This window comes from Homalodisca vitripennis, chromosome 2 (assembly GCF_021130785.1).
Source record: "Homalodisca vitripennis isolate AUS2020 chromosome 2, UT_GWSS_2.1, whole genome shotgun sequence".
In the NCBI taxonomy this organism is placed as follows: Eukaryota; Metazoa; Arthropoda; class Insecta; order Hemiptera; family Cicadellidae; genus Homalodisca; species Homalodisca vitripennis.
Window position 1 is genome coordinate 151,986,964 of NC_060208.1, and position 209,216 is coordinate 152,196,179.

The following is a 209,216-nucleotide window of genomic DNA, read 5'->3' on the forward strand; positions in this document are numbered from 1 at the left end:
AATGTAAAAATTATAGATTTATTCGGTATGACTTTTGCCACATAATTGTAATATTATCAACGGCAATAAAAGACTTGACTTTGACTTTTAGTCACATTAGTCCATTGTCTACAACAATATATCTACCCGCTTGGCTGTGCGATTTGATCATGTGAGCTACCCATATTCATGGGTATCTCCTAAGGTTTAAGATCGAATAACTTATGTGCAGCAGCTGTTCTAAAGAAACCCTTCTCGACGTTAGTCATAAAGTTCCTCTACGACAAAGATCTACGCCTTTCATTGGGTTTCATGAGTGATGTTCGGCCAACTTAAGCAACTATTTTGAAAGGCTTAAATGTTTGGCTAAAAATGAGATTTACTCTCGGCACATACTAAAAACCAGGTGAGACAGTTGGTAAATACTTAGTCACTTAAGGAATTAAGAAACCGAGCAACGTTAGACAAGTTAGCACTGAACAGAATAAAATTATTATATTCGTGACGCATTCATTAGAGGATTAACTTCTTCTAATCCAGACAGATTTTCCGAATTCTAAATACTCTCTTCAGGTGACACATTTCAGTAAGCTAGAGGTCTAGAATCGGCGCAAACTCAATGTGAATCTTTTAGCAATTAGACTCTACAGTGAATTGTTTAAAAAATTGTGAATTGTGAGAAAACAGATCATGATGCAAACTTAAAAAAATTGGTTGAAGTGTCAAATTTGACTTTGAATATGCACAAAATGCTCCATTGCTCAAGATAGATCCATCTCTTGGACTGTCATTTCAAAAATCAAATCCAGCTGGATCCAGCTCAACTCTTATGTTTTTGTAAAGGCAAGTTCGATCACTATTCAAGCGTTATTATAAACTTCTCTGAGTAGCCAATATTTTACAACTAAACACTGAAAATCTGTTCTTTTAGAAGCTCTCTATACGATTAGATTTCTTCTGTGTACATCTACGAATACCACTCTACACGAGTTGATGTTCAAGCATCCTAGGAAACCTCACTATTGTCACTCGGTTCCAAAATAGCTTTCCCTGCCTGGTGCCTGGTTCTCATTCGAAATCACACAATTTTGACATTGTGTCAGCAACTTCATTTTCTGTTCCTAGACGGTAGATGATGTCACGTTTAAAGCAAGACCGTCCACATTGAAGTTTTTCATTCTCTATTTTCAACGAACCTTGATCAGTTATGAACTTAAAGGGTCAACCAATAAGAGATTGTTACAATTTCACATTGTCACTAAGAATCTAAGGACAAGAAGAGACATATTAGACACAGAAGTGTACAGAAGTAGTATTTTTATATTAGAGGCAGAAGTAAACTATAAACATTCAGATTTAGAACTGAACAGTAATTAAATGAAAACAGCAAATCAATGAACAGCTAGTAATAAATGTAGGCTAATAGAACGAACAAATGAGTTATAATTTGCTACATATTATATCATTCTACCCCCAGCTTCATGTTGTGACGTAGTCCTGCAGGTAGCTTGGTGGTATCCGATATGCGCGGTCGGACACTACCCGATGGAGGCAAAGAATTTTTATCTTTGAGGAATAGGTGGTCCTATTTGAATAATCAGTAGGCAATGGTCAATTTATTTCTGCGTCATGGTTCGATGATTCATGAACATCAGTTGTTTCATCAACAAAGTTTCTACAATCGCTGACTAGATCATGTGACTAGAATTTTTATGTAACTCGTTTCTGGTGCTGGAGCTAAATCTCTATTGAATCTGACGTGTGCACAGGCAGTATTAACTTGAATAAGTTCAGCTTCTTCCAATAAGGGGTCAAATTTTGCTAGATCTGGTAGTTTGGAAATAAAACTCTCACCTAGTGGTAAATATGCAAAAATTGAAATACAAAATTCACATATAAAAAGTTAATTATATTTACAAAACTCATTAGACCTATATTAGTACTATTGTTGATATTGCTTAGTTAAAAAAAAAGAAACAAAAAGTAGGTCAAGAATGAGTATCACTGGTGAAAATAAAATAAATTTTACTAACACTATGTTGCTCGGATGAAATATAGGAATACTTTTAAAGTAAAATAATCAGATCTCTGTGATGACCATGTTTGATATTTCAGTGCTAAAAACCACCACGCTAAGTGGTGAAGATAAGCCTACGCATCGATCCATGTGAGAGGAGGGGGAGGTTAAGAACGTGTAATATGACACATCACCTATAGAAATTTAGTAATGTTTGCTGAAAGCCAAGATTGTAATCGAGTTGATTAATAAATGATAGTCAACAAAGCTATAGGTAAACCGCTTACAAAAAGACATTAGGCGATTTTAGTTCACGCATGGTGACGTAAATACCCCTCCGCCGCTCTTTCCCAGTATCCCCACCACTGCTCGGCACTCGCCCGCTTGCTCCATCTCCTGACCTAGCCAAGCCACTGCCACTTAGCGGCTAACCTCACACCAAAACATAAGCTCCCCGGATACGTCTATGGTTACATTAGTCTGTTCAATTAATATTTTGCGCTTGTATACGCCTACAAACAAAAATTCAATATACTTATAGAGTAGGTGAGTAGCTGCAGTGTAAACAAATTGACGCGAGCGAGACACAACCCACACAGCTGATAAACAGACGAGGACATGCTTGTCCCACTCCCCACCACTGGAGGGGCCCCTCCTGCGCGTGGCTGCTCAGATATTTGCTTCTGCGCAGGTTTTTTTTGCGAGCGGTTTATCTGTAGAAGGTAATGAATATTAAGACTGATTGCTTTATTCTTATTTTTTTCAGTGTGATTTATATAGCTCAGTCGTGAGAAAAGGTACTAAAATTAAAAGTTATAAGTTTAATTCTCAGTGGTGTAACTACGGGAGAATAAGGGGAATAGAAATCCCCCCCACCCAAAGAGATCTAAAATTGAAAAAAATGTTATACAGCAAACCAACTTGTTTGAAGTGCAGCAGTAAAATGTTTTACATATAGTTTAACATTTTTTCAAATTTAGATTTTGTTCCATACCCCGAGGTGGTGTGCTCTTCAGTCAGAGCCATCTCTCCTCCAAAACCGTCCTAATGACACAGTAGCGTAACGTCTTACAAACATCAACAATAATGTTCATGAGGTACTGAGTGTATAATAGAAATTAGCGTTATTTTCAATGACATAAATGGACATAATATGGACATAAGTGTAGCATTTTGAATAAAATTTTAGATTGGAAAAATGATTGTGGTCATGAGAAGAATGTCCCACTCCTCACAGACGAGACGCCCTGCACTACACCTTATGTGGTGAGAGTTCCCTATAAGGATAGAAACCGACACTTTCTCCTTTGGTACATAAACAACTATGCTAGGTTTTGATAACGTGCTATATAATATAACAAATGTCGTACATAACTGTTTGTTTCTTTTGAACTTGTTTTGCGCTTTGATTCTATTGTCTATTTTTATTGTGCTGTGTACAGTATGAACTACGCATTTGCTAAACTCACTCGTATGTCTTCAAATATGGGGTGTGTAGTGTTAATCTGATGTCAATAATAATTAGGAAAATGTGTTGTATAATAAATCGTTACATGTCATCAAATAGTTTAACTTTCACCCACAAGTTGTCTTTGTCACGAAATATAGTTGATGATACACATTGTAGTATTGTTCCCGAGTTGGGTAAATACCACTTATAGCGTTAGAATGAGAGGTTTCTAGATTTATGCGAGCAACACACGTCTTTAGGCGTATTTGAAGCTTTGTGTGCAGAGTTACTTTTTGGATTCAATAATATTCTAGACATGGGCACTGCAATAAACATACACTAGCGTAACAACAGAAAAGTTAAAACACAGAATTAGGCTCACTGTAATGTTGAATACTATTGTACCGATTGTCATTTGTACGAGTATCACTGCTCAGCAGAATAGTATTTCAGGTGACAGGTATTGGAAGGCGTTAAGTATTGGGATCTGACCATCGGATCCATTTTGTTGCAAGAGACAGGTTTATAAACATGCAAACCAGTGATGATGTTGAGTGCAGGTTAAAATAGTAATATTCTTAAATTCTCGTTATTTATCTTAAACCCCATTGCAAGTGAATTAATCCCTTGGCTTGATATAGAAGAACACGAACCCACCAAATTGCTATTAACACAATTTTAGAATTAAATACAGACTGCAATCCTTTCTTTTTATCACAATATCTTTTACCCGGTCTACAATACCTCACTGATACCGAGCCTCATATTGTCACATATGGGTCTCTTTGAAATCCGTGAGTCACGGAGACAACATTTCAAAAGATAGATAATCGAGTACCACAATACAAGAGCCACATTCGCATAACACGACATTTAGATTGGTAATTGTTACTATACAGGGGAAACCATTTTAAAGATCAATAGAACAAACCATGCTGTTAACCTCGAAATTAGCGAGGTTACTGAAGCTAACTAGGGAACCATTTGGGCTGACTTCAAAGTATTTTCGGTATATCGAAGAAAGGCTGCCACGCACAACTGAAAAGTCAACTTTCCCATACTTAAAATTAAAACTCCTCCATGGAAAATTGGTGTGTTGTTTTTAGTAAAAATATAAATGACAGCCAGTCTTGGTGTAATTGATAAATGTTTACTCGTTTTACAAAAATGAAGTTACTAATTCTTCTCTATTGATTTTTAGCGATTAAGTCTTAGACGAATTTCCGTGACAATGAGTGCAACTAGCGTATAGGTACTGATAATGTCATGAAAAATGAATCTGACCCACTAAAAATTAGTTTTATGATGCAGAAGTACTATTTTTATAAATTATACAACAGAAACGTATATAGAGGAACTATGACCGCTTGTAAGTGTATTTTGTAAACTAATTATCAACAGTGTAATTAAATACATCCAGTAGCTTGATTGCTTTGAATGGTAATAAACTTATATCACGTATAATATAGTAGTAAATAGTAGAAATACCTAAAGGTATACACAAATGTACAACTACCTGTTTTATAATTTACAATACTGACAAAACTCTAAGAAACGGCCAGGATCGATAGTCTATTATTGAATCAATCGGTAGAAGTACATTCCGTGACAAACTAGTGCGAAACTTTTAATAGGGTCATTACCACATTAGGATGTAGATTGTTAGGCAGCTTGCTGAACTCAATCGGCACGAAACAACCTCAATCACAAAACTTTCTAAGACAATAAAAGTTGGACTTTTGTTTAAGCAATTAACTCATTATATTCCGATAAAATACGGCTAGAGCACTGGTTCAGTAGTTTTAGATATTTTAGAATATTATTTAACTTCCTCCAGACAGTAATTGATAATTGTTTGAAAGATGTGACGTGGTGTCACTACAAGACCTGTGACACAATCATATCAACAACACAACACAAGACCAGCGCCGATAGTTGTAATACAATTGTGTTTTTGGCTCACACTTGTCTAACAGTTGTTACACAGATGTCACAAGCTATCAAAGTTTGTTGTTGTAAAACTGACAACGAATATTTACAATCCGTTGTACATAATGGTTTTTAAACCCCATCTTTAAAAAAGAATTGTATATAATATCAGCTTGAAGTAGTTTGATTGATTTAAAATTACTTTCAAACTACACCAAAATTCCTTTACGAAAGACACAAAAACTAAAAATATCAGTAGGTATTTTAAACGAAATCCTAAAGGGAAAAAACCAATATTAAAACTAATTATTTTATAATTACATAATATGGGAAATTGTACCATTTAATACGGTACTCTAAAAAACAAATTAAAACGTGTGAAACAACTCAATATTGTATTATACTAAATTAATAAAGTGGGAGTAGCGCCGAAGAAGGCGGAGTTATGGAAGGTAGATGACGTATGGGCAGTGAAATAGTGACAACAAGCCAATTGCAACACATTTGTACCTAATTGAGTTCAAAAATATCAGTATACGGAAACTGCTATCTAAGGAAAACAATGACAAAACCAAACATGCTATGTAACTCACCAAATAAAAAAATACTTGACAAATTAGCTTACTTTTATCCAAGGATAATGTAGGATATCTTGAAAATAATCAATAAAGAAAATAACTTGAAGAAGAAGGCCGCATTACATCATGCAAGAATTGGCAGCTCGTACTAAAGAAATCACATTGAATGTTGACTGGTTAAGTTTCAGCATTGATTGTATTAGTTACTCTAGAAATAAAAAAAAACCTGAAAAAACATTCAATCAATTCAACTGGTTAAATCATCCAATGCTACAAATTCAGGCATGGAAAATCTGGGCAACCTTATGGATGTCCAGGAACGGCACATTACTAACAGCAAATGTCAAGATATTGGGGCGCAAGGGTAGATCGACAGGTCTAGTCTACTGCGGAGGGTAGCTGTTAGAGTTAGTGGGGCTCTAGCGTAGATATAAGGGTGTGCCGCCACCCTCCCCCACCCAGATTTGGCTGGAGAGGCTGATACAGAGCTGGCTTCTCCTTCTTCCCAGGAGACATGACTGAGATTAAAGCACAGAATCTTTCCTCGTGGATCTTGACTGGAAGCAGCCCCTACCTCCGACCTTAACCATCCAGAATATCCTAATACTCCGGAAGCAGAGCAAATATCCTTTTAGGACTACATGCAATTTCTCAGCTTCTTGTCCCAAGAGAACAAAAAACTAATATAATCAAACGTTTCAGCCAATTACAAGATAGATTCCCACTCGTCTTTACTAGTGGAGGCTCGTTGTTGGCTCTACTAGCTCAAGACAAGTCGCCTTATAATGGGTACGTAATGGAACGCGGTCATCTTCAACAGATATCATAACCATCCACAAGCATGTGAAACAGCAACAGTTGAGCATTGTGGGGCATTGAAAACTTCCCTAACCAGGCCTTCACATTTTCCTTTTACCTATTTGTAAACTGACTGATACAAATTCGATGACGATTGCCGGTAAACTATCCACAAAAATATAACATACAAGACTAAATACTATATGTGATCATTCAAAAGAATTATTTCGACCAAGCAAAGCAACGCAGTTAGAAAATTATAGCGGATTTTTTTTATTTCACCTGTTAATTTCTTTTACATTTTTTATTTTGCTTTATTAGATAAAATAAGAAAAGATGTGCCTAAATTTATTGAATATAATCTAGTTATTGGATTAATAAAACCGATTACTTAGGGACACCTGTTGACGAAATCTATCAATAATAATATATTCTTTACTATGCTCTAATAAGAATTTTTCAGTTTTTAAAAATTATGTATTATCTCAATGCTAATACAACACATTTCATTTTAGTTTTTTCTTTTGGTTTTGAAGAAATTAATGTACCCATGCCATACAGTTTACTTTCTTTGATTCCTAGCTATAAAAATATGTGCTGTCCTGTTTGCGAGTTTTGTGATAAGTTTTCTACCAATAGGTGGAAAAAGAATAATTTTGTAGTCCTTTGTAAAACTGTTTTTTATGAAATGAGAAGAACTCTAAAAGAAAGCATATTATTTTTTAGTACCCAAGCTATTTGAATAATGTTTTAAATCAAAACTTTTGCTATATTTAGCTGATAGTGACTAAGAAGTCTTTTTGATTACGAATAATTCTGAGAAGATAAACTGTTCAATGTTATAAATTGTTTCTCTTTGAAATACTTCGGCGTATGTGCTACCCTTGAGTATGGATCCTTCTAATGATAAAGGATCCATAATCATGAGTACCACCCAGCGGTTAACGTTAGAAACACACGCTATTAGTGATCGGAGAGTAGCGAAAGAGCAAGTAGACAGAGCCGAGCAGTTCCGAATACCATCGAGAAACCAATCGGGACTGATGGGTGAAGCAAGCGATGATTGCGACTTTGGTGGCGAGTACGTAAACCACGTTAAACCGAGTACATTGGCTGTTCACAGCTCTCTCGTAGGGATGATATATCTTCTAAGAATGATTCATAATCAAGGACAGAGCCGAGCAGTTCCGACTTCCATTGACAAACCAATCGGGAGTAATCGGTGAAGCAAGCGATGATTGCGACTTTGGTGGCGAGTACGTAAACCACGTAAAACCGAGTACATTGGCTGTTCACAGCTCCCTCGTAAGGATGATATATCTTCTAAGAATGATTCATAATAATCAAGGACAGAGCCGAGCAGTTTCGACTTCCATTGACAAACCAATCGGGACTGATCGGTGAAGCAAGCGATGGTTGCAACTCTGTTAACGGGTACGCGAACCACATAAAGCCGGGTACACTGGCTGTTCGTAGCTGCCCCGTAGGGATGATAATATATCTTCTCAGATTGATTCATAATCAAGGTTAGAAGCTTGGTCAAATTTAAGTGCTGTGTCAATCCAACGAAACAGAGTGCAACGCTTTGTAACCAATAATGTGTGAAAACAATGCTTTACCTTGCTTTTGAATTTCCATTCAAAAGAGGGAATTCATAAGTTCTGAACTGCATCCCTATCAATAAAATATAGCATACAATTTTTTTATCACGCTGCAGTAAAACAAAGATAAACTGTGATGTATACGACAGTAAAAGATATAGAAATTAGTGTTCTATCTAAATATTTTTCAGACTATGTTCCTAGTCACAAGAATAAATTGTATAATCAATTTGTTTAAAAATTTATATATTGGTATTTGTACCTTTCCCAACGCCTCGACTGGTAGGTTTTAGTAACTTTCAGCCATTTATTTAAGCTATCTCTGAACTCATAGCTTCATAAAAGTGGAGAATTTGATTCATTTTGTATATTTTCAACTCATACGTTTAACAACTTGCATCAGAAACAGAATAATTTTTATTGCCAAAACACACTTCTGCACTTCACTACACGTCGACACAGAACTCCAGGTGAACCGCAGACTAGGGACATCCTGGTTATGCAGTAGCTGACTAGAACAAGGAGTCGAAGATAGAACCCTTTTACAGGCGTCCTCGTCGAAGATAAGAAGGCATTGTTAAAGTCATAAGGTGATTTGCTATTCCAGAACTCCTTCCAATTGACAAATTAATAATCTCCCATGCTGCTTTACAGCTATTAGGCGCTGCAGGAATGTACTTAGGATTAGCACTATGTTTAGTATCCATTACAGCTTTTTATAATTTTCCGAGCTTTAACGTAGTGAATTCTTGCTAGGTTAATAAAGAAATTATACCTTGAAGCCCATAAATAGAAGTTGTAGTTGCGTGAAAGCTCTCCTTTCAATTTTAAAACTTCAGGTGGCAGACTCATTGCCTTAAGTGATTTAGGCCTGAGATTTAAAGTTATAAAGCGAAAACACATCCATCCCCTCAGTAAAATGTTTTAAAAAGTTGTTTAAGTTTGTGGGGTGCAAGACCTCTGTTTGCTCTATAGGCTGATGTAATATGTTATTTCAGCCGGCATAAAACAAGTAGTCTATACTAAAGATTTATTGTAGTTTAAGTTAGTAAAAGATCAGATAATTATGTTGTCTGATTTTAAAGAGGCTGAGCTATGTTTCTCATTGTTAATGTTACAATAAGTGCGTTGTGGTCTGACAACAGAGGCTGAAGTACATCAACAACTGAGTTTTTGGTAGGCTAAATATAATATTATCTAATACTGAATTATCTCCGGTAGGTTGAAAATTAGCAATCAAGTGATCTAAGGAGATCTAGAAACAGAGCTGATGTCGAATCCATGACTCTTACATCTATGTTGAAGTCACCGCATGTTAATATTGAGAGGTTCATTTTTGACAGCTGAAGCCAAAGTCTCAAAATTGTTGAGAAAAAGTCCAAATTACCATTTAGAACTCTATAAAAAGAAAAGAATTATTTTGCAACAGGGGAGTTCAACTACAGCTCCTACCACTTCCATATTTCTTTCAATGCAATAAGCAGATAAGTCAATAACTATGAACATTAGAGCTTCTTTCATAAATAACACTACATCTCCATGAAGCTGATGTGTTCGACTTGTAAGATAAGGTTGTTGAATGTGAATGAATTGTGAAGTCTTACTCTTCCTCCAAGCAGAGAACAGAGTAAATTTTGATACCAAGTTAATCTCTACAGAGTCACTTTAAACAGACCACTAACTTTTTGCTTAGTAGAGGTGTTATTAATCCTTTTTACCCAGGCGGACACACTAAATGTACAAGCGGACAATATATTTTACACTGAGTTACTCGCTGAACATACGGATGGACAGTTTTATGCCCACCAACTTTATATTATCAATCAATTATATTGAGCACGAAATATATTTTTAATCTTGTTTATAGTATATTGTAGGTTGATTGTGCTTTAATAGTTCAAATAAATCATATTAACATTTTTAACAGAATTGGACTTTTTTGACTTGAAGTACTAACATGTATTTGACAAACCTTAATATTTTGTTTAAATAAAATACAAACTAAAATATGTCACATGAGTTTTATATATATATATATATATATATATATATATATATATATATATATATATATATATATATATATAATTTTTCAATAAACATTGATTCACAAAAAGTACTTGCTCCGCCGGGGTATCTGTCACATATGCGTTTAACACGTTGAGCGCTGCATGCCAAATCGTAAAACAGTGGTACGGGCCTAACATTTTTTTTTTACATAAAATTTCTTATATTAACATACATGGACCTCAGAAGTGTTGATAGAAGTCAGCTGAGAAGATTCTATTGTGTGATAATGACGTCACATTCGGCGTCGGGTAAACCCGTCACCAGGCCCACAGATGAGACACACATATATTTTAATAGTTCTAAGTTAAACAAAATGAAGTACTCAGATTTTCTTATTGAAGTTAATTTCTTTAACACTTTTAAAAGTTATTTTTCTGGTTCTGGGAAACAAAATTAGTCAATTACAAAAACGTCGGGTATACCCGTCATCAAGCCAGTGAACTTAGTTTATAAGCCAAACACAAAAAATAAGACAAAGAAACAAACATTTTTAAGTTTAGCACTGTAGGATATTTATTGTTAATGTTTATTTACACCACACATGTGTTGTTTAGAGCTATTTACATCCCCACCTACCCCCATAAAAAGGTCCAAATTTTATTATTTGTGGTACTTGTCAAAGCACCGCACTACACACAATGCTGGCTCTTCAGGACACTACGAACATAAATACATGCTTTTCTTCTCTTTTCTCTTCTCTGCTGCACCTTCTTCCTCTGGATTTTTCCACCAGGAGTTTGAGAAATTTTCGAAATGACATGTTTAGTCAGTCGCTGTCTTTTTGCTGGGACATTAGGTATGTCGTCTTTTGATGGAAGAAGTTCCTCAATGATACTCCACCTAAAGTCGTATAAGGGAATTTTCACTTCAGGATTTGCAAAAAACCTTTTTATACCAGCGCAGGGACTTGTGATCACACGGGTAGTAAGATAAAAGTTGGTCATTGCGATCAACACCCTTCATTTTGGCATTGTAGTGTATTATCGGAATGGGTTTTTTGTTTCATTTGTCCACGCCTGTTACTTGCCTCACCCATGTAGTTTTTCAAACTTTGTTGATATATAATTGACAACTCTTTTATCTTTCCACTTGCCTACCATAACCCCCTCCGCATAACGTTTCTGCTTTTTCTCCCATTCTTGAGTGTAATAGCTTTCAAGTCTGGTGGTGCTTTTTTTCTGTCTTTTCTGAGAGTTCCAGTGCAATAAGTATCTTTTTGCAGAAGTTCCCAAGCAAGTGTAGGACTGTTATAATGATTATCCATATATAATGAATATTATTGAAATGCAAACACCTCAAAATCAAAAGAAATCTGTCTCGACTCATTGAGTTCCTGAAGACCTTGAAATCAAAAAGATAATAATTCTTCCAGTAATCTTTAATTCTGTTCAGTCAGACAGTACCCATGTGCAACAATATTCCAATAAAAGTTTTAAATTCATTTACCGTCAGGTCTTTCCAATCATTTATGCGAGACTGAGGTTCCAAGTTGGGGCCAAAAAATAGTTTCCCTGGCATAGAAGTTGGTAAATTCTATTATATTTTCAATTAGTATAATGTCAGACAAAACCCAAAGCCAATCAACTGGCCTATTTTGTGTTGGTTTTTGGTCAAAGAAGTTTGTTTTCCCCTGTAAAAGGGATATTACGATGACCAGATGTAGTAGGACTCCATGTTGGATCAAACGTACCTTCTTCACCTGAGTCGGTGTCCGTATTCTTTCCGCGCTGTCTTCGCTGCTTGAAAGTTCATTTTCACTGTCTTCTGAATTGTTACCAGAAGTTTACGCCATATTCATGAACAAAGTACTCAAAATAATAAACAAACATCACTAAACACAGCACAATACAATGTAAACAAATAAAGTATAGGTAATACACTGATATCAGAATGGAAGCCTAGACTGGCACGCACAAAGAACAAAGGAGTAATATCTGAGGGCCTGACAGTGAAAAACAACCTCCTCATTCAAAAGCCGAGCTCAGACGGAGCCAGTAACTGTGGAGGGGACAAGCGTCGGGTAAACCCGCCGCCAGGCTGCGGCGGTAGACACGCGTGACGGGTATACCCGACGCGCCGCACCGAATGTGTTAAATAACTAAATTAACATATGATCGGAAGACCAAATACCTGTCAAACGACTTTTGTTTACATTAATCAAATGTGTATAAATGGCAATAGCCTATTATATATAATAGTGTTAGTGACAACTACGAGATAAATTGCAAAATAGATTTTGTGAGGCATATTAAATGAAATTTTTGAAACCCACTTCAATGTCCCAGCAATAGGAACTCATTTGATGCCACTGGTAATTGGTTTTAAATTTGTTCTTATTTTTATAAAAACTTCATAACGTTTCTTTTGTTTCGCTATAAAAAATAGTAATTTCTTAACCTAATGTTGATAGTTATAGCTAATTAAATGTAGATCTGAAACATCAGGATTCCCACTATGTTCTTATTGCTTGCAGTCTTTGAGGCTTAAAGTTAATTTTATCATATTTTTGTGAATCGCAACAAAACATACATGATAACGAATTAATACAATGACTATAAATTACCTGGAATTAATAACTATTAAGATACTGTATTTTGTTAGAGAATTTAACTATGCAAACGTTGGTACACTTCTAGAAACATTGTAATTTGACTAGGGGTTTTATACAACTTTCAAAAATTAGTGCAACAGTTTTAAGAGGCAATACTTATTTCCAAGTTAAAAAAGCTAAATGTATAACACAGGTATTTGTCACAAACAGAGAGTTTACCCATAACAATATCTTGTGTAATTATTAAATAATTATTAAATTAAATTGTGTAGTGATAAAGGCATCAGGGGCACACCAACGCATCAGGAGGGGGGGGGGCATGACGAATGGGACCTGCCCCCATACCCCCAAGAGAATTCTATTTGAAAATAATCTATCGCCTAATAGTTTATTCTACTAAAAATAACATTTATTTTAGCACTTTAATATCAACCATAATTAAATACATAAATTCAAACTTTATAACCATATTAATTTACAAAATACATGACACTGCACATGTAATAATTACATTTTTATCAAAGCGCTAACTCACCATCATGCAGCAACAACGAAAGAGAGGTTATTCTTACTATTTCTTGTGGCTTCTACCTTATCTGGTACTTTCATTAACCAAGTACAAAATGGACTCATACTGATTTAGAATCATGCGTTACAGATTACGAGTATTTTGTACCAGGAACGGCGGCAACTGTCATGTACAGTATCTGTATTATAAATGTACATGTAAACTGTAACGGGTGCTTTCGTTTTGCAATATTTTGTACTCTCGGAACAGACGAGTACCCGGTACAAAGTATCTTTTGCAGTAGTTCCGACGTGATCCGTTATCACAGTAATGAGTGAGTTGCTGAGCTCTGAACAATTCTTTATTATGTTAGTTTCTTGTCATTCGTCACTACGAGGCAACATTGTCCAGGGCAGCCTGACCATTTAAGCACTAAAATGAGCAGTTCCCGGTTAGGATAAATGAATATAACCTGCTAAATTTAGTCTGTGTTAAAAATAAACATTTTAAATAGTTACAAACGCTCAAGATAATGACTAAGAGCTCCATACTTTGACAAATGCCAAATTTTGTAAACCATCCGGTCAAGAATAAAAGTTAAGGTGGTAATTTAATAACAACTTTATTTTCATAATACTCTAAAATTACAAACTCAATTACAGTCAACTTGGATCTATCATGTATAAAAATTTATCTTAATCGGATCCCAAGTTTCCACATGAGTTTTCAAAGCTGCAGCTTGGTTGAAAAGCACCAAAACCGGTATTTTTTTCATTATCAATATAAAACTAGAAGTTATTGTTTGAAAATTAAAACTGTTTTAAGAAAAAATGTTGTTCTAAGAAGAAAAATGTGTTTTTAAAGCAGGCTTAATAGGATACTTTTGAAATGTAGTTCAAATTTGCTGAAGTCAAGAAACCATGTAAGTCCATTTTGTATTAATCACCAAGCTTTCAACTGTAAACATCTGGATGTTTCAGAAGTTGTTGTTAAGATAGTAAATCATATTAGGTCTCACACTCTGAAGCACCACCAGTAGATGTTCTCTATCATTGTGATGTATGTTGGCTAAGCAGAGAAAATATGCTGCATATAAATTTTGAACTATATCATGTTTTGATTTACCAGGCCAACCAAGCCTGTAGAAGAGCTTTAAGTTGATTAATGGAGAAGTGATCAAGCGACACTTAGGAAGCTTACATTTGCAGATCTTACCCATAGACTACATAAGACCAACAGATGTAGCATAGGTAAATGCCACGTGAAGCTAAGAAAATCGTGTGCCTACAAGATAGCAGCGGCCAGAGATGAGTCATTCTAGTGGTGAGTGTCGAAAAAGTCTTCCTTGCTTTCTGCAAGTACACATCCCTCACTCGTACATCACGTGCGGTCTAAGTGCATACTCCACACACCACTTGCTAATTGATCACACTTTGTCATGTACTTCAAATTTTATACTAAAACAACTTTAAACCAAGAAAAATTTCTTGTGGAACTCCTGTGCCTTATGCAGTTGCATTGTGAAACTAAGAGAAGAATCTCCAACTCGCTTTGGTGATCCTTTCTAATGAACGCTACTACTATAAAATGATTTATATTATAAAAATTTTGTAACAATGTAGCACATAATTGTATAAGCTATCCAATGTAAATAGGAAGAATGATATAATCGCTTGTACAATCATCTTCTTGAAATATTTTGGACTCGTTGTGAAGAGCCATTTTAAGTCCAATGTCAAACCAAAACATTTTATTAAGTTGCTTCAGTCTTTATATAACCAATGTGAACTGGAAGACTGACGTTAGTTATGACACTGGCCACATAGGCCTAAGTGTCAACTTTCAGATACCAAATATAGTACATATCTTGGTTAAATTATTAATAAATATGTAACTCAGACGAATATTACAAATAAAGTATCAAGTTAATTTCTTTGTTTTTTGATACTTACACTTATATTTGAATTTGCATTTAGAGCATATTTCACATTGAAATATTGATTTGTAAAAAGGCTAGCACCAATAACAATTGGATTGTTTTACGGTCAGTGTAGGATTAAGCCATATTTTATCAAACACTTAAGATGTTATAAAAAGGAGGAAACTTCAATTACTGTACACACTTGTATAAAAACCAAATAAAATGTATTGTACTAACTTTTAAAATACAATTGAAATCAACATAAAGTAATTGCACAGGTTCAGTGACTGTCCATGAACTGTATCTCTGACAGCAAGTAGATAGTGTCTGGGAGTGGCCTGGGCTGCGGTGAGAGAACTGTCACTGTCTGCCGCTCCACATCCACATTGGTCCTGGAAAATAACACAAGGCTTTACATACAATAACAGTTCCTAGAGTTCAAGTACTCCTACTAGGTTATATCTACTGTAAATTAAATTAAAATAAAATTGATGACCAAACTTTGCCAAGGAATCGAAATGTATATTCCATTCATTTATATTTTAGTTATTACTTTAAATTTCTCTCATTTGAATTTTTGAATCTGAAATCTGGGACTAATATTGAGTTGTAATACTGTTCTGTCTTTGAACAATACTATTCCACTTTCTCTTGTAATAAAAATATATCAGATTCAACTCGTATTTACATAAAATGGTTTGGACCATTAGTCTCCAAGGTTTAGTTGACAGAACTAGAGAGATTTTTAGATGTAAAATATTTAAAAATATGGGGGTAGCTTGGTCAACTGACCATGTAAGCCATATGTATTAGTACACGACATCCACACGATCAAAATCGGTTGGACTATTTTCTCCATAATATTGCCTGATCTAATACTGGCTGTTATGTATTAAATATAAAGAACGTACCTGAGCTCTAGTTACTTTAGAGAAAACATTTCTATACCTAGGTCCTATCAATGTCAACATATAACATTTCTTAATAAATAGGGTGCTTTAATTTCTAAACAACACTTTTGATTTTTTACTTATACATTCAAAATTGTTTATTTTTTTGATAAAACATAAAAGCTAACAACATTACTGTTTGTAAATTTTCAAACCTTTTTAATATCTATAAAATGTTTTCAAAATCGCTTCATTTTAACCCTTTGTACGCTGAAAGCAATTTGTATAAAATTGCTCTAATGCTCAATAAAAAAAAATAATAATTTTTAATTTTTTTAAAGTTATATATTTTTTTAGGTTCATTGGTCTTGCAACTGCTGAAAACACATGATAGTTTTTGTATTGCTTTTATTTTATTTACATATGAGTACATCATATACATGTAAATATACACGCAATATATAAAGTCCAATAAACATTTCTGAAAGTAGCAAAAGTTAGCACAACAGTAATTCATATTATTTATACAACATTAGTAGATAATGAAGGGAACAAATCCATGACAAATATAAAATATATAAAAAAACACAAAATGGTACAAAAATAAAAAAGGCACACTAATATTGGACTTGTGTGTGGTAAATCTCAAAACACTCATCTGGGTGGAGGGCAGGCTTGGCCTCACATGTTTTACATAGATGTATAGTTTATCACATTATCAATATGGATAACCTCGTATAATAGACAGCTAAAGCAATATAGCAGGTTATAAACAATAAACAACAGTACATAGCGGCCGCTGGCAGCTGACTGTCACGCGCGAGTATTTCCGCTTAGAGCGTACAGCTTGCTCACTGGCGATGGCGCGGACTGACAAAGCAAACAAAAGCTTCCGTTGTGATTGGTCCCAGCTGTTTTGATGAGTCACGCTTCACATTGCGTAATATTAGATCACCAAATATTCACTCTCAAGCATTCTGGCGGCAATTTGTAGAACTAACGTAAATATATTGCGTTGTCAGGGGATTCCGCGATCTATTCCGCTTAGAACGTTTCGAGTTAGATTTACTCGGCGGAATATTCCGCTTACAGCGTACGAAGGGTTAAAATGTTCAATGTTTGATGTCTCAAAATTGGCAAAGTTACATGAAAAACTATACAAATACATATTTTTATCAAAATCTAATGCCACTGGTTTGAAAATAATGGTTAAACAATAAACAAACTAGGTTTTGAAAATTTAACTTCATGTTTTTATAACAATAGTGCCAAATCATTGCTTGTCGTGAGGTCGTGCTGACCTGCATAACAACTATATAAGCTCTCTCAACTCGTCATCATAATGTACTGGATAAATGGTATAATACTAAATATTTTCAAAGCATTTTGTGTGCATTTTCTTTGAATTTTTATTCCATGTGGGTACTGTTTGAAAAAGCTGAAATTGTAACTAAAATTGAATTCTTTGCTAGATGGAGTAAACTTATAGGTCTCTCATTTTCACTATTTGTCATCTTCCATCTACATTTTAAAAATAAGTTGTCATACCATTAGGTTATTGTTAGAAATCTATTATTTACCCATAAGAACCTCCATTTAATAGAAGAAGTAAACATTTTTTTATACTTCATTCTCCTATCTCTCATTCATTTTATTACCAAATGAAAATGTAGAGATTTGCTTTACATAAGCCAAGCACGAGTATTTAGGTGTACTCATAATGTTTACCCCTACCATAAAAATAGGGATTTGTAGGAATAAGCAGAAGGGGTAGGCAAATTTTTTAAAGTAATTCCTTTGTGGCTCTTTTTTGTCTTAACAACAAATTGAGTTTTTAAATCAAATTGTAAATGAAGCTATAAGTAAATATTCTTGTTACTACGTATTATACTGTGGCAAAAGTCACCCTTTGAGTCAAAGAAGTGATTTTACTTAATGTTACAATAGCCTGCCCCTCTCTTAGCATGATATACATGGCTAACACAAAGATAAAAATCTGACCAGATTGCAGAAAAATAAATGAAGATTAGTAAAAACAAAATCAAATAGCATTTTCTGGCAAAAACTCAAGAGGAAATAACAGCTGTTGACTTTAGTTAAGTTAAACGGCTCAATGAAGAAATGTATCAGTGCTGTCAACTGAGAAAACCCTTAAAAAATTGTTGTCGCTTGATTCCATTAATTAGCACAAGGGGTTCAACTGAAACCCCAAACAATATTTGTACATTTTAAAATACTTTCTACTTACACACAGATGAAGCCAGCAACATTTGTACTTATAACATCATCGTCTACACTGTTGGCAAATGTAATGGCTATGATGTGGTGCAAAAGATTGGGACCTGAAACATTGTAATAACATGAGCAAATAATGTGGGCAATCAGAGAGTAAACAATCCTGTTCCTAAATTATGTTGTAGTTTAACAATAATTGTTAAACTGATTGTAAACAAACACAAAAAAATATACTTGGTACTGCAAATAAGATCATACAATTAATTATTACTTAAGAAACAACTGATAATTATCTTTAACATGTAAAATATTGCAGATTTGTGATAATTCATTCTGAAATTGTAAATTAAATCAAAGAGTCTTAACATGGGTTGATATTGGTATTTTAATTACATTACTAACATTATTGTAATTATTAATAATTGTCAAGACTATTACCATGTTAATTTTAACAGTATTGATAATTTGGATAGATCTCACTCATACCTTAATCTACGATAGAACAATAAAAAAGGTAATAAACAATATTTATATTAATATAAATCTTGGTATGTATAAGGTTGATTTACAGAATGACAAGATCAAGATTTATAAACAAATTTGTAAATAGGTAATACAGTTTTTTTTTGTAACTGTCAACATACCTGGAGCAACAGCCACAAGTTTGGTCATGTTGTCCTCAGCTCTCATGCCTAGAGGCATACAAGAGTCTGGGAGTGCGGGTGCTCCCACCTTGTATATCTTGAGATCCGCCCACTTGACGTCAAAGGAGTGAGGGTGCAGTGGTGTCTTCCCACCATAGAAGTACTCGCGCGTACGCATGTCACGAGCGTCTGACCGGTAGTTTTGTAACCTCTCCACCACCTGAGTTGTAGATCAGTAGTTAGTACGCACAACCAATAAAACCAATATCTGATATGATAGATAAACATCTAACATACAATTTTTACAAAATTAGCTTCCTAATGATACAGAAACGCAAGGCAAAACAACTAAATATTTGAGTTACTGGACACTTCCTGAATCAGCAAGTAAAGATAATTGTCTAATCCAAAAGAAATTTCTATCAAATCTCTAACTTCATAAAGTATTAACTATTGTGAGATTGTGTGCAAAGACAAAAGTAACATACCTTCAAATTATGTTATAGAGAACATACACAAATACAATAAGTATGATATAAATAAGTTTTATGTGTTTATTGTAAAGCAGATTATTATTGTCCTTGCTTGGCAGACATGTGACAATTAAAAAAATAGATATAGCGAATTTACTCATTTTAGTGATAGTAATGTGCATAGTTACAGGGTGATGTATTAACATAGACACAGAATATACAAACTTCAAATAAAATATAATTTTTTTAAATCACAGTGTTCCTCACTTTAGTTATCTAAATACTATTTATATGAAAATTTTATATAAGAAATATTAAGGAATATGTAAACCATTTAATGCATAAATTCCAAAATAAACTGAAAACTGTGTTTGCTACTGCTACCAACTTCCAAATTGGAAGTTAATTTCAGTAGGTTCAATAATTGTAAGATGAGAAAGAGATAACACTGTTGATGCATATTAGATAGATAATGGTGGAAGATCACTTGTCTTTTGGAGCACTGTGGTAGTAGCTACTAACCCTAACACAATAGAACAACTTGAACACACTTTATCAACCCAATCTTGAAACAATGAATAACTTCTATTAGTAAACAATATCTTAAATAGGTTGCCCATTCAAAACCATTTTTCAAATTTCAGGCTTTCCAGGCAATAATGTTACATCTTCAGGTTGTCTTTAAACAAACATCAGTTATAGAACTTAAAATGTAAATGCATGCAAATTGTTTATTATAAGCTATGCCAGTAATTTAAATGTTTTCAAGTAATACTTGTTTCTGAAAAAAAAGTTGAGTAAATTTGACGTCTGACACTTCTTCTTATAAGGCCTATTGCCTAGCACCTGGGCATCAAAGGGCACATATGGAAGCAATTCTACAAACCACTGAAAACAAACCGACCAGGTCTTCCTGAGGGAACTTAGGATCCTCTTTCAAAAATGCTAAAGATGGCAAAACGGTCCTTAGCACTGTATAGTTAATAATTAACCATTCCATGCCATATGAATACGTCTAAGTAGTTATACTTTGGCCGTTCCTGGGACAACGCACCCGAAACCGGTTCTGGGACAAACCGTGTGAGACCGAATCTGGGACAGAATTTTTAGAGAGCGACTAAGAATGTGAGTATGGGTGGTCAGAACCACGCCGCGCGAATCACCACGCATGTCATCGCTGTCCCGCCACCGCGCAGACACCACGCGTTTTTATTTACCACAATTGTGAGTATGTATGTGTTTGTGATTTACTGATCAGATCTAAATAGACGATGTTGTTTACATGGTTGTTCTGGAGCAGTTGTTTGCTTTGGTCTACAAGTGTGATTGTGATCTGTTGAATCCTTCGTAAACCGCTCCGAATAGGTATGTAGTGTTTTTCTTGAGGTGATTGAGATATTTTGTAGCCGTGTGGTACATTAGGGGAAAAGGAGTAGAGGATTGCTGTCTCCAGATGTTTGTGAGAGTGAACATCATGATTGACAAGACTGTTGCTGACTATATTGCAGTGTACCTCGATGACATCAACGGCTCTGAGATTCGGTGGATTCGATGCAATTACATTTTTATTTGAGTTGAAGTAAGTCGATTCTTTTTGTAAGTTTGTTGCATCAGATTTTTCAAAACCTAAGAGATCACTAACGGTTTTATCCAAGTAGAATTTAATTGGAGAATTAATTGATATTTTGTCACCATCTTTAAAGATCTTGAAATCGTCAGAATTTATACTAAGATTCAACGATTGTATGTAATCTCTGAAACTCTTTTTAAGTTTTTCAATGGTCCAGTAACCACATTGAAGTATCAGTGGTTTCGGAATGAAATGTATTTCCAAGTCCCAAAAATAGACTTTTGCATGTTGCAACAAGTTGTATATGTTGTTCTCAGAGTAAAATCCAACAAGAGCCATATAATACTCTGCTTTTGGATCCAAGTGGATGGGGTGTTCTAGATGGAGAGTCAGTACAGACTCAGTTCCAGTTAGTTTGAGTAATGGCATGGTTGCAGTTTTTTATATACTTATAATTTTATACAAGTTTTAGATGAAGTTACTACCATCATGGAAGTCTTCAAAACCTCATTCCATATATTTTTTATTTCGTTGTTGAATTTTTTCTGCATGATGTATATCTTGCCTTCGAATTCACTCAATTGAACTTTGACAACCACATCATATGGCTCCACTGCTTTGCTCACTTGAATAATTCTCTGGTGGTTTTTCAGTAGGAAGCTGCCCCATATCTTTTTCACTATTTACGGTACTAGTAGGGACAATCTCGATCGCATTTATTATTTTTTCCGATTTTACCAAATGCGATTCCAATAATTTCTTGACTTCGGATAAATCTTGTGAGACTTTTGATACATCACTTGCAAGCTCAATTATCTCGTCAGGAGAAGGGTCTGAATTGGGTTGAGTAGGTATTGATCCAATTTCAATTTCTTTTCCAAATCTGTTGAAAATAAAACCACAGTTTCCATGCATTTTTATTGTTTCTTATATTACGAAGAATATGTTCCCAGCCCTCACCAGCTGAATCTCGTCGTAGAACCTCCAGGCACAGATTTCCACAGATAGGAGGATCATCAAACCCCTGAAATCAGTCTGAGTTATAAACCAACCCTTTTGACCCCAAATACCTGACTACTTCTATTGGAGGATTGACATCGCCATATGAATCAAAATAGAATTTCTTTTCACCACGTTTCACATAACACGTCCAGTGAGTGCCACCAGATGAAAGGTCACCAAGATTTACAATACCACGTTCAATATTTGTAGGTTTGTCTGGAAGTAACTGTCGCATGAAAACACCTCTAAACTCAATATACCTGCTAATTTTTCTATTTCACCAAGAGACAGCGGGAAGATCTCTTTTTTTTATTCACAGACAACAATGCATCAAGCTTCCGACCAATACGTTGTTTCAACCCTCTACCCGTAGGGTCTTTTTCAATAATGGTGTCCAACTCCTCATCGACTAAACTCTTTAACCAAGGTATAAATTTTTCTCTCAGTAAAGGAGCCAAATTTCTTCTTATTAATGGAGAGATGAAGCGTTTACCTCCAGGAACTGACGCATCCACCATTTCCATAATTTCCTTCAAAAACCCTCCTTGTTTATTAGATACGAGTTGGTTGTAACTTAGAAGCAATTGTAAACCTTTTTTGTTCTTAACAGCTCTAGAAACGGCTTTGTGTTGCTCTCCAGAAAGAAGTATACGATCACTTCCGTGAGACAGCTGTTCATTAGATAATCTGATTACTGTAGGTTTCCGTCTTTTGTACGCTGTACGAAGCTTACGTTTTTGAGCTTCGGATAGCCGAACTGTATAATTATACTGACTTTCCATTCTATACGCTTTCGTATATACAAAACACTGACATGAAAACAATAATTGCCGCCTACTAATGAAAAAAATAAATCATTTTTATTTTACTTTTTAATGTTTTTTTTGTTTGTTTTATTTGTTTTTACAGGAATTTGATTATGTTTCGAGTAATTTCATATGATAAATGTGCCTCAGATACAACGACAACATATGCTGTGGTGTCGCGGCTCCCCTGTGGAGATGCAATAGCTTTTACAAAATCTAATTCAATCTGAATGTCACTTCGAGATCTGTCTGTTGTTGGTTGATGTAGATGTGTGTCAATTACAACCAAAGGTGAGTTATCAATAAATTCTTTCAGGTTTACTAACACGTTATTGTCTCCGAAGTTTATTCTTCGGAACCCTAGGTACTGATCGTACATGATCCTGTATATACCATTAGTAATATCAAAATTCTGCAATTCCTGAGGGTAACTTTCTCCATTAATTTTCACAGACACATTTTTGATGTTGCAGCTGTCAAATCTACTAGGATCTTTTGCCTGGGTGTTTGTTCTGTTTGTTTGAAGTGCGATTATAACAAATCTAGGATTGTACACATTTCTGTAAACACTTGTAATATCGAAGCTGAACGATGAACCGAACACCCCTCTTTTGTCGATGCATTGCCATTGAAAGATGTTGTAGACTAAAGCATCCTTGTCACTCAAATGTTTCAAACCATCAATTAACTGGATTTTGGAAGTGCTGGTATAATCGACTATGGGGACTCGTAACACAAACGACTTTATCACAATTTTTCCATCGCCAGGATCCGTTGCTGTGGACCCTGCCCCTTTCCAGTGAAACAACGCATCATTATCTTCATTCTTAGTAAATGTGATTTCAAAACCTCCCTTGTACATCGGGTAACGTAGGTGGTCAAAGAACCCTAATCCTAAATGCCCAAGTGTACCGAGTGCCTCAAACTTCCCACCTCCTGTAAACGATGATGAGAAACCACTACTTGAGAGTGTTTGTTTTTCAGTGTTACTGTAACTAACAATCCCCTTTATAGTGCTGGTGATGCCGGGGAGTTCTACTGTGTCGATCAATGTATTGTGTTTCCTCAGCTCTATTCTTGAAAACAAGAAGGCCGCGAAGTTGTCTACCAGTTTGACGGTAGAGTTAGTTTGATAATCAGATCCATCAGATTTTTGCACATACTTTACTTGAATGTGGTACATTATGCGTGAATCATAAAATGCGTCTCCATGATCCAGTTTGAATGTTGTATTTTTGTTGGGTGCATTGAAGTTGAGCTCTGAAACTGGCATTGCAGTTCTATACTCACTTCTTGCTATACCGCTCGAAAATTCAATATACAGTTTCTCCATCACTGGTTTTACCACTGATCACTGTTCTAATATATCCTCTCTTATATATAGGGTAAAAATATTTGCTTTCATTGCTTTATATATCCGATGGGTAGATACATCCTGAAGTTCCTAACCCCATACCGAGTTGACGTTTCAACCACATTCCTCCTGTTGTTGCTAGGCCGACCATACGTTCATTCAAGTCAGCATCATCTGAGGTAACCCTCTCCCAAGCTTTCTTTTGTAATATTTTGTCCGCCTCCCACCTGTCTTCTGTGTTTTTATGATCCCTATACCATATATCATGCTTCTTACAAACTTCATCGAGGGGGTTAATTCCCTTATCTCCCCTAGCAAGTCTCTTGTCAAGCTGGGTGCTGGGCCCACAGTAGTTGTACGTATCAAGATTCCAGTTCTTGGGCGCATGTAACTCGAATGGTAATTTGTTAATGATGTCGTTCAAAAGCCCTTTACCTTCTATAACATGTTCAGGCAAAACAGACAAACATCTGACTAGGTACTTCAACCCTTTAGGTGTAGCAATTAGGTCTTCCATTTTATCGTGAAGGAAATCAACCACAGACAGTTTTTCATTATGAAAGTTGTTGTTCCCAGCTTCTTCCTGCGCTTGAATGTAGTGTAACCTGTCAATTAGGTCTTTGAAGTTCTTTATGTACTTATATTCGACCGGAATTTCCTTGTAAACCTTTAACCCTGAACCAATTGTTGCCACTTTTCCATTTACCAACTCATCCCAAATAGGTTTTATCATATGTTTCCACTTTAGTCCTTGACTTGATTTGGGACGACTACTTTTGGGATTGTTTCTTTGGAAAAGCGAGTTTGTCCTCACCAATATGTCCTTGTAAGAGTTCCAGTCTTCATCGGTGTACAGATCCTTCTCTACTATATTGTTTTTCGTCAACAACGTCCAAAGACCCTCAGTCCCTTTGTATTTCTTTTGAGAGCTGACTAATATAATGTCATCATAATCAAATGTAATCGGTTCGGAACCGATCATCGGCTGCTCTAGATTTTCATCGTACCAAATACCAAACTGTTTGTCGTTGGATTTTGGAAGGTATCGGGCTCCTAGAGAACCAAGTGTTACTACTTTAGAATCCATCAACTGTTTCATCGATTGCTCTTGAGGTTGTACTTCTGGCTCATCATCGTAATCTACATCCTCAAACGTTCGACGATCTGATACTTGAGGTTGAAATCTTACCAACTGTTTCATACGGTTTTGACTACGTATCTTTTGTGTTTCCAATTCTCTATGTTGTTGTTCCCTAATGGCTCTGGTGATTGGTTCGTACTTTTTCTCATTTTCACGAACATCTTCTAACTCTTTGAAATGGGTCTGAGCAAACTCACTTTGTAATTTCCGGTTTAACTCATCCAACTTTCTAGCTTTAGAAACAGTGAGCGGTCGATCATGTGTTATTGATATGTTACGATTGGCAGACGTCTCATTAGCATTTGATGATATAGTATTTTTGTTTGAGAAGTTTTTTAATTCATCCTGTTCAGCACGTTTGAACTTTGATGCCAAGACACTCTGAATTTTTTCAAGTCGCCTTGCTTCTTTTGCATCTAGTTTATTCGCCATGTTGTATACTTATAGTAATAGATACAGAGTTATTCTTCAAATCTTTCAAGTCACGTTTACACTGGAACGTCAAATTACGTTTATGAACGTCAAATTACGTTCATACTTGAACGTCAAATTACGTTTATGAACGTCAAATTACGTTTATGAACGTCAAATTACGTTTATGAACGTCAAATTACGTTTATACTTAAACGTTAAATAACGTTTATACTGGTACGTTGTACAGCGAAGTATTATTCAACACTTAGTTTCCTTTTTAAATTGCACATGTATTTCCTTTTTTGTGGTTTAGCTGTAGTATTAATAGATATGAATCCATGAGGTGTTTTCCAGCACTCAAAACAGAGAGCCTCAAATTGATTGAAAGTCATGTCAGAACCTACAAAGTCCTGGAACACTCTCTTTGTATAGTACTTGTTCATTGTAAACAGACACAACAGATTAACATTGTTTCGTATGACCTGCATGTCAACCCGACCATAGCTCTGACTCAGGTAGACACAAGAAATCACTTTATGACGTCCTCTAATGAAATAGTCTTTGATTTTAGTTTGCTCTTCTAGGAGGCAGTCATCGAATACCACAAGTGAGTTTGGTTTGCAGTCATCGATAGAAATGCGATCTTGACAGGACGAATAGAAAAACGCTATGTGTCTTCTAAGGTTTTTTTCAAATTTACTGTATTGTTCACGCAGATCTACATATGCAGGTTGTTCTATTGAACGACTAAACACGTATAGATTCTTGAACGGAACTCCATCTTTGTTGTAAATGAAATTCAATAACAAGTTCGTTTTACCACTCCCAAACGGTCCTACAATAAGACACCGTAACGGTCTAGGTAAAAGTTGGTCTTCGAATTTCTCTCTGCAATACACTTGAATTTCCATAGTATGTTCTCTTACATACATTTACAATTTAACAGTTTTCGCATATTCTATGATGACCCCATGCTAGGGTTCGGATATTGTCTTCGAGTACGAAACGCTTGTCGTCCTTTGATGAAAGTACCACTTTATGGTGTTCTACGCTGTAGAGATTGTGTGCTTGACTCCGAATTGTATTCATCGTTTTGTAGTGCTCGGTGTTACTAAACAAACAGTTTTTATAGTTGCTAAAGGTAATTTAATTTTCAACTACAGCTTTTTTCACGCCCTTAGACCTCTTTATGAAATGGTTGTCTTCTATATTGCTCGCATACATCTTGGATCGTAGTCCTACAAACTCTCGCATGATTCGACCATTAAGTTCATCTTTCATTTTACCCAGAACTTTTTTGTTTACGTGGGGAAGCCCATATTGGTTGGGGTTGGGGTAGTCACTTGTATCAAATAATCCAATTAAATGTTTCAGATCTTCATAGAAGTTTTTCGTTTTGATGTCATATATCAGGGAATCGGTATCGGTGTACACCATTTTTATATTAAATCCATACTTCTCTTTCATTACATTGTAGTGGAAATCATACATCAGTGTCTTTGATATGTCTAGAATACTCATACCTACGTAAATAGGTTTATTTAACAAAAGTTTTTTCTTACTAAAATGTACAGCAACTAGGTTTTCTGTAAAGATGGTTCGACTCTTAAAGTTCGGTTTGCTAACCCATCTTTCCACTAATTTGGACTAGTACCCAAACGAATGTCCATACGATTTCTCATATTTTCCATAGTTTTTCCAAAAACTGAGTTGTTCATAAGTTTGAAAAAGTCTTTCTCAAAATCATTTTTCGCCTTTGTACGCTCCATGGTATTCAGATTAATGTACGGTTGCAACCAATTGCTTTGACTGAAACTAAGAACTCTATGAACATGTTTTAGTTTCATACCCAGACTCAAATAATGCTTTAAATTTTTGTAGTGTACGACATACTTTTCTTTGCCGTAGAGAGTTGTCAGAAGCTTTGCCATTTTCGATCCTGGTGGGACTCTACGTTCTGGAGCGAGAGGTAGATCAGAGTGTACGTCGTGTAGTTCTTCAGGATATTCTAAATCAACTTCTAATATGTAGCCTGTGGGTGAATCGTCACTAACTTTCATTACATCGATGTCTGTACTGCTCCACTGAAAGTTTGCATATGGTAGTTTTACAGACATTGCCCACCCATACAGGTTGTTTGCATCCAAGTACATGAGGTAGTTGTTTGGTTTCGATTTGTCGTAGTCTTTCATGTAGGGATTGTTTGCCTTCGCATATCGATGAGAACACTGTGAAATACCACCACGAATACCCTTTTCAACCATGAGTACCATATCGATGTCAGTCAATAGGGACAGTTCGACTTTTGTAATTTTTAGCATTGCGTTCCAAGCCAACCCAGGTGCTGTGAAATACCATGCAGGATCTAATTTGTATGTATTGAGACATACATCCCTGAAGTTCTCCATAACATCTGCAAGCAGCAAGACATCGGTTTCGTTATATAGCATTGTATATTCTTTCATGTTCTGAATGTTAAAGGCGGTCCATACATCGCACGCATGTTTGTAATCTTCATTTGTTATGTGTTGTTTATTCAGTCTATTGTAAAATTCTTTTTGACTAGGTAGTGATGTTTCACTATATTTTTCTATACTGTCCATGTAGTCGTAAGGGTACACTCCTTTTCGTAGCAATAAATTGAGGTCCTTACCATTGTAATATGTTGAGATGTGTTTGAATTGAGATCTAGTCAGATTCTTTGCCAACCTATCGAGACTTTGTGACATGAACTTGAATGAATCGATGAATCGTAGTTCAATTCCACCTTCCACACTGACCGTAAAGGAAATGTACCGCTCCTCGTTGTTGGGTATCAATGATATGCGATTTTCGAACTTACCAAACTCTTTAATGAATAGGTGAGTGTCGTAACCTGCTAAATTATGAATGAAAACAGGAATGAACCTAGGTTTTTTGAAATTGATGTTACACTTGTTGTGAGCTGCTCCTCTAAACAAACCCGTCAAATGGTTATGGTCTCTAACACGATCATCACCAAGAAAATTTCCACAGATATGACACGTAGTAGTAGATTCAAACATTTCCTGTTGCTCTTTTGTCATCAACTGCATGGGGACTATTGCTTCACTCTTGTAAAGTTCATTAATCCTTATCGACTCCTCAATCAATGATTTTACAAATACATGTGCAGCATCGTCTCCAAAGTATTTAATCGGTGGTTTAGAAAAGCCGTCCTCTGACACCCCATACATACAGAAGGAAATGGCATTATGTTTCTGATATTTGATAGTGAACGACTGATGATTACCATTACAATCCACTTTACACGGTTGACATGTTGAAATAGGTGGTAGACAGCATTCAAAGTCTGCGTAATACACAAAGGGCACTCTCATTGAGCAATTGAAATCTTTAAATCTAATTACAGTTCCTGGCTCTGGTAGTTCCAATTTCACAGCATCGTGTGTGTTACAGTCTTCTCTATGCTTGATGAGTAAATCCTCTCTCGTAAAGTGTTGCAAACACCTATTGCATATCCACATCTTATGTCCATTTCGTGAGATCTGTGAACTAACCAAACGGGACATATGTTTGATCCAGCAGTAGTGAGTGTTTGTTTTTTCTCTGATAAACAGTAGATTAACATGTTTTTCCATCTCGTTATCAGTTATTCTCAGCGGGAATATATCGAACTTGTCATCATAAGCATAGACATTAACAGAAATTCCACTACGTCTTTCAAACTTTGCTATATCATCAAGTTTCATAGGGCATTCGCAAGTTGCTAGTGCATGAAGCAGCTCTCGTTTGAAAGGTTCGTAATTGCTGATTCTTTCTGGATGAACCTTAACTGGATGTAAAGCTGCCAGAATAGACCACATAAAACATTTCTGATCTTCGTTTTTTACATTAATAACAGCCTTTTTGGATTGAATCTGTTTTGGTAGAACCACATAGCTGGATCCGTGAAAAGGAACGTATCGGTTGACTCTGATCTCCAAGTCTTTCACCCTTTTTAGTGACCATTGAGAACCATTTGCCTCAAACTCCTCCATCTCAACCAACATCTTAAGTTTTGCTGAGTTATAATAGTCAGACAGAGACGTTGTCGAGTAAAGAATTTTATTTTTTGTTTTAAAGTTCATGACTTGAGTCAACTCCACATCGTTTATTATTTTCTTGAATTTAGCATGATAAACCATGTTTACCTTAAGATTTTTTTCTTTTACAGCTTCCTGAAGTTTTTCTACAACGAGTGGTTTGCATATCTCAAGAAACATTTTTGGATCTTTGATCCCACGTTTGTTCATAATCACATACGTTTTCAATCTTCCCGTGAATGCCGACTGGACTTCTGATATTTCATCAAGTATTGTCTGTGACTCCTCTGGAGTACGTACCGGAACCAGATGAGGTGTTGAAGGTGATTCTGTTTCAGACAGATGCTGTCTCTCTTCCATGGTAGGGCTAATCGAATTCTCACTATTATTTGTACTAGTCGGTGTCTCACTAATAATCTTTTTCACACCTGTAGGAATCTTTTGTGGTCTAGTCGGTTTTCGGATCATCGCTTCAAGAGCTATATCGTTTGTATTGACCTTCGGTACTTGTTTTGACTTCCCTTGGTCGCTTTGGGTATTTCTTTACCAGCATGTTGATGTCTGGAGTGGGTGCCGGCCGTCTTGGTGTCAGTCTCGTAATGGGTAATATTTCACTCCTGTATCGAGGACCTTCATGAAGTGCTGACAAGCGGATATGGCGTTTCGATTGTTTGTGACGGTTCCAGTTGGATGACTCTGTTGGTGTTTCACAAATCCAACACATTTTACTTTTAGGAGCTGGTTTGATTTCCATCTTTTTCAGACGTTCGTTATATGTCATACCTTGCTGGTTTCTGGCACATTTCTGAGATTTTTGGTGCCGAGCCATGTTGGAAACCGTTATTTCCTTACTGCATTTTGGACATGGTTTCTTCTGGGGTTTTATTTGAGCACGTACATCGGTCGGACTAAGCACGTTGTATGTTGGACTCTCTGGGATATGTAGTGGTGAATGGTATACAGGACTATATGGTATATGCAGTGAATAGTCTGACTTATCCGGAACTTCAAATGGTGGTGGACCAAGTATTCATTTAATTTTCGATGAATCGGGTTGTATCCTTTTTACTGGTGGTTTCAAACTTTGGAGCGTCAGCTGTAGATGGACCAATTATAGTTCTAATTTTGGAATAGAAATCTGGAGTGTCTAACATAGACAAATCAAAATCAGCAATCGCGTCTTGTTCTTCAGGTCTGAGATTTGAATAGGACTCTGGCAACATAGACATATCAAAATCAGCAATCGCGTCTTGTTCCTCAGGTCTGAGATTTGAATAGGACTCTGGCAACATAGACATATCAAAATCAGCAATCACGTTCTGGAATTGATTGTCACTCACAGCATCAGTGTAGTTTTCCAACATAGACATATCAAAATCCGGAGTTGTCTGTCTAACGTGGACATGCATTTCTTTGTTTTTTTTATGGCGGGACATGGAGGAGTTCCTGACTTCAGCACCACACCTTGAACATACTTGTTTCATCGAAGGAGGTTTTTCATTGAATCCGTTGGAAGAAGCATAGGCTGGTGGATTTGACGCTGACATACACTTCTTTGTTTTTTGGTGGCGGGATAGGTTAGATGCAGTAACCTCTGCTCCACAATTCGGACATTTCTTCACTGATGATCTTCGAAGACCATCCATAGCATTGAGAAATGCTGTTTGCTTGCTAGCAGGAGAAAACGCCATTATTACAGAGCTGGCTACTCTCTTACTGTATGGGCGATTGACGATGGAAAAGATGAGGTATGGATACACTTCTTTGTTTTTTGGTGGCGGGATAGGTTAGATGCAGTAACCTCTTCTCCACAATTCGGACATTTCTTGACTGATGATCTTCGAAGACCATCCGTAGCATTGAGAAATGCTGTTTGCTTGCTAGCAGGAGAAAACACCATTATTATAGAGCTGGCTACTCTCTTATTGTATGGGCGATTGACGATGGAAAAGGATGAGGTATGGATGGATGAGAATAGGAAGAGGAGTAGGAAGAGGGTGGGTGTGTGGGATGAGTGGTAGGAAGGACGAGAGCATTATTAATACATTTGACTCTAAAAGGAGGAGGAGTAGGAAGAGGGTGAGTGAGTGGGATGAGAGCCTTACTAATACATTTGACTCTGAACTAGAACATAGTTTTTTGTAACTCTTTTTCACAAAACGATCCTATTATTTCCTCATCAGACTGGTCTGCGATTTTGTAGGTAACAGGGCAAGTTTTGTTGACAGCCACAATCCGAAAAATTTCTCTTGTCCAATTTCTGCGGTATTTATTTCCAAATACATCTTTCTTTATAGTAATTCTTACGTGGTCTCCAACCGAAAGTCTGGGTCTGAATACTAGACATCGTCCAGTGTTTGCGTACATGTTTCTTAAAGTTTGTTCATTGCTTGAATTCACTTCTGATGGGCTCATCTTTATAGTGCTATGAAATTTACTGTTATATTGACGTAGAAGCTTCTGTAAATGTGACACCCATCTAAAAGAGTTTTGAATTTCAAAGTGCACTTTCATTTTTTCATTGAGAGTTCTATGAAACGCTCTATAATGGCACTTTTTTCCTCATTTTCAGTATGGTATAACTTTATTTGATTTTTGTGTAAAAACTCTCTAAATTCCTTATTAACAAATTCTCGTCCTTTATCCGTGTGAAGAAGGTTCGGGGGTTTGTGACCAACCAATTTCGCTCTTCTTAATATTTTACCAAACGATTTAGTAACCTCTTGTGAGCTTTTAGTTTTTAATGGTTCTGACTACGCATATTTTGAAAACGTATCAATTACATTAAGTATGTATCTGAATCCATCATTTTCCTTTGAAAACCTAATCATTACAACAAGGTCTGCAGCCCACAAATCATCAATACCCAAAGTTACAATTTTTCTCTTAGGGAATCGCTTAACCACAGGTTTATGAACCTCTAATGCTCGAAGCAGGATTTCTTTCCGACTTTTCTGCTTCATTAATTCCTGATACTATCCAAAATACACTTACAGTATACCAAACTAGTAATTTATAAGGTGCGGTGACTCTGGACAGTGACGAGGCGCGTAACGATTGTTTGTATACTTATAGAAACAACACGCGGTGTCTCACACAGCGCGGTGGTGGTGACTGTTCAGCAGTCGCGCGGCGCGGTGCTGACGAGGCGCGTGCCGATTGCTTGTATACTTACAGTAACAACGCGTGGTGTCTGCGCGGTGGCGGGACATCGATGACATGCGTGGTGATTCGCGCGGCGTGGTTCTGACCACCCATACTCACACTCTTAGTCGCTCTCTAATAATTCTGTCCCAGATTCGGTCTCACACGGTTTGTCCCAGAACCGGTTTCGGGTGCGTTGTCCCAGGAACGGCCAAAGTATACTACTTACGTTTATTGACCAAAGTGAGTTTCCGAGACCTTGTGTGATTCGAGATTTGTGTTTTCGTCATTGAGATTACAAGGCAGGTTCAGCTGTGACGTTATGTATATAATTAATTAGAACCAGAAATGCTCCTACAATTGCCAAACATTATAATATAATAATTAAGGTAAGCACTGATACTATTTATCATGAACTTAATAATATCTACCTGATGTATGCCTACTTACGTTTTAAAATGTTTGTATTACTCCCATCATATTACATCATAATTGCTTTTTATAAGGACTTTCAGTTCTAAAAGTTGCGTGCGAAGCCACGGGTAACAGTTAGTAATGTAATATCTTAGACACTTAAACGGGCTATATTTTATGTTATTGGTAGGAAACTTTATATTTAAATATCATAAGTTGTCAAATCACACTTCAATAACATTAATACAAATTATTTTGTAGATCTGGAAAATACATAAAATGTGGGAATAACAAAATGACCTATATATCATATTTTTTAGGATAGACCGATTTACGTTGAACCAGTAATTTTCCCGTACGTTTGGGCCACTAAACCCTGCAAGGATTTTATGAAAACGAATAAGAAGAGAGTCGATACAGTACAAGGTTGATGTTATTGGTAAAAAGGTCTAATGCCACAGACAGGATTTGAACCTAAGCTATTTCTAACCTAGGTTCAAATTCGACGGTCTAGACCACTCCACCTTCAGCTATCAATGTATATTCTCATGCTCGTTCAAAATTTAAATATTCATAAGTATTTCCAACACTAGTCGGCTACATACAATTGTAGTCGAATACTCCATAATGAGGAGAAATAAAAAGATCCCTTCCTTGAAAGTTTTTACCCCCAAACTTTAGGCCGTGAATATACAAAACTTTATAGAAAAACAACAAATGTATCACAGTAACTGGGAACCTAAAATCGAGTCGAAGCTCTCTCCAGCCATTTACTCAAAATGCTTAGCACACAAGTAGACCATGAACGAAAAATATTTTCTCTCCATAGCCTCTACTTTTATTATCTTTGAACGCCTGTCTTGTACTACGCTGACATACTATACGGCTTCAAGACAAGAATCTGTAAAGTTTTTCACAAGAACACAGGTTGTTATCTTTGCTGCTAATTTGTTATCTACATATAATATGTATATTTTTGTTATTTTATTTTTATAACAGTTACTCTATAGTCTCGAGTACGAGAACAATAAACAAGAAAGTGGATTAAACGTTGTCAATAAATGTATATACCATATACTACTCGTTAATGCTGAGTTACTCTATAGTCTCAAGTACGAGAACAATAAACAAGAGAGTGTATTAAACGCTGTCAATAAATGTATATACCATATACTACTTGTTAATGCTGAGTTACTCTATAGTCTCGAGTACGAGAACAATAAACAAGAGAGTGTATTAAACGTTGTCAATAAATGTATATACCATATACTACTCGTTAATGCTGAGTTACTCTATAGTCTCGAGTACGATAACAATAAACAAGAAAGTAAATTAAACGTTGTCAATAAATGTATATACCATATACTACACGTTAATGCTGAGTTACTCTATAGTCTCGAGTACGAGAACAATAAACAAGAGAGTGTATTAAACGTTGTCAATAAATGTATATACCATATACTACTCGTTAATGCTGAGTTACTCTATAGTCTCGAGTACGAGAACAATAAACAAGAGAGTGGATTAAACGTTGTCAATAAATGTATATACCATATACTACACGTTAATGCTGAGTTACTCTATAGTCTCGAGTACGAGAACAATAAACAAGAGAGTGTATTAAACGTTGCCAATAAATGTATATACCATATACTACTCGTTAATGCTGAGTTACTCTATAGTCTCGAGTACGAGAACAATAAACAAGAGAGTGTATTAAACGTTGTCAATAAATGTATATACCATATACTACACGTTAATGCTGAGTTACTCTATAGTCTCGAGTACGAGAACAATAAACAAGAGAGTGTATTAAACGTTGTCAATAAATGTATATACCATATACTACACGTTAATGCTGAGTTACTCTATAGTCTCGAGTACGAGAACAATAAACAAGAGAGTGTATTAAACGTTGTCAATAAATGTATATACCATATACTACACGTTAATGCTGAGTTACTCTATAGTCTCGAGTACGAGAACAATAAACAAGAGAGTGTATTAAACGTTGTCAATAAATGTATATACCATATACTACTCGTTAATGCTGAGTTACTCTATAGTCTCGAGTACGAGAACAATAAACAAGAAAGTGAATTAAACGTTGTCAATAAATGTATATACCATATACTACACGTTAATGCTGAGTTACTCTATAGTCTCGAGTACGAGAACAATAAACAAGAGAGTGTATTAAACGTTGCCAATAAATGTATATACCATATACTACTCGTTAATGCTGAGTTACTCTATAGTCTCGAGTACGATAACAATAAACAAGAAAGTGAATTAAACGTTGTCAATAAATGTATATACCATATACTACACGTTAATGCTGAGTTACTCTATAGTCTCGAGTACGATAACAATAAACAAGAAAGTGAATTAAACGTTGTCAATAAATGTATATACCATATACTACACGTTAATGCTGAGTTACTCTATAGTCTCGAGTACGAGAACAATAAACAAGAGAGTGGATTAAACGTTGTCAATAAATGTATATACCATATACTACACGTTAATGCTGAGTTACTCTATAGTCTCGAGTACGAGAACAATAAACAAGAGAGTGTATTAAACGTTGCCAATAAATGTATATACCATATACTACTCGTTAATGCTGAGTTACTCTATAGTCTCGAGTACGAGAACAATAAACAAGAGAGTGTATTAAACGTTGTCAATAAATGTATATACCATATACTACACGTTAATGCTGAGTTACTCTATAGTCTCGAGTACGAGAACAATAAACAAGAGAGTGTATTAAACGTTGTCAATAAATGTATATACCATATACTACACGTTAATGCTGAGTTACTCTATAGTCTCGAGTACGAGAACAATAAACAAGAGAGTGTATTAAACGTTGTCAATAAATGTATATACCATATACTACACGTTAATGCTGAGTTAATCTATAGTCTCGAGTACGAGAACAATAAACAAGAGACTGTATTAAACGTTGTCAATAAATGTATATACCATATACTACACGTTAATGCTGAGTTAATCTATAGTCTCGAGTACGAGAACAATAAACAAGAGAGTGTATTAAACGTTGTCAATAAATGTATATACCATATACTACACGTTAATGCTGAGTTACTCTATAGTCTCGAGTACGAGAACAATAAACAAGAGAGTGTATTAAACGTTGTCAATAAATGTATATACCATATACTACACGTTAATGCTGAGTTAATCTATAGTCTCGAGTACGAGAACAATAAACAAGAAAGTGAATTAAACGTTGTCAATAAATGTATATACCATATACTACACGTTAATGCTGAGTTACTCTATAGTCTCGAGTACGAGAACAATAAACAAGAGAGTGTATTAAACGTTGCCAATAAATGTATATACCATATACTACTCGTTAACGCTGAGTTACTCTATAGTCTCGAGTACGAGAACAATAAACAAAAAGTAAATCAAACGTTGTCAGCAAATTTACAGAGCGTGGAATTTGTAGATATTTGCGTCTTATTTGATTTTCTAAATCAAAATAATGTTGCGTTTGTTAGCTTATTTAGTAATACATATCTTAGCGTCTTAATTCTTTGACCTAACTTTTGACGTTTTTTTAGGAGAAACTTAAACCTAAAATCTGTTTACTGAACCTAAAAAAGTGATACTATTGCTTGCATTGTGTTCTTTCATTTGGAAATCAGAAGGTTGGTAGATGTAATGTGAAAATATGTAGATATACACATAAATATAGGCCGTATTTTACGTTTAAAAAAAAACTTTAATAGAGCAATTTCACCTATGGATTTTGTGTTTGAATATTAAATAAGATTTATGAAGGAATTTCTTTACGAATTAGTGAAAAAAAAGATACTCTGATAGTTTAGATTTTATTTTAGACTGTAAGACAGCGTAAAAGCTAAACCTAAATTATTACAATATTTCACATCAATATCGATTAATTTCTTTTAAAAATAATGGTAGATTTATTAACTATTATGTTACCTTCATCTAAACTGTATTTATTTAAAAAATACATCTCAAACTCATTCCAATGAATAAAACCATTAATTTAATAGTAAGTATTTAAAATTGATTTATTTCACATGGGTTACTTTGGTCTTGGAATTGATTAAAGAAAACGATAATAACAATATTTTAAGTAGTAATTAAAATTAATTTACTTGATATAGATTGTATTAATTCAAGCATAACTACAGTTTGTTAAGACAGTACAGTGATATATTTTGTTTAAATTAATTAGTATATGATTTCTGTAAAGAAATACTACATTGATAGGTTTCTTAGTTATACAAGATTTATTTTTCTTGATCATTGTGTAAAATGAGTAATCATTTACACAAAGTAACGGAGCATACGATAACTGATATACTGTCAGATTCTGGGCATAAATTGGAGAAGGATGATTGTATATTTAATGAAAATAAAAGATCACCTGGGATTCAGTTTGAAAGAATCCTGGGTCAAATTTATGATTCTGGATCGAGGATAAGTTTATGAACGACAATGTTCCTGATCCAGATTAGGGTTAGGCCTAGTGATCTAGACGTGAATGATGCTGAGTATGATGATGATAGGCCTTCCATTAGTACTACCATGAATACTTTCTTTCTTTTATGTTAAATTCGTATCAAAATCTCATTTAGAGCACATTAGGTGGTTGATAAAAAACGTTTATGCAACGTTAGGTGGTTGGAAATACAACGTTTGTACACAGTTACAATAACATAGTTACAATAAGGCTTAGAGTTCAATAATATATACAAAATGCCGGTTTAAACTAATAATATGTGATACTCCTGTATTAAAACTACCGTTTAGATTTTAGGGTTAGAGCAGTATCAATATATAGAGCCAAGGTACAATTACTTATGGTTATTTATGTGGTCTGCACTTTTAAATATAAATCACTGTATCAGTCATAATCTTTACTTATACGAGAAGGAATTACTGTAACCAGTGCTGTCCGTGACTTCCTAATAGTAAGACATATTTACGTATATGAATAGGTGGAATTACTGTAGCTGGTAGAGTGCTCTACTCTTGAGCCAGTGCCGTTGGTTTTAGGTCCGTGACTTCATAATAGTAAGACATATTTACGTATATGAATAGATGGTATTACTGTAGCTGGTAGAGTTCTCTACTCCTGAGCCAGTGCCGTTGGTTTCAGGTCCGTCACTCCCTGATAGACGGACATCTTTAAGCTGCACAGCAATGATAAGGTAGGACAGAGACGTCATGGCCACCTTGGTGAGAAAGGGACGATCCAGATTGAAGATGCCTCCGACAGAGAAGGAGACCTTGTTGTTGAGTGTCAAGCGGGAGAAAACGCCGACTTCTTCCCAGAGCCGGGTGGGAGTTTCAGGCTGCAGGAGATGGTGCGCGATCATCACTGTGCGGTTCGCCTCCTTGGCGCAAGCGTGGCACAGCAGACATTGGGTGACCAGAGACACCACATCCAAGAACATGAACACAAACCCAGAATAGTCGTGATGCCTGTAATCATTACCTTCGGAGATCGACATCAGGTAAGCGTACATTGCTAGGACTGTAACAGCGAGTCTGGTGGTGATACTTAGCAGGTTGTAGAGGCAGAAGTGGGCGTTCACGTCCCAGACCACGACGTGGAGGTGAGTGTGAAGGCGGAACACGGAGTTTATCTGAGTGCTGATGGTCTGCAGGGGTGTGGTGGTCACGTCTGTGCTAATGTTTTCCAGACGTATATTCAATGCAGAGAATTTACTGGTCAGCAGATCGGTGAAGACCAGATAGTGAAGTAGTGGGCTGGTAAACGCTAAATGCATAATCGTCCAGGGTATGATTCTTATAGGAACTCCGTATTCCAATTGAAAGGTGACCGCGCCCACTACCAGGACAGCGGTAAATGCTAAAAAGAGGATTCTTTGCGTGCGAGTGCCCTCGGGCTTCAGCTCGTCACTGACGCTCGACATGTCGGCCAGTATTGATCTATAGCTCTCTCTGCAGATGTAACTATTAATTATGAAACTCAAAGAGCTCAACAAGTACGTGGTTGACGCTAAGCGTGTTAGGTTTTTTGTCGTGGAATCTGGCGAGATAACCACGTTCAGAACTTGGTCTACGATTGCAGGGCTGATCATTGCAAGAGCTAAACCGGCAAAGTACTTATCCGAAGAATTGCAAGCCGGAAAATGTCCAACTGCTCTCAACATGAAGCGTATTGGCTTGTAAAACATTTTAAACGTGTAGATCCTACCTTCTTGTGCCAAACAATGGCTCTCTCCTTGGTTACGTTCAAGTGTATAGATTACTACATCTATATTAATATCACTTTAAGTGATATTGATATTGACAAATACTTTCAGGAAAGTGAATTAACACATATCATTACTATATGCGATCATATAGACAACGATAATGTAATATATCTTAGACACTTCTACAGGCTATATTTCATGTTATTGGTAGGACACTTTTTGTTTAAATACCATAAATTGTCAAATCACATTTCAATAACGTTTATACAATTTATTTTGTAGGTCTGAAAAATCCATAACATTTTGGAATAACTTAAAATGACCTATATATCGTATTTTTTTAGGATAGATCGATTTACGAGTACATTGAACCATTAATTTTCCCGTCCGTTTGGGCCACTAGACGCTGCAAGGATCTTATGAAAACGAATAAGAAGAGATTCAATACATTACAAGGTCTATGTTACTGGTAAAAAGGTCTAAAGCCACAGACAGGATTTGAACCTAAGCTATTTCTAACGCAGGTTCAAATTCAGACGTTATAGACACTCCAACTTCAGCTATCAGTATATATTCTCATGCTCGTTTAAAATTTCAATATTTATAAGAATTTCCAACGCTAATCGGCTACATATAATTGTGGCCAAATACTCCATAATGAGGACAAATAAACAGACCCCTTTCTTGAAAGTTTTCACCTTCAACTGTAGGCCATGAATATACCAAATTCTATAAAAAAATACAAATGTATCACAGTAACTACGAACCTAAAATCGAGGCGAAGCTCTCTTCAGCTATTTACTCAAAATGCTTAGCACACTAGTTGACCATGAACGAAAAATATTTTCTCTCCATAGCCGCGATTTTTATTATCTTTGAATGCCTGTCTTCTACTACGGTGACATACTATACGGCTTCAGGACAAGAATCAATAAAGTTTCTTACAAGAACACAGGTTACCATTGCTCTCTACTTATAATATTTATATTCTTTGCTATTTTATGCCATAGTTTATTATGTTATTATTTTTATGGTTATTGCTTTACTGTTATAGTTGCTATTTTTAATCATTGATACATATATTCTTGTTATATTATGCTACAGTTTATTATGTTATTTCTATTGTTATAGTTTATTTATTGTTACTGTTTCAATGTTTGCATTGATACTGTATTAAAACATCTATATATATTCTTGTTATATATTATGCCTTGCCATATTTTATTATGTTATTACTGCTATAGTCTATTTTGCACATTAGTTAGCTACTTTGTTCATATTTTTTTTTTTCATTTTATTTAACTTATTGCATAACTTTCTCTTTCATGCCATTAGTTTTTGTACATAATGTATTGTAGGCCTATTGAGTGTTAGGATGATTTTATCTTGCTTGAATTCCTAATATTCTTTCATTTTTTTACTGCACCTTTAGTATTATTTTTCAGCCATCCACGTGTTTTGTTTGTAAAAATTCTTGTTTGGGTTAAGTTGTTTATAAGTTAATTATATGAATCTTGAATATAAACTGGAGAAGTACGACCGTTGGAAATAAAATAATATAAATAAATAAAATAAACACTAATAATACATTTTTAAAAAATTTATGGTTAATATCACAAGATCAAAATTGTTTGGGTTAAGTTGTTTATAAGTTAACTATATGAATCTTGAATATAAACTGGAGAAGTATGTCCGTTGGAAATAAAATAATATAAATAAATAAAATAAAAACTAATAATACATTTGTTGAAAATTTACGGTTAATATCACTAGATCAAAATTACATCTAACTTTCCTAAACACTGAGTATGTGTTCACTGTATATAAACTCTGAATATGTCTGGGCACTAAATACTCCATTAGCCTATTTGGAATATTTCAATTCCATGGGGCCTATGAAACCTCATACAACTATAATAAATATCACCAATTCAGAGCCGTGTGATGGACGCCGATGCTATAAAGAAGAACTGATGGCTAATTGAAATTAAATGTTACGTCATTCCTACGATTTTAAAGAGGTCTGGGTATCATTATCTCAAATAAGGTTATATAACTACTGTAATAAACACCAAGAAAAGGAGAGGTAAACAATCTAAATTTAATTTCTAAAAATTAGGATTAGAGCTCATTAATAACATATGAAAATAAAATATCTGGAAACCTCACCGAAAAAGGTAATCTATAGAATCCGTTTGAATTCCTTTGGGAAAGAATGTTAGCTGGAGTTAATCTGATTTCACCCCTTAACTGCAGAATAACCTAATGATATAAATTGAGAAACGTCCGTGGCAGACAACCAACACATCGCAACACCGCTGTTGTGAAAGAGATGAATAATTCATCAACAATTCAAACTGAATAAATCCTTATACATTTGAGGACCTTGGCTCACACTTGGGGTCGACAGGACCATCTCGACATTTCAAAGAGGAAGAAAATATTCCAACTTTTGTCCATTCAACACTTTTTATATCATTTGTAAACTAATTATTTTTTCTTTGTAAATATTGAGTATTTTGAAGGTTTTATTAAATTAAACAATGTTAAAACTGGCCAGATTTTAAAATAATATTGTAATAATTTGTTTATGAATTTTAAAAATGAATTAGAGGTAACAAATTACTGTACAGCTAATAACCAAACTTATCGTGATTTGTGTACAGCCCATCAGGGTTTATCACATATACAATTAACACCGTTATATTTATTGAGTAAGTTGGATAATACTGACACACACACACACACACACACACACACACGCACGCACACTACTACCGATATCTGCGGTCGAGTGAACATGAGTATTATGCATTACGACTCGTATATCGCATATTTATTTGTCTAATTACTTGGCGTCCACGCAACTATGTCTTGCCAAACTATTCAGAGAATTCCACTAATTCTTGAAAGTTCAAGGCTTATGTGGTCGCTCTTAAGTGGCCATTCTTGTGGCTTGAACACTTGAGTGTTACTTGTACTTTACAGTGCAGGAAACAGGATTTGTACGATATTTTGTTACTAAAATATTGGTAACACTGCGTTTTGAGATATGCACTCTGATCTTTTGCTCTGGTGAATAAAATCCATCTCTGAAACATGAACGTAATAAAAACAAAAGGGTAATTAAAATTATTTAAACTGAACTAAAGATGTCACACTAGGTCTGTACTGACAGACTAACCTTATATAACTGGAGTTGCATTGGTTCAACATCAGACCTGTATTTATCTCTTCATACGAACGTGGACTTCACATTGCAGGAGTTACGTCTGTCACAATGCCCGATTGTAGACGCTGCACTAAGCAGAAAGTGAAATGTAGCTAAACTAATCAATCTCGTTAAAACAATCCTTTCCAATAATTGCTACGATCTTTTTTATTATTTAATCCTTGTATTTTGTACAACTTGTTTGATGTCATACGGCAATTTTACATTTTGGTACTTGTGTAGCCCCTTATAATAATAATAAAGAAACTAATAAACTGATATATGCTACTCAGTGTTTGTAACTATAAAATGAAACTTTTTTAATGCACGATTTAAAAAAAATGTTCTGTATATTTAATATTATATATTTAAAGTCGATTCTAAGTCTAATTCCTTATTACAACATTGCTCAACGTTAAGAGAGGTTTCTATCACAAGTTGTAACGTATAACGTACTTTTCCAAGAAAAAACATAAACTGGCATACTTTTGGATCCTCTACATGTAACCAGGATGCTCTGGAATCTTATTTTCTACAGATTATAGGTCTTGCTCGGTTTTATGCCTATTCTCTTCCATCAACAATGTCACAACAAATAAAATCCCTTCACTCAGTTGAAGTGAGCCTGAAATTACAACAACCGGAAACAGTTTTAAGTGAAGCTGTTAAAACTTGAGTGTTAAGCTATTTAATCGTTTTAATCAATCAGGCTTTTCTATAAACTGTGGCAATTCAGTTCTACAGCGTAAATGCAAAAAATTACATTGAAGATGAGGTCAAAGAGATGTCCACTCCAGATACTAATGAAGAAAAGTCTAATGTAAACATGGTTTTGTGAAAAGTTTTGACTGGATACGTTGCCTATAATACAAAACAAATAAAATAAAAATGTTAACCATGAAGAACAACTCGTTTATCGGGATTGCACTTTCTGAGGTGCCTTAAAAAATCCAGAATTGTATAAACTCGTTTTCAAATGTACAGTTTGAATAATTTCCCAGAAAAGGTCTCAATAAATGATGAATACAAGTGACGAAACAAGTTGTAAATAAGTTCAAACCTTAATTTATTGCAATAGAATAATCTCTTATAGTTTTCTACAAGCCCACATTTTCATCCATAGAAATGTAATACTTAAACCAGAATTTCCACAGAAGGCTAGTTTCAGACTGAAGGATGTCAACAGAAAACAACTTTTCTAGTGAACATATGAATTTCAATCGCTGTAAAAATAAAAGGGTTCCTAAATTATTATTGGAAATAGATATTTTTTAATAACTCATGTAATTATTTCATGTGATGTGTTTATATATAATTTATTTACTAAGAAATATTTATTGCAACATTAATAATAGTTTTAATATTATATTAACTGAAATATTATTATAGAATCACTTTAAAGATTACGACACTAAAATGACGAATGCAAAAACTAAGGTGTTTGACCACAAATCGTCTATAAATAAATAAATAAATAATAAAATTTCTTATTATCAATGTATATTCTGTTAGACTCTCTAGGTTTCCTTTTTTGTTCGACGACATACAAAGTGTCTCATTTCAACTGAAATTTCACTGAACGGTTGATGTATTAATTTCATATATGTTGCCTCGATCAAGTTCCTTTTAGAGAAATGAGTTTTTGATTCATGTTAACACCACCCCAACTCATATAATGATATTCGCACCAACTTTAATGAGACAATGTTACAGTTACGTTATTTACTAATAAAATTCAATGCTAAAAAAAATGGTATCATTGCCGTAAGCGTAGGAATACATATTTACACTTCTAAACGATTTAAGACTATATGAGTTAAAACGGCGATTACAAATTCTCTGTAAAATTACACAATATGTTTTTTAAAGTGTCAAGTATTCCAACATTGTGTACACAATAATAGGAAACTAAAAGTAATAGTTACCCTTAAATATAGCTTAAGTTTTAATTCAGTATTTGTTTTGCAAATCATGAGCTCTACGTTCTAATCACTATTACAGTGTTGTAGTAAAGTTACCTTAATGGAATTTTTGTGTGCATGTAATTGTTATTTAAAACTATTTCAGCTGGATAATTAAGTATAATCAGTTCACAGTTTCAAGCTACTATTACAAAACAATAGTTCAAACTGCAGTGTAGAGTATTGTTTTCTGTAAAACACGGGAAAGTACGGCGCACAATCCACGATGCCGGTCAACGATTAATCTCGACCCGCGCGGTCTGTACAACATTCGATGGTGCTTAAAAAAGCGCTCTTTGAAGGCTGCTGCGCTGTGGTCGCGAAATTCGGATACAACAAAGCTTTCACAATGTAAGCTTTCCATTAAGGCTAAGGAATGTTCAATGATGACATGAAGTTTCATGGAATGTTTACATTTGTAACTTTTGAGACATATTTACGCATTTTACGTTTATGTGTTTCATCACTTAGTTTCATAACAGTTTAAATATAAAATATTCAGTGAACTAGGGAGGGTGCAACAATGCAAGAGTGCGCTAGTTCAAATCTTGTGACCTATTTTTAAATTTGACTTTACTCATTTTTTTATATTTTTATAATACATTTGATCATATTTCTTATGCTGAAATCTCATACAACTATACTTACGTTATCTAAAAATCCAAAATATTTTCGGGGGTTTTTTAAATATGAACTAAACTTTGTAGTCATAGAAATCACGGAAAATATACAATAAAACACTGACTTCTAATATTATTAGTTCTATAAATATATGTCTGTTGTAATATTCTAAATAAAAATGTAGTCCCTCAGCAGTGGATATGGTTCACTACATATGTTATCACCCCATGTTACTCGCCGTCACAATCTACCCTGTCACTCCAATGCTTGGTTAGGATTATTTGTTCTATTAGGCGTTAGCTTTGTATTGTGTAGAGCCATAATTATTGTGAAAGTGTAACTATATGATCAGATTGGGGGTATTAATACATCATGTCCCTTCATCGTTACAAGATTAACTACATTAGACGTTTGGTTTGGAAGTTGTTAAATAATATTATTAATCACATTGTTTTATGTGGCTTTCAGTCTGCTTCTTGCTTTCTGTCTTTATTTCTTTATAGTTTGAGGTGAATAGAGATATAAGCGACTAAACAGTTATCAGTATATAGAGAGTAATATATGTCATGAATTTAACTCTTGACGATAGTCCAGCACTCTGGCTTTAAAACTCACTGTTGACTTATCTTAGTGCAACACTGTTGTATGTGGCTTTCAGTCTTCTTCTTGCTTTCTGTCGTTATATTATTTACTTTTTAATTTAAATACTCTTTTATTCTCTGAAATAAGCTTGCTGAACTCAAACAGACAAGAATTTTTACTATAATATTTGCATTCAGTTAAGAGACGCTTGTACAAATCATTTCTTAGATAGCTTTTAGTGAAACCGATAAATTTCTGCGAATGAAAGTCATAACAGAAGATTTTACCTGAAATTTCTATTCAATATATATTATTGTGTCAATCCAGATAATTGTGTATATCAGATTGATTGTATATAAATAAATATGACTATTAGAATTAGGTAGAAGAAGTATATTTAATTGTATATATATTCCGGAAAAACTGTATATTTCCAGTGGGAAACTGTAGGTTTGGACTACCCTTGATATCATTCGACAGGCATCTCTCAAATCAGTGCGCTATGTTAATGTATTATTTGTTTGGCAACAGGAAGGACATTTTGGAAAACTGAGGATTTTTGTCCCATAAAGTACTTATATAAAAATTAGTCCTTGCTTATTATAAGCTTGCTTTTTGTCATTGCAACAAACTTTTCTTTACAGTTTTGCAATTTTCTAAATTTTTTAATATAACAGCGATACTCAAATGGGTGTAGCATAACGTATAGAATACTTATTAATAAAGACATATTCTCGTCCTATTGTATTTTCAGAACAGATTTTATTCGTTTCAGCTGCAATGAAAATCCTATTGGGAGATAAATTTCACCCTTACGCACATTCGAGAATCGAGAGGCATATTGGTCCCAGTTCATACCCAGCCTTTGTCACAGAGGATCTGTGAGTAAATAACTTATTTTCCTTGCCTCAGTCTGTCAGAAGCTGGCCCCTTCAGAGCTTTTCCCTCAAACAAATAAGTTAGGCCTATTGATCTCTATAAATACAGAATATATGATAAAACCTACATCAGAATATATATTTCTGTGTTTAAAAAAGTTTATTATATAAAAGTATATTATATATATAAAAGAAATTCTTGTTAGTTACACTATTTATAAGTCAAGAACGGCTGATCCGATTTGGCTGAAAATTGGTAGGGAGGTAGCTACGAACTGGGAGAAGAACATATAATACGTTTTATCCCGTTCCCGATTCAGGATTCCGCCACACTGGTCTCTAAAAGTTACAGGAATACCCGTAAGAAATGCATTGAAGCAAACATATGTTATTAAGTGAAAGAGCATTTTCAAATTTAATCAGCTGTTCTTTGTAAACATATATAATGCGGCAAAAGAAATATATGTTTATATCATTTAATTACTATTTTAAATTTCTTTAAACTTATAGTTTGAAAGCATAGAGTAAGCTTAAGAGAAACAGCAAATTTTGTTTCAACAGTTTCTGCAATCACTGTTAATCATAGACTTTAATATCCAGATAATACAATTCAAATTTGAAGTAATAATTCACCTTTAACTGCAATATTTATCTAATATAAACCATACTAGTGCTTGATCAGAAGAGCAATGCAGATATAAAAATTACTATCTTACGTTGGCTACAAATATAAAGAACGTTGTTTTTTTTTTTTTTTTTTTTTTTTTTTTTTTTTTTTTTTTTCCAGAAGTATGGTTCTCAAAACTCCGTGTGTAAATATTCTCTCAATCGAGACAACAAAGCAAGCTCAATCATGGCATCGGAGATATAACTAATTTGATCCAGAAGTGATACACGCGCAAAGCCTAAAATTAAAACCATACGCAATTTCGCTTAACATCTGAAGCTCATAATCATTAGACTGTAATAATATGTACCTAAAATATGCCTATTTTCGTTTCCAAATTACATTGAGCACCTTCATTTACTACATTGTATGTGCGCTAATGAATTCCGACTTTTTGACTCCTGTCCACGATGGTCTAATATAGTTCAATTGTATACATAAATCATGGAATATTGGAGAAAAATTCCAGTTATTTCAGGATTAATTTCTAATTACAGAAAATGTTACGATATACTATAATATTAGTTTTACCTTTTTCTCACGAAAGGGTAATTGCAATACCGTTGTATCAAAGGAAAGTAATTCCAGGGATGGTTTAAGTTCACAATCTAGACCTCGACACAGGACCCGCATGCTGGTGTCCTTTACTGTAAGACAGAGATAAGACGGTTTGAAACTACTACTTTTGTAAGGGAAACTGCTTCTCACAAACCTTCCTGGTTAGCCTTACAAGAAACTGACCGCATGCAGGTGACTTTTACTGTAAGACAGATATACAGGTAAGACTGTTTGAAACTAGTTATTTTGTAAGGGAAACAGCTTCTCACACACCTTCATGGTTATCTTTCAATAACAAATATTTTCTTTACGCTTCACCTATGTAATCTTTCAATATAAGATAATTATACTGTGTTTACTGTGTAATATTTTCTTGTAACAATTTCTTGTGATATATAGTTTACTGAAAAAACCCTCACACTCCAACTAATCATGCCATTCAGTTTTATTTGTTTCATATAACGAATTGTGATATCGACATCAATTGATCCCCAGTCATCAAATCATCCCTGGTGCGGGTGACAGGTGTTGTGTAATGCTCTTGATTCTATGCACTGATATCACTTACATTCACTCTTACCAGTCTGGGCTGAATTCTCCTGGTACACCAGTTAGTTGTTGAGTAATTCTCTTGATCCTATGCACTGACATCACTTACATTCACTCTTACCAGTCTGGACTGAATTCTCCTGGTACACCAGTTTGTTGTTGTGTAATGCTCTTGATCCTATGCACTGACATCACTTACATTCAATCTTACCAGTCTGGACTGAATTCTCCTGGTACACCACTTAGGTGTTGGATAATGCTCTTGATCCTATGCACTGACATCACTTACATTCACTCTTACCAGTCTGGTCTGAATTCTCCTGGTAACCAGTTAGGTGTTGGGTAATGCTCTTGATCCTATACACTGACATCACTTACATTCACTCTTACCAGTCTGGACTGAATTCTCCTGGTACACCAGTTAGGTGTTGGGTAATGCTCTTGATCCTATACACTGACATCACTTACATTCACTCTTACCAGTCCGGACTGAATTCTCCTGGTACACCACTTAGGTGTTGGAAAATGCTCTTGATCCTATGCACTGACATCACTTACATTCACTCTTACCAGTCTGGTCTGAATTCTCCTGGTAACCAGTTAGGTGTTGGGTAATGCTCTTGATTCTATACACTGACATCACTTACATTCACTCTTACCAGTCTGGACTGAATTCTCCTGGTACACCACTTAGGTGTTGGATAATGCTCTTGATCCTATGCACTGACATCACTTACATTCACTCTTACCAGTCTGGTCTGAATTCTCCTGGTAACCAGTTAGGTGTTGGGTAATGCTCTTGATCCTATACACTGACATCACTTACATTCACTCTTACCAGTCTGGACTGAATTCTCCTGGTACACCAGTTAGGTGTTGGGTAATGCTCTTGATCCTATACACTGACATCACTTACATTTACTCTTACCAGTCTGGACTGAATTCACCTGCTACACCAGTTAGGTTTCGTGTAATTTTTTTCATTCTATGCAGCAATATCGCTTATTCCATAATCATAAGTCAGGACTGAACTATTGTTTCACCAGTTAGATATATGGCACAGTAGCTTAACGCAACGTTTGTACAACTAAACAGTACTTAGTGTTGAAAAGAGGTGACACGATGAAATAACTGCAGACGTCAATTCTAGGGCAATGGCGTCATTAGTCCACTACTACTCTTCAACATGTCATATGACGTTACAGTAGATTACTACAACGTTCGTACTACTAAAAACTACTCAGTGTGGACAAGAGATGACATGGTGAGATTACTGCAGACGTCACTTCTGGTCAATGGCGTCATTAGTCCACCACTACTCTTCAACATGTCATATGACGTCACAGTAGATTACTACAACGTTCGTACTACTAAACACTACTCAGTGGGGACAACAGATGACATGGTGAGATTACTGCAGACGTCACTTCTGGCGTCATTAGTCCATCACTACTCTTCAACATGTCATATGACGTCACAGTAGATTACTACAACGTTCCTACTACTAAACACTACTCAGTGGGGACAACAGATGACATTGTGAGATTACTGCAGATGTGACTTCTGGTCAATGGCGTCATTAGTCCATCACTACTCTTCAACATGTCACAGTAGATTACTACAACGTTCCTACTACTAAACACTACTCAGTGTGGACAAGAGGTGACATGGTGTGATTACTGCAGACGTGACTTCTGGTAAATGGCGTCATTAGTCCATCACTACTCTTCAACATGTCATATGACGTCACTGTAGGTTACTACAACGTCGTACTACTAAACACTACTCAGTGTGGACAAGAGGTGACATGGGGAGATTACTGCAGACGTCACTTCTGGTCAATGGTGTCATTAGTCCACCACTACTCTTCAACATGTCATATGACGTTACAATAGATTACTACAACGTTCCTACTACTAAACACTACTCAGTGGGGACAACAGATGACATTGTGAGATTACTGCAGATGTGACTTCTGGTCAATGGCGTCATTAGTCCATCACTACTCTTCAACATGTCACAGTAGATTACTACAACGTTCCTACTACTAAACACTACTCAGTGTGGACAAGAGGTGACATGGTGAGATTACTGCAGACGTCACTTCTGGTCATTGGCGTCATTAGTCCACCACTACTATTCAACATGTCATATGACGTTACAATAGATTACTACAACGTTCCTACTACTAAACACTACTCAGTGTGGACAAGAGGTGACGTGGTGAGATTACTGCCGACGTCACTTCTATGGCAATGGCGTCATTAGTCCACCACTACTCTTCAACATGTCATATGACGTCACAGAAGATTACTACAACATTCCTACTACTAAACACTACTCAGTGGGGACAAGAGGTGACGTGGTGAGATTACTGCCGACGTCACTTCTATGGCAATGGCGTCGTTAGTCCAGTAGCAGTCTTATATTTGTCTTATTACATTACAGAAGATAAACGTGCGTTTTACAGAGTACTGTTGACACATATAATCAACATCAATGTATCCTTTATATTTTTATAATGACACATTTATATACTCATGCTGGCTTCGATATGGCTGTTAACTTAAATCTCTTACACTTAAAACGCTATAATGGGAAAGGTTGATTTAATGTGAATTTTAAGGTTAGGTACATTTCACCTTCCGCCCAGGGTAGAGTCTCTTATCCTGCAACTGACTAACTCGTGGATTCCGAAGAAGTGCCAAAAATATGAAGACTAACCTTAACGTTGAAAAATTCCTTCTGTCCCAGTAAATTGAATAAAGATCTTTACCCAAAGATTTTTTAAACGAATTAATGGATGATGATTATTTTTCATTTTTAAGCTTATACGATACTACAGTATATAATTTACGACAAAGTCGTACTTTATAGATCCTTTTTAATATGCTCATGGTTTGTTTATTCTGTATATTTACAACACAGAAACTACCATCTGTACAAGTAACACCACGCACACTACCACCATGCCGCCACGCCGTGCACACCACACCACACAAAGCACGTCACACCACGTCCGCGTCGCTTATATGTGCAGTCCAGAGACCGAGAACCAATCTACATTGTACAAACACACCACTGATTGTTACTTAAAATCGAAACGAAAAGAATCTATAGCGTAAATATCATAATTTTGTATATGATCATAATTTTCTTACGTGAGCACTTATAATAACCGTCCAATATTTAAATAAATTTTAAATCATCATCAGCTACAGATAAAAATTCGTATATCTGTAAGAACCATAAAGAGGTGGCTTAAAGTTTCTTAATGCATGTATCTGACAATGAAGTATCTGTTTGATATTCATATGATAGTATGTTTTCTGTGCATGAAACTAAATATAAATTCTTGGAGAAACCTATGCCAAATAGACAGGATATGCTAGACTCTAATATTGCAGAACAATATGAAGTGACCACTCAGTAATTGTCACTATAGACAACATTTACACAGCTCAGATCAGAAACCATGTATGAAATAACATATACATTTTTCCACTTATAAGAGAACTCTTTACAAGTAGTTTTGAAAATATTTTAAAAGAAATTTTAGAGATTATCGAAGTCCAAAGTGATGTTTTACGTGAGAATAATGAGAATAATGATTTATTCCTTCAAAAAATGTCAAAAACAGTACAAAAATAAAATCTTAGGAATCGCCTAATCACATGTCCAGTAGCGTCATTAGGATTAATAAAATAAAATAAACTTAATATTACTTTTTTACTTTCAGTTTGCATTAAATTACATGCTGGCCACTCTCCGAGTAGTACGTTTTTACGTTTTATGTATGTTGTATTTTACGTTTTATGTATGTAGGACAAATTTGACTACATAATCACTAGGTGAAATAATTGTTTATTTCAGTATTGGTTTTCATTAAATGTTCAAGATTTGTAAAAAAGATTTTAATTTTGAGTAATTTTTCATCGACATTTTAACAATTGAATTAAAAAAATTCGTTAAATTTTATTACAATCAAAAGTGCTTTTGTACTCGTATTTCTGTGCATTATTAAATAATTTTTCTAAATTAAACAATAAATTTGATATATTGACATTTGAATTTTAAATGGCTTCTTAAGTGGAGTAAGAGTGAAAATATATCATAATATCACAAGCAGGTATATAAAAAACTGAAAAATACCTCGTGTGTACTTCATTCTTTTCCTAGATAATGAGAGTGCAGACATGTTAGTAATACGAGTTTGTGCAGGTGATGAACTCTATGATATCTTTAAACGCGTTTTACTCAACACCTTTACTATCACATAAAAATGACTCAATACATCCAAAATGCAAGATATAATGTAATTGAAGCGATAATAATTAATTATAATTAGAAACATATTAAAAACGTAAATGATTGAGAAGACAATCATTTACGTAACAATGTAACAGGACGCTGTGACAAGCTCGGCGATTTATTAACTGCGTCACCTCAAAGTAAATGACAACAACCTTTACAAAGTTGGCAATTTAGTGTAAGTAGCTTTACTGCTCTCAGAGTTGAGGAATAATTACAACTTAAAAACCAGCGTTGAGCTTTACTCTTTTATACCTTACACCTTGTACATCTACAGGTAGTAGCTTTACTGCTCTTAGAGGTGAGGAGTAATTATACCTTAAATACAGCGTTGAGTTTTTCACTGTTATACCTTTCACCTTGTATATCTACAGGTAGTAGCTTTACTGCTCTTAGAGGTGAGGAGTAATTATACCTTAAAAACCAGCGTTGAGTTTTTCACTTTTATACCTTTCACCTTGTACATCTACAGGTAGTAGCTTTACTGCTCTTAGAGGTGAGGAATAATTATACCTTAAAAACCAGCGTTGAGTTTTTCACTTTTATAAATTTCTCCTTGTACATCTACAGGTAGTAGCTTTACTGCTCTTAGAGGTGAGGAATAATTATACCTTAAAAACCAGCGTTGGGTTTTTCACTTTTATACCTTTCACCTTGTACATCTACAGGTAGTAGCTTTACTGCTCTTAGAGGTGAGGAATAATTATACCTTAAAAACCAGCGTTGAGTTTTTCACTTTTATACCTTTCACCTTGTATATCTACAGGTAGTAGCTTTACTGCTCTTAGAGGTGAGGAATAATTATACCTTAAAAACCAGCGTTGATTTTTCACTTTTATACCTTTCACCTTGTACATCTACAGGTAGTAGCTTTACTGCTCTTAGAGGTGAGGAATAATTATACCTTAAAAACCAGCGTTGATTTTTCACTTTTATACCTTTCACCTTATATATCTACAGATAGCTTTACTGCTCTCACATTTGAGGAATAATTACACCTTAAAAACCAGCGTTGAGCTTTACTCTTTTATAAATGTCACCTTGTATATCTACAGGTAATAGCTTTACTACTCTTAGAGGTGAGGAATAATTATACCATAAAAACCAGCGTTAAACTTTACTCTTTTATACCTTTCAACTTGTATATCTAAAGGTAGTAGCTTTACTGCTCTTACAGGTGAGGAATAAATATACCTTAAAAACCAACGTTGAGTTTTTCACTTTTATACCACTTACTTACAAAGTAAACTTGCTTTGTTTACTCTTGTCCAAAAATAGTGTTTAATTCTTTAATTTCCCATTTGGTAGAACAGCTATTATACTGCAATACTTTACGTAAATGTGATGGGAATAAGTAAATGCCTTAGAAGCTGAGGCGTTTATAATCAACTGTATTCTAATTTTTATTATAACAAATGCTGTGCACTTAGAACATTAAAATAAAATATTAAAAGTAAAAAAGAAACATGGTTTCAATTTCGTTCTACAGGAATTATACATAAATGACGTACTGTAAAAATAAACAAGATTTCTATGAGTTTAAAAACGTGGTCCTATATCACAAGCACAGGGCTGCTACACGTCAATGTGAACTGAGAACTTCCAAATTGATAGACAATTTAAATTTTTAAAATTACATTTTACGTAAATATGGTTGCGTACTTTACATACTGAAAGTTAGGAGAGTGTTCTTTAGGCAGGTAGAAAGAAATTGGTTTGTGTAATGACATTTAATTTAGTATAGATGGATAGAAAACTGGATAAATTCCACATTATATGAAAGAAGTACGTGATTTGGCTTATAAATTTTAATGGATAATTTATTAAATTACAAATAGAATGAAATAATTCCAAGTGTTTTGGCAATAGAGAGAGGTTATTATATTACGATATAAAGTACTCTTACCATATAAACAAGTTCAAATATCGAAGTATGCTATTTTCCCAAATAATAAAAATGTATTAATAAAACTATGAGAACTCATTAACCTATATTTGTTCAAGTTAAATATTTTTGTTATAGACCCATAAGTTGCATGACAGTCTCAAGACTAAAGGCTTAATATGTTATGCACCGCCATTATTAGCTCAATCCATTATCAACATTATCTGTTCCTTAAAATATATGATGGCAGGAACGTAACATAGCTAAAATAAAACGTTCTCAAAACAAATATTACAGAGTTAGCACGTTCTACATATTCTTCTACTGACGTTTATAATCACGTATTTCTGTAAACAATGGTAACAGAGATAACGAGCACAGTAGTCAATAATTACGCTATAAATAAATATCAAAGAAATAATCAAAAACAAAACCAAGTCAATTATTATTACACAAGGTTATTAAAAAGATATACATTCCTTTTTAAATATGGATATAAATTATAATTACACATGAGGATTAAAAGGAAGAGAAAATAGGTTAAAAAAACGTAAGAAAAACTAGCAGGGGTTATAAAACACATATTTTTATTCCATTTTGACGTAAAAATAGCTTTTGAAATAGTTCACGAAATTCTACTAATGTTTTTTTCTATCGATGTACTTATTTAATTAAATACAAGCTGTAATGTATTTAAAACTGAACTGGGAATAGAAGTAATAAATCATAAAAGTATAGTAAATACCTTGCAAAAATAATACATACTTTGTCTTTAAGTACAGGAATCTTAGTATAGTATAAAGAGCGAAAGCCACTAGATTTTCATTTTATGTGTAGAATATATATTATCTTACTACGATTTCCTTGTGTTGACATTTATTAAAAAATATAAAACAGTTAAAGAAGTGAAAAATCATCCAGAATATTCTAATTATCCAGAGTTACGTCTATGTCACTATAACACTAACAGTCTTATCGTTTCGCATAAACAGTTCTTGTTCGGCGAATGTGAAGGGAAATCATAAAAATAGCAATACAAGCCACAGACCTACCAAAGTCTCCTCTAGCGGTAGTGAGGTGATTCTACCGTACGACTCAATAAAACCAGATTATTGAAAACGTTATCTGTACTAAACCAGACGACCTGATATAGTGCGCTTTATAGCACGATGTTTATATGTTCACATCTCACTGTGTCTTCAAGCTGTAGTGTGGCGATTCTACCGTACGACTCAATAAAACCAGATTATTGAAAACGTTATCTGTACTAAACCAGACGACCTGATATAGTGCGCTTTATAGTACGATGTTTATATGTTCTCCACATCTCACCGTCACCTCTAGCGGTAGTGCGGTGATTCTACCGTACGACTCAATAAAACCAGATTATTGAAAACGTTATCTGTACTAAACCAGACGACCTGAGATACTGCGCTTTATAGCACGATGTTTATATGTTCACATCTCACTGTGTCCTCAAGGTGTAGTGTGGTGATTCTATCGTACGACTCAATAAACCCAGAGTTTATTTAAGACAACGAAATAATATTTAATAGTTAAAAAACTAGTAATCAATTTTACTAAATATTCACTCGGAGTTTAGTAATAAAAAAATATTTTATTTCGTCTTGGATTTCTGAATATTAATATCTACAATCCAAGTCGTTATAGCCTTCTAATTATTTTTGAAGACATTTAAAACCTCTTTTGTGTATGGAGTTTGAAAAAGAAACTTTATTCTCAAAGTTACAGGTTGTATAAAACCTTTTTTTATCCAAATATATAAAAATTATTAATTAATGATTTCTTCAGAATATACTACTACTTTATTATCTCTAAATCATTTATATTAATTTGTTTAACATATTTTCTCTTAATCCCTATTAAGTTCTACTAAATAATTTTCAATAATTATTGCAATTAAATAACAGTAAATACCCAAAACAGACTCTATAAGACACAAGAGTTACTCAGTTATTGAACGGAGAATGAATATGTAAATAAAAATCTCAAATATGTAAATTTCCCTTAGTAAATATTTGCACTGCTTGAAAATGCAAATCTGTGTCTGTCTTTCCTCAAAAACACGTTGTTTAAACCCTGAAAGGAGAACATTTTTAGTTTTCATTAGTTCAGGAATGCACGGTAAACAGAATATACTATATACAGAATGCATGCTATACAGCATATATATTTAAGAATATATGTCTATTATCTTGTACTCACTCATTCTTGTACAGTATTTATTCATCTAATACTCAGTATTTCTCCTGTCTCAATCATTATTGCAAGTTTGTTTCGTTATTTTCCTTTATCTAAATATTCCCTAAATAGTTTGTAAACACCACCAGGAATCTCTCGGACATAGAATGCTTAAAGCTTGTGTTGGTAGCTCATAGTGGTTCACAGCTTATAGTACGGACTGGGGGCAAAACAATAATTTATTTCTTTATGACGTTTATGATCTAAAGGTAGGACAGGGCACAACTTCAGTAGTGACCTCACCCCCCACACACAACCACCTCACCCCAAACCCACCAGTGTGTGCTGATGATGTTTTGATTCGTTAGTTCCTCTCTACGCTCATAGGAAATCTGTCTTCTATTGAAGGCGTTAACTTACATTTTATTACTGAGATATGCATTACTGTTGTTACATATTTTGCAGCAGTTTAAGAGTTATAATTTTAAATAAATACTACTGGTCATAGATTTATTATTATTAAGCTTTGTTTATAGACGGTGATAAAAACTCCCACGCGTCCCATTCAACGATACAGCTACAAAACATTAAAAGGTGGGAGGCAAAAATAAACTTTAGAATTCCGCTTTATACGAGACTTTTAGCTCATAAAATCAAATAACTTCCCTTTGTCTCTAACACCAGCTGCAATTTGAAATGTTTGAAAGCTCTCACATTAGTGTTTTGTACTGCCTCAGCAACTATTGCGTCCGCTACCTCAATTTTTCCTAACCTTTTCAACTCTTATTTTTGTCTAATGAAGTCAACTTATTGCCTTATTTACAATAAATAATTCATGACGTACATTTTGACTCTTTAATTTGTCAAAATTTCTTTTACTGTTTTATCGTAAAAGTAGAATAAGAATAAGAAATAAAAACTGCTTAATTAAATCAGTGTATTCTAATTTTGAATTTGTCTACATACCTTACTAGTTCAGTAATAAATAGTCAATTCGTATTGTAAAAGCGTATAACCTGGCGTATCTTTTAATATAGGAATTTCTCGTAACGCGCTAATTTAGGTGGAAGTCGAAACGGCAAGGTATCGAGGGGGTAACCAACAGACCTAAACCATATACCTACCGAATATTTGCCATCATTCAGGAACTTAGGTTATGTGGCAGAGATTCAACTATTATTTTATGTGCTTGACGTCCTGTCTGAAGTTCTCGTATGTAGAACTAATTAAAATACGAGAAGAGAACAATTTTTGATCGGTATTTATAACCCTTTCAATGTGGCAACCCCCTCCAAGAGGTCTCGACTTTGTTCAACATTAGATCGGCTGACAAGATATTTCGATATTAATTTCTACAAAAACTAGGTTTTTGATCAACAGTGCAAGTTGAATGTCAGGTCCCTGACTAATTATTATTTCTTTATCTCTCGAAGATAGAATCAAAACCCGAGTCAGCCAAGCATATGTTGGCTATGTAGGCTGAGATTTATTTAAAAAGAGAAAACGTGTGTACTTACATAATAATTACATGATAAACTGAAATGATCACGATGTGGCTGCTTCACCTTTTATATAGGCAGTCAATTACGCTGGTAATTAATTATGGCATTGGGACACAAATGTTTGACATTTTAATATTTGATGCCACGTCCATGATGTAAATATTCTATCTCTGTGCGAACGAAATTAATTACATTAATTAGGTTTAATATGAAAATCGACCTAATTATATTACTAGTTCTGTGCATGGAAGATAGTTAAATAAGATACTACTTTGGTTTTTGACTATATATTTTAATTTAATCCGTGTGTATTGGTTTCCAGTAGAATCAATATCCATTAATCGCATTTACTGAACTCTTTACACGAACTTACTGTTAGTGCTGATGTAGCTCCCTTACTCTATAATACAGTGCAGGTATTTAAGTATAATGTAAGTATAAGTATCAATTCCAATATTTAAGAGCGGACTCGCACCATGAACAAAGCGTCAATGTTGACCGCTTATGTAGTTGAATGGTTTACCAAACTGCACTAAATCGTGAAGTTTTTAAATCATGGCCATATGAATGATTTCATGGAACTAAACTCATTAAGGTTCTATACTGCTGCACTGTTGTATTTTAGCCTTTAGTTTAATATGTATTAAAGAGTTTTAACCTAACAAGAACATTATAAATCCATTGTATAACAATGTAGGTAAAATAGCAACAAGTGGTTTCAGGAATGCTACGGTCTTTTCACAATGAACCGTTCTCCTCAATTTACGATTCAATTAAACTTTAGCAGGAAGTAACGTTCATTGCACAACTCTCTCGTACGAACCTTCTTCGTTATTTTCAATGGTGCCAAACATTATTACGTGCTATAAAACTGTGACAGGAAGTATCGTTCTTTGCACAACTTTTCCATGCGATCTCCTTCGTTATTTTAATTGAGTCTTAAACATTATTATGTACAATTAAACTGTGGCAGGAAGTATCGTTCTCTGAACAACTCTTTCCTGAAACTTTTTTGCTATTTTCAATGGGACATAAAGATTATTAGGCGCAATTAAAATGTGGCAGAAAGTGTCATTCCTTGAAAAAATCTGTCCTGAAACTGTTTTTCTTACACACAGAGTTTTTAACTTTTTTAAATAAGACATTAAAGTTATTAGGTACAGTTAAACTGTGGCAGGAAGTGTCGTTCTTTGCACAACGTTGTCAAGAATTTTCTTGGGTTTTTCAGTGGGTCTTAAATATTCCTGTGTACAGTTAACCTGTGGCAGGAAGTGTCGTTCATTACACAACTTTGTCAAGAATTTTCTTGGGTTTTTCAGTGGGTCTTAAATATTCCTGTGTACAGTTAACCTGTGGCAGGAAGTGTCGTTCATTACACAACTTTGTCAAGAATTTTCTTGGGTTTTTCAGTGGGTCTTAAACATTCCTGTGTACAGTTAACCTGTGGCAGGAAGTGTCGTTCTTTGCACAACGTTGTCAAGAATTTTCTTGGGTTTTTCAGTGGGTCTTAAATATTCCTGTGTACAGTTAACCTGTGGCAGGAAGTGTCGTTCATTACACAACTTTGTCAAGAATTTTCTTGGGTTTTTCAGTGGGTCTTAAACATTCCTGTGTACAGTTAACCTGTGGCAGGAAGTGTCGTTCTTTGCACAACGTTGTCAAGAATTTTCTTGGGTTTTTCAGTGGGTCTTAAATATTCCTGTGTACAGTTAACCTGTGGCAGGAAGTGTCGTTCATTACACAACTTTGTCAAGAATTTTCTTGGGTTTTTCAGTGGGTCTTAAATATTCCTGTGTACAGTTAACCTGTGGCAGGAAGTGTCGTTCATTACACAACTCTTTCGTAGGTATTATTTGTTATTGTCAATGGGTCTAAGATTATTATGTATAAATAAAATGTGACAGGAAGTTAGTTCATTACACAGATCTCTCGTAGGTATTATTTGTTATTGTCAATGGGTCTAAGATTATTATGTATAAATAAAATGTGACAGGAAGTTAGTTCATTACACAGATCTCTCGTAGGTATTCTTTTTTCTTTTTAACGAGTCTAAACACTGTTATGTACTATAATTTTCTTAATTGTTTACAAATTAGTATAATTCATAAAATTCTTAAAAAACATTTTCAAATGCCCAAAATCATGTGTATCTATTATGTGTTTAAAATCTGGTAGTTTTGACATCTAAAACTGTAATGTGTTACGAAATGTTTAATGTGACTCTGTTTGTGTTAATCATAACGATTAGTCCTTGACTCTTGGTGAGTATTCATAAGTAATGTGTAACTGGAATTACTTACAAAAATAATAAGTAAAAAAAGTTTCAAGGTCGTTTTTGGTAAAACCGGAATAAAAGAAGAATACCATTTTCTACACCACTATTTTAGATATCCTTTAAGCAAATACGAATCAAATACTATGAAATTGTAATAATGAAAGACAGTAGAACACATTAATTATGAAGTATATATCAACGTAATATTTTGGAAATGTATTTGAAATGTTTGTACAATTATGAAGAACTATTTAAACATGGGATGAAATCTCCAACAGGAGCATATTCCATACACTCCTCATATACTCTGCATCTAACAGAATCCTAGTTTTTAACAAGATAAGTCTGTGATCTGACGTTTTGTGTTAAATATATCAATGAAAAAATGCACTTTGAAATTCACGAGGATAAATATCTAAACATCACTTCAGGTTTATAGAAGTCATAAGATAAATATTCTTGAAACCGCAGTTAAACCAAAACTAGAAAACCTAATGAAAGATGTAAGAAGATGATCACGCTGTATAAGACGTCAAACTTTGGATTTCACTTAGAGATAGCGCATGTTCAAATCTCGTCTGTGACAGTATCACTTTTTATCAGTACTTTAGACCTTGTCAGTACCGACTATCCTCCTTTGTGATAAGATCCCGCTCATGAAGACTGGTAGAATAATGTATAAAGTGGATCGCCTATCATTAAAAAAAGACAGGGTAACTTATGAACGCTTTATTAAGCAGCTTTCTGGTCGGTATGATTACAAGGGATTTCCAGTAAAGAAATAATTGCAATAGTTCGTATGTGCGTTCCATTTGTCTGGATATTCCAAAATGGTCAAAGGTGTCAGAGTTTGGAATCTCCAAAACACTGAAAGTATCCAATAAGAAATATCTCACAGAGATCAAAATACCCTGTTTACCAGAAGGAGCCACTACTCGGGATATCACAGAGATCAGAATCCACTCTCCGAAATGTCACAGAGATCAGAATCTAAGTTTACCGGAAGTATCAACTCTCCAAGATCTCATAGAGATCAGAATCCCACGTTTATCTTAAGTATACACTAACCAAGCTCTCGCATAGATCTGTTTAACAGTTGATAAATCAAGAGTATTGTAAAAAATCAAAAAAGATTTTAAGGCAATCTGATTTATAGTTATATTCCTAGGAGAATTACTAATAAACGGATTTTTATATACATATTGCATTGAAATGTTATTGAAAAATATGTCCTCATGTATGTACGTTTAAAATTGTTATCTTATAAAGGATCAGTTTAATTTTGACTTGATCAATAAAACATAATGAGAAAAAGCCACGTAGGCTGTTTTTAGTTTGAATATAAAATCCTACATTGACTCAGTGTACGATTTGCAAGAGACGTGCATGAAAGTGATAAAACCAACAAAACAGAAATGAATGACAGTGATTCAGACGTACAGTCGACCGTGACGTCAAACAATCTGGACCGTTATTTCATTGTGCGAACTGTCCAGACAAATACAATCAGTTGCTTTACATAGCTTTTTGCTGTGAAATTCTTAATTAATTTTTACCATTCTATGAACTGATTATCCTTATAACTAACCACTACAAAATTTACAAAATGAGGCTAATGCAATAGATTGTGGATTTTATATTTGACATTCAACCTCGTAAAATGTTACTCCCTGTTATCTGAGGTTACTTTTACAATTTAATGTAATATAATAACATGTTTCTGCTAATATGTTACTGTATGAACTATGAATCATGCCAAAAATTACGTTATTTTTTTCCAATATCTTAGAATATTTAAGAACTAAATAGCTTTTATTCAGCTTCCAGAGACTGAAATGAAAAATTCACGTTAACGCCAAAAGTATCAAGTATAAAATAAGCAATTTTTATTGCTATTAAAAAGAAAACTTTATATTTAAGTTTTTATTAATTCTTTCTAAGTATTATATCTATTAGTTAAGAAAACCTAAACAACTAATTATTTTTATGTAGAATAACCTATTGTTATATCTGCGTTTTACATAATACTACGTTGAAATTATTACAAATTCAGGGCAAGCATTGAATAAAATTATTGGTAATATAATTGACATACAATTTTTCATAGATAAAGACTCTTAGTATACAGTACAAGAACTAAGCTCCTATCGAACAAAGAATGAAAATGTAAATAAAAAGATGAAATATGTAAATTTACCTCTGTAAATGTTGGCATTTAGTAATACTGCAAGTCTGTTCCTTCCTTTCTTAGAAACACAATTTTCGTTTGTTTCACCTCCAAAATGGAAATATTTTAATTTTATTCTGAAAGGGAAACCTGATTCTAATGTATGAGATCGCAACGTTGACATATGCGAAATCGGAAGATTATTTTATCCCAATCGTAAAGTTATGATCTATTGGTATGCTTCTTGTGGTGACAGTTAAAACAGAAGGTTAGAACATGGTTTAAAAAGACTAAATGTGATAAAAGTTTAAGTTTACCTTGGCACACGTGAATTGTCTCGATTCTGACACTGATATTGATAGTGACATCTCGAAAGGTTAATAAACTTATAAGTAAATATAAGAAATATTTGTGAAAATATTCACCTGTTGGAGTTAAGATTGTTAATATCCGCACATTTCGCTCTCCACCAAGAAATGATCAACCTACGATGTATGTATGTCGATGTATTTCCTAGGAGATACTTTTCTATCGTTACGAGAAACTAGTTCGTGTACCTATACAGTAGCTCCCGGATCAATGTTTACAGGATATTACAATAAATTTGTGTCTCTATTACTATACAGTTGAATATTTAGATAATCACATATTGTAAGAATTCCATCGATATCTATCAATAGTGTAAGCTTCCTAGTTCCATGAACTTCACATAACAGTAAAGATATAAGCAGTATATACAATGAACTCCTGGACTGTTATCGGTGTTGCCACAAACTTCTGGCAGAGTTAATATAAGTAACTCTATGGTTACCGTGGTTATATCTATGTATTTAAAATATATTTACAGATAATTGGGACGAAGCCTATTAGTTGAGGAGATGTCTATAGTTAACTTCTGTCTATATGTCTGTCTGTCAATCTGTCTATTGGCAATATATCTTGAACCACGAACTGATGTAAGAAATTGCAGTTTGTCATGAAGGTTCATTTTTGTATAAGCAACTACTAGTCGGATAATGGTGCGTGTCACTTCATGGGATTTAGTTGAATTTTAGTAAATATGTTTACATTGGTCAAGTAGGTAACCATCACGGCAACGATAATATAGCAGTGTAAATAAATGTGTTAACAACTAAATTCAATCATACGAGATTTCTACATGTGACATATAAAGATTAGTAGCCTGACTACCAGAATTCATGCAACATCAACTTTTGGTGACTTTTTGTTTAGAAAAAATAATAGAGTGGTTAGTGCATTTATAATTAGGTGACAAGATTGCCAACTCATCAGAGCTTTGTTAATGAACACTGCAATGAAACCTAAGTGAATGAAAATAAATGTGAATTTATAATGTGGTAAGATATCATGAGTAAAATAATTTTTCTGTAGACCTTAAACTATGCACGAAATTACATTTCTGTATAAGCTAGAATGAATTCTATGATGGTACATGTCATTAAGCAAAGGATTCGGATGAGCGTCGTTGACGCCTATCACTCAGTTGGCTGAGACAATACACTTCATCCAATATTTATTTAATGTTGTTGTGTGTATATCTGTCCTCAGGACATGAGAAGATTAACATTAACTCTAGACATAAAATTATGCATGTAACGTCAGTAAAGCCTGTTACGCGAAATTTGGTATAGTCTACTCACAATTTTTTTATATAACCATTAATTATTGTTTATACGAGTTAAGGAATTATAGCTTCTCTAAACTGAACAGTTCCATGAATGTTTAACCTTTTCTAGATTTGGTTTAGCATATGATTGGAAAGCATAATTTAATCAAATTCATTATTCTCTTAAAATTTATATTATTTTACATTGCAAGGAATGTTACTACATTCACTGTATGTTTCAGTATTGTAAAAATATTACTATCATCATTTTAAAATGGTAGATTTAAAATTCTTTCGTGAACACCATTAAACGAAAAGTTCTAATACACTTTGACATATTTTTAGAAGCATGCATAAATTTATAAATTTAGAATTTAAAATTTGTGTCGATTTTTTGGTATTAGAGAACTTTTAGACAGTGAAAATTATTCTCACCGAAGTTCTTATGAAGTTTTTATGTGATATAGATTTGTTAGTTATTTCCTCAACTGCATCATTAATATTAACTTACAGGCCAGCATAATATGTACAGTTACAGTATATAAAAAACAAATATGCGTGTTCTGGAAACTGGGATATGTGGTAGCACTCCCCAACAGGGTTTAGTGTTACTGAAAGGGCGACAACAGTCTTGAGGTAATGTTCCCTACAGAACTTCCCTAATGAAGCAACGATAGAAACGGGGCAAAACTTCAGTAGTGACTTTACCTCCCAACAGAGTGTGCTGATGATGTTTTGAATCGTTGGTTCCTCTCTGAGCTTTCAGGAAATCCAAATTCTATTGAGGCTGGCAAATTAGCATTTATCACTGGCAAACTCATATATTTATCCAAGGGGTTCTAATAGTTCAATATTTTAAAGATGATTTGCACTGTAGTTGTTACAATACAACATTATTATACTGCTGATATACGTATCATGACAAAATATTCCAATGTAATAATTTATTAATTAATAAATAACAAATGTAATAGTGTGTATATTACAACATAAAAGAGTCACTACAGTATATATTTTCTGAGTGCTGTCCATTTCTTTATGTTTTGATGAAGACCTCCTACGCATTCCATTGAATATAAAACAAACCACACCATTAAAAGGTGGGAAGCTAAAAACTAACTTTTGAATTCTGTTTTGTGTGATATGAATAAATGAAGTGAGTTCTCGTTGTCTCTTGGATTCGCTGTGGTTTGAAATGTTTGAATGCTTTGCCTTTACCGCTTTGTACTGATACTGCAAATATGACGTTCGCTAACTATGTTTCAATGGTATAAAACTCTTGCTTTTTTGTTCAATTTGTAAATTTTTCCATATAATATTGTGGTACTTGTCCTTATATCTGCATTGTATTGAGTAATTATAAGAGTTAGTATTGAAAATTGTGAGTTTATTTGTACTACTAAATACCTTGTTGTCAGGTCAGGTAGTTTTTAGGGACTGATGTCACCTAGCAGATCAGCTGACGACAACAGATTGTGTTTGATAAGAATTCACCGAGAAAAGATCAAATAAATCTCCAGAAAAGATGCTGGGCCAGTAATTTACGACTTCTTAAGAGGGACATGGTGCTGATATTGGAAATAATTTATTTACAACAATATTTTACTAGAATCTTCCCCCTTCTCGCTCTCCCCCTCTCTCCTTGATCGAGGGTTAACTTGGGACTGTCAAGTAGACCACGTTTGCTCAAAGTTATTCCGAGGAATATATGTTTTGAAAAAACTATTTAAGTATTCCCCGACTCAGATATTGATGACGGCATACGATGGAGTAATCTACCCACACCTATCCTGCAGATTAACTTTGTGGGGAGGTTGCGTAAACTTAGATTTCTTAAGAATCTTCATTCTTAAAAAAATATCCGAACAATGCCAAATTGCGTAGTAGAGAGTCGTTTAGGCAAGCTTTCAAAGACCTAAAACTGTTGACATTGCCCTACCTCTACATTTTAGAGACCTGTTTTTAAAAATCGAAATGTAAAGCCATAAAGGTAGTGAAATACACTCTTATGTAACTAGAGGCAGAAAAAACTACCGAACTGGGGCACACAGGACGTAACTGATTGAACTTTTGCCTTTCCAAGCAGGAGTTCTCTTCTCAACAAATTACCAAATTAGGTAAAAAAATGTCCCTATGTCGAAGGCATTTAAAGGTCGTCTGAGATCAAATTTGGTCGCAAACGCTTAAAACACGGACGAGTTTATAGCATTTAATTGGAAGACCCTCGATTTGAAGACTGACTAGGGACTAGAGTTGGACAATTCTGATGAGTTAGAGAGTGTGACGGCAAACAATTTATGTATGAAAGAGACTTTTGTGGTAGTGTATGGAAAATGTATAGCTGTATAAATTTGACGATTCCGATACATTTCTTGTAAAAATGCCTTATTGAATAAAATATTTACTATTATTATTGCTCTCCCTCTCCCTATCCCTCCCCTACCCTCCCACACCCTCTCTTCTCCCACTCCTTTCCCTCTCACCCCTCTCTCCGTAATCTAGCCATGTTGGCCATCGTTCATCTTTTAGTTTATCTAGATTTGTCGTAAATAGAATTTTCAGTCAATTTATGTCAATTGCTCACATCCTAAATCTATACTTTCTCTTAAGAAGGAATTTGTTCCATGAAATTAGAGAGCCACGCGAGTTCGATCTTTGGAATGATGACCAGTTTCAAGCAGGGCTTGCTTGAATGGATGCCTGTCGGATATCTCTGTTAATTAGGATTAGATTTCAATATATCTTTGCGATTCGAATCGGCAGTGGTTTTAAAATGCCAAATCGTTACTGTTTATACTGTAACCATCTGATAACAAATGCGTCATATCCATTTTACCATGTGTCCGGAGCTAAACGCGAGTTTAGCTAAGATGTCCATCTTATAAAAACAAAACTATATTTAGTCGTTACAAATAACTAGTATTAATATATTACAAATCTACACCTCCTTTATGATTGATCGTCAACGTCGGGAAAATAATACATCTGATAATTAACATTAGAAACCTTGACGACCTTAGAAACCTTTATTCGTATAAATAATATTCCATGATTTTACAAACAAAAACTAACAATGCAAAAGATATTGAAGTTTATCATTGTACTTATAGCTAAAACTCAATATCTTTGAGCAGCAGCTGGTATAATGTTTTATCACGGATTAAAAACAAACACATCCGTGATGACAATTCACCTTTGTCTATAGCAACCATTTTGATCAGCAGCTGGTATAATGTTTTATCACGGATTAACAACAAGCACATCCGTGATGACAATTCAACTCTGTCTATAGCAACCATTTTGGTCAGCAGCTGGTATAATGTTTTATCACGGATTAACAACAAGCACATCCGTGATGACAATTCAACTCTGTCTATAACAACCACTTTGGTTAGCACCTGGTATAATGTTTTATCACGGATTAACAAGCACATCCGTTATGACAATTCAACTCTGTCTATAACAAACACTTTGGTCAGCACCTGGTATAATGTTTTATTACGGATTACCAAAAAACACATCCGTGATTACAATTCAACTCTGTCTATAACAAGCACTTTGATCAGCAGCTGGTATAATGTTTTATCACGGATTAACAACAAGCACATCCCTGATAAAAATTCAACTCTCTTTATAACAACCACTTTGTTCAGCAGCTGGTATAATGTTTTATCACGGATTAACAACAAGCACATCCGTTATGACAATTCAACTCTGTCTATAACAACCACTTTGTTCAGCAGCCGGTATAATGTTTTATCACGGATTAACAACAAGCACATCCGTTATGACAATTCAACTCTGTCTATAACAACCACTTTGGTCAGCACCTGGTATAATGTTTTATTACGGATTACCAAAAAACACATCCGTGATTACAATTCAACTCTGTCTATAACAAGCACTTTGATCAGCAGCTGGTATAATGTTTTATCACGGATTAACAACAAGCACATCCCTGGTAAAAATTCAACTCTCTTTATAACAACCACTTTGTTCAGCAGCTGGTATAAGGTTTTATCACGGATTAACAACAAGCACATCCGTGATGACAATTCAACTCTGTCTATAACAACCTCTTTGGTCAGCACCTGGTATAATGTTTTAATACGGATTACCAAAAAACAAATCCGTGATTACAATTCAACTCTGTCTATAACAACCACTTTGGTCAGCAGATGGTATAATGATTTATCACGGATTACCAAAAAACACATCTGTGATTACAATTCAACTCTGTCTATAACAACCACTTTGATCAGCAGCTGGTATAATGTTTTATAACAGATTACCAAAAAAACACATCCGTGATAATTCAACTATTCTTTGTTTGAAGGTTAATTTTGACGAGTTTTCCGGACATTTGCCATCGCTCAGTGAAACAAGAATTAGTAACACTACGTTCGAAGATCTGCAATGTGTTCTCTTCTTCAGGTAAAGAACCTAATACATAATAACAAACTAGGTTAAAATAAAGAAATCATACCTTAGCGCTGCCTGTGGAACGACTAAGTTGTTTATTAAGTGCATGTTTTTAGAGTTTGAAGTTGACAAATAAAATGGTGGTTGTGATTCCCGACTTAGGCATGCCACAACCCTTTGGTATGATTTTAAATTAGTCTGTAATAAATTATGTATTAGGTTAGTTCTTTACCTGAAGAAGAGATTAAATTTCAGTTCTCGAAACGTAGTGTTGCTGTTTTCTTGTTTAACTGAACGAAGGCAAATTTCCGGGAAAATACTGTTTCCTTCACAATTTAACTATCTATATAATATAACACTTTGATCAGCAGCTGAAGTTACCTATATCTAATAAATGAGAGATTAGTATAGCATATGCATTGGCTCATATCTGTGTTAAAAATTATTTTAATTTTTTTAAACAAAAACAAACAAGAATTTCACAAAATTTGCAATTCAAGGTAACAAAACTGACGGTTCTATGTTTCGATAATTGTTTCATAAATATCAAACCGATGTTCCTCAACGGGCCGATTAATGTCGCGTTTTTCCTGGGGCAGTTCACACTGTTATTACGTCACTGATCACGTGACGGTCTAATCAAGCGTACGGTTCCATTAGTTAAATTTTGTACTTGGTATTCTTCACTTTCCATGTCACCACATTTATTTATCTGAAAATATATCCTGAAAACTGGTAAATTATTGTTTTGTAACACTTATATTTCTTATTGGTGGAGATCTAAATAATCATATAATAAACATGCATAAACAAATATCCCCCTACGACATCCTAGTTTTATGTATTATAAAGCGTTATAATTTAGCTGACTACTAAAATTTGTAACACTGTTCTGCATGATAAGAATATACAATCAACTTAGGAACATCTGATTTTAAACAAGGCAGTAAGGTTTAGATGTAATTTTTGATTTATTATGTATTATCTACACTTTACTTAACTTTTCTTTGAGACGAAAAGAGACGTAGAATAAACATTTATGAAGTGAGGTTTTTGTCGAATAACGCGGGAATTGCATTGTTTTCGAGCAAAAACGTTCTTGGAAGAGCAAATTTCTTTTAAATATCTTCATAAATAAGGTAGAGCTTTCTCTAAGCATCCAGGTCTTAGTTTATAGTATAATTTAAATAATTCTATACATTCTCCGTATTTTGCAATCGATATCTTTTGTTATTCATCTAACTGATCTGAACCAGAAGAGTGTTGCTGAATTCATTATCGTTCACTAAATTCCGTCAAATAACAAGACTTCTATGAAAAGATTATTTACATTTTAATGAAGACACAAATTGATGAACAAATAATGTTCTATGTATTTTAAATGCATATATGTTATATTATGATATAAAAAAAAATGTATCAACTATTGTTCAAAGTTATGGACAAATTTAAGTCACCTAAGATACCAAGCTATATACTTATATCACATAAATAACCACAATAATCATTCATGACATGTACTCACATATGTCAGATGACACTGTCTGTGTCCACAGCCTGTTTAATTACAAATCCTACAGCCAAAATTTACCAATAATCCTCAAAATTCTCATAAAATCTTAAACATGTGCCTCTTTATCGGGACTTAAAATTAGAAAGTTAAAACTGTGAATGGAATAAAGTAATAATTCAAGACTGTGCATTCAGTCATATTTTTAACTACGATTGTTCCTTTCGTCGAGTATTTAACGTTGACTGAACTGCGTACATTGAATCAATATTTAGAACATTTAAAAAGATTTACAATATATTGTGATCATGCTAAGTGTTAGACACTCATTAGTTATTGAACCTTTGCGAATGCACATGTAAGAGTTAGAAATTACTCTTTTAATGTTCTATGAAGTATAAATCTATATTATGAATCTAAACATTTTTTGTGTACAGCTACAAAATTACAACATGTTACAAAATTTTATGATTAAATTACATAATAAATATATTCAAACACAAATAAATAAATTATATCATACGACTCACCGGTTATTGTTCCTACACATCCTGGCTCGTAACGAACGAAAAATTGAAAAGATGTACAAAATTGGCCCGGGATTAATTAAACCCATACATGGACTAATTGAGTGTGCTTTATTATCGTCTCAATATCTTTGGAAAGAATTTGTGTTTGTTAACTTACTCAGAGGTGGCATTGAACCATATGAATTTACTAATCACGATCTCAATTCGTACTTTGTTGTCTATAGTGTCCCTTATCTCATCACATAGAAACACATCACTATTAAACACATCACTAGATTCGATCTGATAAGTCCAGTCTCGTTCCTCAACACGTTTTATCGAAAATTCGGCTTTAAGATCGAACAGATTGTGGAGGTTCCGACATTATTTTGTTGTTGTTGTCATATTATTAAGTTCTTATTCGCACCCTGAAGACACATTTCTTCAACTTAGGAAACTAGTTATGCTCTTCGCATTTTAGTATTCCGAACGCATAAACTTTAAAGTAAAGTGTCACAATTCCTAAAATTTTCAACAGTTAACTGCTTCTTAAAGAATTAAAATAAATCTAGTAAATTTAAATGTAAATTTAAAATTGTTAGATTCAATTACAAAATTCTGTTTTGTTATTACATTACACTCCTTCATTGCACATTGTACCAAAAGAAGGAGTGTTAACATTTATTTTTGGATTTAAATAGGATTAGTTTAGGATTAAAAACTATATTTTAACGTTTCATCAATTACTTATGAAATTCCTTAGTGATTTTCCATCTTAAGTATTGCTTTAGTATAGCATTAGTAAATAATATTTACTAGAAGATATTGTTTACGTACACTGAATATTAAGACACTTCCATGCATGCAGTCACTGATATGTAGCACAGGAACGTACATAGTTCTGAGTAGAAAGTTGTGCCTCGTAGCCCTCGAAAGTATCACAGGTACTAAGATTAAGATAAATTTCAATAAAAGTTCATTGAAGTTATTTTGAAAGAACTCATGTAGATAACTGATGTATAAGGTAATTCCATTCCGGGACTACAGCGGCACAAAATTGTTTTATTTTTCTTTCTGATGTTCCATAAAACCACTACTTTGATGTAAATTAATAAATTCTTTGGAGTTTTAAGTTTGTTTTTCCTTCCTTTTTTTCTACTGGCTCCATGGACATTTTATAAATAACCTTAACACACGATATTTTTGATAATTTATTTTATTTCAAATGTGTTTGAAATGTAAAGAGTGACTATGTAGGAACGGCTTCATCACTAAGTCTCCGCCATGTTCCGTCAATGTGACTACGTCTATGGTCTTGGACTTTTAATTTACGTATAGAGTGAAAAAATATTACTGAAAACTTTTAAATATATATGAAATTGCTATCAACTTTTTTTAAAATACTTGTATTGCAAGTGCAAGATTGCGAAGTTAGTAATAAAGTATTTTTTGAAATATTTATTGCAGTTATTGGTTACAATAGTATATTTAAATTATTTTGCAATATTTTAAAACGGTATGACAATAAATATTAGTGCTTGTATTATAAAAATCTTTTGGTGTTCTATTAACTATTTTTCCTAGTTTGATAAATGCCATTATTTCAAAAGTTTAAATTAGTATGACTTGAAATTTAAATGACACATAGAACGTGCACTTTAATAGCGCACTCTAGTGCAAGATGTTCCATTAGCATCTAAATGCAACTAGCACTTAATTGCTTTTCCGATTACACTGGTCCCATCACTTTCTGGCATGCAATAAAGCTGTTTGAGATTCATTCTTACTTTTATTGAACTCTGTCTAAATCTTTTATCCTGAAATAGTTAGTTCACTATTTTAAATCTTGCAGTTTTATACTGACGAGAAATATACTATTATATGAAGAACATAATTCGTTATACATCAGGTTAAATCACTTCTCCCAACTGTGTTAGACATAATTTTCAGCAACCAATACATTCCAACTTTTATTAACTCACAAATGTGTGTATACATTCCCTAGATCGCGAAACTTTTAAGTTAAAAATGTTAATTTTTTATCTTTAGTTCAGTATTAGAACATATAAAATATAGTCAATAACAAATTCTCCATTAAATAAAATTATAAAGTAAACTATTTTTATTTTATAACGAACTAAAGTTATTCGTAATTATAGGAAGGCTTTTCTTAATTTTAAGAGTACCGCCGATTGTGTAACGAAATTCTTGATGCATACGATCAATGAGGACGGTTCCAGAACATTCGACATACGTGTTTGTATCTTAATAATAACGTCAAAATAAATATGTACATACACATTTTGTATAAATGCAGGTATTAAAATTATATATGTGAGAGACTATAAATGTTAGGTTAAAACCTTATAACATTTTGTAAACCCACTACCAAATAATGCCATGATAAACGCAAGAATTAAGTATAAAATTACTAAGGCAAATACGACTAAAATACAAAGTAAACAAGAAACTGGGAAGTGATAATGTCTCCAGCCAGAGATGTTAGGGGAGGAAATACTACCTTCCTGTGACTATAAACTGTCCCACAATACCAGCTAGAGTAGTAGCACATGACAAACAAGACACACGAGATATTGGGCGGACAAGACTGTGTGGGAAGTGATAATGTCCAGCCAGAGATGTTAGGGGAGGAAATACTACCTTCCTGTGACTATAAACTGTCCCACAATACCAGCTAGAGTAGTAGCACATGACAAACAAGACACACGAGATATTGGGCGGAAAAGACTCTGTGGGAAGTGACAATGTCTCCACCCAGAGATGTTAGATGAGGAAATACTACCTTCCTGTGACTATAAACTGTCCCACAATACCAGCTAGAGTAGTAGCTCATGACAAACAAGACACACGAGATATTGGGCGGACAAGACTGTGTGGGAAGTGATAATGTCCAGCCAGAGATGTTAGGGGAGGAAATACTACCTTCCTGTGACTATAAACTGTCCCACAATACCAGCTAGAGTAGTAGCTCATGACAAACAAGACACACGAGATATTGGGCGGACAAGACTGTGTGGGAAGTGATAATGTCCAGCCAGAGATGTTAGGGGAGGAAATACTACCTTCCTGTGACTATAAACTGTCCCACAATACCAGCTAGAGTAGTAGCACATGACAAACAAGACACACGAGATATTGGGCGGACAAGACTGTGTGGGAAGTGATAATGTCCAGCCAGAGATGTTAGGGGAGGAAATACTACCTTCCTGTGACTATAAACTGTCCCACACTACCAGCTAGAGTACAGATGACATTCAAGACACACGAGATAGTGGGCAGACTAAGCTGTGCAGGAAACATTACCTTCTTTCAACTATAAACGTTCTCACAATACACACTATAGACTCCGGGATAGTTTTTTTTAATTTTTTATAAAATATTTTGGCTGTGTTTTCGGCATACAATTGTGTTTTTATGGAGATTATCACGAGGAAATAAGAATTATTACTATTGTATTAGGTCTATTTGTTTTGTAGTTTTTCTACAACAAAATTATTTATGCGTTTCTGTTAAATATACACATTCAAGTATACTCTTAGTATATGCACATATAATAACATTGATTTGTTTTAAATTGTTCAATTTTTTATGTATTTTGTTCATGTTCCTTTCATCTAAACTAATTCCACAATTAACAATACCTCTGAATGTAACCGATGTTTCTTAAAATGTTGTATTATACTTACGAAGAGTTAGATTTATAATAATGTTGTATATAATTACACTACATCCCCAATATGGAGTGAGTTAATGTTTAGTTAGTTTTGTAACGCTGTTTGCAATTAATCGGCGCAGCGGCGGTCTCCAACTTGATTGCTTGGGTACCAATTAGTCGTGGCTCACTCAATATATTCTGCTCGGGCTCCGAGCTCTAGTCTGGACATTATAACCAAATAAGTTTAACATCGGTGTACAGTAGAGATTATACCTTGTCTTTGTTACTAATGACGAGTGGGTTCACTGTACCTGTTTCATGAATCGTTGATTTATCTCTATCCTTGTTGAATAAAGGATAGTTTAGGTGGGATAAGAATTATCCACCATGAAGTGACTTCTAAAACTGTTTTACATACAACTCTCTTTATGCGGATGGATTATTTTGTTTAATATAATTGATAAATTGTCAAAATCAAGATTTATTCATATTTTTACTATATCTCCATACTTTTTTCTCTATAAGTATATGTCCAAACTATTTGTCAATGAATTAGGATATTAATGAAAGAATATGTTTAAAAACTCCATATTTAAATATTTTGCTGATACAGAATGAATCTTTCAGTGCATAAGTTTAAAAAATACATACGGTGAATTAGATAATAAATCACATCATTCGAAATCGATAACTGCAGAAATAGTGGACAGCAGCAAAACTTTACTGGTTTAAACTGTTTGATACCTGACAACTTAAGAACTTATAGAGGCTTTAACCTTCAGGTTGGTTAATTTTATCATCATATATCAGATTTCATCATTGCTTGGAGAGTTATTAGCTGAGCGTTAGCGAAGCGTTCACACAAGGTGCTAAGAAACTTTCATTTATGTCTGACCGCACTTTACCGCGAGATCGAAATATCCTATAGATATTACTCACAGCTTCATTTCTGTCAAGGTTTATGTTGGTGCAAGTCTCTCCGTGGTATTTGGCTGATCTTTGATGGACATTGTACATTGATCTTATGCGTGAACATGAATGCAACGAGACTGTTGCAGAATAAATAAGTTTTTAAACGAACAAGTGCAATATTGCTATATTACAATTTACCATGTGACAGAGTAATACACTTGAAATTTTGCAAGCAGACTCAGCATTGCCCGTTACGTCACACGCGGTGAGGTGAACTCACTCCTTCCTGCCTTCGTATTGAGTGACACCCACAGTATGGTGGTGAGCAGCAGATGTTGGTTAAGTCACAATTCTCATATCCTAACAACTGTTTACGGGGTATCGATAGAAGGTTCTAATTGGCAATGTAACATTTACTTACTTGTAAACGTTTACAAAGTACGAGTTTTTTTATCATGATTACTGTAAATTTATAAGGGGCAGCGAAATGTTTTATTGGCATCATTTGTAATAAATTAGATTCAGGTAAACAATTAACTCAAATACAGAGTATTATACTAAACCTTTACTTACCAATGTAGTAGACAGTGACTCAAAGTAACGTGTAAAATTGTTAGTCGTAAACAATTGGATCGGTTAAAATGCCCGTATAAATGTAGGTTATACGGGCATTTGATGTAAAATGTTGGTTTTATTTTGATGTGTCTTTAAAGTACTAAACTATTTTATTTAAATTAGCTATTTAAATTTTGAATTTATTTATATTTTTAAATTTGTTATTATTAAATGAAATTAATTTGTTATTTTTGTATTATTTAAAACCCTAAATACCATATTAGTGACATTGAAATCTTTGACAGGTATGAAATGAATAATATTTTCAGTGCCTCATCGAGTTCTCGACCCTTTATAGTTACGCGAGGTACAGCACGAGTGAGTCTGCAGAATGCCGACAGAAGCAACAATACATGAACGCTCTCTTACAATGTTAATCTAATTAATATCGTACATTTTGGGTAAGACGCGTGGATGTAAGTAAACAATGTTTCATTAAATTAGTTTAAATTCTACTGTATTTTATAAACTTTTGAATTTATCTTTCTAAAAATATATCGAATTATATTTCCAGGGATTGAGTTTTATATATGATAAAACAAGGTTTATGAAAATATCCACTGCTAACCGAACTGTGAAGTGTCATTATTTCAACTATCAGTCTGACTGCGATTAATACAAATCTTCAAGTGTTAAAAGTCCGTGGTCTCCACTCGTATGCTTCTCATCTTATGGTATTACAGAAAGGCTCTACGATGTTTAACTCAGAAGTGTCATTATTTCAGACATTAGTCTGACTGCAGTTAATACAAATCCACAAGTATTATAAGTTCGTTGTGTCCACTCGTCTGCTTCTCATCTTATGGTATTACAGAAAGGCTCTACGATGTTTACTTCAGAAGTGTCATTATTTCAGACATTAGTCTGACTGCAGTTAATACAAATCCTCAAGTATTATAAATCCGTTGTGTCCACTCGTCTGCTTCTCATCTTATGGTATTACAGAAAGGCTCTACGATGTTTAACTCAGAAGTGCCACTACTTCAGACATCAGTCTGACTGCAGTTAACTCAAATCCTCAAGTATTATAAGTCCGTTGTGTCCACTCGTCTGCTTCTCATCTCATGGTATTACAGAAAGGCTCTACGATGTTTAACTCAGAAGTGTCATTATTTCAGACATCGGTCTGACTGCAGTTACCTCAAATCCTCAAGTATCATAAGTCCGTTGTGTCCACTCGTCTGCTTCTCATCTTATCGTATTACAGAGAGGCTCTATGATATTTAACTCAGAAGTGTCATTATTTCAGACATTACTCTGACTGCAGTTAATACAAATCCTCAAGTATTATAAGTCGGTTGTATCCACTCGTCTGCTTCTCATCTTATCGTATTACAGAAAGGCTCTACGATGTTTAACTCAGAAGTGCCATTATTTCAGACATCAGTCTGACTGCAGTTAATACAAATCCTCAAGTATTATAAGTCCGTTGTGTCCACTCGTCTCCTTCTCATCTTATGGTATTACAGAAAGGCTCTACGATGTTTAACTCAGAAGTGCCATTACTTCAGACATCAGTCTGACTGCAGTTAACTCAAATCCTCAAGTATTATAAGACCGTTGTGTCCACTCGTCTGCTTCTCATCTCATGGTATTACAGAAAGTCTCTACGATGTTTAACTCAGAAGTGCCATTACTTCAGACATCAGTCTGACTGCAGTTAACTCAAATCCTCAAGTATTATAAGACCGTTGTGTCCACTCGTCGTCTCCTTCTCATCTTATGGTATTACAGAAAGGCTCTACGATGTTTAATTTAGAAGTGCCATTACTTCAGACATCAGTCTGACTGCAGTTAACTCAAATCCTCAAGTATTATAAGTCCGTTGTGTCCACTCGTCTGCTTCTCATCTCATGGTATTACAGAAAGTCTCTACGATGTTTAACTCAGAAGTGCCATTACTTCAGACATCAGTCTGACTGCAGTTAACTCAAATCCTCAAGTATTATAAGTCCGTTGTGTCCACTCGTCTGCTTCTCATCTTATGGTATTACAGAAAGGCTCTACGATGTTTAACTCAGAAGTGCCACTACTTCAGACATCAGTCTGACTGCAGTTAACTCAAATCCTCAAGTATTATAAGTCCGTTGTGTCCACTCGTCTGCTTCTCATCTCATGGTATTACAGAAAGGCTCTACGATGTTTAACTCAGAAGTGCCATTACTTCAGACATCAGTCTGACTGCAGTTAACTCAAATCCTCAAGTATCATAAGTCCGTTGTGTCCACTCGTCTGCTTCTCATCTCATGGTATTACAGAAAGTCTCTACGATGTTTAACTCAGAAGTGTCATTATTTCAGACATCGGTCTGACTGCAGTTACCTCAAATCCTCAAGTATCATAAGTCCGTTGTGTCCACTCGTCTGCTTCTCATCTTATCGTATTACAGAGAGGCTCTACGATGTTTAACTCAGAAGTGCCATTATTTCAGACATCAGTCTGACTGCAGTTAACTCAAATCCTCAAATATTATAAGTCCGTTGTGTCCACTCGTCTGCTTCTCATTTTATCGTATTACAGAAAGGCTCTACGATGTTTAACTCAGAAGTGCCATTATTTCAACTATCAATCTGACTGCAGTTAACTCAAATCCTCAAGTTTTACAAGAACGTGTTCTCCACTCGTCCGCTTCTCATCTTATCGTATTACAGATTTATCGTATTTCTCGTCTAAAAACCTTCCATAGATAAAGTTTCAAACATTCTGATTTAAAATGCAAAATAATAAATGTGTTTATATATTTTAATTTTCGTGGTTCGACATACTTAAATTCCTCTGTTATACTCGTAAATAATAGTTATATTACAATAGGTTAATATGATGTAATGAAATAATAATAAAAAAATGAAACTAGTTATTTGTTAAAATAATCAGTTTTAGTTTTGTTTTGCTGACAAATTATATTTTTTCTGACTTTCTATTAAAGAATGAAAACGTGGAAAATAGTGGTAATTGATCACAGCAATGAAAACTCAGTCACGGGATTCATCTCAATTAGTTTCTCAAATATATCATGAGTTGTAGATTTATGACATGAAGTTAGATTTTCTGGGAATGACGTTGGTACAGTGTCCCAGCAGCCCGCACTAGCTTTACTTATTCGCTGTAGAATACAATCACTTGTTATTAGGAAAATAATATTCCATCGAACATACTACAAAAACAGTAATTAAAGGAATAATGTGTATTTAGCTTTAACTACTTCTAAAATTATTATTGCCAACTCCATGAAATTTGCTTTTTTATATCCGTAGATCTCCTACAAGATTAATATAGAGTAATATTTCAAAAATAACAGTAAAATTATAATTGCGTGAACTTTTTTAGACAGCAATAAATTTTACATTATCTCCTAAACTATTTATTTATTTAAGCAATCTTATTTTTATAATACAAGCTGCATTTGAATACTTATAATAAAATATCAACGTCTAAAAATTAACAGTCACCGATGTATATCCGGTTTTTATAACAATTATTAGGTTACGAGAATAATATTGAAATCATCACTCAGTTTAAGAAGAGTTCTTGCATTATTATACTAATTATAGGGATCTAAAATCAGCAGAGTAAAACGGAATAGGTAGGTTTAGTTACCATAACCAAGATCCTTAGTAAATCTTTTGGCCAGCAAACTGTTTATAAAAAAAGTTTATTATAATTTTAATAAGACATATTTTGGTCCAAACATGTCTTATTTTCCTGAATAGTTTAAATTTCGGTTTATCAAAGGTTTTCCCCATATACCTGTAATCTTCAATTCAGATATGTCTTAGTTTAAAAGAACAATTACTGAAATTTCAACCGCTTAGAATATAAATACTAAAAGGATGAACGGCAAAATATTTTGAAAATATTTTTCTAATAACCAATATGAATAGTAAAAAATTGTTAATTAAATATTTAAAATGAGGTTACATTCATAATTCTGCGATTAAATTCAGGGCCTTAAAAGTGTTTTAAGTTTAAAACTGATCTTGTAGGGCGAAAATCCAGATAGCCACGGTTCAACCAGCTTTTTATATCATAACCTTAAAACCATTTGTACTGCTGAAGGTAAATAAAAATCTCCAAATCTATTTAATGTACATCTTGGGTTAATAAGGTAGTTCAACTAATTATAAAACAAACGAGAGAGTAAAATTACGAAAACTTTCAGTAACTTTATAAACATAGACGCTCAGTCCTTTAAAAGGTTAATGGAAAAACTCCGGGCCTGGCAAAGTGGACTCTCAAGCCTCTGACCCAGGAAATGTGCTCTTTATGTGGAAAAGTGATCTCAGTGTAAATTAAAGAAAGATTTGATCAGTTAGAAGTACTTTTAACCCTTCTGAAACTGTCATTAGTTATTACCAAATTACTGTAATAAAGTCGATATGAGTCAAAGCTATTGATTGTTTAGTACGAGGTTTTACATTATAATAACATTCAAATATGTAATTTGATATTTTACTTTTCTCAATAGAGTATTGAAATATTTTACAAATAAATTTCACTTTTATTATTTGAGTACACATTTAATAGCGTTTTTATATTTATGACTCCATAAATAAGTAAACTAAAAAATAAATAATATTTGGTTATGATTATAAGAATTTTGAAGCATTGTATTAGAAAAAAGGTGTTTTTTATAATACTGTTTAATTTTTTTTACCTCAAATGCAGTTTCTAAGGAATATTTGTTTCCCATGTGGTTTGAGTTTGGTGTGGTTGTTTTAGGTATTAATTTACTTTAACCTGTTTCATTCAATTCTCTTTAGAATTTATCAGGTCAGTTTTCAACAATGCTATCTAAAATGCAGCTCGCATTAGTTATTCTATGACAAGAACGTGCGATTCTACATTTACAATAACTGAATAGTCTAATTTTGTAGTCCAGATTAAAATTTGAATAAATATTAACACTTTATTATTCATAGAAATATATCTTAACAAGAGACATACATTAAACAGAATACAAACATTTGGAAAAGTAAAAAGTGAACATGAGGTTTTACGACAGACGTATATCTGCAAGTTTAACTTTTTGTGCTCTCCATGAAATTTATGTTATCTTTTCTCCATATAATTAATAAACTATTAACAGTTTTTCCTTTCCGTAGTATAATGTAGGGAACTGTAAAGCGATAACTACAGTAGTATTTAAAAAGTAATTTTAGTCGCAGTATATGATGGCAGTATTAGGATTTCGTTTTTAAAATATGTATTTCATTATTTTGGAGAGTACACTAAAATGCAATGAATAAACCACTTCCCGCCTAAAGGAGGCCACCAATGGGTGTTATCTACTGATGTCATATAAGGTACCGTGAGCGTGTGTGTTTTCCACAGAATAGTACATTTTAAAATTCAAACTATTTACTTAAGACGCGTACTTAACGGACATTTATATTATTTAAACACTTATAGTACGATACTTTTGCACAAAATGTTCTTTTAGTCAAACACTAAACATGTATCGTGCGTGACTTGGATGATTATTTGTTTAAAGTATGTTATTGACGATAGAAGGTTTGAAAGGATAACGAGCATTTGCTTGAATTGCATATTAAAAAAGCTATCGCACAACGTTTCGAGGATTGGAATCCATCCTCTTCGTCAGGTGCGGGAGTTATTAATACATACAAATACAGAAGAGAAATAAGAAAAAATTAGAATGAAAAGAGTTCAAACATACCCAAAAGCTGCATGGAGTCCAGTCCAGGCGTTGTCACTGCACAGGATGCAAGTCCCGAGCACAATTCACGAGTACGAGTATCACAATCACACATCACACCGGCACAGGCTACAGCGGGATACCAACAAGAAGGTCGATATCGGCACTTTCATCGGCCTCGCGTAGTGTCATCTGAAACATATCGGCCTTATATTATTCACAACTTAGAAATATGCGCTAAAAGTACTGTTTAACACATATATCTTTCAAGTATTCATATAAATATTTAATTTATATTTTTTAATGTCGTGTAAAAACCATAAGTCGTACATTTATGATGTGATTTTAGAATTTTCTTGCAAACACACGTAAAACTCTTTACTCGTGTTTTTTGTAGTTTTGCCATATTCAGCTTATTAGTTGGTTTTACTCGAAGGACTGGAAGAATGTAATTCCTCCTTATCTGTCTATCAGCCTACACGATAAATCGGTAATTAAATGACCTATGGACTCGAAATTATGCATGAAGGGTAATTTTTATATGAGGAACGCTGAGTTCGATAATGGTGTTTGACATTAGATGGGTTGACACGATGAATTAAATATGAAAAAAAACTCAGTATAGTCATAGAGATTTTAACATGCGACATTTTACATGTAGACTATTTATCCTAACAAATACTTAGATATTTCATGTGAAGTTTTGTGTAGACTTTTATTCGTTTAGCACTGTTATGAAATCAAATGTTATGTATTTTAAAGTGATTGTCAACAAAGTTCAACCAAAAGTGAATTTTTTTGAACATAATGTCTTTAAGAAGGATGATGAAACCTATTGATTAAGTGAAATTAAAAGCACCTTCAGGTTTCAGCAAACTTTAGACTAAGCGTCAAGATCTTTTACTAATTACCGTAAGAGTCTCAGTCGACATTTCGAAAATTAAAATCTATCCTCTTCGTCAGGTGGAGGAAGTAAAAATACATTAAAAATAAGGAACTAAAAGGAAGGGAAAGAAAAGGTTCAAATATACCGAACAGGTGCTTAGAGTCCCAGTCCAGGTGATGTCACTAGACATGATGCAAGTCCCAAGCACAAATCATAAGTACGAGAATCAAAATCACACTATTAACATATACTAACAAGATTGTCGATGTCGGCTCTGTCATCTTTCATCTGAAACAATTGAACAGGAAGGTGATGTCACTAGACATGATGCAAGTCCCAAGCACAAATCATAAGTACGAGAATCAAAATCACACTATTAACATATACTAACAAGATTGTCGATGTCGGCTCTGTCATCTTTCATTGAAACAATTGAACAGGAAGGTGATGTCACTAGACATGATGCAAGTCCCAAGCACAAATCATAAGTACGAGAATCAAAATCACACTATTAACATATACTAACAAGATTGTCGATGTCGGCTCTGTCATCTTTCATCTGAAACAATTGAACAGGAAGGTGATGTCACTAGACATGATGCAAGTCCCAAGCACAAATCATAAGTACGAGAATCAAAATCACACTATTAACATATACTAACAAGATTGTCGATGTCGGCTCTGTCATCTTTCATCTGAAACAATTGAACAGGAAGGTGATGTCACTAGACATGATGCAAGTCCCAAGCACAAATCATAAGTACGAGAATCAAAATCACACTATTAACATATACTAACAAGATTGTTGATGTCGGCTCTGTCATCTTTCATCTGAAACAATTGAACAGGAAGGTGATGTCACTAGACATGATGCAAGTCCCAAGCACAAATCATAAGTACGAGAATCAAAATCACACTATTAAACATATACTAACAAGATTGTCGATGTCGGCTCTGTCATCTTTCATCTGAAACAATTGAACAGGAAGGTGATGTCACTAGACATGATGCAACTCCCAAGCACAAATCATAAGTACGAGAATAAAAATCACACTATTAACATATACTAATAAGATTGTCGATGTCGGCTCTGTCATCTTTCATCTGAAACAATTGAACAGGAAGGTGATGTCACTAGACATGATGCAAGTCCCAAGCTTAAATCATAAGTACGAGAATCAAAATCACACTACTAACACTATACTAACAAGATTGCCGATGTCGGCTCTGTCATCTTTCATCTGAAACAATTGAACAGGAAGGTGATGGTCAGGAGAGGGGAGGGGAAAAGTCAAATTATTGTTCTATGCGTTAGTGTCATAGTGCGTGTTCGAATTTTGTTGTTTGAGGTTTGTTTAATGTTATAATCTTTTATGATTCCTACTCTGTTCTTTGTTTATATTAGTACCCAAAGTGTTCTAATCTCAACCACAGCAAACAGATATTAAATGTTATGTGTATAATAATGGTAAATGTCCAAAATCCTACTATTGTATCAAACATTTCATTGCCAATAACAAATGTTATATATAAATTAGCTTTCTAAAAATAGTTCAAAGCTATTGAGTACTGATGAAAGACAGCGATACCAAAAACCTTACATGTATATAATATTGTACAAATGACAGAGGAAAGAGAGAGGATTTGGAAGTCATACATGCTCTGTTTACATTAGCTATGTATGTTGCCATAATTTGATGAAAATAAATATTAAAGGTATTCATTTTAAGTAAGACATAGTACAGTTCTTAAAAAATTGTTTGCACACTGTTATTTTACATTTTGTTCCCCCTGTTTTAAATCTTTACTGCACTTTGTTAGTGTTTTATTATCCTGGATTTTAACTTTATTAAGCGATATTATTTTATTTTTAAACCTTTTTTCTTTAGGGATTTTTAGTACACCCATTTAGTTGGTTCCCAAAATTAAATACCCAAATATAAATACTAATATATTTTACACCATTTCATATAATATAATAAAAAGTATATTGTCAGAAAACAGCAAATCGAGTCCACTCTACAGAAATTTAGATAAAATAAACAACAAGTGGATGTTCGGCTCCCTGGTGAGCTGCGGTCTATTCACAATGGCACTGGCCTCCTCAATGTACGATTCTATCTAACTTTGACAGCAGACATATGTTCATTAAATAGCTCTTGCGTATGAGCTGCAATCTCTTCACAATGGCACTAGTCTTCTCAATTTACTTCAATCTAAATTTGGCAGCAAACACGTGTTCATTACATATCTCTTGTGTATGAGCTGCGGTCTCTTCTGAATAGCACTGTCCTCCTCAATTTACGTTTCAATCTAACTTTTGCAGCCAACACAAGTTTATTAATAACTCTTGCGTATGAGCTGCAATCTCTTCACAATGGCACTAGTCTTCTCAATTTACTTCAATCTAAATTTGGCAGCAAACACTTGTTCATTACATATCTCTTGTGTATGAGCTGCGGTCTCTTCTGAATAGGACTGTCCTCCTCAATTTACGTTTCAATCTAACTTTTGCAGCAAACACAAGTTCATTAATATATCTTGCGTATGAGCTGCGGTCTCTTCACAATGGCACTGGCCTCCTCAATTTACGGTTCAATCTAACTTTGGCAGCAAACACAAGTTCATTAATATATCTTGCGTATGAGCTGCGGTCTCTTCACAATGGCACTGGCCTCCTCAACTTACGATTTTATCTAACTTTGGCAGCAAACAGACATTCATTAAATAGCTCTCGCGTATGAGCTGCCGTCTCTTCACAATGGCACTGTCCTCCTCAATTTACGATTTTATCTAACTTTGGCAGCAAACACGCGTTCATTAAATAGCTCTTGCGTATGAGCTGCAATCTCTTCACAATGGCACTAGTCTTCTCAATTTACTTCAATCTAACTTTGGCAGCAAACACGTGTTCATTACATATCTCTTGTGTATGAGCTGCGGTCTCTTCTGAATAGCACTTGCCTCCTCAATTTACGGTTCAATCTAACTTTGGCAGCAAACACAAGTTCATTAATATATCTTGCGTATGAGCTGCGGTCTCTTCACAATGGCACTGGCCTCCTCAATTTACGGTTCAATCTAACTTTGGCAGCAAACACAAGTTCATTAATATATCTTGCGTATGAGCTGCGGTCTCTTCACAATGGCACTGGCCTCCTCAATTTACGGTTCAATCTAACTTTGGCAGCAAACACAAGTTCATTAATATCTCTTGCGTATGAGCTGCGGTCTCTTCTGAATAGCACTTGCCTCCTCAATTTACGATTCAATCTAACCTTGGCAGCAAACACACAAATACCTCTTGCGTATGAGCTGCGGTCTCTTCTGAATAGCACTTGCCTCCTCAATTTACGATTCTATCTAACTTTTGTAACAAACACACGTCCATGAAATAGCTCTTGCTTATGAGCTGCACTGTATCGTTGTTCTTGATTGTTACTTAACACTCTTCATACCAGTGCCGTAGATAGGTGGTCTCAACCTCCCTACTGAGGGAGGTTTGAAAACCAGAGAAATTGTAATTATTCTTTACATGTCAATAAAACACCAACCTTGAATTTGTATATTAAAACATTTTAAATTTTTGCTGTAGGTGTTTTATTATTATGTACTTTAAAGTTGTTATTGACTGTATAAGACTGTCCAGGTTTGGTAGAAGTTACATCACAGCTTGTCTGTGAGATCACGAGAAAAGTCGCTGTACTTGGGAACAGCCTCTGTGTTGCATATATACTCTAGCGCGTCTAATAAGAAAAATGAGAAAATACGAGCGTGGTTGAAGGTTATTTTGATTTAAGCACTAAATTTGTTGCTATTTATAAAATGTGATGTGTGATTTTCAAAAAATTAATAAACTTTGTTTTGATATGTAGGTCAAGTTCCCCTTTGTCAATCTGTGTGTAATTTATTATTGATAAGTTTTAACTAATCATATTCATTGTTTTTTTTATTGAACCAAATATACATACCCTATACTTTATAAGGCTACTTATAACACCTCATTGTAGATTAGCAACAAGTCTTTAATCACTAGTATCTAAGTAACTTAAAAACATTTTTCCTGAATATGGCTGAACTAAATCTCCCATTCTATAATCCTAAATTTGAAGTTTACATTATAGATCAAATAAAATATAAATAATTTAAAATATATATTGGTAGTATATTCGGTTTCAATTAATTTACCAGATTTATGAGCGATCATTGTTCTGGTCTATAATTACAAATGAATTCCAAACGACATAACAAAATAAAACCATGTTTGGGTTACAACATTTTCTTTCACAAATCGATAAATGTATAGTTTTTTGTTCACTTAGTTATACGGAATGGATGATAAATACAGAGTGAGTATGGTACGGTTTTACGATCCACAGTCACCGACACAAGCGACAGAAACAGGGAAACAAAAAAGCTGTTATTTCTCAGCCTGTGTCCAACAGCACTGCCCGCTGATTGGTTTAGTTAGGGGCGGTCTGGTGTCAGTTTCACCCTGCCACACTGGTGTCGAATATAGACCTAAACCCAATTTTGTGAGCTGTGTCGTTCGCAATTGAACAGAATACAATATATATTGCGCTATGAAGTGGATTTTGATGAAGACAAAAATAGCTTTGTTATGGATTCAGCCGTACTTAACACAAAAATTAATGCATTAAATTACATTTATAAAAAAGAAAATTTTAATATTATAACCGATTATATGAGTTTAATTGTAATAAATAAAAATTCTTGTATGGAAATTGTAGCTACTGTTAGAACACGGAAAGAATTGCACTCTGCTTGATGGATGCTGTTGTGCTGGCAGGGATGTACAGCGTTGGGGGCAGTAATCTATCTGTGCAATTGTCACGAGAAATACAGTATGCTGATTGATAAAATATTTGACAAGCCGTTTGTGGCTCAATCAACAGTCTTACTGCTATAAAACAAGTATTCGTCACTGTTCATTTTACAATCGAGATCGTTTATTTTACAAAATAAAATCACAGTTATCTAGTACTAGGGACCGCTCCTGGAGGGTTGCAAGTTTTACGACAACAGTTATTGATGCAGTTTCAAACTGTTTACTATTATGAAAACCATAAGATTTAGACTAAAACCTGCTCAGGAAACGATCTCTATATGTGGCTTCGTTCAATACTAGGGAAAAATTACCATGCAATGATTGTAGAGAAACATATAAGAATTGCACTTTTGGTTTCCTGCTCAACAGCTGTTAAATAAAGCGGCCGCCGGTGCGAGGATACTTCTGACGTGTATCCGGGGCAGTCAAGCTGTAGGCGTTAATTAGTGATGTTAAAGTTTTTGAATTGCCAGTTTTTAAGTTTTATAATTTTCTAATGAATGCATTTTTTTATTTTTGAGAATCATTTCCTACAAAATTCTGGCATGTATTGGAAATTAGACACCCTTATTTAAGTTAAAACTTGACCACTTTTTATTTTAAAGGAACCACTTCCATTAGAAAAAAACCTTATTCAACCTTTATATTGAATTATATAGTAAATAATCACTCAATTCAAGCTGCTGAATTTTGCAGAGTAAATATTGTCACTGACTTAATAGGACAGACAAAATGAAAAATTAGACAAAATTTGTAGATGAACTTTGTCAAAAAATATTCGGATTATTTTTGCAAATGTGTTTTAAAATTTTAGTAAATATATGCATGTTTTAATAACTGCTCTGTTTTAACTCATGTTAAAATGTTTTGTGTCTTTTACCGCATGTGGCGCGAGGGACTCCTGTTCAAGGTCACACTCGGTCCTTTCTCGTGGCTTATATTCAGATATCACATTCATCATATCTCTAAGACCTTCGTATCGCTGGTGGGGCGACCATTTCAATTCTCCGAACTGTATTTGCCGGTATGCTAAAGGGGTCAGTCCTGGTCCCAACATTATGCCCATGGTACGACAATGACATTCCGCTAACACCCAGAATGGACCTCGCACTTTACACTGACCAGTGTGGTCAGCGCATCTTCGTCAATTGTGCATGCTTATGTAGCAATAAATCTATGCAGCATGCAGCATGAACTCTAACTAATAGAGCTATGGCTCAAGAAGTGAGGAATAAAGTTGAACACTGTTATATGCTTCACTAATGAGAAGTGAGAGGACCAGACCTTCGTAAGTAATTCAACTCCAAGACGAAAGGCTACGGTGGGCCACTAAAACGAGATACTTAAGAATAGCTTTAAACCCCAGTCTCTCATCGCTGCTTAAGCCAACCACTCTTCCCTTCAGGAGAAGACTAAGCTACTGGTGAATAGGGCCATCATTCGTTCGTTATAAGCAGCGTCTGGCTGGGGCCCTACCCCATCAGCCTCAACAAGGGAAAGGATAAAAGCCTCTCGAAACTTCAAACTGCGTTTCCTGAGGGAACACGTCAGGAACACAGTGAAACCTCTTTCCAAGGCTCTACTCAGTTCTCTCGTTGGCTCTACTTAGCAGCTGAATAGTGTGAGTAGAGCCATATCAAGGAGAAGATTTCCCTCACTCTGGAAACTGCAGAGACGTAGTAAACTGTTGGACAACCCAAATTAACTACCCATCCCACCTAACTACCCACCTTTTTGAACTCTTCTCTCCAAGAAAATTCGAGGAGTCAGTCTTCTTCACCAGCCCTACTGCACACAAGCTCCCTGTGAGCTACAATCACAGTCTGTCCTGCAGCCATCGGTATTATTTCCCAGAAACCGCTCAGAGATGTGATTAATGTCCTCGAGCCTGGTGATATGTCTTTTAAACAAATAATATTGTTATTGTTTTAGTAATGATTTTGTAGTTATATAATATTTTAGTTAATAAATATGCCTCAGTTGATACGCTAGGTACTAATATAACTAACATTCCCTATTCTAGGAATAATCTGCTAATGATTAAATTGTGCTTTTAATTTGTGTAACAGAATGCTTTTAATTGTTTATTGTATTACTGACTTTTACTAATGCATTAATTCGGTGATTACACCAAATAAGTAAGGTAGATGGTGACTAAATATGCATGCCGATTGCTAAAGAATTATGCACATTGACGATGTGGTAGGAATTCAAACGGTTCTGACAAACGAAACTTGGGTCAGCGGTAACTAAACGCGACATTTAGCTTAGAACGTCGAGGCATTCAGGCCCACCTGTTGTGAGGGAAACATAATTTTTCCGGACATTTTCCATCGTTCAGTGAAACAAAAATCAGTAATATTACGTTTCGAGATCTGCAAACTGATCTCTTCTTCTGATAAATAAGTGACCTAATATATATTTATAAACTAGGTTAAAATAAACAAATAATACCTAAGCGTTCTGGTGCGCCTAAGTCAGGAATCACAACCATGTAGTGTTTTTCCTTCACTAGCTCTAAATTTTTCACTTAATAAAAACTATACACAAAACTAATCATTAAACCTGAAATACAGAATACAGGTCACATGACGTCTGCATTGGTCTACCTACCACCTATTGAAAAAAAAACTTCAAACCACCTTTTGTAACATACATTATCAGTACTTTATCGTAGATAACAAAACGTGTAACGAGATGTCGCAGTTATTTCTCAGGTAACGACTTACTCGAAAGTATTCACAGTAAAAATACTGACTTTTAACTTCTCCTGATTTGTTCATCTACTAATTTGTAAATGTAAATGAGTAATGGAAATATTCTAAAAAGTTTGATCGCTACTTATCATTGGTGTGAGAACTTCTAATTTTGACTGTTAAATTTCAAAATACAGATAATCAGTGACACGTTATCTAATGCCTACTTATTTATCTTCCCAAGCTTTAGACACATTTGTGATAAACACTAATAATACGTAATAAATAGCAGATACTAATTTTTAGCTTTTAAACTATTCACTTCTTGATGTTGATACCAACATAGTTATAATTCATATTGATAGAGAATGGGTTTCAGACAGATATGACATGACAAGTGTGGTATAACGTAAAGTAGGGTAGAGACATCAATCGAAACTGTAATATCAACAAGCAATAAAGTACTGCAAGAAACGAGCAGTGCTAGTCCAGTAATATTACAGTTATAGCTGACTGGTTATTCTTGGTTTATCATTATGGCTCGTACCCTATAATGTTATTGTTATACGTTAGTATTCATTTTACAATATCCTGAAATGTGCTCAAACTTCCGATGGATAACCTTTTACGAAGCTCGTGTTTTTTTATAACCTAAATACGTTACTTTAATGTCGCTAGTTCAATTCTCCTTTTATATTCGGAATAAGTACAGAATGAAACATATTCGGTGTTAGTAAAATTAAAAACTGTACCCAACATTAATTATATATTCTTAGAGTCAGCTCTATTTAAAATTTTCTTTCATTAAAAAATCACTTATATCACTTCTTCTTTTTCATTAAAAACATACATTTGGGATAAAATAGGCGTTGTGGATTTGTGACAAAGACCGTGAACACTTCGTTATCTGCGCTACAAAAAACATTGTAAATCACTGATGACTTTGTAAGTCTGCTTTAACCAATTAGTCAGCTGTGGATTGGACTGCCAGTTATAATTCTTTATCGTATAATTATAAATTTCCACGTCATACATTTATTTTTGCAATAGAGTTTATACCAATTCTCGTTAGCGAATAATAATTGGTATGTTCATCGAAGAATCGAACGATAATCATTCACAATCTGCTGAGTTAAGCCAAATTTAAATATTATCTGCAGCATTAATTGTATAAATGTTATCTTGAGAATGAGCGTTAGTTCACGATTTTATTGTGGGTAAATAAGGCACTGGAGCCCACGTTTTTACTCTCTTATTCTTCAATATCTTCGATGCCTATAAGTTATTTTTTTAAATTCATTACTAACAGTGATTTTTACAAAGTATAACAGTATTTAACGATATTTGTCATCTTTCGTGGTTAAGACAAAAAAAATCCAACATTTTGAGAACTGGCATCTATTCTCTTCTTCATGTATCTAATATTAGAATAAAAATTAACCTTGCAAAAATGTAATTTGTAGAAAAACAGTCTGAATTTTTTTACTAATAACATTTCCAAATTGTGTTAACTTCATGTACCTTAACATTCAAGTAACTGATGTAGTCAATGTACTTCGAACAAAATAAAATTTATAAAAAGGTTTTAAAATGTTTATTATTCTATATTTGTTTCTTATATTTTGCCCATTTTTATAGAAAATAAACTGATACTTGGGATTAAATAGGAAACAAAAACATTGTCACACTTCAATTTTTGACACTTTCGACCCAGATTCCGTTGAATTTAACTCATTTAACTCCATAATATATTTTAACTTTACATACTTATTATTATTTTATATAAACATCAAGCAAATATGAATATTTATAAAACAGCCTAATTGGTTAAATAAGGTACTACCTCAAATTTTTTGTCGTAGTCTAACCTACATACAGCGTATTAATTAGTGAAACAAAATAAATTCTTGAAAAATCATGAAAATGAAATTATATTACATATCTTATTCCTAACCAGGTTGCGTTTCTTTTATAAAAAATAGTAAACTTTCGGAGACAAAAACTAAATTAAAAGACAGCCACTCTTCCTTAATGCGCTCTTGTAACTACGTTGTGTGGCAGAGTTTATAACAACAGTATTCCAATGTCCCCCCCCCCCCTTAAGGGGAGGCGGTACCCCAGAAAAATATTTTTTTCACATTTTTTTTTTTTATTTTTTTTAAAATGTTAAGCGGCTTTTTCTGCACACAATGATATATAATACATGTATATTTGAAAATTGTAAACCTACAGAAAAAAAAAAGTTTTAAAATATGCTTACATCATGTTTCAGGAAGAAATTTGTGACAGCGCTTGCGTTTATTCACACATGTACTATTATACATATGACCTTTTATTTTTGGTGTGCTATAATTTGCTTTTGTTGTGTTGGCAGGCCTGAACTAACTTCTATTTCATCAGCTTTGAGTTCTGCTTCTGACTTTTATACTGTTTGTTTATTGTTTTGCTTAGTGATTTGGTGCTTTGTGAAGTGATATAGTGAGTGTTAGTTAGTAATTTATATTTATTATTGCTAACAAGATTGTTTTATGTATAAATATGCCTCGTGTTAAAAGTAGTTATGCTAAACCCCGTAAAGGAGTTGGTGGTAGGAAAAGAAAACCAGCCAGTCCTAACCCCTAATGAGATGTCAAAAGATGAGTCTACCCCTAGGCCTGAAATGTCAACACAATCTCAGTCCAAGCTCTTCAAAGAAAATAAACATAGATAAGTATGAGATGTTTAATTGTGATGAAAACTAATGACAATGAAATTATTAACATGCAAATTTTATCAGATCAACTTTTTAGTTCATCACTTTGTAAAAATTGCAAGAAAAGTGGTTTACAAGTGCGTGCTGCTCAACATTTTTGGCCTGGCTTTTGAGATGGAGATTTATTGTTGCCATTGTAAATATGTACATAAATTTAATAGTTCTAGGAATATTAATTTAGAAAAAAAGACTCTATTTGATGTAAATATTAGACTAGTGTATGGACTGAGGTCTATCGGGAAAGGTATGGCTGCAGGCAAAATGTTTATGTGGCGTAATGAATCTTCCGCAACCTCCAACAAAACCGTTTCGATATAATAAATTTTTAAAAGACAAGGCTAAACAGGTAATGGATGAATCCATGAAAACTGCTGTGGATGAGGCTGTTGAGGAAAATAAAACCTTTAGGTAAGAACGAACGCGACTTAAAAGTAGGTATTGATGGCACTTGGCAACGGCCGTGGCTTTAGCTCTCTAAACGGAATTGTTACTTGTACAAGTGTTGACACAGGAAAAGTTATGGACATAGAAGTTTATCTAAATTTGTAATTGTTTGGACAAACAACAACATGAGGCTATTTGTTCGGCAAATTATCAAGGCTCGAGCGGAGGTATGGAGTCAGCTGGAGCCTTAGCTATTTTTCACCGATCAGTAAATAAGTATAATGTTAGGTACTTAGAGTATTTAGGTGATGGAGATACAAATAGTTTCAAAACTATTGCAGACAGTAAACCTTATGGTGAAGTGGAAATACAGAAACTGGAGTGTATAGGCCATATTCAAAAGAGAAATGGGGTCTAGGCTAAGGAAACTAAAAAGAGACTCAAAAGGCGTAACACTTTCTGATGCGGCAAACTAGGTGGAAAGAATAGACTAACAGATGGCATAATTGATCAATTGCAAACCTATTATGGAAATGCTATTAGGAAAAATACTGATAACCTACAGAACATGAAGGCAGCGGTTTGGGCCATATATTTTCATAAACTTTCGACGGACGACAATCCTCAGCATGGCCTTTGCCCGTCAGGAGAAAATACATGGTGTAAATACAAACAAGGCAAAGCACACTAAAGAGCCATATTCTCATAAGAACAGCATTCCTTCAGCTATAATGTTAGCCTTGAAACCAATCTTTTCAGGCTTTAGCAAATCCTGACCTTCTTCGAAAATGTTTACACGGTAAGACGCAGAATGTCAATGAAAGCATCAATAATGTCATCTGGTCTAGAGTGCCAAAAAAAGATTTTGTGACATTGAACACACTTGAGTTTGGTGCTTATGATGCTATTTCTACTTTTAATGATGGCAACATAGCAAAATGCAAAATGCTTAGAGCAGTAGGCATTGAACCTTGCAAGAGGACAATTGACGCAATGAAAAGTTTTTGACTACGAGCGAGTGCGACGAGCAAATTGTGCGATAAGTGACTTTTCAAAGACAAGCAAGGAGACAAACCAGAATTTAAAAAGAAGGATTGAGGAGGATTTTGAAGAGGAGCCTGCATATGATCCAGGAATGCACTAATGCTACGGTAAATAAATTGCATGTTTTTTTTCTATAATTTTGTTATTGTTTACTCTATTTGTGGCTGGGTATAAGTTCTATTTCATAATTTTCTCTGTTATTTTCTCTTATAAATGTATTCTAAACTCAAAAATGTTTGAAATAGTAATAGCCTAATTAATTTTTTTTGTATTATCTTTCACTCCGTTATGACTATAGGCCTAACCCGCATCGCGTTACTTTTGATATACAAATTTTCCAATATAGATAATTCTAAATATTAAAAGCATATATAGCCTATTCTATTAATATAAAGATCACATTTAATTATAAAAACCAATTACATATCATATATAGGTAAAAATATTATATAACATAGCTAAATAGGTCATTATATTCGTTTTTTTTGCGATTTCCCGCAAATTTTACTTTTTTACAGTTTTTGCACACAAAGGTACACGTTTCTCAGAAACTACTTGGACAATCAACTTGAAACTTTTACACACATTTATATAGGTATTTTGGCACCTACTGAGTTTTTTTTGAGATGCCTCCTATTATAATTAGGTACCTAAAAAAAATATTCTAAATTCCAAGTTTTGATATTTCAATATGGGTTTGAAAAAAAAAATCATAAAAAATTTATTTTTTAAGATACAAGCACCAAAAAAAACTCAGTAGTTGCTTAAATACCTATATATGTTGTATAAAAAAATTTAGGTTGATTGGTCCATTAGTTTTCTGAGATAATGGTACCTATGTTAACATTACAAAGATAGGGGTACCGCCTCCCCTTAATATCTCAAGCTCCCACACCCTTTACCCGCCCACTTGGTCTTGTCTCTTATATGTGATCTACTCACGCCCCTGGCACGCTCTTGTAACTACGTTGTGCGGCAGGGTTTATAACGACAGTATTCCAATGTTTCCCCCCTTATATCTGAAGCTCTAACACCCTTTACCCGCCCACTTGATCTTGTCTCTTATATGAGATCTTCTCACACCCCTTGCATGCTCTCAATAGTTTCAGGATCAACAGTGTATTCAGCAATATCAATATAATGAAAATATAATCCGTAAACGTACGTAATATATATTGTTAAATTTTCCAAAACTATTTTATGGTTTAATTTTTTGCCTCAACTAACTATGTGGTTTATATTTAGGCATATATATGCCTAAATTTCTAATATCTTGGTTTTAACTTTACACCAAATTACTAACAAATCAACTTTATAAAACTAACCAAGAAATATTTGGTTAAATTGCACATATACCCATGAATGTGTTATACTAAAACGTATATTACGATTATTTTTCGCTAATATTTATGAAATTCCAAAATTAACAGTTGATATAACTCATAGAATATGTAATCAAGGCGGATTTTAATGGAATTGGTGCCTTAAACTATCGGACACTGGCTTTGACTGAAAAACAGAACATCATATTTAGGACAACGTAACCGTTGTAATGTAACGCCTAAAGGGCTCACAGAATGTTACGATGGTTACTCAGTTTTTTATATACTATTTCAATATTCCAGATTCTAGAGCTGCTTTCGTCTAGTCAGAGCGCTACGAGCTCCCAGCTTCTGAGAGACTCTTGACAAGCTTCAGGAGCATTTCATTGTATACCTTGACTTATGACAAATTTCAGTGTTTTAGAGGTTCTGGTCTCTAAAAGCTTTCATCTTATGGATGCTTCTAGACTATGGAAATCAGAACCCTCAAGGATATTATAGAACCTGGAAGCTCGTGTGTATGGAAATGTTTACGTTCCAGCATCTAGCTTTTTGGCTGCTACGCTTTTGAATACCAGACGGAAGCCATTAATCGCTGCTCTAGGATTCTGGCAGCTTCTGGGTTCGTACTCAAACTTCAGACCTCAGAAACGTTTTAGGGAAATGCGTCCTACGAAACTTCCAGCCTATTTCGTTCCAGTGGTGCTAATAAAGAACTTGACGCTGTTGTGTACTTATAAACATGCGTATTATTGCGAAGAACCGTTAACGAATATTGGTGTAATTAAGATAAAATGTAGACATATTGCTATGAAAACCAATGATTATTTATAATTTATTATACCTTTATTATATATAAATATATATTATATATGCTAAACGAGTACGTACCTAGACATTCTACTAACCTTAAGTATATAAAAAGCTTAACATCGCTGAGGATTATTGTACTTTCATATTAGTATTAGCAGTTTCTAATGCATAAGTAACTAGCAGTTGGACGCAAGTTCTTAAGCTTTGAACGTATATGAGCACTTCTGATTTAAAAAGATTACATTTCTGACCCAAATTTTGAATGTGTTTTGTTTACCCGAGCAAGAAAAAAATCTGAGGAGCATTCTTTGGCCATAAAGGGTCTACTTTCGGCAAGTGTAATTTACTTCAGTTTTAAGATATTTCTGGTGCCAACATTGAGTATGCTTTGTTGCTCTGGTAAAGAAGATATACAAGCAAGTTCGATCGGCCAATTTCTGTCAGAAACAACTACGATGTCTTTTATAACAGGCTTTAAATCAGTAGTAAATATTAGATAAAAACTTAATATTTTATGAATGCAGTACAAACATAGAGAAACATTGCATACTTAACTTATGCACAAATGTAAAATTAAAAATATATTTTTAGGCTACTCGAATTTTTAATGTTATTATCTGGATATTTTATTACTCTGCACTCAACAATGATAGCTAATATAGTTGAATTAAGAAGTGATACCGTCAAGCTTTCAAGACTGTAATTGTAAAAAAGTAAAAGTAATAGTTAAATTTATAAAAATATAGTTGTTCTATTAGAAACGTAGGCTATATATAAATAAAACATCTGCTTGCATTACAAATGTATTTCAGTTTATAATATTTATTTGATCTAATGCAATTTTAGAGACAAGTTGGGGGTAGCCTCTATCTATTCAAGAAACAGATGCATTTGAGAAGGGCTCTTGCTATCAAGCCGTTAAGCTCTGATTTCAAAACTATAAATGATAACACATTTTTTTAATATCTTATAAGCCTGAGCTCTAGACTATGCTGCTTGTTTTGAATCACTTTGGCTGTTATTCCTGTCATATTAGACGAGATTTGAACTCGTGATCTCTCAATTAGAGAGCCGCGACTGTATCCACTAGTATACGGAGGAGGAAGACAAGTTATAAATGATGGTTAAATTATATCCCACATGTTTGCGCTGTCACAACACAACATTTGCAAGGAATGGTTCATTACGTTCAAGAGGCTTTTAATAAATTGATTTTAATAGAAAGTATTTCATATCGTGGTTATGTCTCAGAAATACCAATTATCGAATAACATAAACTTTCCTCTTCTTTCTATGATTGAAATATAGACGTATTATACCAATAAACCTGTAATAGTTCATATCGAGGACAACAGTGAAAACCCTTTCAAAATCTATTGAGTAGTTTAAATAATATCGATGCTCAAACATACCATAACAAAAATCAAAGTTAATGTATACATGTTTTGATTTCTTTTAAATACTTATTACGATTCAAAACTTATTTAAAAAATGTTTAACGAACACAAATAAAACATGGTTTTAACATCTTGGTTATTGCATATATTTCTTCATCTGAAAAATATCGTATTCCCTTGAAAAATTAAATTATAGCATATAAATTTGATTATGTAACATAAAACACCCGTTTTGTTACTTGATTTAATACGGTGAAACATTAGTAAAAATTAAGTTGTTCCATATCCCTGAGAAAATGGCAAAAATAGGACTTTGATTGACATGTAGTAGTACAGAAGACGGTTCAACAATACACATCTCACACTTACTTTTAAGTGTTTCAAACAGTTTATAATTGGCAATTAAACACGCGTCTTATTCTACGTTATATACTAATAGTGTTGTCGTCCAGGAGCAGTCACCTGAGTAATTGATATCGGCAAACCAATCAAGTGCAAGAACCGCTTAAAACATTAATGCATATTAAATGACTTATTACAGCTGACATGTACTATTCTCTCGTTCTGACTGACGTCCTCCTCTTAGATAGTAATGAAAATTTAACACGAGAAATATTCCACGTTACACAGTAATAGTGTTGTCGTGCAGCCGCAGTCAAGTGCGTAATTGCTAACGGAAAACCGATCAAGTGCCAAGAACCGCTTAAACATTAATGCATATTAAATTACTTGTTACAGCTGACATGTACTATTCTCTCGTTCTGACTGACGTCCTCCTCTTAGATAGTAATGAAAATTTAACACGAGAAATATTCCACGTTACACAGTAATAGTGTTGTCGTGCAGCCGCAGTCAAGTGCGTAATTGCTAACGGAAAACCGATCAAGTGCCAAGAACCGCTTAAACATTAATGCATATTAAATTACTTGTTACAGCTGACATGTAATATTCTCTCGTTCTGACTGACGTCCTCCTCTTACAGACCAATGACAATTAATTATTCTTTTCTTTCCTCCATCAAGATCCAGTGTTTGTTAGTTCTCTATCATAAGTCTACATCAACCTCTGAATGCTGCTGAATTTCATGATATGGAATAAATATTACTGAGAAGTGCTATATATACAAATTCACTCGTCCACCTGTGTACTAAAGCTTTATAAGTAAATTTTACAGTCGGTTTGGTTTGTGTTGCGTTTCTTAACCATAAATAACAAACGAGGGCTTATGCTGACACTTTTACACAGTAATTTGTAACAGTTGTCCGGGACGTGTAACAAACGATTAATTCCAATTAGTTACTAGCAAAGTTGGGGTAATAAATATAACTTGCATATATATGAGCTTGTAAAGTAATTATTTTTACTTCCTCACAGGCATTCAAGACATTTGTAGCAATATTATTTCACATCGTTTGTGTAAAACCTATCATTCCAAATTGAATATTATTATTTTCTGCTTGAAAGACAGGATGTTAATTTAAACATAAATTAATTCGGTTTCCTATAACCGGATTATATTTGTGGCTTTAATTTACCGTGGATGTCTTTGCGTAGAATTTGTTTGGCTTGAACACCTATACCAAAACTAGAATATTTGATTTAATACACAGTAAATTACGTCTTCCCTCAGTTTAACATACAAAAGCTTTTATCGCTTGTGAAGATTGATGAGGTGACGTTGGATGACGTCACTATAAATCTCTAGCCGCTGTATTCAGAAGCGTAATGATGGTAGAGTATGCTACTTATAACAGCTTACTCATACATTTGTTCACTATAAATCTCTCTAGCCACTGTATTCAGAAGCGTAATCATGGTAGACTATGCTACTTATAACAGCTTACTCGTACATTGGTTCACTATAAATCTCTCTAGCTGCTGTATTCAGAAGCGTAATGATGGTATAGTGTGCTACTTATAACAGGTTACTCACACATGGGTTCACTATACATCTCTCTAGCCACTATATTCAGAAGCGTAATGATGGCAGAGTATGCTACTTATAACAGCTTACTCACACATGGGTTCACTATACATCTCTCTAGCCGCTGTATTCAGAAGCGTATTGATGGTAGACTATGCTACTTATAACAGCTTACTCATACATGGGTTCACTATAAATCTCTAGCCGCTGTATTCAGAAGCGTAATGATGGTAGACTATGCTACTTATAACAGCTTACTCATACATGGGTTCACTATAAATCTCTAGCCGCTGTATTCAGAAGCGTAATGATGGTAGACTATGCTACTTATAACAGCTTACTCATACATGGGTTCACTATAAATCTCTAGCCGCTGTATTCAGAAGCGTAATGATGGTAGACTATGCTACTTATAACAGCTTACTCATACATGGGTTCACTATAAATCTCTAGCCACTATATTCAGAAGCGTAATGATGGCAGAGTATGCTACTTATAACAGCTTACTCACACATGGGTTCACTATACATCTCTCTAGCCGCTGTATTCAGAAGCGTATTGATGGTAGACTATGCTACTTATAACAGCTTACTCATACATGGGTTCACTATAAATCTCTAGCCGCTGTATTCAGAAGCGTAATGATGGTAGACTATGCTACTTATAACAGCTTACTCATACATGGGTTCACTATAAATCTCTAGCCGCTGTATTCAGAAGCGTAATCATGGTAGAGTATGCTACTTATAACACCTTACTCATACATGGGTTCACTTTAAATCTCTAGCCACTGTATTCAGAAGCGTAATGATGGTAGACTATGCTACTTATAACAGCTTACTCATACATGTGTTCACTATAAATCTCTAGCCGCTGTATTCAGAAGCGTAATGATGGTAGACTATGCTACTTATAACAGCTTACTCATACATGGGTTCACTTTAAATCTCTAGCTACTGTATTCAGAAGCGTAATGATGGTAGACTATGCTACTTATAACAGCTTACTCATACATGGGTTCACTATAAATCTCTAGCCGCTGTTTTCAGAAGCGTAATGATGGTAGACTATGCTACTTATAACAGCTTACCCATACATGGGTTCACTATAAATCTCTAGCCGCTGTATTCATAAGCGTAATCATGGTAGACTATGCTACTTATAACAGCTTACTCATACATGGGTTCACTATAAATCTCTAGCCGCTGTATTCAGAAGCGTAATCGTGGTAGAGTATGCTACTTATAACAGCTTACTCATACATGGGTTCATAAGTTATTAAATATGAGAAGTCGCAATAAAGACGTCATGACGTGATGTATAAGTTAGCTTGTTGTGTTATAGCTTATTATTTTACATCCTGTTCCATTATGAAAGAACATGAAAAAAAAGATTTTCCGGACATTTACAATCACTCAGTTATAAAAATGTCAATAACACTACATTCAGAGATGTTCACTCGGATCTCTTCTTCATTTAAATCTTTAACCTAATACATAATTATAAACTAGGTTAAAATAAACAAATCATACCAAAGCGTTGTGACAAAAATGAGTCAGGAATCACAACTACCATGTTGTGTGCCAACTTCACCAACTCTGAAACATGTATTTAATAAAAAAAAAAAAAAACACAACATTGATTATTAAAACTGACCTAAATAATACTGGTCACAAGGGGCCTGCATTCACAGACCTACCACCTACGTCTGACCAGAGGCCAATAGTAAATGGCAATCGTCACGGCGGAAACAAGAAGGCGGAAAAAAAGGAAGGAATGGGAGTGGGTTTTTTATTATTATTGTTTTTAATGTCTGGAAAAATAATGATTCCTTTACAATCCTTCCATCGTCAAAAACAAACTTGAAACAAAAGAATGAAAAGAAAGAAACATTGTCATGCCCCTCATACAAAAAGAAATTTTATCAGCCTACTAAATGATTCAATGGAACTAAATTCCATAGTTTGATATGGTCCACTACAGAAATCATTCTTCAACGCAGTATTTAAACAAATAACAGTTCCGGTGAGGTAGCTAGGTCATTATAAAACAAGATAGCGATGAAATTAGATCTGGTCCCCAAAGGTTTAAATTGACTTCCACACTATTATTGTTGTTTTGAATGTATGAAACATCACATGTTAAAATCTCATATGAAAGAACTCATTTTGTTTACAACTTTATGTATTCTAGTATCTCGTTGCCATCATAGTTTGGACCCACAATACCGATGTAACCAATATATGTTAACGGCCAGCCAAATACTATGTACCATCATCAAACTCAGTGTTGATAGTATGCAAAATTGTAATGAGTAAAATTTTCCAGACTTAAGAGTGATAGGCTTCGCTAATGCTCAGCCAGTACACATGTTAGTGCTCATATTGAGGTTTGCATGATTTAACACTAACGTTTTAAGTAACAGGTGTTGTGATTACCCAAACTGCAGTGACTGTGAATGTGCCTTACACTCTCAGTTGTTACGCAATATATGCTACAGACTACGTCACAAGAGTGGCAAGTAAGGCTGTCCTCATTCTTTGTCTGGTGTCTAATCCATCCTCATTTTATGATTTAATCTCACGTTTAAGGCACGATTTAAATGAGACACAGAAAATATAACGGAGCCATTCATTGGAAGCGTTAAATAAGGCAAATATTCTAGATTTAATTTAATTGGGCGGATCTTATTTAAATTTACTATGGATATTTCACTTCAATAAAAATTGGTAAATATAGTAAAGTTGTAACACTATATCTAAAAAAGTAAGTTGCGCAGTTACGTCAGTAAATTTAATTTTTACTTCATTTGTACGGAAATATTAATATTACTTATGAGCATTAACCGCTAAAGAAGTTAAGGATTAGTCTACCAACATAATTTACCACTTGTTTATCTAAATTTAACTAACTCTGGGGAAAATTTAATGAGGCTTTAGCTGGTATTTGCAGTGCTCTTAGAAAACTAGATTATTCAAATCTTTAGTTTTATGTGAAATCAAAGGAAGCTTAAGCTCGTTTACATCATTAGAGACGTTTATAAGCCGAAAGATTTTAGAATTTTCATTTCTGTCTGCCCGTTAACACGATATATCAAAAACCAACTGACAGATATACGTAACATTCTTCATTAAGCTTTATTTCTATACAAGTAACATCGAGTTCAATGAAGGTACACCTCATTCCGTGAGATATGGAAAGCATTAACTAAAATTTGTATGTTGGCCTTATGATAATATTTATGGCAACGAAAAAACAACAGAAGACATATATTTTATAATCAACGTAGTATAATCATAGCATGATGTAACATGTAAAATAGTAACATTTATAACGAGTTACTTTGTTGGGTTAGTTATTAATATTAACGTTACTTTAGTCTCTGATTCTCCATTGTATTTATTCCTATCTAAAGGAGATACAGTTCGATGAGAGTGCGTGCTCCTCCATGGGATTTGGCTGAGCGTTAGCAGTGCGTATAGTTAAGTAAGAAATCTGAAGAATAATTTGGGCTACACAACTAAAATTTGGTATTTTTCAGTACAGATTCTGACAGAGGTTTTCTTTCGTCTGTGTATCTGCCTGTGTATCTTTTATACAATACTTCTAAAATTTGTTGAGCTACTGAATATTAATTTTACGTGTAGCTTAATTTTGCATTGGCAAAGTCGCATTTTATAATAAGTAAGTCCCTCTGAAGGAATACATTGATTGTTTACGAAGCCTATATAAGGCAGGATAGTTAAAGACCGATTTCATTATATTTCAAACATTTTTCGTGGAAAATATATTCCACATAAGCATAAACGGTTTCCATCCGTCCACGATATGTGATCTTGTATCTTGGGTTAAAATGTGTATTATAAAATAATTTACTTAAGAAATAAACAACGAAACAAAATCCGTAGGAAACAAAATAAAAAGACAAACTGAAAACCTGAAATATGCTAAAGGCACAAAGAAACATTTGGGAATATTAGTTTAGTATTTAAGGTTAAGAATTAATTTATGCATGAACTTTACAGTGGTTGGGTCTAAACCGACCCCGACACATGCTTGGGTAACCTTAACTTTGGGCCTGTTGTATCTACTTAGGTAGACTAGTCGACACTTATAGAGAATTACCAATTACACTCTTGTCCATATGTATAACTGCTACACTCAATTTGAATAAGTACCACAGCTCTTGAACTTTACAGTTATTGGGTCCAAACCGATCACTAAACATGCTTGGGTAACATTAACTTTGGGTTTTATTGTATCTACTTCGCTATATTTGCTATACAGAAAATTTACTATGGGGCTAAAACTTATGGTGATTTTGATTCACAGAATTTTTTAATTTAGGCAAATACATGATTTGATGAATAATATTACTTGTTTATACAGAGTGTATGTATGAATTTTCTAAAAGGCTAAGTGGCTATCATAAGATTTTTTTTAATGAATACATTAAAAGATTTCGTAATTCTGCTAATAGTATTACGTAATAATGAATTTAAGTCGTGTTAAAGTTTATTGCAATTCGTATTGCTCTTATTTATTTTAATGAAAGAATTAAAAAATAACTTAAATAAATAAAATTCAGAGTCAAAATCTTATAATAATCCTTTTATTCCGTTATTACGGCTACTCTGTAGTAACCGGTAAAGAATATTAGAAACAAAATCTAAAGTTTATAAAAATGTGGTATATATAATAAAAACAACGTTACTCCTCTGCATTAATTTTTATTTATAAAATAAGTTTGGTGTATTCCACACCACGTGTCACGTGAAGGCTGAGCTGAGGTTGTATGTTTAATGTCAAGACCACATGCTTTTGTTTGCTTACAATTTTATTTATTCTACTTTTCTCTTGTTTTCACCTTCATTAACCATTTACCAATGTAAAATGTTATCTAACAGCTAGGTAAATCCCTTTTGTTAAATTAACCATCTCCGAAACGTTTTCCTTCTACAGATATTATAAAAAGTTACAGGTTAATATTTATTTATGTTTGTATATTAAATTCATTTATACTTTATTTAGTTTTAGTACTTTTCCTGAAGATGTGACCTGTAATCTTTATCTGCCCGTCTGATGGGTGGACAGGGAGTCATTTAAGTTGATAAGAGACACAGCAAGTTTAAGAGATGAAACTATTAAAGCTTTCATGCAACTTTTAAAGGGTACTCATGGGATGACGATAGACACTACGAGTATAACGTGTACACGCTGCGAGAAGCCGTGTTTCAGCACAGGGTTTACCAGGCTTCTGACGAAGTTGACAACTTAAACAAAAGTTACTTTCAACAAGACGCTCTATTTGTATTATTAAGCAAACAGATCTCCGAGTCCAATACATGTATTTTGCTGATTTTATCTTATCATATGCTTAAGATTTACTTTGCTAATTATTTTTAAACTCAAAACTGTAAATGAACAAAGAAATTAAAATACTTAAAAATGTTAAAAGCATTGACAATACAATAATCCAAAAAAACCTATACATGTACAGTTGTGTACACACGGTGGAAAACCTTTTTCAATAATAAATCTTGACACATACTGTGTGAGCTCTTCTAAATATTTAAAATTTTAGACAAATTCCTAAGACTAGAAAATTAATCACTATAGAACATTCATCAAGTTCAAACCAGCAATTATATTCGTGACTTAATCTAGAAGTATTGTTTGTTACCGGTGACACCGTGTACACGCTCGTTTTAAGTTTAGGCCAACGACACTCCATCACATTTACTATCCACTACTACATATTTAATCTAATTACTTTTATTATGTTTTATTATTCAATTACAGCAACTTTACTGAGTAATAAATGATAATGGCGTTTAGCAATGAATACGAGACTAGAGTATAAATGTGCATTTACTTCTTCACGCGGAACCGCTATTTTACATGATGATTGTGGTTTCCTTTTGGTATGTTATACCCTACGTAAGCACAACAGTATATTTTCGAGGTCCCTGTGATTAAAAGTAAACAGATTTGAATGTTTTACACATCAAGCTGTGTGCAGATAAGGCATGCTTAGCTAAGCACATAATTAAAACAGATAATTAGCGTTGGTTGATTCACAACTGCACAACTCTTTAACACATCACTCCATGTTCCTTGTAGTGTAGCTGCGAATTTATGTGCGTAACTACCAAACAGATTCTCAGATCACTGATTTGGATTTTTTGTTAACAAGACACATGAACCCAGAGAACTTTATAATCCTTGACTTGTTCTGAAAAGCATAAATAAAGATTTGAAAACAAGCCTAGTCCGCCTTAATAAAAGAAGAAATTAAAGTACACATGTTCGTTTAGAGGAGCAGCCCTGTCCTCGAATTTTCGATGAAAAACTATATAATATCTCATATGTTAGCCCCTGCCACTGATTGAACCGCAAACAATGTAGCACCTTCGGAATGTATGAGTCTCTGAATTTTAATTTTGAGATGATCTTAACAGCTTTCTTTTTAATCCTAAAATCTCGATTGGGTTTATATTTGTCTAAACTACCCAAAAAGTAATACCCTATTAAAGAAGAATATGGCTAAAATATGTCATTTCTGAGTATTATATAAAACCACATGCGGCAAAGCATGATCAAATCTGTAACAGACACTTCTATGCTCATCATAAGTCAGGAGTCGTTTAATGTGCGTGTCCAAGAATTTTATTAAATTTCATTCATCTTTGATTTTAGTATCCACCATTTCTTGATTATAATTTTATGCTCTCTAGGATACTGGGTTCTGAACGTTTTTGCTTTTAAATTAAACGCTATGAATTAACCCAGAAGAAACTGAAAAAAGTATAAAGTATTTATGTCTAACTGTTTAATAGTTTCATAATACACATTAATAGGGAAAATCATAAGAAACATTGATGGCAAATAGTGCATCACTGAGGGACTCCGTTTTCATTTTTTACTCAATCTGACATGTAAGATGTGCACACACTGGTACCCACTATGTCAGGACGAGATTATTGCAAGATTATACTGTTACCGTATATCTTTCTGTAATGTAACGTATTTAGTTTAATTTTAATGAAGTTTGATAATGTTAAAGTTACTTAATTATATAGGTAAATTTAATTGGTTTATTATAGTTATATGAATCAACTGATACATTACAACTAAACACCTGGAGATGAAATCTGATTAGAACACAATTCCCATTAAAATGTCATGTGTACTCTACAGTAATGAGATACGACAGACCTGATGTTAATGTTACCCAAGAATACATTAAGGTTGGTTGCTAACTTGCAATAGCCGAGGTTAGTCATTCAAATTGAGTGAAATCATTCTACATATGAAATTATCATGTAAAGACGAATCTTACTTGTTCAACTGAATGATCAAGTACAAAAATGTCGCGTTGCAATGGATTTTTTTGAATGGGTAGAATAACCTTACCATTGGATATTAAAATTACTGGAAGTTGTCCAATACGTTCAGGCGACTACGAAACACTTAGTCATGCCTAATAGGCTATACATGGCATAATGTAGATATTAAGATTGCTAATTAATTAAATGTAAATACATGAGTATTTAGACATATCTAGTTTGAGCAGTTCCATAGCTTATGCTTAACTAACCTCATTACACTGGAGTAGAGTATCAACAGTTCATCTAGACATTAAGTGCAGCTATAACACTGTGTACAGTACAGTACAATGCTGGTATTACAACACATACAAGTGTAGTGGAAATGTACGTGGAAGCGGAATTGAATCCTCAGTTAATCTATTCTGAGTTTAATGAAAAGAAGTTTCTTATGAAGGAAGTTCTTATGAGGAATAACTTTAATACATTTGTAATAAATACCTTCCAACACCAACATGTCATGAATCGCGTTTAAAATTTTCAATAACGTCTGTTTATTTTTATTTTATTTTACAACCAGTATGTCTAAAAAATGTTTTTGTTTAATTATACTCTTTTTTGCCTAACAAAATTAATAAATAACGTGTTTTAACCAACTATGAATTCTGCTTAGCAATACAAGCAACGTTTCTTTAATACGTTCAACGTTTTAAAAATATACTTCACCTTTATTATTAAAACTAATAAAATACGAATTATTTGGGTACTTTGGTATAATGCGGAGGCCACTATTTTTGGAAGATTTCTTCCTACCAGGGACCTAAAAACCTGTATTATTAGAAAGAACAGACTCTTTTACTTACTGCGAAAAACTACATATTATTATGATGATCGGTTCTTGTTTTCTACTTCCCAACAGGAAGCAATGACGAGGAGGAAGCCAATCTGTGTCTTTTATTTACTGTTTAACTACAGGTTATTACGATGCGATAATCGGTTCTTGTTTTCTAACACCCAAAAGAAGCGATGGCGGCGAGAAAGCCACTCTGTGTCTTTTAATTAATGTTAAAACTACATTTAATTAAGATTCGTTGATCAGTTCTTGTTTTCTACCTCCCAACAGGAACTTATGACGGGTTTGGAAGCCACTCTGTCCCTATCTACTACCTTTTATTACTCGATATAAGTAGGATTATATTAAGTTATCATAAATATGTTACACAATTTAGAAATATCCTTTACCAACACTCACGTGATCTGTGCTTGAATTTGGGTATTGTCTTCAGGGAGGTTAACATTGTTTTGCCATTTTTTCGGACGTCATTGAAGCAATTGTTTCCACGGTACTTGTGTGAAGATGAGCAAGGCTGACATTGATTTCCTAAATAATGAAAGTATGATGTGGCGGTGTGATCCCTGCAGCAAAAAGCGGCGCAGTAGCCTAAGATTAGAGTCACAAGCTACAGAGGGTAAACTAACTTTAGAGGATGTAATGAAAGCAATAAATGAACTAAAATGTGATCAAAAGACAAATGTTACTGAATTTAATACATCCTATGAATTAATGAATAGCAAGCTTGATGAAAATACCTCTGCCCTGAAAGAGAACACGGTGAAAATGATAGAGTACCTAGATAGGATTGATGCCCTGACAGCAGAAAATAAACAGCTAAAAGATAAGGTTTTCAACCTAGAGCAGAAGGTTGAAGACATGGAGCAGTACTCTAGGCGTAACTGTGTGGAGCTTCAAGGTGTACCTGTGGTAGGCAATGTGCTAGACACAGTGAAGGAGGTGGGAAAGGCTCTTGGTATGGAAGTAACTGATACAATGGTTGATGCATGCCACACTCTAGCAAAACGTGATTCAAAGCCACCTGGAATCATTATAAAATTTGTTAGGAGGTTTGATGCGGAAAATATGATGGCCAAAAGAAGAGCAAAGAAGGACTTTTCAACTCGGCACATAGGTTTTAACAAGTGACGAACCAATCTATGTCAATGAGTCTCTTACTCCAACCAGAAGAAGACTGCTCGGTATGACCAGGGACTTTAAGAAAAAGAACAATTACCAGTTTGTGTGGGTGCGAGGAGGTAAAATCTTTCTGCGAAAAGATGAAAAGGGACCCGTTTCTGTGATAAGGTGCCAGGCTGACCTTGACAACCTTTAGGTATGTTGATTACACTACATGTTTTAAATATAGTGAACGACTATTTATTGTTTTGGTTTGTGTTTATAAATTTGTATTAGATGTAGGCCTATTAATTGTTATAAAGCTTTATTTTACCTTTGAAAGTGGTGGTACTTGGGTGGTCATGTCTTCAATCTTCTGAAAATGCTTCCCTTTTATCAATAACCTTTTATGAAAGAAACTATAAACTTACAAACAACTAGTTTTTTAAATACTCTAACTGGCTTCTTAATATGCCACCAAAATATTAGAAGCATGAGAGAAAATTTTGATATGTTTTTAGCTGATCTTGCTGTGCTGAATAAATTACCAAATATAATAATCCTATCAGAAATATGGATAAATAATTCTGAAACTTCCTATTATTCTATACCTAAGTACTCATCATTTTTTAATACAAATGAAAACTATAGGGCCGGAGGAGTTGCTATTTATATTAATGAAAACATTACTAAAGTATCACAAATTCCATGCAATTTTGTATCGGCCGATGTATTACAAATTTCATTTAAAGAATTTGGTTACAATTTCAATCTATTAGCGGTATATAGGCTACATCACTCGTCTGGTGAATTGTTTATAAATGAATTGTCAGAATTCTTATTGAACCCAGAGGTCAAGAGTTGTGACAACCTATTGATTGCTGGGGATATGAACTTGAATCTTTTGGAGGATAGGGAACTAATAGATAACTATAAGCTTACCTTAGCTTTAAATGGCTTACAGTCCATGATTAATGAACCAACACGAATAACACAGAAATCACAAACTTGCATTGATCATGTATTAGTTCGAATTCGGAACAGAAACAAAATAGGAGTGCAAGCACTGGTAATTGATAGCGGGCTGACTGACCATTGTTTATCAGCTGTACTGTTGGTGCGGGAGGGGGATGACACACTTAGCAATGTCAAGGTCACGGAGCCTGCGCCCTCTACCAGTATCAATCATGAATATTTCAGTGATAAGCTAAATAATGTAAATTGGGATTTCGTTTTTAAGGAAAAGAATGCATCTCACGCTTTTGATTTGTTCCACGATAAATTTTGTAACTTGTTAAGAAAAAGCGAGAAGGTTGTGCATAAAAAATGTAAATTTCCTAAACTAAAGCCATGGATTACAGATGAAATGTGTAAACTAATTAAAAAGCGTAACAGTTTATTAAAAGCAATAAAAAAAAATCCCAACAATATGGAATTATTAACGTATTTTAAAACATTTAGAAACAAGTTAAAGATAGACATAAGGATTCAAAAAGATAGTTATTACAGTAATTTATTTGAAAAATATAAGGGAAATTCTAAGAAAACTTGGAAGGTTTTAAAAGAGGTAAGTGGTCAACAAAACCAAAGTAAATGGCTTGATTTATTTAAAAGAAGACAATATAAGCATAGTTGAACCTTTAGCTGTAGCTGAAGCATTTAATACATATTTCTTGTACATTTCTGAAAAATTAATAGATGAACAAAAAACTTATAAAACAGTTGATCTTGAGCTGATAGATTGTAAAGACAGCTTTACTACCCAACCGTTGTCAAAATCAATGTTTCTATCTCCTGTATTAGATAGTGATCTAGAAAGAGCAGTAAACTATTTGAAAAATGGAACTACACCAGGTCTTGATGGAGTAAATTCGACAGTGATTAAGATTCATTTTAAGGAAATTAAGAATGTACTACTGTACATTATAAATCTAAGCTTTGAGACAGGGGTTTTTCCTGAAAGGCTTAAAAACGCTATGGTAATTCCGATTTTTAAGAAGGGATCAAGGGATGCTTGCAATAATTATAGACCAATATCTTTACTATCTTCTTTTGCTAAAATTGTTGAAAGGATTATGAAACAGAAATTAGTTGATTTTTTGGAAAAAAATAACATACTTAGTCAGAACCAATTTGGGTTTAGAAGTGGTATAAATACAGAAGCGGCACTGATAGAATTTATGGACAGGTTATCCAATGGTGTGTGAACAATGGGAGAAAAGTTAGTGGCCTATTTTTTAGACATAACAAAAGCTTTCGACACTGTGAATCATAGAGTTTTGCTAGAAAAGTTACATAATTGTGGGGTTAGAGGAATAGTACACAACTGGTTTAGAAGTTATTTACAGAGGAGGATGCAATGTGTTTAAAGTTAACGGAGTAGTAAGTGGAATGGGGGAAATCAAACACGGTGTGCCGCAGGGGTCGGTTTTAGGGGCTACGTTATTTTTAATATACATTAATGACTTGTGCAATGCTAAATTAAATGCTAGTATCACTTCTTTCGCTGATGATACTGCTTTGTCTTATTCCGAAGAGTCTTGGAACGAAGTAGCTATTAAGATGAACAGGGATTTGCTTTCGATTCAATGGTGGTTTTGTAAAAACAATATGGCATTGAGCCCTGAAAAAACTCAGTTTATCAATTTCTCTATTAAAAAGAATAATAAACAGGAAAATAAAATTGTTTTGAAATGCATTACTTGTATAATGAGTGGTGGTTTTTGCAACGATGGTTGCTGTGAAATAAAGGAAGCACGGAGCGTGAAATATTTAGGAATTATATTAGATGAAAATTTAAATTGGAAAGATCACATAACACACCTCAAACAAAAAATAAATAATACAACAAGACTCTTCTATTACATTCGAAGTATGTGTAGTGATAGTTTATTAAGAACATTATATCTTTCATTAGTTCATAGTAGGTTAGAATACGGAATTGTGTGTTGGGGAGGCACATATGTCTCAAACTTAAAACCCATAATTACAGCACAGAAAAAGTTTATGAGAATAATAACTAAAAGTAATCGATTTGAACATTCTTTCCCAATTTTTTGTTCCTTAAAAGTTCTTCCTTTAAGATACATTTATGTATATAAGGTACTCAAAATTTTTTTCTTAAGAAGTAGAAACTGTAGGGAAAATTATGAGTATATTAACAGACTGCGTAGTAATAAAAATGTGTTCGTACCGAAGCCAACAAACACGTATTTTACAAAATCATTTAATTTTTTAGCACCTACATTTTTTAACAAATTGCCAAACAACATAAAAGATTTAAGTAATATAAATGTTTTTCTTAAAAAATTAAGACTATGGTTGTTTACAATTCAGAATATTGAAGATTTATTTTTTTATATTTGTAAATAGTTGTTTTAGTTTTCCCTCCTACTTTACTCCACTGTACTTTGCTTTACTTACTGTATATTGCCTTGTATTATAATTATTATAGTTATGATAAGTATTATAGTTATTAAATCATAAAATCTCTCAATAAGTATTTAAGTTGTTCTGTCTAATGATTTTGTAAGTGTTTGTATTATAAATTGTAGTAGTTTGGAAGAGTAGTATTTATTGTATATATTTTGATTGTGTATTATAGATTTAAGTATAATTACTTTATTTTTGTTTATATAATTTAGTTGCCATATGAACGGTGATATTTAAAATTGTAGTAAAAACCTCCAATCAGGCTAAGCCTTGGAGGATTAATTATTTCTCACGATATATTTATTAAATGTATGTATGTATGTAAGGTGTTGTTTGAGAAATAAATTTCTTTCTTTCTTTCTTTCTTTCAATTGAATGCCAGGGGAATTTCCCATCTGTACTTTCCTGACCTCAGATCACGAACCTGATCGTTTAACTGGTCCGACGTTAGATCACGTAAGGACTCTCATTATCTCCATCAGGTGCACAACTGAGCACTTTATAGTTTGTCCGTTCAACCATCACCGTGGTTATGTTCATGGATACAAAAGTGACAAAAGGAATGTAAGAGATACGTCAACATTGTTACCTACTCTCTTCTAGCACATAGCCAGTAATATATTATGGTCACTGGCATACGTCAATTCAGCACGTGTTACAGTTGCATTGTAGAACAGTTAATATAATAATATAATTATAAGTAAAAATAAAATAGATGTATAAATTCCTATGAAACCGAATTTGTTTTAATTAATTAATCTTTTCTCTGTTTCAAAATACCATTGATCGAAAGAAAAGGTTTACAGTTTTGTTTATTTTAAGAAAAGCTTTTAGAAATTTTAGCTGTAGAAATATATAAAGCTTGCTACATTTTATATATTTCTACACTAAAACAGCGTAAGCTACACTTTTAATATAAACGATGGAATCGTAGCGGAATTAAACAATACTATTCAATACTGCTTTCTGCTTACTGAAAGATTCTTAGAATCATTTAGTTATTACCTATAAAAATGTAATAAATGTACTGCACTTTTAGAGAATCTTATATTTATATTAAAGCTCAGAAGATTGCTAAAGATGGGAACATAAATCTTACCGAGTTCACCAAAGTTTGCTGTACTTTAAAAGTCGTTTATGACTTAAAGCGTTTATGTTGTACCTCTTGTACAATGTTTAAATTTTTAACATTAGTTTTCTACGTATAGTTTTAACACTGTAGGTTTACTCTAAAATACTGTAGTTGTAAAAATTGTGTAAGTTTCTTAAACAAATTGACCTAGTATAATAGACCAAAATATACAGGTTCCTTATTTTTCTGACTATATCAAAACAATTAGATTTTATAAGTTTATTATTTGGAAATATGTTGCTTATCCTAAATCTTTCATTACTTCAACAGAACTACGTAAATATATCATAGTTATACTAATCTTATCGACTACTTAAAACCATTTATAATTAAAATATCAATATTAATCATTCGTTCACCCAAAATAAATATACTGGCTTCTGTAGCTGTGAGAAAGGCAAATCGTCAAAGATATAAGCGTAGACTTTGCCACAAAGGCGCTGTGATCATTGACCGTTTGAGCCTATATTTGAGCCTATAACAATATATTTGAATACCTCCATCGTACTGAGAACCTCATTCATATTCAGCCTACTGACAAACTGTTCAGCTTCTCACAATAAAATACACCTAAAACCATTTAAATACCAGCAGACAAAAACCTAAACTGATGACCAAGTCAATGTTAGTAATTATGAAGAATACGATTTCTAAATATGTAATGCAACAATTGTACAGGTTAAAAATTTCATATCTCGATCATATTTTTCGCAATCGTAGCAATAGTAAAAAAATAACCATGGATACCTCAAAATCCTCTGAATGGGTGGACTCTCCGTTTATTCAGAAAGTAAACTTCTTGTGAAACGAAATTCATTCCACTGTATTGAATTAATCATTCATTTGTACGGAAACTGGTCAAAAGTTATTTAACTTTCCACAATTATGTGCAACTTTCTTTACATTTATACATAAACAGTTCGTTAACAGTGGAATGGTTTCACTTGGTACGGTTGCGTGGCTCTACGTGTGATATTTTTCAGTACACCACTGACCTCCATTGGTCGATTATTATTTGGAAATAGCTTTTTTGAAATAAAATAATGAATTGCAAGGAATAGGCAGCAAACTTCATTTTTAGTTTTCTTTTTTCTAAGCACCATAAATTCATTTACATGAATATTACTAGTATAGTCGTAAACATTGATCAGAATGTAATAAAAGCTCTAAATTGTGAATTCGTTGTTGTTTAATATGAGACCAATCTATATTAATCTAAGGCTGCAAGAAATATGACAAAATATATGTTTTCAATATAATTTATTATTTGAGAAAACTTAATTAATTTCTATCATGTTGGGTAATGTAACAGTTACAGTTGTTTCTGTCTAGATTAGAATAAAGGCTCTTCTTTTCCAAAATTAGATTTATATATATTCCCAAACAACTATATGAACTAAATAGTAAGAAATCATTCTTTTAGTTGAAATTTATGTTAATTAATGTTACTTTTAGTCTTGCAATTTAATAAAACATTTAAGTTTAATGTTAGTTCTTTGAAGTTTATTTTTGACGATGGAAGAATTCTGAAGGAAACAGGATATTTCCGGACATTTGCCATCATTTAGTGAAACAAAAAATCAGTAACACTACGTTTCGAGATCTGCAATCAGATTTTTCGTCAGGTAAATACTAACCTAATACATAGTTATAAACTAGGTTAAATAAACAAATGATACCAAAGCGTTGTGACATGCATAAATCAGGAATCACAACCACTATGTTGTGTGTCAACTTTTTACTTGAAGACGAGATCAGATTGCAGATCTCGAAACGTAACGTTACTGATTTTTTTTTACTGAACGATGGAAAATGTCCGGAAAAATCCTGTGTCCTTCTAATTTTGGGGTAGAATAATTATAATCAAGTAACGGCAAATATAAATAGACAAAAAATATGTCATAGGTTAAGGCTATCTTACTTTAAAACCTTCTAAAGTAGTTAAAACTAAATAAGTGTATACGAAACTATGTTACTGGTTCATGAAGCAATGTCATTGAAAGTTGATTTTCCTAATATCAGATAATTACAATGTTCAACTACTGTAAATCAAACTAGTCCGGTTCGCTCGCTGAAACCCTGTACAAACGTCATTTTGTGGATAAACTAACTTCGGGTCCTAAATCAACAACTCATGATAGAGCACTGACGGAGTAACACACAGTAATACCACTTAAGTTTATTTTCATTGCTGTAGTTGATTATTTATATGAACTTGATTACATATGTAATTCATGTACTCTAAGTTTTCCAAACATATCTTATCGTAAAATATTTATAAAAAACCTAGTAATGGAAAGATGAAAAGTAATTACTTTATTTATTTTTATTTTGATAGCATAAAACCGTCTTCAACCTTAATGTCATGTAAAATCATGTATTGGTACAATAAATGGAAAACGACTTATTTAAGGAAACAAGTACCTGTAGTAAGCATATAAATTCTTTACTACCCGAGAATAAAGTGCGATAAGATGAATGTCTGGAGAGATAGATAGAGAGAGTTAGAAGGTTGTTGGAAGCAGAGACCAGGAGGTTCTTATTGTTGCAAGGGATGAGACATTTCACCAGAGACCAGCAATTTCCAAGGAACAAAACATTATAAACACTAGTTCAGTCCTGTATCAGGGCAGGGACACTTTTAGACTAGACTAGATGTAGAAGACATTCCTGTTTAGAAAGTAGGGAAGCTCTTGAAGACGTCTAGAGAATAAAGTCATGTACAAGTCTTCCTAGGTTGTGCAGTACCAGACCATGTAGACTTCATTTAGTGACACAAATTGTATACAACGTTCTATAATATTAATGTTTGGTATTTCTACAACACAATAACGGTACTTTACAAAATCATTGAACCCTCTGTTAGTATAAAAGCCATGCCATTGTAGAGTACCAAGTCCTCAATATATCTATCAACTTATCAGTTCACTACTTTGCGATCTATAATTCTAAGATTTTCGGTTTTTAACTTCAGGTAAGAAAGTTTCTCTTCGAGGCAAATGGGTGCAAATGACTTTTTAAAGTAATTAAATGTTACAATTTGAGAAATATTTTCCAATAAGGCGTAACAAATAACATCAACATGTAATTTTTTTTTCTAGTATAATACATATTTTTTTGTTCTGTAAAGTTTTACAACTTGTCAGAATAGTTCACTATGATTGTTTAATTTAGTGCAATATAATATTTATGTATATGTTCAGTAAATAATATTAAAAACTTTCCCAACCGTCAGTCGTTGTATTGAAATTTCCTTGTTAATACCTCAGACGAAAAACACGGACGATACGGAAAATAATTCTTATTCCAGGCGTGAAATGGAGACGCTGTAAACTGTCAGAAACGGCAGACGTGTGTGTGTGCATGCGTGCGTGCGTGCGTGCGTGCTGTGTTTATTTGTTTTGTGTGTGTGTGTGTGTGTGTGTGTGTGTGTGTGTGTGTGTGTGTGTGTGTGTGTTGTGTGTGTGTGTGTGTGCGCGCGCGCGCGCCTTTCCTGGCCAGTGATTCGCTTTGCAGGGGACAAAGTAAGCAAGCGAAATATTTATAATACGTTGTAGTTGGTGATTTGAAACGTTAATTTGGTGACTGTACAAATCATTCTTTTAAAACAAAAGCTTATGTTTTATGTACAAACCTACAAATATTGGTAAATTAAAATTAAACAACTTAAAAGTTAATTGTATTATATCACTTGCATAAAATTAAATACGATTAAATACACGTACATCAATTAAATCTTTATTTACATTATCCAACAAGTGATATAATTTGGAATTTGGTAAAGGTTCTTTCTATCTAAATGTACGTCAAAATAATTATTTTAGACAAAGTGCCTAATATGAATAGTGTAGCGAAAAATGCGTTAAAATTAATTCACATTCACCTTATATTTATACGTAAGATATTTACATGTAAAATCAGTGTCTAATCTCACAAAATGTATATCATGCTATAGAACCACAATATTATTTTCATTTAACATAAATAAGATTTAACATGTATATTTCAACATTTAAAAACCGTCTATTTCTCACAACCTAGCATGATACAACCGTAACTGAACCGTACATAACCCAGAGACTACTCATTCATACACGTACGAATAATACACAACCAGGAAAGTTTTTTTCCCTACATATTTTAAACCATAATCACATAAAAACATTTTATTATTAAAGTTTGATCTTGTACGTCACAACAATAGTTTAAAACTGCAGTTATACGACTATGTTCCCGCATGTATTATAGGAAGCAGATTTTTCATTACAATTTCAGATATTAAAAGATGAAAGATGTTACAATTATTACACGGGTGAAAAATTTCCGTGCGTTCATGTGCGTACACAGGTTTGAACATTCTGGGCCAGTGAATTCTTTTCAAAGGGATTTAAACAGACTTGATACTACTAAAGATTCTTCAAAATTACTGCACCGTTACTCAATTACTGTAATGTTCAATATGCATAAAAAATCTACTCTATAACGCCATCTTCACTATTTACACATGAATCTACTGTATGTCAAAAGCATTTTACTGCAGTTGATTTCAACATTTTTTAATCTTATCTGAAACAGTTATTAAAAAGGGCTATAGATATGAATGGATTATTACTTGAGAAATTTTAGATGTTCGAATAATTTAAATATATGAGATTATTCACAATTTCTACAAACAAACAAAATTAGAAAAAAATTAAATGCAACTAAATTAAAAATAAGTTATTTAAGATGTAAATATTTTTGCAGTTCGATGTTATTGAAGATTGCTTAGGAAAATGTAAATCTCTTTGGTACAGCAAACCGCTTAGAATGAACCAAATGTATAGGGATATAGGAATAGAACATGAATGGTAAAATGATAAAGGTATTTTAAAGTTTATACAGTTTGTAGGCCTAGTACGTCTCGAGGTCACCAGAGTGCGCCTTTATGATAATTTTCGAATATTGGTTGCCTTTATCACTGTGATTATCTTTTCATTTAGTCAGGATAGAAAATACAACTCATAATTGCTATAACTATTGCTCATCAAAAATATATAAGAGATATTATAATTACTTCATGTGCTAGATTAACTATCAACCAAACGAAGAGTTAAAATTGCATATCTCAAAACGGAGTATTGCTGATTTCTTGTGTCACGGAATAATGTCAAATTCTGGAACAACATCCTGTTTCATTCACAACCCTTCCATTTTTGTAAACCAGTTTAAACAAAGAACATGAAATAATTTTGGTATATACGTTTTTAAAACGTAATTATGGTTTAAACTGTGAACGTGTTTAATATTTCTTTATATCACAATATTTTTACGATCACAAACTCAGCGAGTTGATAAATAATTTAACTAATCTGTTAAGTACAAATCAAATCACAGTTAAATAATAACAAATTCCTTCACTTCTTGCAAGTCGTATATCTCCTGCACCACCTGTAAAACATTTAAAAATAAAACATCCTCTGTTGAGAGGTTAAAAATAAAATTTAAAAATCTCTGTGAATAACTGTATACTTCATTTTGAATGTGCTAATATCACTGAGTATAACTGAAAACGTTGGGGGCAAAAAAGAAGGAGTGAGTGGAAATGTAAAGACTGACAGGTAAAGCCGGGATTAATTGGGTCAGGTAACTTCCGCTGATTCTAATCTTATCAAAAACTATATGAGGAATATTTGACAAAAATGGAAAGTATTATTGAGGAACGATTGGCCATTCATGCTAATGATGTATCAAATGAAATAAACAGTTTCGAACAATGTTTGGAGTTTTTCTAACAAAATTGATTCATATGAATAAACTTTCAGGACCTTCCACAACAAATTAAAGACCGTAGATGATTATCATGCTGAAATTTTTTACACAAAATGTAGCCCTTTCTAAAGAAGTCCGTTTTTAAAGCAGATGCTTGAAAATTTGGATCAATACAATAGGAATTGTAATATTCAGATAGATGGTGTGCCCGAATTGGAGAAGGAAACAATACCTGAAATTATTCAGGACCCTTTAGATTACATTAAGGATATTCAAGCATGCCACAAAGTTCCTATGAAAAACAAAACAGGTGTAAAATCAATTTTGGTTCAGTTTGTAAACAGGAAAAAAAGGAATCTATTGTTAGCCAAAGCTAAGGAAAATATGGATCGCCCAAATTCTACTACTTTTGTGAATAATTTAACACAGGCTAAAGGTATTTCTTAAGTGAGATCATACTAGCGGGACTGTAGTTGTGACCTTTGACGAGGATGTAGAAAGGATAATCAAGGGCGGGAGAGCAACCTAAATATATTTTAAACTGTACCTAGTGGACAGACACTATATTTATTTCTATTTAATTACTATTTCCTGCTACCAACACTCGGACATAAATATATATATATCATTTAAATGTAAGGAGTGTACGTAAGCATATTGACGAAACATTATAAATTCAAAATTATAATAACAAGTGAACTATGGATTGGAACCGGTAAAGAGTTTAAATTCTGGATCCCAGGAATCGACTTGTTCTTACAACCTAGATCTTATAATCAGTCAGGAAGCGTGATCGTCTATGTGTACTCTGACCTTCACTACAAGCACTAACTCATCTCCCTCTGGACGGCTGAAGTTGTCGTCTCAGACATGGTTTGAGATAAGCAGGTTAGAGATTACTTCCACTTACTTAAAAAGATGTCTTGCAGAGGTCCCGCATACTGACATATTTGAGATAAGCAGGTCAGAGTTTACTTGTACTTACTTAGACAGGTGTCTTGTGTTCGGTTCCTGCACCAGTTTTATTACAATCCGAGCCTTACAGAGGTCCCGCATGCTGACATATTTGAGATAAGCAGGTCTTAATTGACTTCCACTTACTTACACAGATGTCTTGTGTTCATTTCTTGCGACAGTTTTTGTAGTTTTAAACATCCAAGTATATATATTCTAAAAAGCAATATATATATTAATAGCAATATATATTGCTTTTTAGAATATGTTAAACACTTCTTGGTTAATCACCCAATAAAACAGTACAATAAAACCTAGGTGCTTTAGTATAAAACTTACAGCTTTAAAGTGCTTAGAAATTCCTATCTACTTGATTATAACTAAGAATTTAATCAATAAATTAGACCGTTTTCTATTATGTTTAATTAAAATTAAGTATAATTCATTATGCATTGATGACTGAATATGCATCAACAATGTATAGTAATAAGAAATAAACTATGTTTATGTATAAATATAGCTTATTTAAAAATAAATAAAGTGTTTTAAAATCATTTGTAGTTATTTATAGTTCTACGTATTCTCTTAAACGTTAATATAAGTAAAGGATAAAATTATTTTAAAGGAAAACTAAAGTTTAAAATCTTTGCATTACAGCTCTACTGAACCGTTTTTATACCAAATCTCTGCAAAATATTGAGTATGTAAATGAAGGACCGAATGTAAATAAAGAGCCTAAATATGCAAATTATACTTTGTACATGTTTGCAGGATTTTAACCTGTATCTTTCTTATTCTTTCTTCATTAAAATGCAATTATTGGGTTTTGTTTCTTGACCGGGATTAAATGATCAAACCATTTCCATTATTGAATTAATTTATCAGTAACTCTCGATGTAAATAAAAACTTATTAACGTCAAATGTTGGGCGGGATTTTACTTTCTTATCAGAAGCGGAAATTGCATTGACGAAAAACACCTGTATAGCACTGATGAGTAGAAATGTTACACAATAAGCAGCCTCTGGTTCAGGGTTCCCTTCTTTTTGACCCAAGAGTCCTTGATCACTTAAGAGCGCAAGGTGACGCTGTCTGTGTATCTTATTCGATAATCTTTGCCTAGTGGTTTCTAATGGTGCTTAATAAACCTTGAATTACTTTATTTACTAAAATCTACGTAAATCCAACCCACACATTCCAGTCATCCCCTTTGTCACGCCCTAGGGCTTTCGTGCGAGTTTTCTAAACTGTACGAGCATGTTGACTCCCACCCTCCTCCCGGGAGCAGCTGAATCATCATAGCTTGGATAAATGACATCGCCTCCGGCCAGCAACGTAAAATTTACCGGCAAAACCTTATCTCGAGAAAGCTTTTTTTTTTTTTTTTTTTGTTAAGCAGAGGGAACCTTCAAAAGGTACCGGCGTCCAGGTTATGTGGGATTCTTACCGCACTAAACCACTCTGCTGCCACGTCCTTCGTGGCCGTACAGCACCTGAAACTCTAGGTTCACTGGCTGTAGAATGAAGCGCTGAAACTTAAAATTTTGATAGAGTCGCCTAATTAGAAATCACTGTTACGAAACAAATTAATAATTTAAAAGAAAAATATTGAATTTTAACAACTGCGTCTCAAGTTGGGATCGCAGGCTCTCTCCTGTAGATGAATTTGCTACGGTGGGTCGTCCAGGATGGTGATGGGGCGCCGCCTGTAGTCGTCCGGACCATCGTACGGCGCTGTGATTGCAGCAATATGTTGATGATCCGACGCTGCAGCTGTCTGGAAGAACCTCTCAGCCGATGCTCTCGCAAACACCTCCAACGTCGGGACTTCTAGGGACTTCCTTATGGTTTCGTTCCGCACAAACCTTGGTTGCCGGGTGATGGATCGGAGGGCCTTGTTTTGTATGGTCTGAAGTGACTTGCGGTTAGATCGGCTGCAGTTGGTCCACCAAGCTGTGGAAGCATACATCATAACCGATCTAACCACAGCGAAAAAAATTGTGGTCTTGACGCTCATAGGGAGGGGCGAGCGACGGTTTGTTAGTGGGCCTATTGACCCAGCAATTTTCTTCGCCTCCTCGGCTTTTTTCTTAGCGTGGGGTCCGAAATTTAATTTAGAGTCAAGAATAACTCCTAGGTATTTGGCATGGGGTTTCCATGCAATTGGATCGTCATCCAGAGTCACGGGTGGCGGGAGTCTCTTCGGCATTTTCCTGCGTTTTCTGAAGCAGACAGCTGAACTCTTCTCAGTGTTGATGGAAATGCGTCACTTTTCCAGCCACGGAGAGAGAAGGTCCATCTGCTGCTGCATGGACGTCAGCGGCTCGTGTCGGCTGAAAGCTCCTGCAGAGGAACATGGCGTCGTCTGCGTACAAGGACAACGTTACCCTAGGTACCAGTGGCATGTCGTTGGTGTAAACGAGATAAAGCACTGGTCCTAGTACGCTGCCCTGTGGCACGCCCGCCTCGATCGTCCTTTCTGTAGATAGTTTCGCCGTCCACGGCGATGCGGAAGGTCCTTCCTGTGAGGTAGGAGCGGAGGAGATGTACCATGGTGGGGGGAACTGGTGAATCTGCAAGTTTGTACAGGAGCCCCTCGTGCCAGACTCTGTCAAACGCTCTGCTGACATCTAGAAATACTGCAACTGAGCACAGGTTGTAGTTCATGTTGTCAGCCAGCATGTTCACAACGCGAACTAGTTGTTGAGTCGTCGAATGATCTCTCCTGAATCCGAACTGTTCTGGCCGGATGAAGTCATTTAGGTAGGGAACTAATCTGGAAAGGAGAAGCTTCTCGAAGAGCTTAGAGATAGTGGGGAGGAGTGATATGGGGCGGAAGTTCTGTGGGAACAGGCGGGATTTTCCAGGTTTGGGAATGAGAATGACTTTTGGCCACCTTCCAGCTAGCCGGGAAGTGATGCAATCGGACGGCGCTGTTGAACATACTAACCAGGCAATTCAGCAGTGATGCAGGGGCAGCGAGTAGGGCTCTGTTACCAATTCTATCCAGTCCGGGAGCTTTCCTCGGTTTGGATTTTTTGATGAGCGCCTGTACTTCCTCCAGGGTGAACTGCTCCAGCTCCTCCTCAGGCTCCATACTAAAGAAGTGTTCAAGAGTTTCCTCCACGTGCTCGCAGTGGTCCTCATTGTAGATGTCTGCGTTTGGCCTGAACTGTTCCTCCATGGTGTCAGCAAAGGCCTCTGCTTTGTCCATGGCGGAATAGGCCAGGCCTCGCTGTCCGTGGAGGGGCTGGTTTGTCGGTTTCTCGCTGCGCAGGATCTTCGCCGTTTTCCAAGCACTGCCGTCCTCCAACTCCAGGCCAGAGAGATAGGAGTTCCACGTCTCGGTCCTGTAGTCGAACAGCATCCGCTTGACGATGTTACACTGGGCGTTGAAGGCTCGTTTAGCAACTGGCTGCCGGGTTAGTTGCCAGATGCGTCGCAGGCGTCTTCGTTTGTCCACCGCGGCTCGGATGATGGCAGGCAGTGCTGATCTGGTGTGCGGGGGGCGACCAGGTCGAGACGCTTCCACCAAGCTGTCCGAGATTGCGGTGTGTGCAATTCTGAAACATAGACGTCAAGCTCGTTGGGCGTCTCTGCTGGGGGTGGGGGCTGGAGTCGTTCGCTCAGGAGGGCACTGTAGCGTTCCCAGTCCGTCCTAACTGACAAGCCAGTGGGTGGAGTTTTCGAGACTGGGGATCTGAGGATCCTCAGGGACCCACATACAAAATCTGCCAGCCGGCCATTACATCAACCAAGAGTCCGCGCTAAACAAAAGCTACATTGTGAAATTATGAATCCGTAAGGCATCTTGGACCTGTGGAGTTGGAATTCAATGTCATTGGCAGAAGTGGTTTCAAAACTCTTGAGGTGCACTTGCAGCTGATCAGTAAACACTTTCTGGTGGAGTTGATTGTCCAGAGTCCGCAGGGTATGAGCTGCTTGTCCAGTGCCTGCAGGGGATGAGCTGCTTGTCCAGTGTCCGCAGGGGATAGGCTGCTTGTATATTGTCCGCAGAGGATGAGCTGCTTGTCTATTTTCCGCATAGGATGAGCTGCTTGTCCAGTGTCCGCAGAGGATAGGCTGCTTGTCTATTGTCCGCATAGGATGAGCTGCTTGTCCAGTGTCCTCAGAGGATAGGCTGCTTGTCTATTGTCCGTAGAGGATGACCTGCTTGCCAAGTGTCCGCAGAGGATGAGCTGCTTAGGTTAGTTATTTACCTGAGAAGGAGATCAGATTGCAGATCTCGAAACGGAGTGTTACTGATTTTTTTACTGAACAATGGCAAATTAGTGGAAAATCATATTTTCTTCCCAGCCCCTCCATAGTCAAAAACACAGTATTTAGTATTGTGAACATTATATACTGTACACTTGCAAGCTCGAGCTGTGCTCGATACATTTAATGTTATGTAAAGTGTTTGTTTTAAATTTTCACTGTGACGTAACTGGAATGTTATTTTTGGACGTTGTGGGGTAGACGGGGGTTGGAGAGATTACTGTGGGTTACTATATAAACCGAAAAACTCAATTAACCTTAAAATCGATATACCAATTAATTTAAACTTAAAAGGTACTTTGATTTGCTCTATTTATTTTTGAGAATTCTTCAAAAAGGTTTAAAAAATTATACAAAGTACATTTTATTCATTCAAATCAATTTTGATATCTCAACATATCCGATTAAGTGGGACATTATAGAGTAATAAAATATAGGTAGCTATTCTTAAAAATCTTTATCAGCAAAATTATTAGGAAAGATGGTAATCTTCACCTCAGGAGACAATCTAATGCAAATTGTGTCAGTAAATACTTTGCAAATAACTAAGAATTTTAATCCATGGAGGAGCTTAAAATATTTTATTTCTGTCTTTCCGTGCGTACGATATCTTGAGAACATAGGCTATTATTATATAAAATTTAAATTTTTCATATAGCATAATTTTTATATAAACAACAACAAGTATGATTCTGAGCCTCCATGGGAGTTAGATGAGCGTTAGTGAACACTTATTATAATTTGCTTATGCGTAACTGTAGCATTTGCTAGTTTTAAAAATTATTTATGAAATATTTATTGGAGAAGATATGCGAAAAATATTACAATTTATTAGTGATGTCAAAGTTTCGGTAAATTAAATTATATAATTACTCAAGAAAGAGTGTGCAGATGTAGGATTATACAGTGATATAGCAGATTTATCTAGTATTGAGTTTCATAACGTGACTACAAATAGGGGTAGTTTGAAGATTACTTTGTTCTCTCTGGCCTTGTGATTGGTTCGTTGGAGGTCAATCAAAGGCAATGGTTTTTACTTTGCTGGTTTACTGGAAGGGGAGTTATAAATAGCTATGACACGCGATTTTTGGAGTTTTCCTTTGCTGTTTAGTTAATTAAAGGTTTGCATTTTAATAGTTTTCCTGCACCCATCTACGAGAGATTTGGCGTACGCAGCACTTTTATAGTCGAATTATGATTTTCAGATGAAAGTTTTTGCTGTTTACTGATGGTAACTTTCTTTTACAGGTATAATGTATACATTTTTAAAACAAAAGGGAAATAATAAGATTTTAGTTCACTTAAAAATTAACGCAATTTTCAAGAGAGCACATCTAGTTTCAAGTATAGTTCAGAGTAAATTATTCAATTTTAATATTATTTAATAGTCATTGTTAATCATTTAGTATTACACACTTGTAGGAATTTTACTCATCAGAGAGTAAAGTTAAAAAAAGATTTTTGGGTAAAACATAGTTAAACCAAAGTTTGTATTTTGAAACTGTACCAACAGTAACAGTTGAGAAATAAGTGATAAGAAGAATATTTTTATTTATGAAATTGATAATTAAAGGAAGTTGAAATAATAAAAAAAATGTAGGAATTTTGTGAAACTTTCGGATCTCTCTATAGTAACTACTATCGTGTCGAGTGAATTGTAGAATCAATACATTTTATAGAGGAACGGGGTACGATTATTTGACAATTTAAAATGTGGCATATAAGTAATACATGTATATATTGACTACAATTTTGTTACTTAAAATTGTGTATACAACTGCAAACAAGTCTGCAACTCGACAAGAGGTATAGTGAGATATTCCTTACATTGTATAAGTTATAGTCACCTGTTATGTACAACCAGTCCTCATCTTTCCTATATAGCATTAATGTCACAGACTACTATGTGAAGTATAAGAGCGTTCAGAACATTGGGATGATGAGGATGTTTCAATTCACTTCAGGAACTACTGAATAATGAAACTCTGGTCAGCGACTGTATCCTCCCCAAACATTGTCCTTGTGTGTCTCGGAGTTGGATATACTACTGGTGTGCTTTTTCTCTCATACCATAATTGGTGACTTTCGGTAATCAATTACCATATTAGACTTATTAACTTATTAAACGAATTCTGAAATGGAGGCTGTGCTTAGGGCAAATTTGTAGATATTTAGCAGTTTTTACACTAATAAAGCTCTTGTACATTCAGTTGATCATAAATTTTCCAAATACTTTAAATTATTTATCATACTTCATAATGTAGTTATGGTAGGGAAAGGTTAATTCAATGTGAATATTCCTCTTAGTTCACCGTCCAGAATATGACGCTAGCACAGACCTGACTTGTGGAATCTGGAGACAAGTTACTGTGAAGAGACCCAAAACAAGTAGGCTACTAAGAAGCTCAAAATCAGAACTTCGAAATCCGAATTAGTGTATCACGATAGTACAGGTGAATAATTATTCTCCCTGTCTCATCAGTTGCACAATTCGTCGGTGTTTATGTAAAAAGGGCGAATCAACCAAAAAGGCATTTTTCAGGAGAGCGTTTTTAAACATTAGAACCTATCAAAAAATTATTTAATAGCATTCTACACATGTGTAATATTAAATTCAAATAAAAAATATATTTTTCTTAGTATTTGCAAAGTTTCAATTAAATAAGCTACATTTTTAAATTTATAAAAAATATTTTTTAGCATCATGTTGGCTTATTCGCCCTTCTTACATACTTAAATCTGAATAAAACCAAGTTGGGTATTTGCCTTTTTATAATATAATACAATTAATATAGATTTTATTGAGACTATGAATGGAATTAATATTACGTAGTAATACAAGGTGAAAATGGTTTAAAATGAGAACAAGTAAAACCTTTTATTAGATTTTAAAAAGTACAAATTTATTGAGCCATACAATTACACCATTATCAAAAAATATTTTTAGTGTCTTAACATTTACAACATAGACTAAAAGGAAAATGTTAAGGAAGCACTTATTTTTTCTTTTTCTTGTCCCTCCGGCTGGTGGTTTTCACTTCTTTAGGAAGTTCTTCAAAAAACTTGTGGTGGTGTACAGGAACTACTCTTGATTTACAGAGATCCATTAAACTTAGGTCTTTAAATTTTAGCTCCGATATTGGTAGACGGGTTTTGTAGGCCTTAGGAAGGTTTTCTAATTTCAAAAGATTTGGCCTACCAACACTTTTTCATTATTATCTCATGAAAAAGCTCATCATTGTATTCGTACTTAAAAAAAATTGAACCTGGTTTACTTTTCAAATACCTGAACCATTTTATCTTCCTCCACTGTACAACTTTACCAGATACAGTTTTATATCTTTGGGTATCTTTGTTTGTGCTTGCCAATTCAGTCCTGTCAATAAAAGCCTCATGATTAAAATACACAAACTTTGTAAGGTTCCGGTGTCTTTCTTGCAGTCTGGCAAATAATACCCCATTCAGAAGGCACATTAACCTGTATGTTTTTTGAAGCCCTTTCTATGGTAGAGTGCATCGCATCACCCTCTTGTTGTGAATGGCCTGGTTCATAAAACACATGATCTATAACTTGACAACTTGTTAGTCGCACAGCATGCAAAAGTGCAGTAGAAAAATACTGGTTTAGGTTTTGACCACCACAACTATCACTTAAGAAAAAGAATTCTTCTATGTTTGGGTGGTCTTTAATATAATTGAAGATACAGGTTCCTATCTCTGTTGAGCCTCTGTTTCCTTCAATCTCATCCCACAAGTTGCATGTTCCTTCTTTGGATGTAAGATCAAATACTGTTAAATTATACACGGCCAGTTTTCTTTTATAAAAAATAGAAGACACTTGGCCTTTAGGACACTCAAGAACTGGCCTGAAGATCAAAATTAGCAACAGTTTTTCTCCCATTACTATCTTTACACTCATTGATTTTTTCTTTTTTTATTTCACGAACTCTCTCTTTGTTTTTCAAATGTTTATTATGTTGGTCTTTCTCAGTTTCTTTCTCTTCAACAGACAATGATTCGTAACGATTGCAGATGTTGCACTGGTCTTTTTTAGGTTTATGAAACCTAAGATTACCATACGAGTAAAAGTAAACTTTGTACTGTGATTTTGTCACAGGCTTTATCAGTGACTTCATAGTTTCTGAGTTAGAGTTTTCATTTTCAACCGTTATTGCTAAGTTATCCTCTTTACATTTTTCCTCATAAAGAGTATACAATTTTTCAATATTCAATTGAGATGATAAGTAAAGCTTATTGCTCGATTTCCTACAGTAGTGTGATTCCACTGTAGGAAATGAGAGGATGTGCTTACGAGCATGTTCTTCAATCCATGGCAGGAATTTTGTTGGCAGATGATTGTTTACCCCTCCCATCTTACTGACACAATCCCAACATCATTCTTTTTTTCTAGACTGACTCTTACAAACTTTTCAGTTATTGAAAAAACTGAGAAAAAGAATTTGCGACAAACACGTACACGCTCGGTATCCTTTTCTAAGTAGTAGTGGAGGCTGCGTTTTTTTCGAGAAATAATATTTACTCGACGTCTTTCAGGCTCTGCTTCGACTACATGGCTTGCTACATACTGTCGTTGTCTGTCTTGATTCTTGTCATCCTCGCCCATTTTCCAAAATGCTAAGAAAAATTCATCCTTTTCGTTTTCAGAAAATTTGGTACTACATTTTAGAGGGCAGTTGGTGCATGAAAAAAATTGGTTTTTCTTTCTTTTTTATCACGTTTCCCTTCACACTTACGTACGATTTTCCTGCAACCCTTAAAACATTTTCTTTCTTGACGCTTTTTCATAGTAGTCGCCTTGTTTTCATTGTTAATTTTTCTCTGTTTCTTATGCTGAAGTCCTATTTCATCATTTTGAATCAAGTTTATTTCATCTTCTGATTCAGATTCTTCTAAAACCATATGTCGTTTGGTTATGTGTTGTCTTAACACTTTTTTGTTTTCAAAAACTATTGAACAATGATAGCACATGAAACCCTTTCTAATCAGAGTCTCTTCATGCAGGTTTTTGTCAACGCTGTCATTTTCAACAAAATTCTCAGCATTGCCTGGTGATGATAAATAATGGCCCAAATCAATTTCATTTATTGTTAATGAATCATTGCTTAAACATTCATCAATGAAGTTTAATGTTGATGCAGAGAGGTTAAGTATGCCTGTTTCATTAGTATCTGTTCGATGGTTTGACAACTCTTCCATATTATTAAACGAAGTTGATGGCGAGGGCTGTACAGGCTGCAAGTTGTAAAATTCTTTAGTACTTTCATTATTTAAAATATTTGTATCCGCTTCAAGTATTTATTTCTGGATTGTTTACTTCCAAAGCCAATTGTTCATTTTGCTCAATTGCATGGTTTACTCCTTGAACAAAATTATCTGCATTATGTTCTTTAAGCCGCGCCAAAATCTTTTGTGCTCGTGAGTAAAACATTCTGGGCCTGAAATAAAAAAAACCTGGATTAGGGTGCTGCGACCATTTATTACATTTCAAAGGCAAATATCCTCCTTGGCTAATACGAGCATCAGTAATGTGAATACTGTTTGTTTCACGAGAAAGATTTCACACGTCGTTAAAGCAACAAGAAATAAAAACAAACCACTCTTGTATCAGTGCAAGAGACATATATTGATGATCAATACACAAGGATTGCAAGATATTCTGGCAAGAAATACTTCAATAATAGCCCGTGATTGTATTTTAGTTATTATATAAGATCAGAGGAAATATACAATAGGTCTTAACCTAAAAACTAACAAACCTAGGCTTCTTTTAATAACTTGATCATTTCTACTTAATGATAAGCTAACACAACTTTAAGTGTACTCACCTAAATAGTCTTAAGTTGCATCACTACAATTCACAAGTAAATATAATTGAAACACAATTAAAATCTTTTCAGTATTAAACCACTGTACAGTTTCAGACTGCAGGTGTCCGCTTCAGGAAACATTTTTTTTATTAGCAACATCTGTTTCAGTTTCAGTGGTGCCAATCTTATTTGTAACGACAAACACAAATTGTGTTATTTAATAGAGTAGAAACAAACTAATTAATATATATATATAATGTATTATACTATTATAACGTTATGGCATTATATCGTATTAATACAATAGTAATTAATTAATAATATTGTAATAATGTGTAAAGAAGACTACTTGGTTCATACTCCCCTTTAACACTTATTATTTCGCCCTTTTGACGTGACAGTTGGCTGTTTACGGTAAGTAAAAAGGGCGAATAGAACTATTCGCCTTTTTAACACAACCAATATTATATTCGCCCTTTTGTCATTTGCTGTTTCCAAGGGGAACGAACTATTCTACAGATATGCCGTCTTTACATATCGATAGATCTTAATACCAGGAAGCCAAATCGGCAAAAACATGAAAAACACACTTTTGGTGAATTCGCCCTTGTTTACATAAACACCGACGAATTGAGTTCATTGCGGTGCTTTAGATATATTCTCTAAGTACGGTGGAGAAATCTATATTAATGTTATAAATTGATCTATGTATTATTACACCCACATAATTCTGATCTGTATTAAAAGAAGTACTTGTAAACTTAACCAACTTTTCATAGTTATTATATACATATAATTGTATTGATATATAATATAATATATATTTGTATTTATAATATATATATATATGTCGTAAAATAATTTATATAAATAATCTAAATTTTTCTATAAATTTGAAGTACCAGATATCAGTTGAGCGAGGACAGATATTTTATTGGTACTTTTAGTTTTACATTTAAACCTTTTAAAAATCCATCTTTAAAGAATAATTTAAAAGCATTGCACGTTTGATGTACATTTTTACATTTTGTTGTTATTGGGTTCCAAGCAGTTCGGAGAGAATTAAAGGTACTGAAAAGTTACTATAACAAAACAAGTAGCAATATTTAGTGTATTTAGGTTTAAAAATACAAAATCATGAACGTACTTGTTTATAAACTATGCTATAAATTTTACAAAGAAAAATTGATTCAAAAATATACAAATTCCAGAATACAATAATTAATTTAATGAAAGTTTGGATATTATAGTTAGTTAATTAACATTTATTATTTTAACACCTTATTGCCTACAAATTAATTTAAGACGAATGAGATGGGTATTGTTAGCAATGCTTTTCAACACCTCTACCAATTTCTACAAAGCAGAACAGGTGTGATAAATAAAAGGATATTTTATTAAAAAATACTAACATAGTTTTCCATTTAATATAAAATTATTTAACTGTGGGACGTGTGGTTTTTTCGGGCCAGGAGGTATAGATATTTTGTTACAAGTTAAGTATATAGTTTCGATGAGCACAATCCTGAGATAAAAATGGCCCAAAACAGTTTTAAAATCCAAACATTGATATTGATATGTTACATATAAATAAAAATTGTCTTAAAAAGCTCAAACGTAATGTTGGACTTATATGAGATTATAATTTGAGATATATTATCCCATGAAATATCTACGGATCATGACACGTTATGAATTGTAGTTTATGACGTTTTGAAGTAAAAAAAAACTGTTTTATAGCTAAAATATTTAACAAAAAGATAGATCTCCGTATTTAAAAACGGTTACTGTTAGTTGTTTTATATAGACAAACTAAGTAATAAATCTAACTGTACTATGCTTAAGAAACTGAAGAAAACGAAGGAAAATAATACAATTTAAAAGCCATGCACCGAATTTCTAAATTATTACCACAAACCGTTCTAAAATTAAAGTCATATATCGGCTATTTGGATATTTACTTAGCTGTCGGATATTTGCATATTTTCCTTGTTGTTTCTTTGGTCTAGAAAATAATACCTAAAAATTAAGGTAGCGACTTTTTGGGAACCATTTAGCTAAATATAAACACGTTTTACACCCATTTTATATTTTGGATTAGTTGGGATGTTGACGAAATTTATGGCAATTTTTCGTACATAGTTCTTATGTACAAAACATAACGAAATAACTCTCTAAACTAAATGTATTGAAAAACCGTTTATATTAAAGATATGTATGAATGTATATGCTTATACTCAAGTCATGATCCAGTAATATAATGTATGTTTTAAAAGTATTTCACCCTCCAGTAAATATTCTATTTAATTCATCGTTACACAAAAGTTATTTTATACTGTAAAGTCAGAAACCCTGATAAAAGATTTAGGACAAGGCAGCTAAATTTGCGGACTTGAAACGATATGGGCTCGCCGAAGTCTCTTGTTTTTGCTGCGGTTTGAAATGGCTGAATAAAGAACAATTAGGGCTTCACACCACTATATCCGACTCTAGTCTCCCAGAGCTTCCATAAAACTACATTGACATTCATCTGTAATACATTACGAAATAACCGAAGTAAGGTACCGAACTTGTATCTTTTTTACAACCCGTGGAAAAACACATGCTGTTATAGAGTTTTATGAATGCATTTTGATATTCAATTTAGAATCTTTAATTGACACAGAAACCTAAGATTTAACTTAGCAATTAAAATCGCATTTCGTCCAAACCTCTTTTCTAATCACATAAAATCTTCAATTACCAATACTCTATTGCACAAGCACCCAGGGTATCCCACCCTCTACCCGTGTCTCTTTAGAGAGCACAATGTAATGTTCTTGTCATTACGAATGCAAAGGATGATTGTAAAAGCTATCGAGATATTTTTTTAGGCCAATTTTCAGACCAATTTGTACTTTCGGGTTTTGTGAGTGACAGTTATCGTTTCAACGAGCTGCTTCATATATGAAATTTGGAACTGTGGTGGATTTAAACGACACATAGCCAATTTAAAATATTTTTAAATGATAATCTAAAACTAATGCAGTTGAGTTTTCCATCAAATTAGAAACTATAACTGTAAGGTTAGGTTAGTTTATAAAAAGTTTAGTCCCTAACAATAGGATTGTTTAGGTTCGGTTGATGTTAGTTTAGGGTAGGTTACATGGTATCAATTCATAAAGATTTAAATCCAATACAAAAACTTAAAGACTAGTCCCCCCCCCCCCACCCCCCCCCCCCCCCACCCCCCCCCCCCCCCACCCCCCCCCCCCCCCACCCCCCCCCCCCCCCACCCCCCCCCCCCCCCACCCCCCATCCTACATACAATTTTTACAAAATTAGCTTCCTAATGATACAGAAACGCAAGGCAAAACAACTAAATATTTGAGTTACTGGAGACTTCCTGAATCAGCAAGTAAAGATAATTGTCTAATCCAAAAGAAATTTCTCTCAAATCTCTAACTTCATAAAGTATTAACTATTGTGAGATTGTGTGCAAAGACAAAAGTAACATACCTTCAAATTATGTTATAGAGAACATACACAAATACAATAAGTATGATATAAATAAGTTTTATGTGTTTATTGTAAAGCAGATTATTATTGTCCTTGCTTGGCAGACATGTGACAATTAAAAAAATATATATAGCGAATTTACTCATTTTAGTGATAGTAATGTGCATAGTTACAGGGTGATGTATTAACATAGACACAGAATATACAAACTTCAAATAAAATATATTTTTTTTAAATCACAGTGTTCCTCACGTTAGTTTTCTAAATACTATTTATATGAAAATTTTATATAAGAAATATTAAGGAATATGTAAACCATTTAATGCATAAATTCCAAAATAAACTGAAAACTGTGTTTGCTACTGCTACCAACTTCCAAATTGGAAGTTAATTTCAGTAGGTTCAATAATTGTAAGATGAGAAAGAGATAACACTGTTGATGCATATTAGATAGATAATGGTGGAAGATCACTTGTCTTTTGGAGCACTGTGGTAGTAGCTACTAACCCTAACACAATAGAACAACTTGAACACACTTTATCAACCCAATCTTGAAACAATGAATAACTTCTATTAGTAAACAATATCTTAAATAGGTTGCCCATTCAAAACCATTTTTCAAATTTCAGGCTTTCCAGGCAATAATGTTACATCTTCAGGTTGTCTTTAAACAAACATCAGTTATAGAACTTAAAATGTAAATGCATGCAAATTGTTTATTATAAGCTATGCCAGTAATTTAAATGTTTTCAAGTAATACTTGTTCTGAAAAAAAAAGTTGAGTAAATTTGACGTCTGACACTTCTTCTTATAAGGCCTATTGCCTAGCACCTGGGCATCAAAGGGCACATATGGAAGCAATTCTACAAACCACTGAAAACAACCGACCAGGTCTTCCTGAGGGAACTTAGGATCAACCTTCAAAAATGCTAAAGATGGCAAAACGGTCCTTAGCACTGTATAGTTAATAATTAACCATTCCATGCCATATGAATACGTCTACTATGTGAGAAGATGAACATCAGATGAAACGCCTGTCTATTAGAAGGTGGATGTAGAACGTTAAGTCATCTATAAGATTTGTAGAACTCATCTAGTGAGTAATTGGTATGAGATAAGTCTAAAGGCTACAAACAGGGGATTCACAGATTAGTTGTCGTAGCGGCTGACGTTTGCTGTTAATACATAGTATCTACTCAGTTTTAGTAGTAAAAATCTGTATACAAAAAACTAAACAAACTTTGGTCGAATTAATGCAAGTTATAATATTATTGGAACAGGAAATTAAGACCAACTTACCACTTACGAAATAAAGTGATCTGATCAGATGCTATTAAAGACTAGATCTGTTGTGATACTAATTAAAATGAACTTTGACTTTATGTAAATTAAGGAGATAGCAAATTAAAATTAAGATAATTTTTCTTTGATTTGTGTTTATATACTGAAATATAACTTATCACTAAAAACTTATAAAACCTTTATATTTATATATTACAAATATTATATATTTATAATCACACAGCTTTGACCAAGATGCATATAGATATAAGAAAAACTGAAATAAGAAAAAAGATTTAAGACATAGCTCGACTGGACATAAATAAAAAATGCTTTAACTCATTACCTATATGTTACGATGTAGCCCGACTCAATGAAAACTGAATTTCTTAAAAGAGGAGAAGAAAATTCTGCCCGTCCTTGTGGGCTACTGGCCTGTGTGAGGATCTTATCAAACAGAATAAGGAGGAAAGTCGACAGTGCTGATCGATAGTGTAATATGATATAGATAGTATGACACCATCTAAAATATGGTATAGTACAATGTGAACAGAAAATATTGCATTTTGTGTCATGCTTTAAATATTTAAATTTATAATGATAATTAAAGTAAAATTAGTAAGTGATATATATATATATATAAGAGCTAAAAGTGTGAACTAAACTCACCCCACCACTTTTAGGAAGCAACACTACCCTGACGAAGTTCGGCATATCTCTGACCAGTTCGTTGTACAGCCTCTCCTGGTCCAGGACCAATATTACATCTACCTCAAACGCCTGAGCAGCATGCATTAGATGTTTGTATCCGTCATTCTTGATCCAGCCACAGGTGTTGATTATGATCCCTGAGGCATTTGCTGTACACATATCCATAACTTAGTACATACAGAGATGGCACACAAAAAACAAACTTTTCTTCATCTTTTAGGAAGAAAAGATCAATGGCAGAATGTTACTAAGTACATTGTAAATAAAGTAAAAGTTAAAACTGTCTAAAAAACTAAACAAATACACATAAAGTTTGTACTGTACGTTTAGTTGAGCCAGTATTGTCAGTCGCAGTTATGAGTTCACAAAATAAAAAGTCTAGGTCTAGAGATGGTTTTTAATTTGCATTAGAAATAAATGCAAGACAGTAGCCAACATATAGTAATTATTTTTTATGAAAGTGAACTGTAAAACTTTGCACAAAACTACAAACATAATAGTACGTTAAAACTTTTTCTTCAGAAAAAATATAATCTAGTTTTGAACTCAAAGAATCACTAGTAACAGTGCGCTTGATGCGATATCTGTGTATGGTCTCTTTAAATTAAAAACAGGAATTTAATTTTATACAGTGACACAACAATCTATCTTGATTTGTTTTGTTTTGTTATAGTTGTCACATACATTTTAACATTTAAAATGTCTTTTATTTGCAATTTTACCAATGATTATGGTAATTTTAATGTTCTTATTAATTACATTTTCAATCAAATCAGAGAAAGTAATTTATTAGACAAGACAACTAATAAAGAAAGTATACCGTATATTACTTATAATGTTCATGTTAAATATCGTATTTAATTAGACATATTGAATAACTTGTCAATATACTGAAAAAAACCTGCATATAATGCATATGAAATACATGAAAATAATAATTTAAAATAATAAAAAAAAATAAACGAATAAGCTAAATAAAACAGCTTAATCAGTTAATTAAATTATTGTTTGTAGGCATTTTAATTGTATCAGAAGGGAAATGAGCTATTTTCAATATAGTTGCATAAAAACATTAAATTAAAATTCATATAACCAAAAATTTACAAAATAGAAAATTTACTTATAATTCTGTCATCAGTTTAGACTTTATGGAAGATAATTTACATGTGTGGTTTTGTATTCTTTTTTCAAAATTATCAGTTGCAAAACTAAACCAAAAGTTACAAATGAAATTACTCAACATAATATTGCAACACTCTATTTAATGGTACCTTTCTTGTTGGCACGCATCCGATCATGGACAACTTCTGCCATCCTAGACACAAGAGTGTTGAAGAAGGTCAAGTTCTGGCCCATGCTCTTGTTGCCGTAGTGATAGACCAGAGGTGCCTGTTGTGAGAAACCCTCATCCACAGAGGCTGGCCGCTCAACCATCACTGCACCTGTTGTAAGCATTTATTGAGTTAGCTGAATACCAGTATACTGTATTCATGGACAACTTCTGCCATCATGGATACCAGAGTGTTGAAGAAGGTCAGGTTCTGGTCCATGCTCTTGTTGCCATAGTGATAGATCAGAGGTGTCTGTTGTAAGAAACTTTCATACATACTGGCTTGCCATTAAACAATCACTGTTTATTGACTTACCTGAATGTAAGTATATTCTACAAGTAAAAGAAGTATGACTTCAATATATTTAAGTGCAATAAAACTTACTGTCAAAGAACAGACTTAAGATTCCAAGTTTTTTTTACAATAAAAGAATTGTGAAGGTACTAGGATTTTATTTGTCATTTGTCGTTTATGGTTATAAACAATAACATTATATATGAGACATAGTGGGTATGGAGTTAAAATATAAAAGGTTTGTAGTGATTTCTGATGTATGCGTATCACAAAACTTTAGGTATGATTTGTTTTTTTTAACCTACTTTCTTAATTATGTGTTAGGTTAGGTTTTCACATGAGGAAGAGATAAGATTACAGATTTCAAAAACTCTGTGTTACTGAATTTTTGTGTAACTAAATGATGGAAAATGTTTAATATAATTCTGTTAACTTAACAAAATTTAAGATTTGCACTTGCTAATCCAAGGTGATCATTGTATTGAAATTCTTTCATCTCAAGAAACTTCAGATGAGGCCTATACAATGTTACAGGAGGCATAAAAAGAGTCGGTTCTTTGCTACAGCACAGCTTGAAGGTGGTTTAAGATATTTAAAGAGGGGAGACAATCAATTTGAAGTGGACTCGGTGCTCCAGTTATTTGCTCGGAAGAAAATATCAATGTTGCTGCTGACATTGTGAGAGAGGATCGACAAATTACCTGAGCTAACTTTCCGAAATACTGAACATTTCATTAGGTGCCACCTGCTATAAAATAAACGTGTTTGTGCACCATGGGCTCCAAAACTGTTGATTCCCAAACAAAACAACATTCGCATGCAGTCTGCATGCAGTTAAAGTTGACTTTAGGGAAAGATCCAGAGTTTCTTTCAAATGTCATCACTGCTGATGAAACCTGTCTACATTTTTTTGATCCTGAGAGCACACAACAAAGCTCAGTGTGGAAATCTGGACATCTCCTTCATCACCGACCTCCAAAAAAGCAAGTGGTTGCTTCTACTGGGAAGATTATGGTCATCTAATTCTTTGATATTCTTGGAAAGGTATATCAGTATTTCGTATCCGCACACACATCAATACTATAGGGATGTCATGAAGATATTTTAAGTCCATATCGGGCGCAAAAAGTCATATTTCTGTAACTTGAAGAAACGACTTTGTTGGAGACATTATCCATCATCAGAAACAGTGGTGAAGGCTAAGGAGGTGACTTTACGGAACCGCTTAAAAAAGTATTTCCTGTATGTATTTTGAAGACTGGCAGACGCTGGGACAAGTGCATCGCATTCAAGGGAAACTATTTTGAGAAAGACCATCAAAATTATGAGGGTAAATAAAGATTACCATAAAAAAATTACTATCACTCTTTATTGAACAGCCCTCGTATATAGATTGTCTTTAATCTGAATTCTAGTACTCAAATAGTATTACTGCAATAGGTTAAAGTGAAAATCAATAAATATACTAAGTAATCTGTAAACTAAAAGTCTTATTATAATTGTAGACTGTATATTATTCTACATGAAAGTATCTTTGATAATAACTTAACAGCAAAAAATGTAAAATTTTTACGAAGTTATTTAGATGTTATTAGAAAAGATTACATACAAAAATTATAAATTAAACTGTATTTGGAGTTTAATGCAAGTTATGAAAAAAAAAAACGGTCTATTTTGAGGTAATTATAGTTGTTTACTATAGATTTTTCTGTCCTCAAATAAATAACAGTACTTTTAATGGGATTCACCCTTTACAATTGATTTTACTTTTAAATTTAAAAAAATGCTTTGAAAATTATTAATAGGCCAAATTTTTCATTTGCATACTAAAGTACTGTTCAAAGAATTAATATTTAAAACTGTTTCATACTTAATTATGCATACATATATGAGAATTTTATACACATTTCAAACCACAATACATAGAACTAAGATAAATGACTTATTATTACTGGGCATTAATATGAAGAAAATTCCAGAATAATTATTTTCACCACGTTTATAATAATTTTCCACCCAATAAAAAAATGTTTTGACTGAGAAATTATATTACTTTGACGATTAATTTGGTTAAATTCAATTTTCTGATTTGTAGCAATATATTTCAACTGTAGTGTATGACCACTTAATGCATTTTAAGTAATTTTATACGTAATGACCTGTAGTAGACTACTGTATTCATATGGACACAATACTATGAACAGTATTTACAGCTGAGTGTGTTACTCTTACTTTAAGGCTTGGCCTATTAAAAAGGGTTAAAATACATTGATCTTTAAACTATAATAAATAAGTAACAGCTACAATGCATAATATAGTTTAATATAGTAATAAAGTAACAACTACAATGTATAGTTGAGAAACAACCTCAGCATGATTAGAAATATTGAAAAGATCATACTAAAAATATTTGTTGGACTCTATAGACTGTGTACTTGAAAAGTGTAATTCTATCTTCAGAGCTCAAAATAATACACAAATATCTATCTCTGCAACAGAAACTTGAGTCAAAGTTCTCATTAAAATGCTGATTATTACATATAGGCTCATTACAAAACTGAAGTAGGTGTCTCAACAAAGTTGTAGAAATTTTACATTAGAAGACTCACTCAGTTACAAATGAGATGCTGTTATGAAATGGCTCTACCTACTCATTTGTTTTTATGTAATAAAAAAGGAAAAATAATTCTTTGACACTAGTGTTTATATTATAAACTCATTGTGCACATATACAATATTTAATGAATAAATATTATAAATTAAATAGGAACAATTTATTTAACTTTGTCTGTGATAGCATCAGATTTCAGGTGCTGCACTGGAGCAAACTCCACATTCACATTGAATCAACCCTTCCCACCATAGCTACAATGTATGTAGAAAACTCAGTTTATCCATCGTGCTTCGAGATAGTATCTAAAACATTGTAGAGCACTCAGTTGTTCACCTGATGAGACAATGAGAACAACTCTCCACTTACGTTACATTATATTTTGTAGTATAGGTGTCTTTGATCTCAAAATGACGGAAAGAGTTTGTTTAAACCTTCTTTGTCCCTGACATTTTTTGTTCTCTATAGACAAACACAACTCCAGATTCCAGGAGTCAAGTGTAACAGCATCAGATTCAGACACTGCACTAAGAGAAAGATGAACTGGAGCAAACTCAACATCCACATTATCTATCTTTGCTCTAAAAGAATTCAAACAAAACTATCTTGAAAAATAGATTGTCTAGATTAAGACAACAAAAATTTTATGTAAAATATTTAAATTACCAATAGTGCCTGGGATAGAAATTTGTCCCTGACCCACATCCAGATCCACGTAGATGGGTCGACGTCCCATGCGAGCAGCGTAGTTCAGCAATATCCTTGTCACTGTGGACTTCCCAACATCCATGGGGCCAACAACTAGTGTGACAGGTCCCCGACCAGCATCAGCTTCTGCCTTGATCCGTAGTTGCTCCAGACAGGCATGGCAGTTCAGGTAGAACATCTGACAACATGACAAGTTGAGTTTCACAATAATGGTATTGCCATATAGAATGGTACGCCAAATATTGTAATAATAATAAAAAGATAGAATGATCTGTCCTGTTGATAGATCGCATATGTCCAAACCGAATAATCACATGTGCGTGATAAAACATTGTTTTAATCTAGAATATTGCCAATCTTTTTTACTAAATATTATAATATTACTCAGTACTTTCTGATTAAACGGAGGCCACCTATTCAGAGCACGCTGAGGCTGATGTTTAAGCACGTTAGGCGATTTAGGTTTACTAACCTAACCTTTAATATTTATTATGTGAATACCCACCCAAAGGATGTGGGGCTCAGCAAAATGGCAAAATAAAAAACATCGGGGCACAGCTCGCCATCATTTAGATTCCTATCTTGCTGAATACATGTGGCGCTCGGCCGCTGGCAACAATGCTTTTAAGCAATAGAATAACAGCACATATTGAAGATTAACTCAATACAAAAACTGAAACTTACCATAGGTGTTTCTTTGGCAATGTAACTAATATTTTTTCTCCCTTTGAGTTCAATTGTACACCCTTGCCATGTGAATACTGCAACTTTAGCTCCTGTGTGGAATGTGTACTGTTTTCCTTTGACTAGTTCAGTACCAAATATTTCTGCTAAGCCACTCTTCACCTGAAATCAATCAATCCAAACAAAAAATTAATATTGATAAACAAATAATAATAGCTTGGATCAGCTACCGGAAAGGTCTGACTTCAATATATTTTAATTTTATTGGAAATATACTGTATCCTATGCAAGTGACTGTAATCAATATGAAAATTTTTCCAATTATTTGGAATACTTATAAGTACACAACAGTGACTATATACAATTTTAAATAAACTAAAATTGATGAGATATAATGGATGGATAAATTCCTAAGAATTTATGTTTTGCCTAAAAACAACAAACAAGTTTATGAAATAATGGAAAATATATAACTTATTGTCAATTACGAAAAAGAGTATAAAGATGAAATAGATGTGGCTGGACTAAATTACTTATAACTTTTATAAGGATACACTAAATGAGAGAAGGAGGATGTACTGTGATTACCAGCATATTTTCAACAATAAAATTGCTATCGGAAGAAAACATATATTCAAGGTATAATGAGAAAAATTTTTTGCAGACATCGCTTCCTTCTGCAGAAAACGAACTGATTATCATAATGACATGTAATTTTCACAGTAACCAAGTCTAGTTTTTTTTACAATGTAATTTTTTACATCCCTGGTAAGAAAAACTCTTCAGAAAATAATGGCCTCTGGATAATACAAAAGTACCTAAATTTTAATTAGCATCATGTATTTTAGTGCAGAAACTAATTAGAAGTACCAAGCTCATATAAAAATTTCTGAAAGTCTGAACACGAATGCCCTTGGCCATTAGTATAGCTGTAAAACATCAATATGTGGTTTTCTGACACTTAATTTCCTTATTTTTTACTTCCTGAGAAGTGAAAGTTAAGAGAAGAACCACAAGAAAAGATCAGAAATTAAATGAAGAAATGTCGAGAAAAGAAGGTAATTTCTGATTAAATTGAGGCCACCGCTAATAAATGGGATTTAGCAACTTTGGGTGGGCAGTTAACCAATAAATACTGTGGAACATATTTCTTTATCATCTGCACACAATTATCAAGTTATAGGAATTGTTATTTGCTCGGGTATTCAAATCAGTGAAAGTATGTCAAGTCAAAAGTCATTAACCGGCGTAACTGCACTGATCTTATCAGATTGTACTTGATTCATGTCTTGGTTTATCATATATAACCTAACTCTGTAGCTCATTGTTATGTTTGTTTTCGTCTTGTACACTTATTCTAGTGATTTTTAGATAGTATGATGAGTAATGTTATTTTGATTTGGGATTTGCCAAAGAGCAAAGAAGCTGTATCGTTTATACAGAGTAAACGATGTTTGCCGTCGCTGAAACAATGTGCGAATGGTCATACAATTTAGGTTGTAAAATACTCAATAAGGTATAGTTTTTGGGTACTTTGGGATTATACCGACCACACCCAGACATGAATCGTTATTTGACATTTTGCTTCTACTGATTACTAGATTAGCGTAGAACAATATTTCGTCAATATAAAACAGGAATCGTCTTATCGCAAACCCCTCCCCATCCTCAGACAGAGGTCAAAGTCGAGCGGTCTAGTAGATAACGTGATTGCAGAGTCTCGCCGCCCGTTCAGCTGGTGCGTCGCTTTGTTGTACTTCCGTGTTTTACCTCTACATTTCTCCAAACACAAAAATTCAATAAAAACAAACATGATCAAACTAAAACTAAACTCTTTATTGAAAAAACACTCAAAATTTGTTTTTATTCTTGATCACACTCCGCCACTCAAAATGCGAGTGCCATGCCTTCGCGCTGATGTCAAAGAAAAAAAAACATCCCTCGAGATAGTATGTCCGCATCTGACTTGTTTGCGAGCTCAAGGAATGCACCTGCCATTGGCTGAGCTGAGGCTGTCGACCAGGTGTCACCTTCCGCACTACTACCGGCCTAAAAACTATTAGTTATTTGCCTTGTCACATTATACCGCCAGGAAATTGGTGTATTTAAGTAATTCTATATTTAGGGTATAATGACATTTTTTACATGAGCTATAACATTGTTTACTCTGATCCTAAAACTGTAAAGTTAATTAAATTATAAATTATTATTCAAACAATAGCAACATGAAGTTGTTTTACTTATTATCTTGAAAAATGTTGAAACCATACTTATTATAATAATAAAAGTCCGTATATTTTTTTAAAAAATATGACACAAAATACGTTTTGTTTTCTAACCTTAGTCGAGTGGACATGCGAGATCTGATTCAGAAGAACTCTGGTCGTCGTCATCGGGGTTGTCACTTTCACTGGAGTCCACGCCACCAAGTTCAATAACGAAGTGGTCATTGACATCTTCTATTAATCCATCCTTTATCCAGTAGTCCTGCTCTAGGTTTTAGGGTAGTGATTTGTAAAACCTTCCCAGTCTATTTTGGTAACAGAGTTCATAGCATGTGTTGTCACTTCCTCAAGTTTTTGTTAAACATAAATTCACCTTTGATATTGTGATTTTTAATTTCCCGTTTCATGGTAGCCCAGGCTAAACTCTATAGGATTTAGCTCGCACATATAAGGTGGTAAACGGATTACTAAATGTCCATGTGTCTTTAGTAAAGAATCTACACGGAAAATCTTTTGTGGAGGTTTGTGTTGCACTATTAAATCGTACAGTTCAAATTTTTTCATAGTCGTGGTGGAACAAGCTATATTATTTTTAATTAACCATTCAACCATGTCATTTTTAACTGCATATTTTAGAAGGAGTTTATTGTCCTGAAGGCAGTGATATGGTGCATTATCAAGGACAACTACGCTTACGCTGTTTTTTGGAAGATGTGGCAATAGTTTTTTTTGTGAACCCATCGTTCAAAATTAACGCCATTCCATTTGACCATGGTAATCACCGGTAGCTCTGCCAGCTTTGAAAATTAAATTGCAGTCATGAAGAAATCCCATCTTTCGTGCCGGCACTAACCACTATTAGTCTATTAGATGAACTCGTGTTTGTCAAGACGCCAGGAACACCAGGACCACTCCACATTTTCCAAAAGTTAAATTGTTTGTCCACCCCACGTCTCGTCTAGGTACACAATAACTTTACCCTCCTGTCTACACTTTTGTATCTCTCGCAAGTAACGAGAGCACGCCAGTTTACTATATCAGGGGCCAGTTCTATTAAAACGTTCCTGATTTTTTCCACATCTCTTCCACTTAAACCCCATGGTATGAAGTAAGCGTCGTAAAGTGTGTACTCCCCAAGGAAAGTTAATCTTTTCTTTAATTGCCGTTAATAATTTATGTACCGTTGGTACTTTCTTTTGTACAATGTAAAAATCATTAATGGTATCACGAATCACTCTCTGGTCAAATTCATCGATGTGAAATTTTTTTTCCTCTGAATATGGTCTTTTTTTCCCAGGAGTACTTAAGGCTTCATTACCGGCTTCGACACCTTCTTTCCTTATAGATGTTACACTTCGCACTGATATAACCCGTGTAATTAGCTACCCGGATATTACCTCTGCTTCAGTCTATGTTGGAGAGTACCCGTATTTGATTCTTCATCACACTTTTGAATTACTCGCCTTATAACATCCCTTGCCTCACTGTGAATTGTCTGTCCCTTCTTGCGAACTGAAGCCATTTTAAAAAGCTAAAAACTCACAAATATATACTATATTAAATTAAACTTCCTTTCATCTAAATGAATTTACACTATGTTATACATTAAAACGTAATAATACAAATTTGAGGTGCACTGGTGAAATCACAACTCTCTACTACAAGGTATTCGCGGGCGAATGTGCGGAGGTGACTAGTAGCGCCGTTGCCGGGGACAATGGTGACGTATTGTCTGTGGAGGGGATTCCCCTCACCCTCGCCCCCCTCACCCGCGCACGCAAACAAGTCAGATGCGGACAGTACCTATCAGTTAAAATATCAAATTCTAGAGGATCTGATCAGAAATATAAATTGAATTGTAATGAAAAGGCAATTATGTACACACACACATAATTGATCACAAGGTGTCAAGACACATTTATCCTTCAAAATAGTAAAAAATAACTAAAAAATACATAGCCAAGATGGTTTTTTATTCATCATTTAATAATTATTTTTTAAGATATAAAAGTACCCGAATTATACTGTAATTTGAAATAACTACAGGAATGTAATTTGGTTTCAGTAGTTATATCGAGAATTCCCATGGACTCATGAATATCGTTGATTTGATTGTTGTGGTGGCCTTATTATACTGCATCCTTATATTGTGTCATTTTAGTTTGACATGGAATTTTACATTTTTCTTTATACGACAAATGTGGTGGCCAATGTCCTCTGCTGAGAATACATTGTTGTTTCAGACGGTTTTAATATGGTTAGGAGAGTTTTAAAATTTAGTGAATGTTAGTCTCGTCAGCCTTTTGGAATTTTATATTTTACAGATAGAGTACTATCTCAAGAGATATTTTAATCCGTCGCCATCAGCATAGGACAGCACCAGAGCTGCCATAGCTGATGGCCGGAGGCATAACTGGGTTAGAGTATGGTAACTCTTTATTGAAAAAACACTCAAAACTTGTTTTTATTCTTGATCACACTCCGCCACCCAAAATGCGAGTGCCTCCGGCCAACAGCGCGGGCTTCGGCAGCACCTTCGGTGCTGGCCCGCGCTGATGTCGGCGAAAGAAAAACATCCCTCGAGATAGTACCTATCAGTAAAATATCAAATTCTAGAGGGCTGATCAGAAATATAAATTGAATTGTAATGGAAAGGCAATTATGTACCGTGCAAATCATGTGATGCCGCGCCCTGCCCTAATCAGGATTCTCGAGAAAGATAAGATAACAGCGACAACAATACCGATCACAATACCTGGAAATGTTTGTAATTTTGTAATTAAACAGTTGTTTTTTCGTTCTATCATGTTTGTTTCTATAAATTTATATTTTTGTGTTCTTCGTACTGGTGTGGTCGGTATAATCCCAAAGTACCAAATAAACATTTATCCAAGTCCCTTACATCATATACCCTGGTAGTTGTATTATAAGAATATTATGGACAACTAGCAGTTACCCGCGGCTTCGCTTGTGATTTAGTAGGTTTTGCACTTGTATGATTGAACACTTCTGGTTTGAGTGAATTATATTTCTCACGGTAATGTTGTGTTTGCCTTCTTCACAAAATCAAGAAAATATTTTGGTATTTATTTACATTAGCGTGACCATCAAAAATTCTTTTTCATGGGTTGGGCATTTATAGTCAAGTATTATTATCACAGGTGCATATGAACTGGGGGGAAAGTATATTATTGTATTATATTGATGCCTTTCGGACATTATTGCGTTTAGGAGCAAGGGCATCACGTGATCTGGGATTCGACTTTTGCAAGCTCAAGTTAATTTTTTTTCTAAAAGAGCAAGCAATGCGCAGCGGGTAGGCATCGTTGACAGGATTAACGTATTAGTCAGACTCGTCTTTATGAATTGCTTCCACGTGAGATACCGAACATCCAACACAAAGGTGTGCCATTACCACTACTGAACTAGGAGGTTAAGACGTGGAGGAACAACGGTAGTTCAAAATGGCGTCCCTTCTTTATTTGAGTAATACCAAACTGTCAAATATGGATAGTGTTGCCAGAGGTACAATAATTATCGTAAAGGTACGATAATTTCATTGATTTTATGCGCCGGTAAGATACACGATGGGTAGGCCTAGTTATTATCGTACCATGAAAGATTTTTGACAAATTTATACAAGTAACAAACCAAAAGTTAATTATAACATAATTTATTATACGAACATAACATACTTTTTCATTAAATGTGTTTGGTACTATTATTTTATATGAAAGTACGATAATTTCTCGTTGTTGGTATGATAATCGGTATTTAAAATCTGGCTATACTGAGTTTGAGCAGACGCGGAGTTATAGGAAACCGTCAAAAACGGAGTTTTCAGAGGATTAAAAAAAATTGTAGCTCCTTTGATTTACGTTGCCGACGAATTTTTTCTTCAATATTGTTTTCAGGAAAAATTGTAGTTTTCAGGAAAAAATGAACATACCTTTCCATGGTCACGTTAATGTAAATTGATACCAATATTTTATAAAGTGTTTATTTATGGTCTTTATAATTTACTCCGATCTTTATATTTTTTGTTCCATTGCTGATTTTTCCTCTTTTCCGAGTAAGAAAATACATATACATAGACAGCTCTGAGAAGCCTACTTCTATCAAAAGACGAAGGGATTTCCAAAATAAGAATAGGCCTATATTCATCCCAGGAACCATAACAATGTCTAGGCTATGTAAAATTTCAGTACAGTCGGTTGAGTAGTTTTTGTATTAAATTAAAACAAAACAAACAAACAAAAGCACCTTCTTCACATTTATATTATTAGGACAATAGAAAGTTATACCTTGATATCTTCTGTAAAAACAAAGAACTTGTGAAGTTACAGCAAGACATTTTGGGTGAGTGCAACTTGGGCCAATTGGTGGTGCCCTAATATTAACACTTATTCACTAAACTTCCAATAAGTTCTAACTGACTAAAAGGCTCAATATTAGTAAACTGCACATAATTACCTAAGAAAATACATTGAGGAATTAACAGAACAATTTATAGGTTAGCTGTCTTACCTCTATAACAACAGTTTCATTTTTGTTTTCTACTTCGAATCTTAATTCAGCGTCTGGATCCAACTGAAATTCTTGAATCGTTATGTCTTTATCTTCTGCCATCATTATGTAAACTAATGAAAATAACGACAATAATTTTTACCCACACGAAAACTATCCCCCAAACTAACCTCAGTGTTTGCTACCTCGGGTTGTGTTGTGTTCATACCTTTGTGAAGGTGTACGCTATTGTTTGATTTTATTTTGCTTCGTCAACCATCCGGCTCGTAAAACCATAGAGGAAACAAATACCCTAGTGAACTATTGATTAAATAGTAAAGTAGTATGTAACTGAATGTAAATTTTGCCGAGACTTATACTCATTTTATTTAAAATAAATAATGTAACTGGTGTAAAATGAATGTAACTCAACAAAATAGAGACAATTCTATCAGTATCTTCACTGAAAAACGCTGAATTGGTGTCACAGTGTGATGGTGATGGAAGTTGGTGTTCCTTCTCAGATTTTGAGCGAAAATACACATGAATACACGATTCAGTGATATAGGTGGGAAAATGCCCACTCGTAATTCAGGAGGAAAAAATATGTTATGTATTGTAACAAAATTAATAAGCTAAAGTTAAATTATCTTAAACAGTTTGAATAAAAAGCTGTAAATAATTAGAGCTCAACAACAATAATAATAACAATAATAGGTAGGTAGTTAATGGATTAAGTTGAGAGAGCTTCAATAGAGAGCTAACCATGCCAGTCGGAGCCTGATCAATTTGATGGCAATTTAAGTTATCGAGCCTTACACGATAGTTATAACTCGTGCTCATCGCATAGATACCAAGCATCAACAAAGAGTCATTCTCGTGTTGTGTTCGAAAGAGCATTTGTAACTGACTACTTACTTTAATTGTACTTATTAGTAAAAGTTAAAATTATTCAATCAATATTATTGGACCCAAATTTAATTTTTGTTATCAACTCACATACGTACTCTTTTGTTTCAATATTTGTTTATTCAATAATATTTATCTTAACAATCTATTATTATGGGATATATGTTGCATGTTTTGTTCTATTTCAGTATTAGTTAAGTCATGATTTTGTTTTAAACACTTTTCTTTAATAATTCATACCAAATAGAAGAAGATATTTTGGCCATGCTCACACTGGACCTCTTCTTTAGGGTTCAATGAGTTTGTTTTACTCATTCAGTCATGATGAGCCGCTGAGATATATGAAAGTGCTTGGTATTATGTCAGCGATTGTGTAGTTTGAGAATGATTTAGTTCACTAATATAAGAAAATGTTTATTTTATGTGTTTTATGGTAAAATATACTGTTACAACGGCATGGATCAGACCTAAAAACTAATAGGCAAAATCTTACGCAGTGGAAGTAATCAAGCAGTACCGAACCCAGAAATCTTCTCTGGTCCGGAACACCGTGGAGTCATGGGTATGGAAACACTCCCAGATCAGTAGGGAGCGGAGGGCACTCCCCCGAGAGACCTTTAACATATTAGCTCCTGGTTATTATACAGTACTTTTGAACTAATAAAAGGAGGGCAAAGTGGAGGGTTAGAGTGTATAAAGTTTACATTAAAACCATTCTAAGACGAATCACCATTAACATTATATGCTGAATAATTAAAATGTTCTCCAACCAATACAGTTCACATGAAGTGTATTTGCATAAAACCAAATTTAATCATAATATTATTAAAATATTGAACACAATATTTAAGGTTCACTTACAAATCAAGACCAAAGTTAATCTTGATGTCTACTCTCGTATATAAAAAAGTAGGTATAGATATCAGAAAATTGACCAAAAAGTATGTAATAGAGAATAACAAGAGTTGTATTAAAATTTAAAAATGTAGCTTGTTTATTTCTGCATTTCTACATACAAAACTGTTTACTAAGAATAACTTCAAGTTTTTTTATATCGACGCAACGATTAAAGATTCGTTTAATAAACGTGTAAGGACATGGGATCTGGCCACTCGTGTGTTTTATTATACAATAGTTCTCTCGTTAATTGTCTCTTGGCACATCCCTTTCTTAGATTTTTGAGATGAGACACGACATATATGCTTACTTGAAGGATAAAACCATGCCAATGCCGACAAATTTATTGATAAGGAGTTTCTGCTGAAGCTTGCTTTTTTTACTGAATTGTTTGAAAAATAGAACATATTAAATAAATAAATGCAAGAGAAGAACATAGATATCTTAAACCTGTAAGATAAAGTGGAAGGTTTTAAAAATAAATTCGATTTGTGGAAGACTATAATGGCTAAAGGTTATTGCACAAGATTTCCAACCTTGTTGCAGGTTAATGAAGAAATTACTGGAATACGAGCTTTAAATTACGCGGTTCTGCTATACCTTTCAAACTGAGAGTGTATTTTGATGAATATCGCCCTATCAACTATGTCAACTCTATAATGTGTAGGCCTATATCAAATTCTACTAAATAGATTATAAATTATCAAATACTTCGTTAAAGACTGGATTCAAAACGAAATATTTCGAGAGTTTTGGAGTAGCGTCAAAAACAATAGGCATTAACACAAATTGCCAAGAAAGCGTTGTGCATTAATACCTATTGCAACTACCTACCTTTGCGAGGCGGGCTTCTCAGCTATGGCAATCACAAAATCGATCAATTAGTTGTGGCTGATGCTATTAAATTCTGAAGATGTAATATTTCAGTGGATTGTCGTTACTTTAACTAAGAAACAAACCACTACTACGATTTGGTTTATCGATTCCTTTTTTATCTATTGTAACAAAGTTTATGTGCGTATGAACTGGTCTACTGTATTTGCGACCCATAGAATTTGGTAGTTTGCCACTATACACAACAATTATTTCTCTAAAGCAATATTTGAGTTAAGAATGATCTAGTATTCAAGTTTAGTGTTGGTTTGTTATGTGATAAGCACTTGTTAGGAAAGTTTTATATTTATTACCAATATGCAGAAAATATACACTGATTTATTAACTGCATTATGCAGTTTAAAATTTGCATTGGCACATGCACTTTTGATAATTCTATATTTTGGATTTCAAAACCTTGGTTTTGGTTATAATAGAATACAAAAATTGTCTTTTTCATAAAGGGAGTAACCGGCTTAGATTGGCAGTCAACCATGTATACACTAAGTATTTGATTTAGAAGACGAAATATTCAATTTAACTTAATACCCTTTATTATGTTATAGAGGCTTATTTATATTACGTTCAAACTTGAATATACTTACGAGGAATAGACTTAATGTGTATTACTGAGGTAAAATAACGTTATTTAAAATAACATTTATTTCCTGCAACCTTCACATTTTGAGTCAACGTTTTCTCAATGGTAAAAGTAAATACATATTCTATTCATATTTTTAACTGTATTATTTAATAATTATACTTTCATAGTAGTAAACTAACTACTAATAAACAACTTATACATTTTTGTGGTCATTTCAATAACATTTATGTCACCATTAGACAGCTACACCCGTATAAAGTGGCTGGAAGGTAATGAAATAGTCAGTAGTGGTATGGTTAGACAGTGTTAATTTAACATTCATTGCAGCTTTCAACAGTTGCTTTTACGTATATCACGCCAAAAACATACGATCTTAGAAACACATTGTCGTTTCATTTTTTAACCCTCTAAAATAGCGCTACTGACGATCGATTTTTTTTTATAAATTATTTTATCGATTTTAAGAAAACCCAGGCTGTGTGCTTATACAGTGCAAGTTGGCTAAACATATATTATTACCCTATTTTATAGAGATAAGCCTACTTCATATCGCAGTAAAAATATATTTGTTGTATACTTGTAGATGGAGAAACGGATTTATCTTAGTTTAAGTCGTTTTCAAATATCCTACCGTATTTATGGAGATCTTAGATCCTGATAAAAATGAATACCTAAATTCATATTTGCAAATATTATTACTGGAAAATGTTGAGTGGAAAAGTTAAAGGAGAAACTGGAACTAGCAAGGCTCGGAAGGGGGCCTAGCGCAGCGCATGTGTAGACTAACTCTGTTAGTAGCTATCAAGTTAGGCCCCACACCGCCCCGTCCTGAGGTTGTCGCTAATTGCCAAGGACGGACAACTCTCGCAACTCGATTTTCTCGACAACCCTAACTTAGTTTTGATTAGGGGTCCTTTTGTCGGCTTCCAGATTTCACTTTTGTTTCTCTTCGGGAAGTTTACGTTAAAGGACGATTTACAACAGTATTCTCAAACTACGTGTTGTAGACAACAAACACACTATAGTCCTGTTAAAGGATATACTAATCGATGTTATTTGTTTATAAAATATGAATTAATGCTTCTAGGTCTAAAACGAGGAAACTCAAACAAGCATTCTTTCCCTTTAGGGAGCTATTTGATATGGCTCAAGTAATCTATTGATAATTAATAGATAATTAATATTGATAATGCATGGTAGATTTTGACTTGAAAAAATTTAACAAAGGAATATTATAAAATGTTCATATAAAACACATCGATCTTGAGAGGGTGACACTTTACTGATCCCAACCTATATGATACTGATTTCTCAAAACTATATTCAAAGATAAATGCGCTTATAATAGTATATCTGCCCGTGACCGTGCGTGTGTGCAACGCGCATTGCGATTGTCACGTATTATTTTAGAGAAGCCTATTAACCGGTCAAATATTTGTAGAAGGTGGTTTTGTACAAGCCGTTTTCTTTTAACTTGAAGCCTCTGAGCAGTTATTTCACTGCTGCTGACAGAGTTTACAATAAACTTAAAACAAGAAAAGAATTCAAATAATTACACTCTTAAGCGTCTACTTAACAGCCGGTCACAGTGAAACGACCTCAGTTTTATAGCACGAGAAAAATGTTAAATATAATTTTATGCCCTTTTGGTCAAATTATAATTATTGTAGGTATCTGATTTTAAAGATACTGGTATACGCATACAAATAACTTTGTTTTTTTCTTGTAAAGCGTATACTTCTTATTATTGAACGATTCAAATACAAAAAGTAGAGATTGCTTAAAGTATAAACAATTAAAAGTGGCTAACATTTAAAAAAGTTTGCATTTCGTATTAGTTATATCTGTAGAACGAGACATTTCTCATAATCCTACGACTGAAAATAAAATCGGAAACATGAGTGAAGTTTAACATTTTCCTTGTATGCTTCTTAATCGTATGACTAAAAATAAAATCGGAAACATGTATGAAGGGTAAAAATCATGATAGCAGCTATCACAGCCGTCATCAAGAAACACAAATGGATGTTTAAAACGTTTATGAACAATATAACTTCAAAGGCAACATGATGTATAACGGGAAATATATCGCGTGTCTTTAAATTTAAAGACAGAAGCTGCGATGTTTAATTTAGTAGGTAAGTAATAATAAGTTATATTGGATTTTATTCTGATCATGACAGACTCATCCGACAACACGTTTATTTCACGTTTGTTCTTCTGACTAGAGGAATATCTTTGCTTGATATACTTTGTTATATCATTGCATTGTAGTAATTTATCTTGGACGAAAAAAACACTCATGATAACCGTTTACCTGTTGAATATCAAACGTATCATTGACTTATAACACACATGTTAATTGTGTTCAATCTGGCTATTGTATATATATATATATATATATATATATATATATATATATATATATATATATATATATATATATATATATATGTGTGTGTGTGTGTGTGTGTGTGTGTGTGTGTGTGTGTGTGTGTGTGTGTGTGTGTGTGTGGTAATATTTTGGATGTGAAAAATGTCTGGATTTAGAACCAAGATATTCTCCAATATAGTAAATGGAATGAAATTATTATAATGATTAATTATTAAGGCAGTAATATTTTATTTAAAACATGTCATTCCGTTCATTAATCTTTTACTATAATATACATACATAGACATTATGGCACGGAAAAAAGTAAGTGCTCGGACTGGCATCTGTGGCGTGAGAGGCTGAGATAGCTCAGGTAGTAAATTTAATATATTAACGGTTACAATCATACTTGCGTGGCACAGCCCTACAGTTGGACTTCGGAACTAACAGAAATAATTCCCCGGGCCTCAGCAGACCTCATCCGTTTAAATTATTTATCGCCAGTGTAATTAATATAATCAAAGGTCGTATTAAAGTTAGATATGTAACTAACATATGAACCACTGCACGGCTTTAACAAGCCCAAAGTTACGTTTTACTAATTTATTTGTTATTTTTAACGTCGTATTTGTTTAATCCATGACACTTTATAACCGACACAGCTTATATTTTACAAGATAAAATATTGAATGTATCTCAACGTGTAGCGCAGAGTCAGAATATAATTATTTGCTTTTCACTATCTTTCTCACAGTGTTCATGAAGTTAAGAAAAGTTAAAAAATAACAATTGAGATCTTAATTTTCCTTTCTCAAACAATATGCATAAAATAACAGGGCTTCCCTGAAAATCACACATGTAATAAAGTAAAAGGGACAGATTTTTCCTAAATGTCGAAGAATTTAAAGCCTGTTGAACGTCGAAACCGTTATCGTTAAAACTTTCTTAGTTAGGTTTGAAAGTTATTCTATTTATGTTATGTTATTCTTTTAAAGTTATTCCTATTTAGCTAGAAAACGAGCATCACTGAGTTAATCAGTAAATTTAACATCGCTTGACTGAAGATTGCTCTCAAAAGCATGGCCGAAGAATCATTATTAAAATGTATTGATAATGATCATATTGCTTGTCATATTTAAGGACGCGCGGTATCAACCGAAAGACGTGAAATATATTCATATATTATTCTATATACACACGCAACTTGTTGGACTATGGCTGGGTTAGAACTCGAGGTAAGCTACATGAGCACGGCGGATTCTTTGTTTGCGAGGTTATGTTAGGTCGTGTGTAATATATACGTACTTACTGTACTATAGCAGCGAATATTCACGGTTAGAACTCGAGGTAAGCTACATGAGCATGGCGGATTCTTTGTTTGCGAGGTTAGGTTAGGTCGTGTGTAATATACAGAGTGTCAATTAAGTCTGGAACCTCTTTTTTAATTTTTGAACCATAATAGAAAGAAATACCAACGTTCACACGTGCTTACTGGTGATAGTAAACGCACATATCTGCCCAATTGCCGACCAGATAATCCCTTTGGGGGACGGTCAACAAGGAGTCAGACAAAATTCTTAAATAGCAGCATAGGTCAAGTTTGGTATCAAATTAAAGGTCTTACTTAGCAGAGTACGATGCCGCAAACCGGACTTAAAAAGGTGGATTCATTCAGTAGTTATAGCTATTTGAATTTTAAAACAATTGAACAATGTAAATTATTAAGTATTACAAGTAAACACCAATTTTTAAGTACCTGTGATCAAAGTAAGTGTTCAAAATGTTCCCCTACCATCGTCTGGCAATGTCCTAGGCGGTTGTAAAAGCCATCCACTGCATTTTGAAGGTAGTCACGAGGAATATCTTGAGCTTCTTGGACTATGAGATTTCTTAGGTGCGCCAAATCTCGAGGCTTAGTACGATAAACTTTATCTTTGAGGTATCCCCAAAGAAAAAAGTCCAGCGGAGATAAATCAGGGGAACGAGCAGGCCACTCTATTGCACCACGTCTTCCAATCCATCTGTGAAGGAATATTGTATCCAAGTATTCTCTAACAAGGAGAGCAAAGTGTGGTGGCGCGCCATCTTGTTGGAAATAAATTCTTTGAAATTGTCGACCAAGAGCAGCTTGTAGTGCAGGAATTATCTCATCTCAGAATTCTCCGCGAATATTCATGGTTAGAACTCGAGGTAAGCTACATGAGCACGGCGGATTCTTTGTTTGCGAGGTTAGGTTAGGTCGTGTGTAATATATACGTAACTTACTGTACTATAGCAGCGAATATTCATGGTTAGAACTCGAGGTAAGCTACATGAGCACGGCGGATTCTTTGTTTGCGAGGTTATGTTAGGTCGTGTGTAATATATACGTAACTTACTGTACTATAGCAGCGAATATTCATGGTTAGAACTCGAGGTAAGCTACATGAGCACGGCGGATTCTTTGTTTGCGAGGTTATGTTAGGTCGTGTGTAATATATACGTAACTTACTGTACTATAGCAGCGAATATTCATGGTTAGAACTCGAGGTAAGCTACATGAGCACGGCGGATTCTTTGTTTGCGAGGTTATGTTAGGTCGTGTGTGTAATATATACGTAACTTACTGTACTATAGCAGCGAATATTCATGGTTAGAACTCGAGGTAAGCTACATGAGCACGGCGGATTCTTTGTTTGCGAGGTTAGGTTAGGTCGTGTGTAATATATACGTAACTTACTGTACTATAGCAGCGAATATTCATGGTTAGAACTCGAGGTAAGCTACATGAGCACGGCGGATTCTTTGTTTGCGAGGTTAGGTTAGGTCGTGTGTAATATATACGTAACTTACTGTACTATAGCAGCGAATATTCATGGTTAGAACTCGAGGTAAGCTACATGAGCACGGCGGATTCTTTGTTTGCGAGGTTAGGTTAGGTCGTGTGTAATATATACGTAACTTACTGTACTATAGCAGCGAATATTCATGGTTAGAACTCGAGGTAAGCTACATGAGCACGGCGGATTCTTTGTTTGCGAGGTTAGGTTAGGTCGTGTGTAATATATACGTAACTTACTGTACTATAGCAGCGAATATTCATGGTTAGAACTCGAGGTAAGCTACATGAGCACGGCGGATTCTTTGTTTGCGAGGTTAGGTTAGGTCGTGTGTAATATATACGTAACTTACTGTACTATAGCAGCGAATATTCATGGTTAGAACTCGAGGTAAGCTACATGAGCACGGCGGATTCTTTGTTTGCGAGGTTAGGTTAGGTCGTGTGTAATATATACGTAACTTACTGTACTATAGCAGCGAATATTCATGGTTAGAACTCGAGGTAAGCTACATGAGCACGGCGGATTCTTTGTTTGCGAGGTTAGGTTAGGTCGTGTGTAATATATACGTAACTTACTGTACTATAGCAGCGAATATTCATGGTTAGAACTCGAGGTAAGCTACATGAGCACGGCGGATTCTTTGTTTGCGAGGTTAGGTTAGGTCGTGTGTAATATATACGTAACTTACTGTACTATAGCAGCGAATATTCATGGTTAGAACTCGAGGTAAGCTACATGAGCACGGCGGATTCTTTGTTTGCGAGGTTAGGTTAGGTCGTGTGTAGGCAGCAACGGCAGCTCAGGAGCTGTTATGGACTGTTATTATTGCGCTCACTTAGGCCGGCTCCTGTCGTTGCTTTTACAGCTTAACTGCAGCGGCCTGCCTCCAATAAAACTGTTCACCTGCGGCCAAAACGTTTTAATCATGCACATTGCGAAACTGGCAAAAAGAACAGTAATAGAGCCAAAATGCGAGCTTATTAACAGCCAAGTGTTATGCGCTACCATTAGCCCTTGGCCGCAGCGGCCGCGCATCTGGCTGGTTCTCCCCTCACCTGAGACAATCCTAGTGCTTTCAGTGATTGAGTTTTAGTGAGATAGGATCTAAGAAATCCTCAAGAATTTTAATGCTCACTGTTTATTAATAGTTTACCAACAAGTAACTTGGTATAAATGTAACTTAGAGTTTAATATCAAAAAGACGAATATGAAGGATTTAGTATTTTCTGCAGAAAGAAATTTCCCATGCTTACACATGTTTGAAAATCAAATAAATCATTTGTATTGTGTTGCCATACTATTATTAGAAAATCACAATTGATGTCTATTTAGCTGACAACCTAAGCTAAGCATTCGTCACCTGCGCAGAGCCTTTGATATCAATGTTGCACACTCTTGTAAATTTTAACATTTAAAATTTACGTTGATCTTCACAGACTTGAAATATTACGTCATTCGCAAACCTAATGATAAGTTGAGCATCTTGAATATGGAGCTTATATTTGTTGTTCAATATGTAAACAGCTCTACATTTAAAATTTTCGACATCACGGCTGTCTTCATCGGGAGTCATATGCTATTTTAATATAGAGTTGTCTTGGTTGGTTTAGTTTTTGAAACTTGCAACATAGGGGAGTATTGAACCGACAAAGTAAGTTTACCAGTATCTTTGGCTCTACTAGAATTAAAATAGTGTCTAGCTGTTGTTCGATGGTATACTTATTGACGTATGTTTACTGTACAGTATGTTACGTCACCAGTGATGGACCGGCCTTACCCTCGCGACTGATAAACGATATAAATTAAGGGTTTGATGAAAATCTCGCACAAATGATTGACATATTCATTCGACGTGAGCCCATCGTAACGGACTGAGGGATATCTGTATTACCTCTAAAATCCCCTACGCCCCAAGCGATTGACGGTACTAAATCTTCGTGACGATCTCTACGGTGATCTAGAGAAGGTAGTGTCTAGAGAAGGACCTTGCACGATGTCGGTCACTACGAGCCACTGGTGCTGCGTAATCTGCAATTGATTATCACAGTTACAAAAATAGATCTGATTATACTTTGATGAATTAACTCTTTAGGGTATCTTTAACAGATGTTTTGTTTTAAAACAGTACTATTACAAGCATTTTTAAGTAGTTATCAAAATCAATTTTAGGCATCTATGAAAAGCGCTAACATGCTAAATCTTTTGCAAGGGTTAAAATACAACTTAGTCTTCTAGCAATGAACTTATTTTCATGAATCGCATTACAGTACTAGATATTTTTACGATATTGCCATAATTTGATCGATTTAACATGTCTCATACTTTTCTTTAATATATTTATCATTTATTTCGTTTGTTGTTAAATAATACGCACATGAAAATTGTATATAGCACCAGATTTTATAGTTTCATGACACAACTTTTCGTAGACTATCATGTTATCGAAGGTGGAAGGCTAAGAGAGCAGGATGCGATGGCTATTATCTAGGTGGGGAGCTACACTAACACGACGGCTCATGAACGGCATATTTTAATACCCACTTCTGTTTTAAGAATGCTTTGTACTACGTTTCTTTTATATTCATTAAAAATAGCAACATCTAGTGTATATAAGTTCTCTTTTGAATCTCTCTACTGATAAACGAGTCTTTAATAACCTAAATATTAATGGACGAAAGACTGCAATTCTTTGTACTGGTGGATAATTCTATTAGTTGTTATCTATAGTAATCAATCTATATTACCGAGTTTACGATAAATGTGGAGCTCCAATTGTTTTGCAATTGTATACTTTTGATGATCATTTAGTCTAATAACGTAAGTGAATGGATTTATTCGATATGCGTAAATCCAATACAGGAAAAAATTAATTCAATTATTTTATACAGTTTTTCATATTTCGTTCTGCAAACATAAAAAAATAACGAACCCACATTCTTGGGAAGTATGTTAGTTATTCTTTAAACTAGAACGTTAAAATGACTCATGAACATATTTATAATGCAGAAATTCATTAATGTTACATCTGCTTGATAGTAAAATAAATTGTTGGATTGAAACAAATTTACTCTTCAATTTCTGTACTTGTTAAATGTATAGAACAAACCAAATCTTGTGTTAGGGGAGTTGTTGTTTTCATTGATAGATTACGGTATAGAGATGTAACATCGATACATATTAAGTATTCACAATGATAAATTATAATGTTTTACTGCATTATTTAAAAATTCGTCCTTTTTTATCAACATAGAAGGAAATCATGGTAGCTCTTTATGTCTGCATTGTAAGCACTTAGAGAGTAAATTTGATGGAAAGTTAATCGAGGAAACTATAGGGCTCATATATTTTCCAGGTTTGTGGACTTTCGGCTAATAGTATAATCGAGGTGGAATAGGTGGTCATAAATAATTAATAATTTATATTATGCTATAGATTCTGAAATTGAAAGTTAAATTTTGAAAGTTTTAAACATGTCAGTGTTTAACCTCTACTTAACGTAGTGTTTAATCTCTCACAATAATCCGCTTGATCGAATGTTATTATGGAATTTTCTTTTGTCCGATTTCAAATAAAAACTATTCTTCTGTAGTGCGTAAAACGCTTCTTTAGGTTTATTATCCTCATTCTTGAGTTTTTGTTTTTCCTAGGCAGAGTAGGTTTGTTCTTAATGCATTTATCACTAAACTTTAACTAACTTAAAGTTCTGATTATGTCTATCTACCAAGATTTGCCCAAATGAGGAAAATGCTAAACTTATATTTCCACAGTTAAGTCATCTATGTAAGGAAACTAAATTCAGATTCCACTGAAACTGCTCTGCCCCAGGAAATCTCAGGATCCCAGGCAGGGTCCTTGCTCAGTCGCTGCGACTAATTCTGTTTGGCGTTTTGACCGTAATCGCTTCACCCTCCGAGACTTATTTGATCTGACCTAAAACTGGACAAAGCTACTTTGCCCCTCCGATTCTCCGAATTTAACTGCTGACCCCAAGAATGGTTGTGTTGTTACCAATGCATAGTTACCACTTGATTCCATTGTAGTTTTTGGAAACATTCTACTTGACTTGTGTTGTTCATCAGGCGTTTGTGAAAGAAACGGTAAAATACAAAATAATCTTTAGAAGTTAGGGTTCTGTAGTGCAGTCAGTGGTAACACGCTCGGCTGGAAAGTGAAAGACCTGACGGAGAAAGTACTTTTTGTGATTCAATCTTTATTGAAAATTAAATCAGGCTATTGCCGCTTATAAAAATTTTATACATATTGTTTCTTAATCGAGTTGCACCGAGAATACTTTCTAATCATACGGCAGAGGATTGTGATAGCGGAAGTATGCGTTTTTTTTACTTAAGTATGCTTCATATACCTACCAATGGATATCTTATTGTGGTCGGGACATCAATATCAATGTAACTACGGCGCCGGAAAAACTGACTGGAAGCAGATTACAAGGGCATATTGCAGACAATTTTTGACTGAAGTAGGCTTCTAAGGCCGAGTATTTATGTATATATATAAAGTTGGTTTTATATATATATATATATATATATATATATATATTCTTTACGCTTGAGACCTTTACTTGAAGTACATGATCAAGTTGGTTTTATATATATATATATATATATATATATATATATATATATAATATATATATTATATATATATATATATATATATATATATATAATATATAATAATATAGTATTGTTTAAGTCATTCGTGCTGTTGTTCTAACTTATTAACGAGGGAAAGTGGACGCCCTAAACTGGTTCATCAAAATAATGAAATGCTATAGAGAGAGTATGATTTTACAAATTACTTATTTTTCTATTAAACGAGATTGTATATTTCATAATTTAAAATTTTTAAACCTTGAATAAAAGAACAAATATTGATTTAGGATTTGTATACATTTGCAAATGCATGAGTTATTTCCAACAGGCTCTAAGACCGGGAAGAAATCTTCAGAAATAATTATAATAGTTTAAGGCAAGTGTTATCAACCTGTCAGGCATTGTACCTCCTCTAGTATACTGAAATTTGGTCTCGCCTCCCCTCTACCATAACCATCTTATGTTGTCAACACAGCAGTAAGATTTAAATAAGTATTCGTAGGTTAGTGTAGATTTTAAATTTGCAGGTTTTAAAATTAAATATTTGATACATTTTAACAAAATGATTAATATTACTCGTACATTAAATACGTTTTGAACAGTTTTATCAACACGTATTGCTAACAGTAAAAATTTTAAATTTAACAATGAAACATAACTCAAAATAATGTTTTACAAAATGTGGAAAAGTTATATAATATAATAACAAAAAAGATGATATAATAACACTATTATATCAGTCACGCTGCAACTTAATGAGAACGCTAGCACTGTTTGTCCATTGCAAGATTTTTAAATATCTGGTTTTAGCTGTAATAAATGACACCACATGTCACTTTTGCCGTCCAGGTTTGCTCGATATTTTAACTTTAGACAACTCAATGATGACAATCCAGACTTACAGAGGTGTAAGGGTGAGAATTGTGCCAACTACTTTGAAACTTCTGCAGCAACCTGTGGGTAAACAGGAAGACAACTCAACCAAAAGTATTCAACACTCGTATTTTTGAATTTCGCTTTTGCTAGAGAACCACATTTTATGACGATTGCCTGTTCCTGAATTTGGTCACACCTTTCAGGTTTACCGGTCCAACAGACTGCAGTATACTACACTTATACACCATGTAAACATCAAGAATATTTAAATTAACAAACTGACACGCGAGCATTACGGGAATCGCTTGCAAGCCGTGTTCCCAATCACTTTCCCAAGAGTCAAGAGTCAAGAAGCTTTATTGTTCAAAATTGTATAATAGACATAGTCATAAACATAGTAAGCATGTACTATAATACTAATATAAACTAGATTACACTAAAATGTTTTCCTTTAAATTATCAACACATTTGTGGTCTGAAGAAAAATATTAATCTAGTGGTAGAAATTACAATTTTATCAAATAAAATACATAATTTATTAAATAAAAATGCACAAAAGAGGAAGATAAACAACTTAGTACTATCAGTGTGACTAGAAAGCTTCAACGTTAACACTTAAAATTTAAACAATTAAAATGATCACTTAAACAATACTAATAAATAACAAAAAAAGTTACATACAGATAATAAAAGAAATTTAAAAACAACAAAGTTTACAGTCAAAATATTAAGGTACTTGTATCACAGGCAAAGAATTCATCAACAGTGTATAAGGGAGTTATCTTAAGCCAATTCTTAAGAACAATTTTACATTTATTGATAGTTGTTGTCCATGCACTATCAGTAACTTATTGAAAAGCTGAACCTCCATAAAGCAGTGACTTTGTTTAAAATTTCTCAAGTCTTACTGGAATTAAATTCAGCATATGTTTGGCCCTTGTGTTGTAGTTATGAATGTCATGACGCATCTCATACTCATTCAGATTTTCATTAACTTTAACTAAACAATAATATATATATATATATATATATATATATATATATATATATATATATATATATATACATATATGGAATAATATATATACTATATGGTACAGTCGTTATTAAAAACTCTTTAAAAATTGGTCTACAAGATTCTCTACCCTTCACATTCCTGATCAACCGCAAAGCTTGCTTCTGCCACAGGAAAACTCTTTGGGCTCCACTACTGTTGCCCCACAGAATTATTCAATATGACAGAAGTGAGTGGAAAAAGGCGAAATATGATGTTAATGACATATATCTATTTACACTTAAACTTAATCTACGCAATAAATAAGTAACCCTAGATAACTTTGTACATAAACTACTTGTGTGAGTATCCCAACTAAGCCTGTCATCCAAATGAACCCCCAACAACTTAACTGAGCTATTTATATTTTTTGTTACAGCAGAGCCTAAACTAAAATAAATATTTTCAGTTTTATTAGTGTTTATATTTAGATAATTTGCCCTGAACCATTCAAAAGCAACCCTCATAGCATTACTCTATACAATGGCTAGGTTAGTTAAATCTTTTCCACAATTGAGTAAGGTTGTATCATCTGCATGTAAGACAGACATACAGGGTACATTAAATGCAAAATCATTTACGGCTACAATAAACAAATAAGGCCCATTATTCGAACACACTGATAACTCCCTTGAAAATATCCTACGCCCCCATGTTGAGAACCACTGGTTTAAGGGAGTGGGACTCGAATATCCAGCGCTACAATTTGGGACCTTATCAGAGTAGTAGTTATGTACATTCCCGTATTGTTTTGTCCAGTTAGAGCTCTCTTTTCTATGTATTAACCTGAATATCGGAGATAAATATAGAAGTTATATTAGGCCTACATATGAGTTTAAATATTAAAACATAATTTTAAACCTACATAGCCTACATTAATTGCGTGCTTGTTTTAAATATAAGTTGCGTACATATTTGAACTGGAGCAAAATTCGTAGATATTTCATAATGGTATCGCCATGCTGCTGTTCTTATGAAAAGGAAGGTAAACATGATAGTTACCTATTGTAATTCTAGCTACTTAGTGGCAGACCTTCTTTTAAAAAAAGGAAAAAAGAAGAAGTTGATTCTTAAATGTAGAGCCCCTCCCCCCAATGCATATTTGTGATACAGCACTGAATATTAAATTAGTCTTCCCGTGTTCAAACTCACCTCTTTCTGAACGTTTATGTAGGACTCAATCAAACCGAGTTTGTAATGAAGAGAGAACTCGAGACTCCCGGCAACTATCAGACAGTAACGGATCGCTGGGGAGATAACATGCCGCGGGTAGACTTCCAAACGTCGGAGTGACCTCGTGTGTCCGTGCCCGGCCAGGCGGAAGGCCCCCGGTCAGGGGCGACACCGATGTAGCTGTAGATGTAGATGTAGATGCTATCTCTGGGATCTCATCTGGCGGCGTTATTGATTCGTCACAAACTGGTTTTCCCGGTCTTTCGAGGGACGAATTAATTACACTGAATAAAGCAATAAACATAAACACCGTCAAATTAGCGGAGAACCGAGGCAATCTCATGACTTTCTCCTGAATAATGACTTGCCCAGTTCGAGTACCCTAGGTTCTATCTCGTAGGGCATTTCTCACGGGTTCTTTTATAATTCTGATTATTATACGAACTGGCATCTACAATTTTTACATAATATAGAATCCTTAGATTTACCCGACACAGCCCAGATTGATTAGTCAGACGACCATGATCTGTGATACTATCTTATGTCTAGTACTGGTCCTATGGCCAAATAGTAACTCTAACAGGTTGATACAGGTTAATTTATACTTTCATAGAGCACAAAAACATTTCGAAGAATTAAAAGAATGTTATCCACTACAAAAATTAAATTGCAACAAATTTCAGAATTGAACTATGGTTTTGACATATCCGTCGCATTTAGTTTTATTAATAATTAAGCTAGCAAAATTTCCCGCGGCATCGTACGCTTTCCACGTGTATGAGCATATCTAGTTCCAGTGAATTATATATTCTATGCAAATGTTGAGTTGTACCGCCTTCTTACTACGATCAATAAAATATGTCAAACAGTGTATATTTATGGTCGTAGTATTTTATTTAGGTCATGGTATTTTTCGTGCCAAACTTTATTTTACCTTGTTTTCCCGATAAATTATATATATATATATATATATATATATATATATATATATATATATATAGGTATATATATATATATATATATATATATATATATATATATATGTACACACACACAGGTCTGAGAATCCTATTTCTGTAACTTTGTATTTGATATGTGCATTACAGTACTGACCAAGCACTGCATCATAAAAATAGTATAAATGCGAAAGTGCCTTTGTTCGTTTGTTTTGCTTCCCCGCATAAACTATTCAACCGATTGTATTGCAATTTTGCATGGACATTCTTAAGGTCCCTCGAATGCATATTCTAATTTCAAAACTCCCTCTGTGCTAGCCCCACTGGGCTCTAACGTGGCGAAATATTAATTAAAATAGTCTGTTAAATGTAATCAACTAGTTTGTCGAGACATTGTATTATTACAGCTCGCCCCACATGTTGAATTAATTTAACCACTATTTTCAAATTTAAGCAACGCTTCTTTGAACTTTTTCTGCAATCGCTATTGAGCACAAAGTATAAAAACTATCCAGATATGAAAATTAAGTTTTAGTAAAAATATTATTTTACTACTTATATGTATAATTCTACCCATCTAAATTACACACATGAATACAATATGGCGATTAACCAAACGTGTGAATAAACATTGTTTCAAAGCAGTTGTTTGGACCTGTACGAGTCGAAAATAATATTTTAAAACTTACGTAAGTATTATAAATACCTATTTATGGGTCTGCAATAATGAACGATGGTTGGGAATATAATTTTAGTCAGTACAGACAGCCTAAAATTACAACTGTTCTTATTGTTCAGTTGATATTGCGAGTCCTATATTATATACAGCCGCATATGTAACTGACTGACTGACTGACTGACTGACTGACTGATAGGGTATTACAAAATTCTAACCCACTTCTAGAAGTGCTGGAAACACCAAATTTTGCATACACGTAGCTGGAGTCTTCAAACCACCGGAAAAGTCTGAAAACCGGAATTTTTTTACTTTTGAAACCGCTCAAAAAAATTCGCGAAGTGACCCCTGTTTTGGCCTTGCAGGCTTCCTTTGAAGCCCGATAGCGGACGAACCGTTGGAGCTAGCTTCGATCTGACGAAAAATTCATAGTCAGGAATGAAGTAAACTACAAAAAAAGGTCCAGTGAATTTTTGCTCTAACTCCATCGGTTTGGCCGCAAAAACGCGATTACATTTAAATATTTTGAAATTTTCGCCTAAAAATTTACCTTTCGGGCTCGATAGCGGCTAAACGGTTTGGTCGTAGCTCAAAACAAATTTTCAATGGGATTTAGAAAATCGCGTGATCTACAAAAAAGGTTTAGTAACATTTTGTCCTATCATCAACGGTTTGGCCGCATAACGTGTTTTAAAGTACAGATTTTTTACGGTTTACGTGAGATATTGTTTTCTGGGCTCTGTGTTAGCGGAACCTTTGAAGTTAGAGTAGAATAAAAATCACATTTTAATACGAAACAATGTGGTCTACAAAAAAGGTCCAGTGACATTTTACTCTATCTTACATGGTTTAGCCGTAAAAACGTGATTATATTGATAATTTCACTTAAAACCTTACTTTTCGTGCTCGATAGTGGCCGAACCGTTGGCCCTAGCTTTAAATGTAAAACTTTTTTGTAAGTAGCTATTGATAGGATCTACAAAAAAAGGCCCAGTAGCTTTTCTATCGTTTATCTTTCCGTAAGCCTGATAAATACTCTAAATGGCAAATTCTTTGTCGTCACTTTTAGGCGTTTTAAATTTTGCATCTATAATTAGTGCGCTGCATGCTGGTTCCAGCTTGACCTTGTATTACTACGTTAACGAGTGACTAAAACCCCCCTCCACGTCGGGAGTTTGCTGAGCGTTAGTGAAGCTTCAATAGTAGATAGGGACAGAGTGTTTTTTTTTTATTTTTTTATTTTACGAAATATTAGTTCATTGTCAAAAACTCTGGCGTGGGAATGATAATTTCCGAAGTAATTTAAACCCCCTGATCAACGTTTTATTTTGATAAAAATTCCTCGTGCCCAGACACAAATTTACTAGAAAAGTACCACGCGTTCTTTAACCCCCAAGAACATAAACCCCCCTCTCCCGGGAAGTTCTTGGTTGATGAACTCCTGATTAAATTAAACCCCCTGATCAACTTAATAATCTGATAAAGGCAGTTTTTAATTTATTTACACTAAATCTGTTTACACAACAGCTCACCGGTGCAGACTTTTATCCCAAACGTTGTACCGACTAACCCATAGGTCGTAGATCAAAATCTGAGGTCACAATCGAAACACAAAATTAAATTTCCGACAAGAAAGGTCCAGTCACTTTTTCACGTATCTCTAACGGTTAAGCCGCAAAACGCCCTCAAAGTCAAAAGTTTTGGGTAAATCCGGAAAATTAAACTATGGTATACATACGTCCTCTGACTTTGGTTAAAACCAAATTCTTCTTGTCTCCAAATTTCACGAACACATAACTTAACTCTTCTACCACATCAATTGATTAATATTATACACCACACATCTTTTGGCTGAGCGTTAGCGAAGCATTACGACCAGTAAGATTCTCGAGAAACGGATACATACAATTTTGGAAACTTCACGTCTGAATTTAACCATCACCGAACTACGCTTATCCCCGAATTTAGCCAACACCCAAATGGGGGCCTGGGGGCGTAGCCCCCCAGCGAGCCGAAGGCGAGTACTTTAATATATTTTGTAAACGTTTATTTTCACCTTTGACTTTACGAGTTTATACAGTAAACCTCGCATCCACATATCGGTTGTGTGGTAGAAATGTTCTGCATGCGGTAAAACTAGTTATATGCAGCGATTGTAGATAGCACTCGCTACCAGGCAAATCATGTGGTTAGACTTGTAATCCAATTCAGTTCTATTAATGACCTCATTTTCAAGAATAAAATTTAAATATTGAGTATGTTTTGTAATTGCCCAATTTTACTCAGTATGACGCAAAAATTTCCTTACATGAGTTTAATTACTGTTCTGTCATTTGCAGCTAGGTAGCGCGTAACCAGAATGTTTCAAGTGTCAACAGACTTTAGCATTGAATGGTATGTCTTGTCATAGACTGTTACATAATGAGAGGTTTCAGTTACGTTTCACAAAATCTTCAAAGTTGTAAAACATAGATTTTTACCCAGTGACAGTCCTCGCCTTCATGCATACCATTATAGAACGAGAGTTCATTTAATTTTGAGGCCCTCGAAGTGACCTAACCTCCAATTAGGCCAGACGACCGGGTGTCGCTGGACCAGGCTGCCGCTGGTGTCGCCTTGCCCGCGCTGTAGGAATGTTGCCTGCTGATGAGCTTGCATATCACATCCTCTCCCTCTGCCCGCTTTGATATGCCGCCAGACTTGCTGGTGCTGGCTTTATGACCTTCTAATAACTATGACGTCACTGCATTGGCGCCGAGAGGAAGTCTTCCCGTGACCAGTGCGATGCTTAAGGCAGGGAAGGATTACGTTGTTTAAATACCTTATTTTATTGCAGACAGACAGATTTTGTTCCAACGCTTATATTCCAATGATTCCAACACCTAATTCGGTTAGAAACGATTATTTACAAGAGGAAACCGCCCCGAGATACTTGTCGGTTCAGCATAAAGCGGCCGCTCATCAGTCTTTATAAGTGATTAAGTATAAAACTATAATAGTAAACTTAATTATTGGGCGAGACCTTCCTTTCTATATACAAGAGGCATTCAATAATTAAAGAGACAAACAGGTCTGGGGAGAAAACTGTAGGTAGGTTAATTTTGATACTTTTATAGCTTTTAGTTGGCATCATTGGGATAAGACCTGATCAGCTGATTGATTAACATTGATATTTTATAACTTCAAAAAATGTATTTAAAGTCCACTTGAAAATTCCAATTTAGTTGAACAACGTTCTGTTATTCGTTTTTTACTTGCTGAAGATGAAAAAGCAGTGAATATTTACATGATTACAATTTTCACCGTACACTTTATTCATTCTAATCATGTAAATTTTTACAAGTAGGTAGAACAGTTCAAAAATAGCCGAGATTCAGTGACTGCGAACACCGTCCTTGCCGACCAGTTGAAGTTTAAACTCTCTCATTGGAAAGTCGAATTGATGACGTAATTTGTGCTGAACGCCGAATCATTATGGAAATGATAGTTGAGAAAGTTCACGTGATACAGCTATTACAACAAAAATTTTAACATGTGATGAAACTTGGATTCACTATTATAAGCCAGAATATAAAAGGCAAAGCACGGAGTCGAAGCACACCAGTTCACATGTCAGGAAAATATTCAAAACCGAAGCTTCAGCAGGAAAAGTCATGTTGACGGTGTTTTGGAATGCTAAAGGTCCGGTTTTTTGTGATTATCTTTGAAGAGCAGCGTACAATTAACAGCCAATACTACTCGGATATTCTTTTGAACAAAATGAAGCCAGCCATGAGAGAAAAGCGTCGTGAATCTCAGAGGAGAGATGTGATTCCCCAACAAGACAATGTATGTCCTCATACTGCTCAAGTAACTTGACAAACCATTAACAAAATGGGCTGGGAAGTACTGCCTCATCCTCCTTACAGTCCCGATTTAGCACCAAGTGATTTCCACTTGTTTGGTCCGCTGAAGGAGGCATTGCGTGGAAAGAGGTTCCAGGATAACGAGGGCGTTTGGATGCATATTGATTATATACTTAAAATGAGATATTCCTCATAATTTTATGACGAAGAATAAGGTCGTGAAATTGTTTTAGGGTTTACAATGTTCTAAGGGGGAAGGAATCAAAATGTCGCCAGTACAGTCGGATGTTATAAATAATAGTTTTTATCAGCTGTAACTTATATAGTTCAGAGGCATAGCCAGATAGGACGCGACTCGTAGGAGTAAAACAAGTGAATGTGCTAGTTTTGTGATAACTATAAATGGCAGATTAATCACTTCACAAAGGTTTAATTATATTATAGTTAACAAACATTCTGTGTCTGTAATACAAATGTTTAAAAAAAAGGTGGAATTCCCTCTTCCCCAAATTAAATGTAAAATTAAGTATTTTGGGCCTTTTAAACTGAAATTTTGTATGCACTACGGAACGCAGTTTAGCATTAAATCTTATAAATTAAAATGACTCGCAAAATGTGTGTTGTTCAACATTCGTTGAAAACCCAGGAAGTTTTATATGAAGAAAAGGATTGGTAATTATATTACTGGAGTATTTTTGAATTCGGAAAAGATTTTAATATTTATGTTTCATAATCCAAATTTAACTGATACTGAACACCTGCTGACACTTTTACCTGAAGTTTGACAAAGTGGCTGACATCTACGTTTAAATTTTATAAAGTACTAGCACATACCTGTGGTTTCACCCGCAATTTCTATGCAACATTCCGTATATTTTTTTGTATAGCTCTTACGATTTCACCAATACTTGACTATTTTAGACCAATTTAGAGAAACTCCAAGTTCATAGCTTTCTTAGTGAAACCACTTGTGGTGTAATACGATACGGTTCTATAATATTGTTAAAATGGAATTAGTTATATATCATACATCAGGTAGGCCTACACATTTTCAGTGTTTATGATTAAGAGGGCCAGAGGTTAAGCAACATTTTGAGTAATTTTAATTTTAGGTCTTGTATTTTTAGTTCTAATTAAATATATTTCCAACACAAAATTTAAGTTTGCTATTAATGACCTATATAATATAATTTTGTAATAAGGTTTGATTCAAAACAGTACAGTTTTCTAAATTGTATTAATGCAAATATTATTTTTGAAAGTTAAAAACTCACATCAACGTCAATAATACCAACACATTTTAATACTTACATATGACAGTTGTCGTCCAGATGAAACTTTATACAGTAAAGAACATTTTCTTGCTTCCCAACTCATGTTCAAGGGTCTTATAACGTAAACCTTTATAAAAGATTATTTTTAAATGTTGCCTCAACTTAATGATTTCCTCTTTATACAGGAAATAGATAGGATTTCCCACTATACCGTAATAGGCTTGTCATTCTCTTGTGTGTATATTTTCTTTGTTGAGGTAGCAAAGCAAATTCAACTATGACACTGGAAATATCTTAGACTGAAAGTAGATTACATAGTTCTTTTTATCAGGGCAATAAAGCTCCGGCCAAAATCACTGTGGTACCGAGAGTGAATTTAAACAGCCGGAAATAGAAACCTTTTAACTGAAGTGAGGGGACAACAAGGCAAACTCTTCTAAGGGACTGGACATATCTTAGAGCGGAAGTATATGACAAGTAATCGCTTTTTGACCGAAGTAGGTTTCCGAGATCTAAGTATTTGTATTTTCTTGATCGGGGCAACTAGTCAGGCTAGGCTATGGCTACGGAAATATAATTAATTCGAACCAGAAATGCTCTTACACGTGAAAAACATGACATAACTTAAAGGCTGAACCTCCTAATTATGATTACTAAAATAATATGTACTGATGTATGGTCAGTAATGATTGAAAAATGTCGCAAGACTCTGTCATATTACATCATAAGCGCTTTCAGTTAGTAATTATCAGGACTTCGATTTTGGAAATTGCAAACAAAGCCGCGGGTACCAGCTAGTTATTCTAATAGTATTGAATCTGTTGATTTTGAGCATAGATTTATATCAGCTTATTAATTTATCTTAAACACATTATTTGTATGGTCTCAGTTGTTTATTATAGGTTTCATGGAATTAACACTTTTAAATATGTATTTGAACAATAAAACATACATAAACAACCCTTCGACTTTGAACATAACATGTTAAACCTGAAAATAACAATCGTGTGGCTTTAAAGCAATTATATGTATTTAGGAGTAAACATTCATTACAACAACAAGCACGTTTGATTTATTTACTCGATAAACAATAGTGTTACATGTCGTGTATACATTCTGTTGTTCATGAGCTTACTTGTGTGTATTAATTTACCTGTGTGTTGTAAAACAAGTTCCTATTATTTATGAACATAGAATTCAGAATTGATCCCTTCCAGTAAAGACTGTATTGCGAAATATAATTATGGTTAATAAACAAATTTCAAGAGTACTTTTATATGGTTGATAACAAACCAAGTAGGGCTGTTTCCCACCCTGACCAGCCGCTGCATCACTTCATTAAACCAGTGCACATATAAAACATTATTTACTTCTTGGATTAATTGACGTTTGTAACGATGAAATGTAATTTGAGGTTGCAATGCAAAGAAAGGACGTTATAACTTTAACAACCTTGTATTAAAATTGGAATGAGGTCCAATTACGGGGTTTAAAGAAATACAAATACCGTCATGCGCGGTAAAGTCAAGTAGAGAAATGTGTAATTTTTCCATTCCAACTTGAAATAATAATTTGGAACGTTTTTGACGTAAAGTGATATCAGACGAGGAAACAATGGCATGGTTGAATTTTGTTAGATATCTATTATCTTGACCGAAACCTTCATACTCATTTCTGCACAGACAATACATTGCATATATGTAATAATAGCATAAAAGTATTTATACATTTAACACTATTCTGATGAAACTAGACCCAAGATGGCCGCCAGTACGTCTGGTTTAAATATATTACGAGTTTCTAGCAGGAATTTTGTGAGCTGTCACTATACACTGACCTTGAAATATGGAACTTTTTCTTCCAAGGAAAAACTTTCTATTTTTCATTTGAATATACAAGGACTTATGCATAAAATTGACGAATTCAGTGATACTTTTCAAGTTTCAAAGTTATATCCAACTAATATTGTGTCTTACTGAACAGTGGTTGAGTAAATAGTGTAAAACTTATGTTAATAACTTTTCAGGCTTTGAAAATCTATTAACACACATGCCTGAAGAGTTATGAGTACTCACAGCATTTTTGGCTGTGAGTACTCATCTAGGGGCAGTTCTTGTATACTGGTTAGGCGTGGTGTGCAATTTACGCTGGAATATCGACTTTATGACCTTATTGTACCTTTCACTTTTGTATGTTGTGCTATAACAATTAACCATGCCTTTTCTGATAAGACCATTGTGGCTGCTATACATGTATATCGGTCTCCTAGTTCCAGCATTGATTCTTTCATTGATACATTTGAATTGTTATTTTTTTTTAAGGAGAGACCGATTCCCCTTTTAAGTCTTATTCTGCCCGTCCTCATAGGCCACTGGCCTGTGCGAGGATCTTATAAAACAGAATAAGGGGGAGAGTCGATACAGTACAAGGTCGATGGTACTGATAAAAAGTGCAACGGCCACAGACAGGATTTGAACCTGCGCTATCTCTAACTCAGACCCAAAGTCCAACGACTTAGACCGCACGGCCATCGGCACTCCCAATTGCTTGAGGGTGGATATACTGGGGGTTGTAACAATCTCATAGTGTGTAGTGACTTCGATGTTGATATTTTGAAACTAACAAACATTACTTGGCATTGAATCAGCTCAGCATTAGCGAAACCTCTCACTCAATGGCTAGAAAAACTGTATTTCTGTGTGTCTGTTCGCACAATATATTAAGAACGTACTAGCCTACGGACTTTTTGAACTTTTTTCAAGGTTTATTTGCACACAGGGGTAAGTGATTTCGATGATAGTACATGTCACTCTATGGGATTCGGCTGAGATTTAGAGAATAATTTCAAATCGGTCTTATTGGTAACCATGTTGGTAATGAGAAAATCGCAGACTAAATCAATTCGTAAACAAACTGAGTGTAATCATATTTTAACACGTTACATAATAAGTGATGTAGCATGACTATCAGTAAGATATCTTGAGAAAGATTCCATCATAGACAAGTATGATTTTTATGATGGTGCATGGCCATCCATAAGATTAAGCTGAGCATCATTGTAACCTATTACTCAGTAGTCTGACACAAATTTTATTTTTCTGCCGGTAAGATATGCAAATTTTTGTTCTTATGATTGTCTCTCAGTAGAACATTTGAATAATGAATTAATTATAGACTTGAAAATATGCACGCAACCTCATCAAAGCCTGTTACCCGACACGTGGTATGATGTAATCCTACCTTGTAACTAATTTGTAAAAGATTAAGATGATTTTTTGGAAGTAAGAGTTATGGTAATTTATCGAAAGGTTAAAATCCCAATATTTAAAGTAGGTCAAGTGGAGCTTTGAAACAAATCGTTGTTCTGGTCTTGGATACAGCAAGGTAGGGGGGGGGGGAGAAGCATTTCGGGTTGGTACAAGATACACATTATGCGATTAAACGCGAGTGTTTGTGAAATAAATGTGCAAAATTGAGTAAAATTTAGCGAAGGCTATCACTCGAGAGAATGGAACAATTTACTTTCTGTCTGTCTGTCTACACGTTATCTCGTAAAAAATGTCCTATAAATTTTAAATTTTGCATGACGCTTCATTCCTATATAAGTATCATAGGATGTATCATGCAATGATGGTGCATGTGACTCCATGGAATTTGGCTGAGCGTTATCGAATATATTTACATTGGTCTTATGGATACCATGGATGGCAACGAGAAAATATCAGACTTAATACATTTGTAAACAAACTAAGTACAACCATATGAGATCTGAACTAGAATGTGTTCTATGATGGTATATGTCCAACCATGGAATTAGGCTGAGTGTACTTTTTGTAAATTTCTTATCTGTATGATTTTATGTCTGTTATAGCTTTATGATCTGAAAATTAGCATGCAACCACAGTAAAGCCCGATACGCGACATGTAGTGTGGCGAACTCTTGTACAATAGTAGAGAAATCGATGTTTGGAAAGATAAGTGAAGTGTTCACTTTAAATGAACTCTGATTTGTGTACAAGTTCTATATCAGCACTGTGAGTGAATAGAGCAGGGAAATCCAAAGGCTGAAATTATAAGCTTTAATTTAAACATAAAGTGTAAACTAAAATGTCAATTATTATAGTTAGTGCTTATTTTAATCTTTATGTTACTGAATTAGTATTACATTGTTCAAATATAATATTAGTGTTAATTTTGTTTACAGTTTCCAGTGTAGATTGATAGATTAAGTTATTTACAAAAATGAATGACATTTCCAAACTCTCATTGCGATAATGAAAGACTCAAATTTCTATTACTGACTTAATCAAAAACTCAAAATAAAAACTTTGAGATTGGTTGTATTTGGAAGTGCAAAGTTGGACAGTTTATAATACATAGATATAATTTCGGAGATTTCATAAATTTAAACATTTAACGTCCTCGGTTCGATTAAAAAAGTTTAAACCACGAAACGTTCGTTCAAGAGATTTCTGTGGATCCAAACGACAATTGCCGTAGTATGACCGATTCTCCCTACTCAACAGTAACCGGGCTCACGGTGACATGAGTAGTCAGTCAGACAGACAGACAGATGCCAGGAGGCTGTATATCGACACAGCTCGGCGTACCACCCGTTGCCATGGCAACCCGCTAAATACACACCACTGCTACAGGAAGTCAATATACTCACTTCCTGCCAATATCATAATTGCGAGCAACCTCTTGTCTCGACATAAATTTAACTGTCTCAGCCGTCTCATTGTTATTGTGAAGGGGACATAGTGTGTCACGTCAGGATTGATTATTTGACCCGTATAATTTAGTTTAGTGTACAACAAGTTCGAAAATAAATGAGCAAAACTAAAATAACTATGTTTATCCAGATATTAACAAGTTCTTGTGACGTTGACAAGTATTTTTAAGCTTTATATTCAGTTATCAATTGCTTTACTCGGGCTAACTTATATTCCCGTCATTTTTATAGTCTTTCGTGGTTTTAGTGACAATCACGGCACATGCAAATCCTTTTGTATCTATTTCCCCTCTAAGATGAGTTACATATTTTCCTTCTTTGTTCTTATAATTCTGATTTCTATTTTCTACAAATAAACATACAAAAATACTGCCTAATCCTCATTTTTAGGTGTATACGCAGTATTGAATATAAAGATTTTCTTTTTGACTTATAATATTTCAGGTAACAATTTTCTGAAAACTGTAATTTACATTATTAGCAAATAACGATAGACTAACGTGTGGTATAATGATATTCAGAGGGATAGAATACATTTACTCCTTGATTCAAAGATAAGGATAAATAAATTCCTCGGTGGGAATTAATGTATAATGACAGAGAATAATACAATTTAAGTTTAACTGTAAGTTAATCTTGACTGGTTAAGTGTTCACTATACATCATTGTAATTATTAAACAGATTTAATATATCCAAAAATGTTGGACAACAATTTCTGTATTGAATGTGATAGAAATCTATCTAACAGTTTATTCGTAACAACTAAAGTACCAAAATATTAAATTAGAGGTTAAAAGATACAACGGGTTGTAAAATCTCTGACTGTAAAATAAAATGCCGAACTTTACCGATAACATTAAAGGTGAGTGGTGGTGCGGGGAGGGGAGGGGGTAACGTCGACATCGCAAAAGAGCTCAGCGAGTGCAAATGTGATTATCTCCACTTTACTTTGCTTTTTACTTCCCATAATGAAAGTTTCGAATTCGATTGCTGATTGACTCTCTGTCCTCTCTTGCAACATCACGGGAACTTCCTTTGTAACCAGGCGAGTTCATTGAAGTCGAATTGTTGCAAAATTATCAATTTATTAATCAAATCAAAATTGTATTAAATTAACATTTTAAAAAGATGCCAAATGGTATAATAAAATGTGAAACACTGAAGATGGTTTATACCGAAACACGTGTCTGAAATAAAATAATTTTCAAAAAGGGTTTTAGTTCACGATTAATTATTCTAACATAAAGATAACCCTGTAATGTGGAGTTTATAACATAAAATGTGAGTGTTTTTTGTTCCATGGACAACAGAGGTCTGTATGTTACAATAGATTATTTTCTGGCAGTTTCTCCTGGTGGACTGATTTGCGAGCAACAAGCTACAGATTTATTAAGATCTAAAAGTATTAATATGGGTCATATTATAATTATGTTGTAATAATAAACTAATATTTAATTTAATGTAGTTTATTTTGTGGCAATTTAATCCAACTGTATAAACAACGTTATTTATAAACATGTTTTATTTGATTCCCACCACTTGTGTGAACTAAACATATAGCAAACGTACAATCATAAGAATGTTGAAATTGAAGATAAATGTAGAAAGTGTGTGGGAGAATACGAAATATTACAGCACACGTTTATTGGTCGGTTAAAGTAATATTCGTTTTTAGACCAAATTGAGTAAAATGTCATTTAGTGCAATTGTTTTACAGTAACATCGAACATCCTTGACTTAATAATAACATCTATAATAACTTACTTGCTTTAGATAGCAATTCAATTGAATAATACTTTCCACGACTTCACTTTTATTAATAGACAAGTTGAAAATCTGTTCAATCAGGTTGGATCTCACTGCTAAAACAAATTATCAAAATTTTATATTATAGTTTAGTACTTTACAGTATATCCGACAGGGTGTAAAATGTTGTTGATGTATTCTTATTACTTAGTTTGCTCTTATCTTTGATTATTCAACACTTACATTGAGTGCTAGTCTTTACTAAAAGTTGTATTATACCATTACCTTCTCATCATTCTATACAGTTCATCTCATCTTAGTGAAAATGAGGTGGATTAACCTTTTTTACAAGCTTTTTACTCTTTCATGTCGTAACAAAATCAATCACAAGTAACGGGTTTTATAAAACAATTTAAACTTCAATTAGCCATAGAACTTTATAGATCTCTAGTTTTGCCACTCTTCTTATTTTTATAATACCTTTAAAATGATGAGTCACTTGCTAGGGGTTCCGATTTAAATATTTTGACTTACCCCCCAAATTACCCAAGGTAAAAATTGTCATATTTGAAAAAACTCCTCAGCTTGTCATATAAACGTGACCCGAAGTAAATCACTTCATATATATTAATAATAAAGTTAATAAAGGGGGAGAGGGCTTTAAAGACACACAGTATAATAGCTCAGTTGAAAGTATGGATACAATTACTCAGAAATGCAGTTCTTGTTTTATAGTAAGGCTTCCAAATCCGCCCGTCCTCATACCACATCTATTCCACCACTGGCCGACTACACAAGACCGGTGGATTTGCGAGGAATCAAGAGCCCTGAAACAAACCAAAGGATGCAACACTTAAATAAGATGAGTTTTAATTATTACTTATTTCTATACCATCGAACTTCTTCACGTCTTTTGAAATCATTCACTCTCCACTTACTCCAACATTCTATATTACAACACGTATTACAACATTCGTGCGTCCTATGAAAATAATACGTATCTCATACAATTTGCGAGTATATTGAAAAACCCATACGTCTTATGAGTAAGGAAATGTATGTCTCGTGTATATATTACAGAACTCTTACCCCCTTGTTAAAATAATAGTATTCAACTCAAAAGTCTCGTGACTATATTATATCGCTCACGAGTATATCAACACTCATATGTTTTATGAATTAGTACAGAACTAATAGGTCATGTGATAATAATTACTCAAAGGTTTCTTTGTGTAATTCACACTTTAAGTATAATTTATACGCTTTATTTGTACAGTGCAACACGTATATGTTCTGTGAGAATAATATAGAACTCATGGGTCAGGTGAGAATATTATCAAAGAACTAAACAATCTTACTACTGCAAAGTAGAAACACATGAATCGATACCTAGTACATGAGTCTTGAGCCAGACTGAAATATGTAAAGAAATTAACTAATTAATTACTGTGTTCATTAGAATGGACTTAAAACTTGATATTTACAAATTATTATTCATTATATATCGAATTTTGTGAAATATAAAATTCAATTACGTGAGGTTTGATTGTAATAAGCTAAAAATCAAAGGTATTGACCGTGTTCATTAGTGTTGTTGATATGTCTTCGTACTATAATTCTAAAGATTTATTCGGCAATCTTTACATCGCAATCAGTGTAAGAGCAACGTTTGTAGTAAACAACCTGATCTGGAAATTATAAAATCCTTTCAACTTTTTTCTACGATGCATAAGCCGTCATTCATTTTGAATGCTTTAAACAGTCGTTTTTTAACTTCAAGTTGCATAAATGCGCATAATTAATTTGCATTTTTAAATGTTGTAGATGTTGTTTGTACATACGTATAATTGGTCTGTGAATAATGAATGGGGCAGCTCCATTTTATCTTCATCTTAGTACAGCAATTTGTCACAGACTAGATCACAATTTTGATGTTGTAGTCTAGGTGTCTCTGATGTCGAACAATGCAGAGTTCATCCTGAGCATCTTCGATGCCGAGTTTCTCGATCTCATCAGACAAAAGTGGACTCCCAAAGCCAGGAGTCTAAGTCTATGATAGTGTCAGATTCAGACGCTGTACTAAGCGGAAGGTTAAACGGAGCTCAACTCAATATTAGCAGCGAATCAACTCTTCCCACGATACCTACATTATGTGGAATTATGTATGTATCATTATGTGGTATAGCGATACCATGAATGCCAGATGTGGAGTCAAGTAACAACAAGCGTATCTGAGCCTTGGATGGAGGATACATGAGTAATTCGGTGTACCTTGTGTGGAGAGTACAGTGATATCTTGAATGGTAGATGTAGGGTCAAGTAACAACAAGCGTATCTGAGCCTTGGATGGAGGATACATGAGTAATTCTATGTACCTTGTGTGGAGAGTATAGTGGTATCTTGAATGGTAGATGTAGGGTCAAGTAACAACAAGCGTATCTGAGCCTTGGATGGAGGATACATGAGTAATTCGGTGTACCTTGTGTGGAGAGTACAGTGATATCTTGAATGGTAGATGTAGGGTCAAGTAACAACAAGCGTATCTGAGCCTTGGATGGAGGATACATGAGTAATTCGGTGTACCTTGTGTGGAGAGTACAGTGATATCTTGAATGGTAGATGTAGGGTCAAGTAACAACAAGCGTATCTGAGCCTTGGATGGAGGATACATGAGTAATCGGTGTGTACCTTGTGTGGAGAGTACAGTGGTATCTTGAATGGTAGATGTAGGGTCCAAGTAACAACAAGCGTATCTGAGCCTTGGATGAAGGATACATGAGTAATTCGGTGTACCTTGTCTGGAGAGTACAGTGGTATCTTGAATGGTAGATGTAGGGTCAAGTAACAACAAGCGTATCTGAGCCTTGGATGAAGGATACATGAGTAATTCTATGTACCTGTGTGGAGAGTATAGTGATTATCTTGAATGGTAGATGTAGGGTCAAGTAACAACAAGCGTATCTGAGCCTTGGATGAAGGATACATGAGTAATTCGGTGTACCTTGTGTGGAGAGTACAGTGATATCTTGAATGGTAGATGTAGGGTCAAGTAACAACAAGCGTATCTGAGCCCTTGGATGAAGGATACATGAGTAATTCTATGTACCTTGTGTGGAGAGTACAGTGATATCTTGAATGGTAGATGTAGGGTCAAGTAACAACAAGCGTATCTGAGCCTTGGATGAAGGATACATGAGTAATTCGGTGTACCTTGTCTGGAGAGTACAGTGATATCTTGAATGGTAGATGTAGGGTCAAGTAACAACAAGCGTATCTGAGCCTTGGATGAAGGATACATGAGTAATTCGGTGTACCTTGTCTGGAGAGTACAGTGATATCTTGAATGGTAGATGTAGGGTCAAGTAACAACAAGCGTATCTGAGCCTTGGATGAAGGATACATGAGTAATTCGGTGTACCTTGTCTGGAGAGTACAGTGATATCTTGAATGGTAGATGTAGGGTCAAGTAACAACAAGCGTATCTGAGCCTTGGATGAAGGATACATGAGTAATTCGGTGTACCTTGTCTGGAGAGTACAGTGGTATCTTGAATGGTAGATGTAGGGTCAAGTAACAACAAGCGTATCTGAGCCTTGGATGAAGGATACACGAGTAATTCGGTGTACCTTGTCTGGAGAGTACAGTGATATCTTGAATGGTAGATGTAGGGTCAAGTAACAACAAGCGTATCTGAGCCTTGGATGGAGGATACATGAGTAATTCTATGTACCTTGTGTGGAGAGTATAGTGGTATCTTGAATGGTAGATGTAGGGTCAAGTAACAACAAGCGTATCTGAGCCTTGGATGGAGGATACATGAGTAATTCGGTGTACCTTGTCTGGAGAGTACAGTGATATCTTGAATGGTAGATGTAGGGTCAAGTAACAACAAGCGTATCTGAGCCTTGGATGGAGGATACATGAGTAATTCGGTGTACCTTGTGTGGAGGAGTACAGTGATATCTTGAATGGTAGATGTAGGGTCAAGTAACAACAAGGTATCTGAGCCTTGGATGGAGGATACATTGAGTAATTCGGTTGTACCTTGTGTGGAGAGTACAGTGGTATCTTGAAATGGTAGATGTAGGGTCAAGTAACAACAAGCGTATCTGAGCCTTGGATGAAGGATACATGAGTAAATTCGGTGTACCTTGTCTGGAGAGTACAGTGTGGTATCTGAATGGTAGATGTAGGGTCAAGTAACAACAAGCGTATCTGAGCCTTGGATGAAGGATACCATGAGTAATTCTATGTACCTTGTGTGGAGAGTATAGTGATATCTTGAATGTTAGATGTAGGGTCAAGTAACAACAAGCGTATCTGAGCCTTGGATGAAGGATACATGAGTAATTCGGTGTACTTGTGTGGAGAGTACAGTGATATCTTGAATGGTAGATGTTAGGGTCAAGTAACAACAAGCGTATCTGAGCCTTGGATGAAAGGATACATGAGTAATTCGGTGTACCTTGTCTGGAGAGTACAGTGATATCTTGAATGGTAGATGTAGGGTCAAGTAACAACAAGCGTATCTGAGCCTTTGGATGAAGGATACATGAGTAATTCGGTGTACCCTTGTCTGGAGAGTACAGTGATATCTTGAATGGTAGATGTAGGGTCAAGTAACAACAAGCGTATCTGAGCCTTGGGATGAAGGATACATGAGTAATTCGGTTGTACCTTGTCTGGAGAGTACAGTGATATCTTGAATGGTAGATGTAAGGGTCAAGTAACAACAAGCGTATCTGAGCCTTGGATGAAGGATACATGAGTAATTCGGTGTACCTTGTCTGGAGAGTACAGTGATATCTTGAATGGTAGATGTAGGGTCAAGTAACAACAAGCGTATCTGAGCCTTGGATGAAGGATACATGAGTAATTCGGTGTACCTTGTCTGGAGAGTACAGTGATATCTTGAATGGTAGATGTAGGGTCAAGTAACAACAAGCGTATCTGAGCCTTGGATGAAGGATACATGAGTAATTCGGTGTACCTTGTCTGGAGAGTACAGTGATATCTTGAATGGTAGATGTTAGGGTCAAGTAACAACAAGCGTATCTGAGCCTTGGATGGAGAATACACGAGTAATTCGGTGTACCTTGTCTGGAGAGTACAGTGATATCTTGAATGGTAGATGTAGGGTCAAGTAACAACAAGCGTATATCTGAGCCTTGGATGAAGGATACATGAGTAATTCGGTGTACCTTGTCTGGAGAGTACAGTGATATCTTGAATGGTAGATGTAGGGTCAAGTAACAACAAGCGTATCTGAGCCTTGGATGAAGGATACATGAGTAATTCGGTGTACCTTGTCTGGAGAGTACAGTGATATCTTGAATGGTAGATGTAGGGTCAAGTAACAACAAGCGTATCTGAGCCTTGGATGAAGGATACATGAGTAATTCGGTGTACCTTGTGTGAGAGTACAGTGATATCTTGAATGGTAGATGTAGGGTCAAGTAACAACAAGCGTATCTGAGCCTTGGATGAAGGATACATGAGTAATTCGTGTACCTTGTCTGGAGAGTAACAGTGATATCTTGAATGGTAGATGTAGGGTCAAGTAACAACAAGCGTATCTGAGCCTTGGATGAAGGATACATGGATAATTCGGTGTACCTTGTCTGGAGAGTACAGTGGTATCTTGAATGGTAGATGTAGGGTCAAGTAACAACAAGCGTATCTGAGCCTTGGATGAAGGATACATGAGTAATTCGGTGTACCTTGTGTGGAGAGTACAGTGATATCTTGAATGGTAGATGTAGGGTCAAGTAACAACAAGCGTATCTGAGCCTTGGATGAAGGATACATGAGTAATTCCGTGTACCTTGTGTGGAGAGTACAGTGATATCTTGAATGGTAGATGTAGGGTCAAGTAACAACAAGCGTATCTGAGCCTTGGATGAAGGATACACGAGTAAATTCGGTGTACCTTGTCTGGAGAGTACAGTGATATCTTGAATGGTAGATGTAGGGTCAAGTAACCAACAAGCGTATCTGAGCCTTGGATGGAGGATACATGAGTAATTCGTTGTACCTTGTGTGGAGAGTACAGTGATATCTTGAAATGGTAGATGTAGGGTCAAGTAACAACAAGCGTATCTGAGCCTTGGATGGAGGATACATGAGTAATTCGGTGTACCTTGTGTGGAGAGTACAGTGGTATCTTGAATGGTAGATGTAGGGTCAAGTAACAACAAGCGTATCTGAGCCTTGGAATGAAGGATACATGAGTAATTCGGTGTACCTTGTCCTGGAGAGTACATTGGTATCTTGAATGGTAGATGTAGGGTCAAGTAACAACAAGCGTATCTGAGCTTGGATGAAGGATACATGAGTAATTCTATGTACCTTGTGTGGAGAGTATAGTGATATCTTGAATGTTAGATGTAGGGTCAAGTAACAACAAGCGTATCTGAGCCTTGGATGAAGGATACATGAGTAATTCGGTGTACCTTGTGTGGAGAGTACAGTGATATCTTGAATGGTAGATGTAGGTCAAGGTAACAACAAGCGTATCTGAGCCTTGGATGAAGGATACATGAGTAATTCGGTGTACCTTGTCTGGAGAGTACAGTGATATCTTGAATGGTAGATGTAGGGGTCAAGTAACAACAAGCGTATCTGAGCCCTTGGATGAAGGATACATGAGTAATTCGGTGTACCTTGTCTGGAGAGTACAGTGATATCTTGAATGGTAGATGTAGGGTCAAGTAACAACAAGCGTATCTGAGCCTTGGATGAAGGATACATGAGTAATTCGGTGTACCTTGTCTGGAGAGTTACAGTGATATCTTGAATGGTAGATGTAGGGTCAAGTAACAACAAGCGTATCTGAGCTTGGATGAAGGATACATGAGTAATTCGGTGTACCTTGTCTGGAGAGTACAGTGATATCTTGAATGGTAGATGTAGGGTCAAGTAACAACAAGCGTATCTGAGCTTGGATGAAGGATACATGAGTAATTCGGTGTAACCTTGTCTGGAGAGTACAGTGATATCTTGAATGGTAGATGTAGGGTCAAGTAACAACAAGCGTATCTGAGCTTTGGATGAAGGATACATGAGTAATTCGGTGTACCTTGTCTGGAGAGTACAGTGATATCTTGAATGGTAGATGTAGGGTCAAGTAACAACAAGCGTATCTGAGCCTTGGATGGAGAATACACGAGTAATTCGGTGTACCTTGTGTGGAGAGTACAGTGATATCTTGAATGGTAGATGTAGGGTCAAAGTAACAACAAGCGTATCTGAGCCTTGGATGAAGGATACATGAGTAATTCGGTGTACCTTGTCTGGAGAGTACAGTGATATCTTGAATGGTAGATGTAGGGTCAAGTAACAACAAGCGTATCTGAGCCTTGGATGAAGGATACATGAGTAATTCGGTGTACCTTGTGTGGAGAGTACAGTGATATCTTGAATGGTAGATGTAGGGTCAAGTAACAACAAGCGTATCTGAGCCTTGGATGAAGGATACATGAGTAATTCGGTGTACCTTGTCTGGAGAGTACAGTGATATCTTGAATGGTAGATGTAGGGTCAAGTAACAACAAGCGTATCTGAGCCTTGGATGAAGGATACATGAGTAATTCGGGTGTACCTTGTCTGGAGAGTACAGTGGTATCTTGAATGGTAGATGTAGGGTCAAGTAACAACAAGCGTATCTGAGCCTTGGATGAAGGATACATGAGTAATTCGGTGTACCTTGTGTGGAGAGTACAGTGATAATCTTGAATGGTAGATGTAGGGTCAAGTAACAACAAGCGTATCTGAGCCTTGGATGAAGGATACATGAGTAATTCCGTGTACCTTGTGTGGAGAGTACAGTGATATCTTGAATGGTAGATGTAGGGTCAAGTAACAACAAGCGTATCTGAGCCTTGGATGAAGGATACACGAGTAATTCGGTGTACCTTGTCTGGAGAGTACAGTGATATCTTGAATGGTAGATGTTAGGGTCAAGTAACAACAAGCGTATCTGAGCCTTGGATGAAGGATACATGAGTAATTCGGTGTACCTTGTGTGGAGAGTACAGTGATATCTTGAATGGTAGATGTAGGGTCAAGTAACAACAAGCGTATCTGAGCCTTGGATGGAGGATACATGAGTAATTCGGTTGTACCTTGTGTGGAGAGTACAGTGATATCTTGAATGGTAGATGTAGGGTCAAGTAACAACAAGCGTATCTGAGCCTTGGATGGAGAATACACGAGTAATTCGGTGTACCTTGTGTGGAGAGTACAGTGGTATCTTGAATGGTAGATGTAGGGTCAAGTAACAACAAGCGTATCTGAGCCTTGTGGATGAAGGATACATGAGTAATTCGGTGTACCTTGTCTGGAGAGTACAGTGGTATCTTGAATGGTAGATGTAGGGTCAAGTAACAACAAGCGTATCTGAGCCTTGGATGAAGGATACATGAGTAATTCTATGTACCTTGTGTGGAGAGTATAGTGATATCTTGAATGTTTAGATGTAGGGTCAAGTAACAACAAGCGTATCTGAGCCTTGGATGAAGGATAATGAGTAATTCGGTGTACCTTGTGTGGAGAGTACAGTGATATCTTGAATGGTAGATGTAGGGTCAAGTAACAACAAGCGTATCTGAGCCTTGGATGAAGGATACATGAGTAAATTCGGTGTACCTTGTCTGGGAGAGTACAGTGATATCTTGAATGGTAGATGTAGGGTCAAGTAACAACAAGCGTATCTGAGCCTTGGATGAAGGATACATGAGTAATTCGGTGTAACCTTGTCTGGAGTAGTACAGTGATATCTTGAATGGTAGATGTAGGGTCAAGTAACAACAAGCGTATCTGAGCCTTGGATGAAGGATACATGAGTAATTCGGTGTACCTTGTCTGGAGAGTACAGTGATATCTTGAGATGGTAGATGTAGGGTCAAGTAACAACAAGCGTATCTGAGCCTTGGATGAAGGATACATGAGTAATTCGGTGTACCTTGTCTGGAGAGTACAGTGGGTATCTTGAATGGTAGATGTAGGGTCAAGTAACAACAAGCGTATCTGAGCCTTGGATGAAGGATACATGAGTAATTCGGTGTACCTTGTCTGGAGAGTACAGTGATATCTTGAATGGTAGATGTAGGGTCAAGTAACAACAAGCGTATCTGAGCCTTGGATGAAGGATACATGAGTAATTCGGTGTACCTTGTCTGGAGAGTACAGTGATATCTTGAATGGTAGATGTAGGGTCAAGTAACAACAAGCGTATCTGAGCCTTGGATGGAGAATACACGAGTAATTCGGTGTACCTTGTCTGGAGAGTACAGTGATATCTTGAATGGTAGATGTAGGGTCAAGTAACAACAAGCGTATCTGAGCCTTGGATGAAGGATACATGAGTAATTCGGTGTACCTTGTGTGGAGAGTACAGTGATATCTTGAATGGTAGATGTAGGGTCAAGTAACAACAAGCGTATCTGAGCCTTGGATGAAGGATACATGAGTAATTCGGTTTGTACCTTGTCTGGGAGAGGTACAGTGATATCTTGAATGGTAGATGTAGGGTCAAGTAACAACAAGCGTATCTGAGCCTTGGATGAAGGATACATGAGTAATTCGGTGTACCTTGTGTGGAGAGTACAGTGATATCTTGAATGGTAGATGTAGGGTCAAGTAACAACAAGCGTGTCTGAGCCTTGGATGAAGGATACATGAGTAATTCGGTGTACCTTGTCTGGAGAGTACAGTGATATCTTGAATGGTAGATGTAGGGTCAAGTAACAACAAGCGTATCTGAGCCTTGGATGAAGGATACATGAGTAATTCGGTGTACCTTGTCTGGAGAGTACAGTGGTATCTTGAATGGTAGATGTAGGGTCAAGTAACAACAAGCGTATCTGAGCCTTGGATGAAGGATACATGAGTAATTTCGGTGTACCTTGTGTGGAGAGTACAGTGATATCTTGAATGGTAGATGTAGGGTCAAAGTAACAACAAGCGTATCTGAGCCTTGGATGAAGGATACATGAGTAATTCCGTGTACCTTGTGTGGAGAGTACAGTGATATCTTGAATGGTAGATGTAGGGTCAAGTAACAACAAGCGTATCTGAGCCTTGGATGAAGGATACACGAGTAATTTCGGTGTACCTTGTCTGGAGAGTACAGTGATATCTTGAATGGTAGATGTAGGGTCAAGTAACAACAAGCGTATCTGAGCCTTGGATGAAGGATACAAGAGTAATTCGGTGTACCTTGTGTGGAGAGTACAGTGATATCTTGAATGGTAGATGTAGGGTCAAGTAACAACAAGCGTATCTGAGCCTTGGATGGAGGATACATGAGTAATTCGGTGTACCTTGTCTGGAGAGTACAGTGATATCTTAGAATGGTTAGATGTAGGGTCAAGTAACAACAAGCGTATCTGAGCCTTGGATGGAGGATACATGAGTAATTCTATGTACCTTGTGTGGAGAGTACAGTGGTATCTTGAATGGTAGATGTAGGGTCAAGTAACAACAAGCGTATCTGAGCCTTGGATGGAGGATACATGAGTAATTCGGTGTACCTTGTCTGGAGAGTACAGTGATATCTTGAATGGTAGATGTAGGGTCAAGTAACAACAAGCGTATCTGAGCCTTGGATGAAGGATACATGAGTAATTCGGTGTACCTTGTTGGAGAGTACAGTGATAATCTTGAATGGTAGATGTAGGGTCAAGTAACAACAAGCGTATCTGAGCCTTGGATGGAGAATACACGAGTAATTCGGTGTACCTTGTCTGGAGAGTACAGTGATATCTTGAATGGTAGATGTAGGGTCAAGTAACAACAAGCGTTATCTGAGCCTTGGATGAAGGATACATGAGTAATTCGGTGTACCATTGTGTGGAGAGTACAGTGATATCTTGAATGGTAGATGTAGGGTCAAGTAAACAAACAAGCGTATCTGAGCCTTGGATGAAGGATACATGAGTAATTCGGTGTACCTTGTCTGGAGAGTACAGTGATATCTTGAATGGTAGATGTAGGGTCAAGTAACAACAAGCGTATCTGAGCCTTGGATGAAGGATACATGAGTAATTCGGTGTACCTTGTGTGGAGAGTACAGTGATATCTTGAATGGTAGATGTAGGGTCAAGTAACAACAAGCGTGTCTGAGCCTTGGATGAAGGATACATGAGTAATTCGGTGTACCTTGTCTGGAGAGTACAGTGATATCTTGAATGGTAGATGTAGGGTCAAGTAACAAACAAGCGTATCTGAGCCTTGGATGAAGGATACATGAGTAATTCGGTGTACCTTGTCTGGAGAGTACAGTGGGTATCTTGAATGGTAGATGTAGGGTCAAGTAACAACAAGCGTATCTGAGCCTTGGATGAAGGATACATGAGTAATTCGGTGTACCTTGTGTGGAGAGTACAGTGATATCTTGAATGGTAGATGTAGGGTCAAGTAACAACAAGCGTATCTGAGCCTTGGATGAAGGATACATGAGTAATTCCGTGTACCTTGTGTGGAGAGTACAGTGATATCTTGAATGGTAGATGTAGGGTCAAGTAACAACAAAGCGTATCTGAGCCTTGGATGAAGGATACACGAGTAATTCGGTGTACCTTGTCTGGAGAGTACAGTGATATCTTGAATGGTAGATGTAGGGTCAAGTAACAACAAGCGTATCTGAGCCTTGGATGAAGGATACAAGAGTAATTCGGTGTACCTTGTGTGGAGAGTACAGTGATATCTTGAATGGTAGATGTAGGGTCAAGTAACAACAAGCGTATCTGAGCCTTGGATGGAGGATACATGAGTAATTCGGTGTACCTTGTCTGGAGAGTACAGTGATATCTTGAAATGGTAGATGTAGGGTCAAGTAAACAACAAGCGTATCTGAGCCTTGGAATGGAGGATACATGAGTAATTCTAATGTACCTTGTTGTGGAGAGTACAGTGGTATCTTGAATGGTAGATGTAGGGTCAAGTAACAACAAGCGTATCTGAGCCTTGGATGGAGGATACATGAGTAATTCGGTGTACCTTGTCTGGAGAGTACAGTGATATCTTGAATGGTAGATGTAGGGTCAAGTAACAACAAGCGTATCTGAGCCTTGGATGGAGAATACACGAGTAATTCTGTGTCTCTTTTCAATAATCTGTGCAAGTTATCTCGGGCATTGATTCGAAACCGTTGCTCCGCAGGTTTTCGACAGGGGCTTTTTCAACAACCCACAAAATGAGGCCTTTTTCAACTTTCTGAAAACCTGTAGCTTATATCAAACATAGTGTACGATACTTTTACTTTAAAATAAGTTCATACACCAGTCCGATTCAAATAAATGCTTCAATATTATGCCTAAATAATACGATACTATCTAAAGCGAAAGTTCAGCTGAAAAATTACAACTTTAAATGGTCTTACATTATTTGTATTACAAATATTTCGATATATCACATGATATCAGAATAACAGAGTTTGATCTCTAAAGAACATAGACTACTCATCATTAATGTATTTTAAGCTTAATGTGAAATAGTTTTGTACAACTTCAACAATTTCAAATAACTTCTATTTCAAATAACGGTTATGCTCTCTTAAAAGAAATATGGCTGCCGCTATAATAGCAGAACTAACTCTAAGACTACAATTAAAGGTATTAAGAGACAAAGTTTTCACATTCTTCTCATTTACTCTTAGTACAATTTGGATTCATTTATATTCTAAATTTTCTAAATTTCTAAACGTCCATATGTAACTGACCAGGTACACTTTCAGGGTATTTATTCCGATTGTCGGAATAGCTATTACAAATTAGTGGTGTAAGACGTCAATCACTGTTACTTGGAGTTTTCTTATCTCTTTCTCGTCTAGTTCTTTAGGAAAACCTTTCTGTTCTACTTTATCTTTGACGTACGGACAGTTTAAACCAACTAATCAATACCGTACATACGAAATGATCGACGTAACCACATGTATAATACATGTATTATATGTATTCAGTTGTCGGGACCAGTGGTCGAGGTGTGGAGCCGGTCGATATCCATTAGGGAGGACGGCTATGGGGGTGGATGTTGGGGGGTGGGGGTGGGGGCATTAGTGTCGAGACACGCAGGCCGTGCATGCTAATTCATGCACCCAACACGCTATGAGCCGTATTGGCATGCACAGGCTTTGGACGGACATGCTTTTGCATGCCTACAGAATAGAGGGAAGTTCATGATTTCCCAAGTTAGCTTTTTTCCAAAATTTAATTTATTTCATTTACATCTGTTATCAATCTCAGAAATTTCACAAGATAAATCATATGATTTTTGAAAAATTACATAATAGAGAGAATTCTAAAATTAAATTGAATACTGCACTCAAAATATAGGAACCATAAACTTAATATGTACGTACATAAGATCGTAAGTTACAGTAATAGCTCATTTTTCTTTCGTTTAACAATGTATAGCCTACTTCTTTCATTATTTATTTTTACAGGAACACCCATCGTAACAAAAGGCACTCGTGTACGATACTGATGATGCGAGTTCGTACTGAAACATGAATATAGTCTATAGTCATCTTTTTGGAGTCATGTTAAAAAGGTAGAAGTTACAAAGGAGTTATTTATACATTTTGGACGAACGTAAGTTTATTTCTTCAGTGCAGTGAGGTCCATGGTCTGGTAAGTGAAGTTATATCATACTGGACTAAAAACAGAGTTAACTCGTTTAGGTAAGTTTTTGTTTAGGATGAACGAGAGCAACTATTCAGTAAGTATCTCAGGAAGAACTAGTGGCCACGTAAACTCAGTGAGAGTTAAATTTATCTTATCTCAATCACGTCATGTTTCAATGGTAATAATTATTGTCATGTAACAATTCAATTATTGTTACTCGTGATAGTGTTCATCTACAAATTGACTGCTTCTCATCCAACTATGAAATACTACAAAGATGAAATGGTTAAATCTTTACCAGATCTGAGATGTCAATTATCTTTCCGGATATAAAACGACCATTCTATACATAAAACGAAGTTGAGAGAACTGATATTACAGGTGCAGGACTCGGTGATGGGCAGCAGCTTTACTAAGATGCTGCATAATATTAAGGATACCACGAACCTATTAATCTGTAAAAGATGCAACGACCAGCCGTTTGGATATTGGGGTATTAAACAAGCGGTGGTCCTACATTGAATGTGTTCCACATTGGTATCAGTGTAACCAGTTATTTACTTAACACAACAACCCTAACATTTTATACTGTGAAGATTTGTTGCTCCTGAAGAATTACCTACTCCCGTCAACCCAAGCACTGACTCACGCGCACGCACTGCCCTAATAATCATTGACTATGTTCCCAAAGCGCATTGATAATTTGTATAAATTATTGTTAGATTCGGTTGATTTTAAAGAAAATTAGTTCAAATGATATCATTTGTTTTGCTGAGTAATATTCTTTATATTCATTGAGGTGAAATATTATTTGAATACTTTAAATCAAATAGGTAATGTATAGCAGTTCATAACTCGGGACAGGAAGGCCAACTGTTGTGACTGCGTTAGTGTGTGTGTGTGTGTGTTTTGTGCGCGCGCGCGTGGTAGTAAAAGTTATATAATCCTTTAGAAGCCACTTTTATCCGGACAGAGTATAACAACTTGTTTTAAAATATAACAAATTATGGAATTTTGTCGTGTGATCACACGGTGGGAGATCAAAGTTTTAGTTTCTGGGTCCTCATGTATCGAGGTTTAGGAGACTTTAATCTGTAAGTCTGTAGGGTTTCTCCAAATTAGCCCATATTAAGGGTTAATATTGGGGGTAGAAGATTACTATATGTGGTTACAAATTATAAACGACTGAATCAGGTATTCCGTAAGTGTAAGTAAAATGAACATTATTAAAATAATTTATTAATAATAATAAATTTGAATTAATTAATTAAATTATGTTCTACAATCTCTGGTTCCTTTTCAAGCTGAAATCATGCTTAATTTTGTGACAACACTCAAACGCGGTTTAAAATAATTGTGAAGTAAATTTTTAATATAATTCTTGGAACAAGTTCTTTGACATAGAACCATTTAATTGTGCGAATTAAGTGGTTTTATAGACTCGAATAATCTAAACGTTTAATAGTAAAATAAAGTTCACTTTCAATAGTTTATTTCCAAAACGACAAAGAGAAGCGGACCAGCCAGTTTGGGATTGCAAGCTCTATAAATGCTAATCCAATTAAATTCTCGGTTTAAGTCACCTGTCCAGCAAGTAGGGTTCTGGCGCATGATAGATTAGGTCAAGACTCATTACGGTTGAAAATGTTAATGATTAACAGGTTCTCGGGATCCGCAAGTCATTCTTCCGTGTCTGAGGAGAACTCGGATATCAGGTGGTCAAAGCGGTTGTGGGTCACCATGTCGTAGCGTCGAATTTTCAGAAATATTAATTATGTATTAAATAATTTTAGTAATAATATTTTTCAAAGATACGCGAATGATCAAATGCCTTCCCTAAGGTTCTACTTTTGAACACTTTTAAAGTGCCAAAAGAAAGTTCTCATTCTGATGCGAAAAGTAAAACAGGAATAGTACAAGAATATAATTTTAAAACCGTAAATCGCACCGCTGATCGTTGAGTCTCAGCCAAAAGATAACGGTCATGGTTAAATCAGTTGTCTGCTAATTTCATAATCCAATTCTAATATTTAGAGTATCATTTCATCGTAAGGGTAGCTCTCTACAGTGTACCTCACTGTGTATGTAACTGTACCTGTGTTAGTATCAGCAATACATCAATACGCATTTCATTACTTTTCAAACACGTCTTTTAAAGAGTAAACAAGGCTTTGAAATTGTTTTAAACAAATTCACTGACATAATAACGAATAATTCATTCTTCTTGGAAGCTACAGAAAATCGGTAATGTTTCACACCTTTATGTCCATACCTCGCATTTGCAAACACTTTGATTTTAGTCTCATGAGAACAATACTAAACCTCAAGCACGTTTGTGGCTTTATCTTTTGAAAAAAAAGAGTTTTGGGAGGTGCGTCATTCTAAAAATGTAGTTAATACCCATCCAAAACTTTTTAGTTTTCTGCATTGTTATTTTATTTTGGAAAGAAAAATAAAAATTTTTTGATTTAATTGTTTAAATACTCAACACCTTATACTCTATACAAGTAAAACTCAACAGCTGTTGGATATGCATTAATAATATAAATGAGACCTTTCCCATAATTCCATGACCAAAAGAAGGAGGTAAAGGTGATTCTAATTGTTCATAATTCATCGCCATGTTTTTCAACTTGAAACAAGAGTGGCGCGGAAAACCATTTAACATTTTTCTTCAGAAAGCAAGTGAGAAGTGCAATTGATTTTGCGTTATGTTTAGAATTACTAGGAAAGTTATACTTTGACTTCGAGTTAGAATTCGACTACTTGGTGAAAGAGTCCTCCAGGACCGGGACCGGACTAGGGAAGACAACGGCCGATGCTAGGTGGTGGCGGCGACGGGCGGCGTCGGGTCGATATCCATTAGCAGAGGCAAGGGCGGCGCGGCGCGACTCTACAACGTCGCTCACGGCTCACGAGTCTCTGGCCTCCCTAACACGTTACAATAGCGGGCTGCGCCATACACTCATCTTGTGTTCACTTTCAGCCACAGATTTCCAAAGGTTAACAAAAGTAAGTTTCAACTTAAAGTACATTTTTGTAACGTGTTCTTTTTATCCTACACGATTAAAAAGAAAATCTGTATCACTTAATATTTTTATCTAAAACCCAAAGTGCATATCAGGTACATTTTCATACGGGATGAATGTCTTCTGAAATACAGATATCTTACAAGATTGAGGACTTATGAGTTTAGCTCAATATATTATGTGTAGGCTACTTTGTGTTCGGTTTGAAGCGAAATATGGCGTTCCGTTAATTATGAAAAATAACAAAAATTAAATTGTGCGGAAATTGTTCCCTCCGTCTTAAAAATGCATAGAAAACTGTTTTGAGACCTGAGATGTTAAAGATTTTCTGGATAGGGACCCTGGACACCCAGTTCTTCTGGCAGGCGTTCTGGCACATATTACGTTCTGTGTAGGTACACTTATTTGGCTGAGCTTTAGCGAAGCTTATCACCGGACAATTTTATTTCTGTATTTGAAGACTACTATAAAAACTAACTTTAACTGAGAATAAATCATATGGGAAGGTATCTCGAAAAAGATTTCATCTGTACCCTTTGGGCTTTGCATGACCATCATTTCTACATAGACAAGAACGAGTTCTATAATGGTGCATAATATTTTGGTGAGCGTCATTGATGCCCATCGCGCAATATTCGCACAAAGATTTTTCTTCTGTATCATTGAATGATCCGCACAAGTCCGCAGGATATCTAGAGAATGAAATGAACGAAATAGATTTGAAATTTTACATGCAACCTTAGCAAAGCCTGTAACGTGACCCGTGGTGTGGTGTACTTTTACCTTACAATTATTAACAACGTCTGATAATGCAACATTAAAAATGTATAAAAATATTAATCAAAACCAATAAATAGTAGGCTACATATGTTACAGGAAATTTAGTGTTGTTATTTCGTGAATAACGGCCTTGAGTACATTGAAACTGAGTTTTTGCGGTGAATTATAATGAGTTTGATAATTGATTAACAACTATAACGCTAGTACCTATTGGTTATTTGATTACGTTCTTCCGTGATTATACTTAACAGTATTTTGTTAAGTTATATTTAAAGAAGAGCCTGATTCCTGTTTAAGTCTTATTCTGCATGCTGCTCTTCTCGTGAGTTGTTGGCCAGTTCGAGGATCTTATCAAACAAAAATGAGGGGAGTCGGTACAGTACAATGTCGACAGTGCGGTAAAAAGTGCAACGGTAGGAGATAGGATTTTAACGTGGGCTGTTTCTATCTTAGGCCCAAAGTCCGACGTCTTAGACCACCTGCCCTGGCTCTCCCAAGACTGTCAAGTTATTTAAACTGAGTTTCAGACCAAAGTCGAGGCAATATTGAAACTTTGGCACCACATGACACAAGTAATCATTTTGCAGAATGCCGCTAAACTTTCTACGACCACTATAACACGTTTATTAGTTTAGCCTACAGAGTTCCTTTATATAAATACAAAAACAAATTTTATGGATTTTATAAAGTTTACAGCTTTTCGCAAACTTCTAAACCAGGAAATGTTGGTACTAAACTCTACAGCTTTGATAATTCGGTGCGTGCACAGCAATGGTTAATTTATAAAAAGTTAATTAATTTTGAAAGTTAAAAATTAAATGTCAAATAAGTTATCTGCATTAAACAGTGTAAACGTTGTTAACCAAATTAATCCAAGAATGAATCATGAAAACAGTTAAACTATAAACCCATATTACATAAAATCTTACATCTCTAAAATATAGTTGAAAGGCTTGTAAAAATCAATATAAATACCTGATTTGTTTAAAAATTTGTTTGGACAAGGGATTTAACAAAATGCGATTTTCCAAATATTAAAAGAACTCAAGAAGACGTCTTGCATTGGCCAACCTGTTACGGCTTCAGTTGTGAAGGTAGAATTAGAAGGCACTGATAAATAATATTCAGTTAGTGTTATAGTATTAGGATATTTTGTACAAATATGCCTAATGCAATCACTCTGGTAATGGAATAATTTCTGAAGATTTTTTTGCATTTTCTCGAAATGGCCGCCATTCACATTCGAGCAAATATTTTTAACCCCAAATTATTAGAACAAACAGTACATATTTTAAGCATAATAGAACAAAAACACCCTTTTTGTAAATAAGCAACCTTTTATTCGTAAGGTGGACATTTAAAATTTGAAAAATTATCGGGCATATATATTATTATTAATTTTAGCTAAAAAATAGTGTTTTAGAATATTATGTATTGTAATGTTTGTTCTTTCGCATGTTTTCATATCTCATATGAATTCCAGATAAAGAACGAACAAACTTCTATAAGTAGTAGCCTTTACAACATTACAGGAGTAATTGTGAACACGATAACCACCTTAGTTCTTAATAGATTCATACTAAATGTAGTACAGGGACAGTATTTACACTTAGTATGGTCTTGAACAATGGAGGACATTCGTGTCAAAATGGAGGGCATTCGCATTTGGGCAACATATTTATCCCGGATATTTCATAACATTGATTAATGTTATAATTATATACACTTTTCTTACACTTTTGAATCAATTTCAAGCAACGTTTATTCTAACTTATATTTTGAAAACTCTTAAGGCTAAACTAAATCAAGTACGCGCTTTTACAAAGAATTATATATATTTATAATACTTTTTGTCTTATAAGGTTTCAAGATTAGGGATTGCTTAAATGTTACAAAAGTGTTACGATTATATTAACTTACCAAAATTAAGTGTTATTGTCTCATCATTGTTGTGAGACAAAAAAATTTTGCTAACTTTTCGAAATAAAGGCCACATGTGAATTCTACCTTTCTTTCGACTGAGCCGTAAGGGATATTTTTGATATAGTACTATTGAATTTGATAAGCTTGATTTAAGATAGACGTGATTTATTTTAGTTATACAGTTTATACTAAAACTTTATTTAGAATTTTTGTTAGTTCGTGCCTACCACTCGACTTTAGTATTAAAAGCTTTGGGCTTATTATAAGAAGATTATTGTATACTGTCTGTGGATGTAAAAATATTTTAATAGATTTTAAGATAACTTTATTAACGATTTTTAATTTATTTGATTTGTAAAGTTAAAAATTAGAGATTTATTTATTTTTAAAAGAGGAAATTACTTTTGTTAATTGTCATAAGACTTTTGGTTTGCATTATACATTTATTTAGCAATTAAAAACTTCTTTGTATAATTTAGATAAAAATAAATAAATTTTACATGTTAAAATAAAGAGTGCAGTATACCAGTGAGTTTACATACAGAAACCTCAATAGATATCTTTCGAAAATATTTATACTCATTATTAGTATAATAGCTTTCTTTTATCATTTCTGAATTAAGGCATTTTCATTTTAGGGACAACAAGTGTTTTGACACTTCTGAGTCCTTGTTCCAAAGTTGTGGACCTTTTAAATTGTTTCGTTACTATGGTTTAATTTCTCAAACCCAGTCTTCTTACCGCGTGTATTTTATGTATGAATAATTTAACCAGTTATTTTTCTGGATTATGGTCTTTTTATTCTCTGAATTGTAACATCCTTGGTTCCAGTAAGGTAGTAGACAATGGAATTACAAAGCTCCTCTTGATTTGCATGTGGGTATTCATGACAAAAGAGCAAAATGCTTAAAAAACTAATTCATAGCATATCAATAAAACAATTTTAATCAGCTTGTATAAATTACAATCGGTCTTTGGCTTTTCTTGGGTTGTTTTATTGTGCTCCCCTTTTTGAAAATCCCAAATACGGCACTAACTATTTCGATCACCTCAGTTATTCTAGGACCGAGTGACTCCGATTTGGCATTTAAGTTTTGGGGTTTCTGAACTAATTCCGTGTACATGAATGAGCCAATCAAACCACTGAATTGTATAGCCTTTTGTAAAGGAGTAGTTTAGCTTAAAATTTTATTCCGTTTCTGAGTTTTGCTTCACTCTCATGTATACTATGTTCTGCTCGGCTTATATTTATGAACAACTTGCAATGCTTGTATAGAGATTACATTCTTTATGTTCGATAGTATCATTTTAACAGAGTTTAAACAACTTTGTTTATCGATCCTTGTGTCAAGTACAATCATATCTTTCCCCTCTATTTGTGTGTTGTGTTCTTAGAAAAATGATGTGTTTAAATTAAATAAAGATCTTCAATATTATATTTAAATCATGTTTAATCTAATAAATTAATGCCTTTTTTCAATTTACTAATGTTACAACAACGAGCTAGTTATTCATCTACCAACTTCGTCGTGTTTATCGGATAAGGATCCATACTTTACTCTTTTTATAAACTTTTCATAAAATATCCATTTTTCCAGTTTAGACAGTTTGACATTTTTGTGCGGTTGCCATTTCGAAACCTGAAATAACATTTTTCTGTATTTGTTTCTAAAACAGACTAAAAATAATGCAAAGTAGAATTTATACATTCTTTCAATTCAAAGTTACAATATGTTTATAAAGGACTATACTTTATGACATTTCTTGCATATTTTGACCTGACAAATCAAGTTTGATAGAATAATTGACGGTACTCTGTGTTGTTAGTGCGAACTCGTTTCTTAAGACCTTTAATTAATTTAATGGAGATAAACTAAAATCTCAAAGATAAATAAGTAGGCTACCATTTGTTCCTATTGTATATTGTAGTAAGTAACCTTAGCTCATTAAACAGCGTTTAAGAGTCCTTAGTGTTTCCCAGTGCCTTTAACCGTCCATCAGGGAACAGGGAATAACCCGGGGGTAGCGGTGAGGGGTGACCTAGGCCGGGACGATCAGGTGGCGTGCGATAAGAACGGAAAGGCTTTTAGTGGGTAGCGACAAGCAGTAATCAGGTCTAAAAGCCAGCAGTTACACGCTGTCGTCAGGTACGGTCAATACTCGTACAGCCTGTCTGCATTATCCTGACAATTTTTGTGTGGAAACATTAACCTGATATCAGGGTAGAGTAAAGAAGCTTTGTTTATATGCATTCTAAAACTTGTTAGTGTAGACGTTAAAATGGGATTTATGGCAAAAACGTGACAACCTTACAATAAGAGGTAGATATACAAATATACATCCCAGTCCTTACACACTAGACCAATAAAACAATGAAAGTCGTTTAGAAAAAATAGTTCTCAATATTTTTAATTATTGAAATCCAAGAAAAGGAAAAGAATAAAACTCTATGTAATAATACCCCCAATGCGGTTCTGTACTGAATTATCTTGGGTTCTGTGCCAAGATATGTTTTCATAAAAATTTTACCTGCTTGTTTGAATTAATGTCATAAGAAATACATATAATAAAATAAAGACATAATTGTTACTAGCACAGGTTTAGCACGTATGCTTAATCTATCATCTTGAAATAAGAGTCAAAAATCTATAAAAATACTAACTACCTAGTTGTGTATAAATTTATGGAAAACTATTTGGAAAAGTGCATCGATTGTTATAATTCGTTGTCTCAACAATTAATTGTTTTGGTTGATGTTTTATTTTCATGTTTTCCAATGGTCAAAACTGTTTTAGAATACAATATATCTATCTACTAAATATTATTATTTACTTGAAATAAAACCCCAAATCTTAATTATATTCCAATAGGAGTGCTAACTCTACAATGTACTGTATATATGTGCGATTACATATGAGTACGTATTCATTATATGCCTGAACCTCACTAAAAAAGGACATTTAAAATACGTAAAAAATGCACAGCATTCTTCTCGAGTCCGTGTAAATGTTACCTTTAGTCTTGAATTTGGAACACTTTTGTAAACAAACGTTTGTGTAGTTTTTAATTGTTTTAAATAGAGTAATACAATTTTAGTATTTACTTCATGTATGTTAACACTAACCTGGTGTTTAAAGATTTTTTTAAAGTTGTTATTTCTAGTATAAACAAAAAATTCGGAAACTTGAGCTAAAGCTGCAGTATTTACAATTCCATCTGCACCTCTGGTCGGATGTATCCGTCCATAAAACGTGACGGTGGGTGTGACGCGCGGACAGACAGACAGGCAGTATCGACCCACCCCTCCCCCCAACACCCACCCATCAATCACGCCTTAAGAGCTCGTGTGAAAAATCTACATTTTCCTTAGAGAGGGGAGCGCACAAAGGGGGTTGTGCGGTAAAAAGCGGGAAGACGCGCTCGCTGTATAATCCCGCTCGACCAATGGAGAGAGAGTCGCCGAGATTGTTATCGTACACCGGCATGGCGCAACGGCCGAGATGTACGAGACATCTTACCCTCACCGCTCTGTACGTGTTACACGATACACCAGTATTCATTTCACGATGAATGGAACCGGGATATCAGCTGGTGATGAAGGCGGCAAATTGTATGTAATCATCATCCTGGAATCACTTAATGTGGTGAAATCTGTTTTTGGAAATATTTTTAAATCCCACAGCTCTTTCATATAGCTTACCTGGAGGCGGGAAAAATAAAGAGGTTTGATTTATCATCACGAGAAATCAGGGGCTTTGAAAGTAGCAGTTTGGTCAATTATCTAACCAAACACAATAAAAAACAACTAAACATATAGAGATATGACTTTTTAACTAATTAGGAGTTTGGAATATTATATTTTGGTTAAAAGTTTGTTTTGCCCATGGAAGGATTGTGAAGGAAAGGCGATTATTTCGGTTATTTTCCATCGTTCAGTGATACAAAATAATCACTCGAGATCAGAAATCAGATCTTTATCACCCGAGGAAGATATCAGATTGGAGATCTCGAAAAGTAGTGTTACTGATTATTTTGTGTCACTGTACGAAGGCACATGCCCGGGAAAAAATTCTAAGATATTAGTGTAACAATAGGATGAGAAAACATTTTATCTGGTCTTCAGGCAAAGTATGTTAGAGAGCTATGACCTCACCGGCAACAAATTGTATCACCTTAAAAATATAAATCTATGCCCTGTTTTTACATCAAAGTTGTTGGCATTTTTCCAAATAAATAGCAATAACCATTTAGCTATCTATAACTCTGATGATTTACTGTCTGGCTTTGACCAGCAATTCCATTCCCTCCCAATGGTAAAGATGTTTGTGAGATTGCATGTGGTTGTTAGTGTGTGTGTGTGTGTTGTGTGTGTTGTGTGTGTGCTATAACATTCAGAATAGATAGTATCTGATGGAATTTTTGACGAATTACTGTACGTATGCTGTATGCATGTAGACAGACAGTAGACTTTTGTGTATTATCATTACCATCTTTTCGTAAGATCAAAAACTGTTTTACCATTGGGTTCATCAATTGCTGTAAAAACTATTTAACTTAATATTCAAGGGAGTATATTTTGATCGGTTGCAGATAAAAATTGTAACAAACACGTTTTCCATTTGTAAAAGCAGGTTAAAAGAGTAAAAAAAAAAAAAAAATACTTTTCGAATATTCTTACTTTTCAAACAAACTTGTAATCTTCTTTACGTAATTTCCTGCGGGATTATTATCTTTTTGAGAATCACTAAACGAAATGTTTAATAGTTGGTATTTCTGGTTTCTCAGAAGCTTTGAGATTAAATATGGCTTGTCCATTTGTCCTGATTGAAAATAGTGACCTACACCAAGCCCCCCTGTACTTGCCCTTTACTCAAAACTGAAACGAAATACACAATATGAAATGGTCATTACTGAAAAATAAGTTAGTTTCTTTTGGCTTTCAATTACTGAGAGTTCTTCCTCAATCTCTGAAGCTACAAATACGTTTCACACGTTTAGAAGCTCTGACTGGTTCTCCACTATAGAGGCTACATAGTATCTGCAGTATTTCACGTTTTCCCAGGATCTCGAACATTCCTGACATATGTGATGCCAATGGAAGGTATCTCCGTCTCAGTAACCACTTCCAAATCATTGAATATGTAAATTTAAAGTCAGTAGGTCGGAAACCTGTAGTCGGAGAGTGAAATAATTTCTCAGTGAGCACTGTAAGATACTATGAATGAAAATTCATTGACATTTGGCTGAGTAGTTCCTGGTGTTTTAGTAGTTGCGTTTGAAACAGAAACAGCAAGACCACTCGGGTAAAACCATACTATTTGCATCTCTGAATGTAAAAATAGTTTGTGTGTGTTTGGACATTTATAACCATTAACATAAAAGGGATGTGAAGCAAGAGAGATCAACAGTTTTTATGTAATAATTATGAGATAAAAAATATGTTCATAAAAAAATAATTTTCTTTGATTTTGTAGTTTCTGGGATTTTAGTAGCTACACGTATGTAATTAATTGGAGGTGTTTTCAAATACATGAAAAATTAATTTTTCAAATCAAAATTTTAAATGGATTATAGACTTAACCTCTCGATGTGTGTTTGGATCAATTCTATGAACAGAGTTGCAAAGACTCCTGGGAAGTGGACCGTGATAGATACAGCTAAGGGAATATTAACGCCAGACGAAGAGGTCTACTAGTGAAGATCTTTAAGCTGTACACATTCAGCAGGAAGTCACATCTAATCTTGAGTGCAATAAATTATAGTAGACATAGTGCTCCTTACTCTTACTATACATACCCTGAAATGCGAACGTTACCTGCATCATATGTGTTGCTAACAGGAGATGTAAAGACGTTAATTTTAATTTTAACACAATTTAAAATACGCACGTCTGTTGATGTACCAAGTTAATGTACTCAGTCGACGAGTTTGTGGCAAACCGCTGGAAATACCATTTAATCTACAACTAATACGCCTAAATCTTTGGTTCTGGTGTCAAATGTGAACAATGAGAGGCTGAGACTTTTAATGTTGTATTAGTCAGACTGAAAATAGTTTTCTAATCATCATATTTAATATTTTATGACAACAGTTGTTACGTTTGCAATGCAATATATTGATTGTCTTTTGAACAGTTAAGATTGTTATCATTCTTTTTTTAGATATCGCGTTACAGATAGAAGTTGAGTATTTACACAAAATTACACGGATCTGTCGTAATTTGAAATATTCCCGGTACATTATTCTTATTCCTGAACCCTTCGGCTACTCTATCACCTTAATCCCATAATGCATTTTGTCAACACATAATGCATTTTTGGATAATCTAACATCTAGAAGAATACTTACAAGAATTATTGACTATTAAGACCTCCTAAATTTCGCTCCACTGGCTTCTTCAAGCCTTCAGGAACCATCTCGTCTCTAGAGGTCAGTTTTAGAAACCGGCGTTGGTTCATGGATGTACTTTGTGGGAATTACGGAGTTCTAAATATTGTTGATATATTCTAACTGATATGCAAACTTGAAATGTCTAATCTGGTCCCATCCAACACATGCGGTCATCATCCAACCTTTAAAACACCTAGCCATCGAGGGCACCTTCCTCTGGAATTACCGTCCTCTGGGTCAATTATGCCTATTCGACTTTTACTCTCTAGCACGACCTTGTCTTTCAGAACCCCGAGATATCGAACGATTAAGTTCGCTGCTAATTTCTACCTTACAAAACCACTCTCGCATCCACGTATAGTGTAATCGTTCACTAAGACAAAGCACTGAGCAATTCAAAGTTAGCCAGAGCGTGACAATGAAACGAATTCCAGGCATGTAAACTTTGTACAAGGATACTACTTGATTTGTTATAGATATTTATTTTAGGGTTTTGTTGAATCTTGGGCCAAAAACAAAATATTTTAAATCGATACATTATCTTTATTCATTATTAAAGTATGCATATATTAAAGTCATTGAAATATCTTCTTCCCGAATCTGTAAATGCCCTTGGGATTTTCTAAAAAAGGCCAAAATTGATATCAACAAGATCACGCCATTCAGCAACCTATATTGTTTTTAACGAATTCAATTAACCTGGAAGTGCTTAAATAGGACATTACATTAAATTAAGGTATTCTAAAAAACACATCTAGACTTTTATCTGGATATTAAAAATTACCATACATTTGTATTCCCTCGCCAGATATATCAAAGTATAACAAGGTGAAAATAAAATTTCCATTTATAATGTTTACAAGATGATGCTGTAGAAACCTTCTTGAGGCCTTTTTCACGAGTTTGTAAATTTGACTTACGAACCACTTTCCTAAGGCTATTCTTCTCTAGATTTATTCTATTGGCAGCCGAAATGTTCCACATTTCCTCAATTCAAACTGCTGGCTAATTCCCAAACCCATTTATTCTTGTCAGTATTTACACGGTTGGTTGTCTTTTTCTAAAACCGAATCGATGTTGTGTTATTTCATTAACTTAAACTATTTAAGGACAGTTCAATAACATTGCCAAGTACTTTTCAAAAGCTTTTGTACTAGATGTCCCAACATCACCCCATCCATCTCCCACCCCATTAGAGTAGATACTCTAAATAGTTATGAAAATGTTCATATTTACTTTAAATTTTTAACACAATGAACACATTTTTAACACGATGATACCATTATAAAAAGTTATTTTATGAATTTTTGATAATCTATCTGTCCTTAAAATTAAAATTCCAGTTGTTTTTGTCCTAAAATAAGAAGGAGATATAATCTGTGGAATTATCTGTATGTGATGAATACATAGCTACCGTTGTAAACATGAGTACCAAAGATATTATGGCACTTAACTTTGACAAAGTCATCAATAATGATAATATTTTTATTTAAAATTTTGGTTAGTGCTCCAAAATCCACTGACGTTTTAAACACAAAAGGTAATTTCTGATATTTTGTATTTTTCCATTTTGGATGTTTATACTCACTTGATAGGGCATCTCATTTAAGCTTTGGGCCCCCATCTACTTGTTTCTTATAGTAGTGCAAATTTCGAAAACTGTTAAAAAAATTAATTTTTATGTAATAAAATTCCTGAAGGAAGTTTCAGAAACGATTTATACAGGTGAATTGAAATGTATCTTTGTTATAGTTTTATATTAATTTTTTAAAGTTAAGGTTACGTAAATATTATGAATGCTATGTCATTATATTTCTCTTAGTATATGTAAACTTTTAATTTAAAATACACTACATGTCATAGGCCTATTTAAAATAGTTACAGCGTAATATTTCATGCTTCACTGAATTTAGCCTCATGCAGATTTCGTACTTTAAACATATTGTAGATAGGCTAAACCAAGATTACCCCAAATAGCTGTGTTTTTAAAAGATGTCTGTTGTATATAGTAAACATGTTTCATTAATTAACCATTACGGGTATATTATGGTGAACCTTATATCACTACTTATAATATCTCAGTTATCTAGCCTGAATAGACAATCTGTATCCAATATCAGAACGTTTTCGAGACTCTTGAAGAAAAATTAACCAGTTTTCTTGAAATTTTTACAAAATAATAATGATAAATGATTGAATCCATAATAAAGTCATAACTCTTGTACTTTCAACAGAAATTATAAGTGTTGAAAATTGTAATACATTTAGTAAAAAATATGCGAGAATGGTTGTATACTTTTTAAACGTTAATAAGTTACTTAACATTAAAATAAAAATGTTGGAAAATCTTTATATTAATTAGATATATATATTGATTTCTTTTTTTATAGTTTACAATGATTAAGAAAATTGAATTGTATTCTAAGAAGTTCAAATTTTTAATACGTTAACAAACGTAAAATTAAATTACAGTCAATACCTTTAAACTGCCTTTTATTATCATGTGAGTTCTATTTTATTTTGCGAATAATATTATTATTGTTATTAAATAATGCTAATTAATCATATATGTATTTTATTTTATTTGACTCAGTAAAGAAAATTGTTTCATAATATTAATGATTTTTAATTATATGATTTATTTTGTTATTATTGTTTTTATTATTATTAAGACGTGGGATCTATAAATTGTAGTAAGACTTGTATTTATGTTTTCAAAGTAAATAAATATTTTTTATAATTGGCAAGAGAACAAAACAATATGTTGTATGTTGTGTTATTGTGTTGTATTGTTGTTGTGTTATATTTTGTTGTTAAATTGTGTTGTGTGTTGTGTCTATTTATGTTATTGGTGGTTAATCATATTTGGTGGTTTAAGGAGTGCCGATGGCCGAGTGGTCTAAAGGTTGGGACACACATAACCGCACCGTGCCCGGACACGTGAGTCGGCCGATTGTCGGTGCGGGCTCGGCTCGGTTACCGTGAGGCCACACACACGTCCGTATGCAGTCCGAGCGCAACAATTCTCACTGTTTGTACTAGAGCATGTTTCTTTTGAATTCGAAGTGACAGATACTTAAAAAATATTCGGAGATTAAGTACTGCTTGAGAAAATTGTTAATTTCATTGTTGTTATTTTTATTAATCGCTGTGGTGAATGAAACATTGCAATGCTACAGTAAAGCTTTGTACAATCAACTAGTATGTAAAATTTGTAAATATTATCATTATCTTGGTTATATTTTTTATCCCTATAATTCTTCTTCATTGTGTTTCATTGCAGTGAATTTCGGTCAAATACACTATAAACAGTATATTTGGTGTTTTTTATATTAAACCTAAGAGCTATAGTGGTGATGCCAGAGAGTTTGCCATGTTGCAAGGCCCGTTTATAATAATTTGTAAAAACATAGTAAAATATTTGTAAAATATATACTGGAGAACATACAAAAAAACAGATTTTACATAATGTTTTTCTTTTAATAGTTCCGAGGACAAATAATTTATTTCCAGAATTAGTTAAAAAATAGTAGAAAACATAAATATATTTTCTAAAAAATTAGAGTATGGTTGATCGGTCAAGATGATATTGAGTATATGTTTAAGATAATAAATTAGTGTATGGTTAATCTTGTCTGCTAAGTTTATAATAATAATTAAAATGGACACGTTAGAGCAGTATAAAAATAATTATTTTATAAATATAATATTTAATGTTATATGTGTAAAGCCTAATACTTGAATTGTAAATCATGCATAAATCCTTTTTTGTTTAATACAGCACAATAGTTATGCTAAATTTAAACTTTGATACGTTAATAGTATATTATTACTACATAAGCTACAATAACTCATTTTTAACATTTCATTCTTGCTCGATTCCGGTATTTTTATGTTTTACCCTTTTTGTATATAGTATCCCCAACACAGGCACAGCCTCTTATGGGGTACCTAAATTTCCCTTATTTTGTAAATCTATTGGCCTAATTATTAGTTTAAAAAAAGAAAGAAAAATCTAATAGGATGTAACCTACTTTTTATGTTTTATAATACATAAGTAATACATAAGCTAAGTACATAAATTAGAAATAAAGTAAGTAGAAAACATTTTTGTTGTATTTGTTATTTACTGTTATTGTAAATACGTTATGTCATAGTATTATTTATTATTAAGCACTGGCAAATAATATTTATTTGTAATATTCAGTTTGTTATCATGGGGAAATAAATTATTTATTGTTATTATTATTATTTATTTTTAACATGGGGTTTTTCTTGCTTGAAAATCTTATTGTAAATAAAATATTTTTTATTTTTACTTTATTAAAGTGAAAAGAATAAAAAAATAAAAATGTCATAGAAACATTCTAAATATGACCCCTTACAAAATACCGGAATAAATTTATCAAGTAACCTCAATATATAAAAAAAATAGATTTTTGCACAAATAATTATATCCTTGTTACTTTTTAATTAATGAAAAAATGTTTATAGGTTTTTATGATTCGAATTTAGTTGTTTAAAATCACTTAATGTACAACATGGTTTTCAAATTTGTTATAATAAGAAAAATATGCACAATAAGAAAATATTACTAGTTTACTCTAAGGTAAGAAAATGTAATACTTTTATCAATAAATATGATTTTGTACGCGAACACAGGATGTAGAGTTAGTAGGCTATACTAAATAATTCAATAAAATAGAACGTTTAGACTACTTAAAGTTTTAAAAAGAAGAACGCAACAGTCAACAACATATGATGCCGCTCGTAGACCGCACCGTGACCGTCAAAATTCAAACTCCACATATCGGTGACGGTGCGGGCACGACGGTCTGGTGTCGGTGCGGACATGAGTGGACTTGCAGGTTGAAAACTGCGCTGCAATTCTTTCACCGTATGACGGCCAACACAGGGCCGACTGATGTGTCGGGCGCGGTGCGGTTATGTGTGTCCCGGCCTTAAGTCGTTGGACTTTGGGTGTGAGATAGAGATAGCGCAGGTCCAAATCCTGTCTGTGACCATTGAACTTTTTATCAGTACAATCAACCTCTGTACTGTATCGATTCTCCCCCTTATTCTGTTTCATAATATCCTCGCACAGGCCAGTGGCCCATGAGGACGGACAGAATAAGGCTTAAAAGGGGATCGGCCTCTCCTTTAAATAAAAAAAATAAATAAAAAAGGGAAAGAAAAAAAGAAAAGAATTAGATAATTTGTATTTTTTTCAATACATTTTACATACAGTATTTGAAGTGCTCTTGCAAGTGACGGAAATTTGAAGATAAATCTCTGAACTAATTATTAGTCATTTGAATTGCTAGAATGTTAACCTGGAACTTCCCAAGACACTGGAAGTGTCAAGGGAAATGTATGTCGCAAGTTCC

The 209,216-nt window shown here is 34.4% G+C and overlaps 1 protein-coding gene across 1 annotated transcript; it reads right to left on the reverse strand.

The window, feature by feature from the left end:
- Window positions 1-15,607: 15,607 nt before the first annotated feature.
- Window positions 15,608-148,913, reverse strand: LOC124354916 (protein CLP1 homolog). Its single transcript, XM_046805721.1, has 8 exons — window positions 148,676-148,913; window positions 141,924-142,085; window positions 141,198-141,417; window positions 137,567-137,737; window positions 136,254-136,444; window positions 19,172-19,391; window positions 18,541-18,634; window positions 15,608-15,794 (listed from the first exon to the last, which is right to left on the reverse strand). Exons 1-8 carry the CDS (start codon window positions 148,778-148,780, stop codon window positions 15,683-15,685), a joined length of 1,275 nt encoding a protein of 424 aa, XP_046661677.1. The 5' UTR covers window positions 148,781-148,913; the 3' UTR covers window positions 15,608-15,682.
- Window positions 148,914-209,216: the final 60,303 nt, after the last annotated feature.

Coding starts and splice junctions, on each gene's coding strand:
- LOC124354916 (XM_046805721.1), bottom strand. CDS start 148,780: ATGATGGCAGAAGATAAAGACATAACGATTCAAGAATTTCAGTTGGAT. Junction 142,086..148,675: donor ATGAAACTGTTGTTATAGAG/GTAAGACAGCTA, acceptor GATTGATTTCAG/GTGAAGAGTGGCTTAGCAGA. Junction 141,418..141,923: donor TTGCCAAAGAAACACCTATG/GTAAGTTTCAGT, acceptor TCATGTTGTCAG/ATGTTCTACCTGAACTGCCA.